At 40.1% G+C, this 286,868-nt stretch overlaps 18 protein-coding genes and 3 non-coding genes across 23 annotated transcripts; 14 read left to right on the plus strand and 7 right to left on the minus strand.

The window, feature by feature from the left end:
• Positions 1-8,024: 8,024 nt before the first annotated feature.
• Positions 8,025-85,629, plus strand: LOC129097297 (dolichyl-diphosphooligosaccharide--protein glycosyltransferase subunit STT3B). Its single transcript, XM_054606108.1, has 16 exons — positions 8,025-8,552; positions 40,942-41,050; positions 48,830-49,117; positions 58,339-58,404; positions 65,167-65,266; positions 66,723-66,821; positions 68,966-69,112; positions 73,643-73,691; positions 74,327-74,481; positions 75,730-75,941; positions 77,334-77,521; positions 78,360-78,531; positions 79,067-79,240; positions 79,718-79,831; positions 81,723-81,929; positions 82,552-85,629. Exons 1-16 carry the CDS (start codon positions 8,293-8,295, stop codon positions 82,624-82,626), a joined length of 2,415 nt encoding a protein of 804 aa, XP_054462083.1. The 5' UTR covers positions 8,025-8,292; the 3' UTR covers positions 82,627-85,629.
• A 1,238-nt stretch (positions 85,630-86,867) lies between these two features.
• Positions 86,868-152,981, minus strand: LOC129097547 (oxysterol-binding protein-related protein 10). Its single transcript, XM_054606439.1, has 13 exons — positions 152,289-152,981; positions 141,960-142,135; positions 132,854-132,933; positions 130,775-130,843; positions 124,917-125,114; positions 116,114-116,354; positions 111,140-111,270; positions 97,754-97,903; positions 97,108-97,606; positions 92,935-93,121; positions 89,645-89,827; positions 89,380-89,533; positions 86,868-88,548 (listed from the first exon to the last, which is right to left on the minus strand). The coding sequence occupies exons 1-13, from the start codon at positions 152,588-152,590 to the stop codon at positions 88,504-88,506; spliced, it is 2,415 nt and encodes an 804-aa protein (XP_054462414.1). The 5' UTR covers positions 152,591-152,981; the 3' UTR covers positions 86,868-88,503.
• A 9,715-nt stretch (positions 152,982-162,696) lies between these two features.
• Positions 162,697-164,521, plus strand: LOC129097779 (transmembrane protein 42). Its single transcript, XM_054606693.1, has 3 exons — positions 162,697-162,873; positions 163,898-164,044; positions 164,378-164,521. Exons 1-3 carry the CDS (start codon positions 162,697-162,699, stop codon positions 164,519-164,521), a joined length of 468 nt encoding a protein of 155 aa, XP_054462668.1.
• Positions 164,522-168,817: 4,296 nt separating this feature from the next.
• zdhhc3b (zinc finger DHHC-type palmitoyltransferase 3b) lies at positions 168,818-180,332 on the minus strand. Its single transcript, XM_054605940.1, has 7 exons — positions 179,945-180,332; positions 174,783-175,114; positions 173,800-173,924; positions 172,911-173,007; positions 172,505-172,586; positions 172,041-172,171; positions 168,818-171,446 (listed from the first exon to the last, which is right to left on the minus strand). The coding sequence occupies exons 2-7, from the start codon at positions 175,083-175,085 to the stop codon at positions 171,288-171,290; spliced, it is 897 nt and encodes a 298-aa protein (XP_054461915.1). The 5' UTR covers positions 175,086-175,114; positions 179,945-180,332; the 3' UTR covers positions 168,818-171,287.
• A 2,200-nt stretch (positions 180,333-182,532) lies between these two features.
• exosc7 (exosome component 7) lies at positions 182,533-185,202 on the plus strand. Its single transcript, XM_054606432.1, has 8 exons — positions 182,533-182,697; positions 182,844-182,945; positions 183,413-183,507; positions 184,080-184,245; positions 184,340-184,410; positions 184,544-184,667; positions 184,761-184,916; positions 185,028-185,202. Exons 1-8 carry the CDS (start codon positions 182,641-182,643, stop codon positions 185,130-185,132), a joined length of 876 nt encoding a protein of 291 aa, XP_054462407.1. The 5' UTR covers positions 182,533-182,640; the 3' UTR covers positions 185,133-185,202.
• A 1,499-nt stretch (positions 185,203-186,701) lies between these two features.
• On the plus strand, positions 186,702-188,642 carry LOC129097676 (tetranectin-like). 2 transcript variants are annotated; one of them, XM_054606586.1, is made up of 3 exons: positions 186,702-186,798; positions 186,980-187,078; positions 188,236-188,642. In XM_054606586.1, the coding sequence occupies exons 1-3, from the start codon at positions 186,702-186,704 to the stop codon at positions 188,640-188,642; spliced, it is 603 nt and encodes a 200-aa protein (XP_054462561.1). The 2 variants fall into 2 exon arrangements, with proteins under 2 accessions (XP_054462561.1, XP_054462560.1); XM_054606585.1 differs by having other exon boundaries at positions 186,702-186,796; positions 186,963-187,078.
• A 799-nt stretch (positions 188,643-189,441) lies between these two features.
• Positions 189,442-203,031, minus strand: cdcp1b (CUB domain containing protein 1b). 2 transcript variants are annotated; one of them, XM_054605994.1, is made up of 14 exons: positions 202,909-203,031; positions 202,626-202,715; positions 199,383-199,607; positions 198,759-199,097; positions 198,070-198,285; positions 197,190-197,528; positions 196,245-196,460; positions 195,516-195,872; positions 195,036-195,395; positions 194,278-194,475; positions 193,503-193,859; positions 192,532-192,888; positions 192,359-192,440; positions 189,442-191,275 (listed from the first exon to the last, which is right to left on the minus strand). In XM_054605994.1, exons 2-14 carry the CDS (start codon positions 202,687-202,689, stop codon positions 190,768-190,770), a joined length of 3,618 nt encoding a protein of 1,205 aa, XP_054461969.1. In that variant the 5' UTR covers positions 202,690-202,715; positions 202,909-203,031; the 3' UTR covers positions 189,442-190,767. The 2 variants fall into 2 exon arrangements, with proteins under 2 accessions (XP_054461969.1, XP_054461968.1); XM_054605993.1 differs by having other exon boundaries at positions 202,856-203,031.
• Positions 203,032-205,661: 2,630 nt separating this feature from the next.
• Positions 205,662-209,975, plus strand: limd1b (LIM domains containing 1b). The gene is made up of 7 exons (XM_054606566.1): positions 205,662-205,695; positions 205,892-205,993; positions 206,291-206,358; positions 206,494-206,556; positions 209,415-209,545; positions 209,731-209,782; positions 209,892-209,975. Exons 1-7 carry the CDS (start codon positions 205,662-205,664, stop codon positions 209,973-209,975), a joined length of 534 nt encoding a protein of 177 aa, XP_054462541.1.
• A 336-nt stretch (positions 209,976-210,311) lies between these two features.
• nrm (nurim) lies at positions 210,312-214,263 on the plus strand. Its single transcript, XM_054606471.1, has 4 exons — positions 210,312-210,473; positions 211,942-212,135; positions 212,242-212,418; positions 213,138-214,263. The coding sequence occupies exons 1-4, from the start codon at positions 210,323-210,325 to the stop codon at positions 213,438-213,440; spliced, it is 825 nt and encodes a 274-aa protein (XP_054462446.1). The 5' UTR covers positions 210,312-210,322; the 3' UTR covers positions 213,441-214,263.
• trnak-cuu (transfer RNA lysine (anticodon CUU)) lies at positions 210,727-210,799 on the plus strand. The gene has a single exon. It is a non-coding gene; the product is annotated as a tRNA-Lys (tRNA).
• Positions 214,264-216,467: 2,204 nt separating the features above from the next.
• Positions 216,468-225,309, plus strand: ppp1r18 (protein phosphatase 1, regulatory subunit 18). The gene is made up of 3 exons (XM_054606567.1): positions 216,468-219,524; positions 222,850-223,069; positions 224,273-225,309. The coding sequence occupies exons 1-3, from the start codon at positions 216,468-216,470 to the stop codon at positions 224,290-224,292; spliced, it is 3,297 nt and encodes a 1,098-aa protein (XP_054462542.1). The 3' UTR covers positions 224,293-225,309.
• Positions 225,310-226,229: 920 nt separating this feature from the next.
• On the plus strand, positions 226,230-238,690 carry cratb (carnitine O-acetyltransferase b). Its single transcript, XM_054605854.1, has 15 exons — positions 226,230-226,637; positions 227,005-227,229; positions 228,269-228,387; positions 228,932-228,985; positions 230,431-230,596; positions 231,751-231,925; positions 232,775-232,865; positions 233,634-233,721; positions 233,826-233,926; positions 234,871-234,990; positions 235,730-235,852; positions 236,446-236,581; positions 236,706-236,768; positions 236,845-236,982; positions 238,441-238,690. The coding sequence occupies exons 1-15, from the start codon at positions 226,587-226,589 to the stop codon at positions 238,642-238,644; spliced, it is 1,854 nt and encodes a 617-aa protein (XP_054461829.1). The 5' UTR covers positions 226,230-226,586; the 3' UTR covers positions 238,645-238,690.
• A 1,138-nt stretch (positions 238,691-239,828) lies between these two features.
• ppt2b (palmitoyl-protein thioesterase 2b) lies at positions 239,829-244,846 on the plus strand. The gene is made up of 8 exons (XM_054605939.1): positions 239,829-240,486; positions 241,489-241,642; positions 241,817-241,912; positions 242,286-242,393; positions 242,556-242,639; positions 243,467-243,551; positions 244,059-244,113; positions 244,687-244,846. Exons 1-8 carry the CDS (start codon positions 240,298-240,300, stop codon positions 244,828-244,830), a joined length of 915 nt encoding a protein of 304 aa, XP_054461914.1. The 5' UTR covers positions 239,829-240,297; the 3' UTR covers positions 244,831-244,846.
• Positions 244,847-247,928: 3,082 nt separating this feature from the next.
• On the plus strand, positions 247,929-251,294 carry rps5 (ribosomal protein S5). Its single transcript, XM_054606007.1, has 6 exons — positions 247,929-248,034; positions 248,847-248,950; positions 249,223-249,432; positions 250,161-250,289; positions 250,873-250,971; positions 251,183-251,294. Coding segments are annotated over exons 1-6 (612 nt in total). The 5' UTR covers positions 247,929-248,033; the 3' UTR covers positions 251,252-251,294.
• On the plus strand, positions 249,005-249,137 carry LOC129097810 (small nucleolar RNA SNORA3/SNORA45 family). Its single transcript, XR_008531538.1, has one exon. It is a non-coding gene; the product is annotated as a small nucleolar RNA SNORA3/SNORA45 family (small nucleolar RNA).
• Positions 250,665-250,796, plus strand: LOC129097808 (small nucleolar RNA SNORA3/SNORA45 family). The gene has a single exon (XR_008531537.1). It is a non-coding gene; the product is annotated as a small nucleolar RNA SNORA3/SNORA45 family (small nucleolar RNA).
• A 593-nt stretch (positions 251,295-251,887) lies between the features above and the next one.
• ddah2 (dimethylarginine dimethylaminohydrolase 2) lies at positions 251,888-258,562 on the minus strand. Its single transcript, XM_054606006.1, has 6 exons — positions 258,449-258,562; positions 256,947-257,527; positions 255,898-256,086; positions 254,766-254,885; positions 254,019-254,162; positions 251,888-252,315 (listed from the first exon to the last, which is right to left on the minus strand). Exons 2-6 carry the CDS (start codon positions 257,244-257,246, stop codon positions 252,196-252,198), a joined length of 873 nt encoding a protein of 290 aa, XP_054461981.1. The 5' UTR covers positions 257,247-257,527; positions 258,449-258,562; the 3' UTR covers positions 251,888-252,195.
• An 8,578-nt stretch (positions 258,563-267,140) lies between these two features.
• LOC129096739 (prostate stem cell antigen-like) lies at positions 267,141-269,499 on the plus strand. Its single transcript, XM_054605359.1, has 3 exons — positions 267,141-267,192; positions 268,211-268,330; positions 269,288-269,499. Exons 1-3 carry the CDS (start codon positions 267,141-267,143, stop codon positions 269,497-269,499), a joined length of 384 nt encoding a protein of 127 aa, XP_054461334.1.
• Positions 269,500-270,709: 1,210 nt separating this feature from the next.
• clic1 (chloride intracellular channel 1) lies at positions 270,710-277,628 on the minus strand. The gene is made up of 7 exons (XM_054605755.1): positions 277,544-277,628; positions 277,213-277,289; positions 275,458-275,567; positions 274,948-275,073; positions 274,372-274,478; positions 273,773-273,954; positions 270,710-273,640 (listed from the first exon to the last, which is right to left on the minus strand). The coding sequence occupies exons 2-7, from the start codon at positions 277,252-277,254 to the stop codon at positions 273,479-273,481; spliced, it is 729 nt and encodes a 242-aa protein (XP_054461730.1). The 5' UTR covers positions 277,255-277,289; positions 277,544-277,628; the 3' UTR covers positions 270,710-273,478.
• A 1,789-nt stretch (positions 277,629-279,417) lies between these two features.
• Positions 279,418-282,184, minus strand: LOC129097661 (sperm acrosome membrane-associated protein 4-like). The gene is made up of 3 exons (XM_054606568.1): positions 282,133-282,184; positions 280,939-281,049; positions 279,418-279,629 (listed from the first exon to the last, which is right to left on the minus strand). Exons 1-3 carry the CDS (start codon positions 282,182-282,184, stop codon positions 279,418-279,420), a joined length of 375 nt encoding a protein of 124 aa, XP_054462543.1.
• Positions 282,185-282,720: 536 nt separating this feature from the next.
• LOC129097662 (sperm acrosome membrane-associated protein 4-like) lies at positions 282,721-285,542 on the minus strand. Its single transcript, XM_054606569.1, has 3 exons — positions 285,491-285,542; positions 284,392-284,502; positions 282,721-282,941 (listed from the first exon to the last, which is right to left on the minus strand). The coding sequence occupies exons 1-3, from the start codon at positions 285,540-285,542 to the stop codon at positions 282,721-282,723; spliced, it is 384 nt and encodes a 127-aa protein (XP_054462544.1).
• Positions 285,543-286,868: the final 1,326 nt, after the last annotated feature.

Below are 286,868 nucleotides of genomic sequence, written 5' to 3' on the forward strand. Positions count from 1 at the left end.
GGCCACTGGGTGCTTAACCGAGAGAAGCTCGTCGCTGCTCACGTGTCCACACACAAAAAAAACGCTTGCGCAGCCCTTTGGGTGGCCTTAATAATCCAGAAGGAGATGCTCTCCTGCCAAAGTCACTTATCGTTCCCCGCATGCTGGTTGCCATGGCGACCCTCGCACATCAGTCAAAGTTGCCGAGGAGTGCGTTGGTTGGTGAGGAGCTATAAACAATATTTTAAGCTCCAGTAAGAGGGATGACAAGGGATGACAAATTGCTCCTCTATCAGCTCCTCTCTCAGCTCCCTGGGGTCATCCCAACCATCCCAGTCATTTACAGATATTTCTTTCTTCTATATATTCCAAATACTCATATGATTTAGATGTTGGCTTGACATACTCCAAAGTGGCACTTTAGGGAGTGCAGCTTGTGCTATTGACATCCACGGTTGGAGCAGCAGGAGTCGCATTCTGTGGAACTTTAAGGCCCTGAAGCCACAATTGCAATTGTCCAGGGGATGATGCGCCTGTTAAGATAAGAGCAGCAGGAGGTCCAGGCCCCGGAGACGGAGAGATGAGCCTACTGGTGTATTAGGAGCCATTACCCCCGCTGTCCTCTCAGACAACTTTTTTCTTTTTGTCTGATGGCAGTGGACTCCATGGGTCCCGATATTACTTTAAATTCCTCATGCCTAAATGAGCTATGGTATGTTCTCTAGTGTGTATTCACAGCTAGTTTGCCGCTCAGAGAGCGAGAGGGAAAGACCATGGACAAACACAGCTGTGTCACACATGGCAGCGTGCTCCATCTGACGTTTGTCTTGGGAGGATACATTCGGAGAGAATGTTTGCTTACATTTAATAAAACCAGTGCTTGGCAGTTTCATTGCAATTTCCTCCTCCAACAACAAGCTGGAATTATTTGATCATTTGAAGCCAACACTGGCGATGCCATCCCACTTAATTCCCTACATCAATCACCGCCTGGTTGTATGCTGGCTGTGATGATGAGTCGGGACTAATTTTGGCTCGGTATATTCTTTTGAGCTGTGTTCCATATTAATTTGTCTATTTGGAAATAATTTACTGACTGCGGTCCTGTTCCAGTTAACGTTCATGAGGGACTGCAGCGAGCCTGATGCGATGATGCTAAGCTGCAGCCATCTTTTTGCTGCAGCCTTGTTAAAACCTTGCTGGACTTCAAAGTCGGCTCATCATTAACTAATATACAGTAACGTTTTCCTCAAAGGTCAAACAAAGTCGATGCAAGACATACATTAAAAATGGAGTCTCCTCATTTTCAGCAGCAAATTATGTGAAATAATAGCAGTACTGATGGCTGCATTCCATTTAGGTCAGCCAGTTCCAGGGCTCTGGTATCTCAGATGCTAACTCACTGAAATTGCCTACTGGTACACTTAAAGGGATGAAGCCATTGTTATGTTATCATTAACGCCTTTGCTTTTCTTGCTTTGACAACTCAAAATGCCTGCCTTGAAAAGAGTCTTGTTTCTTGAAGCGATTAACATTTTGTTCATTTGCTTTTCTCGGCGAAAAGATGTGAGAAGATTGAGACCAATTTTGTGTGTTTGTCCGTTAAAGCTACTCTGAGCAACTTTCATGTGTGTCGATTTTTGCGGTTCCTGTGGACAAAAGAAGTAGCGTTTCCCTTGCACCAGACTCCCTTTAGAAAACCTCTCATTTTACTGCGGCATGATCTGACAGTCTGCCCCCTTGAAATCCGGCTTCTGGTGGTCCCGTGTCGCTATCCCTCCATTGGTCGCAGCAATACGGCCTGGGTGTTATGTCAGTGTTGGCTCCCAGTGTGGGCCGCCGGAGCAGCGGGGCTCCATAGGGTTCCATAGTTGAAAGTTCCTTGTAGTCACTTTAAATATAAAGCTAAAACAAGAGGGAAATTAGCTTAGCTTAGCATAAAGGGTAGACATCTCTACAAATATCAGTCAAACCTCAGCTTTACATAAATTATACGTGTTGAAATGAAAAAAAAGGCAAATATTTCTGTGATTAAGGTTTTCAAATGTGTGTACTGTGTCCTCTTGGTGCAAGCACGGCTAGCAATGACATCACCATCACTAAACAACCTACAGAAGGGTGGCAATCTCTCTCTCTCTCTTTCTCCCCCTCCCCGCGTCCCTTCTGCCTATCCTTCATCCTCCTCCCCCTGCTCCCTCCTCCACCACCTCATCCTATCTCCCCCTTATTCACCGGAGAGTCCTGCTAAGTTTAACGTTATTTTGGAGGCGTGGACGGTGTTCTGTCAGATGACCGATCGAGGGCAACCAGGAGGAGAATCGATTGGACACGGGGGCTGAGCACAGAGACGCATAGTCCTGACCAAGGGTCCACTTGGTATTGAACCACCTTCACAGAGTGCTCCCCGCCAGAAAATACACCAGAGCTGGTCTTAAATGCAACGTGTTAATTTGGTCTGCACAGAGCACAGAGCAGCACAAAATAACAACAGTTTGTACCGGAATAAATTCAAGATGAGAGTTAGGCAAATGCAGATAGACGCTGTCTTGGACTTCAGACAAAAAATATATAGTTATATATGAAATATATAACAGGCGTCTAGATGAACTTTCAAAAAATTGGGGGCAAACCACAGCAGAATAACGTCAGCGAGGCGGCTCTCGCGTCTCGCTCCTCTTTGTTTTGGATGCTGCATGCCGTAATTTTGCCACAGAGGTTTCAGGGCTGTCATTGAAGCAATATCACATAAATCCGCTGTCTTCTGAATTGAGACAGCCAGTGTTTGGCTTCTCAGGAAAGTGAGCAGAGGGTCATTTGTCAAGCTGAGGCATCTGGGAAATTGGGAGGCCTATTTCAATTTATAACACGTGAGGCATGTTTTTTTCTCTCTCTCGCGGGGGTCATGTCATTCCAAGTTCAGTTTCCTGCGCACTACATTTCTCTCGCGGCGTCACGCAGAGGGCAGTTCGAACCGTAGACATGTTGATAAGACAGCTCTTATTCTGAAGAGGTAGAAATGCGTGCCGACTTTTCAGAATCTGACATTCTGCCTGCAGACAGTTGATATCTCTGTTGAGCTCAGGTTAGTACAGCACATTTTCCCCCCATCTCTCTTGCTCTTTCTCAATCAATTGAAACTTTCTCACAAACTTTGGATGCAGCATGCCAATACGGTTTGAAGCATCACTGCGGGCAGCATCCGGCTGTGTCAACAGGTCAGAGTCAGTCTTGATGAATGCGTTGACTGTACACGCTGTTGTTGTTTTCAGGGTTGTTCTCACACAAACCTTTTCTTTCCCTGTTTATGTTTAAGGCCTGCTTTACACGCTCAGATGCAAGATGAGCCACTCTTCAATTCCATAATCACATAATCATTGTATAATTTTGCTGCATCATTACGGTGATTAAAAGCCTGATTAAGAATCAGAACAACACAATGCTGTGACTGTGTCATTCTTTGAAATTAAGATTGCGGGTAAAATAGGGATGCAAGGATTGGACTTTTTCTCAAAAACAGTGACACTTTTTTTGTGCGTTTTTTATTTACATTGTCAAATAAATGAAGCTTTCATCGACAGGCTTATGGCGTTGATTGCTTTGTTCCCTTCTTGGAGATGTGGTAGATGAAAGTATTTTTTGTCATGAAATGAAATATGAAAAGAAAATTTCAAGCGAAAGTGTCATTGTCTCTGCAGCTCACAATCTCGTTGGGAGGAATGACTTTTAATGTGCTTTGGAAAATGACAGATGAGTGCAATAGATGCCATGGCATCCTGAGGCAGATGCAGCCTTATAAATTGAGCAAAGCTCTCTGAACTCCGGGATGATAGATCACACCATACTCTGTTTCAAAATATAGGAACTTATTCGCATTCTATCTATTTCATAAGAAAACCATTTTCTTTAAAGAAGGAGTCTGAGCATGGCTGTGCATGGTGCATACGAATAGCTAAGTAGTGGAGCGCTATAGATAATCACTGAGCCGCCCATGACATGATCAAGATTAACAGTTCTATCATACAAGATGAGACCCATGGCCGCCCACGTTCCAGCACACCTTCCATCAAAATCGAGATTAAGATGTTGTGTAGTTGTGGAGCGTCATCCACGTGTGTTGCCCTGGGTCTGAGTGGGTCATGTTCACATTAGCTGCCTCTGTGTGCCCCATTGACTGTTGAATAAATGAGGCGTGCCCTGTGTGAAACGGTGTGTCACTGATGAAGGCAACACTGGTAACCCTGTGCACTCTGCAAAAGACCCATCACCATCAAGTAGAAGTTTTTGAGCTGATGAGTTCCTTCTCTAACTCATCACTTACACTTGCATATTTGATGTTTATTTGATGTTTATTTTATTTTATTTGATGTTTATTTTTCTTGATTTATTACTATTTTTTACACTGCAGGGTACCTTTCACAATACAATAATTTGAATGATAGTATGCTTGTAATCACTTTCATCTCCAATAGTCTGCAAAATTGCTGAACAAAGATAAAGATGTCAATAAACAATGTTGTCATAGGAACCCCTTAAACCTGAATACATTGTTTTCTAAATTAAATAAAAATATATTTTTACAGCACTTGAAACTTGACCTTGATATTGGTTGTGATGCTGTGCAGCTTCTTAGAAAGTTTCAAGTATGAAAAGAGAGCGTCTAACTCTCTGTTGGCTACAGGTAAATAAATAGTTCATAACAGTGGGACGGGATGCTAAGTGCTTTTCTTAAAGTGCTCTCATTTCTGTTAATGATTGCGTTGCAGCGCGGTGTGTGCAGTGGCGGTCCTCAGGCGGTCTCCAGGCGCCGGCTAATTGTTCCGTTACACTGGATCACACAGACAGGCTCTATGGAGTCTTTAAAGCTTGCTGCGCTCACAAGCAGCTAACATCCTGTTTCTTCCATGCTTTGTGCTAGAATGCACAGAATGGGGTTCTCCCCCGTTAGGTTGTGTCCTGTAAACGATGCACAAGGTAATTAAAGGGTTGCAATGTCATGAGAACTAAAAGGCTTTGTCCAAAACAGTCAAAATAATCTCAAATTCTTTTTCTGTGTATTTTGCAAGACAGGAAGCTGGTGAGCTTAAGACTTGGTGTGAATGTGTTCGACTCTGTGTGTTATCCCTGTTATGGATCGGCAATCAATGTAGTGTTTTCCTGCCTTCCACCCATTGCATGCAGGGAAAGGCTCCAGCCTCCACTAATGACCCTCAATAGGAAAAAGCGGTTATGGATAAAACATGGATCTATAATTCTCACTCACAATATCTCTTTTTTCTGCTTCTTAATTGCACGGGTGCCCCTGCTGATGACATGATGTGGCTACTTCTCAGACAGACTTAAAAAAAAAGGACAACATTACATTTCTTCCCACTGTGCACTTCATGTACCATCTGCGTTGAACGGGAGGCTCCCTTTGAAGAGTATACAGTAACTTTGCTTTCATCAGAGGCAGCACGATCGCGGGAGGATTCTTTGCTTTGTCCCACATGCTGCTTACATAACAGCTTGCACAAGAGACTGAGAGATTTTTAATGCATTTTGAGACAATATTACTGAAGCCAGTCAGTGAACGCTGCACCTACATGACACCGTAGCTGATTGTAGCATTCAGGATTTGTTCGCTTCATTGTCAGTTTAGGCAAAAAGTGTTGGATGATTATAATCTTTTCAACCAATCTTGGCATTTATTTCTCTTTCTTGCTCCCTCTAATGCGGTCAAAGCAGAGGGAGACGACGGAGGTGCAAAGAGTGTTTCATGCCGGGCATCTTAAGTTTTTTTTTTGTTTTTTTTTGCACGGTTGGCCTTTGGCAGAGTGAATAAGTTTAGACACCTAAGAATGCCGAGAATGCGTGAACTCAGCTAGTCTGTAATGTTCTAGGGAGAAAAAAACCAACAATCAAAAACAGAGAAGAAAGACAAAGTCTGCCTCTGGAGACGGAGGTAAAAGCAGAGCTGCCCTGCCTGGCAACAGTACTCATTTTGGCTGGCTTTCATCTGGGCTTGGCCTTTTGACAAAAGGTGCGATTGAAGCAATCTTCACTGCCTGCATTTCTATTTGTCTTAAAGGTCACCAGTTTAGAATGTGGAGGTAGAGGAGAAGGGGCGAAGGGGTAGAGGTGCTCATCATGGCATAAGCACCAGACCTTGATGAACGATCGAGGAACTGTGTGAGCGTGAACACATGGCTGTGTGTGTGTGTGTGTGCTATTGTATATAAAGATGTATTCATCAGCAAGCCTGTGTGTGTGTGGGGATTACACGTATTTGCATGCATTGTATCTTCGCTCTCTCTGCTGCCTGTGCGTAAACATTGAGTGTGGGGGTGCATGATTTCTCCTTGGCACTGCCTTTCAGCTGCAGCGTGCATGGCGCCCGCGACACTGAGCCCCCTGGACTCTATGATCTCTTGGTGAAGTCAAAAACGCATATCCACTTCTGCCACTCCATCCACTCTCCGTGATGACCCCCATCAATTTCCATAATCATCCTTTTTACTCTCCTTTATTATCGGCCTTCCATCTTTGCCTGTCTCTCCAGCGCTGTATTCTCATCTCCCTCTTATCTCCTCCTCGTCTCTCCAGAAGATAGCCTCGATGCACAGCTCGCGCTAAGCTGGCTCAAACTTCAGTCCAATTCTTCTGCATGAATATTTAATTTGCATTTTTTAAAATTGTGATCTTATGTGTGACAGGGGTAGCTGTAAACACTGCTGAAAGTAAAGATGGGAAATTGGGCCAATTTGTGAAGTTCTCAAACAAGCAAATTGGCCATTCTTAAATCAAATGTATTAAAAGTGGACATAATTAACGACTTTTATGTCGTTAAGGGAAGAGCATGTATTCCCTTTAAAACAAAGATACTCTGATAAGAATGTATTGATTAATTAAGTATGCAGCATCTGTTTAAACATTCCCATTAATTACACACAGTGATGGGTACTGAAATCAGCGGCAACACATAAACACAATAAATTCATAATTTGAATATATGATTTTGGAGGTCAGTGATTAAATTACATACTGCTTGTGAGGAAACATGTTCCTCTCATTGCACAAAGCCCCAAGGGCAACCTCAGTGTGAGATGACATGCTGTGCAGTTGGATAGGTTCACAAAAAGGAGCATTATACTGTTTGCAGCAAATGTTAGAAGAAATGAGAAAAAGATGTTTTGTCCACTCTGACTTTAGAACAAAGTTGTTTCCACCTATGATATTACACAGGAGAGGGCTGTTGGACTGTTGTTTGTCTCCCTTTGGGGCAGAATCATATCTCAGATAAATCAATAACACTTCCTGCCTCTGTCTCATTGTTATATGAAACAGCGCAAGCACAAAAATGAATGTATACTATCAATCAAAAACTTGAGCATTTATTTGAAATGTAAAAAAAAAAAAAAAAAAAAAGAGGGTGTCTTATCCAATATATAGGCTTTCAAGGCTTCGGGGGAAGTTGTGAAAGTACATCCTGAGTTTAAGAGAATGATGAATGCTGTGTTCTTGTCTTTGCTGGGGGACATAATAATGATGAGACACATCAATCTCTATTACCACCCCACCACCCGGTCCAGAACATCCAAGGGCAACAGAAATATTGCATTCACAGAGAACATTTATCTTCACACACCTGCCTATAGCTTTAAACTGCAAGGAAAGAAATTCCCTTCTAGATCTTTGGACTACATGCACATTATCTTTTCTTTGTTAATCTCTATGAAAAGTGACTAATTCAACTCTATAAATCCAACTTTAAGCCGAGTAATAAGGGTTGTATTTATAGCGGGCAACAGAATGACTCAATCTTCATATATAACAGGGGATAATCCTCATTTCAATCAGTGGCAACCATAATTCAATATGTTTCCATTGGTGGACTCATCCGTCTGTCTAGTCGATGTTGCGCTCTGATTGGCCTACAGAAGTAAACCCTCGCCCTCTCGTACCTGTCGATCTGTGAGAGGCCGCGAGAGCTTTCTGACGCCCCGCCCATCGCATCGCTCCCGCCCCTTTCCACCGGCGTTCGATCGTATGGCGAATTGACTGTTGCAGGCTCGGAATGTGGCGCATGAGTATACGTTTCGGGATGTAACGGCGGTCTCACGGAGTGCCGATACCGAATTCAAATATATATATATATATATAAATATATATATATATATATATTTATTTATATAAACAAGGGGGACGCAGAAGATAGACAACCGAAGAAGAGCGTGCATAAACTAAGGGAGTTTACGACGGCACGGCGCGGAGGGAGACACGGGAGCGCGGCAGGAGGGACGAACTAGAGAATCCAGCCCGACACCGCACGCAGAAATGGCGGAGCACCACGCAGCCAGCGACGGCAAGCACAAAGCGTCCACCAACGCCGGGGGATCGGTGCACGGGAACAGCCGACCTGGCGCCGCGGGTGGCGGAGGGGGCAAAGTAGGCCTGTCTGGCGGACTGACACAGCCGGCGGGGTGGCAGTCTTTACTCTCCTTTAGCATTCTCTTCCTGGCCTGCCTGGCCGGGTTCAGCTCCAGACTTTTCGCGGTGATCCGGTTCGAGAGCATCATCCACGAGTTTGATCCATGGTAAGCTAAGTTGGCTAACATTTGTCAGGTCCGGTTGATTTCCCCGGTAACAGTTAGTTGTTGTGACAATGAAAGAAAAATAAATGTTGCCTGAATAACTCCAGTGGGTCATTTAAACATAAGGTACATCATTTTAACTATTGTTTTACTCTTTAAAAGTCAGCACTGACTGTTTTACGTTAGCTCTCCACATATTGGATGTTTTTATTTCCCATAATCCCTAACGACAGTTGTATTCCCCGGTGAAGTCGTCGGGACAAACACCACACACACTATGAGGTCAGTGGCCTGGCTGAAGGACCGGGACATGTAACCGTGGTGAACCTGTAGCCGCTCCGCTTTGACCAATCAATGAGGTTAAATAACAGAAACGCTGCAGCAGCGCGAGGAAGCTTCAGCTGCAGGTCCAACTTTGTTTGGGTCGTGGGGAAACGTGCGGAAGAACATGCACGGTGTCTTTGTTTTAATTGAATTGCTTATATGGGGGATCATCGCTCTGGAGGTGATCGATATGATTGATTGAGGCAGTTTTTTTTTTTTTACTGCTGGAACTGACTTAACTTGCCGAGTGGGTGAAAGATGTGCATGCTGGAAATTCAGGTTTATCATCTTAACAGCAGACCGTTCACAACCCGGAAATCCACTGATCCGGTGTGGTGTGTCTGTCATCACAATGCGGGATTTGTCCTCCTCGTAACAGTGTCACATGGGCTCACAAGTGTTGCAAAGCATCCCCCCCCTTTCTCTGTGGCATCCAACCGGGCAGCACGACCGATGCATTCATTTATTAATGTTCAAGGACAGGTGCTCCATCTTGTTCAGGGTGACACTTGCCTCTTCAATTATGTTGATAACTTGATTGCATTTTATAGCTGAGGCTCAGGGGCTACGAGAGGGTCCCCGTGCGTGGTTCAGAGGATCTCGATCCTGCTTTGGGCTGGAATGGTCACCAAGGACTGACCTCAGCACTGTTAATGAGTCGTCCCGAGTGTCACACACTCATTAGAACTTGAATTGTTTCTTTACAGGCTTAATATATATCCGATGATCACACAGTTGGTATATCACCCATGGTATTTTTTGCTGCGCTTGACAGTGAAACGGGGAGCCGTTTTGCTTCAGTATGAGGCTGTAAAGGGCCACACAGTTAGAACTGCACCGTTTTTTGCCAACATGTCACAGAAAAGAAAGCAAAGTCGCTCTTTGATATTCAAGAGTTTATAAGCCCTTGCAGATATGAGTAGTCTTCTGTTGTCCCCCCCCAAGTCTGGGACTTTTTGGATGAAACCTTGTGTTGCAGGTTTAAATGTGCCAAACAGGGATTTCAGCCACAAAGTAATGCTTTTTTAAAAAAACTTCTAAGGGTGGTTCACTTAACTATTAAAAGCAGATAGTCTGCAAATAGTCATTATTTTAATCGGAAAGACCTTTATCCAAACAGAGATTTACACCAGATGCATATCTGTAGTCAACTATTAATGAATCTTGCAACAGTCACCCCCCCTCTAGTCATCTTTTGACCCCAATGCATAATCCTGATCAGCTTGCTGAGAAGTTAGAACCATTGCCCTACATTCATTAACAACCAATTCTTCAGTGTGCATGGCATCAGTAACCCTAGAGTTGTTGTATACATTAACACACAAACCTGACCCCTGTTAGTACCGTTTTTGCCAAGAATACTAAATGGGACATTGCTCAAAGATTTATTCTGGTATCTCCTGTTGGCTCTCTGTAGCGAGTTTGGCCTGGGTCTCTCTAAAAAGCTGTTAAAAAAATGTTTTTCTGATTATGTTGCATCCTGTATTATAATTTCCTCTCGTTCTTTTGACAGTGAGAAAAGAAACCATGTATTTTACATCTGCACGCACACAGGGTGCTGATTGGAAGTGGCCGTCACTCCCAGACACACATGATTACTGCTGTTGTCGTCTGGATGCTGTTATTGATTTTTCCTCTGCGCACAGCTCCGAAATTATCTGCAGCTAACCATTACGTTAAGTAAACTGGCAATTTGAAGAATGAAGATTGGATTTACAAGCACCAAAATGTCAAGCTTATTCTAAGCAAACACAATTTTGTAGGCGAGTCCCCAATATGACTTGCCTGTTATCTGGCCATGCTCATTTTTGGTGTCCTAATATTTGTTCAAGACGGGCTTGAGTTGACATTCAAGTGAGATTTTGTTTGTCTTCTCTATTCATGAAAGCAATTAATTTCTGAGGTTGTGTCCGGATTTAAAAAAGCACTTAACTTTATTTTTCCAAGCCCAATTTAATGCTCATCTTCTTAGGGCAACAGGCCAGTGGATGGTTTCTATGAATATTTTCGTGACTGCAGACAAAACTTTATTATGTGGAGGTGTTACTCCTATCCTGCTGGTACAAATCTTTCCCCCCCTTTTTTTTGCCAAACTGTTACTGGTGCTCCTGAGAAGAGAAACTTAAGTTCCTCCCTTACTTGACTTTTATACAAATTCTCTGTCCAGTTTATTAAGTAAGCAGAAGGAAACTTTAACAAGGCAGAAAGCTGTATGACGGTGTGGAGGGGAGTTTTCCTTTGAAAGAGTCAATTTTTTCCCTCCATAGTTATGTCAGCCAACGGAGTCCGTTCTGACAGTAGAGTTGGGGGAGTAGAAGCAAATCCGTCAAGCGAATAATGAGCTGGGTTCTTGTGTGTAGCAGCACCAGACATATACTTTCATATTTCACACACTTGCATTTTTACTCTCTGTTCGACCGTTTGACGTAAGAACAGCTGCTGCTTCCATGACTGGACGTTTGTTCGAGCTCTTGTTGGATGCACACAGTGTCATACAGGATGTAAGCTTTCAGTGGCGCAGTCAACTGAAGAGGTGTGTTTGGACATCTGATGCTAAAAAGATGCGTTAATTAGTTGTTTTGACAATATCTTGTTTTAAAGTCATACATCGTGTAGAAATAGCCAACATTTGCAGGTCACAGGTAGTAGGAAGTTTTACTTGTTTTTTTTGTGCATCGCCTGATTGGGATTTGAATACTTTGTTTTTTCAACTGTTGCTCACAGAAATAAGTAACTTTAACAGTGTTTTTCCACAGGATTTTGTGAGACTATAGTCGGTAGCCCTCAGTGCCTCTGATGGGAGTCCAGGGCCAGGTTCCCCTGAGAAGAAAATGTTTTTAAATACATTTTAAAGTTAAGTGCATCAATCTTGGGCACTTTGAGCACAAAGTCAAGAGGCTAGATTTATGAAGAACATTGTGCTCTTGTATACAATTTTGTGCTCTTGTTTTAGCAGTGATGGAATATAATGACCTGTACATAACTTGAGTTTTTCTATTTTATGTAGATTTAAACAACTTGACAATATGGGTCACTAGTTAGACTGCTTTGGAGGTTAAGGTTTCTTATTAAAAACATCAATCAACTGATAAAATATGATGTATCATTTAGTAGTACATCGGCCATCGTAGCTCCACCTTCACCAGCTGCAACATTAAAGGGCAAAAAAACTGTAATGGGACAAAATAGCCAAGCACCGATTGATTTTCCAGTACAGCTTTTCCCAAAATATAAAATCTGTATAACTTCACTGCATGAAAGTGATTTTTAATCTCTTTTATGTTGAGTAACACGAGGCCAAGGGTTGTCTGTCACACTAACAACTGAGTAAGTGACTCGTGGTGCAAAATGAATAGAACTGACAGCGGAAACACAGTAACAAAGAAACTGTATGTTATGTGGATTGGACAAGTCATCACTGATCCGACTAGAATTGTTGCTTACACACTCATCTCTAATTTTTATGTAAGAAATGTAACAATTGGAGCGTTAAGTTACTTGCAAGTCCCAATATTTTCAACTTTTAATATGTTAAATAAATGTTTTTTGCGACATTGTCATGGGTGCTAGTTGTTAGTTGCTAGAGTGCTTAAATGCTTACACTGCAAAATGATTTATGCATTAACCTACCAAAATCAGAAATCTGGGTTTTGTTGCAAGATTAGAAATAGGCTATAAATCTGAAGTTGTTTGGGTAAGTTGAAAAGGTTATGTTCCGTTTTAAGGTATGAGACAGTTGGGATTGTAGTATTTGTGCCATCTGCTCCTGTAGCATTTGTGTGCCATCTGTGTGCACGCTCGCTTACAGCAGCATTACCAGGTTAATAGAAGATTCAGCCCAAGAGCCATTGGAAAACTGCCTAATGACTTTCTAAAATAATCACAACACATTGCTTTTTTCCTGCTCTTTCTTTGCGCTAATCCTGCTGTTTGTCTGCATGCTCGCGTTCACCCCGCCTGTCCTTTTGCACCCTGCAATATTTGGGTGCAGCAGAGAATTGCAACAGCCTCATGTCATTGATTCTGTTGATCATCTGCAGGTGAAACCTGCAAAACTGGCAGCTCTAACACCACCGCAGATGGAACATGATACAGTTTTTTGGATGCAGGGCATTCTTCATGTAGGACACAGCAAACATCCAGTGATATTCAGCAGCTTTTGATTTTTAATCCCAAAACCAGAGTAGTTTTATTTGACATCTTAAATGTCAGTCGCTTCACAGATTGTGTGTGTGTGTGTGTGTGTGTGTGTGTGTGTGTGTGTGTGTGTGTGTGTGTGTGTGTGTGTGTGCTGTCTCCTCTCTCCCCTCCTCTTTTTCACACACACAAAGCGTGACGTCCATCTCAAAGTTAGATTAGGCCATACAAGAAGCGGCTGCTGGCAAATCAACACTTTAGCTGGGGCTGTAGTGTGGGAAAAGGGAGAATAAGTCGTGATTGATCTTCCTACCAGACACTTGGCCGGAGCTGTGATCGCTGCCTGAATCCCCCCCGACTGACTGTCCAACAGCTTATGAAATATTCATCGTTCAGACGGTGTCCAGTTACCTGCAGCAGAAACGGGTTTTATTGAGCGCCCATCCTCTGTTATTACAGGCCGGCATCCTAGACTGACATTATTCTTTGTTTAATAGATCGGAGTTACCACGGCAACTTCTTAGCCGTTTCACAGCAGTGCCAGAGGTGATGACTATTTTGGCTGCGGCTCTCTTGTCTCCACTCCAGCCTTCCAGGCCAGGCGTCCTTGCAGCACGCAAGCCGTATCACAACACTCCCACTCCCACGAGGAAAACTAACACACTCAGTTTTTTTATTTTTTATCCTCTTTTGCAGAACTTGTTTTATTATCTGCTTTCTCCTCAGTCAGGTGACTTGATGTCAACCCACTGATGATTAAGTGCTATTTCCCAGGCCGGGGCCTCCCAGCGGACTTGTGTCTGGCATAGCAAGGGAGAATGGGAATGTAAGGTGTGTGTGTGTGCGTGCGTGTGTTTGTGAAACGGAGAGCAACAGATCTCTTCCAGGGCACCTGAGGCGTGTGTGTAGATGAGCTGAGATGGGAAGAAGCATCAGGCGTGGGGACAACACCAGCTAGCCTGATGGAGGGCATTAAACAACACAATATCACACCAGATTAAGTAGTTTGTTTTTATTTGTACAACTAGGTTAACATTAACTTTGATTATCCGCTGATTTCTAACAATACTTAAGGTGTGCTAATTCACTACAGCTTAGTTGAATCTCTTCCTCTTGTCGTCATATCCTTTATTCTGAGGTTATCGTCTTGACTGTGAATGATGTGCAACGGTTTGTGCATTTGGCTTTTTTTGCAAGCTATTCCAGGATGCTGTTTGGGGACAATAATAAAGAGCAATATACTGTATAAAGGTTATAAATTGCCCAGTCGATTCATTTCCCGCTGAATTGAGGTAGCTGACGCCCTAGTTTCTATCCCGCACTTTTGCCTGTCAGCCAATTTGGTTGGGGTGATTCCGAAAGTGCCGGCACGATTGCCACCTAACAAGGGGTGCTTGTCAGCAGCCCTGAGGCCACGCGAGTCACAGATGCCTTGATGGAGGATAATGGCACTGAGAGCTAGCCCAATTTGTTAGCTTGATGAATTGCCTCTGCTGCACATGCAGAACGATATTTGTGTTTGTGTGCTCACCTGCATATAATAAGCTTCACGGGGTGTTCGGAGCCAGTGTAAGTGTTTGTTTGATTTTACATTTAATTACATTGGGGGGTGGTAGGGCGTGGTTCGGCTTAACCCGCTGTTTGCATAGGCCACGGTACAATGTGGCCACGGCTATTATTCACTTCAAAATTACCTTGGGTCAGTCCTCTGCCCCACCTCTTCTCAACCACAGGAGTTTTGCTTGTGCTGGCAGCCGTTTGCTAATGAGATTTTAAGAGCATTGTCCTCTGACGGCGTCGAGCATTGTGTTCCAGCTCTGCGCCCTTTATTGGAGGCTAAAGTGTGCGATCGTGTACTCCTATAACTTTGAGGCATGGCAGCAGTGCAGCACAAGCAACTGATTACAGCCAAGCCCGGTGCTTGGATCTCTATATTTAGGATGTAGATGGCAGCAGTTTGCTATACTGTACGTTCCCTAACCAGCATGACTCCACAGTTTTTAATTACATTTCTTTGGTTTGAAGGTCAGTTTGCACTTACTCATTGAAACATTTAAAGTGTGAGTGTTTTCCTCACGTATTCAAGTGAAACGCCGTCAATGTTTGCAAAGGGCTGAACCGCTGCTTCAAAGTGTGCTTTAGAAAGTATGCATGAAAGCATAGCTATGTCATATCTCAGGCTGTAGTGTTGCACTGTTTTCCTATTATGAAGACCTAATATCTTTTAACATAAATGTCCAAATAGCAGTGTCTAAATGAATACAAAATAAGAAATCTATGATATGTAATTACTTTCTAATCAAACTAATTTATAGCTCTTCAAATCTGCTTTTGTTTTTTTATGTTTGTACAATATGTTTCTCTTGTGTAGCCTATGTAGCAGAACTAAATTCATCCCCTGTGTTCTCATGTACAGGAAACACAGACACAATCACACGTCAGTGTGTGTCACGCAGAAGCGGAGACGCGCGGCCGACAAAGCTTTTGTCAAGCTGTTTGTTCTGTACTGTCACGGGCGCTTTGATGTGATTGTTGTTCCATGACCAACCAGTCTGCAGAACCCATCGGACTGGGGGAAAAAACAGAAGGAGCGACGTGTCCGCTTAGTAAATGCAGCGCTGAGGACGCCACTCCTTTTTGAATGCCTGCACGAGTGTGCTCTCTCGAGTGTTTCCCTATGGCGAGTTGCTCTGTATGAGTAGTCAAATATGTGTGACAGGTCAGCAGTTGGTCTTTATGCTTTGAGTTTCTCTCCAGCACCACCATCAACAGACATCCCTTCACTTTTCCATCTCGGGGGAATAAGTAATATTGGTTGAGCTTACACGGTGTAGTCTTAGACTTTAGGAAATGGGCTGCAAAGTCCCACTTTGCATGTGTTTCTTAAAGGATTAGAATCCATATGAAGGATTAAATAATGAAAGACCGACAGGTGTAGAGGATGCATGTTATATTTGCATGAGAACAACCCTCAATTTCTGCTTGTTATGACGCCCACGGTTACTGAAGATCACCTCTGGTCAGACATTTCTTGAATATTGCCTCAGCCTCGCTGTATTTGCCTCTTCTCCTTCCCGACGTCTTTGAAGTGGTCCTGGATGTCCCCTGGATGGTGCGGGGTGGAAGCGGGGCAGAGGGAACAGAGAGGATCTGTGCTTATCATGTCCCTTTACTGACAGGAGTCAGCATGCAGCTCTGTGGGCGAGCGCACCTGCATACAGAGAGGAGAAGAAAGGAGGAGCGAGAGACACAGTGGTGGGTCGGTAGGAGGCGGAGAGGGAGAGCAGAAATGAATGCCTGCCAGGCATCCAATCTGAGGGAGGTTTTGGTGGCTGGAGCCAGAGAGATTTCATTGTTCCAAAAAGTGCCTCATCAGTTTGTTTGTGTGTGTGTGTGTGTGTGCGCACATGTTCATGTGTAATGTTTGTGCTTTGTTATTTTAATGCAGGGAGGATAGGGTTGATTTTCCATTTTGTCTGCCTCAGGTTAAATTGAATGTTGTCTGTAGCTGATAGTCTACTTACAGCAGAGGCCATTTAATACGATCAGCTGCTGAAAGCATCTCTAAAGCATTACTGAATAGTTAAAATAGCTCAACTCAGCTTATTCTTGAGTAATTTTTTCTCCTTTCTGTATAAACCCTCCACCACTTTGCAGAAACTCCCAAGGAATTCACTGTTATACATCAGCAGCAGACCGGGTAGATAGCTGAGCGCTGGCTTAATCAAATGAATCCCAAAGCACAGGCTATTGTGAAAGCCAGGTAGTTGTAGCCACACACTGCTGCTTTGTGTAACAATTTAGGCGTTTGCGTTGTCGGTGAGCTGGTTATCCACTATATGAAGTTGCCACCGCATGAGTCACGCTGAGATTTGCCTGCTTAATTCTGTGTGTCGATATGCCAATTGGCCGGTTCCCTGGTTAGATGATTGGCCAGCAATCAATTTGGCACCTCCTGAATGCCTTGTGTTCTGTTGTCATTTATAAACTGTTGTCTTCATTGGGAGTCTTTTCTTCCCTTTCCTTGTTCAAGGTAAGATATCTGTAAGACTCTTTGATGTTTTTGTATTTTACGCTTATGAGCCAGGTATTTGGTTTTCAAATTGTTGTTTGAAATTATTGCACAGTCCGTTTCGGGCTTTTATCACTGGAAATAAACTAAACCCATAACTAAAGCTAATCTCAGACATAATGTAATTGCACTACCTAGAAAGTGTTCCCTGGCCTCTGCCTCTTTTCCCACTGCTCTGTTTTTTTTCCAGATACCACAGTAGAACTTCCACAAAACTGTATTTAATCCTGTTAGAATTATTTAAAGTCATACAGCTAATGGAACTGCCGTCCCTTCAGTTTTATGTTTACTTCTGGTCCCCTTGGTTTGTTCCCAGAACCCAAGTGACACAGACTGATGTCTAATTTCGTCTGACCAACAGTCTTATAGTAAACTGAATATCTTTCGCATTTTGGAGGCTTCAAATGGTAAGTTTTTGTCATTTTGGCTTAAGAATTTCTCAAAATTGCAGTCTCCTACACAGTCAAAAGTTATCTGCAACAAGAGGGAAGAGTTAAAAACTCTGTACAGTAAACTCTGTCCTTTTATGGAAGAGACAGATATGCCTTTTGTAAAATAAAGTGAAGAGAAAAATGGAATGAAGTTGCTGCAGTGGTATCGGGTGCAGCTGAATCTGAGTTGTTTCATGAGCACAGTATGAGTCCATCCCTTTTTATCAAAACCAATCCTTTGCCGACTGTTTTTGTTTTGAAAATGATCCCAGGTATAGCTTTACTCTGCCCATTGTAGATCCGCCAAACGGCGTCTCTCCCTTTTTGTCTCTTGTTTTTCTGGTGCAGATGTGGCCATTGTTCAGCTGTTGTGTTTGTGTTCATTCTCATCGGTCCATTGAGAGGGGATGACTTTATTGTCACAGCCTTGCTACAGGCGAGCCCACCTGGTGTTACATTACGGAGCATTATAGTTTGGGGCCGTGGCTTTGTTTTAGGGTTGTCAGAATAGACCGACTTCCAGGCCAGGACACAACTGCCCAGTGCTGCTTTTGTTGCAGGGCACACACTAATGGACGAGTGGTTGAAGAGCAGGTGAAAGAGGCCCCAGGGCAGAGGGAAAGAAATGACAGATGGACGAATTGAGTGGTGTCAAGCTGAACAGGATGACAGCTGGAATAGGTTGTCAATCTGTGACTGGCTGAGAAATACGAGCCTGTCAGGCGGCTGTCATATCACCGGGGTTATCAAGTAGAGCAGCTGGCAGCTAGTTTGGTTGAGCAGATATGAATCAAGGTGGAGCAGAGTCTAGGTTGGACCCACTTGGAGGACAAATGAAACTAAGGGCGCGTTCACACCAGCAATGTTTAGTCCCGTTGAACCAAACTCTGGAGCGTTAACCACCTTTGGTGAGGTTCGTTTGGACTGGTGTACACCTCGGACTCAAACTCTGGTCTGGACCAAAACAACCAATCTCTGCTCCGCCTAGAAGGGGTGGTCTCAGACCGCTGTCAAGTGAACTCTGGAGCATTTCATTTTTGGCGTGAACCAATCACAGGAAGCGTACCGTTTTTTCCACAATTTCTGCACTGTTTCAGTTTTACCCTTTTGTGGACACAAACTAGACCAGATTAACATTTTTAACAATGTGTCATCCTTGCATTGGTTCACTTCAGGAACTGGACCTTTTTAAGTGTGAACCCGCCTCTAAGAGCACAGTGGACTACAGTGATGTAGACTTTCTTATCCACTGTATTTGATGACCAAAGTCACTTTTAGGACATGTAGTGTTTTATAAGCTAGAACCAATTAAAATTGTTTAATGATTTATAAATAATAAATACATAAAAAACTTTTTTTTTTTAGATATTGGCACTCTGTTGCAGATGATTCACAGAAATGAATCATCTGCAACAAATCAAGAAAGTTAAAGCCCTTAAAATCTGTTATAACATTTAATATTCAATGTGAGCGGTTTTAACCCCTGCGAGGATACACCTATACGGGTGTTTGTTTAAGCTGCTGTAGTTGTAGAAGTTCGGCCAGTACTTTCAGAATAAACATTTTTTTTCCGGACATAGTTTCATTGTGAACAACAATGTCATAGCCAATAATGTGGACCAAAACGTTTTGGTCACATTTTGACATTGGATTTGCTTATATATTTATTCATGCGGAAAGACCACACATAAATCCCCGGGATACTGGCCTTGCTTTTATTTCAGCTCTGTCCCTCAGGTCAGTGTCATCACTTTAACACCTGCCGTCCACCATCATCTCCATGCCAGTCGGAGTGACAGAAGGCACAATGTAATGTGAGTGCTGGCCGAGAACAGGTTTTCCCTCATGGAAACTGTGGGCATTGTTGGCATGCAGCTAACCTGCTGCTATAAAAAAAGTCTTAAGGAGTGCTTCGAGAATAGCATGACTCAGGCAACCCACAGCGGGCATCAGTGCACCTGCAGGCTGTTAGATAAACAGTTTGCTTCAGCCTTAAGACATCTCCATTTAAGAAAAAGCAACTCTTTCGATTTCATGTGAAATAGTATGGGCTTATCACCGATTGCTTTTTTAACCCTATTTGAAAGATAAATAGTGTAACAATTCCTTTAAAAATAGGTGCATGAAATAAAAAAAAAAGAGAATAGGGGCCGCTTTTTAAATAAAAATATAGAGCCAAACAAGATCCTTAAAAAAAAAATGTATTCTCTTATATTATTAACCACACCTGCGTTATAGTTAAAGCTTTTTAAAATAGCTTGTACAATCTCGTCCAACCGCGCCTGAAGGAAAAATTATTTGCAGCTGTTGCAAACTGACTTATTCTAAAGTGGGATGAAAAGCCTGCCATCGTAGAGAAGGGTGAGGCGAGACAATCCTTACCCATGTGCCTTTACCCTATCACTTTTACTTTTTGATCCATTCTAAGGGGTTACTGCTGCTAAAACAACTGTATTGGTACAACATGGTGGACAGTGTTTTGTAAAATCTTCGTCCTAAAATGCTTTTCTTTTGACGTATGCATTCTTGCAAGCGTTTACAACCCCTTTAACACTGAGGCACCAATCCATGTCAGTATTGTTGCACCATGAGACCCTGCTTTACATGTCCAGTATTCTGGTACGTGTGGGGGGGGAAAAACCTACAACATATAAAGCTGTATTTTGCATAGTTACGGCATAAAATCTTCCTTAGCAACAAGATGATAAAATGTTTTCTCATTCCTCTTGCAGTCTCATCTTGCAGCATTTCAGTCTGCAGACACAACTCTGCCTCCTCACTTTGCCTTTCATGGTGCCTCCTCCTGCTCTAGCCAGGTTTTCAGAACAGATTTGCTGAAATTAATAAATAAAATGATTTTCTTTTTTTTGTCCCCCTAGCCAACTCCTCAATTTATTGTGTCCTTGAGACATGTAGCACCACAGGAGTAGAAGAGCCTTTCTTTCCAAATGCTAATCGTTGCCCCGAGTGCAACACTCCCTCTCAGCAGCCGTGGTCCTTCTACATTTCCCGACCACGGGGATGGACTGACCCACTTGATTTGGATGCTTCCTTTTGTGCCTTCCACCGATATCCTGGAAACTAGCTGTCAACCGTAGAAGCTCTCGGTTTCATTGTTCAGTTATTTCAAGCTGTTTTTGCTTGTTGGGGGAAGATGCAACGGCAATCATCCTTCGACTCTGTTGTTATTGAGTCACAGTAGCAGTTTGGCAGGCTAACTCAACACTCTTCTTCTTCTCTGAGTCAGCCACCATATGGATGCCATGGTGATGCCAACATAATCCTAATATTTTCTCTGGTTTTGTCAGGAGAAAACAAGGTGAAGGTGCAGCAACTTGGCAGGTTGTGTCTACTTAATAATTAAAATGTTTGGTGTCAGCATGCACGGATGCATTCATACGTTTATTGCCATGCAAGGTCATGCATTTTGAGCTGAACATAGATGGTCTGCAGTGACGTGGGCAAACGCCCAAATTTTGGTACGCCATGCTTCTATGCGGATGTGGAAAGTATAGTTTGGACTTTACTTTGCAGTTCATTCTGCTTAAAATTGACCCAAAGGCAGGGTTGGTAATCTTTTTGGCCCGAATGAAATGATTGGATGAGCTGCCTGCCTTTCTACCTACCTACCTGCCTGCCATATTCTTCATGTGGACTCATATCTCGTTACCCGGAGCTTGACAGCTGTGAGTACTAACACTAGCCATGTCCGTTGTTAACGTTCCTAAAGATATTTTTTGGCGGAGTGGCTTTCGAGGGGCCTGAAGGAAGAGGCCTGTTGCCAACTTGGTAACTTTTTTGCTAGATTTAGCAACTTTTTGAGCTAGTACTGCTAGCTACTTTCATTGGAAAAAAGTTGGCAACACAGGTGGGGGGTTTATTGTTTGGGTTATGTTCAAAATTTTGCTTACCTTTTTGCTAGTTTCTCAAGATTACCAACCCTAGCTTTAAGATAAGTAGCCATCTTTTGTTTTGAGCCCTGTTCCAAAGATTTAAGAGGTCCAAGGGAGCAGTGAGAGGCATCGAGATGAGTGCGACTTTCCTGTTGCACAAGAAATGGCAAGAGACCTGTCGCTTTACAACATAGTACTGATATATGAGCTGGACCGGGATACAGAAAAAGTAGCCTAGCCTTGGTTGACCACCATGGATGCTAAGCCTCCACTGCCTTGTGAAACTGAATGCAACAATAACCTTAAGGTCAGCTCGGCCTCCTGACGATCAGTTTCATGAAGAGCTTTTTGGTGTCACATTTAAGTGTTCCCTCCCAACACTCCTGTTTTACCTTGACTCTGCTTGTGTGCAAACCAATAGCTGCTACTTTGCAGGAGGGCTCCTGTAGCATGAAATAGGAGACGATGAATGCTTTTTCTAGTGTACTCTTTTAGAGTGCATATCTTGTTTAGTAACACATGGCTCCTTGGAAATTCCTCTGTGTCCATTAAACATATAGCTGTAGGTAATTATCTGGATTGCTATTGCCCTTTAGCTAAATTCCTCAGTGTGATGACGCCATGGCTTTTGGACTTTAATTAGTTCCCAGCTCCATGTAAATGTTTTAGTTATTATTTATGATGACATTTTAATTTTGACCCTCTTGTTGGTGTTTTCTTTTCGTCCCAAGTGCTGCTTTTCCCTCCCACATCGTTAGCATGCGAATCAAAGACACTGAAGTTAATGTATGGCCTGTGATGGTGTCGTCTTCTCTCCCAGAATTTTTCATCTCAACCTGTGACCTTCAAAAGCATGTTTCCTTTTTAAGCGGATGCACCCCTAGTTAGTGAGATCAAGGAGGATATTACCAACACTTAAGGAATGAATCGGGCACTGATGATGGCACCTCTCCATTAAAAAATGCTCCCAAAGCTTCATTGGAATATATGAATGAGATCATTAGACACTTGATATGATTTCACTCAGGAGAGATGAGTGACCTCAGACTTCAACACTTCCCTTTCAGTATAGCTCCAGCAATTTGGCAATTACCGCAGTCATTAGGCTTTCATTTAGCATGACTTCTTATCTTGACCTTGAAACATACTTTTTCAATCCAAGTGGCAAACTTACAAAGGTATTCTTCCCTCTGTCGTTCTCAGTTTCTTATTCGCTAGTTTCTTCGGTTTCTTTCATGTGTACTCTGTTCTCCTCCCATGAGCTCGTCTTTGTAACTTAGCAAGCAAAGTCTTGCTCTCAAGCTGTGATCTAACTCCCATCTGGCCCTCCCAGCCAGTAGCTAGCTACACAGAGTTTCATTTCAAAACGAGATGAACTTGTAGAGGCCCTGCATAGCTCTGTCACCTGTCATCCTAACAGTGTCAAACCTCTGTACAACGTACCAAGCGTTTAGGTTGTAGTTATGTTTAGGTTTTAGTGTATTTCCTCCGGTCTTTGATTATATGCTAACCCCCCACAGTCAGTCAGTGTGCTAGTGAGGTTGTTAAGGAATATTATTTTTTTGTAATGCTCTCACTGTTGCCATCTGCTACATCAATTTGTGTGATTCCCAGTGGGATTTGGCTGCCAGAATAGATTAATTTTCCTCTTTCTTTAAGGGTTGTAAACTGTGTAGCTTTAAATACAGACTGTTTTTGAAAACCTTTGTCATTGTGAAATGTTACATTTGTATTGTGGAGACACAATGCATTTTGCTTTTGTCCATTTTAGTGGATGCATAATTGGTGTCAAACTCCTTTCAGTTCATGGGCAACATACAGTCCAATCTGATCTCAGAGGGCCGGACCAGTGAAACCATGACATAATTACAAGAAATAACACATCCAAATGTTTCCCCCTTCTTTAAGTGTAAACAATTAATAAGTTATGTTACAATTAATGAACAAACCATTTACAAAACCGATGACAAACAACCTGACGTGTTGCTGATCCTTAGATTAGGTCTAAAGACATTATTTATATTCTCCAGTCTCAGTTGTCCTTGCAAGTTCTAGTGTTTTCCACCATGATGAGTCCGCCATGATGAGTCTGATATTTCTTTAGCACTGAAGGGTGCTGATACCACACCAAGCACACTGGCTGGTCCATTCACTTCTGTGAATAAATAGGAATGGGTCGATTTTCTTGTAAAAAATTAGACACTCTTTGTCAACTTTTCTCTTGCAAACTTTTTGATAAGGATTTTCATCTGTGGCTGCTGCCTGGACAGTAGCCTGCTCTTGACAGTGTTGTGTCATATAGCCTGTATGTAAGCACGTGGGGTCTGTAATAGCATACCCAGTAAAGACCTGCTACTCTAAGCACGTCCCCCAGTGGACATATAGGGTCTGACCCTCAGGCTGTATGTTTGACAACTCTGGTATAAATAATTTTTTGCATCGTTTATCTAGAGCTGACACAATTAGTCTGTTAATAAATAAACTAGCAGAGCATTATAGGTCAGCTATTTGGATAATTTATTATTTTCAAGCAAACATATGCAACATATGTGGTTTAATATGGCTTTGGGACTGATGGTCAGAGCTCTATGATATTTTGAGGGTCATTTTTGTCTATTTTCAGTCATTTTTCGGACTGAACAACTTTTGATTTATCAAGAAAATATTACATTACTGTTACTTGCAGGCATCCATTTTTTTTGTTGCCTTTTTATATTAAGCCACTACAAGCAGAATACATTAGAGCCAAAGAAGGATTCAATAGCATTTCCTCAAAAAAGCACTTGTAACCGTTCTTTTGAGCGGGTTTCATTTCTTCACGCATAGTCCTTGATTTTTGACGATGTAGTACAAATGGCTAAATTTGGCACTGGTGCACAAGGGTGCATTACATTGGAGTCAGTGTCTGGGCCAGTAGTTAGCCATTAGCCAGATGCTCTTCCAGCGAGTGCATTCCTCAGAGGGGATGTTAAGGGATGGTTGGTTCAGCCCGATTAACATTCTATCCCGGCTGGGACAAGTCGGGCTGCTTTAGTCCAGCTGAGGTGTTAATAAGGTAATTTCACTCCGCCTAAGAGTAAATGAGCCTTATCTCCAGTGCTGTTGCTGAAGGTATGGCGTGTAACTGTGATTTTACCACCTCTGCTCTGTTATCGTGTCATTTCTACGAATGCTGGGAATATATTGGTAAAAAATACCTTTTATCTTAGAACAAAGATGTCGACCTCCATGACTTGACAGGGGGTGCTCTGAACCTGGCACAAAGCATGTCTCTTTAAGAGGTGCTGGCTGTACGGCTTGTGACATTAGTCTTGCTGTCTGCATCAGCATCGTTCAGTTGCGGAGGGACGATTCCGCCCTTCTGCATTTCTGGGCTGCAGTTCAATCAGGAGTCAGGCTGAGAGAGTTATCTGTCTCTTTCTCCGTCTCCATCAGCCTCTCTCTTCATCTAACGTGTACACACACACACACACACACACACACACACACACACACACACACACACACACACACACACACACACACACACACACACAGCCTACCTGCGGTTGCTAGAGCTGGCGTAATGTCATTATTGCACTCACAGCGAAGGTTGGGCCCTATTTGATGGGGCCCGCTAGACAAAAGCTGAATTTGGCTGCGAAGGAACTGCAATCCCATCTTTCAGGCTCCCTGTAATAGGGTGCTGGATCTGTTTCCCCCCCCTCCTCCCGGCTAGGATTTGGAGATTTGCTACCCAGACAAGCGAGCGAGAGGAAGCCTTTGCTCCCATTCACCGCTCTAAATCTATCCTGTGTGGCGTTTTCATCCAGGATGAGCTCATTGTTGTCTTTTATGTATTCTCTTTGCCCGGAAGCCCCGTTTTCTACTAAGATGCTATCACTGCGTATTTCACACAGATACATTATCTGGGAGTGCTTGTGCTGCTTGATTTTTATCATCGCTGAAGTTTCAAAGACGGATTAAGCCAACTGTGTGTTTTTCAGTGTGCTAGTGAGCGCTTCCATTTCTGTTGGTATGTTTGTAGACACCACACTTATATCATTACAGTGCTGACTGCTCGCTTAGCGTAGCTTCCATGTGCTACCTGAGTTAGTTGGGTCACTGTTTTTGTTTCAGTTACATCCCAAGGCAGTAGGGCAACTGTCGCTGCTCCACAGAAACAGAGAGGGAACTGTAATGTAGGGCTGCACCAGTATGGCCAAAATGATTATCAAGATTATTTATAACAATAAGTGTGATCACGATTATTCAGTTATTGTTTCTTTTATGGACAAAATAGGGGCGGCTGTGGCACATGAGGTAGAGCGCTTGTCCCGTAACCACAAGGTTGGTGGTTCAAACCCCTCTACCAGCAACATGCCGAGGTGTCCTTGAGCAAGACACCTAACCCCAAGTTGCTCCCCGGGCGCTTCATTGCAGCCCACTGCTCCTCCGGGATGGGTTAAATGCAGAGAAATAATTTCCCCATTGTGGGACTAATAAAGGATTGATTATTATTATTATTATTATATTTTTAATTGCACTTTTTTCATTCCTGCTAACGTTCAAATGTTTACATCAGAGTGAGACTGGTTCCTATTTATAGAGCATAGAAGCAAAATATAAAAACAATTGTACCAAAACCTTTACACAAAATTAAATCAACAGACCAAGGCTTTCACTTTCAAGATTTTCTTGCTACATCCCTGCTAATTAACAAAGCTTCCCTTTAAAATAAGGTTCTTCTTCACCTAAATTCGTTGTTTTTTCGTTTTGCGCCGTCTTCTCTACAGCATATGACTCTTCTACAAAGAGCTGCAGCTGCAACATTCAGGAAAGTGTATCGCAGGCTGCTGCTGTTAGGTGCTCAGGCACCAGCATGACAGCTCCCCAAAGGTGAAGCCGAAACATTTCCATCAACCCCCCGGTGGCTGGCTCTTAGTTTAGGAAGCGCTTGATTTGATATGCAGCAACGTTTTCTATAAGACGGAGCACGCATCACAGTTTGTCATGTTCATTCAGTTTTGGGAGCCCAAAATTGCGATTAACATTGGATTAATTGTGAAGCCCTGCTGTGTTAGTACACTGAAGGGAGCGCGTTTGAAAAATGAACGCGTTCCCACATTACATCTACTTGTCAAGAGGTGTTTAGAATTGTGTTAACTCAGACTACAGTTTCTCACTTTGGACCTTTTTTTTTTTTTTTTTTTGCTTCACTGTCACATACTCTGAACAACACTAATCCCCTTGCTGAGATGCATTTCGGACGCCTTGGCCTGAGTGATGAGTAGCAGCACATACAGCTCCAGTATTCTCCATTTGGCCAGGAGCTATCCTTCATCCTTGGCGCCGAAGCCCTAAAGCGGGGAGGCTTCGCCGCGTCTGGGGTGACATTTCATTTGAAGGAAAAAACTAAAGGCTCATTGTCTTTCCTCCACTGGAAATTACCGCGAGCGATTCTGCCCCTCCCCACCTAACAAATCAATGTCCTCTTCCTCCAGCGCAATTAAGCATGCAGAGTCACAATTATGACAGAGTAGCTTTTTTTTCTTTCTGTGTTTGACAAAGTCAGGAAGCTCCCCCCTTGTGGTGATATCTGTATTCGGCATGGCTGCTCATTAGATCGCGGGGTTATTAAGGGCTTCTACATCAATCGAGGCGCTCTTCTGGTTGCATTCACTGAGCTCATGTTGCCTGCGTCGTCTTCGCTCCTTTCCTTTTGTCTTCCACAAAGGAGACCTGATCTGACAACGAAATCTTTTGAGGCCGCCTTGTATTCCTTTCTTTTGAGTCTGCAGTGGCACGTATGAGCACGAGCAATTAATACCGTTGACTCAAAGTAATATGTGATTTGCTTTAATGCCTAAAATGCATAATGGTGCACACAGCTGTTTTATCAGTCAACCCAAGTAAGTGAGGAAAAAAAGCTTTTTAATTGCTGTTTACACTGAGTCACTCACCGAAATTACCCAAGATCTTTGGCGGCGTCTTTTGTAAGCATGAGCAATGCGCTCTGTCACACTAGTTCACTCAGGCTAAATCAAATTTGAATGGGAGTTAATGTGGGCAAAAAGTCTCAGAATGCAGAGTGCGTTTGTGCAGTCTGTTAACAGAATGGTTAAGTCCCAACACCTCTTCTGTTTCTCCAAAAACTATTTATTCTATACATACATACATACATACATACATACATACATACATACATACATACATACATACATACATACATACATAACATACATAACATACACAGCATATAGGACATACATTCTATTGAAGACAATGGACAACACAGTGTCTGAAATAAGAGGTTTACTATTTCAGGTGCGTTCTCAAACTGCTCAGTGTGCTACAGATGACTAAACTATTATTCCTCCTTTGCTTTGGGAGTTTGTATGCTAGCTTGTTCAGCAGCCAAGTTGCAACACAAAATGTGGCCTTGCCCGTAGGGAAGTGAGAGACTAAGACATTGTGGCTGGAAAGCTAATATTTGCACACTCAGTCATGACTCCTTGCTGTTTGTCATAGTCAGTCAACCTCACTGTCGCACGGATTGTAAGAGGAACATGCAGGTTATTGAAAGGTGGTTTAATATGAAAAATGTTTTGATTGGCTATACACACAGACGGATAACAATGACATGCTGGCTTGTATTTGCACAGACCTTTTCTGCCTACAGGTTATCAGATATACAGAGTAGATCCAGATGGAGTAGCAAAAAGATGCCATTTGATATACCATTAAAAATAAACATGCGTTTGATTCAAGATGAAATTCTTGGTGAACATTACTAGTCAGAACAGCAGAAGACTTTTGGATGAGTGGAATAAATGGAGCATCACTTGTGTTTATAATGCGTACCTCGATGATAGAACTCACATGTTGATTTTAGAGCGAGACAACACTGAGCCCTGCTTATCAGGGCGGTGCGTTCAAGTCTCAGAGGGCCGACATCTTTTTGCTTTTCAAAGTGCCTTGCCCTGGAAAGTTGAATCTGAATTAACAAGCTGCTCGCTGCTGTTAACGCTATCTCTTCATTTTCATGCAAGTAAAAAAAGCAAAAAAGCCCAAAAATCATATCTGTATTTCTAAGGCTGAATGGCTTTACACGATATAAATCTCAGTATTTTCAGAGAGTGGGCTCAATATTCAGTTGTAAGTCAGAGCCACGTGAGATATCACCTGCGACTTTTACTAAAACAGATGTCATCTCATAAGACATGGTTAGGCTACGCTTGAGACAAAAAATAAGTTCTGCTGCAATTCAATACAATTATTGTCCAGTTATGGTTTAATAAATATTACCTTGTTAAACAGACCAGACCTAGGTTGCGTCCCATGGCAATTATGAGCATGCCCCCAGCCTCAAAGGTTGGTCTTGATCAGCTGCTGTGTTCATTCATATACAAAGTGAAACCTACTCTTTACATTTACTATCCTTTGGTATCTTTACTTCTGATGTCCCCTCTGTTCTGAGCGCATCCAAAATCCCTGTCCCGCTTCCAGCTCATCCAAAACTCTGCTGCAAGGACTTTAACTCGAACTGGGATACCTGATCACATTTCATCGATCCTGGCACACTGACAACCTGTTGCTTTAAGAATAGATTTGATGATTACAGTATGATTATTGATAATGTACAAAGCCCTGAGTGGCCTGCGCCAGGTTATTTATCGTATCTCTTAATGCCCTAAATCCCTGAGATCCTTGGGGAATGACCCATCTAAGGGCTGCTACAAACCCTGTCTCATCTTTTAAATGGCATTTAAATACGCACTACGTCTAAAAAATAGATTGGAATGCCTTTTAAGAGAGTCTGTATACCTGCCTGCCCTATGTGTGCTCCCTGTGCACTGAAGAGGATGTGAGATCCGGAAGTCCATAGCTCCTGAAAAACTCCCCTGTGGAGGAATGAAACATTGCTTTGTCACCACTGTAGGAGAAAACGAAGAGCCGGAGAGAAGCACTCCCCCTTCTGTTCTCCTCCCGTTATCTCTTAGCCATAGACTATGAAACAGCAGAGGCAGCCATGTGCTGGGAAATAATGATGAAGGGACCACAGTGGTACAGAAGACGGTGTATAATTACTCAGCCCTGGCAGTAAATTCTGACCCCTCAGGAGTTCGGAACCACCCGTGGCAAACCCATTCACGCGGATATGGCAGCTTTGGGGGCTGCAATAACTAGTGTTATGATGTAGGCACGGTGTATTAATGTTTGTCGAGCTTGCCAGGGAGACGCGGCGTAAAGTGCTCAGTGTCTTCTTGACGCGAGTGCTATTGAGCGCCACGCGCCGATGTCTGCGCCAATGAGGCGTGAACGTCTTACCGGGGTTTCGCCACTGTCTCTAAGTGATGTTATTGCTCACAGTGAAAACCATTATGCTCAAAGGGCAGAGCAATAACAACTTTTTTGTCTGGGGGAATCAATCGTAATGTAGATGGCGTAATTGTCCACAGCTGTGTTTTTAACATCCACTTTTATGGATTCATTTTGGGCCATTGCGGTGTCTTTAATAGAGTCTTTTCTCCCAGTGTCCCGCTTTTCCCGCAGCAGGTGGATGTTTGAATGAGGGGAAGATGATTTTTAAGCAGTAGATGGCAGTGGGCAGCTGGCCTCAGTTTACCCTCACTGCAGGATTTTTCAGCCTAGAGCCTCACAGTGGGGGGATTTAGTAGTGTGTAGCTCCAAAAATGCACTGGTCTCTCTAAGCACTACAGCCTCTGAGTTATGTTCCTTCACGTCCACAGCAAAGGATATTTTGAGCGCTACCACTAGTACATCATCAGGAGATTTACTTATCGTATGTTAATTGCCTTCCTCATTACGCTTTGTAAATTGTTGGAGTAGAAACTTAAGAGCAAACCTGTGCTGTTCCTTTTTTGCAAACCAGACACGAGTTCTCATAAGAAAGCCTTCAATAGAGATATCAACACGCCGTGATTAGGCCTGTAATTATTGCCGCTGTTTGTCCGCGGTGTTTGTGTTTGCGATATCCAAATGATTAGCCGCCCGTTACGACAGCAAAGCTCTCTGTGTGCCAGTAATTACTCCCCGTCTCCGAGATCCAGCGCTGCCTGCTGCTTCCGCCCCGGCTCTCCCATTGCCTTCCCTATTTTTGGTCGACGGTAACAGTGGGTTTTGATAAAAGAGAAGCCTCTGCCCCAGTGGACTCCTTGGCTAAATGTGGAATTGGCATGCCTTTCATCCATTGCCTTTGATTCACACGCAGCAGTTCGAGATTTAGGGACTCGGTGCTTTTGGGAAGCGTCCCATTTTTTTTTTTTTTTTTTTTTTATATAAATATTTTTTTTACCCCACGCCTTCCCGATTTTAAATGGACTCAAAGTAGAAATCTTTAGTTGCTTTTGCATCACTCTTGTTTCGAAAAGACGTTAAACACGGTTCTAAATCCCGCACTGTGTGTAGCTTGGCTTATGGGCTCTGCAGCATTTAACAAAGAGTTTAGGGAGGAGGGTTTGTGACCCCGAAGGACTTGCTTGGAAAATGTGCTGAATGAGAGAAGGTTAAGTTTCCCTTAACACTCACAGCAGGTGCCCTTAAACCAAATAATACGTCTGCCAGCTTTTTATATGCTAATGTTTATCCTTTTTTATCAATAAGCAGTTAACACTTACTAATGTAGGTACATCACCCCTTTCACTTTACCATATTGTTTTTACATTTTCATTTGATCAATTGTATTATTACCACTTTAAGAGTCATGACTTGCCTGCTGACTGAAACAGCATTTCAAGTCCATGGACAAAGATGGCAGTAGACTTCTTCTTGCATTGCTCTTGGGTCTTGGGTGTTTGGTGTGTTTTTAATTTTTAGCAAAGCGTACACTTGAGCATATTTGAAAGTCGGGTCTCTGCTGCGGTTATTTTCCTTCTTGAGAGATCTGGATGCCTGCTGGAATTTCATTTTTACAGGTTTAAAAGTGATCTGCTTCTCTTTGGTCTCTCAGTGATGGGAACTGCTGTAGACTTTTTTTGACAATGATTACGGTTTAATGGCATTTACAGTGCATAACCCCTCGGGTGCTTTTTCTCCACATTGCCATTATACAGTATTTGGTGAAATCTATATTACATTGATCTCATCATGTTGTAGTCACCCAGCGTGTCTACATTGCAGTTAGTGACACTCATCTCCCTGCATGCTCTTAATCTGCAGAGAGCAGCTAAGAACCGCGCTTCTAATTTTCCATCTGGCGTCCATGTAGTGTGCAGAGACTGTCACAGGAAACATCTGTTGCAAGTGAAGTCCGCTCATCAGTTGTCAACCCAATATATTAATCAGACAGTATTTTTCCTTTGTATGCGCATGGATAGCTAGTACATGTCTTGAAACTGTAGTATTTTAATAGGTCGCAAAATGAACTGCATCAGCTATATACCTTAGTAAACAGCTGACATTTGTTATTCTGGAGTTGAAAAGTACTGTAATGTATGCTGTGCTTGTTTACATGCTAAAACCTCAGTCTCTGCATAGGTTACGTTATAAAATGAGTTGTTTTGGAGTTGTATTCCAGTCGCTTTTTTCAAATGGTACAGTCAAAATCATCCTTCTGCTGAATCTTGCCTTTTCCAGAAGGGAATAAGAACATGACCCAAATTTGTTCAGTAAATTAGCAGAATAAATCATTGCTGCAGGTGAGTTTATAGTCTATTCTTGACCATCCGTTGGGGCGGGGGGGAGGATTCATGTGTGAATCTTTTGCGCGCCACTTCGTGACAATTCCGTGTCCTGTCTCGGTTCAGTCGGGGACGTTCTTGGGAGATTGGAAGCTGAGCTTTGTGGGGAATTCATAATATTACAGCCCACACTAAGAGGAGCTTAATCTTTTAAGAGACGATCAGTTTGCTTTGAACTCTGACGGATTCAGCTGCATTTCTGCAGTCATGCGGGGGAATAATAAGTGTTTGATAGGCGCTACTTGAAGACTGATCAAGGTAACATCAGTCCAACCATCTCTTTCAGCGAGGTTGTAGTTTTTGCACACTGTCTGCTTTATACTGATGCAAAGCAGGCCGCCTCGTCTTGCTGTACTCGTACACCCGTCTTGCCTGAGAATGCATTCTGCACAGTAATTGCTGCGGTGTGAAGCCAATACTTGTTTGGGTTCAGATTTCTCATCTATCTTCAGTAACTACTGATCAATACTAACCCAGCTCCAGTTGGTTAATTGTGTGCCACATGGCCACCTCTGTGTTGTGTTATCGAACACAGAAGGCACAGGGGCCTAATGGTTCTGTCATTGATGGATTCCCTGCACATCTGCCGGCAGTTTTTGAAAGTGCTGACAATCGCGACCCGCAAATGTTTTTTTACATTAACACTGTCCCACCAGCTGCAGTTCTTTCTTTACTATCTGAATTCACGTCTCCCATCACAACACTAAATTTGATCCATCCTATATTCTGCTGTTGTTTTTTTCACTGACATTCATATATTTGTCATGCTGCGATAGGTAGAGACACCAACAGTGTCGTGTTCTCTCAGGCAAAGGTGCAGACCGCACTGTTAAAGCATAGCCCCCCTTTGGTGTGATACCAATATAAGCAGCTGAAATGCTCCGGCCTCATTGGACTCAGTTGACCAGGCACATTGTTCTTCATCATCCCATCACTGTGAGCGGTTAGAATCACGCCGAGCAACTGCTTTGTTTAGAGCACTCATCTGTTTGTTCGTTTAGTACAAAATGCTAGAAGCTGTGGAGTGTGAAACGATTCTGTGTACCTTGAAATTTCTTACTAGACCTCCAGTGCCCCGTGCCCTTCAGTGGCAGCGGCAGGCCCACCTAATGCAACTGAGCTAAATACTCAGTCTTCTCTTTCTCAGAAAGTGTGTACTCATTCTCTTTCAAGTACAAATTAAATGTTTGTCATTTGCTGCTGAGCAGCCCCTATAATGTAGTGCCGTTTGCAGTGGAGCTTTCTGCATTTTTCTTCTTTTTTAATAGGGTATAGAGTATGACTGTATTTGGTAGACATACAGCCATGGTTGTAATTCAATTTATATATCATGAATTATCTGAATTATGTAAGGCTACACCCCTATTTTATTCAGAACATAATTTTTTTTATCAAATGTAAAAAAAAAAAAAAAAAAAAATGATACAACAGAACATATTGTTATAATGATTAACTTACAGTTTTTAAACATTTTTGACCATTTTTTTTAAATTTGCCCGAAACTAATATTTATAATTAAAATGTTACTTTTGGTTTTCATTACTCACATAGCCCATAAAATGACAAATATAATCACAGATTCTTTTTTATTCTTTTACCTTTCAAGACTAACTTTATGTCAGAACATTTGTTGCATCTTATCTAGAAGCTTTAAATGCTCCATACCTCATCACTCCTGGCACATCACAGGTTTGCTGCCAAAAAAGGATACAAGTGCAAAACAAAAAACAAAAAAAATCAAGCAAATTCAAAGAACAATGGTCATATGTTAGGAATTTTACCTAATAAATGATTTTCTCTGGAAGTTTTGCAACTTCACCAGTCCTGTCCAGCTTTTTCTGTTATAGGACTACTACTACTGCATGCATGATCACTGTGCAGTCTTTGCCCTGTTTGGATAATTTATTATTCAGTGCCTCTCCTGTTCTGCTTATAGCTTGTGTAAGCATCTTGTCTAGCTTGGCTAAGAAAATAGCCTAATTCAAGATTGATCGTTCTATTAGACCCACAAGGCATTATAAGTCTGTGTCGTTGTGATGGGTGTTGCGAAGCTGTTCTCACACAGGTGTGAATAGGAGTCTGTGTGTTTTGAAAAGATAATTAGGATGTCAATAGAAATGACTCTGCTCTCTATAAATCCGGTGTCAGGAAAATGTGGAGCTCATTGGCTAATTGCCTTCAAATAACTCCGACTGAGTATTTTACACTTAAAAGCAGCATGTTTCAAATCCGAACAAATTTCAAACCACAAGTTCTTTACCCATTTGCTTTTACAGAAAGAGACACAGCATTGACAAATTCACAGAATAGCACCTAGGTAAAGAGAAGTCATTTCAGAATTGATTTAATTACTCTTTTTTTATGTGGGAATCTTTATCTTGACTGTCAAAATGTTGTGCTGGAACAAATAAACAATGCTAGTTTATGGCTGTTCTGTGTCTACCGGGTATTCCCAGTTAAAGCTGGAGCACAGTAATGTGTATTGAAATTATTCCCCTTGGCAAGTCAATATTTATGCCATTATGTCTCGTTGCCTCAAGGCGCAATGTAATTTTTCAATTTTCATTCATTAGTTCCAACAGGCAATCGTTTGGCTCTTTGCATATTGACATGATGATCTTGCACCCCACCATGACACAAAAACAGAAACCATCTGCTTGTGTTACCATTGCCAGCTGGTTCATTCAGAAAAGCTTGGATTAGAGTGGCACTTTTTGTATCGATCCAATGCTAAGCACTGATCCAAATGCACATTTAATCAGTCCAGCGTTTTAATTGGAATTCCAGTGTTGATGTGTTTCAGGGATTTTCTCGCGAGGTTGTCAACATGTCCTACAGAGCCTGCTAATCATTGCATAGCAGTCATTCCGCTGATTACGCCATTCCCCAATCAACTGAGGTGGGGTAACGTCGACGCAGAGGCATGACACCCACCCTGTTGTTACCCCCATGTTAAAACTGTAAGCTCTGTCAGCACTGTTGCCATTGTTTGCGCTGTTAGCTGCTAGCCACCAGTTAAGCCATATCAGTGTTCAGAGCCCTGTACAAGCAGGCAATCTTGGTTTTATGGGCTGTAGGTGCCGTGGCAGTGGGCCAATCACATGTCTTGTTAATTCTAAAAACATTTTTGTTAATTGGCTGGTTAATTAGCCAAACCATTTAATTTTTTTTAGATCTGGGTACAATAACAACTGACTACAAGTATCGTTTGACAGAAGAAGTGTTGATACTACTTGGTACTGGGTTATTTTGGTTGACACCTTGAATGTATCAAGTACTGATATCCAGCCTACTGAAGAGTATCTTTTTTTTGGGCCTTGGTAGTGTCTTTTGACTATGAAAAATGTCCACTGAAATTATTAACAAAATGAAAATCTTCTTACAGCTGTGTTTCGAGCATGCAGGAGAGTGTTTACTTTTAAACAATGTTTTTGAGTGAAGTTATTTCCAATAGCATTAGGATTGTATGGCTCTGTCTGGACCTCTTTATCTCAACAGATTAGCTCTGTACTCAAGATTCAATTGGAAGAATGCTCCCTGCAGTGTCAGCAAGTGTACGCACATTGAAATTAGAATATATATATATATTTTTTTGCCTGTTTGGGATTTTTGTTAATGGCTGACCTGCCAATAATTAGCTGTGTGTTTGCCTGGTATTTATATCCCAATGATGCTGTTGGTCTCTGAAAACAGCCATCAACTGAGACAGTTCCCCATTGAACCTGCTGCACAAGGTGCCAGGCTAGTAATAAATTAAAGACAATATTTAATTTCAGATTTACTAAGTGACGTCTTGTACCATGTGCACCATTGTGGCTGTACCATTTCATCGCACAGCCACAGAATGCAGTTACCGTACTGGGTCATTGAACCAGCTGGTACAAAAAACACACACACACCACCCTTCGATTGAAGTGATACGGCCGCTAGATAAAATGCCAGGATGCCTCACCTTGTCAGACGGTGGCAGGTGTGGAGGACACTCAGCATTATTAAAGCTACTTGGCAGCTGTCAGTGTCCAGTGAGCCAATTGGTGTGACCCTTTTACACCAGCATGACGGTATTAGTTTTGGGACAGGAAAGCGTGCATTGTGACTTAAAACTAACTATCGTGCAATTCACAGGTAATCCAACCAGAAAATCCTATTTAGGGACTAATAAAGGTGAATTCTCTAGGGTGCAGATAGTTGTAATCCTGTTTAAATTAAGTTTTTATTGTATAACAATGAGTTAGGGACTTCCCTAGGAGCCTAATCAGAGAACCTCATTTACAGTTATGGTTGCTGGTAGGTCTAGGGGTGGGACGTTATTTAACTGCATGATGTTGGTTTATGCGAGTCCAAGTAAGGATCCGACCCTCTAAAGTGTCCAAAAGCTGGATCCTGAGTCTAACAGCATGTTAGCTAGACATCTAACTCGCTAACAGCCCTTTCACTCTCCTGCCTCAAAAACGGCAAACATGGGGTAAAGCTCAGTTGCAGTTTGGTTTCTCTCTCTGCCTTTCATCTTTTGAATTTCTTTTACCTTGTATCAACCTATTACATCCTCCAGAAATTCCCATTTTATATATTAAATATTTTTTTATATTTAAGTCCAACAAGTATCCTTTGCATCGGCCTTGCCTTAATTGCGTTTTGTACCTCATATTGTGATTAATGCAGGCCACAGATTTCCTCCCCCTTCATCTATCAAGGACTCCTTTCTTTCATGGTCAAACCCTTTGCGGAGGCGTCATGTGTCCTTTTTAATTTTTGTCTTTCAAGACTACTGCCTTCAAAAATAAAATGGAATAAAAAGCAAGAACAATAACCTGCCCTGTTTGATGGGTGTCCCAAAAGGGGCTCTCATTTACACGTTATTCATTCAGAGCTTGACAGAGGTGGCTAAAGTTACACCCCTGGAACCAAAAGTCTATTTAGACATTCACCATATCGCAAACCAGTGGGGAAAAAAGGCAATGATGCATCTGATTATGTAGTCGATACTGAATGAAGCATTACTGGCTCGTAAACAGCGATGGAGCCCACTTAGTCATGCTGATGATGATGGCCCTGTCTCAACAGGAAGCTGGTAATCAGTGAAACGGACCTTGATTAAAATTAATTATGATGCACGCAGGGGGCCCCGAGTGGTCTAAAGTGCACAATATACCACTCCTAATTTTCATATTTTTGCCTTGAGATATTATCCAAGGGGTTGATAAACGGGCCGTTTCCCCTTCATCCTCCCAGCTATCATTTTTATGGCATTGGAGGTGTGCTGCTCAGTCGCTGGTGGTTGGAGGTGCTGCAGTGGCATCACTTGTCATCATGTGCTCCGTGGCCTGAGACCATATTGGCAGCTATGCATTAAATTGCTAATGTGCCTGGCAGAGCTACATTATCCGCCCCATCAAAGTGACAAGGGCAGGGATAAAGCACTCCGCTCGGCTGTCCATGAGATCATTGGAAAATGGGTTTTTGTGAATATGGCTGGGGCAGCGTGCAAAGTTGTCTTTTTAGAATGACTCCTTTTGAATTTGCTCAGTTTCCGCCCCGCTGATTTGACAGCTGCAGAACAATGAGGCAAATGTGGCCGGCTAGTTCCAGCTTCACTCAAAGTCTCCCGCTGTAGTAGAGCTCGCTCTCTCTCTCTCTCTCTCTCTCTCTCTCTCTCTCTCTCACCTGGCTGCCTCTGCAGCTTTGAAACATTACGGGTCTTGGCACACCTCAATATTTAAGAATGGAAGAACAAATGTATTGTCTGGAGCATCATCTGCCTTTTTTAAAGATCAGTTTGGTTGGCCACTGCAAATTGTGTGCAGTAAACTCAGCTTTGGAGGAAAATGTGATCACAAGATTAAATCTTCAGTGTGAATTATTCTCGCCAACAAAAAGCCCTGAGCTGAAAGTACAATGGAAGTGTATTCTTTTCTGTGTGACTCTTGCATTCCAGCCGGATGGTTAGTTTGCCATAGAGGCTGTACCGTGCCCAGATTCAGGGCCCTAAGTCCTCTGGTTGTTAAGTGATATGATTACCCAAGGAGCCCCCAAGGATAAACATTTGCGTTCGCTCCTCAATAGCTTTTCAAGATCACTTTATCAGACACAATGCCGGTTATACGATACAATTTTTTTCCAACCAGTTTTCATTCAAGAGAGAATTTTGCTCATCTTATTTCTGATCACTTTGCTGCCTCTGACTCATAAATGTAGTGAGTAACTGCTGTCATGGAAAAGTCACGCAATTTTGAAGATTGCTCTCCATTCCTGAACATCAAAACATCTTGGATATTTGTGGGTTTGCAGTCCAACTGTCAAATGCGTCGACCTTGTCTGCTCTATATCTGCATATAAGACACCAGTATTTTACATATTAAAACAGTTGCAAACATATTCGTTGTCTCAAAAGGGGCAAGTTGGACCCGTTTATAGTGGAGCCATTTACTGGAAAAGCATCAGTTCTCAGCATTGGGTTTGAAATGACTAATGTCTGGCCACCACATGCTCTTTCCGGAAGCAAGATGGGAGGCACTGCATGAGGGAGGAGATCTCCGGCTCCATCAGGTGCGCGGTGAAGGCAGTAGAAAACCACGCAGCTTGTGATGATTAATGAGCGGCACCTCATGCCAGCACTTTTAAACTCGCTGCCCTGATCACGAGGGTAAGCGGCACACACTCCAGCGGCTTTGTGACAACTGCTGCCGCTGCCTCTCCCTCTGTCTTACTTGCTTTCACACGAGGGCTGCAGCCATCGATTTATTTTAGTAATCGAGTATTCTGCCCATTTTGCATCTATTAATCTGATAAAAAAATACTTTTGCTTTATTAAGGAGTAATTGTGCAAAAGAGAAGATATAAGTAGCCTTTTAGGTATCACTTAAAGAAAAATCTACATTTTTATTGCTTAGATTGCATACAAGGTATTATCTGTCCGAACTAAGCCCATTTAGTGCATTTAAGTGTCATAATACATTCTGGATGTTGAGGCTCTAGTCTACCTTTTTTCACCACCGTCCTGTAACTGCCTGGAAGAATAATTTACTCCGTTTCTATTCTAGATGTTATCCCTAAACCTTATTATTTTCTCCTAAAGTGGTAATTTGTATGAAAAAACACTATTATAATTGCATAATTAATAAATTACTGTATTTCTTAATCAAATATTTGCTTTGATTAAAATACATTTTTGGCATTAGAAGTTTTAATGATGTCTAATAAGCTGCTTAAAGATGGCGTTACGCAGTTAAACAAACCTAGATTCATCAGAACGTTTCATCCCTAATTCACACAAGAATCTTTAACTACTGAATCTTAAGATGTGGAGGAGATGGAAGTGAGGAAATTCTGCTGATTTTGGTTTGGCTTTTCACAGGCCTGTGTTACTTTTGCTTTTATGAGATATACATTTATTGCTTGTGTACTTTGTGTTGACATTTCTTTCTTGTAACTGGGATTGATTTGCTCAGAGTTACCTTGAAACCATTAGGTCCCATTTATTAGTTTTTCTCTCTTGGTAGTAGGATTTCTCACAGACCTGTCAATGTAATTTAGATGACTATGAGGTCAAGGGAACAATCAATAACATTTTGGCACAGATATGGATTCAGTTGTAGATCCCATCATTTATTTTTACCCAATTGAAATGCTTTCATGAACTACTGCAAGTGCATGAATAAAACATCTGGTCATGTTTGTGTGATCTTCTATTCATGCTGTTTGATGCAGAGCCCACATAGATCGATATGAAGATATCTACATATTTTGTGTTATTTAAATGGCAAACTTGAAATTGATGACTTCGTAAATGTTATGTTAGATTAGAGCTACCATTGGCTTTAGATTTGAATGTGTATAATAAATGCAAATTCAAACCATTTTGAGGCTTCCTAGCCTTCTATTACCGCTGCACAACAGACTCACAACTACTGATGTTAATACTAATTCATAGATAAAAATGGCTTAGCATTGTTGTTTTTTTTGCCTTTTTGACCCCCTTGTTGTTACATTACCATGTTTGTTGGCTGTAGATACTGTTATTATTGATTCAAAGAACCTCACTTGTGTGTAAAAGTCATGTCAGATGATCTCTGTCCTCTCTGCCGTACATCTCTTTTAGAGACCGCTTAAACAGGTAATTGTCCCTCTAGTAAACTGCTCTTCCTCGCTGTATGCGTGAACTGTCCAGCATAAGGTATATGGGCCTCTGAACCTACCGTAAAGCAGCCCACATTAATGAGCCGTGCAGCAAAGGAGGTGCCTCTGAAAATGTACAGATCACTTGATTGTTCTCTTTGGCAGCAGTCTTCTCAACGGTGTCAGCTCTTTCGTTCTGCTGCTTGACAGTGTTCCAACCCCCACGGATTACCACCCCTAAAGTGTGAATCAAGGCCGGTTCGCAGTGATGTTCCTTATATTTATTCTCAGGGTTTTTTTTTTTCTCAGCATCAGACTCATTTTAGGCCTTTTGTTACCTCAGCCAGTGGTTACAGTTAGTTATCTGTGTGCAATAAGCAGGCTTTGTTCTGAAAAAATGCCACAGTATTTACATGCACCCTTAATCTCTCCAGTTTTCTAACGAAAGGCTGACCTGAGAGATGTTGGCATCAGCACAAAGGCACACATAGTGAATGGAGGCTTTATTGCCTCTCTTCTAACAAGGCGAAGTCTCTGCAGCTTAACCATTCAGACCGCCTTCAGAAAATCTGGAAATGAAATAACTCTTTCTTTGCTCCAGTGAAGTGTTTTCGGTCCGTCAATAGCTATAACATTTTGGCAAAATATGGTCTATAAATGGAAGATTATGTTTTCTTCTTTGTGTCGTTATACTAAACCTGCCCTCTTCTCTTTTTTCTTCTTCTCCTGCTGCTTCAGGTTCAATTACAGATCGACACACCATCTCACCACGAATGGCTTCTACGAGTTCCTCAACTGGTTCGATGAGAGGGCTTGGTACCCCTTGGGCAGGATCGTTGGCGGCACGGTAAGTTTCTCCTCAAACCGACGCGGTCACGCTTAACGTTTCATTCTTTGCGTCATTGTTCACTAATTCTAGACTTTAGAGGAATACAGATTTGCTGACGTTCTTGTGAAGTCAAGGAATATAAATGATTGAAATGAGACAGTGGGTGATGGTTTTGCACTTCTGGGAAAAAAAAAAAAATAATAAATTGGGAGAAAAGATGTGCTCCAGCAGCTCATGGTTGTGATCACACTGCCCAGCCTCTCCAGGAGGTCTTATGTAAGGGTACTGGAAAAAACGCTCCAGGCAATCGATGAACCTCAGATTGAGGAGGAGCAGAGCCGCTTCCGTCCTGGTCCTGGAACATCTTTAATCTTGGAAGAATACTGGAGGGGTCACAGTGCTCAATTTGTGTGTTTTTTTAATACTTAGAAATGGCATATAACCGTGTCCTGCCGAGCGTCTTGTAGGGGAGGACTGGGCACACTGATGCAGTACTAGCTTGCCAGAATGACTTATTGCTGTGGATACATTACACAGCTCTCAAAGATATTTGCAGAACACTTAATGCCCTGCCAAGATTTTGCCCAGCTGATGTTTTTTTTTAATTTTTTATTGTAAAATCTTAAGGCACAGCAGCTGAGGCGTTGAGAGTTTCCAGCGTGGTTGTATCTGGATTCCATCGCCGCTTTTGGCCTAGCACTTTTGGCTTAATCAGACACTAAAGTGGTGTGGATGAGAGTCAGCAACTCAGCCGTGCCACTCTGCTAGATTGCCCCCTTCAGCAAAAGAGAAAGTTGCTGGCTTAGCTGCGGGAGTACAGGTGAATTGGGGTCTTGTTCGTGAGTGGCGGGGTAAAATGGTGCATCAGATTGGCCTGCAAATTGGTTCAGACTTCCCAGTCATGTGGGTGTTGTACTCAACTATGGAGGCAGCTAAACCCGAAGGCAAAGCTCTGGATTTACTAGTTGATCTCTCACCTGTGGTCATGAGTTCTGGGTAGTAACTGAAAGGAGGAGATCACGGATTCAAGCAGCTTTAATGAGGTTTTTTGTTTCTCACATAGGGTTTCTGGGCTCATTCTTTGGGAAAAAGGGCGAGGACACACAGAAACATCTTGCAGTAGAACCAAAGAAAAAGAAAAAAGAGCCAGTGGAGGTTGTTTGGGAATCTGATCAGGAAGGGTCCTACACAACTCCCCTATGGAGATAGACCAGGCTTGTCTACCTTGGCAAAAATCCCAGGCAGTCCCAGAACATGCTGGGGTGGGGGGAGGGATTAAACATCCCACATGGCCTGGGAATGCTTTGGTAGATGCTGACTGGGGAAAAAGGAAAACGTCTGGGCTACTTTGCTTTGCACGCCGCCATTGTGAATTTGACCTACTTAAGTGGCACAAAATGGATGGATGGACGGATGGAAGGAAGAAGTTTTATATTAGCCATGGCTGGAATTTTTGGGGGGATTTGCAAAATCTGCAGTCTCAATCCCTTTTATATTAAAGGATAATCAGAGCACCAAGCTGTCCGCAGTCGGTCCATCGGTGAGTACAGTCAGGCATCAAGTTATGCTATAAATCATAATAATCATGTTGCCCCCATGACCCCCCCAAAAAAATCCACAAACATAAATACTGACATGTCGGTAATTGTACAGTTTACATGTCGTAAGAATCAGATATATCAATACAAGCTGTTAATACTGATGAGCACATCGGGGTCATTTATAATATTGATATGTAGTCAGTATCTAAGTCCTCATTAGTGGTAAATGCAAGAAAAATAGGAAGCAGATCTTCAGTGTGTTATGGGTATCCTCAGTGTGTGTGGGGGGTGGGGTTATCTGGGGCTAGGCAAGGCAGTGCAAGGATACCATAGAGTCCTATAAGCCTCCGCCAGGCAGCACGGATTTAAGTCACAATCCAGTAGCAACAGTGAGCTGTTCACTTGACAGATTCTCCCTGGCTGCTGTGGCCTCCCTGCTTACCAGCAGCAGCGGTTGTTGTGAAACATTGACCCTTTTCAGTGAAAAATGCAACGCCACCATTACACACAATTTATCTCCCATTTCCCCCCTGCCCTCCCCTCATCTCTGCTATTCTTCTCTCGACTTCATCATCTCACCCCTGCATCCTTTGAACCGTGAGGCCTGTGTGGGGAAAAAAAACCCAAACCAAAACCTTTGGCCTATCCATCTCCGTCTTTAACAAACCCACCAACCTTTTTTTTCTTTTGACCAAGCTTCACGAACCCAGCAGGCTTGCCCTCTGAGCTGTAATTGCACTGGCTAAGAATGCACCAGGACTTCATAATCCAGGTCCTCAGTGCCAATTAGATGTAGAAATGTCTCCCAACGTGTCTCCATTATTGGGTCGGGCTAAGAGGCTGGAATAGAGCCTGGCCCTTTGGTGCCTCTAGCGTGATTCTCCTTCCCTTCTCGTTCTTTCTTTCTTCCTTTCTCTGCGTAGGCTGATTGGAGAGTCCTCTGCACAGTTGAGACAGCGAGGCACGTTAATGTTGTGCATCGCCAGTGGATGCCGTTATCATTTACAGCACCCAGCAGATGGTGCAGAGCAGGAGCAGAAGCCACGCTACATGCTGATGTTTGAATAAAGTATTCTCTTCTGCACTAGAGAAGCAAGGAATTTTAAATCCAGAGCTCATCCATCAGCAGTCGTCTGTCACATGCAATTACCATCAGCTAATTGTAATTGCATATGACGGGCCTAGCTTGTAATAACGGATGTGCTGGTTCTGTTAGAGTACATGGGTTTAGGTCTTGTATCAATCGGGCGGAAGCTGAAACTCATGATTACTGGAAATAGGAATTGGAATGCGAATCGTTTTTAAGTTAATTTACAAGATCCCTTGTCTGCACAACGCCTTGTCTTCGGCGTGCAAATAAGCATATAAAGCATTCACAGCTCACATCTTTGCTCTCAACACTTTTTATTGGCATATCATGAATGTATTTGTAAAAAAACCTGCAGAGTAATTCACACATGGTTCGTTTGAAAAAGATTATAGCGAGTTGTGCTGATCTCTGCTCAAACTTAGTTGAGCATTACTTTAAATATTTTACTGTACTCAGCAGACTACCCTCGAGGAAGACCGATCTGCAAACAGAGGACACACAAGGCTTTACGCTTTATCAAAGCTCGGGTTTCGTGCGGGGTTTTTGTACACCGGTGTAATGTATTACTTGCTGGCTACAGAACTGTAGATCGTTTCTCTTTATGAATATTAACTCTGTTCCCTTCGACATCCATTTTCTGCCAGAAGGTCTAACATTTGTTTCAGATTAAACCTAATGATCCGCTCAGACTGAAAAATTGCTTTGGTCTCAAACAGCTCTGTTGCATGATAAAAAAAGTAAATAGTTCAACACCATACCTGAAGTAAAACGATATACAATTGCACAAATACTTTTAATGCAAAAACAGGTTCAAAGTGAAAGTAGGTTTGAGGTCTACCTAATAGAAACTCTGATGTCTCTTTTTGTTGGAAGTGTGAAAACTGTTAACTGAGCAGTTTCAGTGGGTATTATTTGTGAATCATATTGTCCTTGCATCATGTGTTATTATATTGTGTTGGCTGATTATTGTGTCCACATGAGTGATACTATCCAAATTGGAATCAACTAAAGCAGTGCACTCGGGGCTCAACACTACCTTTTTAAGACAGGCTGTCAACCTGGCATCAGCTTTTGGTTGGCAAAAAAGTTTGCAATTTTCAGTCACCTTATCTTTTTACTAATTCAGATACCATGTAGTTTTACGTCAGCTTGATAATGAAAATGTGTCATAATAGAATGAAAGCTTCCCTACAGCAACCCAACAAAATCCGTTGTAGTTTGTGTTTAATCTGACAATTTGAATCAGTTTTGCATTCACCATTTGTTTGACGGAGTAAATGTGAAGCTGTCTCTGCAGGAGATGGCTGTGCCATCAGGTTAAAGAAAGCTCAGCAGGCTTGTGTCTGAAATCTGACAGCAAACGTGCTTAAAGCAACTTAATGCCATCAACAACAAACATCATGCTTTGCCTGTTTCGGGTTCTGAGTGTAACGGCTATATTGACATATGAATAATGCAACAAATATAAAACGAAATAGCAATATGTTTTTTGGGGTGCGAGAAGCATAACGCTTCTCGCTGTCCCTATTTTTTTATGCTAAAGAGTGGGTGCCACTGATGGCAATCAAAGGAAAAACAAGAACTGGTTGTACATTTCTCAAAAATGTTGCCAATAGCAACCTGGCAATCCTTACTGTCAAGCACTGGCACTGGAAACAATGTGTTATACATGTCCCATTGCCAATTATAACATTGGATTCCATGTTTAAAACTTTCTGAAGTTACTTGCAGGTGATTTTAGGTCTTTTTTTCGTTGCGGCAATAAGGCAGTTACCGTTAAGCAAAAAAAATTGGGACAGTTTTCCTCAAAGTTTTTTGATGGCAAATAGGACCGCCATAATTAAGTTGCTCTGATACCCAGCCCTAGTTTAGAGTCTTTGTTGTTGGGATATGTAGTGTTGGTCTGCTTTCAGTCAGGAATAGGTAATACAAGACCAGTTTGAAATAGTTGTTGCAGTTTCACAACCGTGGGCCTCAGAGGGGCGGAGTTCTGCTGACAACCCACATTTGACTTGGAGGAAGTTTAGTGCCAGATGGTCGGTCGGTCACATTCTGCCTTATAGGGTTCACAAGAATTCCGATAGCAGGCGGTTGGGTCATTGTGTTGGCAACACTAAATGCAAATGTCTCCCTATAACATGCAAATCTATGCAAAACGGAGCAAGATCTAGGAACTGATCCACTGAGGAGATCTGACAGAGATACCGCGGAGCTTCAACCAGCTGGCTCAGTGAAAGATCCACGTCCGTTCTGGGCTTTCACCTGCTGTTTCTTTTTAAATAAGAGGCGGAGGTGTGGGATTGGTTGCCATACTAATCGTGTGTCTTGTTCAAGGGCATCGTGACGATAGTTCCGGGAGTAACACAGAGCCACTCACTCATTTACTGTGTAGGCTAATTGTCTAAATCCCACTTGTTTGCATGACTGAGCTAGATCATATTTCTGAGCATGGACAGGCTTTACGGAAGAGGGGCATTTATTTAACTCCCACAGCATCACAAAAATGAATGTGTTAGAGCTTATTTGCATCAAGCCTGTGCTTCTAAAACACAAAAAAGGGTGTGAACAATGGCTGGGTTAGTCTCAGATCAGTGCAGTGTGTTTCATAGCCCATAATGCAGCTTTGCTTAGTTTACTTCGTGAATCAAAAAGTTCCATTCCCTCCTTGTTTAAAAAAAACAACCTGTCTTGACATTGTAACAATGGCGGTCTGTCTTCTCATGCAGAGAGGTGGTTCGTGACCCTTCTGGCTCCAGGTGGAATTCATGAAACCACCTCTGCTCCGGCTGAAAGCAGCGACGAGACTATTTTTCTGTTGCAGTGAACCTGCGCTCTGTGTGAAATGGCATTTCCCTCCTTTCAACCACTACAGCTCACTTTTCCTCCTCATTGTCCCCCAACCTCTCCGCCTCTTTATCTTCCATCATCTCTCGTCTGCTGTCTGTCTCCGCCTTTCTCTAGCGTCTCGCCGTCTTTCCTCACCTCCACTCTGCCTTCATTCTTTGCACTTACCCGTAACCTACACTCCCCCCCCTCCCACCCTTTTTATTCAAAATTAGACAGATAATCCTGACCGTCCTCATTAATTGTGTATGATAGCGTTAAGTCTCTAAGCACTCGAATAGGTCACACCGTTAGGAAGACGGACGAGCAGATATCAGTTAATGTGACACTTTAGTGCCTCTCTGCTTGGACCAGTCCAGCTGCCTTCTCCCCTTATTCTCCTTTTCCACTCCCCCCCCAGCCTCCACTCCCCAGAGAACGACTGTCAGACGCTCTTTCTCCTGAGTTGTAGATAAGGAAGGCAGGCTTCTCTAATGTGACAGTCCATAACAACAGCGGGCTGTCAAGCCAATAGACCGCTCTTTGTTGCCATAAGGACAATGACTCAAGTGCGGCTTTTGTAACTGCTTTTGTCAGTTCCAGTTGATGATATTTTCATAATGAACAAGCGGTGGAATGTATTCTGGAATGTCAAGTAAGAGAAAAGTGCTGGTAATTTATGCCCAATGGTTTTTAAGCCACGAAGCAAAAGAAAATTCAATACAGGCTGTGTAATGTTTCGGGGCACTGGGTACTGGCATTGAGTTCAAAATGGATAATAAATACAAGAGTAGTTTTGGATACCGCTCCATTAGAGTGAGTCCGATCCTCAGAGTCAATAGGCAAGACATGGTTGATTTTTATTTAATTAGATCAGTTGAAGCTTAGGTCTCCCATGCACCAGCTAATTAGAGACATGAAGAACTGAGTAGAAATGTAACGATCAATCGGCACCCGATCGAAACTGGACATTTTTCAGCTGATCAGCCATGACTGATGATCAGCCAATCAGGCTCACATTTCTTATGGTTTCAAAAGCTAAAGTTATAGTAAATCTTTCTGCTAATTGGAGGCCTGTTCAGGAGGTAATTTCGTAATTGACTCATGTGCGATAACACAGGTATTTTCCCTGATTAAACGGTAAAGCTGTTAGAACTGCTGCACTTTTATGCGACGGTGTGCTTTGTCAGTTCATTAAGTGTGCGGCAGTGATCTCACAGTAATAAGCCCTGAATAAGCATCCGTTTTGTCCTCTTAGTCATTATCCATAACGTGGTCAATTTGTAGTCTAATAATACCCATAATAAGTTATTTCTCCGTGAGCTCTTTGTAACACTAAAGAACATAAATATAGACATCAGAAAAATTAAAGTGCAGCATAACTTTCTGTCAGTCACCAGAATTTTGATTTACCCAGTTGGGCCTTGGGTCTAGACAACAAGTCAGTCTGTATCACTCTGGGTTTATTCCTCTTGGTTCATTGATTTAAAAAGTCAGTGTGAACACAAAACGGACAAGAACTAAAATGCCACATTGTTTTTTTGTCTGTTTTTATTATTGATCTTAAAAACATGAACCTGACTACAAGTGTGAAAGCACCGTAAATGTTAAAGTGATTTATTAAGCAAAAAAAGATTCTCAAATGTAAGGAGCTGCTGTCTTTTTCTTTGTTTTGTGTAACTGTAAATTAAATCTAAGTGTTGGATTGTTTATCGAAAAAAACATGCATTTCTTTGGCTCTGGGTGATTCTGATGGTCTTTTTCTTTTTTTTTACTGATTTCGGACATTTTACTAGCCAAACTCTTTATCTATTAGACAACTTTAAGAGTCGTGGAGCACAACATATTCTTGTGTGTTGGTATAGATAAAAGCCTGTGTCTCAGTCAATAAAATGTATTGATGATAATGCAGCTTGTTATCTCTCATGGTCCTCCTGTTTGTTGAAATATTTTTGCCCTCTTGCCTCCTTTCCTGGTTGTTCTCTCGTCTCCTGTCACTCACCTACCAATGTTTAGGGCTGCATCAAAAGATTATAATTACTTAATCCACCAATTATTTTCTTGATTAAATGATTAGTTGATTTTTCCACAAATGAAAAATGCCTACAATCATTTCCCAAAGTGCACCTTTTTCATTCCTTTTTTTTTTCGACCAATAGACCAAAACCCATTGAAATTCACTTTGCAATAAATTCTCACATTTAAGAAACTAGAACCATCAAGTGTTTGTCTTTTCCGCTTGAAATAATACTACTGGTGTCCGACGTTCTTTTCCTCCCTTACCTCAACCTCCCTCCCTTTGTTTTGCTCAACCTTTCTCCCTCTCTCTGCCCCCTCCCTCAGGTGTACCCGGGGTTAATGGTGACTGCCGGCCTCATCCACTACATGCTCAACCTGCTGCACATCACCGTCCACATCCGCGACGTGTGTGTCTTTCTGGCGCCGGTGTTCAGCGGCCTGACAGCCATCTCCACCTTCCTGCTGACGCGGGAGCTGTGGAACCAGGGCGCGGGGCTGCTGGCGGCCTGCTTCATCGCCATCGTCCCCGGCTACATCTCCCGCTCCGTCGCCGGCTCCTTCGACAATGAAGGCATCGCCATCTTCGCCCTGCAATTCACCTACTACCTCTGGGTATGTACACTGGTCTTACTTGGCCTCACATGTTGAATTATTTATCCCGAGGCTTGAAAGGCACACTGGGCATCTTTGCAGAACATGTGGAACCCAGGAAGCAGCATGCTGCGCTGTAAAACCTTCACAATAAGATGACCTTTAAGAGTCAAATTGAAACTCTCGGGTTAAAGGTTGAATAGCCCTCCTCCCACTTTACCTTCCTTTTTGGAAATACACAAAGTAAACACAGCGGGTTCAACTTTGTGGCAACAGGGAAGCTGACCTTGTTGAATTTGCACCTTCACTATTCTCAACAAGGTCAGGTTTATTTTGTATGTGACAAAAAATATTTTCCCTTCAGCTTTTTTTAAAACAGAATTTGTCCCGGTTATCCTTGTTCTGCAAGGTAGACTTTGACAGAACGAATCCATTCCACACATGAGTGGAAAGGGTTATTTTTTTGAATACAGCTAGGATTTTTGCAGGAACCACAGTGCAAACATTTTTTTGAAATGGTCTTCCACAGTGGGTAGAAGGAAAGGGCTTTTCAAGCTGGAAGATGTATAAAACCGACTTTTCACTGTGCTTCAGTGTGTCCGCTCTTTTCAGTTGCATCAGCAGCTGCCTTACAGCCCCTCAGCAATCTTCCTATGAAGTGTGTGTGTGTGTGTGTGTGTGTGTGTGTGTGTGTGTGTGTGTGTGTGTGTGTGTGTGTGTGTGTGTGTGTGTGTGTGTGTGTGTGTGTGTGTGTGTGTGTGTGTGTGTGTGTGTGTGTGTGTGTGTGTGTGTGTGTGTGTGAAATTGAAGATCTCTTTTTTCATTATTGGAGTTGACCTTGACAAGTCTTGAGGATTTTTTCATTTTGTATTGAGCCGTGCCCGTTCAGTGATGCATGCTTTATTTATTTTTTTACTTTTAAACTCATAAAAAGAATGATGGTGCAGGATTTATGTGGAAAGGAATCTTGAGATGGAAATTATTAGCAGATGAGCAGTTTAAATGGAAGTATTTAGCTTCTTCTTGCTTACGAATTGTCCATACAAAGACGCGTGAGAATAAGATGCAATCTAACACAAGACGTCATACTGCTTGTCAGTGCATGAAGTAACATTCAAGACTCTTGAATGTGTACTTAAGTAAATATACTTAGTTACATTCCATAACATTTAATAACTGATCATAACATTTACTCTTACCACTCGCAGCTTATCACGACTATATCATTTACTGCTTTTTATAAAGAGGTGGAATAATATTGAGCAGAATTGAGTTCAGTCTTTTGGTCCGGCCCTCCACAACAGTCCCAGTTTCACATGTGGCCCCACCCCTGTTCAAGAGTGACTTTGAAGACTTAAACAGGTCGTCGTTCATTTGCAGCATCATAGGTCAGAGATGTCTCATAAACCTGAATGAAGGAATTCATTTAGGTGAGTGCCATGGGAGTTACCACTCTGCAGGCCAACATTAGTGGCTTGAACTACACACAAACTATACGATTGAAGGAATAGATATGGGTAGCGCATGGTGTTGTAACGGTTAAAAGCTGCTGCGGTTAGAGCGGATGCTGGAGGAAAACTCTAAATGCACGGTCATCACTGCCAATCATTAAAGCGCGGTGGGCATATTTCTTATTTATACAATATCCTGTCAACCCATGGAGTCTATAAAATGATTTTCAATTAACAAAATTGCCCCATGTTCCCGTAGACAGCAGCGAGAAAATATAAAAAGAAGTGGTTACAGTGGAGCAATTACAGTCATCACCGTGAAAGAATGTCACACCTGCACAGTTACCATGCACAGGAGCAGGTGTCAAATGAATATGGACGTTTAAAGGGAGACCAAATTGAATATTGTCAAATTTATCAATGTAAAAGAGATCAAGGAAAAGATTGAACTGACTGTAATGAAGAGATCTGCAATTAGCTGCTTGCACAGACCTTATTTATCAAAACTGAACCTGCAAGGGAGCCAGCTGTCTTCACCTGCAAGGCCTCCTCCCTTAACATGCAATCATTTTATATCATTGGAACTAATTCATCCTCAATAGAGCGCTGCAGGAATGAGTCTGGATATGAGTATGCATTTAATGCACTTTTGTGTCCCTGGTCTCGAAATCAATGTTTTTCTGAATGGGTGTTTGGTAAGATTACTGAAAAAAGGCCTGTGGTTGAAACAAGCTTAATGTATTTTAACGTTTAGTTCTACGACATAAAATAGTTCAGTTATAAGAATACGTCAACTTTAAAGCTTTAACATGTGGCTAAATGACACTACTATACATCATCACGCCATCTAGTCCGCCTTCACAGCCTCTTTGTGCATACTCGCGCTCATGTGACCGTGGTGTAGTTCGTTTATAGCATGACGTTAGCTTTTAATGTTTGCAATCATTTGTCAAGATTATCTTTCTGGACAAAACGTGCAAGTATCATAAACTTGTGTTTGCCTCAGAGCTTATTTTCTGCAGTTATCCAATGGCCTTTTGGCTTTTTTCACGGGAACCAGTGCAATACTGACATCCGCGTTGTTCTACAAAAAAATACATCATCCCTGCAGCACTGTGTGCTTAGCTGTAAACATAAGCAGTTGTAGTTTACACTGCCATCAGCCATCTTTATCTTTTACTTTAAACAATACATATATAATACATACGAATATTAAGAACAGGAATTCCAGAGAAATTCAGCCACTCACACTGATAGAGCCCATCAGTCACCTTTTGCTTTCATTGGTTAATTCTTTTCTTAGGCTTCTTTGTGTCATCTCCTTTGCAATGCTCCTGATGCTCAGTTTGCTTAGGCAAATTACATTCTTTTTTTGGGGGGGGTATTTAGAAAAGCTTATTGCTTGATAGGATGGCGCAATCCTGTTGGAGGTTCATGTAAATAAGCCACATGTCTGTTCTTGACCAACTGTAGCTTGGTAGCTGAAGGGAGATGTATCATTCAAGGCTGGTCCACATCAACTGTACCAGAGTTACCGAGATAAGTGAGGCAAATGAAGCACCAGTTTTATTTAAACCACACTGATAATTTTTTCATTGTACCCGCAGCGTTCAAACATGAATGCCTCGCAGCAGTTAAAGAAAACCATCACAGCTCCAAACAGAGAGAGATCCGCAGGAGTTCCACATTTATGCAGACATGTATTTGGAGGCCATAGAAATGTTTCTCATCAGCATTCAGTTAACATATTCTGTTTTAGCCAGATTCAGTTTAGTTTTAATAAATGCATTGGACAAATAAAAAATAGTTGTGATCCTTATTAGAGGCCAATATTCAGTAGAAATTGCAATCAGGAGATGGGACTTAATGCTTTCAAGTAACCGATCCCTGATAATGCTGCATTGCGAACAAGCAATCTGTTGAAATTGGCAAGAAGAGAGCTGGTTAATGTTAGCTGTTAGCAGCAGGTTGGAAGCACAAGCCGTCTTAATTACAAGCCTTTATTTCTTAGTAATTTGAATTGTGTGTTTTTATTTTGTCCAATTGTCCAAATCCCTAGTAGTTGGCTAAAAAAGCTGAATGTAAAGCCCTGACATGTTTTTCTAACCATCAAACAAGTTAAATGAGTAAAACATGAAATCGAGTCACTTGATGTTTCAAATCACTTATGTGTGCATACAGATATCTGTTTATAGGGGCCTTCAGATGCTACAAAACTCTTCATAATGCTTGGCAATTACTTAATTGATACAGCAGTAATATAACGCCAGTATCAACATTTTGTATTGTATATCTTATATATTTTCTTTTCACTTGGTTTTCCATTCAAATTAGTTTTAATTTTAACTCTTAACATTTTGAATCATCTGTTTTTCGAGAGTAGGCGTGTCTCAATATCCAGCAGAAAAAGCTAGCTGCAGTCAATGAGCAGTGGACAACATGCTGGATTTGGTCTACAGAGCCCTGAAGCCCCGCCCCTGCTGCTGCTCAGAGGGCTGTTCTCTTGTTTACTCAAAGTTTACTGATATTGAACATGCAGGCATGTCCAAATTGCACCAACCTTGACACTGCACTCCCCTGTGCCACCAAACAAGTGTGATGTAAATGGGCAGTTCTTGAGATATGTGGAGGACACAGAGACAGACAGAAATTTCTTGCATTGTGGTTAGATAAGTTAACTGTCAAAAAAACGTACACACATTTGTTGAATGTCAGTGGCGGCCCACGTTAGACGGGCTTGTGAGCAGGAAAAAGGCTGCTCTTACTGTCCTCACCCTAGCGGTTTCAGTAAGTGAACAGAAAAGAGATCCATTATGTGTGCCACAGGCAGTGAGTGTTGTAATAGAACCTAGTAGGCTATTTGTCCCATTTTTATTTTACCTTCAAGGCGTTGATTTCCCTTTTTATGCACAAGCGTTGAGACATGGTGGGCGGTGGAGGCTTTCATCCACATAGAAGTAGTGATGCAGGTGTTTCGTCATGCCACATGCCTCACTGCTGTTTGTCACAGAATAACACGCTTGGAAGTTCAGTCGCCGTCGGGTTCGAAGTGAGCTTTTATCCGAGGATTCAGCCGTCCCAGTCTGTCGCTTTGTCAAATCGGGCACGGATGCATGTCTTCATGTGGCTTCATGGTGGTATTAGTCACTGAGCTTGCGGACAACTCGCTCACTGTCACTGATCTGGCAATGACCTACAGTTTGGGGTCCAGGTGGCCGGCTGAGCATACCTGTTGTGTTTACGGTCCTGATACTACACACCTGGCTCTGTGTCTGTTTGCCGGCTCAGCAGAGTGAAACCCAACAGCTGCCAGTGTCAGCAGGAGAGTTTACATCCTCAAACATACAGTGTATGTTTTGGGAGCGAAACATACTTAGGAAATGTATATTATCTACACATTTATACACAGGCTTTTATATGTGAATGTATATAAAGAAAAATAAAAACCACACCTAATTGGAAGTCACTGGCATTGCAGAGACTTTTAAAACTTATTTAATGATATGCATGGATTGCAAATTTCTAGGCCGATTGCGATTAAGGAAAAAAAGAAAAGTCTGACCAGCAGATTATGACTTTTACCAATTCCAATTTTCTCTCTAAGAACTATAATTGACAGCAAACACTTACACTTACTTTTTTAGTAGATTGTACCGTCTACCAAAGACCTTTTGCATTGGTTATTTATTGTAAATTGAAATTTGTGCAGAGAGGGCAAGGACAGAAGGGATGTCAGACATTTTTGTTTGTAGATGAGACCGTTGCGCAAGAAGGTCTGCAAACTGGGTGAGCTGTCTTTGCATTGATGGGTTGCATTATGTAATAAAACTCTCTCTAAAAATATGTAATTTTCTTTATGTAGACAGCTAGATATGTTTCATATTTTCCCAGCAGGCATTACAAAACCTTTCATAGCCCATTTTGCACCTTTCAAACGTTAACAAGGGAGCAATCATCCTTTCCTATTCAATGTGTTTTTTCCCTCTCTGAATACATCAGATGTTTTCCTCCAGTGTCCATCTGAAATCATTTTTTAACTCTGCATCAGTCTCCACAATTTGCCCACTTAGTTTCCAGGACCCATCCAACCATAACCATTTGTCTCATACCAGGAAGTCTGCATTAGGGTGTGTTGGGGACATCTGTCTGTCTCTGCTCTATTATAATGGCCTCTTGTCATTTTGCACGAACGGACAATACATCTCCAGATGAGGCAGGTGTTCCTCCCAGCAGCCATCACAGCCTCTTAAAGTGATGCGTCATCAGCGAAGCGGTGCCATCGAGAAAAAATAAAAAATAAAAAAAAGATCCCTTCCCCACTCACCTGCCGCCTCTCGTGTGCTCTGTTCTATTTGGCGAGCGCCCTGAAAAACAATCATCGCTTCCATGCACCGCTGCTTCCCATTATCAGTGTCATTTACCCACATTTGTCTTTGCGGTCTCCTTTCCCTCCTCTCAGTCTTTCTTCCATCTTGTCTCCCTTTAATTGTCTTTGTCTTCTTTCTTCCCTGTCATTGTTTTGCTCTGGCAGTGTTTTGTGTTCTATCTCTTCTTCCCACCTTGCTCTTTCTCAAGATATCTCATTATTTTCCGTCCCTTTCTTACCCTCTCTTTCTTGTCTTTTTAGCCCCCCCCCCTTGTAATTTCCTCCGCATGGCGAGAAAAAAAAAAAAGCAAAGAGCCTGCTCTCTAAAGTCTCGGCCCAATCTTCATTATCCGACTCCTTCATTTTATCCGCTAATAACCCATTCAACTCCACTTGCCTAATCTCTGTGTTTACCCCCCTCCCAACACACACACACAAACTCTCCCACACCCTCCCATAATCTATAATTGAATCCTCTCACACCCAGGAGAGCTGCTCTTTTTAACACCGCAGCTCTTAGTAACATGAATACACACACGCACACGCACACACACACACACACACACACACACACACACACACACAGCACACGCACACGCACACACACACACACACACAGTAGCACTGCCTCCCTGCTGTGCTCTAACCCCGTGCACCATGCTTACATTATTGTAACAGTAATTCCACGCTTTCTCTCGGCTCTCATTTAATTAGCCGGACTTATATCACACTGTGTGACTTCAGTGTCTTGACAAAGAGAGTGGAGACTGGGAGGGCAGTTGGAAGAGCGGGGTTGTGGTGGCACCAGTTGAACGTGCACATGCCTCTGAATGGACTACGCAAGGCTGCACACAACCTTTGGCCCAGCTTGAGTGAGAGTATTGTCTGAGGAACACAAGGCAGCTTGCACATTTGAACCCGGGGTATTCTCCCAAACCAATGCATACATAGAAATACAAAATAAACTATTTATTTGTTGTAACATACATGAAATTTGACCTGAGTTTAACCCATCCAGCCCAGCAGGCTGCTGTAAAGCCTAACGCACCACCCACATTTACAGCAGGCTGCTGTAAAGCCTAACGCACCACCCACATTTACAGCAGGCTGCTGTAAAGCCTAACGCACCACCCACATTCGAAGGATCATCATGCTTGTTTTCACTGTTAAACAAAAGAAGCAAAGACTCAACGTGGACCTGTTTATGGGAAAAGTGCTCAGTTGCCAGGTTACAACTAGCTACAACTAATGCAGTCTAATAAAACCGCTCTGCAGTACATCCAAGCCTAAAGATTTATGACAGAATTGTTGTAAAACTGCATTAAACAGTAAATGTAGCTCTATGTATAAAAACTTGGATACACTGTAAAAATATCTCCATACTGGACTTACGGGACCAGCGAGTTTCCTGAAAATAGTTGGTATTGATTGGGGCTGTAATTGTTGATGTGATTCGGGGTGAAAAATTATACACATGTGCTCAAGACTGAATCAAAGTTAATATCCAGTGCATTTAGTATTTAAATCACCCCATCTCCCCCATTGATCTCATCTGAATGGGGCTTTAGTCCTCTTGACCCGAACATAGGGAAAGCACCGGTGGAAGAGAATTTACTTTTGTAATTCTGCACGCACAGACAGTGTGAAGCAGCTTCTCTGTGTCTTAACTGTGCAGAATTGATCCAGAGGTCTGTTCTGGTTTGTGTTCCGAGGCGAGACCAGCGTGGTCCAGCGATCATTGATTCACCCCCCGTCAGCGAAGCTCAGCCTTTGTCAGGTGTGATCAAGCTTCTTGACAACCTCCTCTCCCCCTGTTTTCACTGGTTTTCTCATTCAATCTGACGAAACCATAGAGCACTGATAAGTGTATCTGTGTGCGTGCGCGTGTGTGTGTGTGTGCACGCTTCCAACTTTTCCTCTCTGTGTGTTTTTAAATGTTAATGTGTACAGTGGCCTGCTTTATCGGCCCATGGCGGGGAAGGAGAGCTTGTTGTTTCAAGATGTTTTCGTCAGTCTAGTCTGAACCACTCTCCTCCTTTCATCCGCTCTCTCCACAGCTGGTTGTTCCACATCTGCTATGATCAGTTAACTGTGATCACTGAACTGCTTTTCAAAGATGCACAAAATATGAAGGTTTAGCACTTTTTAACCATTTTCATCTTACATTATTCTCCGTTGGCTTCTGACAAACTCTTTTTAGATGATAGTTCTAGGACTATTCTTCTTTAAGGACTATTGAAAGCATTAGTGTTCAAAGATCCCACCCCCTTAAAAAAGAAACTCTGATTGTGAACCATGATTGTTGTGGGTTGTGGGGCACCACATCCATTTGCCTCCAATATTAGTTGGTCATGTTATTTTATGTGTATAAAACTTGTGTTTTCCATAATGTTGTATGATTGTATCATTATTTCTATTGAGGCTTCAAATAAGCCCAGACTTCTTTCTGCCTCTTCCTGGACTGTATATATTGTATTTTCTCTGTTGTGGTGGTGTATTTTTAGAATGCGCAAATAAACTAAACTTGTCCGATAGCCAGACTTACTTGTCCGAAAAAGAAAATGCCGGCTTATTAAAATTTAAATAAAATCAACAGGGATTTGGACAGTTATTATTGTTTAACTACAAATCATACAATTAATACGCACTCCCGAAAACCAACAGAAACTCTGATCATGTAAAACACACTACATGTTTATTCAACAGAAACAAAATAACTCATCAAAGCTTTCCCATTTGTCTTTCCACTGTCCCAACAATCGCAACTTCTGGTTTCTTTCCGTGGAAGCTTGGCATTAGTAGTTTTAATTGTGTATTATAAGCTGCTTGGAAGCAAAACAAGCCATAATTCCTGTGGAAAACATCTCCTTCAAACAACTATTTGTTAAAGTTTCTCACCAAAAACACACTTTTCCAAGAACACATATGGTCAGTTCATGAAAATGTTATAATTTACCTTTTTACTGAACAGACTTTGAACATATCCCAATGTGAACCAATACAACCTTTGTTCATTTTTGCTGTCAGCTCTAACAGCTCACATTAACTAGCCCTCCTGCTGCTGGTTTCAACAAGGATTTGTTGTTCACAATGTAGCATTATCAGGGACTGGCATTAGGAAAGCATTAAGTCCAATCTCCAGATTGCATATTTCCGTGGCATCCCTCCTAAAGATCACATCAATTTTCCACTTGCCCAAACAGAGTTTAGTTGCCTCGGGCAAGTGTTAATGTAGAGCACAGTTCCACATCATTTTTTTTTTACTAAGATTGAATGAGAACATCATGTCATTATCTCAGAGAGAGTGCATCATATGACTCTTTTGTTGCTTAAGTCCCTGATACACAAACCTGGGTCTACATGTCTTTCTACAGTTTATGGATGTATTCATAACAATCTGCTGTCACTCTCTTTCTCTTTTGTAGGTGAAGTCAGTGAAGACAGGCTCTGTGTTCTGGGCCATTGGCTGTTGTCTCTCCTATTTCTACATGGTAAGATTAGTTCACACACAAACATCGACACAAACACACTGGGTACACAATAACCATAGACTGATTTGACTCAATCATCCCTTTTTTATGAGGATAATAAGTCAAGATCACATTTTGACTTTTTATTCCAATCTTTATATTTTTATTAAGGCCTATAATTTAAATCAATTAAATAAAATAATTTAACTTAAACTGCTTTTTACACATTTTTTATTAATGTCTTTTATGTAAATTTATGATGTGTGTTTTTTTGTTTTTTTTCACTGCTATGGCTTTTGGGACAGAAATAGTGATTGATAAAGCTCACTGAGTGTAGGTTCTTTATAAAAAAGTTTTTATGGTTCTGGTTCTTATCAACCCTTTTTCCATTACTTTGTTATTTGAGCAAGAGAAGACATAATCTCCAGCATTGGTTGCGTCATTCATCACTAGCAACAAGGCATTTTTATTCTTGTACAGTGTAAAATGAAGAAACATAAATATTCTGTATTTTGTCATGCACAAAGAACATTCACTGTTTTGTACTCCAGTTGAACACACTGGAACTAACCGATTATGCGTCACTATGATGACAAGAGTGGACATTGCAAAACACTGTATGCTTATACACTGCTGCAGGAAATGCTTTGTCATTTAAGACAGACTTTCTCCATTCTATGAAATGTATTGCAACTGTCTTTTGTTAAGCAGCTTTGGCTCTGCCACTTTTTTAAACACTTTGCCTTTAGGAGTTGAAACAGCATGTATTTAGAGCTCGTCTCAAATTCAGATCTGGTTCTTGATAATTAACAATGCTCCTAGGACGGTAGTGTTCGGGGGCCATTGTCCTGTGTCCAGCGTTGACATGGCAAGTCATGGAAAAAGAGGAGGAGCAGTTTAGCCAGTGTTGTCTGCATTATTTATGAATCCAGGCACAAGCCCATCAGGGGATTGATGAGAGAGATGAGATAAAAAGACGATCCGGGCTCACTGCCTCAGCCACAGATTGTTTGTGTGTGTGTGTGTGTGTGTGTGTGTGTTAGGGAGCAGGGAGGGCCAAAAAAAATCTCCAGCTTCTTACTCATTCGAGCCTAAATCTCTGTGGCCGGCAGTGAGACAGATATCAAATGAAACAGATTGCCGAAATCCAGCTCCATCGATCACACAGGACCACAGCGTCCGAGGGGGCGTGGAGAGGATTGGGGGGAGAGATCGAGGAGTGATGGAGAGATGAATAGAATAGGAGGCAAAACAGAGAATGGAGACAAAAGCACGGAGAGAGGTGTGGGGAGATAAGCAGGGAACCGGATAGAGTGGACAGTGAGATGGAGAGAAACACGGGAGGATCAGACAGCACAGACAAGAAGTTGTGATGTGCAACTTTCGCAATGTCCTCGTCAGAAGTGGAGTCTCCATGCTTCGTTGCCTTTATTACCACTTTCTCTCCTTGACACCCTCTTCTCCCCCTCTCCTCAGAGATGTGAAGTTCCTTTGTATTGTATCCCTAACCACACACTTTTACAGATGAGTCCTCTAGCAGTGAGCAGCAAACTAGGCTTGTATGTCTCCATCAACACCATCAATTTCCCGACCAACCACACTGCCTCCTTTTGGTCCTGCATCCACTCGTTTACCCATCCCTACTTGTCTTTTTTTTTTTATCACCTTAAGCTGTCACTTTAATCAGGATATAGCCATGGCGATGTTTACCTATGGGGCCTAATTGAATGTGACACTCGTAAAGCAGATGTGGAGACAAGAGAGGGACAGATTCCCTGGCTGGATATTGTCATAATCAGACGGAGAGGACAGAGAAGGACGAGATTAAGAAGGGGATCAGAGCATCAGGACCCTTCTGATGGACAGGAGCCACAGGAACTATTATGGTAGCTTTGCAACATCCCCCTTTCATCCCTCCTGGGGTGAGGGTGGAGCGAGTGGGGAAAAAAACAAGAGGACAGAGCAAAATCAGATGCGCTGCACTGCTCATTCCTAAAGCTTTGGCTTACTTTTCTCTCTAAATCCTCCACAGTCCCCTCTAGCAGAACAACCGGTAACATCAGGGCACACCAAAAGCTCCTTTGCTTAATCAAGTATTGATTAAATGCCCTGAACACAAAGCGCCTCAGGTGACGGTCAAAAAGAGGTCACTTTGTTTAACTTCTTAGCCATGCTAGTAGCGTGGCTGTAGGGATAAGCAATGGATGGTCCGTCGGTTGGTCCACAACTTTGATCCAGACTGAAATATCACAACTATTGGACGGATTTCTCTGAAATTTTTATACAGACATTCATGTTCCCCAGAAGATGTACCCTAGTTATTTTTTTTTGCCGCTCATCTGACTTCTTCTCTAGCGCCAACATGAGTTTGTCAATTGTGGTTTGAGTGAAACGTCTGAACAGCTTTTGAATGGATTCACATAACATTTGCATCACACATTAATGTTCCCTTCAGAAGGAATTGGAAAAGCTTTGATGATCCCTTGATCTTCCATTTAGTGCCATTATTTGGTCAAAGTTTCAATTTCAGGACCAAATACTTGCTAAAGAACTATCCATCAACCTCAGTTGTACTTTGTGTTTCGTAAAAAATGGGTCCAATGTCTATAGAGTGAAAGAATCAGTCATGATCTATGTTAAAGTTGACTTCTACCATGGGAGTTAATAGACCCAGGACCTGCCACTAGTCTCTTAAAGAGACAGGGCAGTGGGGAAACCTGCGTTACACAGTTACAGGAAACTGACTCTCAGTGGGTGTCTCTGTTCTGAACTGTCTTTGGTGGAATCTATTGTAGATTCACAGAGCATTCTGCGCTACAACGGCAACATTTCTGTTGACCCTTGATTGTTAGTTGTTTCTAATGTCATCTTAAAGTCTTAATGAACCAAAGCCACTGCTGGTGTTGGAGAGGGTCCAGTTAGTGAATAAGCACACAAACAGAACAACATTAATTTTCATAAATGAATCCAACATGAGCACCTGGCTCAGGCTGCAAACACCTGTGCACACGTACAAATGTACACAGACACGCACAGTAAAACCCATCTCCCTATTGCCTGCTGTGTTTGCTCTATCCTCTTCTGAGCGGCCCCGCGGTCATCAGATAAGCCCGGTATGAAATGCAGAGAGCGATAACGGCTAAAAGACTTTGCTCCAAACATTTTCTGATTCCTGCCCTCACCTGTTAGCCTGTGGCTCGGTCAAAGGGCTGGCTTAGATCCATTATTTCAAATAGAGCCTGTTTGTGCACACACACACACACACACACACACACACACACACACACACACACACACACACACACACACACACACACACACACACACACACACACACACACACACAGCTTTGGTTTTTGTCTCGGGCATTCAGCACTGCGTGGTCCTCTAACGTGGCCAGATGGCCAGTATCTCCCATCTTTTTTCCTCGGGTAGATTGTACGCTCTGCAGGCTATGATCCAAACACTCGAGAGGGAAATCTGCAGTCAAGTTGCTTTGTAGAGTTTACTGAACAACAGACACTGATAACCACCTTCATGTCACACCAAAGTCACCGCATTTACGGTTCTCTGACTTGTGAATAGCATGCTAGTACGCTAAACTAAGAAGGTGATGATGGTAAAGATCATTCCCACCTAACAACACGTTAGCATTAAGCTCCGCTGTGCCCAAGTACAGCCTAAGAGCCACTAGCATGGTTAAAGATCCTTAGTCTTGTTAGGAAATAATGTATTCAACTTGGTGCTTGATAACACTACAGGGGCGACGGTGGCTCAGTGGTAGAGCAGGGGTTTCCTCCAATCAGAGGATCGGCGGTTTAACCCCTGACTCCGGCAGTCCATGTTAATGTTACCTTGGGCAAGACACTTAACCCGAGTTGCTCCTGAAGGCTGTGCCATCGGCGTCTGAATGTTTCAATAGTTAGTTAGCATCCTGATGGGCAGGTGACACCTTGCATGGTAGCCCTTAGCAGCCCCTGCTATGTACGAATGGGTGTTAAAGCGCTTTGAGTGGTCGTAGGACTAGAAGAGCGCTATACAAGTACAGTCCATTTACCAGTGCAAGAAAACATGGATGACTCATGCCAGCTGACTTACCAAACCCTGCTTTAATAGCAATTAGGTTAGTGAACTGCAGATTATGTTGCCGTTTCACAATGGTAGATAACTATTAATTTATTGTGTAAATACACCAGTTATTAGAGTGACCATGGGAATTTTTCCATTCACTATCTTCAGTCCCTCTGACATGGCATTAAACCTCCCACATGTTTGCCCAGTTAAGTACCCAAAGAGAAAAACAAGCCTTAAAAATAATGTCAATAATGCACCTCAGTGACGCCAGAGATGGACTCTAATGGATCAATATTTCAAAGAGGCTTTTTTATTAAGTTTACACTGAAAGTCACTGGTGCGTTTGGCATGTTTTTTTGTGAATTCACACATACCATGATTGTACAAACATGCCTATCTATCACAGACCTTCACAAACACAGTAAGTGACAGGGTGACTTTTCCACCTTGTCTTTGTGTCTGCTGTTGATTGCAGTCAGCTTTGGCCAAATGCAGAGAAAGGCGTGTTTGAATGATATTTTCTCAATGTGTTTTTTGTGTTGTCCTCTTTCTGTTATCATAACTGCTCACTATAAATTGTTTATAGTTGCACAGCGCCAGTAGCACTGCTAACTGTATATAGAGTGGTATATTTTAAGTAGTTCCCAGGCAGTCAGTTACAGAGACTGATCGGCCGCCCGAGGTTATTTCTGTTACTTAGACAATTAGAAGCATGTAGACTGTGACGTGAATGTCACAATCTGAGAGAACAGATACAAACTACGCCTGATTGTAATTGCGCCAAACAATTCAGCACAGAATTTATCTAGGAGTTTTCTTTCATCCTCTGCCTTAATGTAGCATATGCATGTTTTTTATATCAATTAGACATGATGTGCTCAGTTTTTCTGCGTTCGCAGAAGTGTAATGAATGTGCTTTTCATCCTAGCAAGCGGGTCCAATGGGGCTTTTCCGACAAGCTGCTGTGAATAAAAGATCATCAAACAATCTGCGTACATGCAATCCCTTTTACTGTTTAATTCACTTTCTCCGTTACACTTTCTAGCACGTCACAACTTTCCCTTCTCTTCTCCTCTGTCTGGCTTTCTTTCTCCCCACACTCTTTCTCTATGCTCTCATCTCTGTTTGTCTAGTGCTCTCACTGTTTCCATTTGCCCTTTACTGAAGTCAAGTATATGCAATTGAACACTTGTCAGGGATGTTTTTGTAGAGTCGTTTTATATTCTCCACATCTAGCACTGTGATATTTAGTGGACTTCAAAAACTGTTGAGGTATAATTTTAGTAGAGCGTTTAAAGTTATTGCCTTATCTAGCATGTTCAGTATGTTAGCATGGTTTTTATAGATTCTATATACGTCAGACTTTTATAGCTCAGCCTTTGTCTCATAGTGAAGAGGCAGTAAGATAGTTTTACATCCGTTCTTGAATGGTTCTATTTAAGGTGCGTAAGGTGTATGGATTGATTTGCTTTCAATTTAATTGTTTGAATATGTAATTCATGTTATAGTCACATTTTGCACATATTCAGAACTTGATTATATATATGTATTTATAGATATAATATACTATATTTTGGAGCTGTAATAAGTCAAAAGCTGCAGTAACTTTCAATTCACCATTGTGGCAGATTTATTTTTCTTGTTATTGCTTTCCTGTTATGGAAAGATCACATACACACAAAGAGAAAAAAACTAATCATAAAAGATCTGGATTGCCCTGTCTCTAAGAAATGCTATTTATTCCAGGGACATATTCAGTGGTTCACACTCTTATCTTGTCATTGATATGAAAACATTGTTCATTTCTCTCGACATCACTCCTCTTTATCTCTTATCCTGTGAGTTAACAGTTACATTCCTTCAACAGTTTTCTCTCCAAGTACGTGGGGTTGTTTTGGACTGTCTTTCTCAAAATGATCTATAATACGCCCACCTAGTTCTTATTCCCACACGCTTTATATATCATTTTGTGTTTTGTCTTCTCTCCATTGGGTGCTGATATAGAGATATGTCGATTTTATTCTATATTTCTTTGAATCGTAGACTTCAATTATGGTCTAATTATTTCATCACTTTTATTACTTTGCATAATGATGTTATACCACTTGGTATCCATTGTTTGACGGGATAAAATGTCCGTGTAGGCTTTCCATCAAATTAATCTATAGTTTTTCGCTAGAGCAAACCACAACTCTAACCACTAGTCTAACACAGTCAGAATTTGGGAGATTTTTTATTCTGCTCTTTGATATTTATTCATGTATAGCAAGAAAATAATGAAATAATACAATCATTTTTTTATTTGGGGCTTATTTGGTTTTGCTGCCGCAACAACTTCAACACATTGTTTCAGCTCTATGATAACCATGCATCTCCAGCTCTGTTTTCAATTTTTTTTCCCGATAATCCAACTGTTTCTAGATGTATTTTTAGTAGCTTTTGGCAACAATGTGGGGAACCCATTGTGTCTCAACAGGACATTAGGCTTCGATAAATCTCCCGCCAATGAGGCAAACCTGACATCCTTCCTGCAAAGCTTATTTGTAGCGATTTAACAGGAAAGTCTCGACTCAGCTGGGCTACCTCCTTTGAATGAAAATGACGAATAATTGATCACACCAGCCAGTTAAATGAAGAAGACTATTCTAGAGAAAGGATGTTGGTCCCAGCAGGCTGACTGATTTGTCTATATGTATTTATGTGTTCCAGGTGTCAGCATGGGGAGGTTATGTGTTTATCATCAACCTGATTCCTCTGCATGTGTTTGTGCTGATGCTGATGCAACGCTACAGCAGAAGAGTCTACATCGGTAAGCTGCACACACACACACACACACACACACACAAAAAACACACACACACACACACACACACACACACACACACACACAAAAGCTTTTAGTGTGTGACTTGATGTTAAAAAACAAAGCATTTGACCCTGAAACAAGTTCAAATGCCCAGTCACGCCTGCGCTCACATCTCACAACTGTAAGCATTTCATCATCGGCGGTGCAGACACTCGTACGCTCACACACCACTTAAACAGTAAATGCAGCCACCTGCTACCTGATCCGTTTTCATTTGTTTTTTGTTTTTTTTGCTGTGAGTTTTGCAAATACCAGAGACTGTTTTGTTATAACATTGAGCATCCCCGTTTCACAGAGCACGTGGCAGCTCCAGCGCGTAATCTGTTGGTTCACAGAACTCGAGCTCAGTCCTTCAAACTCTCCACACATCCGTCGTTGACTTAGCCGCGAACCCCGCAAACAGGCACCGCTGTTGTTGTCAAGAAAAAATGAAAGCTATGCCAAGTATCTTCTACACATGATTATATGTTGAACTCACTGTAACCACAAAGCATAGTCTTTGAGAGCTTTGAAAATGAATTATGGCCTCTTCACAGTGAGAGGGCTTTGACCTACCTCTGCTCTGTCTCCCAACGATCCCTCGCCAATAAAATTCTACTTGACAATGCTGGGCTATTAGATGAAGTGGAAAAATATCCTCCTGCCTGCATTGTTCTTTAAGGATGTCTGCAGCCAGAGCATCATCCAGCAACCTCGTGCACCTTTCGGTTAGCAAATGAGAGATGGAGAAAAACATTCTGTTGACAGAAAACACATTAGGTCTTCAGGGGTGTGCTATATTCCTTACCTTCCCTCGTCTTTACATCTCGCAGCTCCTTTTTTTCAGAGCCAGTTGTCTCTGATTTACTACGAAGGAACATTCAAAAATGAGAGAGGTGGAAAAAAAGGGAGAAGAAAATCCTGATTTTAATACAATGCCTCGCAGTCTATGTTCCCACACAATTCATCTCTCTGTCTTGAGTCAATAGCAGATGTGTGAGAAAGAAGATAGCTGAGGGCATCACAACTACTTCAAAAATGAGGCACACTCTTCAGGAAGAGTATGAAATCTTAATTAAGCTGGTGCGTCTGCCAATCGGTTCCCCCACAGCTACTAAGGTGGGAGTTTTCAGCGCCGCCGTCTTACTCCAGGCCTCCCTGCATCACCGCGCCGAGCCAGCTCCCAATTTCTCAGCAAATGACATTAGATTAGGTATTTTGTATTTACTCCCTCTGAGGTGTGACAGTGGAAATCAATAGACTTTAAATACCTCTGTTGAGGCTGATTTCCCTTCGTAGGGCCCAAACTTGAGCAGTGGAACAGAATAGTTTTCAGAAGTGAAATAGTTTATTTTGATTGTTTTATTTCTCATATGATCTACCCTCTCCCTCTCTGTTTCTTCTTCTTCTCTCTTTACAGCTTACAGCACCTTCTACATCGTGGGGCTCGTTCTGTCGATGCAGATCCCTTTTGTTGGCTTCCAGCCTATCAGGACCAGCGAGCACATGGCTGCTGCCGGTAAGTCCCGCCCTCTGTACCTCCAAGGTAGCTGATGCTGCGTTCTTCTCGGAAGAACAAGTTCCCTTCTAGAAAAGTTTGAACATCAATGTCGTTCAGAGTGCAGTGGTGAAGTCAGCATTTTTCGGAAGATGTGGCTGCCTTATATTCCAAGTTATGACTCAATCATAACTCTCATCAAATGTCTGAGCTTCTCACAAGTATGTTACAGCACAGTCCTTAACTTTACTGTTTTGTTCACTCTCTTTGGACTCATTTCCTTCGGTGTGCTACCTGCCAAACACAAAGTAAGCATCAAGTTTATGAACGCACCATTAAAAAAATGAGTAGCCAAATCTTTAACTTAGGAGTTTGGGTGTGAATATTGGACTGATATTCATCAGGCGTCTGGAAAACACTACTACTATGTAACGTTTCGCTGTGTCAGTTCAAGGCTAAATAGACAACTGTTTGCCATATCAACTTAGTAAGGTGAAAATATGTCGGTGTTGTGTTTACAACTTGTTACTCTGCCCACAACTGGCCAAACATATCAATTAGTGCAGATTTAATGCTACATTTATCTCTAAAACACAGACTTGTTACAAAGTCTTTGAATTACAGTGAAAGTGATGATAATTTAACAGTGAATAAAACATTCTGATTAAAGGATACATAAAGTAACTGGGACAGACTTTGGTTTTTATAAAAAGACACATTAATACTAAGCAGAGTGCATTTCAGAGACTTCATATCATCTTCCTCCAACCTGGCCTGACCCTGCCAGCAAATTTATGCTGCAACACAAGGGAAAGGCTCAGGTTGAATGCTGTTGTTCCTGTATTAAAGGTGTGACTTTACATAAGCCGCTCGCTTGTTATCCAGAGCACCTCATGGTACCGTGGAGGCACAAACTTTAAGGTTGTTTGGCTGCAGTGGGAATTGAATCCCCCAGCGCTGACGCCGTTAGTCACGCTCTGTGTGCAGGAGAACACAGGACCCTCTCAGAATATATTCACAAAATAGAAAGTAAGTAAGCAACCTCACAAGCCACCCATATGGGTTTAGCGCTGTAAGTACTTGTGGGTAGTTTATTAAAGCTTGTTTGGTTTTTCGCCACTCAAAAGTGGGCCCATCTGCTGCCTGGCAGCACGGGCGGGTGCGTATGTACGTGCGTGGTTCTTGCGTTCGTGTACATCCAGATTGGGAGAGGACTGTCGTTGGCAGCTTTAGGAAGCCGAGCAGCACCTTTTGAAAATTCTCTTAACACTGCGGCAGGCTTACGTTGAAGTGTCCCTGTTTTCCTGAGAGTCTACAACACAAACCGCATTATGAAAGGCTTTGAGAAAATGCACCGCCCCAAAACAAATCATATCCGCCTCTCTCCGTTTTAGGCTTCCCACTTTCTCAGAGTGTGTTTTATTTTTTTGGGCATGTCGCTGGGGTAGCAGCTGCTCTGAACATCTGGTGGTAGCATTTAGGGAGCACAGTGGGAGACAGGAAGAGAGTGACAGAGCCGCGGACCTGTCGGTACCACTGAGACATCAGCCCCTGAGGCGGGCGGGTGGCACAGACTGACAAGCGTGTTAGTGCCACGGCGGCTCTACGGGAGACAGGCAGGGGCTTAACCTTGGAAATGGGTGAGACCTGCTGTGGGCAGCGGTGGCGCTAGCGAAGGAGTAAGGCGATTTCACACAAGATTTGTCAAAGGATCGGGAGGTGACGAAAGCAAGAGCAACTGGGCCTCCTTTTACATTTTTTATATCGATTTCACCAGACAAACAGAGAAACGCACCGGGGGAAAAGAAGGGCTAAGAAAGTGACGGGCAAAGGAACGGAGGAAATAAGTGATCCAAAGGCCTGCATAAAGAAGGACAAGTCGAGGGAAAGAGAAGGGCTTATTCACACAAATCTGTCTCATGCATTTGAAATATGTTGTCCCACAGTATTTGACTTTGACATCTCCATGAACAGCCGAAGGGGCTATTGCGAAACTGCTATGTCGAGAATCCTGCCAAACTGACAGCGGCACTTCCTAACCACGAAAAGCCGGCTTTGTACCCTGCAGGAGACTACATGAATCGGGGGCCTCCTCAAATATTCTGTGTGAGTTTCCTCTGTGTGTTTGCTCATTCTTTGGTTTCTGTCTGTGGCTTCTTTCTCAGGTGTGTTTGCACTCCTCCAAGCCTATGCCTTCCTGCAGTACCTGAAGGACCGGCTGACCAGACAGGAGTTCCAGACGCTTTTCCTCCTCGGAGTCTCTCTTGCTGCCGGCGTGGTCTTCCTCACCGTCATCTATCTCACTTACACAGGTCTGTATGTCTGCTCACATGGTTTCTCAGTTCACATACATGTACACCAACATTTATTGTATTTTTTTTGTAAATGGAGCTGAAACAGTTGATTAGTTCGTCGACAGAATAGTACTCCATGCATAATTACCGACTAAGTCATTGACTAAAAATGCCCCAATTTCAACTTTACAATTTTGAGTTTTTGCCCAATTCTCTGTTTTGTGTTATTTTATATTGATGTCTTCGAGATTAAAACTGTTAGTTGGATAAAACAAGCAAAACAAAGACACATCCTTGGGCTCTATTGCGTCTAAATTAATAGAAAAAGTAATCAGTGGATTAATTATTTTTTCTTTTCATTTTTTTGTAGTCCTCCTTATAAGCACTTATCTTCAGTTGCAACCAATGTCAAGGCTTGGCAAGCAAAAAAAATGTAACAAACAATCCTGTATTGATTAATACTATGTTTACATCAATAAACTATTACAGATATCAACAGTTTATAGAAATCTGATGCAAATGGAACAAATATGGATGAAATGGATAATGTATGAGGTGCTGTTATGTAGTAAAACTTGGTGAAGATGAGTAGTCCACTAATACTGTGGCATTTCATCTTCCAATAAGGATGATGCGCTCTCTCACAGTCTGTCAGTGGCAAAAACAAGTACTCTTGCGTACATTGACGTCAGGAGTTGCCAAGAGCGATTTCATCGGAGCCGGTTGAGTGTCTGCAGCGTTCTCCTTCAATATTGGACCAATTTCAAAAACTATTGTTCACACTTGTCACTTAGACACTAAAACATTGGAACATAGGTTTGAAAATAATCAGTTAAACTTTAAGCCAAGCAACTACCAATAAAAAAAATACACCTAGTACGTCCTGGGTTTATTTCCTGGTTCAGTCTTGAGTATCAGTGTCGCAATATAATATCACTTTCTAATGATATTTTCCTACTCCGATGGTAATGTTTTAGCCCCATCTGTTATTGTGTTTATGAGCACAATATGTAAGAAATTACCCTGCAATTTGGCTGAGATTTGGTGGACAATTAGCCTTTTGTGGAAGGATCTGTTGACTAGATTTTTTAATTATCATCCAGATCTGGGATTTCAGCCATTTTAAATTTTGTTTTCTTTATTCAGCCAAAAGTTACAGTGTGTTTATACACTATTCTTGATGGTCTGACCTCCAGGCCTCCCCAGTGGGCAGCCAATCAGCGTTTGGTTTATCAGAAAATTAAACCCCGAAGGCGAATGATGAACAAATAATAAACTGATACGGAACAGTTCTTGGAGGACTGTGCTCTACCGAGGGCTCTTTCTGTGGAATCATTTATGTGTTGTTTTTGGTCGGCCTGGTTGAACCCTGATGCGCACAGCCGGCTGGTTGAACTTTGTCCTTGTTAATGTTTTTCTCCATTATTTTCAGCTCTGCCTGCTTTCAGACCTTTCAAATGTTGCTTCCTTGCTATTTATTGATTTTTATTTTTCTCCTGCTGAAGTGTTGATATTTAAGATGACATAGCCTATAGCTCCTATTCTGGATCTGCTTCATTACCTCAGAATGGTCTCAAGAAAGCCTGTATAGTTTGCTGTGTAAGAGGAGAGCTCACTTATTCCCTCCGGCTGTATATGCACACCTTCTCTGCAGTGTGTAATGAGCCTTAATAAAGCATGACTGTTTTTTACCCGACATCATATATTGGCTTGCTCACCTTGATTAAGGCAGCAGATTATTTACTTGCCTTGACCAACAATCTGTCACTCCAGATTATGTAAACACGGCATCCAGGCCTTTTGCCCAGTGCAAAGAGATGGCAGCACATTTCATCTGCAGTAATATTGGCGCCTTTAGATCGCACACACGCTTTAGAACTAATCCGGCCACTTGTGTGGACACAGAAGTCCCGTGAGGACCCTGACTTCAACTGGCCGTCTGGTAAACGCTGTGATGTGTCGGCCAACTGAAGGCAGCAGTGGGAGTCGGTGACTGTTTGGTGAAATGCCAGTTTTCTAAGTGAAACTGCACGTCGTTCTCTGTTCTGTCAGAATTTTTTTTTATCTAAGATTCTCTGCTGGAGAGTAGCCGGGTGGGTTTTTCCTCTTCACAGAGCCAAGTATTGATCGGTTAAATCAGTGTCATCCTATAAATCAACTCTCAAAATATCTCTTCATCCCAACTTTTACTGCTTTTTCACATATTTTTCTTGCCTGCTTCAACGCTTTGTAACATCTTATTTCAGTGTTCTTATTTTTTCTATGATTGTGCTGGTGATTATTTCATCATGAATATTAAACACATTAGCCACAATCTCTCTTGAAGATCATCAAAGGACATGAAACAGCTCCATGTTGGTGCAAACATGTCACAAGAGTTGAAATAAGGGGCCACGGCTTTTGTTTGTGTCGTCTGTGCACATGCAGTAGGAGTGTGTGAGTGGTTGTGAGAGCCCCCAGGCAACGTTTGAGAGCTGAAATGTATTCCACATCAAAGCCTAACCAAAATAAGACATTCGTATGCATGCATAAAATGCCCTGTGCGGTCTAATTTGCAGCTTAAATGGTTTCAGTTAAATTTATAAACAAGTCAATTCAAGTAATTGCGTAGCATCAATAGAATACATTTTCAGAATTGACACGTTCTCTTGGAGTCAATTTGATCTTAAAATTGTCATAAATGTGTATAACATGATCCACAAATGTAAAATAAGATTAACAACCATTTGTGCGTAATTTGGGGTATTAAGAAATGCCGATCTACGCACAATCTAACACACCGTACTCCAAGCAGTCCATAAAACCTTGAATATAAAAATGACTTAATGAAATCGGTTAAGAAATGTAGACATTATAATGCTTTTTTTATCCAGGAAAAAGGCAGCTACCCAGTTCTCTTTCATTTGTTTAAAGGCCAGTCCTGCCTGCTCCAATATGCTGGCAAAGTTGACTTATCGCAGCAAAAGGATGAAGTGGCCTATGCAGCATCTATTTATATGTGGTTCTGACAGCAGAAGAACAAGTCCACCACCTGGCAGCGGTATATTTAAACCATGTAAAACAATTTATATGCTACTGTATAGAGAATATATTTGGTAAATGTATGTGTTTCAATGGAGGGGTTATGAGCTATTCTTTCTATTTAGAATTTAGAGAAAATTGAACATTTTCCACATTGAAGTTGCACACCATTTTTACCAAAATCCCAGACGTGCCAGTTTTCCACCAGCACTTAAATTCAGCATGTTTTTGTGGATCTGTGCGGAGCTGGAGATTTGGAAAACATTCTAAAATCTCCAAAATCTCTTGTTTTATTAACAATTGCATTTGGTTGTAGCAAAGGACAAGCTACTGGAAATTAAGAACTATTAATAATTGTTCAATTCAATTCAGTTTATTTTGTATAGCCCAGAATCACAAATTACAAATTTGCCTCAGAGGGCTTTACAATCTGTGCACATGCGACATCCTCTGTCCTTCCCTCACATCGGCACAGGAAAAACTCCCCTAAAAAAAACCCCTTTAACAGGGAGAAAAAAGGAAGAAACCTATGGGAGAACGACAGAGGAGGGATCCTTCTCCCAGGATGGACAGAATGCAATAGATGTCATGTGTACAGAATGAGCAGCATAACAGTTCTTAGATACAACACATTCAATGTATATGACATAAATGATTCATATAATAAGACTACTTATAATAACAGCAGCAATTATTACAGTAGAATTATAGCCATGAAAATAGGGATAGTAATGTGACTAATAATAATAATCGAAGTAGCAGTGGGTGTCAGTCGGCTCACAGCAGGAGGCACGACTACGGTCCAGGTACCACAACGATTCATGGAAACCTGCAGAACGAGAAAGCAAAAGGGCTTCAGGGTGGAAGTAAAGCTAAAATGCTTAATGGTACAGGTAATAGTAATAGTAATGTGACTAGTAATAATAATAATGGTGGTAGCAGTCGGTGTCAGCAGGGCCGTAGCAGGATGCACGTCCACGGTCCAGGTACAGCCACGATTTATAGAAGCCTGCGAAGCGAGAAAGCACAAAGACTCCAGGGTACAAGCAAGTCAATAAGCGTAATAGTACAGGCAATAATAATAGTAATGTGACTAATAATGATAGTGGTAGTGGTAGTGGGTGTCAGCAGGGCCTCAGTAGGTGGCACGATGACAGTCCAAATATAACCCCGATTCCTGGGAACCTGCGAGGCGAGAAAGCACAAGAACTCCGGGGAAGAAGCAAAATCAGTAATGTGCATAAATAGGAGATTAATACATAAAGAAGGAGGGAGAGAAGAGGAGAGAGGAGCTCAGCGTATCCTAGGTAGTCCCCCGGCTGTCTAGGCATATAGCAGCATATCAAAACATATTGTTTTAATATATTTTCCCGTGACCTGTTACAAACTTAATCTCGCCTTACATAAAGAGGGTTCAACAAACTTCCCGCACGACTCGCGGCACTCATTGAATTCCAAGGCTCAAGTGGAAAACACGAAAATACAAATGTTATATATTTCTGTATTGATTGTCTTTTCTTTCCCTAGGATACATTGCTCCGTGGAGTGGTCGTTTCTACTCTCTCTGGGACACCGGGTAAGCTCTGCTTCACACTCTCGCTGTCCATGGACATAGTTCAGTCGAGTGTGTGTTTCCTAAGACGGCTGTAAACCCCCCCCCAACCATCCCAGAGGGGGAAACGGTACAGCACAGGCTCTGTGTTTAACTATTGTCTTACTCCCAAACAGCACCAGGCATCCTGTGTTCTCCAAATGCTCTGCAACGTGTTTGATATTTCAGCACACCCAATCCATTCGCTCCCCCACCCACCACTCACCCTGTTTGCTGACTGAAGCAGTATGGGATAGTTTTTTTTCCCTCCCTGCTTTCCTCCGGAGGCTCATACTAATTCCTTAATGTGCTGTGTGTTTACTCATACCCAGCTGTAATCACGAAACACTTTAGTGGGAAAAATTAAAAATTGTATAGAAACTGCTGTGTTAAACCCCGTAATGAATAAAGAGGGAACAAACAGATCAGATAAACAACATTAGGCATCTTGAGTGCTAAATTTGTTCATATTTAAGCATGCCAGGGAGGTAAATATTTTTTTTCCCCCTTCATAATTTTGAATTTAATCAGGAGGATCTATTGTATAATTTGTCTGAGCAGTCCCAACACGCTCACCCCAACATGAATTACATCCTGTCTGTCCCTCCCTCCATCTCCAGCTATGCGAAGATCCACATCCCCATCATAGCGTCGGTGTCGGAGCACCAGCCGACCACGTGGGTCTCCTTCTTCTTCGACCTCCACATCCTGGTCTGCACGTTCCCAGCAGGCCTCTGGTTCTGCATCAAGAACATCAATGATGAACGGGTGTTTGGTAGGAGCATTTTTTATTTAAATCTACAGTTTTTGAAAATGTGCTTCCAAAGCTTTAAATTCCATTGTGGCATAGAGTTACATTGTCCATCTAAACTCTCTCCTTTAATGACATCCTCAATGTTACTTAACATATAAACACAGGACCCTCCTAGATTATGTAACAATACGTAATCTAGATCGCCACCAAATTAGATTATTTTTCCAATTTTCAATCATGTTAAATTCTTTCCACAGAAATCATGTTTATGGTCATGCAAGCAGTGTGGCTAACATAATTTAAAGCCCTGTGCACAGTGGGATTTGTAGTTAGCTTCCAACCTTATGGTGCATGTCCTATACATAGTTTTTATTAATCAAATATTCAAATATTTTCTCACACTGTTTATCTTTTTGTTGTGCTGATGATCGAACCTGGAGTGTTTCATATCCATATCAGACTTGAAAGTGCCAGTCTCTCAGTCAACTTAAGTTGTCTATAAAGAAAAAATAATGTAATTTTTACTTCCAGCTCCCACATCACATCTTTACTGTGTAATTTCTCATTTATCAGTTTTACTGGTAAAGTTCTTTAATCCCTAATTGTCGCTGTCATTTATCTGCTTAATTAAGTGTGAACTATGATTAACATGCACTATTTCTAAAGAGTATATACTAATCACTCAAATGAAACTTAGAACAGAGAGTGTAGTGATCAGGAGTCTTATCCCTGGATCTGAATTAACGCCTCCTGGTTTAGGATACAACCTCATCAGTATAGTGTTGGCTTTGTTTACAATATTGTAATGCACACTCAGCTTTCCCTCTGCCTGAAAGAATAAACACTGAAGGAGACTTGAAAAACAACACGGACAAAACTTTTATGTGTACAGAGTTAGATCAAGGGCAGAGAACCTTTGCGTGCTAAAAGAGTCTTTCAGCAGCCCGTTTCTCCCTCAGACTTAATCAGCCAATTACAGCTATTGATTAGCCATGCACCTGTTGAGCCGGGTCGGCACTTTTCAAGGACGGCAAGCAGCCACCGCTCTCACTCCATTTAGGATTCAGAGCTCTCCAGAGCCAACACAGACTGATTATGCTGCGTTACAACTCAATTTCTCTTTTTCATGTCTTTATCTCGTCCTCACACACACCGGCCCATTTCCTCCGTCCTCTACATGCACACCGTGTTTCTCCTCGTCTGACCTTTGTCTACTTTGTTCTCCCATCTCTCCTCACACCCCCACCTTTCTGTTTTTGTTCATTCCAGTGGCCTTGTATGCCATCAGCGCCGTCTATTTCGCCGGCGTGATGGTGCGCCTGATGCTGACACTGACTCCGGTGGTGTGCATGCTGTCTGCGGTGGCTTTCTCCAGCGTCTTCGAGCACTACATGGGAGATGACACGAAGAGGGAGAAACCACCCGCTGAAGACAGCAGCGACGAGGACGACAAGAGGAATTCTGGGAATCTTTATGACAAGGTTAAGACAGGACGGAATGATTGTAGAAATTTACATCAAAATAAGAAAACCTTATTGACTTTACAGACATTTGCAGTTTGGATTTATCATTTGCATGTTTGTCAGCTTCCCTCACCCCCCACCAGTTCAGCATGCCAGTTTGGATAAACTGATTCAACTGTGATTCAACTGTGATTCAGCTGCAGCTGTTTGATGCTGTTGTCATAATTTGAGCCATCTCACTTGGAGTGTTGATCCAACTGCTTTGTCTTTGTCTATTCCCATCCACCTCTTGATCACATAATTTCATGTGTTACCCACAAATATCCGTCTTTTAGAAGTGTTGCTGAGATATAACATTTTAGCTTGTGTAACAGTTTTGTGAAATTAACAGATGCTTCAAAAATGACATATTTAAACCAGTTTTTAAACATCAAGACGTCAATGTTGGACATCTGTTTATGACAACAGGCCTTTTTACACATCATTGCTGCCCTGCGCCTGCGGTGATCAACATTTTGGACATACTTGGAAGCTTTGCTGTTAATACAAGCTGTATACAAATTTCACACAATGTGATACAAATTGTGATACACATTTCTGCTGATAGTTAAAAATACACATTATAAAAAGCACTAATGAGCCAATTATAGAGGAATAAAAGTCTGCAAGGTCGGTTAAGAAAGCAATGCAACCTTCTTAAATTTATTTTATAAAGCAATTTATCCAATGTCATCAACCTATCATGTTTATGGAAAGTTTGGTGTTAAAGGCTTTGTCCACTAACCAATTTTTGTCCCTAATATTAGAAATAGATCGTTAAACCTTAATTTATTGTGGAAGTCTCTTTATGATTACTATATCCTTTAAAAGACAGATCTGAGAACAAATGACTATCACACCACAGCAAGACAGTTTTCACACACATACACTACTTAAAACAATCATAAATATTATAGATAGATATCATCAAGTACAACTTTATAGTCTCTCAGTGGAATTAGTGTCTGTAACATATTGTTTTGCTATTAATTACAATATTAAGGTGCATAGTACCAAGTGAAAAGTGTAATCCACAACTATCCCCGCGCACTTTAAGCCTCAGTTTAGGTGTCAGAGCAAGTAATTGGAGGTGCTGGAGAAGGAAAAATGTTCACATTATGCAGATTTCTTCCTCTCCAGAGTTTTTATAGCCTCAACAATTCCCTGCTCCTAGTGTGAAATGATTAACTCATCCCGAGGTTCATCTCACAATCCTTAGTGATGCATCAAACAACACAGAAAACCTCAGGATGATGTAAGATACTTCGCCCAATTAGTTCATTCAATGATTTATTCCACTCAATAATTCATCTCCCCAAACTCTACAGACTTTTTTTCTTCCCTCATAATAGCGTTTGTCTCCCCCCGCAGGCCGGAAAGGTGCGCAAACATGTGTCAGAGCAGGAGAAGGCAGAGGAGGGTTTGGGTCCGAACATCAAGTCCATCGTCACCATGCTGATGCTGATGCTGCTGATGATGTTCGCCGTCCACTGCACATGGGTCACCAGCAACGCCTACTCCAGTCCCAGTGTGGTGCTGGCCTCGTACAACAACGACGGGTACGGACTACACATGCGCACACACACACTTCGGTTGTAACGTCCTAAGTGGAGTTAGACGGCTAGGAAGCCAAGCAAAGAGTCAAGTAATATTTTATAATGCAGAAGAATGGGTTGCTCAACCTTGCATGCAAATGAAACACGCGTGTGAGTGTGCACGAACGCACAGAGCACCAGGAAAGAGCATGAGCATGAATATTTCATAAGAAGTTTGTGGAAATATTGATATGTGCACCTGTGAGCTTTAACTTGATTGCTTAATTTATTGTTGCCAGGTCTCGGACGTCATCCATCTCTGAATTTACAAAAAGCCGATATATTATTCTCTCCTGAGATTCTTTACACGCATAATTATTCTCTTTAAGCATTAGGGAGGAAATATTGAAGGCCAAGACTAAATGGTTGATGCAAGTCCTCATACATATATTAATGGAACCACAGCAGTACTCAGACAATGGTTTTAGTTGTGCTGCTGGGAGCAGCATCACTCTGCTCCTTCCTCTAGCACATATGCTCCCACGCATAACATACACATACACATACGCACGCACGCACGCACGCACACACACACACACACACACACACACAGATACAGATATAATATGATTACCTTCCCAACAGTTAATTGGTTGCTTGGTTAATTATGTCTGCTTTCTGCTCCTCGAGGTAAATTTAGGACATGAGCGTTCAAAGTGTTTTTAACCCCTCGAGTTTATTCTGCAGGGATGGTCTATTTTCAGCTGGTGTTGCCCTTCTGATTTAAAGTTTTAAAGGAAATATTATGAGCCTACGCAGCCTCTCAACATTGTTACCCGTCAACCCTTGTTTTCCTTGTTAGGACGCGTAACATCCTGGATGACTTCAGGGAAGCCTACTACTGGCTGAGGCAGAATACAGACGAGCACGCCCGCGTCATGTCGTGGTGGGACTACGGTTACCAGATAGCCGGCATGGCCAACAGGACCACGCTAGTGGATAATAACACGTGGAACAACAGTCATATAGCACTGGTGAGACTTATGTCTATTTATTCCTTCATCTGTGCGCTCTATGCCTGTTTTGATCCATGCACATACAGAGAAACACAAGATTTATTCTAGCAGCCACTGGATGAATAGCAAGCTTGTCAGTGATTTTTTTACATAATTACCACATTGTATAAAGACACTCCTTAGAACAAGCCAGATAATCTTGTTTGCTTAAACTTTTCCCATTGAATTTACACTGTAGGGGGATTTCAGTTAATTGCTGTCAGATTCTGTGGGTTTGATTTGGGTTTTTTTTCTCTTTTCTGCTGCCAAATGTAGAGGAAGTTTTTTTTGTCTTTTGTTAAGTCTGTAAAAGCCCCCCTAGCTTTCTTCTCTTGCTTTCTACCTGCTGCCTGTTGTCTCTTCAGCATCTGTCCAAAGGAAATGTAATTACAGAGAATACGAGATGGATGTCTGTTAAATAATCCTGTTGCCATTGCTGTATTGAAGTCTTGCAGAGGATACAGAGGAAACTCCAATTAAAGTACGACTTGTCATTCTGCCCCGCTGTTTCTAGGTGGGGAAAGCCATGTCTTCCAACGAGAGCGCAGCCTACAAAATCATGAGATCGCTGGATGTGGACTACGTGCTGATTATCTTCGGAGGCGTAATCGGTTACTCAGGAGACGATATAAACAAGTTCCTGTGGATGGTGAGGATAGCAGAGGGAGAGCACCCAAAGGACATCAGGGTGAGTGTGAGACCTGCCTGTCACTACAGCTATTCTCCAGGAAATCTTGTAGCAAGCACTTAACCAGCAGTGAATCAATGTTTCCTCTTCACTCTAACTGGACGCAATGTGAATGCGTGGACACACACGCACACACACAAGATTGCACATTTTTTCTGTTTTTTTGTGTATATGAGATTCGCATACTATTGTTTAACGTTTAATGTTAAGTAAGTTTATAACTAGTGTGGGACAATAGTTTAAATATTTGGGGTTATTGGAGCACTGACATTTTTATGAATCTAGGTAATTTAATAAATGTATTTAATCCCCGTGCTTTATGTGAGCCTCATCAATTAGTGATATCGTCACCAAATGTTTTATGTTTTAATCCAACTTTATCGTCATCTCCAGTCAGTGAGTTCTACTAAATAATTTCACCATCTACTCGTATTTCTTGGCCTAATCCTCCCATAATCTCATCCTTTTCTTCTTTAGGAGAGCGACTACTTCACACCTCAGGGAGAGTTCAGAGTGGATAAGGCCGGTTCACCGACTCTGCTCAACTGCCTTATGTACAAGATGTCCTACTACCGATTTGGGGAAATGCAGGTGAGGAGAGACTTTCTTATCGACAACTCTTTGGCTCTCTGGCTCAGTAAGATAGCTAAGAACTCTACAACTGTGCAGGTCTTTGGTCATTTTCTCTTCATGTAAGGTCAAGGCTACTGGTAAACTCTAAATAATGAGTTCCAGCTTTGCACAAAGATCAGAAAGTAACAAGCAGCAGCCCCGTCGCCGAAGAAGTAAAAAAAAGTACTGTTACTATTTTTTATGCAGCTTCACCACAGAATAACAAGCAGCTGTCGCCACCAAAGGTGTAAATCTTCCTGCTACTATATCTTAAAAGCAGAGCTGGCTGGCAGGCAGGGGAAGAGGATTTGAGGAGATGCCTTGGGGAGCTCCTGAGGATCGGGGGGGGGGGGGTTGAGGAGGTATATGAGGGATTGGCGGATTCTTTCAAATGCTCCACGGCTACTTCTGGCAGTTAGCAGAGGAGAGATGAGAGGGATCCTTCTTGCCAGGTGCTTACATCCCCACTGTAGATGCAGCCCGGCCAACAGCTCAGCAGAGATGGGAGAATCAATGCAGCCGCCGTGTGTAGACAGACACAGCCAAAGCTGTGTGTGGCTCACAGCGCTGTTTTGAGAGTGGAAAAAAGATGGAGGGACTGAGGCACAGAAGGAGAAGGAAGACATGAGGGAGTGAGCCCAGCGAGGGAGGAAAGAGAGAGTAGGGAGGGTGGATTAGGTTTACGAAAACAGGATGTGACAATTGGAAACAGGCTTAAATGACATCAGGAAGAAGACAATAAGTAGATAGATGAGGATAGAGTTTGTAGTGGCGAGAGAAGATTATAGGATAATGCTGACAATGCATGAAACAGTAGAGAATAGAAAGTATGTAATGAAAAGAATATCTCTTAAAAAAAACAACCTCTTATCTCTTTTTTTCTTGACATTTGTGTGACAAGTTTACCAGCGCTAGTGAATGCACGGTGAGAGACTAAACTATTGTGACTAATAATATTTAAATATGTCACATGCGGTGTCCTCTGAAGCAGCCTGAAGGCATACACGAGATGCCAAGGTGTCCTGTAGATGAGAACGTGGTACACAAAGGGAGAGGGAGAGCGGAGACTGAAAAAGAAAGGCAGAAACGGGAGGAAAATACAGGAGAGGCAGAGTAGATGGGGAGTGTAGCTTTGAGAATGGAGGTGATGAGGGATAATCAAACATGGGAAGGACACAGTGAAGGTTTTTAGAGAAGAACAATAGGAACAAGAGATTGTGAGTGGTTTATACAAAATGCGATGTTATAGTTGCTAAAGGACAGATGGTACACTGTAATCAAAGAGCTATCAAACTTTGTTTTTTCTTTTACAATTGTGTTTGTTCTTGTCTCTGTCTGTTGTCAACAAAGTTTGAATGAGTAACGATGGCACTCAAATAGAAAGCTGCAGCCTTTAGCTGGTTAGGTTAGCTTAGCATAAAGACTGGGAACAAGGGGAAATAGCTAACCTGGTTCTGACCAAAGCCAAAGGTAAAGCTCACAAATTAACAAGTTTTATGTTTTTTCTGAAATCTGTATAACAATAGAAATTTAGAAATGACAAATTGTGCCAGACTACTTCGGTCTTTGTTACCTAGAAGGAGAGTGCTGCTGAGACCCCTAGTCTCATCATGGTGTAACTCTTTTATTCTCCCAAAATATCCAACTATTTTCAACCAAAATTCTTTTTGCATGTCAAGTCAATTTAATTTACATTGCCCAATATCACAAATTACAAATTTGAGGGGTTGCTTTCAATTTTTACAGTGCACAACAGCTTTTATTTATTTTTTTTAAACTTTATTTAACTTCGCTTTGGATAAGGAGAAACTCTCCAAAACAAACCACTAAATGCAACATTTTAACCACAACAACCTCATCCGTCTCCCAGCTGGACTTCCGGACGCCTCCTGGTTTTGACCGAACGCGCAACGCCGAGATCGGCAACAAGGATATCAAGTTCAAGCACCTGGAGGAGGCGTTCACCTCGGAGCACTGGCTGGTGAGGATCTACAAGGTCAAGAACCTGGAGAACAGGGAGCCGCTGGACCACAAGATTCGCAGTGTAGTGCCCAAGCAGAAGTACACCTCCAAAAAGGTAACAAGATACATCCTGTTTTATTGTTACATATTTATACATATATACGCAATTTATTTTGTCTTCCAATTTCAGAAAGTTCATTTTTTGTTTAGGACGATTGTGACGCTACCTCGTAGTACAGGGGTGTAGAGTACCAGATTTTATTTTGATGTTCATTTTGGTCTCAAAGACAAAATTACTGGGTTTTCTACAAACAAAGTCAAAAAACTTTGTTATAATTAACATCATAGGCTGTAACCAGCATAACAAAGTGACTGTAGAAATAATTTACTCACTCAAATTCATGTTTTTTGTCAAGTTACTCTTCAATGAATCCTAATGAAATTTAACAACTCTCCAATGCTAATAAACCAGAGTAAATGCTCCAATATAAGTTATTATTTTATGCAAGTGTACTTATTTTTATACACAGTATATTGAAGCAGAGTGGCTCTTAAAGTCAACCATTTCTATGACACTAAATTCATCATAGTCTTCAAAGTCATTACATCATATGAGTAGATTATAATTGGATTTAAATTACTCTCATATCACTTCTGGCAACAATTATATACTTTAAATTCAAGATGCAAATGGTTTTAGAGAACACATTTTTATTTTTTTCTGTCGCTTTAACCAGACTGCCAAGAGGAAGCGAGGACACATCAAGAACAAGCTCGCCCTGAGGAAAGGCAAGAAACTACAAAAAAAATAATGGCGACGACGAACTCTTCTAGCAAAACAAACGACTGCGAAGAAACCTCTCACAACCAATGAAGAAGAACACAGGGGCCGTTTATCTGGCACTTGGTCTCAAGCGCTTCTCATTAGAGCGCCCCCGTCTGTTGAGGAAGTGTCATATCTGGCTAGCTCCAGCACCGTTTTATCCTGAGGACCTTTGTCTAGCTTATTTCCCCCCCCCAGTTTTTGTTTTTTCTGTTTTCTAGTTTTTTTTTGTTTTTTTTTACTTTGTACTTGAATGTGTGGCGAGGCATAGGGCTGCTCTGCTTGGTTTCGGCGTTGATAATTGTTTGTGGTACGTTTTGATTAACTGCTTATATCAGTGTGGGTATTGGGGGTGTGAAGGGGGGGGGAGACGAGAGAAGACTAGGAACATTTGCACCAAAGACCCATCGACCTTGCTCCACGGCACATGTGAACTCATTACTGAGAGTGAGGAGGGCGAAAGCTGAGCACTTGTTCCTGACACGTGTACAGAGGACAGTATGCGGTATGGAGGAACGTCACCGTCTAGGCACAGTCCATCTGTAAAATTATCCTTTTTATCATCATCCTCTCCTTTATGTCTGCCTTGCTCCCTGACCTTCTTTTTCAACAAATTCTTTAGAAAAAAAAAAAATTGGCCTAATATGTAAATATGTTATGTAAAGAATAAGTCTAAAAGGATGATAATATATTGGATTATTGTGGTGATTTTTAAGTATGCAGTTGTCAGTTTCTCTTAATTTTTCTTTATGTGATTGTTTTGTTCATTTTTTTCTTTGTATGACAGCAAATAGATCAGTGAATGCAATAACTCTGGTACAGAGGGGCTTGAGATTTTTGTTGGAAGAATGAATGTGAATTTTTTTTACAATGCCCCCACACCCCCTCAACACCCGCTTTTTTCATAAACTGCATAGATTGTACATTTTTGCTTCTAAAGACAGAAGCAAGCAATGGTGTGTAAAAAGCCGTGATAATAAATTAGGCCTCCCTTCCTGCAGGGGGAGCTCTCTAGTCTTTGTGTGCAAAGCCTAGTGCCTCATCGCTGGTCACCATCGCCTCGTTAATTTGTGACCTTCTGCTCTCTTAGTGTTTTCTTGTTCAGCTCATCATGTACCAATGCAGCGGGTTGGATGCTTCAACCAGACTGAGGCTTTGGAAACTGGGAAGTTTCAAGACGTCTGGAAATAGACTGGTGAACTGTGACGGGGGGTAGTTGGTACACAAGCACTGAAACTGAGATTAGAAAAGACAACAGAGGGGAGGAAAGGTAGAAACTTCCATCCTTGTCTGAGACGACGGTGGATTAACGACCATCTTCATGGTGCTTCTGAGCTGTGTCCTAATTCCATACTGCATTTAAGACTAAGTCTTAAATGGTATTGAGTATGTAGTTAAGTCACCCTGTATACTTAACACCAATTCTCAAATATGTGATTGAGCAGTAGGGCTCCACCTAACGATTATTTTAATAATTTTTTCAATTTTATTTTCACAAATTGTTGTTTAATCTGTTAAATGTCAGTTTACCAGAGCCCAAGGTTACTACTTCAAATGTTGTTTTGCCTGACCGACTCTTCAAAACCACCAACTATAACATTTAAACTGTTAATGTTCATAAAAAAACTGAAAAGCAGCTATAAGAAGATGGCACAAGCTAAAAGGTAGCATTTTTACTAGGAAAGATTACTTGACACGATAAAGGGTTATTTCCCGTTTTGATCCTTAAGACTTCAATTTCTGGACTTGCAGACAAATTTAAGAATCAGCAGAGGCCACGATAATCCGATCTCTTAGTCTATAGTATGAGTCCAGCTACATTAATGCTGGATCCTACATTTTCCCATGATGCATCCCAATATCATCTCATAAATAGACCCTTTTAAGGGTGGCCCTTTTTAAATTTCCGGTTCATCGACTAATAATTTCATCTCAAGTAAACATACTAGGTGCTCATGTCTGTATCTCCTCCGTGGAAAAAAACTCGTAAAAATGAATACTATAATTAATGTTTAGTGTATTCTTGATAATATTAGTATACAATAGTAGTAATGGGAACCATTATTTTTGTTATTGATTTATCGGTTGATCGGTTCCTTTATTAATCATTTTGTTCATTAAATATCACAAAGAAGAAAATGTTCCAAGCTGACCCAAAGGTATAGCTGAGTTTTATATAGAAGATGAAGGTTAACAAATATTTACATTTGCAAAGATGCAAGTAGTGAATTTTTGGTATTTCGGACTTGAAAAATTAACAATCAACTATTAACATGGTTGATTAATGGTAGTTTTTTATCAACTAATTTAATTTTCAAGTCTAGTATATAGTATGCAGTTGGGACACAGCTCTGATGAGCCGTAACCTTTGACCTCTTGTTCAATGGGCACTGCACTGTTCTTCGTCCGTCTGGGTTCTCCAGATGTTCTAAACACTACAGGTGTTTCTGTTTGTGCACGCTTCGGTAACTTTTTCATTTTATTTTTTATCAAATAAGTGGACAGACTAACGCATCATACAGCCGTACTATGTCACATCTCACAGAAAAGTTACTTTTATTTGTATCACCTGTTTTTTTTTTTCTTTACACTTTTTTAAAATATTGTCTGAATCGTTTTTTCTTTGATTTCTCTGGAACTTGACTGTCACCATTTGAAACTTCAGAACCTTTGACACAATGCCACATTGTTATTCAGTCACGCATACGCCTAAAACTGAATCACGTCCTTCTGATTTCCCATTTGTCAAGAGAGGAGAGAGTTCAGACCAAGCCTTAATGTGATGTACAGTTTGTTGCCCTCTTATGTTTTCATTTTGTGTCAATTAGGAGCGGCAGAACGGTTCCTTCCTCTAATGAGTTTACTCATTTCTTAGTAGCTCAGCGCCGTCTGTCCTTAACACCGTTTTTGTTTGATGAAATCCCTCCCTCACCTTCAAAGTTTACATTACTACATTCTTGTTCTGTTCAGCCATCTTTAAATATACACTTTAATGAAAAACATTTGTGTAAGTTGTTGTCATTTTGAACCCAATGCATTATTCAGAATTATTAATATACAGTTCATTCAGTATGTTGATATTTTTCCTGTGCAGATCTGTTTTTTCAACACAAAGCCAACCACTTGATGGCAGCATTAGCCTTTGGATGAAGACATTTGCTTCAGAGTCTGCAGCTGTATGTATAAAGAATGATTTAAGTGTCACACCGGTGAGGACAGTTGGTGGTGGGTTTGATTGTATGGACACAAGGGGGAATCCCTGAGTATGTGGGTAAATCTTGGCTGGATATTGTAAAGTAAAGCTCCCCTTAAACACGTTTAACATAGTTTGAATTAGTTAATTATTGTGTATTTTGGGAGAAAATGCATCTCTACCAAGGCTTTCAAAGCCACACGGGGTTGTTAAACTCATTACACCCAGAAGTTGTTGGATTAATTACAAACGAAGAAACAACAACAAAAGAAGGTACCTTTGCATCCTTAATGGGCAGTTATTGTTAGTTACCAAAATCGTAAAGTTTGTCCTCGTGGCAGCTAGCTCGATCTCAGGTTGTCTCTGTCAGATTGGCTCAGCTTTCAGCAGACTAAGCTGGTCCTGCTCATCATTAAGTGGTATGTTGGCTCAGCTGTTCCTGCTTATGTGCTTATTTTAGCATTTTAGCACACCTACAGATAATTAGCAGGTAACTAATGAACCTGACCTGCCGATTTTGATGATCATGATGAAGCACCAAAGTTGGTGAGTAAATATGTTAACGTCTGTTATCCACTTCTGTTTTTTTTAGCTAGCATGTTGCCATGTTTATAGCCTTTTGTTGTCAAGGTAACAGGCCGATATATCCTATGCTTGTTAGTGTATCTACACTATGCTGCTAATGTTGAGACAGAAAGCAAACGCTTCATGCTAATGTTCAACAATTTAAAATGCTATCATTAGTTTATATGCTGTTTGTATTCATTTTCTTTTTAAAGGCAAAAAGTCAGGGCCGCTGAAAATGGTATAGTTAATCCTCCTGATACTACATTTATGACAATCTATTACATTTTAAGGATTGGATATTCCATGTTAGGGACACACAGAGTGAGTCCATGATTGCCGTGGCACATTTATTAGAACAAAATGATCTCAAACAACTTCCTGCTTTGACCCATTTTGAGTCAAAAGAGTTGTTTCCTAGGACATTATAACCTTATAAGAGTTGTACATTCAGGACATCATGAGAAGACATGTTTGATTAAAAAAAGATAGAAGGTCTTTATTAATGGACAATCCCTCCTTCACCAACAATCACTCTACTTTAGTGAGTCTGGATTCTTTTGGATATATATTCAAAAAATGTTAGTTTCATGTAAGGCGAGTGTAATTAAAAAGTATTTCTAAATGGTTGCAGGTTTGTTTTTTATACCGTCATGACATACGCTACAAATAGGCATCTGGTAAACTCACCTGGCTTTAAAATACTAATACTATTTAAATTTGAACAAATAAAAGCAAGCAGTGAGATGTTTATGTTTAAAAAAAAAAAGTAAATAATTGTCATGGAAGAACAAGTGAAGTGGATATGCTGTTAATTCCTGTTATAAATTTCTGCTTTACTCTGTTTGGAAAAGCTATTCAGTGTGAAAATTGATCACGTAGTTTGTCAAACATGAGAAAATTAGAGCACCACAGTAATATGACCCAAATACATATCCTATTCTCTGCTAGATTATCCGCTCATCTTCACATAGGAAACCTTCCAGCAAACTCCAGATGGGAGAACTTGATAGTGTGTTTCTCTGAGCCGCCTCATCCATATTCATCACCACGGGCAACCAAAGGTGAAGTATTAACTTCGGGAGGCACGGGCTGCCTAATTGCACAAGTGCCATCTTAGAGGCAAGGATACAAAAAACATAACAGGACCTAGGAGCATTTTGCAATTTACAAACCAGTGTTTTCTTTTTCCGACAAAAAAAAGTGACTAATGGTTTGAATAGCTGAATAAGAGAGGTAGTAATGGAAAGCGTCTGATATGTAGAGGCGTATCACTCAGTGGGTGTCATACTTTAAATTGAGAGAAATAGCAAAATAAAAATAAAACACAAAAAGCACGTGTAACAGTACAAGATGGAAAAGTAGCATAATATTCAAATGTGCCAGAATACATTCATAGTGCAGACAAAACAATCAGGACATTTACTTTTATATTAAATCACTGTAATGTACTGAATAATAATAATAATATATGAACACAGTCTAATGTAGTACATTTGTTTAACTCTTGATTTATATTTCATTTTAAATCTGGTTACGTGTTCTTATTTCCTATAAAGCTCTTAGAGACCCCCCCCTGATTAGTAAAAGCCATAAATATAGATTATAGAATTTATTTCTATGGTAAAAGTGCTTTATAAACAACTCATTTACAGCTACAGTTTCATCTGTGACGGGGAACTTGTATGGATTCATTCTAACGCTGTATTACAAACTAAAAGCTTTGAACCAAACATTGACGATGTCTGAGAAAACATATTGATTATTTAAAAAAACAAAACAAAACAAATACAAAGTCAAACACCAGTGACAAACTTCATTACTGTGCGTGTGCAAAAAAGGCCTTGGCAAGGTGAAAAATAGAAATACTCTACTTTGAATAGTAATACTAATAACTGTATATAAAAATGTACTTCTGTCCCCAGAGCTCCGACCACCATCTTGGTTATAACAGTGGAGATCGCTTTGGCACCTTGTTTACTTCCTGTTTGTGTCTCTGTTGTGAGTCTGTATCTGAGGGCTGGAGGTCTCTGGAGGACTCTTCTCCCTTTGCTTGTGGAGAGGAGGGATCTCCGTTATTGTCCATCGGAAGAGAGTGATGTTCTGCTGTCAGGTCGACTTCGACAGTGGGATATTGTAGATCCAACTGTCTCCCTGCATGTGGAAAGACGTAAGGGAAAACATTTTTGGGTTGTTCGTAACAGATTTTTAGTTGATAGCTGTGTCCTAGATCACCACTCCCTCAGAGATGCTCTGTAGTGAGCAGTAATTGCTAAAATGTGGATACAAGAAAATAAAAATAATGGCAACACAACCAAAGAACGAGCTGCAAGTAGCACAACATCAGAAACCGTTTCCAGGGGAATCCAAAAGGTGATGCACACACATACATTAACATAGCGTGAGCATTTTACTCACTAAGTAAAAAGTTAAGTAAAAAAGCCTGCCAGTACAAATAATGTCACGAACTACAATATTAATTTTGAAACAACATCATTTTATGTTAATTGAGTATAAAGTGAAGTTACTTTAAGAACCTGTAATATGAAAACGAGTAACTGCTGCTTGTTCTTTCATAATAAAAAGAGTCAGCATACAATTTTAAAAATGATTCATGCTATCAAACGGCAACTTAAATTAAACCATTGATTAACTATTCGCAATGTATTCATAATTAATTGGGAGTATTTCATAAGATTATATAAGCAAAAGGCCAAAGCTAAGTTAACAGGGTATAACTGCAATAATGAATCATGAAATCACAATGTAAAATAACATTTTAAACTTAGTCCTTAGAGACTGACACAAAAGGGAAAATAGTTAACATAGTGCACATTACGGTAAATGAGGGGATTTTGGACATTGCCTGGCTAACTTAACATTAGAGGGCAGTCAGATGATCCTCCTTCTGAATCACTATACCACCCTGCTGACCATTCTTATACCACAGTGTAGCTGCAAGACGTTTATCTCCTTTCAGTGTACCTCTTTAGTGAAGTATTTGGGTGTCCAGGGTTTGTTATCCGCTGATCTCTGCCTCTCCTCCCCTCTCTGTCGCTCCTCCAGTCGGTGTTTGTGCTCCGTGGCCTCGTCGATGTTCCCTTCCTTCAGCGACTTGGTGACGTGTTGCCATAATCTCCTACAAGCAGGTAAAACAATACATGCCAATAACATTTATAAGCAAATATTGTCTCACACAACTAGCAATACATCAGAAAATGACATTAGGTTGGTGGTAATGAGTCTCCACCTGGATTCTGTCCTCCCCTGTTTCTCCACAGGCCGCAGCTTCTTCCTGGTGACGGGGAGTTTGGCCGTGTCGATCACTTTGGTTTCCCCGCTGCTGTACGTGAACTCCAGCGTGCCATTCCACTCGCCCTGGGCTTTGCACACAATGGTGTTGGTCGGGTTGTGTTTGACCTCTGCCGTCACTCTGAGTGAGTCAAGTGGAGATTATTTTTGTTAAAATCTTTTGCAGAATACTATAAACAATTTTTTTCCGACATGCTATACTATGACATTTTATTACGATCTCAACATACTATACTGTTTGTTTTCATTTTTACAGATATTCACTCTACAGACCTTGTCTCCCAAGGGTTTGAATGATGAACTTCTATTGAATGTAATGTTATATTCTCTCTGATTTGATTTGTCCTCATCCCAAATGTATTATACTGGTGTTCTATAATGTGACATATTTTGTCTTTATGAGCTTCTTGTTATCCTATTTATATATATATATTTTTTTTTTCTTTTCTCTTATACCAATTTCCTCTTCTCCCTTTTTTTCTAGGTACAGACTCTAGGTACAAAATTCTGACCTACATATTAAAAGTATTGATCTTGGCATGACAGCCTTTCTTTGTTTATTTTCTCGATGTGAATTTTTTTTAAACTATTGAAGACACTCTTCCTATATGAAATGATGTATATGGTTTCATGTTGCTATTGTAGGCCTTTAGTGCCATAATATGATGTAATTGATTTATTGACGTTAACGATTCTTGATTGAGTGAATGATGTCATGAGAGCAGTGTGACCTGATTGGTCTACATAGGTCTACCAACCTATTTAAGACATGCATCCTCATTATCTTGGAAAGTAACCTGATGAAGGTCTGTGTACCGAAACGTTATAACTAAATATATCTATATGCAAGTGAAGAAGACAGTGTGCAGGTTTTTTTGTTCTATATTGTCTACCCTAGGTATTATCCTACGCACCTGTCGTCCTTACTTTTTAAATACTATAGTTTGAATTTTTTTTTTACATATTGAAAAAATGACACCTTTTTTCGTAACTATACTATGACCTTTTAAAAACAATTTCGAAATAGTATACTATGACATTTTAAATCATACTACGATATGACATTTTTTTTCGATATATACTCTATCCTTTTTTTAATTTTCACTTTTTTGACAACTTTCTTTTAACTTTTAGACATGGTATACTATGACTTTTTTTTTCAATATTCTATACTATTTCTTTTTTCAATACACAATGATTACTTTTTTCTTTTACAATTTTTAAACATATATAACTATTTCAAAATCTTTTCAAAATTCTATACCATGACTTAAAAAAAAAAAAGTCGACATAGTGTACTATGACTTTTCTTTTTAACTTTTCGATATAATATACTATGATTTTTTTAAACTTTCTTTGTAAAATGCTTAACTATGTCTTTTGTTGTACATGCTATGCTATATTTCTTTACTTATTTTTAACATCCTATACTATGACTTTACATTACTTTGCTGTTACTATTACTGGAACACTTATTGCATATAAGAGAATACATTCATCAGCATTGGAGAAGAAAGTGTTAGGTTCGTATTAAGTAACATTAAGGACATTGAGATGACCACCGCCCACTGCAGACCACTCTTCTGGACAAAACTGGCCCAGGGAGAATAGGCGAGATGGAAGCCAAGCTAACCCAGCTAGCACCTAAGGCTACTCCACTACCTAGCCTACTCCTGTCTTTCTGGTGGATGAAATAAGGCTGCAGGACGGAGTGCAGGACTCTGAGAAATCAGTGATGTTGGTGCTCAAACATAGTGAATGTTGATGGACAATGTTTTCCTGGGGTTGAATTATTATTGTTAAGAAAATATACTACAGGAATACACTACTGTTTTTGTTTTATTTGTCATGTTTCTCTTGTGTTGCAAATGGGCTATAACTGCATTGTGTTCTGAATCGTTGCTTTGTATACAAACAATAAATTATCTTTGAATCCTCTGTCTTTCTTTCGCTTTTTTCGATATTCTATACTCTGACATTCGACATACTATACTTTGACTTTTTTAAATACTATTCTATGACTTTTTTTTATTTTTTTTACTTCTATCGACATGCTATACAATGTCTTTTTCGTAGATAAAGTATGAATTTGACTTTACTTTTTTTGGCATATTTTAATGACATGCTATATACTATGACCTTTTTGAGTTTTTTTTCAACATACTATACTGGCGTTTTTTTTATTACTTTTTTTGAAAATACTATACTATGACATCTTTATACTACGACATACTATCCTTTTTAATCATACTAAACAAGGACTTTTTCGAAATACTATCCTAGGACTTTTTTTTACTTTTTACGACATGCTATACTATGACCTTTTTGAGTTTTTTTCAACATACTATACTATGACATTTTCTAAACATACTATGACTTTTTTTTTACATACTATCACATCTTTTTAGTTTTTTTGACCTATAATTTTTTTTATTACACTACGCCTTTTTTTTAAATTCAACCTAGTATACTATGACTTTTAAACATACTATATCATGACTTTTTATTGACATACTTAATGACTATTTTTTCAATATACTATGCTACGACTTTTTTAATCATACTATACCATTTGTTTTTAAGTGATATCACTGATCTCCCTATTTTTGTGATCTTACATAATATAAAGGTTAAATGTTCAGTTGGCGGAAGTGAGCCTACCTGTAAATTAGTAAGAATCAACACACACAATCTAACACTTGAAACAATTGAGGCTTTAAAGATGATTATGCATTTTGTTCACATTCTTAGAGTTATACAAGAAACACTGTCCTATTATGAAGGACTTGGAAATCAATCAATCATATTATTCTGAATATATGCTACAAAAATGCTTTTCCATGATATTTTCAGCCATGTTGGACAATTTAAAAATCATCAATGATTTCAATGATTATTTTGTGGGTGTTGTCACTACTTTGGCCAACCAAATTTTTGTGCTGAAGGCAAAAAGATTTGTTCAGTAATCTTATTAACAGTAATATCAATTTCATTTTCCTTTGTGGGGTAAATTCAATTGAAATAGTTGAAATTGTAAGAAAATACAAAAACAAACGATCATCTGGTATAAATTCATAGTTACTTACAGTATAGCAAGCCATTATAATTTCACATAAAAGACAGATTAGTATGTCATAAAAAGTCTGTAAAGAACGTCATGCTTAGGATGGGTAAGGTCTGCTGTCAGAGTGAGATGGAGTGAATAAAGGCAGGTAGGGAATCACTCACCTGTGTACCTTCCCTCCATAGAAAGGCTTGGTGTGAAAGGTGACGGTGGCAGAGTAGCCGCTCTTGGCACAGTTGATGGAGACTTTGCCCCCCAGCTCTACCCAGGGCACTGTGAGGATGGAGCGGGCGTAGGCACAGGGCAACGTGAAGACATACTCCTCATCGTGCTCTAAGAGACAAAGTACCCCTGTAAGGAGAAAAGAAGAAGTAATACGGGTTAAAGTCAGTCTTCAGACGCATGATGGTAACACAATGGCACAGAAACGTGCAAAACATTTTCTCATAACGGTAAAAGACATTTTCTGAGTGTGTAAAACATTGAGAGGAAACCTGTTTTTTAGGGAAAAACAAAGAACTCAAATGTGGTTCAGTAACAACTTGGCAGAGATTCTTTCCAAAGGTATGTAGAGCCAGCTGATTTCCCTGCACATTTACTCTCTTTCTCAGAATGTATAATCACATGTTGGAGTATTTCACACTAATTCAATTTATGGGGCTGATAAGAGTTTTTCTCCAAGCAAGTTATGCGCCCGTCAATGATATTCATTGTGTACATGTAGAACACAGCAGGCAGTAAAGAGAAGTAGGCACACAGAAACTAAATATTCTAGATAAACATTAACTTAAATGCAATGACTAGGCACTCTCATTTAGAGTTTATATAATGTAAGAATTTAATTGTTTTCAACACTCTCTGAAGCGCGCGCCCATTACAGCAGCAATCTTGCTTCATGTTGTGATTAGTTTAGCACAGTTTCCTAGAGTTTTCATGTCCTGTGTAAAGGCAATAACAACAGTGACATTATTTAACCTGATTTGAGGCAGCAAATCAGGTTAAATATATATTCAATAATGAAAAGCAGTCAGCACAAATAACTACCACTGTAAAGAACATTACACAAACCAATAAATATATCCTTAAGGCAGTTTATGCATGGTCCATAAGAGAGGCTATTATACTTAACTTAACGCTTCAACATCATCATAATCTGCGTCATTCAGTCAGTCTATAAGTAGATTGTTTTTGTCATTAACAACAGCACCTCACATGTCCATGAATAGCTTTCAGTTCTTATATCATGACCACATGGTTACAAGAGAACACTTGTGCAGCTGTGTTTCACTGCAAAATGCCTACAAGGGTAAACCCCATCTGGCACCATCGTGGTTCAGTAGGCCGGTAGCCATATTGTGGCTCTGAATAGGTTTCAGTTTGCTCACAGGCGAATAGAGAAAACTGGTTAACTAGTAGGGCACACTCACGTGTACTAAAAGAATGCGCAGCCAGTCAGGAAATGTTAACAAAGCAAGGAGAAGCTTGGAGTAAACACACACAGAGGGAGAGTGACTTCATTCTGTGCTCAGTTGGAGCTATATCCACTATATCTTTACATAGCATATAGTTGCTTGATTCTGTATTAATGCTCTGAATGTCGTATAGAGAATAAAACAAATAAATACATTTCAGGACTTCATGAGCTCGGTGTCAAATGTAGGACTAAACAGAATTATTTTTATTTTTGATGTCTTAAAATGTTAGACCAATCATAATGTAGCTGGACGAGATAGAGCTGTTTTATAAACAGTTGATTATTTAATTCCCGCATACCCATGATCCACCCTTACAGATAATTATTTCACTCATTTTGCATGATTAGACCTTTTTCTCAGGACGACAATGACCAACTGGGTTGAACTTTCTCAGTCTCCTGTTAATTTTGTTGTAAGAGTTACAATTTAGTTAATCATATGTTTTATATTTACAATCAAAGTAACTAGCAACTGTACCTGTGATATAAATATATTGGGAGTAAAAAGTGGAAAAAATTTCCCTAAATGCAGTTAAGTTGTAAAAATCAGTAGAAAGTAGAAACAAGAAAGTTCAATATTTTGGAGAAAAACATGCTTATTCACTTTCTAAAATGAGAGGATTGATACCACTCTCGTGTCTGTACGATAAATTAAGCTACCACTAATAGGTGGATAAGCTAGCTTAGCACCAACACTGGAAACCAATGGATACAGTTAGCCTAGCTCTGTAAAATCCCCCTTCAAGCACCTCTAAAGCTCACTAATTCACACAGGCCATCATCTAGAAAAAAACAAAACATGCAATATATACCTATTGTCAGGTACTGTCCCCCATTTGAAAGAATAACTAACATTAATGAACAGCAACCAGTTGTTCAAGTAACATAAATGCAACATTTTGGCCCTATCTGACTACAAATTGTTTACTCAATGAATATTCTACTGGTATGTAATTCTATCTTAAGACACATTATAGCTTATAAAAGTGTCTAATAAGCTTTTGAAAGATAGTCGTCCTTCCTTACAGAATCAGAGGCAGACCTGAGAAACGCACTCATCACAATGTCACTCAGGTTAAACCAAATTCCAGCTGGTCTGCATCAGCTGCTGTAGCTCTGTTTCATTTTCTGTCGCTGAATCACTGCCAATCAGTGAAGTCTGAACCATTCATAACAATACAATATCAACTGCATTCAGGAAAGCAGCTAATGCACAAAAAATATCCAGCAATCAATACTTCCTGGGTTGACGGTCACCATGTTCTCTGATAGGCAGCGTCAGCCTCTGCACATGATGATGCACTGCTGCGTCATTGTCGGCCGACAGGTGGTCAGAGGTTCAGTACAGCCTGAGAAAGCAGTATTGTTTGACTGAATCAGTTCATGTATCTCGATTCAGTCGATTGGGCTCAAGGACTTCCTGTGTCTCTGCTCAGGGTGACTCATACTGTACATGGTGTGATGGTGCTGACAGAGAGGACTGCTTATTGATTGCCATGGGAGCGGTCTCATGCGCTTTCATACAGGACAGGACGCTGTGACCGTCTTGGTATTAAAAGTGCTATTTTCAGGGGCTTTTTTACATTTTGTTATTCAGCTGACACAAGTATCTTCTTAGAAACAAGTATAACTAATTTATGTTACAAAAGGGGAACTATGTTTAAAGGCTAGTGTTCTAGTTTTAATCAATGTTTATTGGAGACAGTAAGATGTGTTGATTCAACTCAAGGGTCATTTTTGGGACTGTAGTTTGTAGTATATTTATGCAAATATCACAGTAAGTGTTTGAAAAATGTCTTAAGGGTTTTTTCTTATATATAATAAATCACAATTTTGCAGTATTTTCAACTAAAATACAACAGCAAAAAGACATTAACTGCTTTTAGAGTTATAACAATTAGAGCAATCACACAATTTACTTATATCAAGTTGGACACCATACATTTTGTGTTCAACTGCTGCTTTCACTGAGCCTGTACATTACTTACAGTGGAAATTATGTTGTAATTATACACTTGTCAGTCCCTGTTACTTTGTTTTTATAATTTCATGTAACTGTTAACAGGACGCTGCTGTATGTATGCTCAGCCAACCTACCCTGTATAAATAAAGGTTAGATAGATAACCATTTATAGGGCAGCTTATGGTAGCATAAGGATAATAAAAAAACAGACTACATAGTCACCTACATTGCCGGTCATAATAACACTGCAAAATTCAAGGACATTCACACTCATGAGTCATGATTACATGTACCAGGCAACAAGAGAAGGAATTGTAGTGTGCAGCAGTGGTCACCAGCAAAAACCCTCATCAATACTGAACAAATCAATTTAATCGGATATTTGCTGAAAAACATGATCAATATGAGCAGCAACAAAATAGCAAACTTTTCCTACTTTGTATTTACTATAGGACTACCTTACTGTTAAGTGTTTCTGTTATGTCCACCTCCTCTAGATTATAATACAATTCCAGGCAATATGTTTTACAGATGACTTACTTTGTGTCAGGATTTAAATAAGCTGTACCTTTCCACTTAGAACAATACAGAGAAAGACTTTCATTGACGTAATACTTACTCCACTGCCTTTCAGAGGCAAACATTGTACTTTTTACTACACTGCATTTAACTGACAGTTAAAGTTACCAATTACTTTTAAATTAATCAAACCAACAGTATATAAAGTATTTAAAACTAGCTTCCCCCTTTTTGGCCAGGTTGAAAAAGAAATCTTAATCTCAATGAGAATGTCACCTAGTTTAGTAAACAAAAAGCAACAATGAAATCCAACTAAAGCGAGTGAAACGGGGGAAAAGTGTGATATATATATTATAAGTTTCATGTTGTGGATAAGCTCACCTTCTCCCACCATGGACACTCCTATAGACATTCCCATGAACTTGCTCTTGGTCCATACGTGGGCGTTGACGCACATACTCTTCTCCCGGCACTCACAGTAAAACCCTGACACTGGTGGATGATGGGACACCTGCTCGGCCACAAATCGGACTCGGTAGCAGCCTCCTGGTGAATCATCACCCTGCTGCGTGTTGTTGGAGCCAATGCTCGGCTCCCAAGAGGACCCTTGGTTTGACCTGACCAAAGGTTTGACTTTGTCCCGAGGCACTTCCCAGGAACAGTGGAAGGTCTCCCCCAGCACGGGGTTGTAGGGCTTCTTGGCCACGGCACCTTTCCGACCCTCGTGGAATGCGGTCAGGTAGTACTCGACAAAACGGACTATCCGGTCTTCGGCTGTGGCCCCCGCTGTGATTGACAGGAACATGTCAGGATGGGCCATGAAGTTGGCGTACATCTCCAGTAGCGATCGCTTCTCCAAAATAAAGGTAGGCAACACCACCTATGAAACCCACATGAGTTTAAAGTATAAGATTTTTTTAGGGAAAATGCTCCGAAAATAACTATCGAAATCACACACTGAAAACATTTACTTAACATATCACAAACTTAATTTTACGAGTCTGTACAGTCAGTTTCCGTGCCTTACCCGTGTGAGGTCCATGCCCAGTTTGAGCTGGGAGAGCAGGTGGAGAATGATGCTCCGTTGGTCGTCCAGGACACCCAGGTCCTCCTCTTCGTTATCCTCCATGTCTGTCACCTCTTCAGTGTGGTTGATGTCTTCCAGCCCTTGGTGCTGCTATGAAAACAGGAAGAAAATAGAAAATGTAATGATTTTCACCTTTTCAATCTAAATGGAAAGGTTCAACGGAGCGTCACTGTGTTTTATAGTTGTTGTTTTTTATTTGTGGAGGGTGAGCTGTAAACAGATTCAAGTTTTTGATGCAGCTAAATGTGAGTCTGTTATAATCAAATATCACAATCACAACTTTGAAATATCTATTAAATGTATAAATGTGTCTGGTTTATGTATAATTTTAAGTTTTTCCTTGAGAGCTACTTATTCATTGCTCTATACTAACGAAATACTTGATAAATGATGAAGTTGCTCCCAACATGGGGACCCACCCCAAGAAGTAGCAAAGAAATCTGAGGTGGTTGTGAAATGACTTAATGATAACAATGGCAATTATTCTTTATTTTTCTTCCATAAATCCTGTGAAAAGACCAAAATCAACAATTTGTTAAACTGTCTCAGTTTCCAAGCTCCACCGGCTCCTACTGGACATCTTTAAAAACAAGTCACAAATAGACAGTTCTGGCTTTTTTTCAAGGCTAAATAATAAGAGTAGACATTTCCTAAAATAGACCACTGTAGGTTTAGCAAAGGGAGTAAATAAAGGGCTAAAATATATTCAAATGACACAATCTAACAGGTGAATGTCACTCATTATTGGCAACTCAAGAAATATGTGACCTGTGACAAGGATTAAAATGGGAGGAAACTGCTAAAAAACTAAATTCTGCCTTTTATCAGTGACACCTGTCAACTGGAAAGGCCAAGAGGAAGAAGAGGCTGCCATTTTCTAACACCAGCTGTCAGCTGTCAATGCCAACGATAAGGTCAAGCAACTCATTAAGAGGCCAGCCCAGGACCTGTTACAGAGGCAACTTATAAATGCCAAAGGATTCTCCAGCGTTTCATAAGGTAATGGGAGAACTGCAGTTCTCTGAGCCTCAAGCACAAAACTACACAATGCCTTCATGGGTGTGCGATACTTTGCATTGGTCAAAAAGAACAGAGGTTATGTCCTGTGTTTGTGTTGCAGCATTCAACTGGAAAAGAATGAAGTTGAGGTTAAAGAAGAGCTGATGGCTTTGATATATCCTGCAGTAACTTGGTGTAGGAAGTAAAATAAAATAAAAAATACAAGAAAGAGGCTGATGTATAATGCAGAAAGTGCTTTAAAGCCTGTTGCCAACAACTCTTTGTACATCCTCCCACTGCTATTTATCTTCCATCTGTCTCTATGCAATCATATTCAGTGCATATGTGTCTTTTTTCCTACTTGTAAATACCTAATTTTAGTGAAGCTACTGCTGGTTAAAAAAGCAAAATGAGGGAACTTAATCTAAACTGAAACTCCTGACAGCATCATCGCACGCAGAGCACTGAAGAAAAAGAGATTTCTAGGACCAGAGTGCCTCCCTGTCACCTGAATATTTCATCTCATGCATGCATGCCAAAAGCTCCACACATCCACTCACACATCCTCACTGAGCACACTCCCATTCACCACAACAAAAGACACACACACACATACACACCTCAGAAACACACGAGAGATCATGCTTGAACACACATGTACAGTACTCCCTGGAGCCGGTTGGTGTTCGGAGCAGAGTGATATATATAGAAGTGAAAGGAGGGAAAGGAGAGGAGGTAGGTACCATAGGGGGAGGTGTGTTATGATTCCAGTGGTTCTAACTAATTAAAGAGGCTCTTGACAGCAACAGGAAATTACTGCTGAAGAGGTCGGAGTATCTCAGCGGAAACCCTTCAGTGGATATATCTGTGGACTTAGCGAATACTTTTTAATGCAGTTGAACTTTTCGAGAGGTGGGTAATAATGTGTCTGGAAAAATGAATTAGTGCAGTGTTTGGATTTAAGGATTTAACAGTATAAAGATGAGAAGAGAGTTCAAAACACCAAGGTTTCAAAATGATCTTTGCTCATGTTTAAATGCTGAGATTTTATTTTTGGCATTTTATTGTATTGTATTCTATAGTAATATGCCTTAAAGCGTCCTTAACAACACTCTGTATGTAATTTCCATTAATCATATTACATATTTGAACCACCCTCTGTTCTGTCTGAAAGGATGCTAGCACAGGATGCTAGCACTATGTCTAACTTTCAAGGACTGCTACAAAAAGTTACATCAATGTGAACATGTAATATATGTATTGACAGAAAAATGACCATAACTGCCTACAATTATAAGGGTTAGCCAATTGCTGACCTGCTACATTTGGTGGACCCTGTGGGCTTTACTTTTATTGGTATCACTTTTTAATGAGTCAGTCTTAATAAATAAATAGTTTAAACTACAACTGATCTTTAACTGATCTATAAAGCATTAGTAAAATGTATTAACCATTAGTAACCTAATTAGTTACATCTCTTTATAAAGGGTTCTCTATAACAAACTTGTAACCAATGATTCAATAATCTCAGTCAGACATTAATTCATAAGGGTGGAATAAGCTTGGTATTTCACCTTTTCCACCAATTCGAAACTCATTAAAAAAAACTTTTGAGGATCCCTGCTGGCTAGCTTGTTCTATAATTTATGAAGTCAACAAAGACTCTCAGTGTTGGAGGAAAACTATGCTTCCCTTTTCAGATAAGTTGTGTTTTCTGCTAAAATGCACTCAGTGAATGCAGTGTAACCCCTCATGCTGCAACTACACTATTCACCCCATATCTAAAACAGATGCTAAGACAAACAGTCCCCCATGCAAGAACACCGACGTCAGCTTGTAAACACTCACGCTGCATTGCTGAGTAGCTAGCGGCTTGACCTGCATAAAACTGGATCTCATCTCCAAAAAGGGTAAGATGGCCTCAGGTGAACACAAGCAACAGCAAAAATCGAGGAAATGGAGAGACGTTAAAGTTTCTGGCTTCACAAAGACTAAAGGAACTGCACACAGCTTGACTCCGAGTTAAATCCAATTAAGGAGGTCTCAATGGAAAACCTGTCAAAAACTGTATCTTTTGAAGAGTTTGAAGCTCCGATAGGCACAGCAAACAAAAAAACAAACGCTCTTCTTCCTCAACTGAATTTGCTGACTGAGTGAGCAGGATCTCGTTAGAGAGACTTGCAATGTGGCTGAGTTGAGGTATGTGAGCTGCTGTGCGTGACTTGCAGAGAGAGTCTCTGCCCACTCTGAAAAAACAGGGAGGAGAGAAAATAAAAGAAGAAAGCTTGGGGAAAGTCCCAGTGACGCTCCCCCTCTGCCTGCTCCCATCATCCCTCCTCCGTGTTTCCCTACATCTCTTTCCAGCTCCACATCCTCCGCTCTCCTCCCTCCTCCCTCCTCTGTCATGGCTTCATTGCCTTCCATCCCTCCTTCGACGCCTCAACCTTTCCTGCTTGTTGTATCTGGTACATGTGTTAATTACTACTCTGGCAGTGGAACTCAGGAAGTCACAGGCGGATGTCCGACTCTCCAACACACTCTTTTTGCAATCCCTTAGTCCTCCATCTCTCGCCTCCACTTCCGTCTCTCTGCAGCTGTCTTCTTCTCTAAATCCGTTTTACAGCCTGACAGTCTTCCTTTTAATTGACTCCAATCTCATGTTTGATTCATTCTTCCTCTCTCCTCCTCCGCCCCCGCGCTGTCATCTCCGTCGTCGTTTCTTCCATTCACCCTCCCTTCCCTCATCTCCTCATTCATGCCATCCACTATTCTGTTTCATCATCATCATCTCTCTCCTTAACTGTCTCCTCATCCTTTTTCACATTGCTGCCCCCCCCCATCCTCCTGGTTTTGGCTTTTCTTCTCTCCCACTTCGCAGTTTCTTTTTCCTTTCCTGTCTACCTCTCTCTGTATCTATCTCTCTGGCATGTTATCAGGGGAGAGTGTGGGCGTTTACAGCTGGCTTAGATAGGCCAAGTTCGCTCGTGCGCCCACTTCAAAGACTCCTTTTCCCCTCTCGGTACGAAAAAGGCTAAACTTTGAGGGCATGTCCTCTATCACTGGCTGTCCTCACCATCTGAGACCCAGGGCATGGTGTTGTTGTATGAGACTCAATCCCTGAACCATTTTTCTATGAAATCATTCTTCTCAGACTGAAGTGACCTCATTCTAGATCTACCTTTGAAGTGTGTATTTTAGAGTAGAGGGGATTTTTTTCTTCCCTCTACTCCTTTGGGCACAGTCAACAGAAAAAAAGTTGAAAGTCAATTATCATTCAGCACCAGCACAGATTTGAATTGATTGAATGTGTTTCCTGCTGTGTTACCACCTGCTTAGACGCTAAACTTGACCCTGAACCTTGACCTTGATATCTATGTATTTATCTGTTACATTTAGTTTTAAAGTCAAGAAAGCAATGTTTAAGACACGTCTGGTGTTGCCTTACACTTAAAAGAATGATGCCGGTCACTTCCCAACAGTGATGGATACAGCTAGCCCATATTGTCTCTCAATCAGTGTTTGTTGTAGCTCTTATGTTACACATTATGTGCCATAACGTTGATCCTACATACAGTTTCCAGCAAGACTAAGTAACATAAAGAAAGATTTAACTGCTGTGTGAATGTATTATCTTATATTATGTATTTCATAGGAACTTATAAATGAATGTTGAATTCTAGAAGTTAAATCAGTGTCATGGGTGGTTTTCCCATGATGCAACCTTCTATAGAGCTCTGTTATACTGCGATGCAACTGAATGTTTGTGTACCACCTAACGTGTCTGTAGTTATCAGCATGGCATTTTCTCTGTAAAGACTGTCGCTGACTAGACGTGGTATGTTTCATATCCTTCTCAGTAAACCCTCAGCCAGCAATGTCTGTGTGTGTAAAACTAACAATCATTTCAAAATCACACATAAACACCTCCTGCTCTGACATTTAGTCAAACAATCAGTAAACTCCCAAAACTGTCTGTGCGCTTTATACTTATCTTTTAATCAAATAAGAATCCCTGCCTGGAGGAGCAAGATATTTTAACAAATTGATGGGTTCCCAGCTAAAGTAACAACAGTGTTTGTTTTTTGAGCTCAGCTTCCTCTGTTAAATGTCAAATGTATTTTGAATGTCATCTTCCAGGGAGATACTGAAAAGCTTCTAAGGGCTTTCAGTTTGGCATTTATCACAGAGCTACAGGTTATTTTTACCTTGTATCTGACATTTTATAAAGTATACAAGAAGTTATACTGTTTACTAATAACAGGCCTACCGACTCCAGTGAGATGAAAAAGGTAGAAGCTCAATTAATAGAAACATTTCAATACAAACATGAGGTCAGGATGATCATTCTCATTCAAAACGTTTAGTTTCGATGGAAGGCAACAAATTGGCAGCTAAGTTATAAGACCTGTAGCAATTTTACGTTGATAAGCAGCTTAAAAGGTATTTATGATCACAGATGTCTGAACAGACTGCACTGCAATTACTGCTTAGTCTCAAATTAGGACACTAAACATTTTGTGCAGAGAACAGACACAACACTGAGTAAATGATTAAGAGTGGATGTAAAACCTATATTAGCATTTTAGGCTAGGGGGCTGGTTGTGTTGTGAAATAGCAGAGCTACATCAGTTCAGGGTTTTCTGCCTATACTTTGCCCATAAAACCACAAAAAAAATCTCAGATACAGTTTACTGAAGCAGAGCGCCCAATCTACCAGACTGAAGCAAAAGCAATGTAGTGAATGCACGAAAGCCATAAAATGTGACGTCTTTTCTCAAGGTACTAAAAAACAGGTGATGCAATGCATGAAGAAAATAAGTGGTGGGAAGAGACCCAGATGCAACACAAGACACATCTGCCACAAATAGAGCACATGCTTGAGAAATGCACCGCTTGAATGGTTATAAATGAGAAAGCGAAACAATACCGTGCCAGAATCAGACTTCCCACATCTCTCCCACTTCTTCTTCAAAAGTAAAATGAGGCAAGTGCGGCTGTAGAGTTTCATGTATAAATTATAACCAGCAGTTTCATCAGCACAGCATCTAATGAGAGGATATGAAAAACAGTCGGTGCAGACACAGCGGTTAGTCACTCACTTACACACTTACGCTAACACAACGATAAAAGAAACTATACACCATTATATTTCGTGGTGAGACCTCTTGAGGCCAGTTTGAGTTAAAGGTGGAGCAATTTAACAGCAAAACAACATCACTGCATAGATTATTCTGAGGCACTAAGCACAAAACAAAAAGACTGTGCTGTTGTCTATTTCAATGCAATCTGTAGTCAAGTGTTGCCTCTTGAGTCAGTGTTGGTTGGGGCTGAAGACTACAGGTTTAAGAATGAAAATAACTCTGGGGTGTGAAGTTAGAGAGAAATCATAATTTATAGCCCGCATTCATCAAAATGCCACGTTCATATCATTGAGTTAGTTAGTGAGGTAGGTAGTTATGTTTTGACTTTAATTTATAGGCCCTATTATGCTATTTTCCGGGTGCATATTTTTATCTCAAGTTACAGTTACAACATGTTTACATGTCTTAATGCTCATAATCCTCCTTGTTTTTCTCATCCTGGCTGTCCTGCAGCACCTCTTCTCACCCTCTCTCTGAAACGCTCCGTTGTAACGCTTGCTCCTCCCTCCAGAAAGCAAAGTCTGCTCTGATTGGTCAGCTAGCCCGCTCTGTTGTGATTGGTCAACGTTTCACATTTAAAAAAACTCTTCCCCCGGAGCTTCAGCTCCATCTCTCTCTTTTGTTGTTTGAGGGCCAAACTAGCCGGAAGGAGTTTTGCGTCACTTCCGTAACATTATGACCTCATAAAGTTACGGAAGTGAAGGCGGGAATTCAATGGAGCCGTTTCAGGCAGCTCAGGAGCTTCTGAGGGGGAGGGTAACTCCTTTTAGGCGTGGACTTCAGGTTTTACACTCTAAGGACCTTTTACATGTACAAAAATATATATAACACACTAAAGGAGAGGGAAAAAGTGGAAAAGCATAATAGGGGCACTTTAAATGAACATCTTCAAGATTATAAATTTAATTTAAAAGGAACTAACCTTACCTGTACACTGTTATATATCTGGTTTTCCTTGGTGTCAACCTGCTACAAATACGTGACACAACAACAAGAAAAGTAATTAAAAGGTTATGTATCTGGTGTGACTACAAAGTTAATGCTACTTATTTGTGAACCCTTCCAAGTCTTAATAAGGGGCCTTATACGTGTTCTTTATATTCTATTCTGCCAATATTAACCTGAATGCAGCATGAAGCACTTGAATCTCCAAAGTAGTTAACACCAAACAAGACGGCAGCACAATATACATCTATTCTCATGTTGTACTGTAATCTTCCAACAGCTGTGATTTTCTCAGCTTCTGTTTGCAGTCTGAATAATTATCCAATGAAGCACTAAGTAATGTCAACTCATAGCAAAATGAAAAACGTCTTAAGTCTTAAAATAAAAAAGTCTTAAAATAAAAAAAGCATCAGACGTTTTTGTCCAGCGGCTTTGAGAAAGATTTTAGCAACAAGGATTCCTTACAGTTAGGAAAAACATACAAACAAAATGTCTTTTGTATGCTCTAAAAAACCAACATTTTAATTTGAAGGAAGTCTCTCATAGAAGTGGAGTGAGAGACAAAGGAGAGTATTTTCCAGCAGGCATATGACATTTCCGGTTACATAATCAAAATCTTGAGTTCAATAAGGAGAGTGGATTACAGAGTCATGGGTTGATATTGTTCACACTGAGCTCCGATGTGAGAACATGCCATTCTTTAAGGACTGACGGGACCTTTATGCCTGTTAATAAGACTTAAGTCGCCATCATGTAATCCCTTTTTATTACTTTAGCTGACTGTAGTTAACAAGTTTAGAAGAAAAACAAACTGTATGAATTTAGTTCCAATAAATTAGTTCATAGCAGTTTGCAAGTCGGCCACACATGCTAACTTACAAATACAATAATTATTAGACACTGATGTCATTGCCACTGTTAAAGCATTACAGTTTGTCTTGTGTTCATGTGTAAATATGGCAGAGCAACAGCATAATATAATATGAATCATACAGAGGAGTTACACATCAGAAGACTTTGCTGCCCTCTGCTGGAATAAAGTAGACACAATAACTCAGAGATGGAAAGAGGGAAAGAGTTGTTAGATTAAAATGTAGGAAAGGAAATAAGAGAATGGAAATCTCTTCTGATACAACTCATCTTTTTTGTCATAGCTGTTATATATTTTTTCATTTTAACATAGCTTTTTAATTTAAAAAGATGAATGTTGTAAAAGTGCAATAATTAATATTTTATAGATCAACCTGGATATCAGAAACAAAAGCGCTCAAACAACAGGTAGCCTACACATACAGAGTAAGATTTACTCTCCTACTTCTCTGTTAATGCTAAACTGACTGAAGGTCTACCATTAACTTCCTGTTCTCCCCCAGCAGCTTATATCCATAGTATTACAGTCTAATATGTGTCAAGGGAGTGCACTGGTGCTGTTGCAAATGCATAAACCGACTTAATTTCTGCAAGCGCTAGCATTTTCCCACAGTCATGCACAAACCCCGTGCTCACTCTTGCCGGCTGCATACTGGGACTGAATACCAAACGCTTCTGTGGCACTTCATAATTCAAATAGCAAACCTTTATCGTTCTGGGGTAATGTATTTTCTTCCTTGCACTCAACACTAATCACAAGATTACAGGGGAATAGGTAAACTGGCAAACAAGATTAGATATTTAAGATTAGATCAGAAACTGACCTTGAGCGGTGCTTTAAATTTTGTCATCCAACCAATAAATACTGAGCCAAAGATAAAATAAAATCCACTAATAATGCAAGCACTTCGTCTTTTTTCTACTGTTGGCGTCATACTACAAACAAATATCAAATGCCATTTTTTAATCAGAATCCTCTTGATTCAGTCACCCAAAGCATTTTGCAGTTGAGTCTATGTGTACTGAGTTTCCCTACCACAAGATGGCAAAATAATAATCTTATTTAACTTTAAAGTGCCAAACAAATCATACTAGATAAATTATCATCCCAAGAACACACCCGATCTCTGTCCTTCATTATCTAAACATCGTCTTTAGCAACCAAAAATCTCAACCTTATCACCTCCTTCAAGCGCAACTCGCAATCACTATGCCTGGACAGGGAGTCGTCAGATGGATGAAGGTGCTGAATCTCATTAAAAGATGAATAGACGTCAAGTGTAAAGATGGTCAAATGCGCCTCAGCAGTCTGCACTGCCTCTCCTCAGTCTCTCTGCCCTTCTACTTCAAACGCCGGCCAGAGCATCTTTGAAGGCTTTAATGAAATCTGGCTGCAGGGCAGCGGCTAGTAGCCGGCAAGAGGAAAGTATAAATTTTGCAAAGCAGTACCTCTTTGCAAAATGAGATGTCTGCTGTTCTTTTTCTTTGTCTTTTTTTTTTATGACATCTACACTGATTATATATTTTGTGATGATAGTTAATGATGCAGCTTTAATGTTTTTGGTCAAAGTCTTATTCTTATGGCTTATGGTGTGACACAGGAACAATGTTTCTAGAGGTAATGTAATTGTTTTGTGAAAGAATGCAAAAGAAGGTCTTCCTCTTTTCCTGCATGTCCCTTATGGGACTTTGTAGAAATATCAAATCAACTCATCAATCAAGTCATATAAATCCCAGTTGGTCTTTAACTTGATATATGACATTACTGGAGCACAGTATCCTAATAGCACACTTTAGTGGGCAGCAACATAACGACAGTGGCAGGAACGTCAATGCAGATGGTTGGCTCAGGCCCCCCTGAATCATAACTGCCATAACACTGTCTGAAATGTCTTTAAAGGTGCCAAATCACCATTATGAGCTGCCCTCCCTTCTCCGCTCCTAATTGTGCACCATTAAGTATGTTGAACAGCTTGACAATTAGCTGTAAATGGGTTGACACTTCAAAGCCGCACCACCCGTTTTAAACTCATATGTCATTAGAAAATGATAATTAACGTGACAGATCACATCTCTTTGCCTCTAGATTAGACCGCTGCCAGCACAGTTAAATCCTTGGTGGCGGTTAGGCAGGGTGCTGCTTCACTGCTCACATGAAGGGTATAATGTCCCACCTTGGCCCCTGTACCTTGTTTTGTGGTTAGATATGAACGAGTGTCAGCCCGTTATAAGATATGATACCAGTGTTTAACAGGCTGTTCCCTTAATGTTCAAAAACAGATTCTTATGATAAGTAATCACCCAAGTTTAACATTTAACAAAAAAGGCTAATATGAGCGGGCATGGCAGTAATCATGCCGAGATGACACTTGCCCCCATTAATCTTCATCTTGTTATTCACGGCAGAGGATTCCATTATTCTGCTGCGTTTGAATAATGGGATGACAGAGGATCAATGTGATTCATGTGACAGAGGTGCTACAGAAAAGTGACCCTGTGTTTACAAGATGCTCAAACGAACAACCGACGTTACTGTTCTGACATCTGCAATTGTTTTCTAAATGTTTTAGTTGAACATTCTGTTGCTATAGCAATCCGTCTGGCAAAGCTTCATAGTGTAGCAATTTAAGGATTGAACATTCTAAGTGATGGTTGATTTACTTTCAGGCTAACTACGGCTACGTTCCCATCGCCTAGTAGTTTCCTGTGATGTGGAATGCAAAGGGTACTCATCCAAGTTAAGTACGATTCCAGACTGTAGGGAGCAAAAATGCTCAGTTCAGAGGGAACTTTTGACTACGCCACAAGCTGACAAGCAAGAATACCCATCAGTCATTGTGCCTCGCTGGAGTACTAGTATAGGGCTATGCTAGCCAAATCATTATTGAAGTTACTCTCTGTGTGACTTCAATATAAAAAAATGTTAACGTTAGTTTTCATCGCTAACATTAGCTGCTGTAGTTAGAAACTAACCAAACCTAAACAGTTGAGTACAGAACTCAAGCCACAGCCGGCGTCCTCTAGATCTACATCTCTTTTTGCTGAGTATTGCGGACTTTAACAATAATGTTATCAATATCCATTGTTAACCACCGAAGTTATATTCATTATATTAATTATTTTATTTCAGTGGTGTAGGTAAGTGAAGGAATTTCGCTGAGGTAAGTTTCCTTAACCGACATTCCCTGCACAGAGAGCAGAGAGTACTGTTTATCTACACTGTGGAAGAGAACGCAGCTCATGTTGTGTTACTTTTTACTTTTATTGTTGTTTCTTTCACTGGTGATACTTGTTCCTAGCATAAGCGACAATGTAACTAATTTGACGTCTACACTTTTGTGAATTATTGTGTTATTGTTCTTACAAAACCTGTGTTCTAACTCTTGTTTTTGGTATAACCAACTGCTATGTTTTGGTGTTTCAATCTTCCCAAGTCTGTAATTATGTATAACTGGATGTTATAACTTTATAACACATCTTATACTGTATGTCTTTGGAAGGCATTGAATACAACACAATTATTCATGTATTACAATTAACCTTTTGTGACCTTCTCTCAGCCTGCCTTGCATTCTTCAACTACACATTATGATTCCCTACATCTACAGTTGGTTTTTTTTAAAGCACTGTGGTCTATATTCAGGATAAAAATGCCAGAGAAAGAAATGTTGGCATTTTCCTCTAATGAGTTTATACCAAAAAGACTGACTTGGGGGTGAAGGGATTATTCTGAGAGACTGAGAATAAAAACTAGCATTTTCTGCTTATGTTTTGGGCAGCTGAAATATGTTTCAGTAATAATAATACCTACTGTAGCTGTTGCTGGTAGTAATTAGATGTAAGCTGTGGCAATCCATGTGTCCAAGGCATCCATGGGAACAAGGAAAACACACCACCAAATTAAAACAAATACAAATTCTTTCCTTTAGGTAGGTTATTTTCCGCTGAAGCTATTAATCAGCATTTTAACACAATTATGAAGATGTCTGCTTTCCATTTTGGATCATAAAGCAAAGTCCCCTAAGCCTCACACTTTCACCCGTCTTTCTCTCCGCTGGACTGGCACACATTCATGTCAGTGTCACCTGCCCCCAATTTCCTGCGACTCATACACGGTGGTCCGGACAGTCAGTCAGCCCCTCTCTGCAGCAGGCAGGCAGGGCAGGAATTCATGAAGCCCCCCTCCTGGGACCGGCTCACTTCCAGCTCTATACTGTGTGACCCACTTATTTGACAGCGGCTATGTTAAAACTTTCAGAAGCGATGAGTGCTTCCGTTCGTGGGCAACAAGGGCAAGCATGAGAGAATGAAAAGAAAGTGGGGCAGAAATCCAGAAAACCACTGCCTCAACATTTTCACTAGCACAGATTTGTTTATCAGTCCACTGGAATTAATGGGTGGTTCATTTCATTCAGATTTTTCACACTGTTTTCTTTCTTGCAAGTAGCCTTTTGCTTTTAATTCATTTTACTACGGCAAAATAATCTTGACAACACGCTCACGGATCATGGATGTATTATTGACAAGCCTATGGAGCAGCCCTATTTATTCATTATCTGAACTGAGGGCAGACTGAACGGGCCTTTTGATAATGTTGGTCCTTTTTTTGTTGTTTTAAACAAAAATCTTGCCAGAACTTATACTTGCCAGCTTTTGTTTTTCCCTGGACAGCGACGACCATGTGATAAAAATGTAACTTTGGCTCAAAAAAAGTAAGTGAAATGTTCACTCTGATTGACTGACTATCCTGAACAAGCAAGTTTCAAGTCGATGCAAATTAATTTCCTAATGCGGAGAAGGTCTGTTAACAAGGCTAGAATTGAGAAACAAAGAATACATTCCAGTGGTAATAAATCCTCGTAGGGATGGACTGATCCTTTAGACATGCACCATATAAATGTAATGTCCCTGGCTCAATTACAGCCTGTGACCTTTTGCTGTCATACCCCTGTTTTCTCTCCCCATGTTTCCTGTCTGTAGCTACATGGTCATTATCCAATAGCGGAAAAACATCACAAACAAACTTTCCATGTCTTACACTTCAGCCTTGCTGTGTGCACCTGAACTTTGACAAAAGCGTCAAAATGTGTTTCTTAACAACCATCCAACCAACACCTGTCTTGACAACCATCAGCCATCAACAACAGTCTGTAACTTGTCAAAAACACTCTCCTTGCTAGAAATCGCAATAGACAGCATTTCAGTTTCAATATCTCCTAGATTAATTGTGTTTCGCCAACAGTGGTCTGGGTCTTACATCTAAGAGACACTATAAACTCAGATCTCCAACAGACCAAGACAACAAGGGAAGAAGAAGGAGCAAGCCAGAGGGCCGAGGCGATATTTAAAAACATGACGTAACGTTTCTCACCTCAGCACCATGGGACAGACTCCTTTTCCTGAAGGCCGGCGAAGGCTCGGCTGATTGTAGAGGAGTCAGACCTCCATTCTTCAACTGCTCCCCTGAGGGCGACTTTGGTACAGTCCACACAGGAACACCATCTGAAACCGACAAGGTCAGTTAACAACAAAGTTAACAACGGTGAGGAGGAGATACATGGGGGTTTACTTCCATCTAATTTGTACTGTAGATTTGTGTGTATTATTGATTGATTTTCAAATTGATTATAAGAACTAAAGAGGGACTAGAGAGACAACTCATATTGCGCTCTGTATCTCCATTTTTGCTCTCAATATTAGGGTTTTTATGAATGACACTGGACTGAGGGTGTGTTATTGATTGCTGTTTCTGATTGAGACTATCAGGAAATAGTTTGGGGCGCTTGCGTGTGTCTGTTAAAATCTAATATTTGTTCATTGTGCCTGGACTGACTCAACTAAGCTCAGACATACAGAAATGATGATTCATTTTGACCCTGAGCCACAAACAATAAAATGTTCTGCATAAATATCATAAATCTACATCCTGTACAGTCTGTCTCTTGCTGTAACTGAGCCTTGAAACAATTTCACACCAGTTTTTGTATAGCCATTTAAAAATCAATACAGAATATGTAACCTCTACCATCTTCACCTAAAGTAGATGGACTGAGGTGATAATTCAAAGTTTCTCATTTTCCAATAATGTGTGATTTTGCATACATGTGCAATATTGTGGTATAAAGATTTTTTTCAGTATCATTCAGCCATACATCTAGCAATTGCTTATTTTAAAGTAGCCTCAGTTAGAATGACAGGTTTATAAGTTACAAAATGATGCATTGTGGTAAGGTGAAAAGTCTCAAACACAGGAAAACTGTATTACTTAAGATGCAGTGTTTAAGATCTGGCCACATGCTCCAAACTAATATGTTGCAGCATTTCACCTTCACTACTGAGTCCATATAATCTATATTTAAAGTCCGTTACTGCTATGTTGTAATCTTCACGTGTGGCGTAGGACGAGTTTATGCCAACAATCTTTGTGCTTACTGTGGTCGGTACGGTGTGTGTATGTTTTGGTAGTTATTTTGTATTGGATTAAATCCAAATTGGCATGAACAAGAAAACAACTCATAGTTTTGTTTCGTTGTTTCAGCCACAAGAAGACTACATTGCCAGGAGGAGAGAGTTCAGCATCTCTCGGAGACTGACCTCCAGTCATTGGAGCTGTAGCAACTCAAATTCAGCTAGCGCAAACCTGAGCACTGGGGATCAAATCCAGGGACACTGCCATGAAACCCCCGCCGGATCAGCAAACTTTCTGTTGCTGCAATTACACAGGTTGGACAACAGCCCGCTGATAATAGCCAGCTGTGTCTCCTGGCGCTGGGGTTTGCGCTGGCTGATTGAAAGTAGCTAGAGCTAATTGGCATCTGAAAGTCTGTCTTCCAGAACAGCCACCTGCTCTCCTCCTGGCAGAGTAGTCTCCCCATGGCGGGAAGGAGGAAACAAAAATATGCAAAAATAGAAGACAGGGTTAGCCAGAGCTAACTGGTTAGCATACTAATTTCACTAGATATCTCTGCAATAAAATAGATAAATGTTATGCTAGTTGGCTTTTTAATGTTATAAACAAAAATTCTGGCCAGACATTAAACATTGCACCTTTAGTAGGGACCAATGGTTACAATACTGACTAATTGGCACCTTACTGGATATCAGCTTAACAACACTACAGCCTCAAAAACAGACATTATATTCAGTCAACTACTCCGACAGCCTTCTAACGTTGTGCTTCACCAAATCTGTATCTTATGCAGGGCTTTTGCGCCGATCACATTTTTAGTCTCCTGTGCGAACAGACTAATGTGATTTGCATTTGTCACTCACAAAAACCAAGCTGCAAGTTACCTTATTTAAAAGCTTCTTCTATTAGATCACATTTCAAAGTATTGTTAATGGATTGGTACCACAGGCCCTTCTCCTCTCGGGTCCCAACGCTCAAATTGGATTAAAAGTCTAATGCACCAAGAGGCCAATCTTTGATATCCATTAGCGAGAAGCAAGCTGTGCTGACACAGGTCGACATGCTGCAGAGCCTGAGGCGAGACTGTCTCGACAAAATGAGCTGAAGTTGCCCTCAGGCCGGGTCTCTGCTTTGGTCAGCTGACAGTGTGACTGACAGGAACCTGAAAAGTGTTAGTGGACCTCCTCAAAGGATACTGGACTCATATACAATAGACACATGAGCAGGGGTGGCACTGCCCAAAGGCAAGTGAAGTGTGAATGAGTTGTAATTATAGTGAGAACAGAATTTTTTTGAAAAGGTTATTCTCAAGACATTTGGAGGTCAATAGGATCCTGAGAGTTCATTTCAAGATGGGTTTTTAAGGTGAAATAATTCTGGAAAAGGGTCATGTATTTACAAGAAGCTGATTAAAAAAACAATTTATGACATAGTCTGATGCTTTCTTTGAAATGTCACAATAAAGCACCAGAAGTAGAAACACTCATTGAGCAGGGGGATGTCTGGCCATTGGATAGAGACATGCAGGTGAATCAATAGTCTGACGTAGATCAAACAGTGGAGGGACAAACAATCATGCAGAAGTTTCCAATGGCTTTACCTTCCATTTCTGGGCTGTGACATCAATTTAGATTTTGTGATGCTTTCACATCCAACTCTTACCCTACATGTTCTTCTTGTACCTTTTATTTTAAAAAACTGTTAATGTATTTTATGTTAAGCTGCAAGTGGGCTAGTTTGCAAAGTAAATTTCCTTTATGGATTTTAATTTCCTTAAAGGAAAGTGTTCTGCGTGTGGGGTGAAAGAGAGAGGGTTGGGCTTCAAGCTCTTTTTTGCAGTGACATAGGGGAGCTAGAGCGAGCAGCAAAGATCCTCCGTGATCAGCTGATAATATGCTGTCTGGTTTGTGACTGGCAGGTTTTTTGGTGGGAATGTACAAAGATCCTTCAAGTTCCTTGACTTTCTTTGCAATAACTGGAGCTGACTCAGACCAGCTGCTCTGGTTTTGTTGTAATAGGAGCCTGGAGGGACTAACGTGCCAGCCAAACTCAGTCCAACCTCATGCTCGGCTCTTTACCAAAGAGTTGTCTTGCCCATGCAGTGGCAAAGCTTTCCTGTGTGGGCTTAACAAAACCATTCAACCAACCAACCGACCAGCCAGCCACTCCCTTTATCAGCTGTACCAAATCTGGATGCTGCTCATGCCAGTGGGCCGCACTACCCATCTGTGGCAAAACCAAGGATCCTAACAAAAAACTCCTCACTGAGGTGTGGGGGGTACATGCCGGAAGCGGGGAGCAGCTGGACCCCCACAGGACTTATCAGCCAGGCAGCGGAAGGAAAGAGGTTTGTACTTGCGGCCCGGTGGTCCCACTCCACACCACCCCCTGTCTGATGAACAGGTACAGGGCAGCATGGCTGTTGGCGCAAAGAGAAGACCGACAAACTGTGAGGACCGGCGGATCGGAGGGGATTCGGCACCCACCTCAAACCCAGACCCACAAAGACCTTCCCAAAGTCAGACATAGAACCGGACCACAACTTCTTGGCTTAAATACTCCACCAAAAATGTGCACCCGTAGGGCTTTAAAGACGCTAACTGTTGTAAGTTTGGATTTAAAACAGTTACAATGGATTCCAACAGGGCTTTTGAAGTCATAACAAAAACTTGCGTCAAAAACCTTCCATCCACTTTCAGGTATAAAGTATCCCATAGATTCCTCTCCCTAGACTTGTCCTCCAGCTCTTCCTGGGGCATCCCAATGCGTTCCCAAGTCAAAAACATCCACAGAAACTTCTCAAACAACTCCTACAGCAGAATCCACTTCTTTAGTATTCTTAAACAATCCAAGTTTTGCGAATTAAGAAGTAGCACATTTAACAATTTATTAGCTATTTAGTACCTTTATGTATGTACATAAGTGGATTATGTTGCAGGTGTTAGAGACACTTCTAAGGATAAAATTACACTATTTGGCCATGACTTATGGGTGGCCATTGGGAACCATTGTAACTGCTGTGAATCCAAACTGACTACATTTGCCATTTTCCAAAATAGGAGCAAGTTATACATTTCCCCAGAAACCTTTCAGGCCTACAGACAGTGAGTGTTTGGTGCTCAATAGATTTCCGGTGGAGTATTTCTTTAAATCAGCTCTACATTTATTGAAGTCTGTCAATGGATCATAAATATTCCTCTGAACTGTATTTGGGGTACTGTTCTAAAGGCACTGTTCCCTAATACTTGCTGTTATGCCGATAGAACCACCCTCAGGCTGATAATGGTTTGAATCGAAACAACTTTATTGGATCCATAGTGATCTGGCACAGAGAGGGTTAAACATGGCAGAGGTCTGACATTTTAGGCACCAGTGTGGATTCCTTTGGCAAAGACTTAATCCTTTGAGGAGATTTAAAAGTGCATAGTATTAGTCATAGTATTTAGGTTTACTCACTCACACATACAGATTTTTTCTGACATGCATGTAGGAAGACAGTCTGAAATGCTTTCACGGATTCTGTTAAGATTATCGACACAAAATCATGTTCATACACACTTCACATTCATGCTTGTTCTTGGCACTACCATTTTAAGGGACTATTGGCCTTTCAATGCAGTTGACGACATTGAAGAGACACAATATTGAATTGAAAACAGCAAAGAACAATGCTGAAAATTACAAAAAGACAAAAAAGAGAAATGGAACAATACAAATTCACACACAAATGCAACATTCAACAACATTTACTACAAACATTGAAGTTCATAGTACCCATCAGGTAGGGACAAGAGCAACAGTCCAGCTGCCCAAGCTGGCCCTTGTCGCTGGAGCTAGGCTCTGGAAGAGGGGACTGGAAAGACAAGAAGGATGGGGGAGATGGAGGGGTCGGGGGCTCCAGTAGCAGCACTGGAATGGGGCCAGGGGCAGACTCACCGGAGGGGGCTCCGTGGGCGGCGTAGTTGCACTGGGAGGCGTTGGACTGAGGTGGTGCCTGGCTGTGGCTCTGGGTCTGTTGGAGGATGTTCAGGCACTCTCCCAGGCAGCTGAGTGTGGCGGCCGACGTGGCTTTGAGCAGCAGCAGGTCCTGGTCCAGACAGGAGAGAGGGCCTCTGGGGGGCAGCGAGTCAATGGACTGGACCAGGTTCTTCTGTTGGCCCTCTGCCTGGGACATCACCTGGAGGACAACAGTGATTTGTAGCATTAAAATACAAAATCAACAGTCACATTACCTATTCATCTGTAAGCCATTGTTTTAAAGAGATGGATCGAATTATTTTACATAATATGTTATCAGTAACTAACAGGTCACAGCAATGAGTCTTGTAACTGCATCTCAGACAATATAATAAACAACAATGCAAAATTTTAAATAATCGTGGTCACTGGATGGCTAGGAAATCAATATCACTACCAGTGAGTAAGTTACAATATATTATTTGATATAAAAGAAACTAAAGAGATCATCCATTTAACTCTTACTGTACATTTGCAGGATTTACTGATGTTTGCTTTCCTATTTCTGCCTTTTTTTAATTATTCACTTTAAGGAACAAGAACATCAGAGAGTAATCACATGTCCTTTAAAAGGATTAAGTTGGTGGTATTTTAGGTGTATCTATTAACCCTGTGAAAAGACCAAACAAGACTATGATAAAGCTTATTCCTCTGTGCCACAGACCTTCATTGTTGTCCAAAACAAAATAAAAAAGACATCCATGAACCACAATTGCACTTGGTGATATTTTTTTTAATTTAAATGAACATGGGCACTGTAGTTTATTTTGAGTCAATTCCCATGGATAAATATACAGTAGTGCAACAAATGTTAGCGGATGTTAAACAGCCGCTGAAAATAGTCCCAAAAGTATGTACCATTTATTTCTCTTTGAGTAAAGTCTTGTGAAAACTACAATACCCAACTGTTTTTCCAAAATGGTTTGGCCTTCTCAAGTGATGAAACTATACATGTTAGCCTGCATTTAAATATGTATGTCTTTTGTAGCAAGCAATGTGACGGAGTCACAGACAAGGTAGGCCAACAAAATGATTGAGAGATGTAGTAACACAGAGTTGATTTAAGTCTTTTCATGGAATTTGTTGACAGTGAAAAAATCATTAATTAACTTCAACTTCATCCTTAAATAGCCATTTTCAATGTTGATTCATAAATTGCAGACCTAATAAGTAGTAAGTCTGGTGATTTATTGTGATATGAGATGTCATTAAATCCTTAAAATAAGATTAGCTTGTTTGTTTGTTCAACCACTGAGGAGGAAACTAGTTATAATTAGCATTAATGGATGTTTATGGTTATTGATCACTAAGGACAACTACAATCTGAATGTAGATTTTCATTTACATTTTGGAAAATTGGGTACAATACAATTTAGAGGTTGTTTGGATAGATGACATTCAGCAACACAACCAAGAATGCAGATACACGCATAACAGAAATGTGAAAACATATCATCCACCATCTCATGTATACAGTTTTACTTGTGCGTAGGAAGTGACACAACTTAGCATTAATTCTAGTGGTGTCACCCCAGTCGTGACTACAGGCACAACCATCTGCTCAAAGACGGCAGTGCCAAAAAAAGAAGCTGCTAAAACTCTTCAAACAAAACAAAAAACATTGTTCTCCCCTGTGCTCCCACAGAAACAAAAAAACATTTCTTACTGAGAGTTATATATCTGTATGACTCACCTTTCATAGTCTAAATGTATCACAAAAGGAAGAAGACAAAGTCGGTTCTCGCTAGCGGGTAATAAGCTTCTCTCGAGGCTAATGAATCTGGGTTGTTTATCAGCCTGGAAATGTTGTATTCATTAATATTGTATGGCTTCACATACCCTCGTCCTCCACACGCACTTCAATAGCACATCTGTCTCCCTGCATAAGTACACAGAGCTATTTGGGAGTCACTGAGAGCTGTTGTGGTGAGGTTATATATGGTTGAGACATTCATATAAAGGTTTCTTTTTTAAAGCTCAGAGCATCCAATTATTCAGCTATATATTCAGTTCCGATGTTGAATTCCTCAGGCAGATGGAGCTCGAATGTTCGTCTCCAATGGTTGTTATAAATAGATTCTTAGTGTTCAGCATGCTGATCCCATATCATTTTCACAGTGCCCTTCAAAATATAAGGACTTTTATCTCACACACACACATCTCATTTTTACTAGAGTGAAGACTCTTAAGTGTCCCAGTTATGGTGGACATCATTTCACTGCACTTCCCAAAGGTTATAAAGGGCTGGACATAATTATTTATTGCCTTTCTTAACCTATCATGCATAGGTGATAAATTCAATTTGACTAATCTGTTGCAGCATGAGATCATACATGCTTGAGAATAAATAATTTGTGCTAACTTACGCAATTGGGTAAAAAGTTGCAAGAAAATTAAACAATCATACGACTAAAGGAGTTCGAGAGAAAGGCAATTCATTGTAGCGATTTTTGGTGATGATATGGCTTCAAAAATTTTGAGAAGCTGATATATCCAGTACATATCATGGAACATGAAATGTAGGCAGAAAGTAGACATTTTGAATAATTACAACTGCATCCTCAGTGAACTTGTAATACTAAAAATCAGAGCTGCCTCAGGGACTAAATTCACTTAAGGGACCCATACGGGTGGCATGCAAGTTGGTGAGCAAATGAGTTGCTACGCAACCTTAAGTAACTCCAAAAAACAAGAAAAAATAAGATGCTTAGAAATTACACAGCTCACTGAGTTGTATGGTGCTCAGTAAAATGCAGCCACCTTTCTTAATGTAAGACAAACATGACATGTTTAGCAAATATGGAAAGTAAAAGAGAGGATTATTATGCTTATATACAAGATAAAGAGATAAATGAGTAATTGAAAGCAGGAAAAAAAGGTGAAAACCAAGTATTTATGGGGTCTAGAAGAGTGAGAGCAACTATAAAATAAGTTATTTAAGCTTCATCAAACACACAAGTGTTGTAACCCTGTCTGCAGGTGAATGTCATTAATACAACTTGGTCTCATGTGGGCAACGGGGTCAATAATAAGAGCAAGTACCAGAGCCACCTTCAAGTATTCAAATAGATGGAAATGCTTAGATAAACACATTAAATATGAATGCATAATATATATATATATATATATAAAAAAACAAATCTCTTCTTGTGTATTTTCCAATACAAACTATCTCTTAATTCTAACTAACAATAGACATAACTAAGCTTGAGTTTGTAAATAATGTTGCTCTCTGTGTGTCAGTAGTCATTTCGTTCATATTCCTCGTCATTGTTTGGTTTAGATGCAGGTTACACTGTCAGACATGAACATAGGAGGAACATATAATTGCAGCAGACATCTGCTACAAAGCCAAGTCAGTGGATTTAGAGAAATGGCAGCTCCCACCACACAAACACACACCTCTCTGGAGCAAACCGGACCAGAGATGCTTCCAGAAATAGCCTAACCCCGGTGATCCAGCTCTGCTCTGCTGCTGCAGCGTAAGTGCCCAGTGGTGCTGCTGCACTGAGAGTCGAGGCGTTTGATGAGTTCATATCAGCCGTGACAAGCTGGCTGAGGAGAGATGGTAATGTGCTCTGACTACCGCCGTCGCACAGCCAGTGGAAAGACAGATGCACGCATGGATGGACAGACGGATGGGAGCTGACAGCGTGACAGGCCTGGATATTCAAAACAAGACCCCACCAATATATAGTGGTACTTCAATGTTACATTTCAGAGATGTCAGATTCTGAATTGTTGCTTCTAGTTAAATGAGGTAGACCTTTTGTCTACACTGAATATCTAACAAGAGGGTCAGAGTTAGACAGTGCTATCGTATTGTTCTAGAAATATTTGCAATAAAAGAATATCATTGTCATTTTAAGACAATGTTATGCCAGTGATATAATTATAATTTATCATCATAATGCAAGAACACTCTTTCAATGAGCACTCTTAATTTGTAGGAATATTCAAAGACTGGAATTGGAATGTGAATATATATTAAAACATCCTAAATAAATAATCCAAATAAAACCACTGAACCAAAACAATTAATAAAATGGACTCTCTGGCTTTGTAACAAAAATGTGCAATGTCTGCGCAATGTCCATGTATTGTAATGGTCAGAAAAAACTGACCTGCATCATGTTGGTTCAAATGTTTGTAACATTCTTATGTAAACAAACATGCAAGTAAACAAAAAGGATAATGTTGAGGTAAGCAAAAATGATCATGTCATGTCCTAATAGCAAATTATAAGTCGTTAATGTAAACACTTTTAAGTCATGTCCATAGAGTGTGTGATAAGTTGCTGACGTAATTATCATGACAGGCTTAAGTAGGACCCTAACTCTGTGCTGCTGCTGCTGCTGCTCTCACTGTTTTGTTTTTTTTAGCCTCCTGCCTGGTGTGAGGATGGTTCAGTGAGGATGGTTCAGTGAGTGCGGGTCGGGGATCAACAGGGCCGAGCTGAGGAGGCAGATCACGTGGAGATTTACTGAGGTGCAAAGACCACTTCCGCTCCATGAATGTTTGAAAGAGAGCCAAAGTTGTATTCATCTGTAGCATGGTTGTGGGGACGTAGTAACAGAGTAGTGTTCATGATTATAATCAGTGGTAGTGACCTGAAAATAAATGGGATGTACACCACAACGTTCCCGATGCGACTGTTTGACAATAAATCTACCGATAATCAGCCTGCAGCAGCTTTCTGGTCTCTGCTGTGTACAGTGGTGCGTAAATCACAGTGCAAGCACGCTCCTTCACTGTTGACTCGAGCATCCCCCGGCTGTGTGCCAAACCCGCCACAAGAGTTTATGGGCCTGTTATGAATAAAGGGAGGAGAACAACAAATGACATGACGAGGGAGGCAGAGAAGGAACGGTGGACGAGGAGAGAGAAGCTAAATGACGGCGTGTATGAATCAGATCACACGAAGTGGCAACCCCAAATCTTCTGAACCAAAAGCAAAAAAAAAAAATGAATCACACATCACAGAGGGCCTTGTTTTCTCTCCGTCTGTGGAGAAAACACCAAAGGAGTGTTTGTTTTGCATAACGATCACACCATCTGCTCTGTATTTACTCAAACTATCCCACCGGTTCAGTTGAGGAGACAGACTCTGCTCCTGAGAGGTGAGAAATTACTCTCAATTCACACCGAACGCGAGTTGCTCTCTTTCTGTCACAGAGTGAATCACTTAGGCGAGATATTCTTAGCGAGACGACTCTGAATGGGGGATTTTAACAACTCGAAGCCAGCCAGGTCGTCAATGAGCAAGAAGGGCATGAAATAAAGATCGTTGTATGAAATATTGATGCTACTCCAACAGTGTCGTCAGAATGACAGACAGAAGAAGCAGACGAGCCATTGAGGCAATTGAGAAGTTTTTAATGCATTTTATCTAATGGTGTGGCAGTCTACTCCCTACTGTTCCAGTTATAGGAGAAGAGACACAAAGTGCTCACATCCTACTGTGAGGTTCCTTTTACATTGGAGGTTATTAGGAAAGCAGAGTTTTTTTGTTCATGTGGTGCATTAGAACACCCTATTTGGGAGACATCATACAAAGCTGCTTTGTCCCAGTTTATAGTGCCACTAAATGAGAGTCATCTTTGTTTTTCAGCAGCGAGGATCAGATAGCTTCAAGTGAAAGATTGTCCTCTTAATCCTGTAACCTTCAAATGTCTGAATGAACAACAAATGGTTACAGAAGAATATATAAACACACTTTCTGTCTATCTTTAACAGACAGAAAACGTATAATTAATTCAGCAAAGATGGCAAACATTTAAATGTTCCAGCATTTCAGAAATGAGTATTTGCTGCTTTTCCCCATTCTATCATCATTGTAACTTGAACTCTCTCAATGTTCTTTGGTCTGTTCATCAGACCAAATAAGTCATTTAAAAGGTGACCTTAACTGCACTAAAGGGGTGTTTATGCCATCACACTTTTTTCACTGATCTACGGGATGCGTTAATGTGCCAAGACTGCCAGCTAGTAAACATAAAGGCAAACAATACAGGATTTAAAATATTCAAAATAATCCGCTTTTCAAATGTTTTATGAGGAAGGTAATTCAATTAACATGAATGTTAAACCTTTACATGAGGTACGCTTGTCCCGTAACCAGTGTGGTTCAAACCCCTTGGTGTCCTTGAGCAAGACACCTAACCCCAAGTTGCCCCCGGGCGCTTATTGCAGCCCACTGCTCCTCCGGGATGGGTTAAATGCAGAGAAATAATTTCCCCATTGTGGGACTAATAAAGGCTTAATGTAGGCTTTATTATTATTATTATTAAGGATACATACAGTGTGTATTGGTAAGTAAAGGCCCTTACACACCGGGGTGTGACCACAACACAAAAAAATGCAAAACGCTCGCCTTTGAATATTTTGCATTAATGCTCTTCATACTGGCAGCAATGCAAATTTGCTCCAGTTGCAACACTTTTTCAATTAAAGGTTTGAATAGATTCCCGCGGGCAGAGGACCAACTACCAGAATGTTATTGACCCAAAGCGGCCGAAGGACAAAACAAGCCAGTAAGTATCCATCAACATTTTCAAAGATGGCCGACATGACTTTTTCCCTGTCTGCGTCAATTTTTATCCTCTGTGCCAACAGTTTATACGGGGAAGTAGTGTTTTACATTAAGAAAGCCTCTTGTCTCTCCTTGTCCATGTTTTTTCCTCCTTCCTAACTGCTAAGTCATCTTATCTCCATAATTCAGCGGCCAGATGCACGGCTGCCTGGCAACGATCCAAAAAGCACATTTTAACTCTAACCAAAACTGCGAGAGGAAAAAATGCTGCAGCTTATGGATCTATAGTCTGCAAGTCGGGCATACAATCATGTCTCCATAATGTCTTTATCATTTTCGCTTCGCAAACCCAACTTCAGGTGTAATCTATGGCAATTAATCACTAAACGCCAACAGCAGACAGGCTATTAAGAAGAGACAGGAACCAAAACAATTCTCTCTTGAAAGATAAGCAGAGTTGGAATGACTCTGCTGAGTATATGGAGATGTGGCAGATGAAGGCGAAGTGGTAACCAGAACTGACAGGTCTGGTGACCGAGGCGGAGAGAATTAATGAGGATTTAAACTTCAAACTAAATCAAAAACTGATTCCAAATTAAAGTGGAGGGGGGTTTCAATTAACTCAGGATGTTCTAGCAGGTCTGTAAATTTAAGCTCTTATGGAAATAGTGGTAAAATCAAAATGTATACATTGAGGGATTAGCAGAACAACATGGACAGGAACATCAAATGTTTCATATGGACAAGCTCAATGGCACAATTTATTTTCTTTGCAAACACGGACACTTTTTCATCTCATATGTTGGTTACTGCACACACTGACCCCGATTCAACAACATAAGCTCCTCTGGCTCTTCCTTCTGTCACCGTCCGGGTTAATCAGTATTGATATATACCATAAAAATGCCAACAAAGCTGAACTTACAGTGAAGACTGAGTACACTGCAGTCGCTGTCAAGCCTGCAAGGAAGCCAGAAATATCTGCTGAACTCACTGCACCAGTGTCCCACCTGAGACCAGTGTAGAGGCTCTGAAGGCCACAGGAGATACAAAATGATCAGACAAACCTCTCAACGGACTATATCCAAGTGTTTTCTGTTAAAACGCACAACTTTGTTTGACTAATATTTTATTTATTTTCTGTTTTAAAGATGAATCCAGTTTAGTACTCGTTTAGTTCATCTTGTGTATTGGTCATAACAAAATCAAGTTAATTGGTCAAATTTGGGAATGCGGCATACGATTTTACAGATTTCAAACCAAACCAATGGTCAGCAAAACTTAAAGTATCCAAACTTGGAAGACTAAAGGGACCACTATTGCCTGCAAAGCAATGTTACTTGTAGCGTACGAAGTTAGTAAGAGAAGAAACATAATTGTCCTTAAACATTTTTTTAATTTTACAGGAGAGGGATATTTGATAAAGCTGGTTAATCAACCTGCTGTTTATTCTATTCTTTCACATCATTACATTTTGACAAATAAAGCCCTTTATCACTGTGATTTGGTTTTGAATGCAAAAAATATTCAAATGTCATGATAGAAGAAAAATACTTCTCAAAATATATACCCTTTGTAAATATTCATCACAACACAATCATTTTAGAAACGTTTCTGTATTTCACTCTGACTGTCAAAACATTACGCCTCAAATTCTATGATGTGTGAGTCTGTCAGCAAAAAGACTCCACTAATTGTTCTTAAAAATGCAGCTAGAAGAACTTCATATAAAGAAGAGGAAATGGCTAAATTATGTAGTGGAAAGAAAATAAAATAATAAATCATAGCTTGCACGGGAATATTAGCTCACTAGTGGAAAGCTAGCTAGGCTTATCCCGTCGCTCACATGACCACGCCTACTTTTTGATCACGACCCTTGCTTTAGTTGTGTGCAGTTTCTGTGCAATTAGGGATTTTTACAACTGTGTTATTGCTGCTCAACAGTGTTCCCAGATCCCTGCAATGAATTTGGATGCAACAACTGATAGGAATGATGACCAAATCTATGAAAATAAGACCCAAGTTGTACTAAAACAGAATTATACTGCCTTGGCAAATCCATCTCCATTTGTTTGCTACCTTTCTGTGAAACCCCTCTAAAAGTCAAAAGCTAAAAACCAACGCCCTCCTTTGAATTTCAAGCCTCGAGGCCCAGGGTTAAATTAATATTGTTATGCCTTTGACACCCACCTCTTTGACCTCCAGCAGCCGTCCCGGGTACATATTCTTGGCCCGCCGAGCTGCAGCCGGAGATTTGTGGTGGGTGATGGTGACGATGTTGCCGGGTGAGGCCGCGTGGCTCAGGTGCCTCTGAGGACCCGGGGATGAAGATGGGGTTAGGTGGGGGAGGAGGGAGAAGCTACGGGTCCGACCAGAGGATGAGGAGCCCTGGGGGGGGAAGCAGGGGGTGGCACAGAAAGGGAGAGAGAGAGACAGAGAGAGCGAGAAAGAGAGAGAGAGAGAGTGGGAATTTAAATGTGGAGGAAGCATGATAATGTAAAAGGAAGAGTAGGCTCCAAAAAAAACTCAATAAGGAACGCCAGGGTTTCTATTTCTCAAATTAAACTTTATGGCCGCCCTGTAACGAGGTGATTAAAAAAATCAGTGTGTTTTAAAGAAAAAAAAAGAAAGAAATATATTATTTGTTTATGTATGTATATTTATAGATGCCCTCCCTCAGCTTTAATAAAATATTTCAGTAGCTTTGACATTGTTAAGGCTAGCTAACATTAGCTGTACCTTGTTTTACAAACTTTACTTACTCCCAATGAGAAGTTTCATGCAAATGCTGCTTAAAAGCATTCAACTTATAGCATATGCATGCTGTGTAAATAATAAAATGGCTTTTAGCTATAATATATCAGTCACAGGTTGACAAACTGCAACCTTTAAGTTGATAAATTTGTCTCAGTTTTGGCCTTAAGGCATTTTCTTTGTATCTGTGTCTGTGTCCTTGATACCAGAGGAAAGTTATTTATCTCTTATGCGAGAGAAGACTGTGAGAAAATGTCCTGTACTGTATTCATGAGGTAGTCTACTTGAACATTTCATTCAACATCTCAAACATTGGGCAATTAAACAATAAAATGACAGATGTCTCTTTTCTTTCGGTCTGTAATATTAATTTACTTGCCAATATCTTTGTGGATAACTTACATATTTTAAATACATTACTCAAAAAGATTTCTTCCTGACATAAGCAACCACACAGTAGGGGCCACCACCAGGTATGTGGATCAAAAAGTGGAGTTTCAACTGAGTTTTATAAAAAATGGAGGAAAAAAAACTCGTCTTCACTTTTGTTGTGCTGCTTTTGTTCTCTGTGCCAAAGCTAAAGTCTCATCGCATTCTTCATTTTGATGCCTCCGTCGCTTCCCCTCTGTGACTCTTGTCTCTTCAGTTCCCCGACCTCTGTGCTCACACAGGCAGCCATGTCAGAGCGGTATCTCTCTCTCTCCTGTCTTTACTCTCCGTTAGTTTACAGCAACGCAGAGAAACAAGGTACTGGAGATTCATCCTTTAGAAAAGCACAGAGGTCTGGTAACGGCAGCAGTGAAAATAAAATAGATCAAATAAACAGCTTCCACCTCAGGACACTGCTCACTGAGAGGGAAACCACCGGCCATCGATTTTTTGGACCAATGCTGCTCTCTATGTGGTAACCCCGGAAATCAAACCTATGACTAACATGGCGTAAGATAATGTCACATACATGATTAGGCCTTTATTCTGCTCCTTTGGGTAGCTCTTAGAGGATAACACTGCATTTAGATACAAATAAGAGCATTTCCCTGTGATTAGATGCACCCGAACACTAAAGAGGGCGTCATATTAGGCTGGTCCTTGGGTAATCGTTTAAACAGAACATAATCAGCTTACAGGAGAACACTGTTGTATTGTGCAAGGCTAAGCCACGAGGCGTGAGTAAGCAGGAAAGGAAACAGCATTTCAGGAGTGCGAACAGATAAGACACGCTGAGGTTTCGTCCTCCAAAAACTGGCACAAAGCCCCGAGCATTTCAATAAACTGGAACAACAAGAAGACGTCAGAGCAAGAAAATGCAAAAGGGGAAAGGAAAGGAGGGGAAGTGATGGAGGGAAGAGATGCAGGAAAGTATCAAGCTCAGGAGTGAGGAGCATGTTAAATATAGGGGGTTGTAATGCTTAAATTGGAGCTTGTATGAACAAACTATGGATATAGGTAGGGTTAATATACATCACATATGGCAGGGATTCCCAACTGTTTATGTCTTGTGAAGCTTTAAAATGTCCACAGTTGTCTTTCTCATGATGTTTTATCTAAAATATTTTTAGAGGCAGGAAGATGTTCAATATCCAGTATTTGAAGAAAATAGCAAAATATCTGAATAAATGTCAGAAAAAGCTTCTTTTTTTTTTTTTTATCAAGTCATTTTATTCTAAATTCAAATCCTTAAAACCTAATTTTCTATTCCTAACCTGAGTAAATTGAGAATTTCAATCTATTTCAAACAAAAACTTAGTTGTTTCAAGTGTCTGTGTTTTGAAACAAGAAAGAAGCCAGCAGGCTGGAATGAAGAAAAATAAAACTTAGTTTCAGGAAGTACTAGAAACAAATTGATTTAAATTGGATGAAAAAAAAGAAAGAAGAATTTTTTTTAAAAATATGTGCAGATCATGTCACTTTTCAAGAACATAAGACTGAAAAGACACAAGTTGCAGGCAAAACTGACTTGGTATGAAGATTTCTGCAGTGATCTTGTAACGTTCGGATACATGTTGGAGTCCCCACAGAGCAGAATACAACCAAACACGTCACAAAAATATTGCAACAGGTCCATAAAAAAATCTACCCTTACAATTCTAATTTGATAATAAAGTCATGATATAAAGTTTAGGCCTTTGTTAATTTAGGGGCAATTATTCCAGCCTTCTAATCTTATACATAAACAGGAAGTGTACTCTGCTTTATAGGAATAAGCTCAGGGAGGAAAAAAAAGCCCTGCGCTTGCTGCTTCACAGGTGCTCTGCTGTCACTCGACCGTGGGCGGACTTGGCCCTGTGAGAGGCAGCGTGGGTAGCTGGTGCAACAGTCAGCTGCTGACCTGTCATTTTCTGCACTACAGGGAACCACGCTAATTACATACAATTAGCTATTCAGCAATAATCTCGGTAAGCAGGGTATGGAAATAGATTTAATTACATAAATACACACATAGAACTAAGATACAACTAATTTAATAATTTCAACCTTAAATCAACATATAAAGATGATACTACTGAAGCTGAGTTTAAAGCCAAAGACAGACAGACACACACACAGCAACAGGCAGAAGCTGGACACCACACACACACATTCACTTTCTTCATTCAAGCAGAAAGTACACAATATTTCCAGTCCCACTCAAAGTCCACAGTCTGACTCATTGTGTTGTGTGTGTTGTAGTTTTACATGGTTACTGGTTTATTTATCAGACTGCCAATTTCAACCAATTCCACCTGCAGCACCTCATCAGCACGCCTGCATGTGTGACATTACTATATGTGGAAATCGATACTCTTACATATAAACTTAAATTTCAGTTAAGACTGTATATTCTCACTCAGAATTACATACCTGGCAACGTAGAGAAGGCTTTGAAATACTCAAACCATCATGCAGGGACAAGAAACTTACAGAAAAGATAATTCAACATAAAAAAAAAAAAGGTTCTGTTGGGTTATTTATATACCATATTTTTGTAAAGTTTTGTTGATGACAAGCTAGGTCTGTAATGTAACACAAAGCTACATTCTGTATTTGCATTTCAAAAAACTGTCTATATGAAATCTGAAATCAGTTTTATGCCTGAAGTTGATAGAAGTTTAAATTTGAAATAATCCATAGTGATTCTTTTTCTGTTTTATTGGTTTCCAACTGCCACTGATGCTCCTCGTGTGCATTCTTCAATGTTTTGCTGCTCACAAAATATATAACAATAATTTAACGATTTACCAAAAAATAATAAAATAATAAAGTAGATTCATATAGTGATTTTGTCCTACGAGTCTATGCACAGTTTCCCCTGCACTCATCCTGTCCAAAATCTAAAACCGGATGTTGCTTTCACAGGCTGTGCAAAAGCAAGGCAGCCTCATTTTTGATACAACTGAAACTCTGAAACCAGGACACCTAAAGTTAGACTTTGTAAGCAGCTACCAGAACGACAACCACTGTAACTGGACAACTTGACAGAGGAAACTGGCTCTGATAAGATTGGTTGCACTTCCAGGAACAAGGTCAAACTCTCCTTTGGGACCTGATGAGAATCTATACAAAGCTCCAGGCAGAGAGACAAGAGTTACCAGACATGCATTTAGCAGTTATTGCTTTATTGAACCAGGAGCTTTCTTACACTGTCAATGTGGTGATGTCAGTATGCAATGTGCCCTGTCAATGTGGCTGAACAGAGGCTGAGAGAAACATTCCTGTGTATTTCTTGTATGCAGTTTATATAATTATTCTGACTCTCATTAGTTTTTTAATGCTAGGCTGAGGTAGATAAGTTAATGTATTAATGAAGGCAAAAATGGAACAATGGAAAAAGACTTAGTGAATTAATCATGATGTACATGAAGCATACGGCTTAAAAGGTTTCTTTACCGAAGAGACAAAACATAAAATCTGTGTGTAGCAATGAGAAGAATATAACCTTTCTCAAATTAATACATAGAACAATCACAAATGCTGTATTTCAATCATGTTATCTATTTGTTTTAAGTTTGATTGGAGCTCTTTTCATTACGCCATCTCCTTGCCTCTCCTCCTGCAATGATCTAATAACACCCGACTGGAGAATGAGCACCGCTGGCTGGCGAATGTTAATCTCAATGAACCAACTCCTAATAGTTGCATTACAAGAGAGGATGGAAACATGCATTATTAAGTGTTTTCTTTTGTATGGAAACCCAGCTACTTACATATTTGTGTGTTGGGAGGAGAAACAGAGAGAGATACGCTTGAGCCATAATTTAAGACGATTTGTAAATTTATCTGGTGGACTACATCTGCTGATGGAAATCATGGGATATGATTAAAAGCTCTTAAACAGCTTTGACAATGGACCTCGAGTAGATATTGTGAAACCTAAAATATTTTGTTGAGTCAGAGAAGTTCCTTCAGCTCAATGGCAATTTTTGATTTAACACATTGTGATACAATTTTACAACTGCACCACATCCCCAGGTGTTCATCGGCCATGTCTATCTACATAAAGTATTGTACTACCTTCACTGAAGAGCAAACTAGCATACCAACAAACTCTCCCCCATATTTGTTCTTCTACCTCATCAACTTCAAAATAAAAGCATCCCTTAGAAAAGTGTGAAAAGGGGATTTATTGTCTACTATCTGTATGGATCAAATAAAATGTGCCAGCACTTCTTTTATTTGGTTTCCAATAAAGACGAGAACAATGAACCCCTGCCCTTTTTTGTAACAAATAAATCGTGCTACACCTCTTCTGTTATCAGAGATGTAGCCCGAGCCTCCACTGCCGGCTGCCGCATTGCCGGAGTAGCTGCGACAACGATCTGAGAGGCAGACAGCGCAGCTCGGGGAAGGATTAGACCACAGCAGTGGGAACAGTAATAACAGCTGCTGCCGTGGCAATGCCCCACAGTCAACGAACAGGAACAAAACGCCCGTTCAGCTCTGCAGGACAGAAGGAAAAAGAGAGACAGACCATCTTTCCTCCTTCCACTTTCTCTTGCTTATCCAATTTTCTCTCGTGTTTTGACTGCTCTCCTCATCACGGCTGAGCAGAGTAATTGGACTTTCCCTTCACTCCAGCTGTGCAGCAGTCTCAAGTGGTGGAGAGCTACGTGTTGAATAACAGGCCGGCGATGAAGCAGCATAATGAGGCTGCCTTATTTAGTTGTTAAAAAAGAGCTTTTTTCGGAAAAGAGAATGCAGCGGGACAGATGTCAGAGTTTTCTGCATCCTTTCTAATGTTTGAAAGTGAAACCGAGTTTGTGAAACAGGAAGTAAAGTGCATCTCAGGTGCTCGGGGATGTGTGTTTTTGACTCACCAGCACCTCGTGGCCTCCTCCTGCTCTTTCCACACTCAAGTGTTCATCTGAGCCCTTTAGCTTCCTCACCTGAACCCAAACAAACAAACACATACAGACAGACAGATTATTAGTGAATAAACTAATAAAGAAATATAAAGAAAGCATATGCCTCCATGCAAGGCACCAAGACAGTTTTTTTGTCTTCTTTGGACAGTGACCTTTAAAATGTTTGGTACCATACAGGCTATAAACAATCAACTCAGCATGATAATTCCTTCAGTCCAAGACAGCTTTTCTGTACAATGGGAGTTTGATCTGCCAATTAAACAAATATAATCACAATTTAGCACAGTAGGCAGTCGTTGACCCAATGCTTTTAGCCAGAATCACCAGCTTTTAAGCTTTATTTGTAAAATATCTACACTTTGCTTATCTTTTTATAATGTCATCATGCTTATGTGACGTATGTTAATGGGGTTGGATAAAACAGTGGAAACAACTTTCAATTTAATGCAATCCAGTAACAAAACTTCTTGTGTGTAGCCTTAAAATTGACCACAGAGTTGACTAAACACCTGTGAGACACAAACAATACAAACAAAACTTTATGACTTCATTCAGTAGGATTTATAGCTGGTCAGTTATATTGCATTGTATTAGATGTACATGTTATTCACGATGATAAACATTTCACAACACTGGAAATAGCCACTAGCAATTTTGCAAAAGTTGGTGACTTGTAAACGTCAGTGTTATGAAATGAGTCACAAAATGAACTTAGAAGTAAGAAACTCAAACATATTACAGGCAACCCAACAGCAGCTTGTTCATTCATTCACAGCTGCAGCAAAGACTAAAAAAATACACCTTCCATGTGTAAAATCAACTTTAATACCAAAAGTTTTCCAAAGAAATGATAAAGTTTAGATTATTTCCTCATTCTCCACTGGATAAGTCCAATGGCTATACACCTCACCAGAGATACAGACAGCGCACACACACACACACACACACACACACACACACACACACACACACACACACACACACACACACACACACACACACACACACACACACACACACACACACACACACACACACACACACACAAACTAATCCCTTGAAGCCTATGCTAAACCCCCCAAAAATGTCCAAATATTAATCCAGGATATTAATAAAGACTGGTTGTGGATAAAAGGTAAATGCTACTACACCCAACACAGTAATCTCTCAGAAATGAGCCCACATAGTCATGAAGAGGAACAGAGAAACCAGGGATATTTAGTGACAACCTCATCCTCAAATATAGCAGCAGGAGCGCAATGCTATATTTCCCAAAATCACTAAGTCTTCTGTCATGTGAAGTGCTAAAAATATTCTGGAATTAGACAAGCAAGAGAAGTTACACATGACATGGAATGTCATGACATCACATGGAAGCTGAGCTCTGCAAGAGTGTCAGTCCTGGTATTTTTACATTATTTTACATTTTGTTCCTAATTTCTCTCATTTTAAATGCATCCGTCCTCACTTTTGTTGCATATTTTTTGTATCTTTCGCTTGTTGAGTATTTTTCATAAATTAAGCATGATTTATTTTTACGCTTAATATATTTGCTGCAAGACTTCATAGAATAAACGAGTAATTTTAGCAGGCCAAGATGATGAGAATGTCAGGAGAAAAAAACCCAGGCAAGAGCTTTAAAACTCCAGAGAGGATGTTAAATGAGACTCATGGGAGATTCCATTTCAATTGAAAAATGGCACAGGAAAAATAAAATCTGTCACCTTTAGACACACTGAAAAAGCCAGTGGACTAAAAGCAGAACAGAAAGATAGATGGGGCTTGGACTTTTCGGGACTGTACAGAAGTTTTGCACATGGTGAAGGACCTGTTCCTGCACAGAGACTGACAAACTGCTGATATGGAAAACTTGTCACATTTATAAAGAGACACACAGGGGAACAGGAATCTCAAAGGAAATGTCAAGGCTTTCCACTCACTTCGCATACAACACATGCCAAGAGCTTGGACCAGAGTCCCGTTCACATCTCTGTTACTGCATCTGTCTGTGAGTGTGTGTTTGTGTCTTACCTTGGCACTGCTGTCAGAGTGACGTCTGGCACACGCTTGGAGCTGACTGATCCAAAACTGCTGCTCCTTGGTGTCGCAGGCTACAGAGACACACAGAGCAAAACACATTAATAAAATGACAAGTCTTAACTTCCTTTACACACTCAAGACATTGAGAATCACCAATAAACCTTCACATGAGTTCACAGTCAGGTCAATATGCAGTTATAAGAAAGCCATGTGCCTTAAAGTGTCTCCACATCCCTTCAGTTTTTATTATCGTACGGTTACTCCCATTTATGCAGATTACATTTTAAATTATTGCCCAAGGTTATGCAGAGCACTGAACATCAACTGGAGGAACAAGTTATCGCAAGATTATTTAAAAAATTTCAAATGCTGTATTACTGAGGATGAGGAGGTCATCTCCCCGATAAATTTTTAAGTATTTGGTAATTAATTCACTGTTCCCGCATCAGAAGTCTACTGTTAGTAGCGAAGATATGAGCTTGAAAGAGAATTCAGAATTTAATGTCGAGTAATAAAATGTACAAAATATTTAATTTAACAGTAAAACATCCAAACTTTCCTTATGGGATCTGGTGAATGGAGACTCACATAGTGCTAAAACTAATTATCATTTTAATTGCTGATTCTAACAATAATTTTTTTAAGGCTGTAGAATGTCAGAATATTGTTACATTTACATTACATTACATTACAGTCATTTAGCAGACGCTTTTATCCAAAGCGACTTACAGGAAGTGTATTCAACATAGGTATTCAAGAGAACTACTGGTCACCAGAAGTCATAAGTGCATCTCCTTTCTTAAACAAGCATCTTAAAGCATAAGCCAGAGCAAAAGTATAGTGCAGAGGCAAATTTCTACGAAAACAATAATTGCAACAGACTAATACGAATATAATAAGTGCTACAAACTACTACGAATAGGATAAGTGCAGTAAACAAATACGAATTCAATAAGTGCAGCGAACTGATTCGAATACAGTAAGTGCAGCAACTAATATGAGTGCAATAAATGCTACGAGGAAGGCTCAGGGTAGTACTTCTTGAAGAGGTGAGTTTTCAGCCTGCGCCTAAAGATGGGCAGCGACTCTGCTGTCCTGACGTCGGTGGGGAGTTCATTCCACCACTGAGGGGCCAGGACAGAAAAAAGCTGTGACCGGGTGGATCGGCCGCAGGGACCTCTGAGCGACGGGGCAACCAATCGCCCCGAGGCCGCAGAGCGAAGTGGTCGGGCGGGGGTGTAGGGCTTGACCAGGGCCTGTTCCTTTCACTGCCCTGTAGGCTAGCACCAGAGTCTTAAACTGGATGCGAGCTCTTACAGGGAGCCAGTGTAGAGAACGGAGAAGGGAAGTTGTGTGAAAGAACTTGGGGCGATTGAACACCAGACGTGCTGCAGCTTTCTGGACAAGCTCCAGGGGTCTGATGGCCGACGCCGGGGCTCCAGCAAGTAGTGAGTTGCAGTAGTCCAGGCGGGAGATGACCAGAGCCTGGATGAGCACCTGCACCGTCTCATCAGTGAGGAAGGGGCGAATCCTCCTGATGTTGTAGAGGAGGAATCTGCAGGAGCGTGTGACCGATGCAATGTTTGCTGAGAACGACAGTTGGTCGTCCAGGATCACACCCAGATTGTTAAAATGAGAAAGAAATGCTGCAGTCCCAGACTAAAATAAATTCAGTTTACAATTATATCAAACAGAAGGAGCAAGCAAATCATCACATTTAAGAAGCTGGAGGTGTAGAATAATAGGCATTTAACTTGACAATTAATCAATTAATGGATTTTTAAAGTTTCTGCAAATTAAAATTTTGTTTCAGCTCGAGACTCATGAGATCAGCATTTCTTAACTCCTCGCCAAGCCCTTGGTCCGGACAAATTATCAAGTACTGGTGAGTAGCTTTTTTGTATTCCGTTACTGCCGCTTGTAAATATCTCTTAGCTCCAACATCATAAGATCAGGTTTAACCGGTCTGAAACACAGCAATAAGTGTTTTGACCCCAAACATGGTTCACTGATAGGAAACGTTGCATGAAAGAAAGACACAAACCCACACATACATATAGAATTAAGAGCAGGTGGTGGGGGTATCGTGTTTTAAGTGTAGTTTGTTTCAGTTCTCTTTTTTTGGGGCAGCATCTCCAGCCAACAGCCCTTTTATGCAAGAACGTTGCTTTTTGCAAGATTTTTAAGTAAGTATAACCAAAGCCTAAGGCTTAATTTTCCCGAGAAGGCTAAGAACAACAGATACAACATTTAAACCATTGCTGGAATAGTTGTGGTAAATATGGATATTCTGTTTGGATCGACACCACTTTCCTATCAATTAGTTCAGTATGAAGCTACAGCCAGCTGATGCTTAGCTTAGCTTAGCATAAACAGTGGAAGCTGCGGGAAAATATAAAAAAATCTAAGTGTAATCACGCCAAGCTGGCTGGTTACTCTTGTTTCCAGCCTTTGTGCTAAGCTAGGCTAAGCTAACTGGCTACTGGCTATAGCTATACCGTACAGAATTGTGTGTTTACCCTCATCCAACTCTTCCATTCCTTTAAATGCATTTAAATTGCAGAGTGCGTCCAATGATCAGGGAACTAGCCAAACCATTACAGAGCAGGTTTTAAAGGTAGAATGGACAATAGTTTTTAAACGTAATCAGTGCCTGTCTTGAGCTGTGTTGTGAAGAAATCAGTGAAGACTAGCTGCTGGATGTCAGTGATCTCATTTGTAGCCAAATTATTATTCAACCAGCCAACTGCCTACCCGGCCTTGTGATCCTGTTACCTTCTGAATGATGTCCTGAGGGCTGTGTATCACATCTCAACCTCTTCATTTTCTCCTCTGTGCTAAATTGAACATTCGGTATTGAAGAGACGGCAGAGACTCATTTGGCCGATTTGCGAGCAGCACAGGAAGCAGCTTGATGCTCTATGCATGCTTGTGGTTTTTCCCCTTGGCACAGAGACAATACACCCCGTTATCGAAACACGAATGAGGCCTAGACTTGCTGACTAACACAGCGAGCCGCAGCCCTTCCAGTTGAAGGAGACGCTGACTGTCTGCTTGTGTTGACCCGCTCGGGGGTCAGACAGGAAAATAATATCCTTCTGATCCCATTTCACTGACTAATTATTGGAGAACAGTGTCTTTGATGGGTCTGATAACATTGAGTTCAGATTGTAGGTCAATCCCAGCTGAAGGACCAATGGAGGAAAAGAGTAACAAAAGATTTAAAGATGATTGCACCTAATAATGCAAATTACTGCACCTTGTGCTACTGTGCTTCTTCCTACTTAAACATGTCTATTTTTCTACTGAAATAAACAAAAACAGTATGACTCAAACCTGCATTATTATGTAAAAATGCCTTTAAAAATGAATCAAAAGCTTTAAAAAGTCCCTCCCAATTTTTTTTATTTAGTTACAAAAGTTAGGTTTGTGGCAGTTAAACTTTTCTAAGGGTGCGTTTGATTTTCTAACATTGTGTGATCAGTGGTAAGGTGATACTAGTGAAACAGACCGTAGTTGATCCGTGCGGCAGCACTTAGTAGAAAAACAGGAATGGGACACCCTTAGCCTTTACAGCTCCTCACATGAATGTTAAAGACTGATGGTGGGAAACAGGAATACAACACTTACGGCTAAAATAATGTATTAGGTCAGCCAAAAACATCAGGCTTCATTCAGATCCAAACAAGGTTGCAATTTCCGCTGGGATTTTTCAGAACCATATTATTGACCTCTTCATTTTAAAAGTTTGGTCCAATTAATAAAAACTCTATAAACAGTGTCTTCTTACTATCCATCCTGTTGTAGCTGTGCAACAGAATGGATATGCAGCCTGTGAGGAAGCCTGTAGACACTACTCAGGGCTGAAGGCCCACCAAGCCATCTCCGCATTTTGGGGTGTTGTTTTTTTACAGGCAATCCCCCTTAAAAAGACACTATAACTATAGTCAATCATAAAAAAGAAAAGGTATGAATGGCAGAGCACTTTGTACTAACCATGGAATTTTTTTTATTTAGTTTAAAGGTTCTTGTAAAGGTTAGGAAGGTTGGTGACATAAAAATGTAATTTGTATAATGTGTCACAAAAAAGCAAAAAAAAAGTCAGTGCGATTGCTCATAAAAAGAGTTTACTTTCGCACACCAATAAGACGACAGGTGCATAGGAGAATACCTAGGGTAGACAATATATAAAATTTAAAAAAGGAAAGTAACCTGATGAAGGTCTGTGTACCGAAACGTTGTAACTAAATATATCTATATGCAAGTAAAGAAGACAGTGAGGAGTTTTTTGTTTTAGTGTGATTGCTCATAAAAATAATAATGATATAGTATGACTGTATGATCATAGTATAATCTTATGAAAAGCAATAAAAAAGTCATAGTGTTGTATGGCGTAATTTTTTTTTTATATAATATAATATAGTAAGTCATAAAAAAGTCATTAATAGTCATAAAAAAATTCTTAGAGGATGGATTGCTTCATTAGATTTATAAGGATATACATAGCTACTGAAATTTACCTTTAATAGGTCACATACTGGTCAGATACTGGGGGCATTTTGATCGCCTCTCAACGGCTCTCAACGTGTCGACGGCGATCCTGCGGCTCATACAGCAGCTAACAGTGCTAAAAGGCTGTGAGCTAACCATTGGGGGATGTTCACATGCACTAACGTGCACTAAAAACAGGCTTGGCCAGCTGGGCTATGTCAAAAAAGCTCGGATAACAACACACAGCGGGAGAGTGACTTTGTCCTCCGCTCAGGTAGACATTACTCATATCTTTACATAGCATTTTGTTTGCTGTTCTATGAATGTTCAGAATGTTAAATACAGCCCTTTAAAAATCTTCTGTTAAATGTTTTTTTGACATCCTGATGGAAACTATTTCAACGCGTGGAGAATTCAATTTGCACTTGTCAATCACTTGTACTTCTCACATCTGCCGCAGTCATGGGAACACCTACAGAGGGTCTCTTCAAGTGAACAGTGCAACTCAGAGAAAATGAGACGTTCACAGAAACTTCTGACAAGTGCAGCGTTCGAGAAGCGCTCTCCCACTGGGAGTGGGCCCTCACCTCTCCGGGGAGAACAGAGTATTCCCACAGAACCACCTGTGCCAAGTAACAACCTTCCCCACCCATTCGTTGCTGCCATCATCCACAGAAATCAATCACTCTAAAGGGGCCACTTACCCGGAGAGTGAGCAAGAGACTAAATCAGATATTTTTCTCAGAGATGTGCACAAGCCTAGCTGTGATTAAAGATAATTAGTTGTCTGCATTGAGCGGAGCAGTGTTGCTATGCTAATATGCACCTGTTTGCATGGTGACGCAGGAGTGGATACACACTGCTTAGCTTAGAGCAGGACGTGCAGTTCCCATTCAGGTAGAATACTGTGTTAATGATGAAAATTTCAAAGCGCTGTGTCACGAGAGGTGCAGACTTCGAGGTGACGGGCTGACAGCTCTATTCATGTGATGAATGCATGAGGTTCGCGCTGGAGACCGAAGGGACTAACAACGACACTCTTACTGGTCTGTTTGTCCTATTGAAATGTCAATACCCATCCCAGAGATACGGCTGAACGATATGCTATTGAAAAAGAGAAAGAACTCCTTTTTAATCAGTCGTAGCAGCACCATCCTCATCTACTCACACTAATTTATAATTAAAGCATTGTAAAAGATGTCGTTGGTTATGATAATGAGGACTAATAATGAGGATTAAGGCTCAGACCAGCAGTAAGATCTGATTGAAGTGCCGGGAGATATTATGAGGGGGGCAATTTAAAAGGTATTTTTCAAGAAAATGGACAAGCTGACAGGGGCCAGAGGTTAGAAGAGTGGCCCGGCAATTACAGCAACCGGCTTTTACTCATCAAAACGACATCCCTGTAATCAGACATACTAAATCAGTGACACAATGCTTGGAGAAAATTTGGTGTAATTTGCTTTTTAATAGCTTTTATTCAATAGTGATTGAGACTGTCGCACCTCACATTTGCTGTGCTGAGCAGTTCATTTGAATCTTTTATGCTGTAAAGCAAAGGGTACTTGAATGTCATCCTTAAGCAGAATAAGTGTACTTTTACTTTACTGATGTTTTACTCCATAAGAAGGAAAAGCACATAAAGACTATGGAGGAAGGAAGAGCCTGAAATGTTCATGTCGGCGTAGTGGAGAGCAAGGTAGTTCTCCATTCAGAGGATCGGTGGTTCGATACCCGGCTTCGGCAGTCGATGTGTCCTTGGGCAAGACACTTAACCCCAAGTTGCTCCCGAAGGCTTGCCATCGGTGTGGACTGGATGTTGCATGAATGTTAGTTAGAGTCTGATGGTGGCACCTTGAATGGTAGCCTGTCATCAGTGTGTGAATGGGTGAATGATATGTAATATACTACTGATTGTAAGTCGCTTTGGTCTGCTAAATGACTGTAATGTAATGTCTGTAAGTGAACTGTTGCTATTGACTTGATGAAAAAGAAAAATGCAAGAAAGATGTGAATTTGATGGATTTTTGTCCTTGAATGGTGGCACCCTATAACAATACAATAGATGTCATATGAAAGCAGTGAAAAGAGAGTGTTACCGTTGTTGTTTTGCCTTAGAAATAAAATACTAGGGTACAATTATACTCTGGTAAAAGTATCCAGTGGCTCATTCTTCAAAGCAAAAGTCAGTTTTTGGAGGACACTGTTGAAAGTGGTTGTTTTATTTGGATAAAATACAAATTTTCAATTGTTCATGCGGTAGAGCAGGTCAACTTTTAATCAGACTGTTGGAAGTGCAATCCCCAACTCCTCCTGTCCGCATGTCCAAATGTCCTTGAGCGAGACACAGAACCCCAAATTGCTCTCCCTAATGCTTACTATCGGTTGAATGTACATTCCCGGATAACCAAACAAACAGTTCGCTGTTGGAAATGGCAGAAATATTCTGGCAGATTTGTGGTGAGGAATGCTTTTAGGGAGTTTATGATACTCAATCATAAGAACAGGTTTCTGCATCAAAACACTGCAATTTGTTTTTGTCACAATGATGCACGACGGAGATGTGTAGGGCATCTTAATCAGCCAGTTGGGAAGCTGAACACACTGACCCTTTCATTCATTGGCCGACTGTCTCATTGAGACACTGTATGATAAATAGCTTAATTTTCCATCTGTGCAGTCAGACATGATTAAATTCCCACTGCTCTTCACCTTTACTCAGCAACAAAACACAAGGCCCCACAATCTCCCAACATCCGATAATGAATTACTTATTTTACATTATTCCGCTTTAGTTAATTACACTTTGGTTTGGAGCCAGAAAACCCCTCAGGCTACTGAACAGCTGTGTTAGATGTCACATGTAAATCTCTCGTTGGATCAGACTAGACATTCTACCATTTTTAATGAAACATTACTAAGAGCTGGGATCAATGGCTGCACAGAAGACACCAGAAAGGGTGATCAGACATCCTTCAATGACAACAAAGAACAGATAGATATATAAATGCAATTTCCTGCCAATAAATCAAACAGAAACACTGAAAAGTCGTCGTCTCAAGGTAGTATCTGTGTATCCAGTATCTTCTTAAACGGGTTAGCAACAAGGAAGTGTGTTCAAAGCCCTCTTGAGAAACAAGGGTTACGCATGAGAATAAAGGTGGCATTTAAAGCTTTAGACACAGACCATCACTGACATGATAAGCAGCTTACACATACTGAAAAACGACTCCCGACTGAACCTTGAAGTTCCCTTATTTCCAACCCCAAGGTGGGCTTTCAGGGAGTCCCATGGTGACCAATACTAGATTCAAAGAGACTAATCTTAATCACCAACTGTTGAGAACGTACATCTGAGCCTCTTTGTACCCTGCTGGTTGAGCAAATTGAAGTTTTTGAGTACAAGTGCTGATATTGGACCGCAATTATTTTCAGAGGATGAATATTTGAAAAATCTGTTTGTTGTTGTTGGAGATCTTGGCGGCGGTCAAACCTCTAAACAGGCCTTGGGTTCGTATCAAAAGATTGCTTTTGTCGCTCAAAGACTTTCTTGATAATTCTCGAATCTTACTGAAGCGATGGGGATGGAAATACCACCGCCTGTGGGCTACTCAGCCCAACTTCTTCCTCTCTGTTGGATCATTGTTTCCTCTTAGCTCAATACACATGGATCACTGAGTTATTCGGGGAATATAGGCCAAGTTATTCTGATATCCTCCCCCTCGAGAGCGTAAGGGGACATTCCAGCGGCTCAAGTGGAGCAACAGTAAAAGAGAGTTTCTCTCGCTTCAGTGGATACAGGTCACCGAAGGCAAGGGCCTTCAACACAGTGACCAGCTACAGGCTCTTTGTCTGGCACTGGGTCTTAAAGAGATATTTCACTTTGGTGTAGATCTATCTTGGCCAAATGTGTTTCCTTTCAACTCAATATACAGTGTTTTTTTCAGTAAAAACAGCTGCTTTTTGCGACCGAAAACAAGGGTGAAGCACCGATCTACTCTGCATACTGGTAAAGTTAAATGAATGATTCCTGTGTCGTCCTTGCCATCCGGATTATGGTATGGTTGTTAGGGGTGTCATGATGGGAGAAATTTAGTAGTTGATACCAATACCAGTAAATTTCACAATCCACGCTACCTAATTGGATACCAGGGTACTAAACAACAGACAAAGTTTGGTTTGTCCTTTCTAGGCTACAGTAGAAACATGGCGGTGCAACATGGCGGACTCTGAAGTTGACCTGTTCCCTATTTTGGTATAAACCATTCATTCTAAGCCAACGAAAACACAATGATTCTTAGTTTCAGGTGTTCATACACTAATGAATACATAGTTATGAATATTACATTTCATTTCTCCTGAGAGATCTCCCAAAACCCTACACACTGGCCCTTTAAGAGTAAAACCCTGCAGCTTTCATTTAAAATTACTTTCCATAACCAGCTGTCCAGTGCATTCACAAATACTGTGAAGAGAAAGATAATTCATAAACACCAGAGCATGAACACACTGCACTTCAAGAGACTCAAACATAAAAAACACACACTCGACTCAGTGTTTGTACTCTGCCATATACGGGCAGCATGGGGCCGGCATGAGGTCATACCTCTGAGTTTGTACAGCTCTCCATTGACAGAGTTCACGACGAACATGTGCGGAGCCTCGTCGCTTGGGGTTACCGAGGCACCAATCAGGGGCAGGGACCCGCGGGGCTTCTGGCTCTTCCCGTGCTCGTTGACAAAGTACTGCAGCTGTCCCAGCTCTGGATCCAACACAAAGTACCTGCGTAGGAGGGAAAAAAAGAAGGAGAGTTTCTTTATATTCCTTTTGTGTGTGAGAGAGAATAGGAAAGCGGGGAAGATGGCTATGAATGAGGGTGAGACGATGCAAGAGAGAGCTGCTGTAAAAACATATCTTTGAATTTCTCACCTCCCATGCAACAACGCCTGCAGGATGTTTTTTACCTAAGCTCTCTTTACGCAAGATCCGTTTATAAATACCCCTCCGTGCACATTAAGGCCTGCTTTCACCTGCAACACATCAAGCCGGCAATTAAATTCCAAATGACTCCAGGTAGCAAGTAGTGCGGTCATCTTGAGCAGAAGCCACAGCTCGAGGCGTGCAAATGAAACCCCACATTTTACCCTTGGTGATTAATGAATCACATTCAATCCCTGCATAATTGAATCTCTACCTCGCTCATCACCGATCGGAAGATTCAAAGCGAGACAGGCGCACGAGAGGAGCAGACACATTTAATTTCCTGTGGCCAGAAAGGCTCTGTCTGCAGCCCTTAACACTTTTTCTTTTTTCCTGCATCTCAACACGGGCGAGAGTGGCACCGGATGATTTTGGCTGACCTTTATATGTTTGTGTCCAGTGGCCTGAGGTAACAGCAGTCTTTGTTCTGTCTTCTGCTCCGCATGTCGCCTTCTTTTCCCTGATAATCCTTGTGTTCGCAATCAATGTGCTCTTTCCATCCGCCAGTACAGAAGCTGGGGATATTGATCAAGCCTTTGCAGGGCAAAGCCACTGTTGCTTTTTTTTATACCCACAGTTGTCACGGATGTATGTGATAATTAAAGACATCTCCTGTCCTCTCCAGTATCTCAAAGGTGTTGATTTTCAAAGAACACCCACGGGTTACTTCAGTCAGCCCTCCTGCTGTAGTTTCAAACACTACCACTGCTACTCCCTTCTCATCTATAATACCAATATCATCACACTTGTTTACGTATGACCAGACATGTATTTTCAGTATCAATCTACCCGTAAAAACATTGAGGAAATGTAAGAAAATGGTGAAAAATGTAAATCAAAATTTCCTAAAGCCAAAGTGTCAACTTAAAATTGCTTGATTTTTGTCCAACCATCACCCTGATTTGAAAACATTAGACAAAGAAAAGCAATTCATTTGCCCAAATTAGTTTTAAATAGTTAACAAAAACTAGTTGCAGAATAATATTTGATCAGCTAATTAATTACCTGTTTAATCGTGTCAGAAAAATATCTTGGGTTTGGGTCCAATTAATTCCTGGCTAGACATATGTAGGACTTCAACTAAGAATTCCTTTCATTATTTAATCTGCTATTACTTTGATTCTTTTTTCAATTGATCCGTATCTATTATTATCGAATATTGATCTGTAAAATGTCACAAAACAGTCAAAATGCCATTCACAGTTTAGAGCCCAAGGGGAGATCTTCATGTTTCTTGTTTTGTCCAACCAACAGTGTAACAAACAAATGTTTTGAATATATAATGAAGCTGCAAATCCTCACATTTGAGATGCCTCTATTTTCAATGTTTATCATTTTGACCTTATTAGGCAGATCAGGTATCTGCCAAACATGACTACTCCACAGTAAAATAGTTTCTTTGTGAATGTCAGTTATATCGGTTACATTCACTCAGTCACATCAGGTCACCAACCTGGGTTTTAGTACAACAGCAACACCTGGTCTCATGTTTTCTGACACAAAAATGATCTGGTTGCATTGTCCCGCTATGGAAAAACTTGTCAAAGGGAATGCAGCACTTTTGACTAGATTTGGGGCTCATTCGTGACATTTCTGGTGGGGGAAGATTTTGCCAAGGAGGTAAAGGGAACTACTTTTCCTTTTTTATTTTCAATTAAAAATCTATTCAAGTGAGTTCCACTCAGTGAGGTGTAGGACTTGTATCTTAACAACCACTTCATGGATTGCCATAAACTTTGGCTCAGATATCCATGGTGATCCCCCAACTGTTCCTCTAGCGCAACTATCAGGTCACATTTTTTATTTGTCCAATACTTTGGTTTATGACCAAATACCTACAAAACTATTGACATTCCCATTAGCCTCAGCTGAACTTTGTGTTGAGTGCCAATTAGCTAATTTTAGCATGCTATAACACTAAACTCAGACCATAAACATTAAACCGGATAAACATGAGCATGTTAGCTCTGTGATTGTGAGCATATTATAATTGCTGATGTTTACATTTAGCTCAAAACACCACTGTGCGCAAGTACAGCCTCAGAGCCGCTATAGCATCAGTGCAGACTTTTAGTCTTGTTTTTCGATTGAGCATTTAGTCTGTAAAATGTCAGTACTGAAAGTGCTCACAAGCTCCCAGAGCACATGGTGACATCTTGAAATTGATTGTTTTGTCCAACAGACATTAATAAAAAAAAGAAGAAGAAAAAAAAAAGATTTAATTAGCAATTCATCTGTTTAATGAAACTGAGAAAAGCAGCAAATCTATTACGTTTAAGAGAATGGAGCTAGAAAATGTTTAGCATTTTTGCTTGATAAACAAGCACATTATTCACTAATTGATTGAATAAACTAATTGCTTTAGCACTGGAACATTGTTTTTCTATGATTAAAAATCATATCATGGCTTCAGTCTACAAATATGTTAACAATAAGAGAACAAAATAACTCTGTTGCTGCATCCTTCACATCAGGCGTTTTCCCATGAACCCTCTAGAGTTCCCCAGAGAGGATGCAGTGAATACCGCTCTGTGAAAATTGATCCCCACTGGCCGTCTTGCCCCCTTCCATCAGGCGAGCTGGTGATTTATGTCGACCACAGCCAACCACAGAACGATCCGCCTGCGTCAGTTTTTATCCAGCCATCTCTTTTTCTCTAACACACACACACACACTTTATATGAAGTCTTATCCCCTGTACAGTCAGCAGAGCGGAGGCTTTTACCGTTGACCCCTCCAGGTAAGTCCTGCCTTTGCAGCTACACCACAATGTAGACCATTAACATCATAGATGGAGCTGTGTAACAAACCCTGGGCTTCGCATTCAGCCTCTTGTGTCATAGTGGTGCTGATAATGTCTGACCTGCAGTAAACTTTTCACCTTTGGAAGCATGAAGCTGCAGCAAACTGGGCCAAGTGAATAGATAATGACACTGGTGGAACATTTGCAGCAGTTTTACTGCACTTGTTCAAATGCATATCGTGATTTTAAACCCCTTACTGGTTTGATGGAGATCAAATATATGTATTTATTCATATCTGTACAAAAATGTGTTTATTCAGCCAAGGAAAACACTAAATTTAACTGCAGTTGCTTTTCAAAAACGATCCCCACTAGCTTTGAACTGTAATCACTCACCCACTCAAGAAGAAACATCTGTAACAACAAAGAGCTTTGATACTGATCCTTTTTTTTTTTTTCAGATATAAAATAAATCGCCACCATAACAATAACAACACTGTTAAAAGAGCTTAGTCAAGCACATTTTTCCATATCAACAGTGCCATTTCCTAACACAGAAAATAGCTTGTCAGCAGACTTTGCATGTCTTCATTCTAAAAACACTCAAAGGAATGTCAGAAGGGCAGGAAGGCAGTAAATCACCCTTGTTATTGGCAGGAAATGTGAGTTATACTTGTTCAGTAATAAGATGAGCAGCACGGCCCCAGAAAGCAACTAAACATTGACATTGGTCGCACCGGTGAGCCTTACATTTAGCAGGTCAGTCTACGTGTGTGTGTGTGTGTGTGTGTGTGTGTGTGTGTGTGTGTGTGTGTGTGTGTGTGTGTGTGTGTGTGTGTGTGTTACCCGTTTTTACCCCATCCCTATTCTGTGTAGACTCGCCCCCCTACTCTACCTCTGCTTGGCTCTGACCATGATATTCTTCGCTGCTGAATGTGAATGTCGAGAATAAAAATAAGGCATGTGTGTATGTGTGAAACTGCGCTTGTACTCCTCCAAGAGCAACATCATAACCTTAAATAAAGCAAAAATTAAAAATGAAGAGAAATATTGATTGTTCTTTTGTCAACAAAAATGTTGTCACACCTGTTCCCCAGCCCCGACAGGCCCAGCCCAATCCTGACATCATCTGTGGAGGCAATCGCTACACCACCTGTCCCCGGTAAAATGCAAAATCCTGACAGAACATCTTAATTGGAGATTCAGGTGCACCTAAACAACGTGCTGGTGCACCTGAATCAAAGTTAGGCTCAGCGGTGCAGCCAATGAAAAAAAGAAAGTTTTGAGCCATGTGTTAGGGTTCTGTAAAACCAACATTTTATAATCACTTACTATCATGGGAGAGTCTTGAAGCTGCATCAAATAATTTGAACCAATAGGAGGCAGAAAAGTGCCAAAACAGACAGGAAGCTTGAGTTTTCACCGGCAGGTGGGTGGGCATACAGGTTGCTAACTGTCTGCTAGTTGTCACCTCGGCTAACTCACTGAACTTGACCTCTCGGCCATGTTGGGGCCTTTCCGAGGATTTTTCATCCAACATCTGACATTATAAGGCTTGATGTGCGGTTATTTGTTCACCAGCCATCCTGCTGGCCAATGTGTGGGCGTTGAATGATGATCTGTATGACCTCTGTGCCCGCATCAGTTTCCAATCGGACTCGACAAGATGACAGAGTCATCCAGAAATCTAAACATCAAGCTAAAAGCTGAAAGCTAGAGCACCACTTCTCAATGGCTCAGTGATATTAAAAAGACGTAATTTAACGTTAACCACAAAAATATCATTTATATAGGTTCAAGTCTAAGCTTTGATCTAAATATTGCAAAAACCTGAGCTTGGCGGTTAATTCCGGCCCATAGAAACGGCAGGTTGACAAAGCAATCTTAACCTAAAGTGGCCCTATTATGCTTTTCCACTTTTTCCCTCTTCTTTAGTATGTTATATATATTTTTATACATGTAAAAGGTCCGTAGAGTGTAAAACTTGAAGTTCACGCCTAAAAGGAGTTACCCTCCCCCTCAGAATCACTGCTCCTGAGCTGCCTGAAACAGCTCCATTGAATTCTCTCCTTCACTTCCGTAACTTTATGAGGTCACAATGTTACAGAAGTGACATAAAACTCCTTCTGGCTAGTTTGGCCTTCAAACAACAAAAGAGAGAGACAGAGCTGGAGCTCCAGAGGAAGTGTGAAACGTGAAATGTGAAACGTTGACCAATCACAACAGAGCAGGCTAGCTGACCAATCAGAGCAGACTTTGCTTTCTGGAGGGAGGAGCAAACGCTACAACGGCGCATTTCAGAGAGAGAGTGAGAAGAGGTGCTGCAGGACAGCCAGGATGAGAAAAACAAGGCAGATTATGAGCATTAAGACATGTAAACATGTTGTAACTGTAATTTGAGATAAAAATATGCACCCGGAAAATAGCATAATAGGGCCTGTTTAAGACACATTTCCTCGTTTGCTATGGAGCTTTCACCGTTATCACACGGTCTTCATCAGCAGATTGAGTTTGCTCAGAGAAACCGGCCATGGTGACTTAAAAGTTTAAAGTTTGAACATCTAGAGTTCCGCGGCAACTAGGCAAACCCAACCTGGTGATGAGGACAATGTAAGTGGACCTTGAGTTGGATGGTTTGGTCAACTCGTGATACAACTTTATTTTGCAGCTACCAGCTAACCAACCACAAACAGTTTTCCTTCCCCCTCTCAGTCACAGAAACACCTACAAGAGCTGCATTACCACGACACAGCTTTGATCAAAGCAGCACAGCAGTGCTCCTTTTCCAGTGAGAACATCTGCAAAGAAATGATTCATCGCTCACCATGTACTCCCCACCCTGCTGACCGCTGAGTTAGATGTACATTTAGAATCGACACAAGTAGAAATCCTTTTATATCCAGCCTTGTATCACAAAATATTTGAAACTGTGGACTGAGAAAACTCTAAATGTTTGGTACTCTGTGATCTGCGTGCAAATGTTGAAATATCTACACATGATGCACAAACTCTCAGAGGAAAACCAGTCTATGAACAACAACAGAGCAATATCTCCTGCAAGAAAGGTTGAATGCTTGACCTCAACTGACTCTGCAGTTTGAAAATCTGAATTGTAGCTTACTAAGCGTGAGCAGCTAATGTTAACACACACACACACACACAACACACACACACACACACACACACACACACACACACACACACACACACACACACACACACACACACATGCTGTATGTCCTGTATTGTAAGCTGCATTATGTTACAGTCACAATTGCTCCAAGGGTGAATCTTGTCCAACACACAACCATCTTTGTATCAATAATAATAGACCCAAAGCTTGGCAGTGATAACAACCAATCAACCAATCACTGCATGCACGTTCAACATGTTTAGGGTGTGTATGACTGTGAGAGAATGTGTCCGTTTGTGTACAAAACTTTAACAACTTTCCAATTTTGTAATAATAATAGAAGTTTGTTTAAATCAACAATCCCCCATGGTTGTTATTATTTTATATACATTACTGTTTAAGTAAATATCATGGACTATTTACCTTTTTTTATTAATCTTTTTCGTTTTTGGTATTCCTCTATGCAATTTTGTGTTAATTGAAACTGTGAAATAAAGTTTCATAAAATAAAAGGATTTAACTTCCTGGTCCAACGAATGATCGTTTTTTTGTGGTCAGTTTTGCATTAAATCTGCATTCCCACAAGGCTTTAAGAGATGATTTACTCCTGTTGTCCAGAAAACAAAAGTGGTAAACTGCACTTCAAGTCGCAATTAACTTAGTCAGTACAATGTTACTATTAATATTTCTATTATATATTATTATAGTATCTACAAACTATGAAAAGCTACAAAAAAGGAATGCATTTTGTCAATGAGCGTCCTCACAAGTATAGTATGCATATGTCTGCAAAGAAACAAAAATTGGTTACATAGCACATTTTCCCCGACAAAAACACACACAGCACCTACACAACATAACAGCACTTCACACTGACACATGGCCTCCCACACAGTGGCAGAATTAGCTCCACTCAGGTCTGCTGCCCACCACGACACCACCTGCCAAACACACACGTGTTCCTTGGCCTGATAAATATTGGAACGTGACTGACAACTGTAATTACTCCAACACCACCAGAGCACCGCCTCTCCTACTATAAATGTTTCCATATATATACAAAAATATATAAAATGATGTAGGCACTTAAAGATATAACTAAATGCAACCTGAGCAAAGATTATTTGCTTCTTCCTCTAATGGGTTTAGAAAAACCATGATATTATGAGTCATGTTGAACTCCAGCTGCAACAAACTTCTCTCTAACTTCCAGTTCACTTTTATTGAGGCCACCTCTAGTAGAAACCTATTATATCTGGATTAAGCTATCCAATACGTCAAAAAAAGCACTCATCAGCAAAGGGACTAATGGAAAACTGAATTGTAGGGCATGTTTTCTCACTATCTATGAATAAATGTAAACAAAATAGCTAAAAATTGAAATGAAGGAACCTACTGTCACCATTAAACTGAGCAATGGGTAAGACAATTTATGGTTAGGATTGTGCATTCTTTCTGGTTTGTTTACATCAATTTCATTTGTAAACACAAGCGATTATTTTCATTTCGTTAACTAAACTCTTCTATAAAGTTTATGGAAATGTCAAGTATTTATACGGTAAAAATTATGGATTGGGTCTTTATTTGTCACACTCATTATCGTTAAACAAAAGAGGACAGCAATATCTGAAAAAGTTCAAGTTACTGTTGTGAATCTGGAGCAAAACTGTGCTTTACTTTGCAAATTAGAGCACGGTAAATAGTCTCAAAGATGACTGCTGACCTAAATTGCAGATCAAGAGAAGTTTTACTTACAGTCTATTTCTAGCTGTTATAATATAAAAAAAAAAACTACCTTATTGCAAATAAAAAAGAAATATTCACTCATGACTGTCTTGTAACATTTCCTTCCAAAAGGAAATATTTGTAAAAAGGAAAAGTGCTTTTTTTCTGCTTTTCTGGATGTGTAGGAAGCATAAGTACCTTGTACGATATAATATGTACAAACATAAATATAAAACAACTCCAGGAACCATCTTAGGAAACACCCACATATAAAGGGTTCACTCGTTAATTTCAGGTACATAATATTCATTATGCTTTGATTGGTTACATCCCACCTACGCACTGTGTTTGGAACAACCTGCCTGAAGCAAAATATGATCGGTTAACTTTTTGGCTTCCTGCAAACTGGCTCCATTTTCAGGATGTTGTAAGTCGGCGCTCGCTGTCTGCGTCGACACATTAAGCGAGACCTTCACCTTTGAGCACTTTGAAATTGAAACGGGACAAATACCACCATCCCAAAAAAACATTCTTTAACATCACCCTTCTGCCCATTACAACCTGCGTATTATATATATATACTGTGATATATGTTTGCATATATGAGTTCATGTGTTTGAGTGGTCAGACTTGACAGGTAACAAATCCCACATGAACCTCAAACACAATTGAGATTTTCTTTTGCTCAATAAGACTCTTTGAGATGAACATATGCGTGTGCTACATCCAGGTATTACTACTTTGGGTTCATATCAAGATGCAGTTCAGTGTATCATCTGGCTGTCAGTTTAATGGGAGAGCTGGGAGCAGCCATTCTTTCTCTCTGCCTCCCTACCTACCTCACCCCTCTCTCACATATAGACACTGGCTTTCAGCTCAGATCATACACACTACAGTCTCAGCTTCCTCATTCTCTACAGCAGCGCCACGGCAACAATGGGATTGGTTATTTTTGTTTGCACATCAGTGATAAAAAAAAGTCATTTCATCACACTACAGCTACAGAAGAGAAATCCTGCATTATTCATGTTAACTGTGTGTACACGAGTTGAGCAGCTTGCAGGAAATAAGCATAAGTCTTTCTATTCCTCAAAAAAAAAAAAAAAAAAAACATTCAAACCACAACCAGATGCTTCATTCTTGGCTCACAACAGCAACAAGTGTAGGCTTAGGATAGATTTTCAAATTAAAAGCTTGCTCACTCATAAAAAGGCTCTGAGTCGAGTGAACTGGACAGGGCAGGGAGTGAACCCATTAATGCTGCATGAAGTACAGTCAATAATGCACTGCTGTGATCTCCACAGTTGTTGCTGAGATATTCTGCACTTCATTATGAGAGCAGGATGCAGTGCTTCATGAGCAGCAGAATCTCAGAAAACTCTTTAAAGCATTAAAATGAAGCAATAAGGAAATATAATGACAACATTTATCAGGAAACACTGCACATATAGAAAATATGGGGATTCACTTGTAGATGTTTCAGGCTAAATGTCGACATATACAATCCCATATAACAGCCCTACAACAAAGACTATCTTTAGGAATAACTAGAGCTACAACAATTAGTCGATTAGGCCTCCTCATTTGTGAGGACTGATGCTTTCCTGTGAGTTTATTGTGAGCATTTTTTGTACAGCTGCAGTGGTAGGCTAATTATGCGATTAGTGCAGTAGAGTAGAAAACTATTGACTAATTGTGATAATCAATTGATAGTTGTTGTTTTTTTTTTACAAAAACACCAAATATTTAATCTTTCCAGCTTCTTTTAACAGAAAATGTGATGCTTTTCTGTGTCATATGTGATAGAAAGATGAATATCTTTGGATTTTGGACTATTGGCAGATTAATCAATAATGAAAACAAGTAGACAGAACAGTCTCTGCCGATGCATATGCTGATAACATCATGTCTGCATGTAATATAATATCAAACCAATATATTAACCCAGACAATTTATCAATCTAGCTCTAGTCAAAAAAATCTTCCAAGTAAAACACCCCCCCAAAAAAAACTCAAAAATGACAGGTTGGGTCAACACACCTCTTATATATGACGTCATCAAAAGCCAGGATTAAACTAGTTATAAATTGGTCTCTCTGTAAATTCTATTATCTGATCTTTATTAGTGTCTGTTAACCTTACAATAGTCAGTAAAGTAGTGCACTAGCAGGCCTACATGACATGTGTGCAGGGTTTGGATCTAAACCCTCTGACCCCCCCATCACAGTGACGTGTCGGTAAAAGTGCAACGTGGACGGGGCAAATAACAACACCGAGCTATCGGACGCCTGAAACCGAAAGTGAATCGTGTCCCCTCTCCTCCTCCTCCCACCAAACTCCAAGCGCCTGCTTACCTGTTCTGCCAGCCCTGGATCAGGTTGGTGTATTTGCTCAGCACTCCTTCCAGCTGCCTCTTACGCGGCTGCTGCAAATGCATGCTGTTCCCCAGCACAGCTCCCCGGCTGCCTCCTCCTCCTCCTCCTCCTCCACCTCCTCCTCCTCCTCCTCCACCAGCCGGGCCGCCAAGGGAACCGGAGCCGGGGCTATGCGACCCGCTCCTCCCTGGCTTCCTGGTCGATGACGAGTTCCCGCGGTCCGACGGGGAAGAGTTGGTCGTGTTGGTCACGGGATGCGGACAGCAGGGCGACTTGTCCATCCTGGCGACGGGACGGTTGAAGAGCCAGAGGAGGAGGCGGAGGAGGAGGAGGAGGAGGAGGAGGGGTGGACAGAGTGAGGAGGAGGGGGGACGGGGATGGACCAGAAGCAGCGGAGGTGGTGGCGGCGGTGGCAGAGACAAGTGGACTAAAGCAGAGGCAGTGGGTATGCATGGACCGCGTTGCGCCGCTGGTTGAAGCGTCCCACGGTGCGTGACATATTCCCCCGGTGCTGTGTGAGTCCCGCTCGCTCTCTCTCTCTCTCTCTCTCTCTCTCTCTCTCTCTCTCTCTCTCGCTCTCTCTCTCCCCCTCTCTCTCCTCTGCAGTGCGCGGCTGTGAGGCACTGTGGGTCTCCTCCGGCGTTGTCCTGGTAGAAAGGCAGAGCAGAGCGCAGACACTCCCCCTCCACTCTGGACCGGCCCCCGGATATTACAATGCATCCCATTATATCAACACAAAAAAAAAAAAAAAAAAAAAAAAAAAAAAATCCACCCCACAAAAATATTGCAAATGCCAGCAGGAAAAGCCTCAGATGAGTCATGTATGAGGCTGATACACAGCAAGACTTTCTTTAGGATATTTTTCTAGGACGATTCGAACAGCAAAAGCTGATAATATCTGATTTCTGTATCCTGCATTGATATTTATCTAGCAAATAAATATTAAAACAGGTTAAAGGTTAATAAAATGATATCTAAACTGCGGTCTACTAACACATGAATGCCAATCAACATACTCTTTCCTTAAGATACTTTATCACCTTCTCTCTTAAGAGACCTGATAATAAAATGTATTTTTTCTTTGACTAAAAAAAAATGACATAAGAGTTATAAGATTTTTTACCTGCAGTCTTCCTCTCAGAGTCCAAGCACAGACGTCTACCAATCAGAGGGTCGTGCAATAACCTCTTTTTAGCCTGAGAGGCGAAACACAGGGCAACTGAAATTACTGAAGAAATGTGTACTTGTGAGCCCATTTTATAAAACCAAATGTAGGATAATTTTGTAACATAAAATAAAAACAAAACATAAAACCTTAAAACACTCCAAGCTTCAATACTGCCCCAATTGGCATTTTCAGGTATTAGCAATGTGCCAATTGGCTTTACTCCTTACAGATCTACTTCTAAAGTTCTGCCTACAACCTCTTTGAGCAAGCCCAAATGTCTTTTAGGACACCTTTAACAGCTCTCTGTATCTTAAAACACACTTCCAGATCAATTGGTATTCTGTTCTATATTTAAGATATCAAACTAATTTAGGTGTGAAGGCTGCTAAAATTCTGAACCTCAAGTTTAGATGACATCTCTCTTTAGTGGGGTGGTATAGTATATAAACAACAATTCTGTTTTAAAAGGTGGAGTTAACTTTAATAAACTATGCCACGCCACAAATTTATAAATATAAAGTCAGTTTTTACAAATTTTCTTTACTAGTAATCTTAGAAATTTCAGATGGTTAAATCAGGGTTGTGTTTTGTTCATCAAAGTATTATATAACCTGTCCTACTCACACAGAAACTCACGCACACATGACCATGACAACCGGAATGAAAAGGACACGTTAATGAAGACCTGACCGAGGAGCACTGCAGGCTATTAAGAAAAGGCAGAGATTGCGCTGAGCAATTGAAGGCACGCCTCGATGAATCTCCACAGGACACTTAACACAGCCCGGATAGATTCCTGCTGCTCATCAGCTGAGGCAGCCACAAAGCCAAGATCAATACTAGAGAGTAAAAAAAGATCCCTGGGCTACAGAGAGCCAGAGGTTTGTTAAAAGCCTGCGCTGAGAGTCAAGCTCGGGTCAGGTGCATGCCATTATGAGTGGTCGAAGTCAGTTTAACTCTGAGGTGTTTCTTATTAACCATCAGGTGCATATTAATAATAGAAAAAAAGGATTTATCATGTACATTATTCAATACAAAAAGGAACAGGCTGTTGGCTGAACCCTGCCCCTGGACAGTTGTCGTCCAATCACACCTTAGCAACCGTAACTAGGCATGCCATGTCTGTCAAGCTTTTGATTTGTCCTCATGATGACGTGCATGGGGCTATAGAGAGAAAGATACTTTGGACGGTGTCATGTTTTTTTATTATATTTACAAAACTAAGGTAAGTTCATGTCTGTGATAACAGCAGGACGGAAAATTCAGATGCTGTAAAACCTTTTAGACAATGATTACAGCTAATAAAATTGTAAAAATTGCTTTGACTACACGAGTACACACACTGCTGTGCTTCAAGTTTTTTCATGGGAGCTGACGTTTAAAATTTTAAAAACGGCATACATTGAAAGGTTTGGATTTCTAATAGCAACTTTAGAGGATGCCAATTTTTTTTAAGAATATGGAAAGTAAACCTCAGCAAAGTACTTAATGAACTAAAAAGAATGATGAAAGAAAAGCATTAAACTGAACTCTGCAGTATTATGACATTTAACATCTTCGCCATCATTATTTCATCCTTTTAATCGTCTTCCACTTCCTCCTCCTCCAACCATCTTCATCACCATCATCCATATTAAAAGCACTTTTAGACAACTTGCATCGTTGCTGCCTCCATCACCATCACTCTGCCGAAACAGAACAGCACAGAAATAGGTGTTTCCTCACCTCGGCACTGTAAAACATGAAAGAACTCATTCCCCAGAGCTGTGATTCAATGCTTTTATTCTCCCAGGCTATACACTGACATCGCACCAATCTCCTCCATTTCAGTCCTGCGTCAGCCCAGTCAGATTTATAGCCACTGTGACAGCCCGAGGCGGGCCCTCATCATCTGCCACCACCAGTCCGCTCCCAGCACCAGAGCAATTACAGCCTAGCACGAGATACTTTAAATCCGAATAGCTACAAAATATCAGATTTATTTTAAGCACAGCGAGTTTTAGGCTATAAATTTTACGTTATAAACCCGAATGTCAGTTTTTCAAACATTAACCCCCCAACAGCCCGTTTCTGAGGCTTTAAGGTTTCCTTTCTTCCACACTGTGTCACATGTTTTATTCTGTATCAGCTTGTTCCAACTCTTCATTGAAGCCATAATATCTGTACACTGGTACCCTTTACTCCTTAAAGCTCATTCGCTTTCTTGCTGAGTGTTAGATACGAAGATCAACACCACTCAAATGTCTGTCGTTGGCGATCACTCACTGTCGTGAATGAATGTCTTCCTGTTGGTGATATGGATGATTTGTGTGACTTCAGATGGCTGTAAAGGCCAAATCTGGATCCAATAATGGTCTATTGTAGTCTGGGCAGTTGTGGTATTCAAAGGCGGAGGAGCAGTTTTGGTAGTGGGTATCTCCCTTCTGCGTTGCCTTTTTGCTTTCATTTTAAAAGGTGGAGGTCCTTTTTTATCCTTCAAACTCCATACTTCTCCAAAGGTTCAGGTCACAGGCCTTGTCTTCCCAGTTGTTGAGAAAATTAGTTTATTTTTTTGTCCCCCTTGGGTGCACTTCCCCTCCCTTAGTTCACCATAGAGGGCAGGTTTTGGGAGACGGGAGTTTGGAATACGGATTTTCTGACCAGTCCATCGAAGCTGGCGACGAGTGATAGTTGTGGAAATAGTTGGTAGGTTCACTTCCTCTTGGATGCTGATGTTTGTTCATCTCTCTTCCCAGTTGGTCCTGAGGATCTTATGTAAGCATCGTTGGTGATATTGTTCCAGGGCTTTGACGTTTCTGCTGTAGGTAGTCCAGCATTAATTCAATGTACAACGTGGCATAATGTCACAAGAATGATGAGATTTCACGTCTCTTTTATTTGTTTAAGTTTCCTCACCAGTGTTTCCTCACTCATAGCTCCTCCGGAAAGCCTCCTTGATCCCTGATCCCTGCTTCTTGAGATGCATTTTAGGAATTGGGATGTCCTTCATGGAGCGCTGAGATAGATTTACAGGTCACAAGCCGGTGGATCGAGGAGCAAGAATCGAGGTGTCACAAAATCAGGAAATGAGAAAGAACCAATGATATTTTACGCAACATTGTGTTTCATCAACAATCTTGGGAAGGCAACTCCTGGCCTCAATCGGTGATATTCAACACAAATGTATGACTGTAATGTTCATATACTCCACATTCTTTTGGCCATAAAGTATACTACGTTGTGTCATTTTGAATATTTCAGTATGATGCAGCAGCAAACTTTGTGCAAGCAAACTTTCACTTGATCAAAGTGTGCTGCTGTCCAGCACATTTGGCTTTTGGATTTCCGACAGCCTTTCAGCAAATTATTGATGATGGATTCACAAAGACTCAGCAAAGAAAAAGGCCCAGGACTCAACTTTAAAGATAAAGGCATGTGAAGAGGTCCTACGCCCGCACACATTCTCAGTTCTAATGCCTCGAATACTACAACATAATATTTCAAAGCTTTTAATGGATCCTGGCATCTCAAAGACGACTGTAGTAAGTGGAAGGATAGGGAATTTTTCCCTCTGATAGATACAGTATGTCAGAATAAATGATCATTCCTGAGTCAGTGCACATTTTCTAAGGATATTGGAAGATCTACTAAGTAGCAGGGTTCATTTTAGAGCAGGTTGTCAGAATATGAACATGGATGGGTGTATTACATCATCGATCTTATCAGGGTGAACTTGTCTGTCCTTGTCCCTGACAGATATCTGCACATTGCCCATAACTTTGAGTACAAATACACACAAACCACATATATCTCCTCCTCTCAGACTGAGAATCCAAATCAGAACCCAACAGGAATGAACAGAAAAACACGGCCGACCTTGGTTTGTTTCTATGTATCCGCTGACACTGCATTTGCAGAGAACAGCTGGATCAGATTAGCATTTCACCTGGTCTAATTGTTCCTGGCAGCCACAGGAACTGAGATTATTTTGAGTCTGTTTGTTTTGGGAACATTTTATCTGCTCCCTGTTAACTCAGCTGCCAGCCAACATGTCTCCATAAAATGTCTCCCTCCCTTTGCTTTCTGGAAAGAATCTTACAAGTCAAATGACTTCCTGGCTGTTCTTACTTTGGTTTTACTTTAATGTAATCTTACAATTGTTCAGTTTATTCAGTTTCAGATAATTTTATTACAGAGGGAGTTCAGTCTTTCAAGTTATAAATTGCATGTGAGGCTTGACTTGCCAAAAGCTAATGTTTGCACAACAGCCTGTATTCACAAAGACCAGCAACCTCGCCAATAACTACTTAATGGACTGGAAGAGGGCTGTTGACCCTGTACGCTGACAAGGTCAGCAAACTGTGTGTGTGTGTGTGTGTGTGTATGTGTGTGTCGCTGTGTGTACGACTGTAAACTGAGAGCAGGGGAGAATGATTTTATAGTTTAAGGGTGTGTCTGCCTGTGAGTGAACATTTGACTTCTCAGCTCGCTGCCTCTTTCCATGCTAGGCTGAAGGATGAAGTCATGCATATTTATCAAGGCAGCTAAACAACAAGGCTTTCTGATACATAGAGATGAATATGGAGGCTTTAATGTTCACGGTTCAGAAACCTTTAGTCAGTTGCTACACTGAAGGTCAATACACCTTAAAAGCTCTTCAGGAAAGAGGGGTAATTAAGACCAGTTTATCAACACAATAGTACTTTGAAAAGACCATAAACACACCTGCCCTAGAGTGTAAATTAGCTAGGTTAAAAGAAAGCCAAGTCACTTTCATTTGTATGGCATAGAGGTGAAAATCACCAGAGTTGTTCAGATACCAATACTAGCATTGTAAATGCCTTCAGATACAGCCTGAAATGCTTGATCTGTATCTGCGAGTGAGATTACGCTAATAAATGTTGCATTGAGTTACATTATGATGAGTTCACCCTCTATTCAGCACAAATTAGCATTGGGCAAAGTTGATGAAATTGTGTGTTCACCAAAATTAAGTTTTGGTGAGAAATTTGAACCAATGCAGTTGTTTGAAGGAGATGTTTCAACCGCAATAGAAAATAGATATTAGAGAGGTAATTATGACCTGACCTTTGACCTGTTTTAAAAACGCAGGTATCAGATCAGTATTCTGCATCGGCTAATACGCAAGTTCAGGTATCTTAATCAGTATCTAGAAACCACAAAATCACTTCGCTCCGTCGAATCACTGTGTACAGTTAAGGTCAAGGATTCATAGTCACATAGTCGCTATGTAATTTGTTCACTTTTTGGCCTAAACTAAACAAATGCATCACCATTCAAAAGCACTTAATACATACAACAGTATGTGAAAGTGAACACATCACTGTTCATTTGGTTCATATGCCACAATGTTCAAAGCTGATTCAGACTGTTTTCAGTTGAGTAGTACATTCAGTCTGTTGCTGGTTCAAGCTCCTACATTCAGTTCGGTATAAAACTACCCTTAAAAACCATGTGACACAAGGTTACAGCTGGAGTTTGGGATTTTTACATATAAATGAACGTGCGTTTCTTTCAAGCACTGCCAAATGAGTGATGCTTTTGACGTTAACCACAGAGCTAAAGGGGACAGGAAATGTGGAGGGACATAGTGACAGAGCAGCAGCTAGAAGTAATGAAGGAGCTATGAAGAAATATCTTAAGAGGCATCAAAGAAAAGTTTCTGGAGTGGTTGCACCGGATAAAAACAAAAACTCAGTGTTCAGAGGAAAGATTAAAGAATGCAATTAAATGCACAATAAAAGCTCCCAAAACACTGCTATCTTCCCCAGGTGTTCTTTTATTTGCGATGTGCTTGTAGAGTAAGAATTGAAAGAAAAAGATTTTGGGAAAAGATAGCAGTGTGCGGGTATGCTTTCTTCTTTTTTATATCTGTAGTTGTTGGGTGTGTGTCCAAAAGAAAAAGGAATCGAACAACCAAAATGGTTCGAAAAAGACAGTATCTGTCTGCAGCATAAACCTGAACAGCTTCATGCCAAGAAAAGTTAAATTACTATGTTTTACTACATCTTGAATGATTAAATAAAGCAATAATAAAGAGAGAAAAAGATCAATTTTGCAACCGTTTTTATGAATTTCCACTTTTATTCATCAAAATCTATTTCCGACTGCACGCAATTGACAGATGAGTTAAAGGTCATAGTTATAATTGTTACACTAATGAACCCTACACTTTGAGGATGGTATTTTTCTCCTTATTAAATCACCTTACAGGACCAGAAGCAGAAAAGGTGGACAAAGACACAGGAAGGCAGTGACAGACCTTCAGTTAAAAAAATGTCACCAAAGCTCTCTGTGGGCTCAATTATCGCTCAATTGAACAGGAGCAGAGGGGACCGCCAATTTGCGCACTAACTTGACACTTGGGTATTTGTCAGAGGAGCTTCAGGCTGGAGACTACAAGCGAGGAGAACAGCTAATGACTTCTCTTGGTTTCAGACTTTTCCTGCTAAGCAGACACTCCAGAAGGATGATGGTGTCAAAATGTGACAGGCCGAGGACGGCCATTTCCCTGAAGCTTGTTTCAGAGGGATGAGAGCAGCGGACACTGTGACAGAAACACCATACTTCTTTTCTTCTGCTCTTTCATTTCTTGCCACTCTGATATCCTTTTTCACAGACAACACAAGCTCTGGCCCTTCATTTTTATGTGCTTGTTTTATTCCCAAGTTTCCTTCTTTCAATGTTGAAGTGCCTCTAATTTCCTTTAAGGACTCTGCGATCACCCTTTTAGTTAAAATCACTCTATAACTTCAATGGAAATATACAGATGTATTCAATAATTGCTCACAAATGTCAAGGTGGAAAGGTAATATGGAGTTATGGTGAAAGGTCATCAAAGCATCAACAGGCAAAACCGGTTGTATTTCAAGCTAATTGTTGCCTCAATCCTCCTCAATACTGCAGAAATAAATGTACACAAGTCAGGGATTGCATCAAAAGCAGGTTGTGGTGGATGTGGATGTATTGCTCTGAAGCACATTAGAGACATCTACTGGCCTGAAAACAAAGTTGGGTTCACACTAGGATGGCCTTCAAGATGTGATGGCATTTTCTTTGAAAGATTATTCTGCCCTTATTAAAACAAAACATACTATTTAAATATTTGGTCAAGACTGAGATTCAGGAATTGCAATGTCTTGCCCCAGCTGCAGTTATTGCACTCACAGCTTGTTGCTCATTAAGCAACCACCTCAATCAATGCACTAAAGACAGACAGACAGCTAGACCGCTAAAGTAAATGGGTTTTTTTCAAAGAAGACATTTTGACATGTTCAAGCTTGAAAACAACAGACGTAAATAATGACAAATAATCATTTTAACACTTGAAAACAACTTGACAGTTATGGTACATTCTCAACGCCCTATTAACGTAATTAGCGTCGGAGTAAACGATCTAAAAACCGAGTACTTACATCTCCAGCACCAAAACAATATTGAACTTACGTTCGTCAGGTGGCCGCCGGAAACACGACTCCAAACTAACCCTAAAGTTGCTCCGGTACAGTGGGTAGGCAACTGTTTGCTAACAAGTTAGGTTACGATGACATCTTAAAAGGTCTCCATAAGACAGTGTTGTGTTCAATACTGGCCGCTAAGTGGCCACAAATATTAGCTATTGCAGGCACGACAGCCAACAGGTTCCCGGTCTGGATATTCTGGTTAAGATAGTCTACGTTGGCTGATGTTTTTTTTCCTAGTTTCTTCCCGTAGTTTACTGGAAAATATTATTTAAGGTAAACTGACATGTTGGTCAGTCTAATGGTATTTATGTTATTTGGCTATGTTTGGCATAAGGTTGGCTATCTTTAAATCACACTTTTAAATGTATTTATTTATTTATTTATTTATTATGTGAATTTCGATACAAAAAACGGTATTAACCAATGTGAATGTAGTTTTCCCATCTGTGCATTTCACCCTACATCCCCTTAAGACTAGCCAAAGGTACAGTGAATTATCTGCATTTTGTTTTGGATATTATGCTCTATCGTTGAGTAAATAATCAGCATAAAACGGCAATAAAAATAAAATAAACCTTTAAATCCCTATTTTATACTCCTCATTATTCAAGTTAATTATTCATATTTCATCATTCAGCCTAATAATAACTATTTTCCTTCTGTAGCCAAAAGACAAAAAAGACCTAACGTTCTGTCTGAAAAAATAAGATTTTGTTTTCATTTTGTGCAGTAAATTTGTAACGTAAATCACACATCCAGCTTCATGCACTGATTTGTAAGTAACTAAGGTCTCTAAGTCCACTACAACACTGACACCATTCTGTCTTCTTGGTCCCTCCCAAGTCTGATGAGGATATGGACGTCTGTCTTCAGATGACTGTCTTCATAACAACGCTCAGATTAATAGTCATTACAGGCCCATACCACACATCCATGACGATGACTTCACTTTCCATTCCTAATTCGGAGAATAATTTAGTTTTGTTCTGGTTCACCTCTCTGACAGGCTCATCTCTCTTTAAAGGGCACAGAGAGGAGGAAATGCGGATCACGTGTGAGCATCTAGACTACTGCCCTACTGCCTACGAACACACACACACACACACACACACACACACACACACACACACACACACACACACACACACTTATCCATCCACCCCCCTTATATCCAGTGTGTTTTAATGTAATGAGCCTTTATAATGCAGCTCATCAGTATGCTGTAGGGAACAGACGTCTGGATCAACTGAAGTCACACACAAGGACATTAGATTAGCATTGATTGTCCTCTATTTCACCCAGAAGCCCCTTAAGCTATAGCAAAGAATAATATGGAGTACTTCAATTCACTGTCTATTAATGATTAATCTCGTTTAGCAAAAATATCTAATTAAGACACACATAGGCTATGAAATGTGGTTTATCGGGATTGCATAATGCTTTGAGGAACCTTACTGCTGCTTCAAAGTCATCACTCACTCAGTTAAGGTTATGGAATGATGGAACTACTTTTCCCAGAATGCAACAAGGTTGTTTTTTTTAGTCCAACCACAGCACTGCTCCGGGTTGACCATGTGTTGTGTGACTGCCACCGGACGGATGCCTGTAGACAGTGCAGGAAAACGTGCCACTCAGTGACACACACACACACACACACACACACACAGACCACGCAGGCAGCTCAACGCGGACCAGCAGCAGCGACAGAAATGTAAGAGATGGATTAGAAGAGAATGTGCCTCAGCTCATCGTCAACATGTTCCCGGGAGTTTTCTATGCACTGCTGGCGGGTTTCCTCGGGGCCGTGGCGTCATCGTCTGCCAAACTGTCCCTCGGAGCCGACTACCTGAAGGGAGTCTGTGAAACCGGACTCCGGACGTGGGGAGAGCAGCGGAAATTCAGACAGGCGGACGAAACTACCGCCTGCGACAGGGTGAGGCATCGCCACAGTTTGGGTTAATTATTTAACACCGTGAGGATGGCCGTGAATAATGCACCGTGCATGCCTGCAAGCGGGGTGATTTCTCACGGAGGAAGTATGGGGGGGTTATCCCCGGCCGCCTCTCTCCTGCCTGACTCCCTCAGCATCAGCACCATCAGCAGCATCGCACGGGGTGGGTGGGGGGGGGGGGGCCCATGCAGCAGCTACGCTCTCGTGCCGTGTCCTCGTGCCGGATGACATTGCATGCCGTACGAGTGTGCGCGTCTCTTATCGCGTTGTTTTGTAAGCAACTTGTTTATCTTGAAGAGAGGACTCTGGATCCCGAGAAGGTTGTCAGGTGTCGCGTGTGAACCTCCATCCGGTCTGTGGTGTGACCTTCACGCTGTGCGCACACGTCACGAGATGATGTCATAAACATCTGCAGACAGCAGTCTGGAGTCTTAACGCTAGAAACTGTGAAATTTAAACTGAAGGATGTTTTAAAAGAGCAAAGGTGTGCAGGTAGAAGCAAAATAAAACTCTTACTATGCATCCACTGTGATTTTAAACATAATAGACAAAAGAACAGTGTAATGCTGATGGTATTATAATACTGGCATTTATATGATATATTCTATACAATGATATTTGCAGTGGTTGAATGTTATTAAGTATATTTACTCAATAATGTACTGAAGTACAATTTCAAGGCAATGTACTTGCATTTCAATGATACTTTATATATCTACCAGATTTCAATGGGAGGTATTTTACTTTTTAATCCACAAGTTTTTAGCCAAATGCAGATCTGGATTTTACACACAAAGTATGATGCATTGTTACAGATTAAAGTACTTAGATACATATAAAGTAGGTAGACTTATAGTTGCTTCACCTCCAGCAACTGCAACATGAAAATGCTACGTAAACATTGATACATATGTATATATGATAATTTCAAACTGCTGCGTCCACAGCTTTTGTAATAAAGCAGACACAAATCAGTTGCCATTAAGTTCTGTTTTTTGTTTTTCAGCTTCATATCCCTCTAAGGCTGCTGTGTGGCGGGCTGCTTTTCACCTGCAATGCTGTGATGTGGACCTTCCTTGCCAAAGCGCTCAGGTACTCCTCTTCCTCCACCCAAACCACTGTGACCACCACGGCCTCCAACTTCATATCTTCCGTAAGTAACAGTCTCTCTCACAGGACCTCCCACACACCCTTGTAGTCTGCTGCCACTTGTCCTCTAAGTATAGTAGAGAACTGTAGTGAGGTTAATTTCACAGTAACCTTTCGTCCTTAAATGAGCTACATTAATTTAGAAAATAGGCCGGACTATATTCAGAAATAACTTGTCGCAGTGATTTAGGCCTCTTACAGGAATTTCTTGTCAAAGTTCAACTCCTTGTTTGACATATCCCCTGAAGCATCCTTATTGGCGACTATTTTAATGAAATTGTAGAGACTGATTTACTTTGTCAAAGAAGAAACCCGGAGTTCTTTTCCCCTCCTGCAGGCTTTTCTGGGCCAGCTGATCTTTGGTGAAGCCCAGATAACATTGTGGTGGGTCGGGATCTCCCTGACCTTCTCTGGTCTGTTGGTACTGCAGAGGGTTTCACCGCAGGATGTGCAACATGACGCAGGCGCTAAGGACGAATAATATGTCTTGTCTCCACTAGAGTTCAGCCTGGTTCCGGCTGGCTGGGGAATGAGGTGTGTTTTGGTCAGCATCTCCTCTGATTTTAACAACAAAAGTGAGATGTTATAAGAAGAATTTCCAGCTTTGAAGTTAACTTTCCCCCAATTTCTAGTTTTATTTGTGCAATTCTTTCCTGATTAACAAAATTCCACTTAAATTGCATCCCTGATGCAATTTATTTGTAATGTTACAATTTATCTGTTAGGTTTGTTTGAATGTAGGCAGATAAACACTGTTCTAAGATCAGAGGAGATGTTGGCCTTTAGCCAGTATGGCCGTGGCACAACTACAGTCTGGCTAGTGGAGACAAGCTAATGGATGCCGGCGCCCAGCGGAAGCTCTGAAACCGTGTTTGACCACACCAATGAAGCAAAAATTATACTAGCTTTATGTTACGTTTGGGGAGTTTTTCAGTCAACAGCGGCACAACAACTCATAAGCTAACAGAACAGATGTGAAGGAAAGGAAAAAGTAGACTTAAGGGGATAATAAGGAAAAACACTTAATTGCTTTCCTACTGAGAGTTAGAAAAAAAGATTGATACCACTTTTATGTCTGTATATATGAAGCTGGTGCCAGCGTCTGGTTAGCCTATCTTAAAATAACAAGTGGAAAAGGGGAAACAGCTAGCCTGGCTCTGTATGAAGCTAACAAACTCTGCCTACCAGCACTTTTAAAGATCACAATTAAATTGTTTTATCTTTTTTGTTTAATTTCAACATCCAGTAAAACCACAAAGTGTTTTTTTTACAATTTTTATGGATTAAACAAAGGTTGTTAGCTTTGGGCAGAGCCAGGCTAGCTCTCCCCCAATCCAGTCTTTGTGCTAAGCTAAGCTAAACTGAACATCTCTTGGCTGTTGCTTCATATTTAAAGGACAGACATGAGAGTGGTATTCATTCCTTTTAAACTCTCGGCAAGAAAGGAAATATGTGCATTTCTCAAAAGCTTACCTTTAAAGGAGGAGATAGATAATACTATATATATAAAATCTTTTGGGGTTTCTTCATGGGCAAATGGCATCATGTACTTTGGTGTCACCATTACTCAGCCTTTGCGTTATGTATTGCAGCCGTCAGATCACCAAAGCTTTCTTAATTCTCACATTTCCTTAAGTTACTCTGACACTCACTGTAAACATCTTACACTTACGTTGCATCTTATGCATGCTCAAGGCAAATAATAATAAATGAAGCACTTCGCTGACGAGGTGAACTCTTATTTTCACAAGTAATAATACTAATGTAGCGCTGAAAGGCTTCGTGCCAGTCTCTTTCTCATATTTGTCTTTCTGGACAGCTTGAACCTCAAGATATGAGCAGGACACATGTTTTCATTCAGAGGGAGCTGCTCCTCCGGTTCATTATAGAAGTGTGCATGTTCTTACTGAGGCCTCAACACAAATATATCACACTAAAGCAACCTGGAGTCAGTCCATATCAGGGTGACGTCCCTGTGAGCTGATTCATGTTATTAAACTCACAATCTTTGTGATTAAATGTCCAAACTGTCTCTCCAGCGTAAGAGAGATCACATGACCTCTTGATTGCCTGTTGAGCTTTATGCGCCCTGCATTTCTGATCACATTTTATCCTCTCCATTGCCCATCATTTGCAATAACATTAAACTTTCTTTATATCTCATAACACTGTGACATGTGTAACAGCGAGGGAGCTCTGGGCATCGATAATTGAGCATTGGAAATGGCAATACATGCTGCTAGAGTGGGGTTTCTGTTAGCATGAATCAAGCTAAGTAAGAATACTGTAGTATACAGTGGTTTGTCTAACGCTTTATTGAACAGTATTTTGAGATCACACGTGGCCGTTCTTTGAATACATATCATAATATGAATGCTTAACGGTAGCTATTATGCCTGTGTGCAATATTCCACAGCAGCGATGCACAAATATATCAGATGTCCTTCCAGCCGCTGCTGTGCAGGTTTTGTATCCTGTGATTTACATGCATCCCTATTAATGTGACTGCAGTGACAATGTGATTATACAGCGGTCATGTTAAAGGCCGTCTGAGTGATGTTTCATGTCAGGGCTGTACTCACCTCGCAGGGTTCTTCAGCAGTGGATATCACTCCAGGCCACGCTGAAGTGAATTCAGCTGTTTGTGCCTCCCAGTCACATCCTGGGTTTGTTGCATTACCTTTTTGGGGAAATTATGCTCATTTGCTTTCTTGTCGAAAGTTTGATGAGAAGTTTGATGCCACTCTCATGTCTGTTTGATTATTTTGAAACTGGAGGGAGCAGCTAGTTAGCTTAGCGTTATGATTGAAAACAGGTGGAAACAGCTAGCATGGCTTTATCCAAATGTAATAAAGTAAATAAATGTATACCTACCAGCAACTCTAATGAACACGTTGTATATATTGTTAAGTAAATAAAGTGTAAAAGCACACAAGGTTTCACCAGCTGATTAGCAAACGGTTTAGATAGTGAGCTTTAGAGGTGCTGGTAGGTGAATCTTGGTGGCTGTTTTTTTTTCTGTTTACAGTCTATATACTAAGCTAAGCTAACCAGTATAGCTTCGTTTATACCTTTGTTTATGGGAGGCTATTGCTGGGAGCAGTTGCCAGGCAACCAGCAGAGACTGGCCAAGAATTAGCCTGGCACATATTTACATTTTTAATAGTAATTGTAATGTGATAGTGACATGTAACATGTTAATTTGTGAGCTTTCAAGGTGATGGAAGGCAGGTAGCTAAGCCAATTGGCTGCTGGCTGTAGCTTCATATTAACATACAGACAGTGGTGTTCATCTTCTCATATAACTCAGCAAGTAAGTGAATGTGAAGTGTATTTCCCAAAATTTGTCAAACTATTTTTAACATACCTTTAATATCTGTAATCTGTGCTTTTGATTCTGAAGGTTTTTTTGGTGCCTGGCTTTTCCTCCAGTTAACGGCATGATATGAGGGTAAACCATCTACCTGTGAACCCACTGTCACTGTAATATAACCAGTCGGAGCTTTGCAGTAGCCACATTTAAAGCTCTGTGACAGCCGCATGGCCCTGAGTGTGATGTAATTATATCCGTGTGCACATAAACTGTAGATGTGGTCGTACGGAGAGATTAGAAAACCACTCAAATACGATGTTGACCCCTCAAGGCGCGTGTCACATTGGCGAGTTCATGTGCTGCACTGCAAGAAAAAAAACTACATTTTTTCAGCACTTTTGAATTAGTAAAGTTTTGACCTATCTCTTGGTAGTATAATAGAAAAGAGACTGATTTTGGAGTAGTTTTAACCTAAATTACATGCAGATCAGTCATCGCTTCAATCTGAAGGATGTGTTGCACCGACAAATTTAACATGTTAGACTTTTTAACACAAATCGAGACAGTTTGATTAGAGGGAGTGACTGTTTTTTTCTCCGATATAAACTGTTGATAATGTGTCTTACAGATTATGTGAAACAAACATGTGTAAAAGTGTAAATATATTCTGTTAATAGGATAAAAACGGATGTGTAAATTGCCATCCTCACTGAGAGAAGAGACATTACACAATTATTAAATAAACATCTCATCTGATAAACAAGATTACTTTCTTGTCGTATGTTAAGTTTGTCTTAATTACAGCTTTGTTCTTCAGAAAGAGGAGCTTCTTAGATCTATTATGCTTCCATATAGATTACATTAGATGTGAATTAAAGTGTTCCTGTATTGGACTGGGTAAAGATGCGAAGGTTTGTCTTTATTTTCCTGCAGCAAACAGGAACTTTGTACACATTTAGCTCAGTGTCCTCACTTTGCATTCAAACACAGTAATGTCTAATGAAGAGCATTGTGACTGTAGTTAATGGGGCTGGATGTCCACTTACACAGTGATGCTCCATTAGACCAGCTCCCTTCCTTTAAATACTTCTTGTTAAAAATGGAATCAGTTTAAGATGCCTTGCACTCCAGTAACATGGCAGATAAGAACATGCTTCTGCAATTATAACGGAATGTTATTTTTTATTTATCCTTACTATTTTACATAACAGTATCAAATATCTACTTTTGTTTCCATCCCTGAATTAAAAGTGTCCATATTTGTCAAAAAGGACAACCTTATCAATGAGATGTGTCTGTGAAAAACAGCAAACATTCAAATTGTGGAATTAAAAGGTATTTATACTTTTTTTATTTTTTTTTATTGGGTAAAAGTGTATTTGATTCACATTCTAGAGATGTTTTCAAATGATAAATTGTAATTATACTGTTGGGTGGTAAAATTGCATACACAGCAAAATCTGTAATCAATAATCTTGTAATCAAAGAAAGCAACCATTCCAATTAAGAAATTCAAAGTGTTTGTGTTTTATTTTTCAAAATGTAGGTTTTTAGATGATAGAGCTGCAAAATTACAGTGTATTTAAAGCAAAAATCAGCACAATATATTCTTGTCAGAAAATATTCATTACAAGTTTTTTGGACAGTATAGTATTTCCCGAATGTAAAGATTCCAAAATATATCACTAAGTAAAACCTTATTTGCTTTAATATGAAAAGAATGATCAACTGAGTGAATAAGATATCAATAGAACTTAAAGAAAGTTGTGTCACAAACATACTGTTTTATTTCCGTCCCCTTTAAACAAATACCAGTCAAAAAAGAAAAACATCATGTGGTCCACAGTAAGTACTACAAATGGTATTCATACCTGACCGCAAAGAATATATATTGAACAATTCCAGAAAAAAGAAGGAAGCTGGTGAACTGTTTATGTAAACCGGACAGCAACTGTTGCATTTCCATATCATGTTAACATTTTTTAAAACTCTAGTGATTTTTAAAAGCCTAAGAAAATTTCACACTTGATTATGCTCTACTCTTGAAATTCTAACTTTAATGTCTCTCTTCATTCAGCATTCAATTTGGCAACATAAATATGTCCTTTCATTATTTTCAAAAAGCAAGTTTTATAAATAAAGTAAGGCTTTTCGAATACATTTGAGCAAAGGCATTTTAGTGTTAAATGCTGTGAAGTAGCCCATTTCCTATCCGAACCAAATTCATTCTCATCACCAAAGGTAAAATATTCTCCTCACACTGGCTGGTCCGGTACCCGTCCACAGCGGCAACAATTAAAATTGTGCATTTCAAACGTGGTCTGTCAGGCCTCTGAGCATTTTCCTCTCGCCTGAATTTCAATCAACATTTTATCCTTTAAGGCTTTTTCTCCAGCTAGTCAGGCTCACAACCGCAATCTACGACAAACTGGATTATCCACAAGCAAATTCCATCAATTGAGAGCCAGTGAATTACACTTAGGGTCAGTGCATTCAGAGAGCAATGTGTATTGCTTTTATTCCCAGACTTTCTATTTGTGCTGGTGGCTGTGATTAAAACGGTTAGAAAGAAAATAGGATGGCTGGATTCACTAAACAGAGTTGCCAAATAGTCAAACAACCTGCTGGATTGTAAAACCGAGTGACATTACAAGCCGTTGGACAAGAAACAACACTTTGTTTACCTGTTACATATCACATGTTTTAAGTTATAATCCTAAAGATTCCATGAATTCAAACCTTTTTGTTTCTTTATAATCTGCATTTTTTCAGTAATAAGCCATTCAATGTAAATAAATCCTGTTATAATCTCTATAGTGGTTTTCTTTGTTAGTGGTGGAGTCCACCATTCTTTTGCCGCATTCAAATTACCATCACACGCATAATGAAGTCACAGCATTACTTTTTAGTTTTACCATCATCGCTAAGTGGGTTTCCTTCCACATTTTAAAATCTCGAGCATTAAATCAGATGCTTATGGCATGAGAGTTTGTCTGGCTTCAACCGTTAACAAAGTCACCAGCTGCTCTGATGTAAGTGTTACTGTAGTATTAAATGGCACTTGCTTAACGATTTTAACATTCTGCCCTACAGAAATTAAACTTTCCTCACAGCTCCTTAAACAGTTTTTATATGTGATTCGATTAAACTTTCTTGGGACGCCAGATAGGTGGGGATTAGTGCAGACTAAGAGTACGTAAATCAAAAGCAAATTTGAAAAAATGTTGTCTCAAAATACTTTTCTTAGATTACCTAAAGTAATCCACCTATTCGGCGCCAAAGAAAAACAAAACATGAATGTATGAATGAATAAACCAATGTGATCCTGTCTAAACATGACGGTCACATTAAGGCAAAAATAATAATGAATGTCTTTTTAAAATACTAATGCACTGTTCTAAGGCAAATCATCCGCAGCACTCAGCAAAAGACTCTTGCGACGACAGGAATACAGCAAAGTAAGAGGTGACAGGATCACGTTTACAGAAAGACAAAACCAGGATACCATCTTGGCACCCGGGACTGTGAAAACTTTCTGGTTTTCAGTTTTGCGTTCACATTGTTTAGTCTTGGAAGCAGGAAATGATCGGACAATCCGCAGGAAGACATCAGACTCTTGGTGTCGTTTCACCTTATTAAGCGCTTCTTGTCAAGTTGTCGCAGCTTATTAAGAGAGGTTTTGTTTTTTTGTTTTTTGCAGAGCAGCACCTCGATAATCTCAGTCAGCATCAGGACAGAAACAATAAAATAGGAAGAAATGTGAACATTTCGACAATGTAGTTTACAACGGAAGACCCTGAAATATCGATAATATCCACAAACGAAAGAAAAATGTAGAAAGTGGTTAAGAGGAGTTCATGCTCGTTGTGGTCCAGCCAATAGGAGGGCAGACCAGGAAGTCCACAGCAGCAGAGCTCAGTCCGGCGTCCAGTTTTCACACGATGTACTGGTACAAGTCTGCCTTGCCGTGATCGGGTGTTGCGAAGGGATTCAGCCAGGCTATCGAGAACGGATGACCAAACACCACCTTCATATTCATCCATTTGGACCTTTTGGCCCATCGTCTCTCCTCCTTCTTGAGCTGTTCGATACCCTGCAGGTAGAAGATGTGACAAACATGAGAACATGCAAGTCTCCAGTGATGACTCATGTTCAAAGCTGAACGTATAGTTGCTAATTTAAATGTTTAATGTACCAGCAGAAAATAACCGGTGAGAGGGATTAAAAATGAAGCGTGTTTTGTATCTGTTTGTTCCCTCAGAGCATATTATTGGGGTTAGGGTGACTCACTCTCAGAGTTTCCTGATGTCAAACAACACCATACACACACAGATGAAATTGGATTAACAGGGCAGAGAACTACAGGCCCCATTAGATTGAAATGGACCGGAAAAGATGATGTTTGTAGCGAACATTAAATCACCGTGAGTCATCGTCGTGGGCGGTTTGAGAAAATGCACTAATCTCAACCTACCTGAAGGCTCTACAGTAAGTGAATTACCTGCTCCTGCTTTTGTCTGTGCTCTGATTTAATGACAAAACCAATTCATGACTTATTTTAGGAAGTCAGAACTATATGGACTATAGAGAGACCCACATATATGCCTGGATAACCAGCCTTCGCACCACAGTCACTGCTAACGGTTGATATTCACGTCACAGAGGAATTTCTGCCGCTTTCACTCACCGTCTCGTCGGTGCAGATGGAGTGGACCTGGGTCCCGAACATGACCGCGGTGAAGATAAGAAAGAGGAGACCCTCGAAGCAGAGGAGGATGAGGAGGATGACCGTTGCTGGTGGAGAGAAGTTACTGCACTCTGGAGAGGGAGAGAAAGATTTCTCATGTTAACTAGAAATACAGCCTCGTGGTTGTATTCCTACATGTTGCTGTTTACCACCATGTCTATCCAAAATGTGATCTCCTCATCCTTTTAGACATTTCTGTGAAGTTGTGTTAATGAGCATGTGAATTCTTGAAGCCGAAAATGTGATTAATGAGGTCAAAGTGACCATTGACCTTCAAAATCTAAGCCACAACTCCTCTCTTTGGAGTATAATCAGATATACTTGCACATTGGTAGTTGGTTAAACAGACCCGTCCCTGAGTGAATCTGGAAATTTAGCAGCAACCACATCAGTATATCACTTACTTGTCCAGTCTTCTTCAAAGCAGAACACGAAATGGAGGGCCACCAAGATCAGCGAATGGAAGGATATTAGTGAAATATACATCTGGGAGGAGGGGAGAGCATAACAAAGCATAAGATTTAGTGTTAAGATAATATTATTTAAATAAACAGATGTGAGGCATGGGGACAGCCCTTTTGTTGATTTAAGGATGAGCCTGTTGACCTGAATGCAGACATAATTTTCACTGTTAAATTAGCCCATTTTAAATCATTTATTTAGCATTTGTTTGGTCTTATTGTGTGTGATCTTGTACTGGCTTATTTCTTAAAAAACTGTGTGCAACAATACTAGAGCTTGAATAAAAAAATAAAAAATAGACATTGTTTGTGCGTAGTAACATCAGGGCTCTGGTGTTTAAGGACTCACCGTGAAGAGCACGAAGTATTTCTGGTTGCTCTCTCCGACACAGTTGTTCACCCAGGGACAGTGGTGGTCCATCTTTTTGATGCACCGTTTGCAAACACTGTGGACACATTAATATAAAGATAAAGATGATTAGATCGAATAATATAAAATTGCAGGCAAACTATGACTTTTTGAGCAACTCTGACTGACTGATATGATAGGCTGGACAGCTCTCAATCATGGTGGCTAGGAGGTGTCTGTTTGTTTGTGTGTGTGTGTGTGTGTGTGTGTGTGTGTGTGTGTGTGTGTGTGTGTGTGTGTGTGTGTGCACGTGTGTGTTACTCAAGTAACAATCTATCATCTGGCAAAGCAGGAAGTAACACTCCATCCATTTGTGTGCATTCTGAGCTAAATCTATATTTAAAAAACTGCTGTCACTTTTGTGTAGTATATCATTCTTATGGGTCATTAGATGCAAGTGTATCATTTTGGTGTCATCATGTTAACCACCAACAAGAATGAGTCATAAAAAAATCATCTATTTCATTCAAGCTGACAGCAATTATCCCACCGAGACAGAATGACTCACTGGCTCAACAATTAAATTACGCTGTAGTGTTTTTATGCTTTTCATGCCTGGAGATCCCCAAGGAAACCACTGAGCAGCCACAGAGGGAACTCCTTATCATCCAGTCTGCAGGGGAAACGCTTCACAGCTACCCCAGATAAAACACACACAGGGGAGGCAGGAGACCCACCGGAGCAGGAACAAACACAGTGGAGGAGAGGACTTTTCCTCTGTAAGGTGCAGACGTCAGCAGAACACTCTAATCGCCCAGAACCCACAACTTTAGAGTTGCACAGTCTGTGATCTTTCCTACAATCTGTGCATTCACAGGAAGTGCCGTACCTGCAGTGGTGTGCTCTGTCAGGCTTTATGCTGCAGCACTTGGGACACTTGTACACCACCTGTCCCGGTTTGAGCTGCAGGCTTTCGATGAACTCTTTGGTGGCGTTCCCTTTAGGCACGGCTCCCTGAGAGACAGAGACAGAGACATAGAGAGAGAGAGAGAGAAAGAGAGAGAGAGAGAGAGAGAGAGAAAAAAACGAGTTGACAAGGAATCCTATTGCATTTTACAGTGCTTCCTTGTCATTCATTGAGCTGCAGGAGCTCCGTAAAGATGGAAATTCTCCATCACAGCAAAGAAAAAAACTGTGCAAAATGAAATATGTATGGTTTGGTGTTATCACTCAACTCACCAAGATTAAAAACTGGAACTAAACATAACAAAGAAACGATTACAGTCAAGCCAGTAGGTGGCCCAAGGTCAAAAAGGAGCAGTGGGTCCCAACCTATACCGTAACCAAACATAATTTCTACACTGAAATCCCACCCTGCTCCAGGTTTGCTGTATATCATTGATAATTTGATTAAACACAAATTTCTTTAAGGATATGGACATTGTAAGCTTGCAATTAACTGAAATAAAAAGGTATTAAAATCAGATTTGCATTCATCTGTGGCTGCTGTGGCACAAGAGGTAGAGCCCTCGTCCCGAACCACAAGGTTGGTGGTTCGAACCCCTCTACAGTCAACATGCCGAGGTGTCCTTGAGCGAGACACCTAACCCCCAGTTGCTCCCCAGGCGATTCTTAGCAGCCCACTGCTCCTCCGGGATGGGTTAAATGCAGAGAATTGAAATTTCCCCATTGTGGGACTAATAAAGGCTTAATTATTATTATTATTATTAATAATCTGTAAAAGCCACAAAAAATATTTACAAATTAAACTTGGGTGGCATGTGTTCTTACAGTATTTAAAAACTGTTTATGCTAAGTTGTATTACAGCCTGTGTATGATTCAGCTTTATTCCTAGAAAGAGTCTGACTGACCGGGTCTGTGCACATCGCCTTGAAGTGAGAGGCGAGGGCGAGGAACCCGAGGCCGTTGAAGATCAGCCCGTTGAAGAGGCTGTAGATCACGTTCTTGGCGGGCAGCAGCATGACGAACACCACCACGAACTCGGCGTAGAAGACCAGGAACCAGGTGATGACCCCGCACACGATGCCGCAGCCGTCGCGGATGAACCACATGGTGTCGGAGCCGTTGCGTGGCGGGGGAGGGGCGCAGTGCTCGGGCCTCAGGTAGCCAGCCTGCCTCTCGATGTCCCTGGTGCGGTGCGCCGGGCTCTTCATCCTACAACACTCGGGGCTCCCACCACATACTGCGAGGAGCGACGAGGGACATGTGGAGAGGAAGAGGGGGAGCAGAGAGATGGGGGGGAGAAAAGGAAAGAAAGGATTTGGAGAATGGAGGTGAGGAATTTGGATGTGGCAATGTATCAGTGTAGGGCTGCCTGCAAATAACAATTATTTTTGCTTGTCAAAATAAACAGACACAAGAACAGTTTCTTCCTGCAGGCCATCACACTGATGAACACTTAAATCAGTCATACCTCGTCAATAACCCTCGGACACCAAGACATTCTCTTTTAAAGGCACCAATTATTTTTTATATGTACACATCATCTGTTACTGTCAATCTAAATCCCACACATTGTATATACAGGATATAGACATGTATACATGTACATAATCATACAGTCCATGTATATTAATTCATATTCAAATTCCTTTATTTAAATATTTATTTATTTTCATTATTTGAATTGTTCAGAACTTAAAGAATATTTGACTAACCCTGTCTAAATGGTTTAATTTATTCTAATTTTAATTTCATTGTTGCTTTTTTTTAAGCCTATTTCTTAACATACTTGTGTACATATTTGCCTGTCTATTCTTTACCTTTATTTGCCCTATTTCTAAGTACATTGAGATGCAATGCAAAAACCGGAAGCATTCTCCTTGTTTATGCGAATGACCTTCAAGATGTGAAAAATTCGCCCCACAGTTTTCCAGTCGTGTGTGACACTTTCAAATGTCTTGTTTTTTCCCACCAACAATCCAACCCCTAAAAATGATAGATTTACTGTCATGTAAGTAATAAAATCTGCTAAGAAGCTGAAACAAGAACGCTGTTTGTTTGTTTTTTACTTAAAAATACTTTAAATGGGGGCAAAAAGCCCCGAAAATATCTCAAAATATGCTGATATTATTCAAAAAATAATAATACAAAATGAAAATGCCTTAACCAATTGATTAGGCAATTCTCAACATAACTGCTGATTATTTTCCTGTCAAACTGCTAATTGACTTATTGTCTCCGCTCTATATAAGTGTCCTGTCTGCATTACAGCAATATCACAGTATAAGAGTGCTCAACCACAACAATTAACAGTCCGTGCGAACCATCCAATAAGTGTGCTACATCCTTGAGGAATACAAACAAAGATAAGCGCTAATAAATCCACAGAGTGAATCAGCAAGTGAGGCTGAGGACAATACACAGCAGGATTAACTGAAGGAGGAACAATCAGTGCTTGGCCTCATCCCAACAGGCCAAACAATCCACCAAGACGCCGCTGGCAGTGAAAAGAAGACGCTGTTGTTGGATTTGGAAACTGCAACTCACCATTTGGCCTTAAAGGTGAACCGAAACAATGCTTCAACTAAACAGCCTCCACAGTTGTCCTGAGCTGCACCGGGCTGGAGGTTGTGTTTCGGGCTTTATGAATAATCAATTGGGCAGGTCTGAGAGTGCGAGGGCGAAGATGATGCGACTTCAAAGGAGGCAAAATGTCAGAAAACCAAAAATAGGGCCTCCCCTATTATATGCAGATAACATAGACCGGAATAAAACCGCTAATTCCCCAGAGGACGGCTGGACCCATGCGCCAGTCTCCTCACTAGAACCTGAGTTCTTAGTGAGTGCAATAAAATTGGTCATTCCTGAGGATTTAATATATCCAGTAGGCTTAACTGAGCGATAACAGTTAAGCAGGCTCTCCCCCCCAGGACAGGAATTTAAATCAGAATGAAAACGATACAGAGTTTCTGTGGCACGTTTTGGATAGAATTAATTAAAGCCATCTCCCATTTTAGCCAGGTTGAGATGCTACTGCGAGCCTTAAAATTACTATTTTAAAAATGCAGTAGGCCTGACCGGGACCCTGCTGCGTAGCCTCTTGACCCTATTCACCACGCTTGTCATCACACAGCAGGAGTCAGGCGCAGTGGGAGGTCATTGTTGGAGGTCTGGTGTGTCTGCGAGTATCACTTTTACTGGGTCTGGGATAACTGAACCATCTTTATAGTCTTCCGTGGTAGTAATATATTTTGCACACATACCGTACTTTAGCACAATTTTGGGGTGCTTGTACTTTAATTTCATGCTTCTTTATACTTTGAGGTCATTCATAACCCTGCCATCCGATTCGAAGAAAGCTGAACACATTACATCAGTTATCAGATTGATTAGAATTGAAATTACTGGAGCTTGTATATAAATCGCTGAATGTGATCCATTTAATCTATCTATCTATCTAAAAAGGCTAAATTTCCTTTTAAATGTTTTAATGTCAAGCACTTTCAATTGTTTTTGTGTATGAAACGTGCTCTACAAATAAACTTACCTTTCCTTAAATGTATGACGATACAGTGTACGTTTTTTGCACACTATGCAGATTATGATCAGCCATAAAAAAAAAAAATACTTTTTACAAAATATGATGCTTTGTTAAAGTCTTAAACTGCCTCCACCTTGACATGCCACAGCATTTACTTATTGCTAATAATCGAATAACACAACACATTAAAGGGGGATTTAATTAATTTCTTTATTAATTATATTCCCACATTTGAGGTGAGTTGTCACAATCCCAACATGAAAATGTGTACATCCTCAGACCGACTTGCCACACAAATTGTTAGCACAGGAAATATATTATTATGGTTTTCCTGATCTTTTTCCTGGTCACTGTAAGATTAATCAATTTAATTTCAGGATCTGGGAAAATGCCTGTTGAACAGGTTTAGTTTCATCATTCGAGCTAACTGCTAATGATTCATGAGACTGTTTACCAGTATATATCTGATTCAGCGAGTGGGAACAGCCCATTTCAAGAAAATCGTGTTCTAGTGACAGGGACACAGGACGACTTGTAATGTTCTTTTAATGTGGACTGCTTTAACGCTGCACTCTGTTGGGAAAAAAAGAAGCTTAGATGGCACTAAAACCAGGTTTACTGAAAAATGACGATGAATGGGCAAGACAGGATTTCCTACAATAAAGGAATGAAAGACTTCGAGTGAAACTAACTGCAAAACCAGAGATCATTAACATCAACTAAGTCAATAATGTCTGTTTTTGTAGAGTGGAGAATGAGTCTATAGATTTCTCTTTTTCTTTAACAACTGAATGGCTTGATTGTTACAGAAACGCTCTACAGACCCCTCCCCCATTGAGTCAACCCAAAGAAACAACAGTTAATAGTTTCTGTATTGAGAAGCCACCAGCACGATCCCTCCGCAGTACTGTAAGATTAGATACAGTATGTGACTTCTAACAGAGGCCCGGACTCAAAATGCATGCGTGGCCCAGTCGGATACTCAATTAATGATTTATGGGTATGTTTGATACCCCGCTGCTAGAATGCACTTTAAAGTAAGTGACAGCACTGACTGATGCAGGCAACTAACGTGGACATGCAGGATGAGAGGCATGAAGAGAGATGTGATGTAGAGATGTGAGGCAGCTGGATTTGACCTCCTGTGGAGTTAATTAACACTGTAATATGAGTTCACTTTACTGATGACCTCCTCTGGCACTTTACAGAGCAAAAGACTCCTAATCTCACTTAGATTAGTTTAATGACACATTCTGAGAGCTTGATTTTAGTGTACAGACATGCGTGACCCACCAGATTGGCCTCCAAAAGTACATCATCACTGGGTGTTTTGATTTAGTCATGAATAAGGGACATACAGCAAAGTATGTTGGGACAACTTCATAGAGCTGAACTGATTAGTAAATTAATCACAAAATTCATCTGCAACTATTTCAATATTCAATCAATGTTTCAAACATGAAATGTACAATCCCAGATTGCAGCCTTAACATATAAAAACATTTAGTAAAACTATTTCACTTGAGCTGACATCTATTTTTTTGTTTAAAGTATTGGGTTGCAACTAATGATTATGAGTGGAGATGACAACTATCAGTAAGTGAAGATGTATTTCTGGCCATCTGAGAAATTATAAATCCAGAAAGAATTTACTTCCAAGTCAAATTTGGTCTCCAACAACCTCTGAGAAAAACATATCTGGGTCTATATCTTGGCTAGATGCTTGTCTTTCTAATAATTCCAGCTCTAAAGTCATGTTAGTACTATAATCTCTTCAAGAAGTACTAACTCACCTCTTCAAGAAGTACTACCCTGAGCCTTCCTCTTAGCACTTATTGTATTCATATTAGTTTGTTGCACTTATTGTATTCGTATTAATTTGCTTCTGCACTGTACTTTTGCTCTGGTTTATGCTTTTAGATGCTTGTTTAAGAAAGAAGATGCACTTATGACTTCTGGTGACTAGTAGTTCTCTTGAATACCTATGTTGAATACACTTCCTGTAAGTCGCTTTGGATAAAAGCGTCTGCTAAATGACTGTAATGTAATGTAAATGTAATGTATAATAGTGCAAAAACACTGGGGAGTTACATTTAAAGTAGTATGCAACTAGATAAGATAAGATATGATAAGATAATCACTCGTTTAAAGCTTGGTTGTTTTATCTAGCGGAGGATAAATGAGACAGAAACTAAAATTTGTTGGAAAACTTGATGGGCAATTACTATGGTGTCAAAATATTTTAAGTCCACTTGAGCAAGACTCAACCGAAATTGACCTCTGACCTCTCTGAATATGGGAATGCAAAAAAGGGAAATGATCTTGTCATGACCAGTTAGGGCTGTGCAGTTAATATGCCATCATAGGGTCATAATTAATTAACCTACAGAGAGAGTGATAATGCAATTAACCAAACCAGGAAGTAACAGCCGGGGCAGCATGTCTGGACTTCCATTAGTTGATAGCTGATGACTGACACTTATTTTCATGTATTTCAAGAGACAATTACACTGGTTTCTTAAAACGTACCTCGCACTCTCCAGGTTTGTCGAGAAAAGTTTCTTGAAGTCTTCGCGTAGTCTCGAGCCTCGGGAAGTTAAAAACACAGCAGAGTGTCTCCTCCGCCGCCCCGTCTGTTAGCGCAATCCCGGCTAACCACACTGATCCGCGGACAGACGCTCCCAGCAGCTCCGCAGCTCGGCTCCAGCTTTCACCGCCGCCCTGGTATCGACGAGGTGTTAATTCACCTCTTTCGTATGCTAATCACAGCGGGGGACCGAGCCCCGACACAGGCCGCTACCTAACTAGTGCTTCCTCCTCTGTTGGATCCAGAAAGCTTTGCGGGAAGCAGAGCTGAGCAGGAAGTCCGAGACTCTCTACCGAGGGCGCTCGTGCCCTGCGCGAGGACTCTCAGGCAGAAGCTCGCCCCAGAACGTTGACTCAACACTTCATCCTGGGGTAGTTTAAGTAATTGTCTCTCTGAAAGGAAAAAACACCATACTCGGGGGGTTCTGTTCATATCCTTAGTTCAACTGGTATTCGAGGATACCATCTCAGTCCCAGTGCATGGCATTATGACACTAATACACTGTGCAATACAATAGTTATAGTTTCTGTCTGTATATATAATATTTCAGTTACTGTGGATTCTTTACTGTTTTTTTATTGCTCATTTGCTTATTTATAATACTTATTTTTTTATCTTTTTTTTTTATTATGTCTCTTGTTTGCACTATCCTCTATGCTGCTGTAATCATATAAATTTCCCCATTATTTATCTTATATTATACTGTATTCAAGACGCTTTTTTGAAAAGCCTAGAACATAATTTAACAACACATTCCTCGATGGACGGATTAAGCTGTTAGGTGGTCCATTGGCTTAAAAAAAAGGAAGATGGCAGGCTCCTCATTTTTCCTGCTCTCTTTGCAATTTGTATACATTTTTCTAAATGGCACTAGGTTTTGTTGAGTGGAAAACAAGAGAGACTTCTACACCAGATTCATCTTAAAACAAATGTGACATTTATTGTAGGATAACAGGAGTATATCGCCCAGCAGTTATACGTGCACGGGCCTAGTAGTACTGAGAAGTTCAGCAACTAAAAGGCGCTTAAACAGAGTGCGCATCATGTTATATAGGTTTTATGAGTTGAATATGATAGGTCCCTAATAAAGGAAGGCAGCTCTTGGTTTAGACTTTCTGAGGGCCTTATCAGTTAGTGAAACTGGGTTTCTGTGATCTGGTTTCTCTGCAGCATGAGCTCATCCTTCTTTATGTGTCTCTGTTCCTTTTCCATCGTACGGCCAGGCACTAGAACGCCCTGTCCGGAGTATTTGACCTTCAAAGAGAACTCATAACATTTACCGCAATGTGCACAGTGATAGTGTGATGTGAGAGCATGAACACAATATACTGTGCTCGATATTTGTATGTGTGCATTTATACATATGAATGTAATATTTACATGACAGTATATATAATATTTCAGTTACTGTGGATTCTTTACTGTTTTTTTATTGCTTATTTATAATACTTGTTTTTTATCTTTTTTTTTTATTATGTCTCTTGTTTGCACTATCCTCTATGCTGCTGTAATCATGTAAATTTCCCCATTATTTATCTTATATTATACTGTATTCAAGACGCTTTTTTGAAAAGCCTAGAACATAATTTAACAACACATTCCTCGATGGACGGATTAAGCTGTTAGGTGGTCCATTGGCTTAAAAAAAAGGAAGATGGCAGGCTCCTCATTTTTCCTGCTCTCTTTGCAATTTGTATACATTTTTCTAAATGGCACTAGGTTTTGCTTTGTGGCATGTTTTTTTTTCAACAAATAATACACGAATAGGCACCAAGTAAGCATAAAACTGAAATAAATGATTGTTTTAATATCATACACAGCTGAGGCCCTAGACAAGGCCTACACTTCATTACATTACATTACATTACATTACAGTCATTTAGCAGACGCTTTTATCCAAAGCGACTTACAATCAGTAGTATATTACATATCATTCACCCATTCACACACTGATGACAGGCTACCATGCAAGGTGCCACCATCAGACTCTAACTAACTTCAAGTAATTAAGTAGGAAGGTGCTTATCATGTGGCACAAAAGAGTTGAAACTTTGGGGGCCCCCTGTAGTTTTGGGCCCCCTGGACAGTTGCCTTTAGTAGCCTTGCCTTACAAATACTCAAATTGCCATAAATTCGTTGCCACAATCTGAACCTGGGGTGTTTATTTATCCAATTTCTGTTTTGTATTCTCTAACCAAGTGTTAATTCATCATGACAAAAATGAGTTCCACTTTCTCAAAGGGCCAACTATGCAACCACAACTACCATAAAGCCTGACTCAGCGGTGCAAAAAAAACACTAACTAGAATCTGTTACAGCTTCACTTCATGCTTATGAAAACAATAGAAACGTATTTTAAAGACAGAAACTCAGATTTTCTGAAGTTAAAAGATATTAAAATACTGTCTCAAAGTGGCTGTTTATTGATAGGCCTCATCATTTCACGCATTAGTCACATGTTTCACAGTCTGCACCGGTTGGGCGGGGTCCTCTTCCTTCCGAAGGATCATTTGGGAACAGACCATCGGGACTTCCGGGTGAGCAGAAGATGCAGGAATCATGCACCGGCTTCTTCGTCGTCTTTTGATGACGTAATCAGAGAAGCGACGCAAACACATGCCAGCAGTGCTTTTACACTATGGCAACGGTACAAGTTAGCGAGGCTGAAAAAGTGTACATCCTACACGGGATACGAGTAAGTTTTTTCTTTACAGCTATTATTCAGCACTCAACCTTCTTCTAGTTAATAAGATTACGATGAATGACGGTGATTTTGTGCTCTAAAGCGGCAGAAAGCTCACGTTAGCTACGCGTTGTTGACATGATGATTCTTTGATTCAGGATGACTTACGAGTGGACGGAAGAGGCTGTGAGGACTACAGACACATGGAAATAGAGACTGATGTGGTGTCCAACACAGACGGCTCTGCCAAAGTCACACTGGTAACGTTACGCTTTCATACAGTACCAGTCAAACGTTTGGACACACCTTCTCATTCAACTACTTTGAAGAATCTAAAATATAAAACATATTCTGGTTTGTTGAGCATTTGTTTGTTTACCACATAATTCCATATGTGTTCCTTCATAGTTTGGATGTCTTCAATATTAATCTACAATGTAGAAAAAAATAAAAATAAAGAAAATCCATTGAATGAGAAGGTGTGTCCAAACTTTTGACTGGTACTGTAAATACAACAGAAGTCCTCCATGTTGGCTCGTTTTCTGTTTATGCTCTAGAACTTCTCATCTGTGCACCCTCAGTTCCTTGTCAACACTTCATATTGAACATAACGTTACTACCTGGAGCAATATCTATCCAATGTCTACTATCTACATCATTGCATGTCATTTATCAGGACGGTTAATTGTTTGATAACTTGAAATATTCTGCTCTGTCTCTCTTTCAGGGCCACACAGCGGTTCTTGTTGGGATTAAAGCTGACATTGGAAAACCGAGGCCCATGGTGCCAAATGAAGGCTACTTGGAATTCTTTGTAGACTGGTAGGTGTAATGCATGTTGTCATGAGTATATTAAGACTGTGACTTTTTATGTATCAAGGCTTATTTGCATAGGGTAGTCCCCCAAACCAATCAGTTTTGAAGACTTCCTACCTTCCTCCTTCTAGAATGCCATATGGGAAAAAAATATATTATGGTATTTGTTATTTTATATCACAGTATCACTGTAACTACATGTCATGATGTACTTAATTGTCTGTAAATGAAATAACAGCATGGGCCGTGTCCAAAATCACTCCCAACTTACATTTCAAGCAGTAATAGGTAACCAGATTTTGGTTGTGTTTGGATGGAAATTCTGCCACAAGGAGGTAGTGTTGTATCATCGGTTCAAAGTGATATGCATCTCCAACACATCCCAGTGATTATGGACTTACCAAAGAAAATATAGTAATGTTACTGTATCTAATAAACATGTGTGGAGAAAGATAGCAGGGTCAGCCAATTCCAACTGACTCAAGTTAGAATAAAACATCTCAGACTGACAGATACTACTTACTAGTCACATGTTACTTGACATGTTTATTGTTTCGTTTTCTCCTTCTAATCATTAGTTCGGCCAATGCAACCCCAGAGTTTGAGGGCAGAGGAGGCGACGAGCTGGGGACGGAGCTGAGTAACACTCTCTACAAAGTCTTCAACAACAAACACAGCGTGGACCTGAAGAGCCTCTGCATCTGTGCAGGAGAACACTGCTGGGTCCTCTATGTGGATGTGCTGGTGAGTGGTAGCATCCAATGATGTCTCTGACTTTCGCAAATGGCAATACAACCAATGGTGATTGGCCGGGTGACATTCTGACATGTTTCCACAGCTCCTGCAGTGTGATGGAAACCTGTACGATGCCATCTCAGTAGCTATCAAGGCAGCTCTCTTCAACACAAAGTAAGTGAGATGTTATATTGGTCTTTAAGATCAGATTACTATATCCTATGATCTCTTCCAGCTGTCATGTGGCTTATTCCTATTCAGTAAAATCAGAGCTTAACAGACAGTCTTCTGATTACCTTACTGGCAGGATTCCCAAAGTACACATATCAGCTGACGAGGAAGGAGCCAAGGAAATAGAGCTGTCCGATGACCCGTATGATTGCATGAGACTCGATGTAGAAAACGTTCCTTGTATAGTGACGTTGTGCAAGGTAAGCTCACCTGCTGATATTGAGAAGTTAAAAAAAAAAAGCCCTTTTTTTAATCACAAAAAAACGTGACCTTGACATTGGTTTTGTTTACAGGTGGGCCACAGGCACGTAGTGGACGTGACTCTGCAGGAGAAGGCCTGCTCCGTGGCGAGCCTGATCATCTCTGTCACACACAAGGGCACGGTCACCTGCACCAGGAAGGTGGGCGGAGGCAGCCTGGATCCAGAGAGTATCTTTGAAATGACAGAGGTGAGTCCAGCTCTCCTCCTCGGCCATCTGGCTCCCTCCAGGTTTTGAATATGATTAAGCTTGAATGAGGCTCCGTGGTAGAAAGGTACTGAAGTGTTTTTTTGTCTCCAGGCAGGTAAACGTGTCGGGAAGGCCCTTCATGCTCCGCTCATGAAGCTGCTGCGGCAGGAGGAGAGTTTGGGAAAGACGCGACAGAAAGTTGGCTTCCTTGGTTAACATCAACTTCTGTAGCTACAGTTTGTATGTACATGTATACTGAATTTTCTAATTAAACTTTAAATTTGTACGACTTTCTTGTCTTTGTATTTCAATTTAGAAAACACTGTTATATGGTGTTGCTGTTTTAACAAATATCTCCCCTAAATGTAAGATCTGGTGTAAAGATCCTGTACAAATGCATTTTATGATGACAAAAATAGCAAAGTACGTTAAGGATATTATACAGGGACTATGTTTCACACAACATCAAGTAGGTCCATCAAATTATGATGCTGAACATTTAATTTTACACAAATAACTTGCTCAGTTGTTAAACATAAAATGTCCTGGTACTTTTGTTCCACACTCACCAAGCTTGAGTTGATTATAATGATGCTTCCGGCCTCATGTGGAGACATCATGTTTTCAGGTTGTCCGGTATGTCAGGAACGCCTGGAGGGATTTTCTTCAAATTTGGCACGAACGTCCACAACTGTATCAAGGATGAACTGATTTGAGTTCGATGAATTTGATTTTGTTGGTCATTAGTCACCGTGACCTTACAAAACACGTTTTTGGTCATAAATTAGGAATACACACACTAATGGTGACAATTTCACACAAATGTCCAATTGAATAAAATTATAAAGTGACGAAATTTTGGACAGACATGGATGTAAACCGCAAAATGAGTGGTAAACTCTAGTTTTAAACAAAGATACTTAAAGATTAAATAAATCCACAGTGAAAGTCCAGTCTCTGCATCCTTTTGTTTCTGCCACGTGTCAGTGTTACAAAAAGAGCAGATGTGACTCTGGATCACGTCCACTCTTCCCTCAGACAGCGGTGTGTGCGCTGGCTGAGAGCAGACAGGTCCAAAAACAAACTCCTATTCATGAATATGAGCTCTCAATGCAGATTTTAAAACAAGGAAACGTATGCAGACAATGGTATTTGAGATGCCACTGAAACTTAAAATAAAGGACAAGCACCTTAACAGGTATTCCAAATCTGCATAAGTGACTTTACAGGTTCTGATTAATGAGTTCATTTCAGCGCTGCACTGCTGCCTGAAAAACCTGGAAATATTAAATTTTTCCAAATAAGCCTAGACTTCCAAAACACCTTTTTGGGCCAAAAGAAGTCTTATTCCATCAGTTTTTTTTCCTTCAGGTTTAAACTAGTCTGTTGTGCCAAGAAATGAACTGTAACCAAGTTATTCAAGCATTTATGTAACCCCTGAGTCAGGGTTTATTTATTTCTTTTTTCATGTACTTTGATGAAAGCTGCACTGGAATACGTCATAGCTGCTTCACATCATCTGCCAGCCTCCACCTGCTTTCCAGGCCTGGTTCTGGTTTATACTGGCCCTCCATGTGAAGCGTCTGGGGCCAGATGAGACACACACACACAAACTATCTTTTAAGGATCCTGAGGTCAGATTGTTATTCCTTAAAATGGCAGTTTTGGACTTCAGTATTTTTCCTTTTCCAGAGAGAAAAGAGAGAGGGGGTGTGAAAAAGAGGAGAGAGAGGAGGATAAATTGCACCGCTGACGTTGGAGCTGCCTCATTCAACAGGTCTCAGCATGGAGTTCAACGGACTGTGTGTGCTGCTGGGAGTACTACTACTGGTGAACTGCTCATTTCAGCAGACTCCAGCGAAGAAGACACCAGTGAAAAAAGGTAGAAGGAAACATCTGGTACATCACAATCTTTGAGATCTCTCCATTAAGTGATTTTTTTCCTTAAAAAGCATGTTTTGTTTTTTTTAAATAATCAAATGCTCAAACCTCCTTGAAACAAATTATTCAAATACAAACATCTCATTTTGATTTTCTCATATCTCTGGTGTTGTTGGAATCAGACACAGCAAGGGATGCTGCCATCAACAAGCTACAGAAACAGATAGAAGACATCGTCCAGGAGCTCAACCTACTGAAGGAACAACAAGCCCTGCAGACAGGTAACATCATAATGGATCTTTAGGGTTGATCTTGGTTACATTGATAAAGGAATACAAAGTATTCCCCTAATAATGGCTCAATCCCCAGGTTTACTGTGTGTGAATCAGGTGTGCATACATTACATTTTTTATCGAAATTTGCAACGCTAAATTACATAATCAACCATGACAGGTTATCATTATGTAATCTTTTGGCCCTGTATTGTAGAGGGGCTTTTGTTAAAATCTAGTCTTAATAATAATAATATAAAATAAAAATAAAAATAAATAGTTGTTAATAGTACCTTCCAAAGACAAAATTACCCAGAGCTTTACAGTCCAAAAAGGAATAAAGAGTAAAAGTTATCCAAAGTCAAAAATAAATAAATGGGATAAAACTATTTAAAACAATTGCAACAAATTCCATCAGATAAGAAAAACCAATAAGAATAAAAATGTGTTTGAACAAAGGATGTAAAAGAACGTGCTGAGTTTGGATTCTCACAACTGAGGGGCTCAAAGGTCACCCTCAGAGACATGTCATACTTTTGGAGAACTTAATAATAATTAACTTTTTGGTTTTGTTTATTGTTCTCTTGTGGTGCATACATGTGGTTGTTTGATTCAAATTACCAACACACAGAAAGCCTGGTGCCAGGCGACAGATCAGCCAGGTTTAAGTCTCTTCACCAGTAAACTTCTACTTGCTGAAGTGTCCATGAGCAAGATGAACTCCTTTCATCTTTAGACATGCAATTCTACTTTATGACCACCAGTGCATGTGAACAAGCAGCCATTGGTATCACACTGGTGATTGGATTACAATGTGAGCATTTAAAGGGTTTCCTGTTTGGATTAATTGTTGGCATGACATGAGCTACATTGTTCAGAGTACAAAGTATGTACACACATTCAAGTGAACAGCCTGAGGTATGTTTCTTCTAAAAATAAATTCAGATGGCATACATGTGTAGTCTTTGGAACTGCAAGTTAGAATCTGGGGAGCATATGGCAAACCCCAAAATGATATCCAGTTGTCCCTGCAAATCGTAAAATGTTTTTCCATCATGTTGCACATGTATACCACAGGACTACTTTTATTATTAGCAAAAGGGCAGGATGCCTGAATTGTGAAACTAACCACGTAACCTTCTGCTCCCTTTTATTTTTCTCTTCAGTCTGTTTGAAAGGCATAAAGATCAATAACAAGTGTTTCTTGGCCGACACTGTGAGGAAACACTATCACACTGCCAGTGAGGACTGCAACGCCATGGGTGGTGTCCTCGGTACGCCCACATCCAGCGACGAGAACGACCAGCTCAGAGACTACGTCCGCCAGAGAATCGGCCTGGATGAGCAGGTCTGGCTTGGCATCAACGACATGGTAACCGAGGGCACCTGGGTGGACCAGACCGGCTCCAGCATCACATTCAAAAACTGGGACACGTCCAACTACCGGTCTCCTCAGCCGGACGGCGGCCAGGCCCACGACTGCGCCGTCCTGTCTGGGGCCTCCAGTGGGAAGTGGTTCGACGAGAACTGCCGCGAAGAGAAGACCTCCGTCTGCCAGTTCAACATTGTTTGATCGTATGCATCTCATCATATAGCTGCTTTCAGTGTACGCATTGCTGCAACGCCGCGCTGCCTGCTAGTCCAAAATTTGATTTAAACCAGTGGTTCTCAGCTGCTTATGCATCAGGAATGAATTCTGATTTAGAGGTCAAAATCAGCTGCATGGCACATATGGGTTATTTTTTGACTAAAGTGATCTGGTGACGAGTCATGTGCAGCTTCCCATTGCTGACACAATAAAACTAGGATGAACACAATTAAGCTCAAAAGGAAACAATTACAGATTTTTGTACATCTTCTCCTAGAAGAATACAAGATTATTATTCTCCCCAATAATTCCAAGACACATATATTAAATGTTCATAATTCACCAGTACTTCTGCAATGAAAGGTGTGTGGGTGCTGGCACTTTTCACAAATGTTAAAACTGGGTGTGACTTTCTTAAGTTTCCACACATCTCCATTATGACTCACTGGTTGAGAACCACTGGTTTAAACATGGACATCCTTTCACCATAACTGTATTGAGCAAGAACTATGGGCTAAGTGGTATTTAAAGAACTTAAAAAAAAATAAGTCAATCTTCAACCGCATTCTTTAAGAGATTATTTCTGTTTGCTAGCCTTGCAGTCCCTTATAATGTCTAGCCTGGTGTAGCCTGATAAATTACCATCAATAAACTATGAAAACTCATTCCTCTATTGTCATTTCTTCAATGAAAAGTTTGGGGAAATATGCTTATTAGATTTCCTGCCGAGTGTTAGGTAAGATTAATAAAATAAGATAATCCTTTATTAGTCCCGCAGCGGGGAAATTTGCACACGTTTCAAAGTGGTATCAGAGAAAGTGAGTGCTTCGCAAAAAGTAAATCAGCTCCAAACTGACAGAGAAAAACAAAAGTGTAGACTTTAAGATTTGACAGATACAGACTTTAAATTAAACCTCTGCAGCTGCAAGAAATGTGGTGCACCTCTGTAATCCTGGCTCCCGCATTTGTTTTTTCCAGTAAAAATACACTTCTCCATGGTAAACATTGGCTGCTGCTCTGCATTCTGGAGTCTTTTCCACTCCCTCCTTTCCTTCACTGCTTTTCATGGCCAGAGTTCCTGTGGCTGAAATTGTTTTCACCATCCACAACACAAAAGGTGACTGTCTCAGCATGAGAGGGAAAATAACGTGTGAAGGCAGTCAGTACTTTAAGAGGTGAACAGTTTCCCCATCAGACAATTTTCCTAGAATTTATTGCAAAAACAAACAAAAAAAAATGTACAGGTAAAGAAAACACAAATCTCTTTAAAAACAAATAAACAATATAAAAAACACTTAAAAACAAGGACCAGAGGACCACCTCTTCATAGTCCCTGCTCCTGAATCCATTCCACATGGGTAGAGATTAAATAAAAGCAAAAAAAATAGTTTGGCATTTTTTTGTTGCTTTCATGCCGAGAGTTAGATGAGAAGATTGACAGCACTCATGTTCCTACAGTAAGATACAGCCAGCTCACTAATAATTATCAAATTAGATCTTGTTTTTTCAATTTGTATGAATCTATATGAGCTTTAGAGGTGCTAGTGAATGGATTTAGTTACCTTTAGACAGAGCCAGACTAGCTTGTTTTCCCCTTGTTTCAAGTCATGCTCAGTGCAACTTTATATTTACAAGGTAGACATAAGAATGGAATCGGTCTTCTCATCCAACTCTTGGCATGAAAGCGAAAAGCTATTTCCCAAAATGCCAAACTTCCTTTAAAGGTGCAGTGTGAAGGATTGGCAACATCTAGTGGTGAGGCTGCAGACTACAACCAACTGAAACTTGCCCCGTGTGCCAAGCGTGTAAGAGAATCTTATTTGCAATACACTAAAGAAAACATACTTATTAACATTAAATTCAATTTCTGCCAATAGAGCCCCCTAAATGCTTCACATTGTTCCTTGAAAGAAGAGGATCACAGCTTGGACTCTTGAAGCTTAAGCTCTGACAAAGACGACTCACACATCACATTCAGGAGTTCGTCGATCTCAGATTCCCTGAGTGTGATCAAGGCACAGAATTTCAAATCAGTACCTTCCGGATATTCTCTGTGCTGTAAAGACAATTTAGTAACAGCAGCCCATCCCGCAGCTACAGTCCTCACACACTACAACGAGTCCTCTAAAATAGTAGGCGGCTGTGGATCCATGTCAACACCAGAGAGCCGGATGGGGTTTATATCCCCCGTGCTCTTAAACGTGTACAGCTCATTGTCCAACATCCTGCGGTCCTGGAAGCCGAGGCTGTCCTGCCGGTCGATAGGAGTGCGCGGACGGGACGGGATGAAAGACTCAGACGGGTCCAGGAACGTCTTGAACCGCTCCAGCTCAGGCTCATGGTCCGGTTCTTTGATTACAGGCAGCCCTGGGTCAGTGGGGCCTGTAAATGTGTTGTAAGAGTCCACCTGCACGCCGTTGAAGTGGTCTTGCATGCTGTCGGCGTAGCTGGAGTCACCCAGCAGGTGGCCGTACATTATCGCCTCATCTATGGAGGCATAGACGTGGGAGTCGTTGTCTGCCCGAGTTTTGGTGAAATGCCTGTCACTTGGGCGGAAGATGTTCCCTTTGCCAATGTAGATGGATGACTCCTCGGCCAGTTTGTCTTTTTTCTTTTTCCTGTTTGAGAAGATAGAGGGCAGACCACAAACAATGAGTCTACAAAAGCTCCCAGTTAGAGACCGATCTTACAGAATATAGACCAATTAATATATAAATGTAACTAAGCCAGTTCAAAAACATGATTCTTAATCGACCGGCATAGAAAACCAGGGCCCATATTCATCAAACTTCAAAGAATTAGTCTCAAAACTGACAAAACATAGTCAAACATCTTCATGGGGCAACATTATAAAACACATCAATAAATAATATTGTAAGTGAGAACATTAAAACAAATTGTAAATATATATTTATATATACCCAGCTTTATATTTTTCCTTTATCCTCAAATAAGTTAGGGGAAAAATACTTTTTTTTGTTCATAGGTTACTCTGCAATTTAAATTTCACTCTCAAATTTTTGGTCTTGACAAACATTGTTTAATTTATCTGTTATCCAACTAACAATATTATTTTGTATTTAATTAAATTCTCAACTGGGCTTATAATCTTTTAAAACATTTAGTTAATTTCAAGACTCTGACACTAAATAGCCAACTAAGGAGTAAGAGAAGGTATTTGCTGTAAGAATAAAATACATATAAAAGTATCTTATTTAAAAGGAACATATTCACAGCAACATGTTTTTCTGCAAAAACATCTGTGATTGTTTTTTAATATCTCCAGTGGGAAACAGTGGGAAATTAATGATTCAATATATCTGTAGTAGATAAATGTATAATTAGAAATGGATTAAAGGGAACTGGCTAAATTGGAATCAAAAGAAAATCAAACATGCAGCTGGGGGGAAAATTCTGCCACTGATCAATGAGATGCATCAGAGAAAAATATTATAATAAGAGGGGAATGTAATACCACAATGGCAAGTGCAAACAAGATGCACAGAAAGCGATTGCAAACTAAAATCAGTGCCACTTTTATTTTTGCTGTGATTTTAGCGTAACTTACGATCAGAAAAGCAGAATCTGCAAATCAGTAGGAGTAAAATTGTAGGATAAAGACTTTTATATTTCACTGAAGTCCAACGGTTTGATAAATACCGACCCGGATGTTGATCAAGTTCTGCTTCAGGTATACTCACTTTGTGACAAAGCATACAATAGCCAGCACTGTCAGCAACAGCAGAAGAGCGCCTGCTAACCCGAGGAGGATGGCCAGGAGGTCTGTAGAGGAAAAAAGAAGACGTGGTAGAAGTAAGTCCTTTGCTGTAGTTATTTGTCTGTACAAGGCCTTAATTGAATCCTGCTTGCTTACTGCTCTTCTTCTGCAGAACGATTTTGGTCACTGCACCAAAGTGTCCCTCCTCTGGTTTACAGTTGGACATGTTGAGATAAAAACTACGTGGCACCATCAGCGTGTCCTCCGCCTTCTCGTCCTCCCTGCGGCTCATTATCTCCTCCTCGTCCCCCAGCATCTTCACCTTGATGGAGGTGTGGCTGTCACTGCATTTGGGTTGGCTGAGGTTGACAAACTGCATGTGCGCCACGTGCTGGCTCGGTACATTGACGATCCAGGATACGGTGGCTGAAGACCTCATACCCAGAGGCCAGTTGGGGCTGGCCAGAAGGAACGGAGACGACACATCTGGGCTGACTCTGTAAATAATGGTCTCTATAAAAAAGGGATGGAAGTAATGTTGAGTGTCAGTACTGTATCTTCCAGCATTTGTGGAACAACAGTGCCCCTGTGTGGAATTTAAAAATAAAATGAATGTGCTCCATTTGAACATGTGGAGAATCACAGCATACAGCAGCATGACAGATGTGAGGAGGATGCAAGTACAGATGTTCTTACCATGACTGCAACAAACGATTGTTTTCATAATTTATTAATCAAATCTTAAGGTATACTTATTTATAATACTTGTTTTGATCTTGTTGTTTACTATGTCTCTTGTTTGCACTATCCTCTATGCTGCTGTAATCCTGCAAATTTCCCCGCTGCGGGACTAATAAAGGATTATCTTATTTCATAAAAAAAAAAAAATCTAATTGATTAAAAACTTAACTTTCTAATTAAAAACATAAAAAGGCCATTATAATAGAGCTAAAAATGCTGTTGGTCGCACAAGACTGTTAACATGAAGATGCCACCTTGGGCTTTAGGTATATATGATGGCCATTTCTCACAATATTCTGGCAAAATTATTCAATAGATCAGTCAAAAAAATTATCTTCAAATTTAAATAATCATTAGCTGCAGCCCACAGAATATCCATGTTTTACCTGGGATCTCCTGACTGAAGCTGACGTTGAGGAAAGGCTCCATGGTCTTGCTGAAGTCGGGGACTGTGGCTGTGACGGAGACGTTGCCGTGCACCTGAACCTTCTGGAGTATTCCGTTGTAGCAGAAGTCTCCAACAGAAAACCCGTCGCCCTCTGCCACACGCAGGGAGACGGACTCATTGCACTCCTGACCGGGCAGGGACTGACGGAGACTCCCTTTGGGTGACACCAGGTCCACGGTGCGGTCCTGAGGGATTTTGAGGTGCCAGGTGAAGCTGTGGAGGGGCATCGGTAGACAGGAGTCCAGTTTGGGCACAGTGAGCTGAGTCGCAGAGCAGGACGTCTCATCTTTGCACTCTGTTATTATAAAAAGGAAATGAGAATATTAAGTTTTCAACTAAAGGAACAGTCAAAAACAAATACGAAGGTCTCGTGTTACCTGTAGCTGGAGCCAGGCTAGCTATTATCCCTTGTTTCCAGTCTTTATGCTAAGCTAAGCTAATTGTCTTCTAGTTCTATCTTCATATTTACCGTACAGACATGAAAGTGGTATCAATCTTCTCATTCACTCACTCTTGGCAAGAAAGCCAATAGCGCATTTCCGAAAATATCAAACTACTCCTTTAAGAATGAAATAGACTTTGTACTTTGACGTTAATATTTATTTTTAACCATTTTTATTCATTCACCACGAAACTGTGATAGACTATGACCTCAAAAAAGAAAACAGAAAGCTACAAACATTTAATGAACATTTAAAATAAAATCCTCTTACCAATAGCTTTACTGGCAGTCAGGCGGACATCTTCATTTGGACAGTCGAGGAAGGACAGGCTGGCCTTCGTGCCTGCAGCCACGTTGATCTTGTTTTCAACCTTAGAGTTAACGCTCATCTCACAGTAGGGATCGGAACCCACTTTCTCTATCTGTAGCGACACTCCTTGTCGTTCAGTTAGATTCACCGCACATAGGACTACGACAGAAATACAATATTAAAAGATTTTAGTGATTGGAAAGGAAGTCTTCATCTCAGCTTTTATTGTGAACATTTTTTTTTTTTTAAATCAGAAATCATGTTAAAACAAAACTGGCATTTCTTTTTGTCTAATTTCTGCATTTAATACTCAGTGTTATGCCATTATAATTTTGCAGAACAACATCACAGACTGATGGACAAGCAACAACTCTGATTCAAGCCACATTTTGTCCAAAATGATGGCTCTTTTGATGGATAAAGTGATGCACGTCATGTTGCAGAAATAAATAAATAAAAAAAGAATTATTATATATATATATATAAACTAAACATCCTAAAATTATGAAAGACTTTTCTTATCAACCTGATTTTAAAAATTGATTGATTTTTTAACCCCTTTCTCAAACTGCAACTGAAAAAATACTTTTGACCCTTTCCTTGCTCTTTTTGTAAAACACAAGCCAATTGGTTTCTCTGTGTAACCTGGTTACTTGCGTACATAAACTGCATAACTTCCAGAGCTTCAGACTCTCAGATTTCAAGTTTTAACACTGTACCTGGATGTCCACTCCTCATTACAGAGACTCTGTAGTTCAAGGTGAGGCCTTGTAGTGTCGTGTTGGTTTCACAATTCCTCAGCACCATTTTGAAGTTGCCCTGCTCATGCTGCGGCTGGGAATCCGTCAGAGTCAGTTTGGTCACCTTCTTGGTCTCTTTCTGGTACTCCACCTCCACTATTTTGTTGAGGCACTCTGGAGCTGTGTGATCGCGAAACTGGATCGTGTAGTTATACATGCCGGGCACTGTGAAGTCCCACTGCATCTGCTGGTTGTCAGGGAAATCGCTGGGATAGTTGGCTGTGATGAGGTCTGTGTCGGACATACCTCGTGGAAGGTTGACTTTCAATATGGCAACCACTGGGGAGAAACACATAGAGAGTATTGTGAAGTGGAAGATGTCTTGTTAAATTATGTTTGATGTAGTTGATTCTTTCGATCATTACACAGAAGAAAAGAAAAAAGAAATTCATAACTTACTGTCTGACACCGGTCCAACGCTGAGTTTGAAGTCAACGGGATCCAGCTTCCTGTCGCCAGGCACCTGCAGAGACATTCGGCCCTTGCGGCGGGGCAGGATGGTGGTCACAGGTCCTCCTTTGCAAAAGGTACCAATAGTTGTTAGCCCTGCGCGCAGATAGGTTATAATGGAGTATGTGTGCTCATCTGGACAGGTCTCCTGGTTGGGAATCTGTCGCATTCCCGGTTCTGGGAAGTCCAGTTGGAAGACCCGAGTGGAGACAACTGTCACATCCCAGGTGAAGGTCCGGTTGAAGTCTGGGAACAGTAAGGACTCGGCCTGAACAACGTTTCCAGAGCAGGAGATGTCTTTGCAGTCTGGAATTGGTAGAGAAGAGCTTGTAAGCGATTTAGTGTTTACAAAGAGTTTTGTGTTGACAAGGATACAAACAGCTGCGTACTTAAAGCGTAAAAACAAGTCAAAAGAAATAAGATTAATTATCTAAAACAGGAAATAATGTACTGTAAACACTTATTCCTGAATCTACAATAAAATAAAAACATCAACTGCAAAATCATAGTTTGAAAGGGAACCTGTGCTTAATGTCTTTTGCAAACAATATTGATAAAATGATAAACAAACCGACTAATTTTGGTTGCGTTTTCATGCAAATGACAATGGAAAGAGACTTAAAAAGTGAGTTAAAGTTTTGGAAAATGTACTTAAATTAAACTTAGAAAGGTTCATACCAATTTCTCTGTTGATCTCCACAATGAAAACATCCTGAGGTTGAGGACAGGTGAACTCTACTGTGGTATTGTGAGGGTCTTCGAGGCGTAGATGGGTTGATTTGCATTTCTGATTGGGCTCCTTGTCGATACACACCTCACAGTCTGGCTCGCCAGGCAACCTGCTGATTATAACAATGGTTCCAGGATCAGGCATAACGGACATCATTCTGCCACCTGGAGAAAAACATAAAAAAGGTAAAATCAGATGTTGATGAAATCAGAGTAACTTCCCATGAAACGTGGTCCACACAGTCATGTCACCCTTAGAATGAATCGAAATAACTTTGGTGGTCTTGTACTTTTCATCTAGTCTCGTCATAAGGTAAAAATCTAAATTTGTTGTTTATGATTCACATGCTAAACTAAGATGGTAAACATTATACTCGCTAGATATAAGCATGCTAACATGGTTATTGTGAGCAGGCTGAGTATTTAGCTAAATCAGAGTGAGCGTGACAGTAGACCAGTCTTGTTTTGGAAATTAATGTAATTTTACTTCCTAAAATAATTTGCAGCGTGTTATCTATATTAATTATGATCTGCACAATATTTTCATAAGAAATGTCCTTTCATTGTGTTCTTAAGAGCGTCTTTCTGACATATGACAACATATGAAAGCTAGCTTACTATGCTAGCTTTAGCTCATTTAGTTATTTTTTATCTGTCAATCAATGAGAATTGTTCCTGTCAAATATAATTAAAAGCAAAAACTGGGAAAGGCATTACATTTAAGCATTAGTTACCAAACTGTGCCCATAGAAAGATGTTTACGCTATTATGAAAAGTTGTTTAGCATCAGTTTGTTTGGAATATGTCTTTGCTATTTTGTATGTATTTTTCTGTAAATAAATAGCTACTTGTTTTTTCTCTCTCGTGTGAACAAACTGAAGGACAGACACTTGCCTCTTGGTGCTGCTTTGACAGTAAATGAGTCCACTTCACTTCCTGTGGGCACCTCTGCAGTCACAGTCGTCGCGCCGAGCAGATGAAGAGACACTGTTCCGCCCTCACAGTAGCTGTTAGTTTTAACCTTTCCTTCACTGTTCGTTGTGCTCACTGAGTACTGCTGGCCATCTTGGCATTTCTCTGCTCCAGACATCTCCTTTAATCCACCAGGGAAGTCCAGAGTTAACACAGTCCTCTCTGGTAGACTTATGTCCCATGTGAGGGATCTTTGGAAGTCCTTAAAGATGTCGGGATTGACTTCTCCTGCAGCAGGTGTGCAAGAGCTTTGGGTGCATTCTGTGTGACAAAAAATATAAATGTTTGAATTTTACACAGTTAAACTGGCTGTGTGTGTGTGTGTGTGTGTGTGTGTGTGTGTGTGTGTGTGTGTGTGTGTGTGTGTGTGTGTGTGTGTGTGTGTGTGTGTGTGTAACAGAGAGAGAGCCTAGACTTTAAATAGATGAAATAAACGTATTCAGTCATGAAGAAATATGTACATATATACATAAATGAATGAAAAAAATAGAGAACTAAATAGATATTTTAAATATGCTGAAATGATTTTCTCAATAACCAACATTAATTTAGAATTTAACTATTGATTTATGTATTCATTAAAGATTCTATTTATTTAATATTTTATTTATTAAGTAAAATTTGTATCATTATTTCTTTATCTATTTCAGCATTTATTTAAGCCTTTTATATTCAAATAAATCAGTGATGATTAAGTCCTTTTTGTCTTCCATACATGTTGATATAAAGTGAATCCAAAATTAGTAATCGCAAATTCTGCAGGTGACTGAAGTCAATGCTGACATGCAGCCTCCTCTCTCACCTATTTTCTTCTTCATCGTCACTCTGTACACATCCTGAGGTTTCAGGCAGCTGAACTCCAGCGAGAGTTTCTCGACATTCGTCAGTGTCTTTTCTGTGGGGCTACAGTCGCGAGTGGAGCCAACAACCGAGCAAACTTCACATTCTGGCTCCTCAGGATCCCGGCTGACGACCACAGTCGTGCGTGAATCAACGCTTACAACCATCGTTCGGCCCTCTAAAGGGGGCACAAAGGAGAGTTAGACAGATTGCATTACACAAGCTTTTCTTAAATCCATCACTAAATTTGTTTAAATTGTAATATTATTCAAGCAGATTAGAATCTTAGGGAAATACCCAATTATGCTAAACAAAACTGTCATTATTTGGTCATTTACTCATATTATTATTTTTGTGAACTGTACTTTGGAATCTTCCAAGTTTAAATTATGAACATTTCAACATTTTGGGGCAGATACTTCAGCCATGGCCCATAACTTCCTCTACCTGTCAAATAGTTGACACATTAGCAAGTTAACGTTAGCTTTATCAGCTTTAATGGCTACACTTTGCAGTTCTTTGGTGTTAATATTTAGTAACAACTTATCTTTATGCAAGAATGAACTTGTGTGGGGCAAACTGTTTTAATTTATTTGAAATATCCAGATAATAAACACTTAAAAAAGTGTATATTCAGTAATTCGTTCTTACTTCGTGGTGCAGCTGAGGCCTGGAACAACGATTCGACCAGAGCCTTTGGTTTTACTTGCAGAGACACAACAGCTCCATTGGGCGCATCCAAACTAGTCTCAGAACCACCTGGACAATACTGAGTCCGGCCCTTGGTGTTTGTTTTGGATATGACGACCAAATACTGGAATCCATCAGTGCACGGTTGTGACGTCTCCATCAGCCCCTGTCTAAGGATGTCCAGACCCACAAGCGTCTTCTCCGGGGCCTTCAGCTCCCAGGTGAAGGTTCTGCTGAGCTCTGGGAGGATGGAGGTTTGAGCTTCTAGCATTGTCGGGTTGCAGGCGTCCTTAGTGCACTCTGGATTAAAATTAAAGTTGCTCAGATGGTTAAAGAATTTCAGCTCTTGCGGAAGTTGCATGCATGTGTGTATCAAAAGGTACCGTTTCATGTTGGACAAAAATTATGCAGGTTTTAGGATTCTTATGTCAAGGTAGCTAACAAGAAGGTTGACCCCTTTGTATAAAAATAAAGGGTTTCTCATTCAAAATACATCCATGCCTTTGAAAGGCCTTTTCTCAGTAAACCTATACTTGGTCCTAATTGGTTCCCAAACAAATCCTGAAATGATGGCAGTAAACTCACCAATGGTCTGAGCGATCGTCACAGTGTAAGCCTGTTCTATCGGCTGGGAGCAGTTGAACAGCAGTTTGACCTCCTCCTCAGGTACCAGAGTCAGAGAGGAATTGCAGGATGTCTGTGTATCATTCACCCCGCTGATTGTACAAACAGCACATTGATCCAACGGCAGCACGGTGGACACCGTCACTGTCAAGCCTTTGTTTGGTACGACCGCCGTCTGTAGGCATTCTGAGGGGACAGATTACAGGGAGTGAGCTACAAATAGCTTAACGATGTTGTAAATGGTCATCAATAATCTATTTGATTAGGCTGAGGAGAAATTAAAACATGGAAACAATGTAAAATGAGTAGCATTTATGCCAGTATAGTTTTTGTTCTACTGGACATCAGCTGATTAAGAGCATGCTAGGACACCTTTGGACATGGATATCACACAAACACACACATTACAAGCAACATTCTCATAAAGATATGCTGCATATAAGCTGTTTAATGCTCAAAAATAGAGCTGAAAGGCAGCTAGCAAAGCAATTCTTAGCTAAGCTACCAATGTGGCCCTAAGGGCGGCCATGACAGTCAGGTCAGTTTGGCCAGCATTGAAATATCTCAACAACTGTTGAATGGATTGCTGTGAAATTAAGTACATACAATCATGTTCCCCAGAGGATAAATCCTACTGATTTTGGTGACCCTCGGACTATTCCTCATATAAAAATGTTTTGCTTAAAAAGGTTCCTAACTGAGTGAAATGACCAGGAGGTATTTAAGTGCAGCTATGATAAGAGCTGGTCGAATACTCTAAATGCTAAGGAAAGGTGCTTCAATACTTCCGTTCTTATCTCCTATAGCAGAGGGTACACTTGACCATCCTTTTCGAAAGGAAAGGTGATAATGCCGTCCCACAATTCCTTGCGGTAGCAACATTTAAAGCAATACACCATTTGGCCGTCATGACATCCGCTGTTGCTGTTTAATTGTACACTATGGATGTCGTTGTCTTTTCCTAAAACCTCATGAATTCTCCTTGACAGCTTTCCTTGACAGCTTGACGTTTACAGCGACGTCAAGGAAAAGTGGATAGGCAAAGAACAGTGTCCAGCTCACCTGTATAACAATTAATGGGACAAATTCATAACCTCATTAATATTATGTCTTCAAAAGGAACAATACACATGCACACAAATGGTCAGAAAGTTTTCTGTTGACCCATGAGCATGTGTTGTCAGGCACACCTATCCCAATGTTGTGTAGGGCCAGACCAAAGCAAATTAATTTACTTGACATTATCGTGAGTCATCCGAGCGCTGAGTAAAGAGGAAACTGAGGTGAACCAGTTTCTGAAAAGTAACTGCCGTGTCTGTGATATACGACTCTTATGTAGCGAATGCAAACCTCTACCTTTAGGGAAATTACCTTTTACATACTTAGGTGATACCTTACCCTTTCATCTGATATTTTATCACATCAGCAGCTTGAGAGTTACATTGCAGCTTTAATTTTCAGCTTTAGTCCTAGTTGTGGTCCAAACTGTGGCTCCAGTGTCAGATCTCAGTATATTTCTTGGTCACAATTTATAAATAAAAACAACTTTAATGTATCCGTACCAAGATTGTTTGTGTACGTCATGTGTTTATGTTGACAAAGTTACTAGTGGCCCTATACATCGGCATTTTTTTCAAATCCCAAATATTTATATTGCCCTCAAAATCTTAGAATTTCATATTTTCATGCAATTTCTATGAGACACTATTAGAAATAAACTTGTAAATATGTGATTTATATTCTATTCATTTTTGAAAAAAAATTTCAAATAAGCAAACCATGAAAGAAATAAACAATATATACACAAAAAAGAAAATATATATACCCATATACATACATACTGTGCACACGAATACAAGACATACAAATGCACAAACTCCATACACAAATATGTACTGCCCTGCTTTCCATAGATACCTGTCCTTAATAATAAAAACTTCTCATTTTACCTACCTTCAATATAATTTATAACAATTTCTACTTTTATTTTGTTTTAATGTTCTTCAAAATATCAAATTTGGCCACATAATGATGAGCTAACTAATTTTGAATGAAACTTTTTCAAATGAGATGGTTCTCCTAAGGACTTCCAGTCGCTTATCAGAACCTGTCTTTCTATTATTATGCTCGTCTGGCTTTCATATGAAGCTGCAGTCCATCATTGTGAGTGTGTCACTAAGTTTAATCTTTCTAAAAGTAAAAATCTTAATATAACTTGAACCATCCCAAATACATTTATGGAACCTTCCACCCATAAGTCTGGACTAAAGGACACTCTGTGCATAAATCACGATGGTGGCTCTCTAACTGCAGTGATGCAAAGATTTGAATGAAAACAGATGTTTCTTAAAGCATGTGTGAGGTAAGCTGCACAAGTTCACACACAAGAAGAAACCAGGAATTCACAACTTGAACTTGCAAGGACTTGAAGGCCACACAGAGCAACACTGCAGCACTCAAACTGTTGGCTAGAAGGTTTCTTCTGACAGTAAACAATGGGTGTGTCGAGGATGTCATAAGGTGCAAACAATCATATCTAGCGGCAAAATATAAGTATATATGTATGATCATTTCCACAAACACTGTTCAAGAGAATACATTCACCATGCTGCGGATGGCTTCTCCCAATAAATAAATAAAGTAAGTGGGCAAGAAAGCACTCAGTTTACATCTAACATAAAATATGATAAAACGTCCGCCAGATTCATAGCTCAGCAGCAGATTGCAGGTCAATCATTAATGAAGCGATGATAAATCCATGCCTCTAGGAAGCTCCATAAATGCCTCATAAACCTTTTGAAAATGGAGGTCTAGAAGTCACACACTGACTGAATATGTGCTTCAGCCTCTCATCTCCACTGTGGAGCCGATCAATCATATAAAATGTTGACTTAACGTCTTCGATTATCTTTGAATGTATTGACACGGAGCTTTAAACACAGCTCACTTCATGCAGGGGGTTTTACAGGACTCCATCTTTGCATTTGGTTTCGGGTTTAATCACAATAGGCAGCCTGCGCTCTCATCTCAGGTGTGTGTTTGACCCAATTAAACCTGAAATTAAGCCACAATGTTTAGTACACTTTTTTTTTTTTTAAAAGTATCGCCTACTAAAAGCAACAATGTTAGAGGTAAAACATGCGAACAAAGCTCCACCAAACAGTAAACTAGCATTGTCTTTGCTAGTAGAGCTTATTATCCCACCTGATGAGTCGATGAACGTCACAAACAAGAGTCCCAGGAGCGCGCCGCTCGCAAACAGCCGCATGTTCACTAAAAGCAATCAGGATTTTCCTGTTTTTTAAAAAAATAAAAAGGTAAAAAGATTTCAAATGTGATTCAAATGAGTTGTTTGTCTCTCAAATACACGGCTGCATTTTTCGTTCACGTTCAAGCGACGGCGTTGACAGCCACTTCCTGCTCCGCATTACTACCTGTGCGCAGCGTTGCGGCGGAGGGCGTGGACCGCAGGTAGAGTTACGGTTACCTGTCCAAACTTGACAGGGTGAGGAGGATCGGGGCCCTGCCGTTGTACCCTTGAGCCGAAACACCGCAGCACTGACACGCAAAGTATAGGCTTCTGATAAGGGTACGAGTCCTTAAGTGACTCAGCGTCGCCGTGTGGCACAATGGGTGCCCTATTTATACACAGCTGAACATGCCAAGGATTGTTGGCATCGTGCGGTGTATCCCCAAAATGAGGCAGAGGAAGGAGCTCAAAGTACTCCAGGATTGATAGTATTATGTACCAACAAACTCTGATAAATATAAATACAAATGGGATCATATTATAGGGATACATTCAGCATTGGGTCATATTTCTGGTGACAGTTTAAATGAGCAATGTATCTAAATTTAAAGCAGGTTGTGCCTGGTTAGGTGCATTTTTTCACCCACAGTGAAATGATGATGAAAATGGGGTTTACTGTTGATGTCTGATAGCAGGTCTATATTGTGGTAAGCACTCCCATGTTGCAGAGGCTCTCCTCCTGCCTCCACATGCCTCATGACGCAGACATTCCTGCACAGAAACATACCTCAGGGCAAGACCACTTATGTTACAATTTTGGAAGCTTTAGCCAAAATAACCCACCCATATCTTAATGCTAAATGCCTCATATTAACCCTCTGCCTCAGTTTTAACCGATTTGTTCTAATGTCAACTTTATAAATTTCTAGTTTAAAGCCCAAACTTAAATCCCAACTCTCAACCACACAAAAGGAGGATAAAAAATAGCTTTAAAAAACCCCGAAATAGATAAATAAAAGTTCTCACTTTCCCTAATCTTCCTGTCTTTGTGAAAACACCCAAACACACACATACACGCCTTTACAATCAAACACAAGTGACCTCTCTGAGTTTTGTGTTGAACCAGTCGAACTGCATGCAGAGTGGGCGTTGTGGTGAATTTAAACAGCTTCAGTGTGTCTCAACAAGAGAGCTCAGTGAAGAAGCAGCAGCTGTCTCACACTTCCCCTCCCATGTTACTGTAGATCCACAGCCAAACATGTGCTGCTGAGAGTTTAACGGCTAAAGTTTCTTTGGGGAAGTTTGACAGAGAAGCACCTTCAACACTGAACTATTGATGCACTGTATGCAAATTTGGAGACATTGTAGGTTATGTAAAGTGTCAAATTGTGTTATTTGTTTATTGTATAGACTGATAAGTTACAAGATTGTGAAATGCTTATGCAGTCGTTTTAAAGTATCCAAGTAAATCTTTTTATTTTTGACATCATGCTTTCTTTCTTCTTTCTGGTCTTCCTCAGATATGCTCAATAATAAATCAAGTTATGAGACATAAATGAACCATAAAGGAACCATACAAAAAAATCCTGGGTACTTGTAATTTAGTCATTAAAACAAGGATAAAACAAAAATAGAGACAACCAAATTGTTCAGTTACAATCCGTTCTGCTCACTTGGCAGGAATAACAGCATTTGTTTTTAACTCTTATTTCCAGGTCATTGGTTATAACATGAATGTGCCTGAATAGTCCACATGAGGGCAGTACGATATGTGACTAGTATCAAGCTCTATTTTGTTCATGCACAGAAAGGTTGTTGATTGTGGAAAAAAACAAAACAGTTGTGATAATTTTTAATAGAGATTTCAGTAGATTTTGCACAATTTTGATTGAAAAACAGGCATGTTTGTTTTTAATATTTTGTATTTTGTATTTATTTTAAGTTAATTTAAGAATAAAATGTATGCTTTTTCAGATAGTTCCAGAAGACAGATATCTAATAATTATCTCACGACCTTGTGAACCTTTGGACCAACCCCAAACAGAGGTCGGAAACCTCTGCACTTAAACTGTATAAAGTAATTAAAATGAGCTCCACCTCGACCAGCTACAGCAGTACAAATCTGCCTTTATGTAAATGCATCAATAATAACAATTAAATAATGTAATATCAGATATCACACAGACATGAATAATTGTTTGGCAGAACGAGTACTTTTACTTTTGATACTTAGCTACATTTTTCTGAAAAAACATCTGTCCTATTAAATTTGCAATATTTTGAAAGCAGTACTTTTACAGTGCTGTATTGGTCATTTGACTGATTTGAAAACTTCTTCCCAGTGGTGGAAAGTAACCAAGTACACTTACCTAAGTTAAATTTTCAGGTTGCGTACTTATACTTACTTCGGTTTTCTGATACTTTTGTACTTCAACTCCACAACATTTCAGAGGGGAATATTGTACTTTTTCCACTTCACTACATTCATTTTTTCCACTTAAGATACTTTGCAGATTTAGATTGATAAATCAAAATATGATCAACTAATTGATTATGTCAATTTTATAGATGAACATAAAACTATATTGATCTGTGGGGAAAACTACCCAGCAGAATATAAAGTATTCAAAGTTAGTTCCACATACACCAGTAATTGATGCACACGTTAATGCATCAATAATTTGAATCCAATGATACAATATTAATAACTCTGAGACGGGCCATTCTGCATAAAGACTATGTTTCCCTATGATCTCACTTGTGCTAAAAGATAGCAGTTGGCCTCGTCTGTTGCCACGCACTCAGACAGCCACCGTGGAGGAGTCAGGGGGTCTGAGGAGAGGAGAGACCAAAAGCACCCGATGCAACACCCATAAACCCAGATAGCAGCTCCCCTTACAGCTGTCTGCACCGCACATAAAATTAGACCCCCAGACAGTCGTACTGTAGGATCCAGCAGGCAGAGACAACTGGAGAGAATCCAGTAAGAGATGGACCCAAGTTATACTTCCAGTCTTTACTTCGGTAAGGAAAGAATACACTGAGTAGTTTCCTTTCTAACAGTTTTTCAGCGGTCATCTTTTCCAGCACTTTGTGGGTTTAGACCATTATTATTCATTGTATGTTTGTTGTTAGTCTGCACAAAATGTTTTCAGTCAATGAAGAGGGGATCGGGGCTCACAGTAACCAGCTCTGTGTTTTGTCTTTGTTGTGTATTCAGGATGCTGCACAAGCTGCAGTAAAGCTGTGTACGGTGAAGGGAGAGCCTGTCGGGCGATGGGATGTTTATTCCACAACACTTGTTTCACCTGCAGCGTTTGCAGTAAGTCCTCCTGATGTGAGGGTGGATGTTCTCGGTCCATGATATGACAAAACTGACTGACTTTAAATCTCATGCATTTCTTTATAACATTAAATATTCACAACTCATAAAGCAAATATTACAATTATTGCATCTTTGCGTGTGGTTTATTGAGTATATCACTCAAAACATGTTTTAAGGCCAAAAAGACAATTTAAAGTTGAATTTTAATCTTTATCAAAACAAAATAGTGTGTTATCAAATGTCCCATTAAGGATTTATATTCAACTTCATCTTGTGTTTTGTCTTCATGTTTAGGTGAAAAGCTCAGTGGGAAGCCATTTTATACAATGTCAGGAAGAATCTACTGTGAGGATGATTTTTTGGTGAGAATAAAGTGTTTCAGCATGGCTGCATACAGAGTTAAATATTACACAAACATGTGATTTTTATCCAGTTTGCAGATTGACAGTAAATCAACCAGACATCTAATGAGTCAATTGTTTTGTTACTTCATGTAGTACTCAGGAGCTCATCCATCCCAAGAAGTGTGTAACAGCTGTGGGTATTTAATCATGGACATGGTGAGTATGTATTAATTGACTCTGTATGCATATTATCAGTACACATTATGCGAGTCATGCTGTCTCTTAAGTGGTGGAAGCATTATCTTTTACTTAAGTAAAAGTGTCAGGGAGGGGTAGTGTGGACCCAATAGCAGTGCGACTGGACACGGAATATAGTGCAGCAGATTTATTTGTGAGTGGGACAAACAGCAAACAAACAGGCAGGATAAGACTCAGTGGGAAACAGGCAGGGGATCAGGCAGACGGAAACCAGAGGAAGCGGAGGCTAAACGCGTGGTCGGGGACAGAAGGCTAAGGTGGCTAACCGAGGCAAAAGCAAGGTAGAAATCCGGTGGTTGGGGACAGAAGGCTGAGTCGTTGACCGGGGCACAGGCAAGGCAGGGAAGTCCAGACAGGCAGGGTCGGCAACGGGAAATCAGTCCAAAGGAAATTGCTGGAAGGTCTAGCATGAATACAACGAACGATCTGGCAGGTAGAACTCCTCCGAGGCCGCAGAGTCAGAATTCTCAAAGGCTGAGGCAAGGTGGACGGGCAGAACCCCTCTGGGGGGAACTGGAGACTGGGGGCTCTCGAAAGGTCTCTCGAGACTGGGGCTCTCGAGGCAAGGTCTCTCGAGACTGGGGCTCTCGAGGCAAGGTCTCTCGAGACTGGGGCTCTGGCGCCAAGGTCTCTCGAGACTGGGGCTCTGGCGCCAAGGTCTCTCGAGACTGGGGCTCTGGCGGGTCTCTCGAGATTGGGGCTCTGGCGCCAAGGCCTCTCGGACCTGGGGCTCTGCCGGCAAGGCGGGAACAGGAGCAGGGGGACGCTGCGACCCAGCGGAAGCAGGAGGACGCTGCAGCCCAGCCGGGACGGGACCCGGGGCCCATGGAAGGCTGCGGCCCAGCCGGGACTGGAGTCGGCCAGAGCGCTGACGCGACGGGCGGTGCAGGAGTCGGCCAGAGCGGCGACGGGTCAGGAGTCGGCAGGGACGCTGACGGGACAGGAGTCGGCCGTAACGCCGACAGGACGGCCAGGACAGGAGTCGGCCGGAACGCCGACGGGACAGGACCGGCAGGAACGCCGCGGGACAGGAGTCGGCAGGAACGCCGACGGGACAGGAGCCGGCAGGAACGCCGACGGGTCAGGAGCCGGCAGGAACGCCGACGGGACAGGAGTCGGCAGGAACGCCGACGGGACAGGAGTCGGCAGGAACGCCGACGGGTCAGGAGTCGGCCGGAACGCCGACGGGACAGGAGTCGGCAGGAACGCCGACGGGTCAGGAGTCGGCAGGAACGCCGACGGCGCCAGCTGGAAAGCCGGCGGGACAGGAGGTGCAGGCGGTGGCCAGAAAGCCGGCGAGACAGGTGCAGTCTGGAAAGCCGGCGAGACAGGCGCAGTCTGGAAAGCCAGCGAGACAGGCGCAGTCTGGAAAGCCAGCGAGACAGGCGCAGTCTGGAAAGCCGGCGAGACAGGCTGACCGAAGGTCTGCGAAATGGCTGTCATGAGCTGCTGAACCTGGTAAAACAAGGAAGTCCAGGCCAGGTTGCTGCTCGCCAGGGTGTGGCAAACGTCAGCGGTGTTGGTGACAACCTGGGTCTCGCGTCTCAGGAGCGCCTCCTCGATGAACCCGAACCGGGCCTGTGACGGGGTGTCGAACGCTGGGTCCATGTCGTGGCCAGATCGTAATGTCGGGGAGGGGTAGTGTGGACCCAATAGCAGTGCGACTGGACACGGAATATAGTGCAGCAGATTTATTTGTGAGTGGGACAAACAGCAAACAAACAGGCAGGATAAGACTCACAGTGGGAAACAGGCAGGGGATCAGGCAGACGGAAACCAGAGGAAGCGGAGGCTAAACGCGTGGTCGGGGACAGAAGGTTAAGGTGGCTAACCAAGGCAAAAGCAAGGTAGGAATCCGGTGGTTGGGGACAGAAGGCTGAGTCGTTGACCGGGGCACAGGCAAGGCAGGGAAGTCCAGACAGGCAGGGTCGGCAACAGGAAATCAGTCCAAAGGAAATTGCTGGAAGGTCTAGCATGAATACAACGAACGATCTGGCAGCGATTGTGTGACTGACTGGGGTTTAAATACTGCAGGGTGTAGGTGCAGCAGAGTGAGCAGGTGAGAGGGATTGTGCTGATGAGGTGGGTGTGGCAGACAGGTGCACTGCATGAGGCTGACTAGGTGAGTGAGGGAGAGTGTGGTGAGAGAGAGGGGGCTGGGCTGTGAGCTGGAAGTGGAACTGGGAGTGGCCGGAGTGAACTGAGAGAGAGTGACAGGCAGGTGAACAGAGTGAGCCAATTAGGTGAGTGAGACAGAGTGACAGGGAGTATGGAAGACAAACTGTTACAAAAAGTATAAATACCACAGTTTAGAAAATGCTCCCAAAAGTCCTGCATTTAAATGCTACTTAAGTAAAAGTACAGAAGTATTGTCATCAAAATATACTTAAGTACCTAAAGTAAAAGTAACCATTCTGCAGAATGGCATATTTCTGAATAATAATAATACTAATAAGCGATGCATTAATATGCACATTACTTTAGTGTTGCAGCTGGTAAAGGTAGCACTTTTTTGTGTTTATTGTGAATTCCAATACAATATGATCGGGTTCCAATTTAAAACATCAGAATTTATTTGTTGATTATATTTTGTTTTCATAAACTTGCAAAGTAACTAAAGGCATGAACTAAATGTAGTAGAGTATTATTTCCTCTGAGATAGTGGATTTGAAGTATAAATAAGCAGAAAATGGATATACTCAAGTAAAGCACAGGTACCTCAAAATTATACTTAAGTGCTTGAGTAAATGTACTTAGTTACTTTGCACCACTGGTTCTCAAATTGTGTAAAAAAAGAGATGGTTTTGCATCGTCAGGTTTTGCAGGCTCGTGGGAAGTCCTACCACACGTCCTGCTTTCGCTGTGTGGTCTGCAGACAAAGCCTGGAGGGTCAGCCCTTCACTGTGGATGCAGACAGCAGGGTTTACTGTGTCAGCGACTACCACAGGTGAGTTCCTCATACAGGCCCTGAACAAGTACTATAACAATGGGACAGGCCTTCTAATTCACACTCCAGACAAAAGAAGGAAACAAAACCCTGCCAGACAGGCTACTCATGAGAAAAGTAACACCCAGAGGGACTTCCCATCTGAATTTCTGTGACCATCTGCCGAAACTTCCCTGTGGTTTCAGGATCCGAGCCCCTCTGTGTGCTGCATGCAGAGTGCCAATACTGCCAACTGAGGTGAGCTGAATTGATTGTTCAATTAATAGCAAATAGCAGTAATTGTTACTTTAGTTTCTGAGGAATTATCATAACAATTACCTCTTCATTTTTGATTTTTTTTTTCCAGGGGTCTACGGAGTCTATCCGGGTGGTATCGTTTGACAGAAATTACCATGTAGAGTGCTACAGTGGTGAGGTTAACCTCATTTGAAGTATTTTGACATCTGTGTTTTTTTTTCTGTTGATCTTGTTTTGTAAATGTAAAACATTCAAAAGAAGATACATATTTAAGTTGATGAATCTGAAGCATTTTGAACAATTTTCTCTCTTCAATAAAGTCACTCCATATAGATCTAAAGTCTTGAGTATTTGTTCGTGCTCTCTGTTTCTTATTATTTTTGTGGTCTGTGTAAAATGAGCAACATTGACCGCATATAAACTTACTGTACTCACTTTTCCCCTACTGGTTCAGAGGCGACACCGTGTGTCAATATTCGGTATTACCACAAACTCCCGGAAGAATCTCCTGTCGGTAAATGAAGATAAACGCTGATTGAAATGGCGTCAGTCAGGCTACGCGGTTGGGCTCTCTGCACCGTGTCTTTAATAAACTCTGCGTTTGTTTTCATAACTGGTGCAGACTTTATTCGGTTTATATCATTTCGAGCCATTTACCACAACATCACCGGGGACACGACGCTCTGTCAAGGTAAGCTTCAGTACGTTACACTGCTGCTGCCGTCAGCCGAACAGGCGAAGTTAACACTAACTTTAGTGGAGGAGTAGATGGCTGTATAGCTGAAATAGCATGTCGGTGCTATTTTTAACGCTACTTAAAGTGAGTCACACTGTAATAATAGCAAAAGCAAAGCGGTGCTTCATATTGAATATCTTGAATGAAAGTTAGTCAGTCAGTTAAATGGAGAAATTGTAATTACACATTTGAACCGCATGGTGTCAGCGCCCGGCTAGCTCAGTCGGTAGAGCATGAGACTCTTAATCTCAGGGTCGTGGGTTCGAGCCCCACGTTGGGCGACATCTTTTCTTCTGGCCGAAATTGTTCTTCCACGCCCGTTCGTTCAGGAGTTGTATTTAATAGTTGATTTCGTTCGGACATTTTCAAAGTCAATGTGTATAATTTCAAAATAATGTAAAAAAAAGTCTGTTCAGCACTGTTTTGATAGTGGTTTAATGGTTTTTAATTATTTTTGAAAAGTTCGCTTATCAAAACCGAGGTTGAAAACGTTACACTAGTTAGTTAGTGTGCACAATTCTGCATTCTTGACAGAATGAGTTTGTGTACTTTTAATCCCATTTATAGGGGTTGTATGTCTGCTTCTCACACATATCTAACCCGAGTGGCTACTTAACAATGTGTTTATTTAGGTTATTGTTAGGTTGTGACAGGCTTAAGTTAGTTAATTAAGTGTGTAGCGGCAACTACCAGAACACCGGATCGAAATCCCAACCTCTTTCTTTTAGGCATGAGGTCGTTTTGCATGAACGGAATCGCTGAATTTTGATTTCGGTTAGACGACAAGCAGTAGAACTTTCGTTAGTGGGTTTGAGCCCGAGTGCTCGCAAACGGTATTCGTGTGTTCTCAATGCCTTCTTGGATAACAGTGTGCTATTAGACCATGACTGGGTAGTCACAGTGTTCAAAAAGACTGAACATTGAAATAAACTTCCGTCAATAAACCCTGGTGCCTGCCCCAAATCACACTTAATGTGTACTTTTTTAATGTATTGCAGAATAAAATCAAACCAAACCAAACCAAACCACTAGTGTAAATTAGTGTGTGTGTGTGTGTGTGTGTGTGTGTGTGTGTGTGTGTGTGTGTGTGTGTGTGTGTGTGTGTGTGTGTGTGTGTGTGTGTGTGTGTGTGCTTTATTTATTTAAATAGGTTTATATACTAAAATAACTAACCTGTTAAATCACATTTTTGGTAGTCTGAATAAGCTACAGATTTATTAGATTTTTTTTTATTTAAACACTGATATAAAGACAATTAATCAATGGTAGCTGATTTGTGAGGTTGTACACATAATGACAAATTATTGTAATTATTTTAATGCTCAATACAAACATAATTCATGACAATAATCCAGCTGTAAATGTAACCATTGATCTGAATTTGAAGTTACCATTCTCTTCACATCATTTGCCCACACTTAAGACTCTATACCGTGGTCGGTGGCCCTGCAGGACAGCTCTGTCCTCTGGTGTCTTTTCGTGGATCTGGGACTGCTGGCTCTCTTCATCATACAGCACAGTCTGCTGGCCTGGTCACCCGTCAAACAGACCCTCCAATCAGTGCTGGGGGCCCTGAACAGGACGGCTTACTGCTTCACCACGGCACTGGCACTTCAGGTACTGCAACACAGACAGAGTTAAAGATGAACATGTTTGGGTTTTTTATAATACATGTTGTTTGTCTCACCACTCTGCATCATCACCCTCTTTCCTCCTGTGTTAGATCATCATACATTACTGGCAGCCTGTGACCGGCGCCCCCTGTCTGTGGTCGGTGCGTCATGCACCCTGGAGTATCTGGTTCCCTCTGCTCTGCTTCAGTTTGCACTTCCTCTGCTGGGCAATCATCTGCAGCATCTTCATGATCTTTGATTACCCTGAACTGTTGGGCATCAAGCAGGTAGCTTATCAGTATTACATTTCAACAAATATTTCTTCCTTAATATGACAGTAAACAGTGAAAGAAAACCAAGCGAGCAGGGGAATGACATACAATAAAGGTGGTGGATTCAACACTGGACGTTGTGATTACAGTATACTATGCATCTTAACCTCTAGGCCACTAGATGCCCCATTACTTTAAATGTTAAACAACATTTGGAAACATTCAAAATTTTGCCTTTTATTATCTTCTTAGTTACTTCAGGGTACTCTAGCTGATTGGCAGTATAATCAACGGTTCTTTTGTCCCCTCAAATCAAATTTGATCAGTGGTGTGATACACCAATTTTTTTTGGAACGTGCTTCTCAAAATCTAAATTTTTCTTTCATCGAGTTACTACTTTTATCAACATGTATTAAGTATCATACTAGATCTTCTTACCTAAAGTACTATATGATTGTGTTTCCTACAGATTGATTTGCCATAACTGAGGTGCATACAGTTATGGAAGATGTACTGTTACATGTCATTCTTAATTTTTACACAAGGAAATGTTCAATGTGAAAGGAATCAAAATATTTTGGGGGGGAAATTAAATTAGACAGTATGACAGTACAGTGTAGCAGGGGGTGTGTTATCTGTGACAGTGGTTATGAAAAACCTTGTTATGTGTACTGCCTGCTTAACCTAATTTATCTCTCTCACCCTCCATCTCACCCTCCCCTCCTCTCTCTCAGGTGTACTATGATTGTCTCGGTTTAGGGGACCCCATGTCTCACAAGTCACCTCGCGCCCAGCGCCTCCTGTCTCACCTCCGCCACCCGGTGTGCATTGAGCTGGGCGTCGTGCTGTGGCTCCTGCCGGCCTTGTCCCTGGACAGGCTCCTGCTGGCGGGGACTCTGTCGACCTACCTGGCTCTGGCACACTCTCTGGACAAACAGGATTTAGCCTACCTCTGCGTCCATGTTAACCACAAGCTGCAGCTCTTTGCCGAGCCGCACAAGGGCAGTGCCGACACCAGCGACCAGAAGGAGAAGTGAGGTGGAGGTCTTCTTACTGCTGTTGTGTAAAGCTTCAAGCTAACTGCTGTCTTAATATTAACCAGAAATGTTACAAAACTGACTTCTCAATGAGTGAGGTCATCTGCTGTGCTAAATAAGATGCCCTGGCCATTTCTGGTAAAGGCAAATTAAAAAAACTCAACTTGACACTGTATTTTTTAAAGATATCTTTCACTGTGGTTTCAGAAAGGGAGAGTTGTATTACAAATGGAGAATTTAGTCCAGCGTTTGAAAGCACAATTTTTATTTTATATTTTTGAGGATAGCTTTTTATTCTTTATATAAAGATTCTTTAATTTAATCTAGAAGGTTTTATTGTTAAAAAAAAATGAAACAAAACCTATCAAATATTCTTTATTTTGTTTATCATAAAGTATATTTTTTTAGGCCGTTACATAACATGTGCCAACTGGAGGTACGCTGTATTTCTATGCACACTGATTTTTTGATTAATTGTCCTTGAAAAAGAATGTCACACTGAGATTTCAAACTGTCGAAAAGCACAAAAATGCAGCTTTGATTTTTTTAACAATATGTAGCTATCATGAAAAACAATGGCATTTCTGAGATTATGAATGTATTTCCTCAGTTGCTTTATTTTGTGTTGGAGACAGTAATGTCACCAACAAAGTGAATAAAGTTGCCTTTTCTAAAGATGTCATTAATTCTCGAACTTTAAAAGTACTGTATTCTTTGATTCAACATGTATTGTATTCTTGTATTGGATGTCTGCATTGTGGCCTCACTGTAATGACAATAATAACTTTTGGTGTTTTCATGTTGAATAAATGTAATAAGCTGCATCCAGTAGGTGTGTCAAATGTTTACTTCTTATGTCCTATTATCAGGGATGTTGTTTATTTTAAAGGCCAAATCACTACAGATTTAGAAGCTTATTTTGCAGTCTTTTAAATAACTCTTCAAGGCAACTTGGGCTTTTCCCCCCCTTTCATTTTCAGGTTAATTTGTGGATTAGGTTATGTTTTATATCCACTTGTCTTGTGGAAATAATGTCCCTGTTTCCCTGTTGGAACAAGCATTATAGAAAGGAGAGTTGAATGTTACATCCTGACATGAAAAAAAAAAGCATATCAAGAATGAAAATTGTGAAGTAGTTTAAAAAAACAAAAACATGCCATGATGAAGTGAGTTCGATCAAACCTGAGGTAAACTCGTGCAGCTCTGTGCTCTGCCCTGCTGACACCACAGCCTGTTTTACACACACACACACACACACACACACACACACACACACACACACACACACACACACACCCACACCGCCTCCATCTCCATCTTTTTCCAATTAGTCCTGTGGGACGGAGGGATGAGAAGAGGGTGGGGGTGGGGGTTGATGCCCGGCCGTCTATGTTCTTTAAACGCCTCTTCTTAGGCCCGACAATATGGTGTGTGCCACTAAACTCTCCTGACGGAATTTAATGTAATTATCGGATTACAGTGCAGCCGCTCCGAGGCTGGAAATATTTACTACTATACCGACGACGGAGGTGTTTTTATGCTCTGGGGCAGAGTCAGGTCGTCGGGTGATTTGTCATTTATTTAAAAAATATTTTTTGACAGCATAGATTAATCTGTTAGTTATTGGGGAAGAAGATTTTTCCGTCGAGGACTGGGCCGAATTACACACAGTCAAGATGCACAAATGGAGATGAGAACTTTAAGGTCGAAGCGGATATACTAATATATTGGGTCTTTTTTGGTGAGTTTGATTTAACACATTCATCATAAATATTAGACTAAAGCAGGGAGTGATTTTTTTGTTAAATTTGCACTATGCGCTGCAAGTGAATTTGATGAAGTTTATGGTACTATTTTGAAGAAAGTTAGAATCAGTTGAACGGGTAGGGCTGGAAATGTTGATCCATATTGTGATTCTGCATTGATTTGCATCTTTCTATATTATATTATTCATTGTAAACACATGTCAACTTATAATAACACTTGTGTAGTTTGGAGATGTAGTGTATACTGTCCTAAAAGGTAAATATTTGGGTAATTTTCACAGCTATTTCACATGGTTGTGGAGAGAAATTATATCAAATAATTGTTTCCTTATTTGCAGACAATTCCCAGAGGCTCAAAAGAAGAACAGCAACCACCTTGTTCGAAACCTTTTCTGTTATGTCTGTCTCCTCTCTGCCGGAATGGAAGCAACTCCTGCTGGAGAAAAAGAGGAGGGAGGAGGAGGAGCGAGAGAAGAGAGAGAAAGAGGAGGAGAAGAAGTTTGCCAGCATGCCCGCCTGGAAGCGAGGGATCATCCAGCGGAGGAAGGCGAAGCAGGACAGTATAGGTGACAGGGAAAAGGAAAGAGACATCTGTCTGCTGCAGGTGGATGTCAGATCTGCCTCTGATGGTCTGAGTGACACCGACAGCCTTGTGACGGCCAATTTGGAAAGCGAATTGTCACTTAGTCCAGATCCAGGGCTATGGCTGGATGGAGACGTCAAACCAGCGAGTCAGGTGTCTGTAGAAACTATAGTTCCAGTTCATGAAAACCCATTTATTCGCACGCAGAGTGCATGGAGGAGGGTCAGGGATGCAGAAGGAGGAAACGAGCCAGAAGATAAGGAGAGGGAAAAAGACAAATCGAGCCCTTGGAGTCAAGACGGCGAGTCGGGAAGAGGAAGAGATATCGAGCTGAAAATAGAGCGATTCAGAGATGTGAGCGAGGGACGGGAAAAAGAGAGGAGCAGGGACAGGAGTCAAGGAAGAGAAAGAGAGAATAACAACCAATGGAGAGAGTCAGTTAAAGATGCAGGCAGGGAGCGTGAATTCCTCAAAGTAAGAAAAGACGAGGAGGAAAAAGAAACAGACCCGCCATCTAATTCGTTTTCTCCCCTCATGCCTTGTCTTCGGACCATCCGAGCCGACAACATCATCATCATTGAGCAGGATAGGAAATGCAGCGATGAGAGAAAGGCTAGATGGAGGGAGGCAGAGAGGGAGAGGCCCGAGGAGGAGCAGCAGCTGAAGAGAGGGATGAAGATGGACCTGAGGGAGATCCTGGCCGGAGGAGGTAGCATCACCGAGATCCGAGCCTCTGAAGTTCTGATCATAAAGCCCTCTGCAAGCCCCGAAGAGAGGAGTCCAGAAGTAGGAAGAGGAAGGAGAGGTTCGGGTAGAGAGGATGGAGAGATAAATTGCAGCATGGTTGTAAGGAGGGAGAGTTTTGGCAGGGAGCTCAGAACAGACAAGTCCTGGCTGAGAGAAAAAGAGAAAGAGAGACCATGGGGCCAGGCGACGGTTATTAAAGATGACAGGAAGGACAGCTTGGATGATAACGTATTTGTTGAAAAAGGAGGGAGGGTCAGCCAGCTGCTGAGTAAATTTGGACAACACCCAAAGCCTCCATCTCGATCCAAAAGCTCTGATAATATGCTCCAGCCTTGGCGCAGAAAACTCTCAGGAGATGAAGAAGACCAACAATCTGAGGGAGACGGGAGGAACATGCTGCTGAAAGCTGTGCCGAAACGCTCATTTAGCTTCTCTGATCGTGTCCTCTGCGCTAAGGAGAATGGCTTAGAAGATGATCGGTATTATGCGAGGAAAACTCGTGACAGGATACATTCAAACAAGTGCGTAGCACCGTGGGTAGACGATGCAGGCGTAGGGAATGAAACCACAGAAAAGATCAAACTGGGGTGCACACGGCTTTTAGATAAAGACCCGTTTGGAAAGCAAAAAGACGGACAATTAAAAAATGAGGATGAAAAGGGGGGCCAGAGGAGAAACGAAGCAGAAATGTGTCCCTCAATCCAACACAGGAGCCAAGTTAAGAAAGTGGAGCCTGTTGATACGAGGGCTTTGGAAAGGCCCAGCGATGCAGATGGAGACGAGGGGTTCACAGTGGCATCGGTCAAAAACACAGAGGGAATCTCTTTTGCTAGAAGAGTTGCGATCCGGCAGGATGGGAAAGCAAGAGCTGAAAGAGAGGCGAAGCGCCCGTTAGGTGAGAAAAGTCTAGAAAAGGAGATGAGTATGGAAAAACAATCAGAGGCAGGGGGACAGATTGAGGAGCAAGTTTGTGATAAAAAGGTGTCTGATTGTCGGAGAGAAGAGGGATTCGAAAGATCCATCCCATCTGAGAGTTTGCAGAAGAGTCACGTCGAGTCAGCCTTTACAGAGTGCTCCAGTTTGCTCTGTGCTGTCACCGATAGGACTAGAGACCTTCACAGAGGGCCAGAGTGGAGTGGTACAGGGCAACAAGGAAATTACCTAGCACACTCTGTTTTGTCCCAACACACAGAGGAGCTTATAAGTAAAATCGAAAAAATAGGTGACACAACTATTTATGGCAACGAGAAAGGAGAAAGGGCTTTCAAGGCTGCGTATGAAATGACCAAAGGATCAGATCAGGAAATTGGTTCAGAGATGCTCCTTAATGATGCAACCCCCAGATCTCCAAAAAGGATTGCACCCATAGGGATCCCTCCGGTTCCCCTGGAGATTCAAATCCCCAGAAGTGTGTTTTACGTTGCCGAAGAAATGGTAGAGAGAAAAAAATCCGTGGGTCAAAGTGACGACGGGCAAGACTGTGAAGGAGGTAAAGGGGTTGAGAGGAGGGATAGTTGGAGGGTTGGGAAACCCCTGAGCCGCATCGAGTCCCTGCGAGAGAAAATAAGGCAAAAAGAGCTGGAGAAACGGAGACAAAGAGAGGCACAGGGTGGAGGAGGGAGTGAAGATGCAGAGATAGACGACACTTACACAGCCAGGGACAGGCATGACGAAAAGGGAACTGAAATAGAGTGGGAAGCTGCAGCACAGATGCGGAAGAAGCTGGTCGAAGCAGAGAGGGGACAGGAAGACTCGGCAGCGCAGACAACCACGACTGTATTTGACGTCACACAGGAAGTCAGCGTGTTGAAAACCTGCCTCCAACTTCCTGTTTCTGTCCCAAACTCACAAGCCACCAGAGGAGAGGAAGTAACAAGCGGGTACACTACTGCTGCCTCCGAAGTTATCTGTGAAAGCTTCCAGATATCTGGGGATGAAAACGACCCTGTGAAACATGTGGAGGAAGAGCTGAGGCGCCACAGAAGCCAACACGAGAGCAGAGGAGCAGAAAGGGAGGAGGAGGAGGAAAAGGAGCTCTCAGAGGAAGAGGTAGAGGAATCCGCATCGCATCTTAACCTTGTGCAATCTCTCTCCCCTTTACCGCCTCTTCCCACCTCCCTCGCAGCCATGAGCCGGATCTACAACTTGGAGACAGTTAGCTCGAGGTCGGGCTTGTGCCTGAGGGAGAGGACCGTAGACCTCCCATCCGTTCACCTTGTTAAAGTGAAGCCCCTCAGATCAAACGGACAGCAGGGGGACGGCAAAACATTTTCAGGTGAGAACATTTGCGGGGTTCAGACAATACAACGACAGATAGAGCAGTTTCAGCTGAAAGAGCAGGAAACACTGAAGTCTTGTACGTCACCAAACACCCTTCTTAAGGACTGGGAGACAAAGGGGCATCAAAGCCCCAGAGGATTGTTAAAGCCTCAGGTAAAGGACGATGAAAAGCCCCCGGAGAAAGATCAAGAAACGTCAGAATCGAATCCCAATGTATCACCTCGGCCTGTCCTATCTCCAACATCTCAGCTCAAACAATCGAACCAAACTATTACAGTCAACCCCTCACTTCTCAGAAGCCAATCCCCGGACAATACTCTGAAACCCTCGGATTGTGCCCCGACCCCGGCCTCATCCCCATGCTCCCCTTCTCCTTCCCAGTCTCCGAGCATCTCTCCATCTCCAACCCGATCGCCCACGCTCTTCTCCATCAGGAGTGCCTCTGGAGGCCAAGTGAAGAGAGGTGCCACCATCACAATCACCCCAAAAAAGCCTGCCGGAGGAGGGGTGACAGGAACCACAACTGGGTCCAGGGCAGTAGGGTCGAAACCCTCAAAGACTTCATCGCAGCAGGCCCAGATGACCTCCGCTGTGGCCGAGCCAGCGAAAAAGAAGAAGTACCCCACAGTGGAAGAGATTGAGGTGATTGGTGGATATCAGAATCTAGACAAGTCTTGTCTCGTCAAGAATAGGGGGACCCCAAAAAGGGTGAGTTGAAACTGTTTTGTTTTTTGTTTGCCTTTCAATCAGATAAATGTAAGTAAACTCAAATATTTATGGTCATCTAACCATACGAGCAAGTGCACCAAAAAGCAGACAATAAAAAATGTTTAACATCCCATGTTGCAAAAAACTGCAAATTGGATGACTTCTGATTTCAAAAGGGATGGTCACTTTCTTGAATTTATCAGAGGTGGTTCAGAGGGCAACACCTCGTTGTCAAGCAGAATCTCCTCTCTCTTGGAGAACATCCCCTTTGATTGAGAAGTACGATCACTGACACCCACTAATCCGGTTAAAGCCTTATCAAGCACGACATCTTGATTCTTCGCCATAAAATCCTGGAGTGATCTGCTTTGCCATTTGCTTATAAGGTCTGGTTCTTTGCAGACTTTTGACTTCTACCACATGATAATGATCTCCCCATCATATTATTAGCTAAACGTGTGGACAGCAGAAAAAATTACATGTTTTTGGACGTCTATGGTTTATTATTTACACACAAAAAGACAGTGAAAAAAAAAACGGAAGGCAATTATAAGTCCAAAGTAATAGAAAAGGGTTTGATATAGCACCTCTTAGTTTGTTTTAGCATCTGCAGAAATGTTGCAGGCTTCAGTTGAGACAAAACAGTTGAGTAGGAAACCACAACAAAAAGAAGCCTCCTTCCTCCTTTCTTTTTTTCATTTTGTCTGCCTAAACAACATCACTTGATTTTTTTCTGTGGATGCATGCAAAGAACCGAACTTGTATTAACAGTAAGTCAGTCTGAGCAGCCTCGACTCAAACTACAAACAAATTTCCCTGGACTTAAATGTCATATTAGGACTTTCTGTTTGCTCTTTTTTTGGGGGGGGGATTCCAGTCCTTGTATAAAGGAGAGCGTGAGGAGGGAGAGAAGCTCTTATGTAATAAAGGGAGCTGAGCAGGCATAATCTTTGTCCGTCCTTTCTTACCACCTTGTGGTAATTATATAGATTTTTTTTCCCATGTAAGTGTTAAACTGCTGGTAATTTCCCCTCAGTCTGCATGTGTTGCAGACTGCTTCCTTGTTCCCTCACACCAATTCTGCCGTTTTTGTTGAGTCAGCCATCCCTTCCTCTCAGACAAAACTCTCTTTGTATCTTTTTGGCTGTTTCCTAGCAATGATTTGGTTTGTTAGACTGGAGTCTTGGCAAACTGTTGACCATGCTGACCCTCCGTTGCATGGCTGAGTGATACTGTCAGCAGGCCGCTAACTCTTAGTTTGATGTGGGTGAAATGGAAAAAGAAAGAAGTGTCACAGAAAGATGTGAAAATAACTTAATGGTGGTCTAAAATAAAATAACAGTTTGACAGTCATACTGAGAGTATAAGAGCCAGGCTTCTTGTTTTGTCTAACAGAACCTCACAGCCACACTGCATGTTTTTGCTCACTTCCTCTTTCAATGTTCTTCACTTCCTCTAAACGAGGGATGCATATCGACAGAAGGAAGTGACGCACTGTACACTTTAAATCTCTAAATGCGACTCAGACATTGAACCATCAGTTTCAAAAGACTTGACTAATCAACACAGGAGTGAAAGAGAAACTAGGGTTTTGTGCTCCTCTCTGCATATTAATTTCTCCAGCTCTCGATGTGCCAGTTACTGTGACCTCTAATGAAATAAACAATCATGTATTTATAAGCACAGTCCGCTTTAGCTGCAGCGATTGACCACTTTGTGATTCTCTGACCACCTGTCGCTTTCTCGTTCATGACCTTCAGACTGTTTGACGTCAGGCCTCCTTCCCTCCCCCATCTGAACCCACGCCATTATGTCACAGAGGGGGGTAACCTGTGAGCTGCTCGTCTTCCTCCTCCTTTATTTAACCCATATGTATGCCTTTTAACTTGGACTTCCTTTCCATCAAATTCACCCTGCTTTGGCTTGCATCAGACTCTTGAAAGATAAAGGTTTTTCTTGTTTGAAATATAAGAATGGGTCTGATATTTTCTTATTCTTATTAAAATATCGTTCTGAGCCGATTAGAAACTTTAACTTACAGCGTGACTAAACAAGCACTATTGAGCCTGTGAAAAACTGGGGTCAAATATTAACATAGATATTAACTTCCTGCCAATGAAAACTTCCCTCTTATTCTTCTGCACTACCAGTTTGTGTCTCTCGATTGGTGCCTCTGCTGTCCTGCTGTGTAAGTTAGGTTAATCGGGTTCATGGGGGGAGGATTAGCCTCCTGTGTCTTAGCATGATTCGCCCAGCCTCTCTAATGCAGTGCTATTATCTGCACTCCTCTGCAGACAGCCGCTGTCAGGGTGAAGCAGCCGTAACTCGTAGAGTCTGTGCAGTGTGGTGTCTGGTTGTTTCAGGGTCCATTCAGATCATGACTGCACCTCTGTGTGTGTTTGCTATGGGGCACATCTCGGCTGTTCCTATAAGACACACTCTGAATGTGGATATGCTATTTCCTGTTGGGTCTGTTTACACCACGCTGACATGAGAGTAAATTAACTCCATGCAAATATCCGTCAGTCCAGGCAAAGACAACGGAGCGTCATTCTCCTTTCCAACACTTGTTGTAAGCAAACTCAGTTTCTGTCCCTGAATAACAAATAAGTTGAAGTGTTCAGACAATAAATACTCTACAGAGGGAGTATTTCTACTGTGCTAAGCCTCATGCTGTCAGTTAACATTAAACTGACAGAGTACAAACATCGCATGGAGACTCTTCAGTGCCTCAAAGCTGTGTTTACATTTGACCGCACAGGTCAGAGGGAAAGTCAGTTGCTAGAGCTAGTATACTGCTATAAGCGCTTATCAGAGGCAAAAGGGGACATTTTGATGCTGATATCTGCATGCAATACTTTGTTTTGATTTCTAAGATAGTTCATTGTATAAAAGATGTATGTTTGAAACAGCTTACTAACTTGGTCGCCATATTTTCCCTACATTTTTCAAAGTCACTGATAAATCAAAGGCTTGCTTGATCTCAAGTTGCCACAAGCTGTTTCAACATTCTTTGTGCCATTTTTCCTTCAATCAATAGAAACACTTCAAGCTGCCTCTATTCACTACAGAATATTAAAGAAAACATGCAATGATGAAAAACTTTATTTCCAAATGGGACATGTAAAAGTATCAATAGAAGCATTAATACCTCTTGTGAGTGGATGGCAGATGTTTTCATTGTACAGTATCCTCTGCTGAACAAGCACTTTCATAAAGCAACCAAGTTTGCTTCACACAAGGCAACAAATAAAAGACCTGCAATGATTTAAACAAATGAAAAAACATTGAAGTAAAACAATTCTCTCTTTACTCATGTTTACAGGGGAAGGTGTGTTTCGACGAGGACAAGCTGGAGCAGGTGTGTGAGTACCCATCAGAGACCTCGATGCTGGCATGTACACCCTCCCCTCATGACCTGTGGAGGACCGAGAAGCTGCAGGGAGAGGAGGTGCAGGAGGAGGAGGCTGAAGTGGAGGGAGGGGCCATTTTCTCCAAAAGTACAAGGAACGTGGGGATTGGGACAGGAGGTGGTCTAAGAGTGGGTCAGTGTCACCCCCTTCTCAAGAAACACAACGTGTAATGAGTGAGATTATGATTTCTGATTGTTTTTGCCATTTATGACGGCTAAAATTGCTTTTCTTTTCTGTTTATTTTCACTGTTAAACTTTCCTTAAATAATATGTTGGCAAAATTGTACTGTATAACTTTCCTATTGTCAACAAATCCCAAGAAAACACCAAAATCAACAATGAATTATTGTATTTCTTGTTTAGCCTATTTAACTTCACCATAGCGCTCTTTATTAACACATAAATGAGCCACACTGTTGTACTGGGGACATGTCCGTTAATTTTGAGGAACGTTTTATCTAATATTATAAATACTCACTTCCAAAACAAATGTGTATTCATCCGCAGCTAAAAATAGTCCCTAGAAAATGCACTTAATTTACTTCGGATTGAGTAAGGTTAGCTAAAAAAAATAGTGCCAAGCTGATAAAGTGAATTACGGAGCTTTTTTTAATAATAAACAATATATTTGTGACCATTTTTTAAAGATTTAATTGACAGACTTAAAGTGCTAGCCAGTCATAGTAGCTCCCCTGAAGAGCGGGGAAACCCCTTGCTGAACCAGTGAGCTTGCTAGCTGTTACTAACTGACATTGCTACTTAACAGTTAGCAAGCTAAATGTCACTTAGCATTTTTAGCTTGGATGCTAACGTAACAATAAAAACACAGTTTATTCAATAGAGGTGTTTAAACAATTGACTACTGTCTCAAAGCTGTTTGCAAACCATTACTTTAACCAGGAGGTTAAATAAAGGTTGATGGTGCAACACAAATAATAAGCTAAAAAAGCTTCCTACATTTTAGACAATGAGGCTCTCTGTTTCCATAAAAGCCCATTCTAAGCTTGGTTTTTGTCTTTTCATGGAAAAATCTGGAATTACGCCAGGCTTCGGTAAAACAAACTCACCATTTTTCTGAGTTTTTCCAAATGGTAGCAGGTAGAAATAAATTCTAAAAATCTCAAAATTGGTTTTAAATGCAGCAATGGTAAATGTAAGTTTGATAAAAATGGATGCTTTTAGAGAGCGAATGGAACGGTTTGGTTGAATGCTTGGTCCTCAAAAAGCCATAAATGTCCATGTGGGTAAATGGGAAGAAGTCATCTTCAAATATCAAGTTGAATAGAAATCCTAGAGTCACATTATTTACCTTCCATCTCCGTCTCTGTCTTCCAGATGAGTCTTGCCCTCGGTAGAAGCCAGTCACCTCTGCCAATATTGCCCATTTGACGAGATCACCAACACTTTATTGTCAAATATTACATGATTTTTACAGTTTTGCATAATCTTAATTATTGAAGTGAGTGTTTGTAATCCTTGTGGTGTTTTGTTTTTATCTAGTATCAGAATTAATGTGTGTTGGGGAAGAAATAAACATGACAGTTTGATTTTGTGCAGTTGAACATAATTGTGATTACTGTGGAAAATATTTTACCTGGTTTTATTTTCAGGGAAATTGAGGGGCAATTGTGAATGTATATGTATGGTACACATGATGAAAGACCCTCAGGTGTGCTCTGTCGGGCACTGAAAGATCACTTGTCTATGCAATATAAAGATAAGATTTTATTTTTTAGTTAATATATTTGATAGTTTATTTTATGTTAATTACCTTCTATATTGAAAACTGCCTCAGCACAGAAGAGTGATGTTCATATCATCTGTTTTCATGTGCCTGCTGGATTTGCCCATACAGATGATATGATGATCAGTTAATAGAGATATTTGATTTTTCTTGTCCGAAGGCTTTTTTGGAAAAACCTCCTCTCAGTGGGTGTTGACTGTTGCAAAAAAGGGGTGGTGCAATGTGTGCAGGACAACTTTTAGAGGTCTTTGTCTTTTGTGGGGTTTAAATTATCATTACTGTTCATAATGACAAATCGTAACAGTTCAGGTAATGTGTATGGACATAGATAAAGGCGTTTTTTTTTGTCATGTGGAAGTGGAGAGAGCTGTTAGTGAAAGTCCCTGAGAGGAAGTTGTGTTGAGTAAAAAACATAAGCAGGTGATAGATTAACTTCATCATATTACAGCTGCTATCTGACTTTTGGCTGTACTACGTATATAATACAATATATACACAGTGTTGCTTGTTTGTAAATTAATATTTTAATTGGTGAAAGAAAATGCAAATTCTGTGCAAATTGTTTTTTCTATGTTGTTTAAAGAAGCTGGCTTCAATAGAATACATCTAATAAATATCATTGACAACAGTTTTGTCTCCTCTTTTATTTGGTAATGTTACGATGTACAGAAGGTTAAGTGTTCCTCAGCTTTTTGTCCCTTAGATAAATGACTTTAGTGAAAATGTTCTAAATGTATGAAATATAATAAAATGAGAAGTTAATTCTTGATCTTGGAAACAACCTTTAAAAACCAATCTTACCATAGTGTTCTCAGGGGCTCTCCTTTAGCTTTAAATTGTATCACATGATCTTCCTCAACAGATGGAGTTTCCCAATTCCCCTTGAAAATTAATATGTTTTTGAATGTTTGAGGAAAAAAAATGTTTTTATGAAATGAATAGCTAAATTAAAACAGATCTTAGAAGATACTTATTCCTTTTGTAAGCTTTTGTCTTAAGCAAGCGGCATATCAAATCAGTAAAGACAATGTGTTTATAACAAACTACATTTTATGGAAAAATAAAAACTTTTAAAACCAAGTGATGGTTAGTTAGTGTTTGAAAACCTGAAATAATTTAAACACGTTTCACACCCGTAACTCTACATCCTAATTTAGGGATGTTGTATTGTACATTGCAATGTATACTCTCTTGTTCATTTTTTTGTAATTATCTTTCTTTAAACATGTTGACCTTACATGATATGTTGTTTTACTCTATTTTGACAGCGATAACAGACGAAATAAGGCTACTTTTATGTTGATTAATGAGCATATATAATAAATATATATATATATAGCATAACACTCACGGGGGATGGAGTATTTTTTACTTGTAAAGTACATTTTCCTGCTTGTACTTACATACTTTTACCCACGGATCTGAATATTTCCTCAACCATTGTTTTATCGTGGGAAATGGAGTTACAAGTTAGTCATGCACTAAACTGTATTCATCATGTGTTGTAACAGCGGCACTCTGCGGTGAGATGCGGTAATGCACATGACGCACGGCGACGTAGCTGTTTACAGTAACATTTTTACGTCAACACGTGTGCGGGCTTGTGCAGTCAGCTCAGTTCAGTACGTGAATCGTTGCATGCCCGCAGTTTGAAGGAACAAAACAAAACACGGTGGGGATTGACTTTTTCCGCATGCACTGATGTTTTAAAACTAGGAGCCGCCGAGCGACGACGAGTCTCATCTACGCCCACCATGAAGAAGAAGTAGTAGGAGGACTTTATTTTTCTTCAGTTTGACCAACTAAATCTGCGGAAATTGTACAAGAAGTTGACCGAATATAAAGCCAAAGCTGCTCGTTGTATCACAGATGCAACACATAGGGGAATATCCATTGTAAGGAAACATGATTTTGAGGAAAATTCAACCAGGAACTTGCAGAGCATGGCTGTCTCGGGTGAGCTGTTTTCTGATTTTTAGTTAACTAAAGAGTTTTAACAGTTGACATATTGTCCTATAGCCTTTCTGACAGTGTGTTTATTAAAGCAACTGTGCTGTTAAACGAATAAGAAGCAGCTGATCATGTTTCTTCTGTCATATCTTCAACACTTACTATTTTGATACGCCCTAGTCTTGCCTTGCTTTTATTGGCATTCAGTCAAACTTTCATGGAAGTCATTGCATTATGCTGACATGCAGAGTTACTGTACCAGCACCGTGGTCACACTTCTGTATCTCTAACTCTTGAGGAGTTTGCAGGGCAATAAATAAATACTTTTCACTCAGTTCTGCAGAGACCTTTAAACTGCTCCCTCTCCTTCCAGGTTTCCTTGAGGCCGGAGCTGTGTTTCTACTCCTCCGTGCCCCCACAGCCAGTGCCGCCTCTGGTCCAGACCCTGCAGGGCTACCTGCGCACCCTGGAGCCGCTGCTGCCCCCGGAGGAGCTCAGCCACACCCGCAGGATGGTGCAGGAGTTCGGCAGTCCGGGTGGCCTCGGTGCACGTCTGCAGGAGGGGCTGGAGAAGAGAGCCAGGCACACCAAGAACTGGGTCAGTGTCTGTCTCAGTGTGGGAAATGTGATAGATGTTAGAGAGTGATATGGGTGTGTTTTTAAAGCACAAGTAGAGCTACTGTGGTGTGTTTGAAGCACTCATTGGTGGGTATAACAGCACTGTTGTATATCAATATAACAGACCAAAGCAATGGTGTCAAAAACCAAGACACTACCTTCTGTTCACTTCTTGTTGAAATATCTGGCTCCAAATGACTGAAAATGATCCGTAAGAATTAGGATTTTTAAGTTGTTGTGCTGATTAGGTATTGGACAAAGCATTTAGGCTTCAACATAAATCAAAATTCCCAACATAAACTGTGTGAACAAGAAAAGCTGCACAATCCATCATCCTCATTTCAGTGTATACTGTCACAACCATGATTTCAGAGCACAGATTCAGGGTGTCGACACATTTTTCTATAGTTATTTTAACACAAAAAATGTACTACAAGGATTAAGCAAAGATTTATTTGTATCGCTCTTATAAATAAAAAGTTACAGAGTGCTTCACAGTAAAAGTTTTCAGGAAAAAAAAAAAGTAAAATAAGAGAGAAGGGAATGTACTGGAAAATGGTTGAAATTGTTTTTATTTGGAATAATAAAATAAACTCACCACCTGGATCCTGATTTGCGTTAAAAAATACATTTATACGTTTCTTTCATTCAAGTAAATCCAATAATTTATGAGAAATTGTAGGTTTCATTGAAACCTTTTAACTGGTTTACCCTAACCCTAACCCTGAGGTATTATTGCAAACTTGTAAACAAATAAACTGAAAACACAACCTCCTTTAATATAGATCGGAAATGTTCAATGAATTAATTAATACAATTTCTATTACTGTGTCTGCTCAACCTGAATGAGTCCCCAAGACCAAATATCACATATATATTGATAGATGTATATCGAATATCTTCCTTTGTTTCCTATACTCTTTGTACATATTGATTGATTATCGTGTGTGTGTGTGTGTGTGTGTGTGTGTGTGTGTGTGTGTGTGTGTGTGTGTGTGTGTGTGTGTGTGTGTGTGTAGATCTCACCCTGGTGGGTGCAGTGGGCGTACCTGGAGAGCAGACAGCCGCTGCCTGTGCACTCAAACCCGGCCATCTCTCTGCCCAGGAGAGATTATAATGGCTGGAGGAGCCAGCTAGTGTGAGTCCACAACAACACGTATACAAACTATAGAAAAACAGTCGGTAAAACATCCAGGGAAGATTTTCATAATCAATACATTGATTTGTCAATAAAATCCCTCAGCAGTTAGTTCAGCAGACAGTTAAACACAGGGTAGTTCAGTCCAAGCAGACACTATCAGTTTGTTTATTTTTGTGCTGTGCCTTTGTTTCTAGTGAAAACACTTGGCCAAGATGTTGCCCTTAAACATGATCTGGATACACACCATGGATTTATAAATAGAACCGAATACAGCGTCGGAGGCGGCAAAATGAAAGTTGCTCATAGCTTTATGAAGCAAAAAAAGTTAAACTTATATATAAAAAAATTAAAAATATATACATTTCAGATTATAGCAGGGTTCTAATTCACATACTCTTTCTTTTTGCTTTTAGTACATATTGCAGCTGCCCTTACAAAGTACATACTGTTGCATGCAGTATGCATTCAACTGCAGTTACTCCGTCATGACATGGCAATCAGCTGTGTTGGATATTAAAACAACATGTTTGTCTCCACACAGGTTTGCATCCAAACTGATAGCAGCAGTTCTGGACTTCAAGGCTAAAATCAACACGTAAGTTTGACTGTCACATTATTAAATCAGTTAACCTTTCGTGTGTTTTAAAGGTTTCTTTATAAGAACAGTGGTGGAAGAAATAGTTAGATCTTTTACTTCAGTAAAAGTAATAACAACACAGTGTAAAAGTATTCTTTACAAGTGAAATTCATGCTTATCAGCAAAATTTACTTAAAGCAATTACAGTATTTGCTATGCTAAGTGGTCCCTTTCATGTGTTTTATATATTTGATATATTTACATTTATCCCTTGTGTATAAATATGTAAGTAGCAGTTTTGTTGTAGTCGGTTAAGGTTGAGCTGATTTTAACTACTTTGTTTAGTATTGAGCTATAAAAAACTAAAAACTTAAAAGTGCAGTAAGAAGTTTTATTTCTGTTTTTAATTTTTGAAGGTCATCGTGCATCATGTGTTTTTATATGAAAACACGCACAACATGGAAAGTAACTACAAATGTCAGTTTAAAAATAATGGAGTAAAATGTACAATATTTCACCCACAATGTGGTGGGGTAGAAGTGTAAAGTGCCATAAAAGTTAAATATTCATATAAAGTACCCAAACTGTATTAAATACAGTCCTTGAGTAAATGTACTTAGTTACATTCCATCACTGCATAACAAGCATTTTATATTACTGACCTCAATAAAACCCACACTTAATGGTATATAGGTCACCTTTGTATATCTCTGTAGGATTGATTAAAGTGAGTATTGGTATTCAGGGGTTACCCCTTTTAAAAGCAAATGAAACCAGCTGTCAACAATTACCTGTTAGTCATTAGAGTTAGTCATTAATATAAACATCTTTCAACCTTTGTTCAAATGCTACAGTAACTTTTGAATCCGTTGTGTCACAGTCACTTTCACTAGTTTCTATTTTAGTGCTTTATCCTTTAGCCTGACTGGCATCTAAATCGAAATGGATTTGCCCACAGAGTCTGTAACAGTATCTGTGCAGAGCCAACAGCTCACTACGCCTCTGCTGTGTTTATACTCTTTACCCCAGCCTCGGCTGGTTAAATATAAGTTGTAAAAGTCTTTGGCTCACTCTGTTTGGTTTTCAACATCAGGATATTTATGACAGTTTGGTTATCTGACAGTGTGTGACAGTATGAACCCCGCCCTTCTGGATAAACAGAAGTCTTTCTCTGGCTGCCTTCTACTTTTTCCTGAAGACTTTTTTTGTTTTTTTCTCCACTTTGTTTCTTTCCAGTCTCCATGCCAATCCATGTCCACATGCACACACACACCAGTATCTGAATGAAACTAATGACATTTACTCAAGTACTTAAAAACTTATTCTCCACCAGATTTCAGAGGAAAATATATTTCTTGTACTCCACTCCGTTTATTTGACAGCTATAGTTCTACCTATATGATAATACATTATTAAATATTGACATTAAGACTCATGTGTCTGCCTCTCTGTGTCCCTGTCAGCGGCCAGCTGCCGGTCGAGTACATGCGAGGGAAGCCTCTGTGCATGGAGCTCTACCCGCTCCTCTTCTCCTCCTGCCGGATCCCCGGCCCCAAACACGACCACATCGCCCACCACGGCCGCTCGCGGCGCTTTCCAACACACATCACGGTCGTCAGGAACTACCAGGTAGGGTGTGTTGACAACAGATGATGCTGTCGGTTTTATATTTTCTCTTTTCCATATTGCTAACTCATTTATTGCCGTTATAAGATTGCAAACGATACCACATTGCAGGCATGTTGAGTCTTGTGCAGTCACACCTGTTTTTTGTAATAAATGTAATAAGCTGCTTTATTATTAAATTGGATAGACTTTTGGCAGCAATACAGAGAGAAGAATCAAAACAAATCTGATCCCGGTTTTTATAACTCAAGATAAGCCTCATAGACTTGTGTTTATTTCACCTTAATACAGAAATAATACAGAAATAATATTCTAATAAATCTGCCTTTTCTTGATCAGTCGTTTGATAGATATAGTTTTATAAATAGTGGAAAAAAGATGAGAAGTGATGTAAATATTCTCATTTGAAATGTTATTATCACAAAAATTGTTTGGCATTTATGCTTTATAAATGACTGAAGTAATCAATTGATTATTAAAATAGTTGCAGATTGATTTTCTGCTGATTAACTCATCAATTAATCATTGCAGCTCTAAACCCAAGTAGGGTTTCAATTTACGATTGTTTTAGTTAATTTATCTTACGATTGCTTCCCAAAATATTCGATTAATCATTCATCAATCATCCCAAAACCCAAATTAAAGTAATTAAAATACTTTGTTTTGTCAGAAACAAAACCAGAAATATTCAATTTCTTATTATAAGGAATAGGGAAACAAGCAGCAATTCATATTTTAGAAGCTTGAACCAGTGAATTTTGGCACTTTTGCATAAAATTTTGCTTAAAGAATTAATTGACTATAAAATAATTGTCGATAAATTTCCTGTGATTGACTTAAGGATCGATACACCTATTGTTGGAGGTCTAGGTGTAGTCTGTGTTCACAGCAGCAGCAGCAGTGCAGGTCGGTGTGGTAAGTGATTGTGAAAGAGAAAAGCCCCAGAGGTTAAATTAATCAGTACAAAAATGCTTACAGTGAACACAACACACGCACAGTCTGTAACTTGTAGAGTAAATAAAAACAACATTGTGTGGAGGACTGTTTAGTTCAGGTGACACCAAACCAACATAGAAAGCTTCGCCCCTCGAGCACCGCTCATCAAATCACCTATAGAGGACAGACGTGACGAAGATGGCCTCCTCTTTTTCTACTAGTTCTTCCAGCTGGAGGTTTACAACAGCGACGGCTCCCGTATGACGGAGAGTCAGATCCACAGCCAGCTGCTGAGGATCAGGTCTCAGTCCTGGAAGACGGACAAAGAGCCGATGGGCATCCTGACCAGCGAGCACCGTCACACCTGGGGTCAGGCCTACAACCGGCTGCTGAGAGGTTAGTCACAGGATGACATACACTACCTTTTCAATGAGTGTATGATGCATTTACTGTATATCCAAATACACTCTATTACTACGAATGTATACTGTTATAATTTGCGTGCTTTAATGCAACATCCCAAAGTGTTCCATCTAATTTCATTTCACTATTTCACTGCTTGCTTGTGAAAGGATGTCATTTTTTTTTTTGTAGATAGGCGAGCAGAGGCTTTGTTTGATATGTGAGAGATAATCTACAAAACCGTTAAATGTTTATTGCAAACAACTACCAATTTCGAATCATATGATTTTCCTCACATCTATATTTGCTCACTGTACATCTTCACACAGCTTGTGAGTGCAGATCCTGGATGTCAGAGCTTCCTTAAATGCACCATCAGGGTAGAGTTATCTGCTCTGTGTTACCAGATCCCCATGCAAGAATGCTTGACTTTGACCGATACAAGCAGGCTGTTTATATATCATTGTGATGGATTAATTACCTATCTCAAGCAAGTTTTACGCATCTGAAAATGTTAGAAAGCGCGAACCGGAAGATGGAAATCAATCTGAATCCTGTGGTATGTTTTGGTGAGCAGTGTTGCAACATGTATGTGAATTGTATTTAATGGGCAGGAATAAGCAAAAGTAATGCATAACAATATGTAAATAATCATTTTTCAGGCCAAGATTGGACCAAAACAAATTGTGTTGATATTTATTTATTTATTTATTTATCAAACTTGCTTTATTTTGTGCCAGCACAATGACAATTTTATATACATTAAGAGATATGGTATTAAATTTGATCAGGATTTTTTCTTTTAAATACTCAAAGGTTTTGTTTCTCCTTTTTGTGTTTCAGATAAACTAAACAAGGAGTCAGTGCGGCTGATAGAGACGGGACTTTTCTCCTTGTGTCTGGATTCTCCGGTTATGAGGATATCGGATGAAAAGTACGCACACACTCACACAAACAACCTACTTTTTTAACTCTTTCTCTCCGTCCTCTGTCTCGTAATACACGGTCGGGTATTTCTGTGTTTGCGAAATATGTTTTGCAATCCTGTGTGTGTGTTCAGATATCATTGTGAAGTCTGTTGACTTTTGGTTCTAAGCAAAAATGTGCATTTGTCACTTCCTCTATTTGAAATGTTGTTGCAGTTCCCGCTTGTTGGCAGCTTGACCCTCAGATTTTAATGTCTGTCTTGAACTTTCTTTTTCACTTTTTGAGTCACTCGCGGTTCAAACACCGTTGTCTAAAAATACTTCATTACAAGTAAAAGTCCTAAATTATAAATGTTACCTAAGTAGAAATACAGAAATAATATGAGCAAAATTTACTTAGAGTATCAAAAGTAAGTACTCATTAGGCAGAATGGCAGTGTAGTAATACCACATTGCTCATGTAAGAGCCTTGTAATGTTGTAGTGCATCAATGTGGATCCAATTTTTAAATATATTAAGGGAAGATTTCTAGTAAAGTACAGCATCATATCATATAAGCATATAATTTGTTATTTTATGTAAAAAATCAACTAGTAACTATAGGTGACAGATAAATGTATTGGAGTAAAAAGTACTATTTGCCTCAAAAAAACGGAAATACTTTAAAATACCTAAAATCTGTGCTGAAGTTCAGTACTTGTGAAATGTACTTACCACTGGGCACTTGATCTTTTTCTTAGTGTGATGATTTTGTTTGTATCAACTTTGATTGACAGGTATGCCAGCCGTAAAGCAGCCCAGGTTCTGCATGGAGGCGGGACGTTCTCCAACAGCGGCAACCGCTGGTTTGATAAAACGCTGCAGGTGAGCAGCAGCGATATTCTCACAGCACAAGGAGAGGTTAAACAAGATAGGCTGGTACAGCAGTTACAGCAGGCGAACTGTTGTCTGTGTGTTTGTTTGAATAGTTTGTGGTGGGCGAGGACGGCTCGTGGGGTCTTCTGTATGAAGCAGCCACAGCTGAGGGTCCACCCATAGCAACACTGCTGCATCATATCCTGGAGTACTGGTGAGATAAAGGGTTGAACAGGAGAGACGTCAATATATCCTGATGCACACTTCAAAACACGCTGGATACAGTGTTGTTTGTTATATATACAGTACCAGTCAAAAGTTTGGACACACCTTCTCATTCAACTACTTTGAATATATATATATATTTATATTTATTTATTTATTTTTATTATATTTTTTTTTTTATATTTTTTTTTTTTTCCTGGCGGATCAAAGGTTTCAGTCTCCCCTTGTTCTTTTGATTTTTTGTCTTCCCTCTCTGGACACTTTTTATACATGAAAGTACTGTTAAATTGTCTATTAGCATTAGGTATTCACTGCTAAAGCTAACGTCTGTCTACTTTAAACCCTGATTAAAACCAGAATATAGAATTGGGTATATAAAGAATGCTACTTGCTATTTATCCACCAAAAAATGTCATACGTCAAGTCTCTTTATCTATTTTTTTTTCTTTTTCTACCAGACATCAGCGGGGGAATTAAGCTAGACCAAATTAAATTAAGACTGCTAACATGAAAGAACTGTCCACATGTCTATTGGCTTTAAATGTGTCCTATTGAAGCCAAACTCAGTTTACTTCTAACCTAGATCCTAATCGTTTCTATAATTGTGTTAATAATCTTTACTCTCACTGATTCACAATTTGTACTCATTCACTAGACATCAATATTTTTATTTTGAATCTAACCACAACATGAGACATTTCCACCCTCATTTGATGCTTTTGTTCAAAGTGAATTACATTGATCTCATGTAAAACCAGGGTGCGGGCCAAAAGTTACCAAGGAGGTGCTAAAGCTTCAGCTTAATGTCTCATTACAGAGAGGTTTTAAACACAGGCAACCAAAGTGAACAGTGATTCCTACTAGAGAAGCAGCATACACAAGATGGACCATGATAATAGGGTGAAAAATAATTGTATGCTTTCTTGACTGCAGTGAGAAACCAGACCCAAAGAGAGCGCCGCTGGTCCCTTTACCGATGCCCAAGAAGCTTTACTTTCACATAGACCGGGAGATTAAGAGGGACATAGAGCACGCCAAGCAGAACCTCGACATGTACGTTTCCCCACTTATTCTCCTGAACAGTGTGGAGTGTTTAAGTGTAAATATAGAGTCTCTGCAGACTACTTTTCATGATAAGGAAAGAATGACCTTGCTGCATAGCGTAAGCTAGATGTTTGCTTTTGTCTCAAAATCTAACAAAGCTGAAATGAACTTGGCCTGAAAGAAAGTCACAGCAGTGCAAACACGTTTATCATCTCTGTGTAAATGAAACCTTGACAAAACAGAAAGCTGTCAGTGACTTGACAGCGGTTTTAGAAGTCGTTATTTTGAACCACGCCTTTCATTCACTGTGGATTTGAGCTGACAGATGTTTCTCCTGCTCAAAATACCTTGAATGAGAGTTATATTTGGCATCATAGAGTACTTTTTAGCAAATATAAAGTGTTTATAAATGTATTTTTCAGAAACTATAACTATTTAGGTGTAATTGATTATATTGTATTATGAGTGCTAAAAAGTATGTAAAAGAACAGGCAATACAAATTATGCACATGGAGGTTCATTCTTGACCTTGGGAACACATTTCCCAGAGCTTTTGGCCAGATCTCACAGCCTTCTTCAGTGAATGGACCTGCTCAGGTGTCAGACCACCTATAACCCCATCTTGTGTACTTGACAGGTTGAAACTTTCCATTCACAGAAGAAAGCCATGAGATGTGGACAAAAGGTTCCACAAAAAGCTAGATAACAAACCTTGAGTTCGGAATAATATGTTTGAAATTTTCTGCAGACTGATCAACGACCTCGACGTAAACGTGTTCAACTTCAAGAGGTTTGGTAAGGAGCTTCCCAAGCAGCACAACCTCAGTCCAAACTCCTTCATCCAGGTCGCCCTGCAGCTCGCCTACTACAGGTCAGTCACAGCAAATTAGTATAAATACAGGTCAGGTTATTTGAAAAGCACATTTATAAACAGCAAATGTTGAATAAACATTTGTTGTAAGTCCAGAACTAGCCTGAGAATCATCATATTTTAAGTTTTCTTCAGTATTTAAGTAATTACTAATTCTGCATTATTTTAATGACTCCCAACATTTTAACAAACATTGGCTTTAAAACAGGACCTCAAATTGTAATCCACAGCTAACTAACTGGATCCTTGGCAACAGTATACTTCCTGTTTAAATCCACCAAAGCATTATGGGAACTTTAGCTCCAAAACGTAGAGATCCCCACCGATTTGTGGAGCCATACAAACACGAGGTGGTATTTGCTGCTGTGTGTGCTATGTCATCATGTGTTTTGTTGTTCAGCGCACCAAACCAAATTAATAATCAACCGCGGTTGATATGGCAATAAATGATTGAATCTTGATTCTTGAATTGAGGTTATCCGTTTCTGTATTCTTTGCGGTTTGTCCTGGAACAAACAAATAAGACTAAAGATTAAAATGATCAGCGTTTGTGTTTTTAAACTTACATTCCTTTTTGTTCTTTCCTGTTTTAGAGTTCACAATGAGGTCTGCCCTGCCTGTGATATCGCCTCCCAGAGGATGTTTCGAGGAGGGAGGACAGAATATATCCGCTCGCCCGCAAATGAGACGCTCAAGTTCATACTTGCCTTTGACGATCCGTCCGTAACAGTGAGAAGAGCCAGTGAATTGTTCTGCTGCAGCTAACACAGGGTTCATTTTAGCACGTTTGCTTTCAGGAGGTTTAATAGCGAGGAGAATGTAATCATAGCGTGTTTTCTTTCTTGTGATGCAGCCAGAGGCAAAGTTACAACTGCTCAGAGAAGCTGTTGATGCCTATACAGCTATGACTCTTCAGGTAAATAACAAGTCAACCTTTATTTGTCATCTGTTATTAACTGATCTAAAATAGTCTTTTTATCTGCTCTGTTCAGGTACTTCAAGGACACGGCATTGACCTCCACCTGCTGGGGCTCAAGCTGCAGGCCATCGAGGAAGGACGGAGCATCCCCAAAGTCTTCATGGATACAGCTTACGGCCTCGCAACACACTGGAAACTCCGAACGGGGCAGGTGTGTTTCTGTGTGACAAAGCGTGTCTCTGTTGGTTTGTTTCACAGAAAGTTTTGACACTCGAGTAGCACAACAGGAAGTGGGAATTTTGGTTTTGTTGGATTATGATACTGTGAAAAAATTAGAGGGAACTGTCAGCAGGAGATCAGCAGTTTTCTGTTGTTCTTGAGCGTGGGATGTTGTTCTCTTGACATGGAGCATTTACTGCCAACAAAATAGAATTTGGGAGTTTTCAACAATCACGCTGCTTATCATCTGTTTTTTTATGATGACATTAAGACTTGTACAGTAAGTTATTTGCTCCTTGGCTGATTTGACTGCATTTATGTTCATGACAGCACAATGTCATGTTTTTTTTATGGTCCTAGTTTCACATTGTGTCTTATTATCCATTTACAATGTAGGTAGCTGCTGTATATAGTGTAAGTTGGTGATTCACTCTGAATTCATCCTGCTTGATTCTCTTTACTTCACCTTTCAACACTTTATCCAGTCTAGATGGGTAATTTACATACAGAACAATGAATAATGACACTTCAAGTCAACACCAATAGATTAACTAGTAAAAGATTAAAACAGGAAGTGTAACATCTTGGGATATCAAGGACACGAAAATAGGTCTGCTTTGATGTCATTTTCACTGATTTTGGCCCATTTACTGAAACCCACTTTGAGGGTGTTTTTGTCCTTTTTAATCCTTATATTGTGAATAGTGTGTGTCATTGAATGGTAGGGCCACAAGGTGGGGTTAAAATCTATCAAGCAGACCAAAAAATGTGTATTGTGCTAACTTGGTATTGAAATAGTAGTGAACTGTTATTGTGGCTTAGTTTCTGGTTCACATTGTTTTACCCAATTTTAGGACCGTGTGAATTATGATTTCTATACGACAAGGGCTGGGCGATATGGAATGATAATAGCATATTTTGTTATCTGCTAGGGCTGCAACTAATTTTACTTTACCTTGATAACTGATTCATGCCCATAACAAGTTCCAACAGCCCAAATTGACATGTTATAAAGCCTGTTTAAACCCAAAGATACTCAGAATTTATTATTTTTGAACAGCAGGAAATCTTCACACTGGAGGAAAACAAATAGCAAATATTTGGTACCATGTCTTGAAAATAAACTGAATTAATTTTTTGTCCACTTACTATTCAAATAATTTACTTTTACACACTGACACTTTTTTTTTTACAAAACACAATAAATGCAGACTATTAAATATTATTATCATTATTATTTGTAATATTTATTATATATATATATAATATTTTTTGTTTGTTTGTTTTTTGCACAAATATGTCATATTTTATTATAATGTATATCAATATCAGGAAATCGTTGTGATATTGATTTCAGCCACAGTCTTAGTTTCTACATTATATTTGTGCAGGTGTAACAATCTTTCTCTTGATACATTATCTTGTGTTAATCCTCTGTCTTCTCCTTCAGGTGCCAGCGAACACAGACAGCGTTATGTGTTTCGGGCCCCTCGTTCCTGACGGTTACGCCATTTGCTACAACCCCCAGGCAGACCACGTCCACTTCTCCATCACCGCCTTCAACTGCTGCGAGGAGACAAATGCAGAAACGCTTGCGCTCACCCTGAAGGACACTTTGTGTCAGCTACAGGAGCTACTGCAGCCTACTGTGTAGAGCTGCTCCTGTTGTACGTCCAACCGAATAAACCCATTCCTCTACACATGGAAATAGACGTTATTTTCTTAAAACAACATTTTGAAGAAGTCTTGATGATACTCAGATATGTTTCTGTGCATGTAACGCTTCACTAGAGCGTTTAAATCTAAGCATTTTCTTAAGACTGAGCAAGGTGTCTCTTTGGTGCTTTTGATGCTTTTTAAAGCTTTTGATGGAGCAATAAATCATTTTCCTTTTCTAGCGAGAGCTGAGCAAGCACGCTGCATTATATTTGCTACGGTGGATGCAACAATATGTCTGGGTGAAAGCAAAACCAAGTCATCCTGACACTCCATCATTAATCAGAACAAGCCAAAGCATTTGTGTTGAAACAGACTACACTCCTTTTACAAGCCATGGGATAACCAGTAGCCTTTCTAGAACCCTATATTGAAAAAACATATGTTTCTTGTTCCCTGCCATCAGTTAGTTGACAAATGTTTATGCAAACCATTGATTGTGTTTGTCTGTTTGAGATAGACCAGAAGCCAGAAAGCTGGTTATTAATGCTGACAGTGCAAAGAAGTTACAGGTGCTTTTGTCTCCTTTCATGGCGACCTGAACTTCAGGGTATAGGTACTGTATGTTAAAATGCATGTGAAGAGGCTTTTGGGTTTTGCTCTGCTATCAACCTGCAGGACTGGTTAATAAAACCTGTTATCACATGATTCCTCATTTAAATGCTTTGTTCATGTGAATGAGTGTGAGATAGTGTATGACAGTGATTAGCAAAGGTGGAGCTGTGTTGGTTTTGCATCGACCAGTGTGCTTTTTGCTATGGCATCCCAAATCAGTGAGCTATTTCAGCTATGCAGTAAACCAAGTCGGTTTAGAAGTCGTGCTAATATCTTACTCATCTCCCATCACTCTGAGATTGCATTAGGAAAATATCTTGTTACAACCAGGATTATCAGGAGTAATGATTACAGCAAGCAAACCCTGTTTCAATATAAATATAGGGATCTGAAGCCTGAAAATTGTGAACCTACCCTTAAATATATAGGAATCATTGTAATGACATATTGAATGCTATTTTATTCATTTTTACATGATATTTTTCATTCCTTCTGCTCTATTAATCTTTGACCTGTCTAAATTGATCAGGTAAAATACTGTAAATAGCTATTAATAAGTGACTGGATACAAAATAATCATTAATAACATGAATAATGCTAACTTTTTGCGTTATTTAACACAGTGTATACAATGTTCATAATGACTATTCTATCTGTACATTATGTACTTGTATCCACGCTGCTGATTGGAGAAGCTAGAACCGGAAATGACGCCAACAGCTGTCTCATCACCTAATTTAAAACCGGAACAAACAAAAGATACCAAAGCAAAGCTCTGCAGCTGTTCTAGTGCTTTCGTTTAATTTTTTTTTAGCAATAAAAACATAAAGCTTGTGCAAAACAGGATAATTTAAGGGACACTAACGAGCGGACTTTTAGCCCTTTTATAACGCGACTTGGAAGAAGAAATGGAGAGGAAGATGCCAGCATAACATTAGCCAAAACATCAAGATTTTTATGTTTTTATTTAATTTGAAAGTGCTTTATTTCGTTTAGTTAACCTTTAATTGATTATTTTTTATTGTTTTAAGTTACAATGAAGGGCTCCTATTCTGCTTTTTTGAGCCGGAGTGGGAGCAGGTACAGCGGGGTGGCCGTGTTGCTTTACCCGCTGCTCGGTGTGTGTCTCTGGGCTTCGGTGATCGGGTACAAGCCGGTGGTCATAGTCCACGGTTTGTTCGACAGCTCAGGGGATTTTATACATTTACAGCGGTTCATTAACGAGGTGAGTGGTCGTTACAAACAGACTGGTTCAATGTGGCTCTTTTGTAGACATTTTGGAGTGAAGTATACATTTTGTTTTTCTGGAGTTGACCTTATACATTGTACACTGCAGGCCGAACAGCTTATATCACCACCTTATATGCGCCATGCAAAATGTACTGTGCCACATTAGTCAGTTTTTATCATAATGGTATGATCAGAAGATGTCTTGTCTTGTAATGAAAATGTAGTTTTTTCCCCCCTGTATTATTCCTGCAGCAACACCACAGGAGAGTGAGTGGTTAGTGCTGTAACGTAGGACTTAAAACTAGGATAAAAGGGGTTTAATGTAACCTGTAGTTTGATATGTATTGTTTTGTAATATTCTCAATAGTTTGTGGATGGAAAAACTATGCAAATGTAGACCTTTTGGTGGATTAAATCTGTTGAGTAAATGTATTTCAAAATACACAGTGAAATGTGGCCTGTCCTATTTTTCGTTTTGAATCCTCCAAACCCCTCACACACCATTGTCAAAAACAATGACACACTGTTTAATATGGTGTTAGAAATAACCTGGTTGAGTTGAGGAAGTGGTGAAGATTTTGTGGGGACTCCGGCAAGGTTGATGAGGCTAAACCAAGATTAAGTTCCTCTTTTTCACGCGTCTAGTGTATTAGAAAGCTAAGGACTGAAACCAGACTATTTCTGTAGGAAAAGAAAATAGAAAGCGGAAATCTAGACCTTTGGCTGTCTGTTTCAGTAGGTCTGCGTTCTTACCAAACAGCCTAATGATGAATAATCAATATTTAAAGCACATCTTGATCTATTAGTTGCTAAAAACACTGTGGACTACAGGACATTATAGAGGATGTTTGGTTTGTCCTGCTGCAGTTGCTTTTAACACTGAGGTTACCAGATTGTTTCTTGTTCATGTTTAATTATTCATGCAACAATATGATAAATTACTTGCACACACATGCCCTGTTTATACATTTAAACGACCTCCTTCTTTCTCCTGCAGTCTCATCCTGGAACAAATGTTACAGTCATCGACTTGTTTGACAGAAGTGCCAGCCTGCAGCCCCTGTGGAAGCAGGTGGAGGGATTCAAGGCAGCTATTTACCCAATAATGCAAAACGCAGAAAATGGGGTCCACTTTATCTGCTACTCTCAAGGTCTGTGAGTGCATTAGTGCAAGTGCAAAAGAGACAGAAATTTGGTAATTGCTTTAGATTATAAAACATTCTTGGTATGTATGTAATTCTTGGAATAACTGACCGTAGTTGTATTGACTGTTGGTCCAAAAGGTAAAAAGACTGAAAAATATTTTTCTGCCGACACTTTAACAGGTGGGCTGGTTTGCAGAGGAATCCTCTCCACTCTCCCTGACCACAACGTTGAATCTTTCATCTCTCTGTCCTCGCCTCAGGCCGGCCAATATGGAGGTGGGTTCAACTTCAAAGGCTGAACATGTGATTATGTTTAAAGCACCTATAATCAATATTTCCATAGGAACAATTTATCAGATGACAACATGAAAACAGTGTGGCAACGTGAAAGGGGTCGCTCACCAGATATTTCCCTCTGGTGTTGGTAGAGACCAAAACAGAGATAAAAAAAGAGTGACTATTAGTAACTGCTGGATGTATGAATGAGCTTCTGTTTGCTAACAAGCTCACAATACCAACTTAAAGGGTGATGATATGTCAGCATTTGGTTCACAACTTTTTTTCGCTGCTCCCAAGTGTCCTTAAAATCATGGGAAGGACTGGTTTCTTCTCTGAAGCTTGTTCTTCATCCTGCTCTCTGTATCTTCAGACACAGACTACTTGAGGTACCTCTTCCCACAGTTTGTGAAGTCCAACCTCTTTCACCTCTGCTACACGTCAATTGGTCAGAGGATCTCCATCTGTAACTACTGGAATGGTGAGAATAATTTATATTCCTCATCTTGACAAAACAGAAAATTAGATACTCAGTGTGCTGTTTTCCTTAAGATCTTATCAGACTCAAAGACATGAGATGTAGTATAAGAAAGCTTCGTTAACATGTGTTTTTACACACTGGTTATTTGTCCTCCTCCTCCAGACCCCCACCACAGAGACCTCTATGTGAACAGCAGTGACTATTTGGCTCTGCTCAACAGTGAGAGAACCAATCCAAACGCAACAGGTCAGCACATCCATAAGTTTAATGAAATTTAAAAATCTGTGGGTGTTTGTCTTTATGATGCAGCAGTGAGGTTGAATTCATGACTATAAGAAAATCTTATAGGAATCTAGGAAAAAGGCGTTGTGCTTTTGTTATCATCTGGTCCTTAGTAAAACTGATTTATAGGAAGAATTATTTTCTAAAATATTTATTTTGTTTTTATTTAGTCACATATGGTACAAATAAAGGTGCATAGAGACGACAGTAAACAAAAAATATCAAGAAAACTCATCATAATATAATGAAAGATACCAAGAATACACACACAAATGTCATTAATTACATGAGGTTCTGTTTTCTGTGACCAGCAGGCATTAATTAATTGTCCAATATGTCTATAATTGGATAATATTAACTATTTAAGTTTCAACAGTGTTATTACATTTGTGTATAACAAATGTATGATAACTGTATAACGTATGAGGTTGATTAACACGGTGTACATGTTTTATTCAGAGAGGAGACTTTAAATCCGTTTTGGAAGAAGTATTCTACTAAAATTATCAGGCATTATTTTAAACACAACCAATGAGCTATGAAAATATAAAATAATAAAGACTTTATTGATCCAAGTGGGGAAATTTACATATTACAGCCACACAGAGACGGACTGAGAGGTAAGATATATAGAACTATTTAAGTAAAGAAAAAAGAAAAAAAAGATATACATACTAAACACACAATACAGTTCTTTACCTCACAGTTTGAAAACCCCCTGGAATGCAAAAGGTTATTGCAGGCATTCCCAAATGAAGTGTAATAAAGTGATTTACCTCTCTCTATCTCAGAGTGGAAGAAGAACTTCCTGAAAATCAAAAAGCTGGTTTTGATCGGAGGACCAGACGATGGAGTCATCACTCCCTGGCAGTCGAGGTGAGGTCATCCTGTCTTAAACATTTTTATATAATGTTTTTTGTGATTGGGGGCTTATCATCTGAAGTATTATTTCTTGTAATGAATATAAGAAACAATTTTACGGTAATCTTTGACACAGTACACATGAGATTTTTAGAGATTTTCGCATTTTGATAGTGGATGTCAGGGTGTCATCTTTTGAATTGAAATGCTTGAACCTTTTTGCGCCATATGCACTTGAGGCGCACAGTTACATTAACCTGACCCTCGTGCTAAAGTGCCTCTGAAACACCAAAGTAATTCATTTAATCAGTTATTAGTCCTGTGTCTGAACCCCTGATGAAAAGCCCCTTGTTAAGATTAGTAATTCCTCTGCTTTTTTTCCGGTGTCATATGACACTTTTTTTGCTCAGTTCACACATTATTCCACTCTGCTAGATTTCCTTTTTTTGGTTGTGGCTGATCAGATGACTCTCATGTGATGTTCACACATTATAACCCTTCTGTCCCTCTCCTGATTTTTAGCCAGTTTGGATTTTATGACGATAACGAGACTGTCGTTGAGATGCAGCATCAAGATGTAAGTGTAAATCACACAACAGACACATATAAACGATAATGTTTTTAGTTTATTACAGGGCCCTCTGCGATCTTAATTAAACCTTCATATTATTTTGGATTGTTTTCATCTATAGTAAGTTCACTATTGTATCATGCACAAGCACACGTGGACGTCTAAGACACAAAAATTGCAATGTTGAAGCAAAGATATCTTTCAGGCAAGCCCAGAACTTTTTACATAAAATGTTAAATAACCAACAAAGAACTTAATCTTCTGTCCCAATTTGACCAATTTGCCACATCAGAAATGACAGACATTTAATTGAAAAGTGTTGCCTTAAATCATCATAAAAGATGAAAAAGACTTAATTTTCAGTCTCACCTAAATCACATAGCAATCGAAGATTTTTTTCTCTTTAGTGAGAGCCTCAAATCCTGCACATTTATGTAGCTAATGGTAATGATATTGAACGTAACATACTTGTATTGCCTTGGGATAATATGACTTGTTTTAAAATGTGGCAAGGGTGACACTTTAAGAAGAAGAAGAAGAACAGCCCTAAATCAAGTTGTTTTTTTTCTCCTGTTCCAGTTGTATTTAAGAGATGTTTTCGGTCTGAAGACGCTGGCGGCTCGAGGAGATCTGATCATCTGTTCTGTTCCCGGCGTCGAACACATATTTTGGCACTCAAATGAGACAGTGTTCCACATGTGCATGGAGAAATGGCTGGTGTAGAGCAAAACACTTTTACAGTACAACACACACACACACACACACACACACACACACACACACACACACACACACACACACACACATACACACAGATACACACAGAGTTGCACACCCTGCAGTTTTATAAGCTCTTAACATCCACCATGTATGAAAGGCCACTGTAAAGTATCCTCGCAAACATTTGTGAGTGTACTCTTAAGGATGAAATCTAATTGTTTGGATTACAGTTCTTGGTAATTGTACTCTCTGCTGGTGGGGTTTGTGTTTCTGTTGATACATTTCTTTTTTTTAATGTTCATCCAAGAAAGTACTATGTTACTTGAAAGGGAATAGTTTTATATTTTTTGAAGTACACTTATTTGCTTTCTTGCAGAGATTTAGATTTGATGAAGAATTGATATGACTCATGACTCTATGTTAAATATGTAGCTACAACCAGCAGCCGGTTATCTTAGTTTAGCATTAAGATTGGAAACAAAGGGAAACAGATAGCCTGGCTCTGTCCAAGCTAACAAAATCCACATACAAACACCTCTTATGTTCACTGATTAACATGTTTTAAGTTGTCTGTTTCAACTGAACAATAACTGAAGTGTAAAACGAGGCTATGTGCCGAACCATTTCTTGGCTAGATGCAGTTCCGTAGTCTTGTCATGGTGAGGTTGGTAGGCAACCAGGGGAAACTCCAGGGAGGCACTGCTCCCAGCCAAGAAATAAAACACCATTTAGACCACACATACAAAATCAAACAAACAGGATATAATGTGTTAATTAGTGCGCTTCAAAGATGCTAATAGGCAGATTTTTAACCTTTGGACAGAGCCAGGCTCGCTGTTTCCCCCTGTTGCCAAACTATATACTAACTGCTGACTGTAGGTTCATATTTGTATGGACATTTAATAAGTATTTCTCTTCTTCTTCCCTTATGGCAAGAAATAAATAGGTATATTTCGCAAGACTGCTCCTTAAATTATCTATTTTAAGCCGTGTTGCTGCTTTTGGACAAATCCAGCACATCTTTGTCTGTCTGCTGAAGATGTTTTCTCAAAAAATAAGCACAAGGTACAAACTGTCAGAAGCAACAAATATAAAGGCTCCCATTAACTTGGGAAAGGTTTAACTATGTTTATGTTATTATAGTCAGCAACGGTAATGCAAATCATACAGTCCACCAATCTAGTATTGAATTTTAGTAAAGCATAAGTAAAAAAAAGGGTAAAAAAATCAATGTAGCAGAGGCTAAAGATGGTGGACATTTTTTATGTTTTCACAGGTTGAGTAGAGCCTTGTGACTGCTCTTCATGTGTAAAAATGTATGGATTGTCCCTTTTTAATTTGCATGAAAGCGAGCCAACGTGCATTCTGTATATATCCATTTGTGTGTCTGTGTGTGTTTGGTCACACATACCTCAAAACACCACACAACACAACAGTGCCTGAGCGACGTTCTGTCATCTTGTCTACATGTACAGACTCACTGCCCTGCTCATCGTATGATGCAGTAATTTATATTATTATTCTTTCATTTTTAACCCGAGGCGGGTCATGTTTTTTTGTTCTTTTAGTGTGCACATTTGATCATGAATATCATGATAATTATTATTATTATTATTATCATTTTCATGCAGTGCTTTAGCTTCAGTAGATTGAGCCTTAAAGTTTCCCTTTTCATGCCTCAGTGTTTCATGTCCCATACCGAAGTGCTACGACACACTGCCTTTAGTGACGGTGTTAAAAATAATGATATAGAGGGGTGGCTGTAGAGTGGCCAGAGAGTGGCAGTGTTATATTAGTGTATACTTGTCCACCAGACTATTGTTCGTGGCGCTCTTTACCTCCCATTGCATTAAATATCTCAGGCGTTTGAACAACCTACATGTTTATCTATTTGTTGGAAAAGGGATTGATTCCTTTCAACTCTTTTCATCTTGTTAGATGTTTATGTACTTTATAGATGTTTATGAAACAAAGAAAAGAAATGGAAATATCTATTGTGTGATAAAACAAGAAGTGAATGTCTGTTTTAATCAGCGAAAAAGTATGCCATTCAAAATGTTTAACCAGATTTTTTTTAAAAAGGGAATTTTGAAGATGGGAAGATTTTAACTGTTTTGAAGTTGTAGGTTTGCAGTATTATTTGAATATTGTTGCATCCTTTGTTTCATGTGTGCTTGTACAAAATAATGAACCTAACTGCATAAACTGTGGATTTAAGGGACATAATCTCTGTTCAGTTTTCTTACCATGAAAACAGTAAATGTGGTAACAGACAATTTTCTAAAAACTGAAACAGAAACTACTATTTTGACTCCTAAAATTTCTACAGTCTCAGTTCCTCAATAAAAGACAGTTTTGAACATCTCTTTTTGTGTTAGAATTTATGAAAGGGATGGTTCTTGTCTAGTCACATTAAGATGGATAGATATACTAGAATTATAGCTCTAAGGAGCATGAAACCTGATAAGAAGTTGTTCTGTATAGTTCAATTCAGATTATGTTATGTGCCGCATTTTATAGCATTCTTACTACTTAGTCCTCTTAAAACAAATACATATACTTTTAAATTTATGTTTTTTGCTATGGTTGGCTTAATCTTTTCAGTGAAGTTAATTGTTTAACATTTATGTAATTTTAAACATATAGTTTGACTATATGTTTAAAATATCAGTACTTTAAGTATCTTGTTTGCAAGTCTTTTGGGATACCTATTCAATCGATACTTATCAAAAATGTATTTTATGCTTTTATAATACACAATGAATATCCTACAACATCATATTTATACGATTTTTAAAAACTCAAATATCGATTTTGGCTTCTGCTTTTTAAACTTTTTATCTGCTACTATTTATGCCACATTTCAAAAGATGACAGTCTTACAGTCTTAATCTGATAGGCTTATAAATAAATCATTCCTTTTTTTAAAGTGCACACAGACAGAATTAAATGCAATAAAGAAAAGGACAGAAAATGTATTTTAAGAAGATGAAAACAAACAATCTAAAGCTCAATCTTTATCAGTAAGTATTCTGCTCCGAACAGACTAAACACTTCTAGGGTAAGTCATTCTAAAAAAAGTACTACAATTCCCTACATGCATTGCGTCCCGGAAGAAGCCAGCCATCTCACCGGATATCTGCACGCGGCGCCTGGAAAAGGCCCTTTTCCGTCTCAGAGAAGTGTGGTACACAACGGCAGACACAAGTGAGTAAAAAAATCCGTTTTTGCCCTATCCATGTGTCTTGAAAACGATTATTCTCGTATATTTAGAATCGACACAGACTAAATGTGTCCTACAGATAGGAAAAACCCCTCTAAGTTTGCCGTAATGTTGCTTTATTTCCACTAAGAGTTGCCCTACGAGCACAACGGCGCGGAGCGTTAGCATGTGGCTAGCTTAATAGCACATGTGGATGCGGCATGTTGATCAGCGACCTCGGTAGATCTCGAGCTCAATGCGTGATTTCACTCAATGTAGCAATAGTATACATACACTCGTTGGTGTGTTAATGTACAATACGCCACCTCTGTATACGAATGTTAAATGTCACGTTTTCGTGGTAGCTCGTCAGCTGACAGCTAACGTTACGATGACTCTGGAGGAGCAGGCTTCAGCCCGGGCCCTGCTATGAAAGCGGCTGAGTTTTCTCCCATGTTCTGGCATCACATGTGCTCATAAGCGGTCTTTGTCAAAAACTATTATTTAGATGTGTTATTATCTGTCCATGTAACGTCGGTTAGGCTACGAAAACTAGCAGAGCTTTGCAATTTAGCATCAACCTCAATTAGTGTAGGTAATGGTCACATCGTCTTAATGCTGTTTCATCATATTGCCCGATATTGTGAAATGATTCGTTACATTCAAATAGATTCAGAACTGATAAAATGTGTGACATTGACTGTCTTCCAAAAAAAGGTAAATATTTAAGGATAAATTGATGTGCACACAAATCTGTGTTGGTGTGATGTGCTTCGTGTCCTTGGCTTCAACTGACCACCTGCTTTCTTATCCTCAGTGACTGAGTGGGAGACTGCCCCAGCTGTGGCTGAGTCCCCGGAGATCAAACTCTTCGGCAAGTGGAGCACGGATGATGTCCAGATCAATGACATCTCCCTGCAGGTAAGCAGCAAGAGGCAGTTTTTTTTACCTGAAATAATTGTATTTCATGCATTAAGCGAGGCTAGAGTCACGCCTGGACACTCACCCGTTGACCAGGTGTGCTAGAGTGCTCGCAGAGGAAATGTCTTTGCTTATTCATTGGCTGTATTCTGCTGTGGCTCAGTCAATCACCAACTCAGACACACTAACTCTTCATACATACTGTACTTAGCCATTGATGGGTTAAAATCGGCATAAACCATGATGTTTGAATTTCCCTTTGTACACAACAGGATTACATTGCTGTGAAAGAGAAGTACGCCAAGTACCTGCCACATTCTGGAGGACGTTATGCCGCCAAACGTTTCCGTAAGGCCCAGTGCCCCATTGTGGAGCGTCTGACCAACTCCATGATGATGCACGGCCGCAACAACGGCAAGAAACTGATGACTGTGCGCATCGTCAAGCACGCCTTCGAGATCATCCACCTGCTGACTGGAGAGGTATGTACCACTAACAGTCACAAAATTGTCACTCTTCTTTAGTGTGTGCAACATGATTGAGGCAGATATTTGGAAAGCATCAATTATTAGATACAGAAAAGGGTGAGCTGTTATACATGATTAATGGTCTCCAACTGATCCTATAAGACAGTTTTTCATACACAGGAGCTACCCATAGTTTGATTTTGATTCAGTCTTTTACAAAGAAAAAGATCACATTATTCTTTTTAAATCCAGACAGATTTAACAGTTGTCTATTTTGCTCTAAACATATATATCTTAATAAATAGCAGACCACCACAGGGTGCCTGTATGGAGTCAACTCGGGTTGTTTGAGCTAATTAAAAGCAAATTAGTTGTTAATTATGTCACAGGCACCATTAATGCAACAAAGCTAAAAACACCAACTACAGTTACTGTACGGCTCATGCTTATAATCTGTAATAGAAATGGTTAATTCCCAGATTTGTAAGTTAACAAAACATATTTATTCATCCCATTTGTAGTACCCATTAAAGAAGTTACTTTCCAACACATGTCACTTTTTGGAGGGACACCAGAAATACAGTAGAAACCAGAGTACTACTTAAAAATATAACTGTCGAGCAGATTACCAGCATTTTTTTGTCAGGTTTAAGTTGGTGTGCTGTGATGGATATCTTTCTTGATGTTGCCACACGTTTTGCTTTGATAGGATTTCTTACAACTGTTAAATATTTTGTTCCCAGAATCCCCTCCAGGTCTTGGTAAACGCCATCATCAACAGTGGACCCCGTGAGGACTCCACCCGTATCGGTCGTGCTGGTACCGTCAGGAGGCAGGCTGTGGATGTGTCACCCCTCCGCAGAGTCAACCAGGTAACCACACTCATTCACATTAAAACAGTTTGTTATTTTAAAGTCTGGAGGTAACCGTTCATTCAATATGTAGCATTATAACTAAACCCTCTTACCCAAGACCAGATATAAGGTGTCATGCTTTCACATGTCTTCCAAACTAGCTGTAAATGAAATTGTTGAACATTATACAAGTTTTGGACAGCTTTTTGTAAAAAAGTGGTCTAAAATATAATGTAAAAATGTCAGCGGCTGCAGTTATTTATCTATTTTTACAATTTCTGTGAGCAAAAGCAAGAAAGTCTTATGAACCAGTAAATATTCCTCTAATCTTTTTTTTAATGAAAAGCTGCTTTATCTCATTGGCTGAAATAGTTGTTTGTATTTCATGCAATAAGCGAGGCTCGAGTCACGCCTGGATACAACCCATTGTCCTGGTGTGCTAAAGTGCTCGCAGAGGAAATATCTTTGCTTATTCATTGGCTGTAGTCTGTTGTGACCCAGTCAATCACCAACACAGATACATTACACTACTTGCTGCCAGTGTTTATTCCACCAAAAGGGGATTTTTCAGTCACTAATTTGCTGCTCTCTTGTCTTGTAGGCCATCTGGCTGCTGTGCACAGGAGCAAGAGAAGCTGCTTTCAGGAACATCAAGACTATTGCTGAGTGCCTGGCTGATGAGCTGATCAATGCTGCAAAGGTAACAGTTTATCAACTTATAGCATTACCATTCTGCTTAAAAGTGCACTGTTACAGTTAACTCAGCATCATAATCTAATTCCAATTATTTCACCCTTCTGAATGCTTGTATTTGTTAGTGGACATTAAACATAACATATAATGCTGGTTCTCTGAGTATGTTTACATTTGCATATTAATGTATGTTAAACTGCTAATTCTCCTATTTGCAGGGTTCATCTAACTCTTACGCCATCAAGAAGAAGGACGAGTTGGAGAGAGTTGCCAAGTCCAACCGTTAAAATGTTTTCTTTCTATCAAAACAAATAAATTTGAAGAAATTTCTTTTGAGGTTGAGTCCTTTTATTTTCTTAAAGACTTCTACACACTTTAGGGTCTTGTACAGTGAACAGGCATATCAATTACACAAGATAACTGTCTTTGTTATTTACATTTATTGGCATCACACTACACTTGCTACAAGTTCCCATATGAAAGCTAACAATTATTTAAAAAATTCTGCATTTTTATTCTTAGCCGCTACAAATGCTGTAATTGAAACTGCGTAAAACAACTATACTAAAACGAGTATTGAAATATATCAACCTTTTTTATTATGGACAAAGGAGATTTACATAGCCACAATGCTGCAGGTCTAAAGTCTTGAATTTAGTTACAAAAGTACATTTTGGCACTCTTGTGCCATCATGTTGGTTAAAATGGCCATGTGTCAATTTTAAACTTAATCATTTGTAATTGGCTAATCCATTTGTGCTTAACTAGGTTCCATTATTTATTAACTGGTACTGTAGTACCAAATTCCAGACCACATTGTCTGTACTGGTTTTCCTTCATACTTTTGGTATGATTCAACAATTAAATTGCTTTCTATGTGGTATTTAAAATGTTTAGTAGCAATTATTTTTTACATTTCTTAGAGTCTGAAGAAACAAAGTTGTGATAACAAGTAAGAACAGTGTGCAACTACAGGTGAATTTAGTGGTTTCATGGATAGTTATGTTAAAGTTTGGTGAGGAAGCGGTGCCAAGGATCAGCTTAAATAAAGTCGGTTAGCAGATGTTACAGTTGGATCATATTCTCACACAGATGTGTCAGTGTTTTTCCCCTAAAAATAAATAGACAAGAATTGTATGCTGTGGAAAGTGTTTCTGTGATGTGGTCCCCCTTCACGCCCCTATGAACATGTAAACGCTGTGTAGCATACCGATGGTTAAAAAATGTGTTTTCAGAAATAGGTGTGCTTTCTGTTGATGAGGAGGCAGAGCGAGGACAGAGACGCTCCCAGTTTTGAGGCCTCGCTGCAGGCTGTAGGCAGGAGGGTGTAGTCCTGAAGCTTCTGGAAAGCCTGCAGACAGGAGGGAGGAAGTGATTTACTCATCCAGACACACTTATTATCTCAGACGACTGGAAGAAGCAGCTGGTAGTTTAGACTGAATGTTCTTGATTTGGCTTTTCTTTGATGTTTAAAGTTTAGCGCATCAATCATACAGATAACAGTTCAATGGAGAGAAACTAACAATGCAAAGAGTCAGCAAAAATAATAATTTCACCTATGTTTTGGATATTGCCTAACTGGTTTGTCTAATGCATCAAATGATTATTTAACAACTACAGATTTACCTCTGCCCTTTAAGTAAAAGGGGCAGCCAAAACTGGATGGAATGTAAAGGTTCTTTTGAATTTATTTTCTTTTTCATGATACTTCTCTATTATTAGCAAATACTGTACCTAATACTCTACTTTTTTGGCTTCTTCTGTTACTTTACTGATTAAGAGTTGTACATACAAGGCATAGATTAAAAGATGTGATACTTTCTTTTACATTAAAACTACTTTACTTAACAGGTGATTAAGTGATGACAGAACATTTACAGTGACTATCTTGATAATGGTTCAAGTCACTTATAGTGTATAAATGTCAAACATTTCATAGTTCCAGCTCCTAAATTTGTGAGAATGTCCTGAATAATGAAATGGTTTTTTTCATAATTTAGAGTTTGGACTATTGGTTGGGCAAAACAGACAATTTTGAAAATCTTACAAACTCACAAATTCCACTTTTAACTCTGTGTTCTGAAAGAAAGAAAAATCTGAGCGCATACAATTTTCAAGATGTATGAACTTTCTTTCCTCCACCTACTCACATTTGTAACAGGTCAACAATAAAGGATAGTGCTGTGAGTGAGAGTGGATTCTCTGACATTGCAGCTTTTGGATCCAATTTTTTGCAAGGCTTTGACAAGTAAGTTCTTTTTTTACATTTCTTCGCATCAGTTACAATAGAGTCACACTAGAGACATGCATCATTGGAATAGGTCTATCTAAGGTCATGTTAATCCTATTCATAGTCCAGGGGTCTATTTTAGTCTTTCTGCTTCTTCTTATCAATAAGTTAATTCAAGGTCAAAAATAATTTGACAATAATAACTGACCTACAGTATAATAATGGTGTTTCTAAGGCTTTGACTAGAAGAGACAGAAGTGGCCACTGATTATAGAAAATGCAATTGTAGGTTTAGACTCTCCTAGACATTACAGGGGCAATCCACTGATTCATGTGATTAAAGTAATTTTACTTGCCATGGTTAGCACTTTTCAGCCTCTGAAAACAATTGATTAAAACCATCTGTGGCTCTGGTGGAGCTTTCTAAAGTCTGAAAAACCATGACCTTGTTTTCAGGGTTATATTGGATTGTAGACTTTTAATCTTTTGAGTCTATTTTAAATTTGGCAGATGTGGGTGTTTATCAGACGGGAATGGTCTAATAAAAATACTTCAATGAGTACTATTGTTAAACTGTAGGATCCAATGTGTTTGCATCTTAACCTGACTTGAGATTCAGGCTACATTGACCTCTGCAGTCGATGTTGACTATCCTTTTTCTAATCCATCTCCTGTGAGTGCCCCAGCTTTAGGGTAGGGCAAAATTAAATTGCCAGCGATTGAATAAAAATAATGCTGCCGTAACCCTTTAATTTAACAATGATGAGCCTCTTTTTGAACCGGAGGCCTGCAATAAAGAAATCTAAATCCTCAGCTGTACTCACAGAGACACTGTCGGGACATTCCTCTGCAGGCCGGTGGAGCAGGAAGTCCAGTTTAGACGGACCTTTGATGTAGATGCAGTTCGCTGCAGATTCCTCTGGAACAGTGAGCACTTCATAGTGGTGATCAGTCAGCTGTTCCATCATCTGGAGGAAAACACACAGGCACACTGAATATTAGACAGACACAGACACACACACGCATGGACGCACACACTGCAGAGGACCACGCCCTGCATTACACACAGACTCAAAGGGAGCATTAGTGCTATTATTAATATGACCTCAGCAGTTAGGAAATAAATGATGTTTGCAGTTCATGGTAGGACAGAGAGAAGGGAAACAGACACTATGAATGATGAAAAAAGCTTGATCGCCAGCCTACAGTATGTTTTTCCAATATCTATTTAATAATTTTGAATAATGAGTCTTCAGTATACCAATATATAATACCATTAACATCAGCTTTAAATCTTAATCATGAATTCAAAAAACATTCAGGGATTTTGCTTGGAATTGTCCTTAGTTGTTCATCACTAATGCATTTTTGTACATTTTTAGGTGGCATATTAGCCACAGTATCAATGAATCTGCATAGAGACTGACCACATTAGTTTGAGGTTAAAGGAATAGTGAGCATGTTCCCAAAATTTTTAACATATTCCTATAAAGCTAACGTTAAGTATTATTGTTTCTTAGTGCCACTTGCACACACATATATTAACACTTACTGCAGAGACAAACTCTTACCCGGAGTGTCTTCTTGGCCCCGTCACTGTTGCTGATGATGATGGTGTCTGGACCTCCCATGGAGCAGATGTTTCTCAGTCGGGCGCCACCACAGACTGGGACGGTGGACACAGCAAAGTCCTGAACCGACAGAGGTTGAAAGGTTTAATTAAAACTCAGTCCCTCCAAGTTTCTTTGACGTTCCCTCATCTAGTTTTGTTTGTCAGGGCAGACATTGTGTCAAAGCAGTAAACACACAAAGTGTTACTATAACCTCCATTCTTTGTAGCTCGACACAAAGCTGCAATGTGATTCTGGAGTTTCTTGTTAAGGATCAGAGGCAGTTGCCACCTCTTGGTCTGAATAGTCCTTTAGTATGGCTTAAAGGCAAGACTAACATTGGCTATACAAGGCTCTAACTAGCAATCACTACCACTTAGTGTTATTATTATTATAATAATGATAAATACGTTGCTTTAAATAAGTAAGAAGCACGTGATACACATTTCATTTTATGAATGCTGGTGTAATATTTTGAAACACATTACATTAGATGTAAATGTTCTGCTGGTCGTCCTCTTTCATCCCCCGTTCTGACCACATGAGCCCTCCCACCTCCACCAATTCATACCAGACATAGTTACGACACACAAACTGTGTGTGTGTGCGTGTGTGTGTGTGTGTGTGTGTGTGTGTGTGTGTGTGTGTGCGTGTGTGTGTGTGTGTGTGTGGTAGCATGAGTGCACTTAAGAGAAGTGGAGGGATCAATACTAACGGGTGGGTCACAGCGAGCCTGAGGGGCCCACTGTGTGGTCTCCATTATTCGGCCCCTTGAACGGCCTCATTCATCACTGTTTCAGACTATAATTCCCAAAATGCAACACAGCAAATAGCCACATGCTCACTTTGGCAGCTGGGTTTGTTTTATGACAAGCATCTTGGCACTTAGACCGTCTTTGTTGCACTGGCTAAAAAAAAATGTTTATTATGTTAATTTGCAGAGGATTTAGATAAGTTCCTTTCAAAGTACATCATCCCATTTTAACACCCTTTATTTCTTAAGGACCCAAGCAAAAAACTGTGTGAAGATTTGTTTGCTTGACTTCTTTTCAGAGATTCAGTCAATGCTTCATCTTCTCTCCATGCCTCTTACCCTGAAAGTGTCTGCCAGTACTTCTGCCCCTCTGTGGTTGGTGTGGGATGAGATGCCGACAAAGAACTCCCTCCCTGTGAAGAGGACGTCGCTGCCCTCCAGCGTGGCCCCTCCAGAGTCCCCCTCCTCGGACCCCATCTCCACCACAGTCAGATTCAGCTCAGACACCACCTTCCTCACTGCCTCCACCTGGAGAGATGGGGAGCAGAGAAAAGGAAGTTGAGAAGGCAACACATTCATGGCCTAACTTCAGTCAATATGAGACTGTTTGCATGTTTCCGCTTAGTTTTCCATATAACTGTATTTAATATTTGTAATATCATTCTATTTATGTTATTACAAAAATACTTTACAATACTGCCTTACAGGTTCCAAAGCATATACATTGGTTTTTTTTATTTCAGTAACGCTTTTTAAAAAATGGATCCGCATTTTCCAACAGTTTTCCAACAGTCTTTCCAGTAAGAAATAAACAATTAATTAATTAAATGGTTTTGTAATGGATCTGTTGTAATGGATCTGTTCTTTCAAAGAAATTCATATTTTGTCCTTTATAAAAGGACCAAATTACATATTTTGGGAAATAATTGACAGACCGATAAGGGAAATAAGTTGTTAAGAATTCCTCTGTCATCTACATAGAATTCAGTTTAGTTGCCAGAAAAAGTATTATATTGCTTTGTAAAATCAAATGTAAATGAACATTTTCACAAAAACATAGACTTCATGATGATGATGATTTGATTTTAGTCATCTCTTTGTTTTAAAAGCTTGTTTTTCTAAAGTCTACCTTTATGTCTCAGATGATGTGGTTTCCAAAACAAGGATGATTTTAGCCATGTCACATCAATGAAAATAAAAATACAAAAATCAATCAACTAAACTCTATCTAAACAAGTATCTGCTGCAAATTCATCCTTTTACCATGCAGATATGGACTGAAACAAATGGCTGCTGCTTACTGCGCTTTATCAGACAAAGAAAGATTAAGTGCATTGTCAAAGGATTAGGGTGCTAAACTTAAGCCATTCTCTTCTCCACAGTGTTACCTCGCTGCGTCTCTGCTGTTTGAAGGGCCTGGTGATGAGCGCTGTGTCTCCCTGGATGACCGCCACATCCTCTATCCTCCAGCTCTCTGGCAGCTCGGGGTCAGGGGGGATCTCGATCAGCTGCAGGCCCACCTTCTGTCTCAGGGCTCCTGTCAGGCAACCGAACTGACGCTGAGCTTTGGCCAGGTCCACCGAGGTCTCCCCGTTCTCTGAACAGTCTCCTGCTGCTTTCCCAAAGGTGTCTGGGATGCCCCGCACCACGGCGTGGGTAAAGCGGCCATACGGGCACATGTTTGCCATGATTACAATGAACTAATAACTCTCTGTCTATAAAAAAGTGGTAGCAAGTTTCCGGCCAAAATGCAGATAAGTTTACTCTGCCAGAAGACAAGCAAGAGGTAATAAAACAATGTGTGTTATCACTTTCTAGACTTAAACAAATAGTGTAAATTGAGCTAATGATGGATCAGGAGGTCCACGTGGGGAGAATATTCATCCCTGTCTCTCTGCTTCTTCTTTCATACTCCACCAGCTATTCCTGTCTCTGCAGATGCCAGGAAGTGGAAGCAGAAGATTCCAGCCTAAGAAAGAGGGAGATGGACACATTAACAAAGCCACGTACAATGAGACAAATCCCATCTCTTGGGGGATACAAATAACTCATGGCCATGACAGAGGTAAATATATATGACATTATAATGGAACATGAAGCATAGCCCTTGAGATTTGTTCTTATACGAAATAGTGATTGTAAGAGGACACATTCAAGGTAAAATATTCAAGGTCAGCTGAGTTAACAGAGCTAGCACAGTTGGAAGTATACAAAAAGGAGCATTGTCCAAGGCTAGATTAAAAGGAAACATTCTTCAATGTCCCTGCAATATGCTGCAAAGCGTTTCCATGTTTGGGCAGTGTGTTAGATTTAGGACAATTGCCCTTTCATCATCTTCCCTGTACCCCACAGCAGTCACCCACTGTGAGGCTGCAGAAAGGGACTTCCACACAGGATGTTTCCTAAATCTGAATCATAACTTATGCAACAAGTGCTGAGCTTTGATTTTTATTTGCTTTTGTTATAAGGCAGCATGAAGAGCTTTTTAAGAATGCTTACTTGCAAGGTTAGGCTGTGAAATCAAAGTTAACAGAGCTTAAATGAACAGTTTTTTTGCGTCTTCCTACTAACGGGGTCAATGATACTTTAGTGCCCTATTTTGGGATTTGTCTATGTAACAATTGTTTTTCTTTTTAACAGCGTAGTCGTGAGTTATCCAGCTGCAATAATGACCATGAACCACAGCCCAGGACAAAACATCTTGACTGGTAAGGCTGCAGGAGTGCACCGCCCTGCAGTTCACTGCTCCTTCCCAAATAACGTCAACAGTTCACAGCTACTTCTGATGATGGCTCCACATCTTTATAATGGGGAAACTAACACCAACACTAACACTCCCAGAAGTTGTGCAAATAACAAATAATGTTACAAATGTAGAATTATATCTTACCTGATTTGTATCAGCTCCCACGCTCGGCCGCGTTTTTCTCGTTTGATTGAATTTCCAACCCGACCCACCAGTTCCCGTTATTCTCCCGTTGTGTTGCTCTACGGACCAACTAACTCAGCTTCATGTCAGGTCAAGACGACGACTGTGAATATCAACACTTCCGGCTAAGTCTTTCAAAATAAAACAGCTACGAGGAACCTGTAATTTTGACCTATATTGTCTTACTTCATCCATCAAACAGTTTAGAGAAATCACACAACATCTTTTTTTTTTTATCGAATAGCGTTTCTGGTGTGATATAACGCAAATACAGTAGCGATTAAGCCACAAACAAAGCGTTACATGCATATAGGTTAAACGTACTCGTTTTAGGGACCGTTATGCTCTTATTGTCCTAAAGTCAAATCTCTTGTCTTCCGGTCTTCGTTGCGTATTTAACTTTAGCTTGACACAGCCCTCGCTCCATTTCAACCAAACACCCCCATCCCCCACACGGGCCCGTCCGGAATCAATCAACGCTGATTTGAGTATTGTATTGGCTGTCAATAATGTTGAATGTAGCTAAACATGTAGTAATCAAAAACAGTGAGGACAACATCCAAAGTTTAACATTTTCTGTTGAACTTCAGATTAAAAGTATCTCCGAATTAATCTTCTTTAATCCATCTTTTTTTTTGGATTTATTGGACCCCCACTTTTTATGCCACAAAGGTGACATAGTTTAGTGTTTCATAAAAAGACTTAAAAAGTAAAGTATAGTATCTCATAGAAAATGTAAACATATAGTCTGCCACAAAATGGCATGAAAGAAATCATGTTAAGTATGCCATAAAAAGGTCATAAAAAGGTCACAGTATGGTATGCCATAAAAAAACGTCATGAAAGGTCACAGTAAAGTATCTCATAAAAAACGTCATAAAGAAAGTCAGAGTATATTATGTCATAAAATGTCATATTATAGTATGTAATAAAAAGTTTTAACATATGTCATAGTATATTATGTCCTAAAAAAAATCAGAGTTTGGTATGATAAACAAATATCAGTTTGGTTTGCCATAAAAAATGATGATTCAGTATTTCATAAAAATGTAGTTTAGTATTCCATAGGAATGTCATAAACATTTTCATTGTATAGTATTCCATGAGAAATGAAAGATATAGTAGGCCTATTTCATAGAATTGTTGTAGTACAGAATGTCCTAAAATAGTCACAGAAATTATCATAGTATAGTATAGTATGTCACTATGACATTCTATACCATGAATTTTTGTCATCATACTATATTTAGACTTTGTTATGGTGTTTCTTAACATACATTGTAACTACATTTCGACATGCAATACCATGACTTTTTTTCAACATGTATACTATACATTTTTTCATTACACACTATTCATTATTTTTTACCTTTACAACATACTATACTATGACTTTTTATTTGAAATACTATATAAGTCCTATACTACGAGTATTTTTTGACCTACTATGTTGTGATTTTTTAAATCTTTTCGTCATACAATATTATGACTCTTTCTTACATACTAAACTATGTATATTTTTTAAACATACAATGTTATACAGGGTTTTTTTGTACTTTTTTGGGCATTCTATACTGTTACTTTTTTATATACTAAACTATGATATAGAACTTTTTAATGATTTTTTTCACACACTAAACTATGACCTTTTTATTTTCTTTTTCCAACATATCATGACTTGTTTTGACCTGCTAAACATAACTTATTTTTTTTTTTCAACACACTGTACTATGATTCTTTTTTGTTACTTTTTTGGACAAACTATACTATGACTTTCTTTGACTTTTTTCAACATACAATACCTCGACTAAAAAAAAAACATACTAGACTGTGACTTTTTTAATTTACTTTATAATGATTTTTTAAAAGTATTTCGACATACTATACAATGAGTATTTTTTACTTTCTTTCCACAAATTTCACTTTGACTTTTTTTATTTTTACATTTATCGACATACTATACTATGAATTCAGATTTCTTTTAAAACTTTTAAACATACTATTCTGAGACTTTTTTTCGACAAACATAATATTACTTTTGTTATTTTTTCAACGTACTATACTTACACTTTTTGACATGCTATACTATAATTTTCTTTATTCTTTTGCCATCTACACTTTCTCTTTTTAAACTTTTTTCCACATACTATACTACGACTTTTTAAAAACGTTTTTTAGACATACTATACTATGACTTTTTTAAGTTAGTAATATACTATTCTTGGACTATTATGATTTATTGACATACTATACTATGACTATATTTGACATACTATACTTTGATTTTTTAAAATCTTTTTTCAACATACTAGACCTTTTTGACTTTTTTGACATACTAAGCCAAGACTTACTTTTTTTGTCTTTTTTTAAGCGTACTATCACGCTATAATGCTTTTCTGACCTATTATATAATGAATCAAACCTTAAAATGATCACAACCCATGGGTCAACCACTATGTCGGATGGGAGACGAGATGCATTTAAAGCTTTGGACCCAGGAAAAAAGGATGGATGAAATAAGACTTCAGGCAAACTCAGCAAAGGGAGGCCAATCACTGTTGACCCCACATCTTTACAGAGACCTGGCTTCATCATGGTATCACCGATAAAGCTGTACTTGACCGGCAGACCGCAGGACAGAGTGCAAGAATCTGAGTTTACAACAGTGATTCTTGGTGCTCAAACATAGTCAAACTTTTTCCTGATGTCGAACTGTAATGTTCAGATATCTGCCATATTATCTGCAATAAAAAAATTGTGTCTGTATGTCTTATTTACAGTTCTCCTGCAGTTTCTAAACTATGACTTTTTTCGACATGCTATAATACGACTTTTCAAAATCTTTTTTTGACATACTTTGCTATGACTTATTTAGAATTTCTTCGACACATATACTTTGACGTTTTTTAGAATCTTTTCGACATACTATTCTGTCTTTGTTTGACATACTATATTATGTATTTTTTGACATACAATAGTATGACTTTTTTTGCTTTAATCAACATACTTTTCTATGACTTTTTTGGGAAATAATATACACTTTTCTTTTGAAAATGTTTATTACTCACTATACTATGACTTTTTAAACTTTTTTCTGGCTCCATTGTGGTATCCTGGACAAGCTGTACTTGATGTGCAGACTGCAGAACAGAGTGCTGGAATCTGAGTTTAAATCAGTGATGTTTGGTGCTTAAAATAGTCAAAGTTGATGGACACCATTTTCCTGAAACCAACCTTTTAATGTTAAGATGTCTGCCATATTATCTGACCAAAAATTGTTGCTGTATCTGCTGTTTACATTCCTCCTGTGAATTAAAAAAAAAAATGCACTACAGGAATACACTACAGTTTCTGTTTTGTTTTGTTTCTCATGTTGTTCTTGTGTTGCAAATAAGCTACAAATGCATTTTGTTGACTTTTTTACTTATTTGGAAATACCATAGAATTAATTTTATTTCGACATTAAATACTATGACTTTTTTTCCACATACTATACTATGACATTTTTGGATAGACGATAGTAGGAATCTTTTGTCCTTTTCCAACATACTATATGATGACTTTTTTTAACCATTTTTGACATACTACAATATGACTTACTATGCCTTTTTTATTTTTTGTAGACATACTTTAATATTTTTTTTTCTTCTTTTGAAATACCGTACTATGATTCTGTTTCGACGTACTTTAATAGGATTTTTAAAGGATTTTTTTGGACATACTATACTATTACTTTCTTTTTACTTTCTTCGACTACTATACTATGACTTTTTTGTCTTTTTTCGACATACTATAATATTACTTTTTTTGTCTTTTTTCGACATACTGTACTATGACTTTTTTTCTTCTTTTTAGACCCTGCAACAAAATCATGTTTGACCTCATCACAGTACATTATCACACAGAAAGTGTGGTTGATCAAACAGTAATGAAATGCAAAAAACACATAATCGTATGTCAATGGTAATAGCAAAAGCATGACTTTGTGAAACTTAAACCTTACTTGTAACTGAATGATTTCATTTGTGCCCGATAATTATCTATTTTAGTGGATCTTGAAGATTCTAGTCCAAACATTGTAAGAGGAGCTACATTTTGAAATCTTGAGCTCCAAAAGATTAAATTGATTTAAAATCTTATTTAATCTTAGTATAAAAGCAATACATGTTTGTTTGTTTTTTGTTCATACTTTGTTACACATCAAGATAAGATAAGATAAGATAAGATAATCCTTTATTAGTCCCGCAGCGGGGAAATTTGCAGACTTACAACAGCGCAGAGTAAAGTGCACACAAGAGACATAGCAGAAGAAGACAAGCTAAAAATAAAAATAAAAAATAAGATAAAAAAATAAATAAAATAAAAAATGAAAAATAAAAATAAGATAAAACAAGTATTATAAATAAGCAATAAAAAATAAAAAAAAAAAAAAAAAAAACAGTAGAAAAAACAACAATAACTGAAATACTATATTTACAGACAGAGAAAAAAACAACAACTATTTCAACTACTTTTAACTTTTTTAACCATTATTGCACAGTGCAATGTGCAATGTATTGCACAGGTTTCTATTGTCATGTTATTATGTTATTATTGTCCTGTGGTCATGTGGTCTGCTGGGAGCAGAGTTGGTTGTGCAGCCTGACAGCAGCAGGAAGGAAGGACCTGCGGTACCTCTCCTTCACACACCGGGGTGAAGCAGCCGGTGGCTGAAGGAGCTGCACAGAGCTGCCAGGGTGTCCTGCATGGGGTGGGAGGTATTGTTCATCAGGGATGACAGCTTGGCCATCACCCTCCTGTCTCCCACCACCTCCACCGTATCCAATGGACACCCCAGCACACTGCTGGCCTTCCTGACAAGCTTGTTGAGTCTCTTCTTGTCTGCTGCTGAGATGCTGCTGCTCCAGCAGACCACTGCATAAAAGATGGCTGATGCCACCACAGAGTTGAAAAAGGTCTTCAGGAGTGCTCCCTGCACTCCAAAAGACCTCAGTCTCCTCAGCAGATACAGTCTGCTCTGACCCTTTTATAGAGTGCCTTTGAATGATTAGTCCAGTCCAGTTTATTGTTCAAGTGAACACCCAGGTACTTATAAGATTGCACAATCTCAATGTCCTGTCCCTGGATGTTCACTGGTTCCGGAGGACAGTGTTTTCCCCGGCGGAAGTCCACCACCAGCTCTTTGGTTTTACCAGAGTTGATCTGGAGGCGGTTCCGCCGGCACCATCCTGTGAAGTCCTGGTTCAGTTCTCTGTATTCCCTCTCATCGCCTGCGGAGATGAGGCCGACGATTGCAGAGTCGTCAGAGAACTTTTGCAGGTGGCAGGTAGCAGAGTTGTATGTGAAGTCTGATGTGTATATGGAGAAGAGGAATGGAGCCAGAACGGTTCCTTGTGGGGCCCCCGTGCTGCAGGACACCCGATCTGACTCACACTCCCTATCCTCACATACTGTGGACGGTTGGTGAGGTAGTCCAGTATCCATGCAGTGAGGTGGTGGTCCACCCCGGTCTGCTCCAGCTTGTCCCTCAGAAGCAAAGGCTGGATGGTGTTGAAGGCACTGGAGAAGTCGAAGAACATGACTCTCACAGTGCTTCCAGCCTTTTCCAGGTGAGAAAGGCATCTTTGTAGCAGGTAGATGACAGCGTCATCCACCCCGATGCCAGGTTGATAGGCGAACTGAAGAGGGTCCAAAGATGAGATCACCAGGGGGCGGAGGTGCACAAGGACCAGCCGCTCCAGGGTCTTCATCAGGTGGGATGTTAATGCCACCGGCCTGAAGCTGCTGAAGTCCTTGGCCCCCGGGGTCTTTGGGACTGGTACCACGCAGGACGTCTTCCATAGCTGTGGTACCCTCCCCAGCTTCAAGCTCAAGTTAAAGATGTGCTCCACTATCCTGCACAGCTGGTCTGCGCAGGATCTGAGGAGCCTTGAGCTGATGCCGTCCGGACCCGTGGCTTTTCTCACCTTTATCTTCCTCAGTTCTTTTCTCACCTGGTTAATTGAGAGGGACAAGTTGGGGGAAGGGGGCTGTGTGCTGTAGGTTGTTGGAGTGGGGGTGGGGGTGGGGTGTTGGAGGTGTGCAGTGTTTGAGGAGTGTGGAGGGGAGCCGAGTGTTGTGGAAGAGGGGGTGGAGGAGGGGGGGGGGGTAGAAATGCATTGTATTCCTCAGTATCCCCGTTTTGCTTTTCTTTAATAGGTGAAAAATGACATTAGAAGTGGGTACCAAAGTGGTTTAATTCTGCACTTTTGCCTATGGGTTGAGTCTATTTATTGATTGATTTTTTTGCAATAACCTAACCTATTTCTCATCTTCCTCTGATCAAAGTCATCAAAAATGGACACCCCCTTCCCTTTATGCTGTATTACGAAGAAAAAAAGTAATCTGGCTTTTCCTGAAATGTGGGTCAGAATGATGTTGGCACAGACAGGATTAAAGAAAACCATCTGTTCACTGAAATCCTTCAGCCAGCACACAAAACATTCCAGTCAAATATAGGATCAGCATGTTTACCACACTGTCTTTAAAAACAGTGTCCTCCACTCCACTCCAATGAAAGACAGTACAACTTTTGTCCTCAGCACCTTATCTATTCTAATACAGCTGGCACAAATGGACAACATTTTCGTAGAATTGAATTTGTAGAAAAAAAAGAGGCAATACTCAACAACCGTATGTAAGTGTCAGTCAGTCAGTTTTTGTATTTTTTCAATCATTGTCAAAAGTTTTGGCTGCTTTAAATTCTTATTTTACAACACTCAGTTTAATCAAAAATGTTCAATACAAATTGTAAATGAAGTGCCAATATGTGAACCTAGAAACAGGTATTATTTCTTAGCTCATGCAAGCTGAAGTATGGAAATAAAATAGTTTTATCGAACAGTTTGAACTGATTTATGGTTTCATTTTGCAGGATATTTGAAAAATCCTTGAGTAAGTGTTTCCAAAAAATCAGCAAGTCAACGGCACATCTGAGGAAAAAAGGACAGATTTCCAAAATCAAAGTCTATTAAAAAAACTATAGCTTTATCAACAAACACAAACACACACACACACACACACTTTAAACAGTGTGACATGTCATAAATTCTTTACATTTATGACTTGTCCTAACCCACTGATTATTTCACCATACAACATATCCTCCAGATTGAAGTAAACAAACTAGAGAAATTAAAGAAAATGCTTTGTTCAAACTGTCTGAACCTAGCCCGAGTCTGTAAACATTTTAAGGGAGACTTTCAGGTCTTTTTGGCTCTATGCTGTGTAATTAATCAACTGGTAAACAGCTTATTCAGTCCGAGCCTGCATGGCTCACTCCATCACAAGACTGCTGTCAGCAGACCGTCCTGCACGCTGTCCTCATGTCTCCTATTACGCACTAAAGGATAATTCAGTTAAACTGCCTTGCTCTCCAACTCACTTACTCTCTGTCTCTGACATGCTGACTTTCTCTCTCTGGGTTTCTTTCTCTTTCTAAGATGCTGACTCTTTCTCCTCTGTGCTGACTTTAGTGCTGTCTTTTCTGACATCTTAGCAGCTTTCTAGCTGCTGTCTCATGCACATACACAACACATAAAAACCTAATATCTTATTTTAACAAATAAAATATATGATTTCTTGCGAGATCACTGAGAGTAATTACCTGATATCAGACAGAATTGCTTACTCATTTTCCATCTTGTGCAGAAAGTTTCGAACATCAGCAGAAATCTTGCTGAATATATAATATAATAATTATATGAGTTAACTAAAGTCCAGGGGGTTTTCATTGACATAATAACATTACCAAAGCGTATAATAAAACATTGACCTAATAATAGATGCAACATGCACATGTAAAGACATTACTTCTACAAACAAGAGAGGACGGAAGGTTAAATCATGCCTCCTTTTTTGAATTCTAACAATACTGAGGGCCTTACTACATCATATATTTTTATAATTTGAATTGTCACTTGGAGCCTGAATTTTGTGTTATCCTTGACATTAATAGAAACATTTTCACCATAGATAGATGAAAAAAAATAAAATACAGGAAGTAATGTTTTTTATGCTCAAAATTACCCACAACAGTAAGTGTTTAGCTTATCTCTACATAAAATATAAAGTTATGTTTCTCTAATTAAAACTACTCATTCAAAACTGCCTAAAAGATTTGTCCAAAACATTTTCTTTTCCTTTGAGGTCATAGGTCATCTCATTCAGCCGTATTAAACTCACTTCCTGTGGTTGTGATGGGGCCGCTTTGTGTGATATAAAAATGAACACACACTAAAGACAAAACCTAAATCTCTTTCTTAGTCTGTTTTTAACTATGTCAGCTGATCATAATTACTCCTCGAAATTAAATTTGCTTCAGGGAGGAGACACTAACTGCCTGAGTAACATAGGTAAAAAACGAAGATAGAAGACAAGAACAAGAGTGCCATGAAGAGAAAAACTCTTCAGGTGACCTAAAGCTGCTGACAATATAAACTTCATTGGAGGTGTTGCCATTTTAGAGGGTGTGAGCTCACAAGAAAAGTTTTATTACGGATTGAGTTGTGGGACCTAGTTTGATGATCAAGCTGTGACGTACCAAGAGGGGGATTTTTGTACGAGCTTGAATCGTTAACTGAAAACAATTTGAGGACTTTTTACTGGAAGCATCATGTCTGGTTCAGGACTTGTGATTGTGCTCCTGTGTTGTCTACCTTTGACAGGTATGTAGTTCAGTTAACTTGAGAGAAATTATTACCAAAGCATATTCAAAACACGGTTGAATTTGTTGTAAAGTGTGATTTCAGTGACATAAAAAAGGAACATTAACATTTAAAAGTGCTACGGTTTTACCTGACATAAGGTTGCGTGTATTTACAGCTTCTTTTCTTTAGTGTGACTAAAGTCACAACACTGGATATATATATATATATATATACATATATTACAGACATTGTTTCTATAAATGCAGATTTTTCCAAATTGCAGAATGTCTCTCCATGGTAAAGCCCATATATTGTACAATATTAGCTTATGAACAATAAATTGGTGTCTGCATTTATAGAAACAATGTCTGTATTGTACATAGTTTCTACCATAAGAGGTCTGACAAGCTTATTTTTGACTGTAATTAAAGTTACTGCAATGAGTTTTTTGCTGGTTATGAAACAGTCTCAATTTAATACTGATGCCTCTATAGGATTTACATAAGTAAACTTGAACATCAGCGAGATGATTTGATATTTCCATAGTTTTTCTTAATGCCTGTCACCAGTTTTGATTCCGCACAAAATCAGACGAAGTGATTCATGGCATGCAGACCAGAAGAGTTTATGATCACATCTTCACAGGTGAAGTTTTGCAGCGAGTAGTGCGTTAGCCAGTTGAAAGGAAGCAGCAGGAGACTTTTCTTTAGAGAATTTAATATTCTGCGTCTTTTAGACATGAGGCAGTGGAGCAAATGAAAAACATTACCACTTTTGCCCCACAGGGGCGGCAAAATTCAACACAACATGAAAGTCCCTTGTAGTTACTCTAACTCAGATTACTGTAGCCTACCGTGTCACCCTCAGTATCTTGGCTGCAGTTTTTTAAAAACCAAATTCAAAAATCCCTACCAAAACTATTTGGGATCTGTTACCAGTCAATGCGTCATTATAACATTTTTATAAGGTTCAAATATAAATGTCAATATTCTATCAAGCTCACAGTAAGATTCTTTGTATTTTTTCTCTCCTACAGCCTGTTTGAGCTGCTACACCTGTGTATTCCCGGCCATCTCTCCTCTGGACTGCTTAAAGTTTCCACAGGAGTGTCCAGCCGGACAGCGTTGCCTGTCCAGTACTGCTGTAGGAAAACGGGGTGAGATCCAGATCCGTGTGTGTGTGTGTGTGTGTGTGTGTGTGTGTGTGTGTGTGTGTGTGTGTGTGTGTGTGTGTGTGTGTGTGTGTGTGTGTGTGTGTGTGTGTGTGTGTGTGTGTGTGTAAGAGATGGGATTATTTTCTGAGAATCTAGGGCAGGATGGTCACAAATTGGCAAACAAAGCCTCATTGTACCGTACATTGGCAGAGGACAGATTTTAGAAGCGTACAACAGTGCATACAGGATATATGTATTAGGACAGTTTTGTTTTGGATTTTAAGAGAAACAATGGCCACTAAATTGAAGTTCTGACTATCATCTTAAATTTAGGATTTTTACAATTGATTCACTGCTCTCCAAAGATAGATGAAATGATCTTAAAGCAGCGTTTAAATGTCGCAGTAACAGTTTTATTTTGAATCCTGGATAAGGGGGACCAGTTCTGGGAGGCAAGTTTATTAAGTTATCTGGATAACTTTGTTCAGGAAAACCCTGAAACCTCCAAAATCTAGAACAAAAACTAAAACAACTGTTTGAAGTTAGCATAATTGTCCAGGTAGCTTTTAGAGCCAAAATGAAAAGAAAAAAACATTGATTGACAAAACATTCGCAGTCCGAGCTCTGTGTGTTGTTTCTACGGATACTAAAATAATCTTTGTTTTCAATGTTTTCTCTCAGCCCTGATCCCGTCTCACCTCCACAATTGTAAAAACAAAACAAGACAAAAGAATGACTCAAAGGATCAGATTTCATATCTCATCAGACTGGTTGTCAGCTCACTAATGCCTGTAATGCCATCAAATTATTTCTTAAAATAGCTCTCTGGGCTTCGTGGGTGGAGCCAAACCTTCACTGTGTCTCATAAAGCCCTTCTCTTTTTCACAAGCACCTTAACCCCTAAATGCTCGGGCAGTTTTCAATGAGCACTAAAGTAAACTTGCCTCCTTTCTCTCTTAGGCTCTCTACAAATGACGATGTACGAGAAGAGCTGTGCAGTCCAGTCACAGTGTGGTGTGAGTGGACAGAAATACGCCTCAGGCCTCTACTTCAACTACACCAACGTGTGCTGTGATACAGACCTCTGTAACGGGGCTGAGTCCTTTGCTGCCCTCAGCTGGGGAGGAGCAGCTCTCTGCCTGCTGCCTGCACTCTCTCTCCTGGTGGCCTGATGGTGGATGGGGTCAAAGCTTTACACCGAATATAGAAGATGTAAGTGACCTGAAAAATATGTACACTCATAGGCACATGAGCATGCATTTGTAAGACAGCAGGGTTTTGAATACTTTTTTTTATTTTTTATAACAAATGAACAGGGAACATGTTGTATTAGTGATGAACTGGCCAATATTATCTGATAGTTTCCTACCCTTAGTATCTAATTTTCTTAAATAGGTGAAAAAATAAATCAATAAGAATAAAAATTTGAAAATAATAGAAAACATTAGACAGTGTGAAGTGGTCTACAAAAACAATTACAAAAATGCAAATACCAAACTATATTGTCAGTAAAAAGAACAGACCAATATCAAAATATATATTGTTCGAAAACAATTTCACCTCAAGGTCTATTTAGTGGCTGTTATGGATCATCAGTATATACGATTTTGCTCAGTTCGGGTGGTCACACTTGAAAAATGTTCCATTTAAAAAGTTGGCTAATAGTTCATTTTTTTCATATGAGAAAAGCAGCTGAAAAAATTTCTCACCTCATTTTAGTCATTTTAGTTTTTGTTTTGGAGCTTTCAATCATATCAAATGAGCTTCATCAACAAACTATTAGATGCACGAGACTTTAAATGGAAACAGATGAAAATCATGTGATATGACAGAAAGCTCCAGAGCAGCTACTAAACGGAAGTTAGACTGGTTTATCAACCTCTGTTTCCAAAGTCTACCATGAACTGTTCACACCAACATGGATAAGAAATCCTTAACATACTCAGAATAATTTGAAACAATTTGATCATCCACATATCCATGTCACATGGGCGAAAGCTCCAGAAGAGATACTTAATGGATCTTGAGGTTTAAAACTGGAAATACATATTTGTTTTAGATAATACCCTTAGCTTGGGCATGTATCGGTGTATCTCCAAATGACATTAATGATGACAAAATAAGCATGCTATTAAAACTTAAACCTTATCAAACTACCCTGAAGAGATGCCTTCTTCTTATTTGTGCTATATTTTATGTGTATTTGCTTTGTATGAGTAGATATCATTTTTTTAAATTATTGTACTGACAACATGTTTACGATAATTTCTAAGCTTTTAGCATAATACCTATACAGAAAAAAAAACCCAGTTGTTTGTACCTTTTGTATGCCTTCCTGACCATCTCCATGTTGGTACCCTCCGTAATGGTTAAAAATCAAATAAAAACACATCTGTGAATTTTTTATCAAGATATTTCTTTATTGGGATATTAATAAATGTGTCTTTGTAAGGGCTTTTAAAGCACAAAATACATTTCAGCTGTGCTATTAGTTTGATTGACCTCATTGGTTATTCTAATCTACTGGTTTAGTTTCCACACAACCTGTTACTTTGATCCTGTGGACTTTTAAATGTTAGTGAGTGACTACATGAAAAAAGACAAAACAAGGTACAAATATTTGTAGGGGAATTAATATGGGTGGGAAACAAAGTCAAAACCAAAATATGAGTTTCATAACAAAGAAAATAAATGACATGAAGATTTTTTTAACAGTGAAGTAAAAATAAAATCTGAAGTTAACATTTTAATGAATATATCAAGTTAAACAGTCCCTGAAATTCTGTCTGACTGTAAGAAGCTAAAAACTCTTCAAACTTTGAGAGAAGAAATACTAAAATACATCAGCACTGAAATTATTTAGACACACTCCCTTTAAATGTTGGTCCCTATGTAGAAAATAGATGAAATCCACAACCATTCAGTCAATATAAAATATACAGCATCATCTATTTGATCAACACTTGTGTTACACCTCAAGGAAGGATTTAACTTAAATCATGTAGAAAAATAACTAACTGTGCTCCCAATGGACGTCTCAAATATTAAAAGTCTGTGTACAAGATTGTCTTTTCTATAGGCTTAAATTGCACTTAGGTTACATTTTTAAAGAGCTTCACCCTGATCTGAGAGACATGACACTTAATGATGCTATCTTGAGCGAACAACAAAACCTACTGTATAGTTGAAGTCTTAATTTAAATGTTAATTTGCATAGTTGTGGTGATGAATAAAACCATATACGCAAGCTGCAGCTACAGTCGGACAAGACGGTTTTTTTTGTGTGTGTTGGTTCAAGTTCCTCCCAGTAGTTTCATTTCAAGTCACTTTTAAGAGAATGACTTCAGATTAGCAAGCCTAACAAAAGTTGAATAGCCCTACTGGCGACCCATGAAATCCCAAACCATCCCCTGAGCTAGAAAGGCATTATTGAGGATATTGTTGCACTGGGTGACATGATCGTGAATATCCTCACTTGAGTGACTTGAAAAAGCTTTCAAGCTGCCATCATAATGGACATGTGAAAAAAGAGCCTGATTTTGAAAATAGTTATCATGTCAGAAACAACAGACTGATACAATGTTGCTATTTTTGCATGGGGGACGTTGGATCTCGGATTTACTTAAGATTGTTTTACACTAAAAAGGCTGTGTGTGCAATAAAAATACATGTTTCTTAACTAAATGTGAGTTAAAGTGATTCCACTATTTTTAAGTGCCATTTTTAAAGTTTTAAGTATTTGGATGATTATCAGGACAATATCGCTGCAGGCATGATTTTTACTGTAGACATATCTTGCACGTTAATTGAACTTCCTGCTAGGTTTTGGTTTTTTTTGCCTCATGAGAAACATGCAACAGAACAGGTCTTGTGCACCGAGCTACCAGAAGAGGTAGTAAACGTGCTTTCAGCTTTTAACTTCTTCATCCACAGCAATTTCAATACACTCACTACCTGAGCTCCCCTCATTTATATGACACTAAAAAGGATCCTTCATACAAAATAAACTGTTGGCAAGAGGCTCCGACAGCGGATCACAAACAAGCTTGGTAATCTTGAATAATCCTTCGTGCCTGCTGTGGGAGAGCAGAAAGGGGAAGCCCGAGTCTATTGAAATGGTTTCCTGTCTCTAACCGTTTTCAGCTCTGCCTCCCTTAAGCGAAAACCCGGTCTGCAGGCAGCAGAGGAAAAGCACCCCACTTCCTCTGTGGGGTGCACTATGAGGAACAATAAAAAAAATATGAATAATACCACAACTGTTAAAAAGGCCTTGTTCTCTCAGTAATAAAGTTATGAAGTAAATGTGAAGCTTTGCGATTACAGACAAATCACATCACTTTGGCAGGTGGGCTGATGCTGGTACGCATGTGTCTGCTTCCTTTTAAACCAAGACTGAAAAAAAGAGCTGAATCAGTCTGTGTGAGCCTTGCATGGTACTAGTGAAAGTTTGATCTGGTAGGCAGCTTTGTGTCTGTTAAATTCCCCCAAAATACAAAGATATACCGTAGAAAACATAAAGAAGGGAACAAAAAAACAACTTTACAGTGTGTATCTACTGATGGTGAAACTGTACACAAGCAAGGCTGTAGTTTTAAGTGTGTACATATGTGTGTGTGTGTGTGTGTGTGTGTGTGTGTGTGTGTGTGTGTGTGTGTGTGTGTGTGTGTGTGTGTGTGTGTGTGTGTGTGTGTGTGTGTGTGTGAGCCTGCAAGCAATGTGATCAATCATTAATTTCCTACAGAGGTGAATGTCCAGGAAAACTGGGTATAGATTTTGCCACGGCTGACAAATATTGATGTTTGCATGTGTTTGTTTTTACATCAGTTTATCTGACTCCTTGGCTTCCTTGTTTCACACCTGATGCAAACTGATCCAGGTGGCAAACAAAAAGCAGGAAAACTACATGAACGAGCCTCTTTAAAACGAACCTCAGCGTATAGTCTGATGATAGTGAACCAGCTAAATTAACTCATCAGAATGTTCCAACATTATAACTTTTAAAGCTGCAAAAAATGGCCACACAGATGCAATGACAGCCTCTTGAAAAACAGGTCGACCAAGTTGCTTGCAGGTGAATTCTTGTTGTGTTCAGGTGAGAAGATTTGTGTTTTTGTGCAGCTGTATTCATAACTTGCGCCTCCTGTTGTGCTCCTACTTGAGAGCTTTAGCCACAGAGGAGTAGGCGATGTGGACTTCCTCGTCGATCGGGCAGGTAGAGGCAAATTCCTCCCTGGCGTACGCTGCGTTCAGGTACCTCCAGAGGTTTGTCAGGGACTGAGGGATGCTGAAGTTTCGGTATTTTAAACACACCACCTGGAGAGGGGAAAAGAGAAAGAAACATGCTGGGCTTAAGCCTTCAGTTTCAGACTAAACACATGCACTCAACATAATTATCTATTTATCCCAGGGCCCCCATGCTGCACAGCTTAGAGCACTGAAGATTACCTTCACGATGTGGAGCTTAGGCAGCAAGTTGCAGTCAGCCAGAGTAAGCTCTTGGCCGTCAAGGAAGGGGCGGGATGAGGAAGTGAGCTCATCAGTGCTATTCTCGTCAATCTCGTCAGGAAGTGGGGAGCCAAGGTAGTCATCCAGCTTCTTCAGAGCCTTCAGCAGGCCTTTCTCTAGATCTGAGCACACAAAGAAAATATTAAAATACAGTGTTTAATCCAAGCTAAAGTTAGTTAGTTTTAGTTTTCATTTATTTAAATGGCTGAAATAAGTGAATAGATTTAATAAAACACATAGTTTCCTCCCAACAACAGTGACATTTCGAAGTGAGATCATCCAACACAGAGGAGCTAAATACAGAGAGCAGCAGGTGACCCGTTTGCACCTAGGCAAGAAAGCTCAGACCATAATGTTCTTAACTCGGATGCTCCCTGCTGGTTTTTTGTCCAGCAGAGAAAGACAGAAGGAGCTGAGCAGTATTTGTTACAGAAAAAAACAGGGAGGTCTATTTGAAATGAAAAAGGCTGTATGAAGCAAATCATTTTATTGCATTTAAAGACTCACATTTAAATATATGAAATGTTAGATCTACTTACTTTCGTTGGCCTGAGGGTTTGAGTTCTTGACATAAGCAGAGAATTTGGAGAAAACATCCATGCCTGCTGTGTTGGACTCCGGGTTACGAGCAGCCTGACGGGGATACCTGGACAAGCAGAGAGTTTAACAATGATTCACATGTAATCACATCACATCGCAAACAAAATGTGCATGAAATGTGAAAGGCTTAGACCAAGAAGATTTGTGACACAAAAACTGCAAAAAGTCAAAGTAAGAGGCAACTAAAATAACTAGGACTGCAACTAATGGTCGTTTATGTTTATTAATCCCTTCATTGTTTAGTTTGAATAAAGTCAGAAAAGAGTGAAAAGGCCTTTTTAAAATGTCCTGAAGCCCAAGATGATTTCTTTAAAAGTGTTTGTTTTGTCCAACAAAGACAATATATATAATATAAACATAAGACAAGGGAAAGCAGCAATTCATCACAATTGACAAGCTGAAGATAGAAAAATTACTACAATGATGAGTATTGATCTTCTGTTAATTGACTAATTGATTTAGCTCTAAAATGACCAAAATATAACATTTTTTAAACAGATACACGGAGTGATTACTTTGGAGGGCAGAGATTATCCTCCAGGAACTCCTCGATCTTGTTGGTGTCCGTTTTCACTTCGCTGCCATACAGCAGGAAGGGAGGCTGGGCTCCAGGAGCCAGGTCCTTCAAGATGTCTGGCTTCCTAAAAAGGTGAAAGGAAATTAGGAAACGTCAGAAAACAGAGATACAGACATCCAGCAGTGAAGAGATAGAGGGTTAAACAGCAGGAGAGGGATGGAAGACAAAGGGGAGGATGGAAAGGAAAACATATGAAACCACAAGAAATGTGTCATTTTTGTTACTCAAGACTTCCTCAGCTGTCACTAGAATCAAAGCCAGAGTAGCTTTATATCTGCTAACACTCAATATCTGAATAAAATGCCCCCTTGTTTCTTTACTGCACGGTAGATTTGGGAACAGGAAAACAGAATGTGGACATTCCTCTGTTGTGCTAATAGAAACCTGCAGCACACACACACAACCACACATACAGACATACATGTACATGTAAGTCCAGTGATCTCACCTCTTCATATCCACTGTGGTAACATCGAAGGTGACCCCTTTCAGCCACAGCACCATGAAGAGACGCTGGGAGAAGGGACAGTTGCCGATGCTCTGACCATCACTCCCTGCCTGGGACACAAAAACATTTTATATCATCATGTTTTTCATATAGTTAATGATATATTATCATATTTAATAGAGTAAAGTAGAGGAACATATTGGGATCATGGCAGTTTTTTTTGTTGAATATCCTCTTTTTTTGTGTGAAAAAACTATGAAAATAAATAAATAATAAGCTGCAAAAACAACACTCAGGATATGTTTAGCAGGAAAAACAAATTTAATACAGACTCTCCATCAACTTTTAACTCAATGAAAAAGTGAAGGAAGGAAAGCAACAGTTAAAGAAAACTAAAAATAAAACTAGTTTAAAAAGGAGAAGTCAAACTAAATGTTCTTGGCTCTACAGCAGCATGTCTCTATTTGTTTAATTTAAAACAGAGCATTGACAAACGCAAAATAAAATGACAATAGAAATTTAACAATTAAGAAGTTAACAATTAATTGCTCAAAGAGTTTTTGAAGCAAAAATGAGACAAACGCTCCGGTTATCTCGTATGATAATTAGGCAGTAACACATTTTTTAACTATTGTAATTACTGATTAATCTTACAAATAATTTCTCAATTTATTGATTCATTATTTGGTCTGCAAATGTCAAAAAATAGAGGGGAAAAAAAAGGTTTTGTTTTTTCCTTTCAACACAAATATGAGTTATAATAACATCAGATAAAGAAAAGCACGAAATCACCATGACTAAGAAGCTGCAGCGAAGTAATGTTTGTAATTTTTAGTTAAAGAATTACTTCAACGATCAATTGATTGGTTGATCAATAGTTGCAGATTATGTTGCCAATCAATTAATCAACTGATTGTTTCAGCTCTATACGACACCAAAACTATATATCTTACGTTTAATGTAATATAATTCACTTAGAGGAAATGATCATACAACTTTAAAATGTTCGTTGTGTGGGTAGAGGAAGCCATATTTCATGTTTAGTCATTCTACATCCCATTCAGGGTTTGTACTGTGGCCCGAACAGCATACATCATAAACCTACAGTTAAAATAAAACAGGAAACCACTTACTTACCAAGACTAACGTGAAACTTTACTTTGGAGATGTTTTCTGTTAATTAAGGGTATCAAGTGTCATTGAAGAGGCTGAGTAGAAACCAGTATTTAGAAAAGTTACAACGGTATCTTTCACCCCTGAAGGGGGGTGGGGGGAGTAGAGGGTGGTGCACATGTTCACACAGAGGAATCATTATTTAAACTAGTGTGAGAGCATGAGGGGAAGCCATATTTGTTGTATTGACTTTTTCTGGCTCAAAGAAAACTGGATTAGCCTGCCTGACACACTAACATAACGAAATGTAGATTCAAGTCGCCTGCATATGATGTTAACGTGCATTAGATTATTCTTACTGCCATTTAGGCTGTAAGCCCGCTGAGTCAGCAGAGGTGGTCGAACTGACATGACACATCTGTAATGTGATTTAATACGTACAAGGTGACTTTATGTCCCCATGCGGACAGAGTGAGATATGTTATCAGCTTTTAATAACAATACAGTGAGAATGCTGATTAAATGATAATATCTGAAACTACAAACACACAATATCTGCAGCTTTAAGCCCGTTAAACAAACTAATGGCAAATAGTGTCGCCGTGTCGTATCGGGTTTTGGGGGTTAAATTCAATCACTTACCTTGACAAAAAGTTCAACTTTGGGCTGATTCGCGTCGCTCATCTTCACCTGCTGATGCACGAGACCTTAAACGTTTTCTTTAAAAAAGAGAAAACACAAAACGTTCAAATTAAAGCTGAATAGAGCAACAAAGTTTCATTTCCTAAACGAAACAATAACGAGTTGGGAAGCCAAGCCCATCTTCCGCTACAAACCCCAGTCAGTAAATGACAAATGAAACATTGTAGCAGTATACGCAAACACCGTCAACGTTGAACAAAGCAAACAGCAGCATTTTTAAAACACAACATATCAACTTTGAGCATATTTTAAGTCTGTAGAGACTACCTACAAAGTGTATAAAGTTGTCGCTGTAGCTTGTAGCCGCCTGCTGGTCGTTTCTCCTCCCAGTTCTGCTGCCTCCAGTCGGCTGCAGCGACACACTCATCATCATCATCATCATCATCCTCCTCCTCCTCATCATCATCATCATCACAGCTCCTCCATTTCCTGCTGGTGCATAACCGGTTGAGCTTTCAGCAAATAAAGAGGCGTTCAAGACCGACAGTGACAAAAAGCGCGGAGAGGCTTTGAAGTCGGAGAAGAAGAAAGAGAGGAAGAAGACAAAGAAGAAGAAGAAGTTACAGTATTTACATTTAACTTGTTTTATTTGAAAAAAATAAAACTATCTGGATGTCTTTCTCCCCAAAATGTACTTACTAGACGTGTCAAACACCAATCTTAATTTAGTTGGATAGTGCTGGAAGCCATGATGTAAACAAAATATAGGCTACATAAAATGTTTGTTCAAAAACTATGTACTGTACAGTATTTGTTGCAGTGCAGTAAAGAGCCAGTAGAGGGAGGTATTGAGCGTTACTTTGCTTGCTGCTCTCATTCTGGTCCGAAAATCAGGAAATCAATTTTATAATGGTTGTCAGTCCAATGTGCATTTAACAGTGACTGTCAAAGCCTTGATTCAGATACAGTGTGTTTCCTGTCATGGATGCTTAAACAGGGATCCAGGGATCTCCCTTGAAAGCTTCAAGGGACCGTTTGAAGACAGTTTAATCAAATAATACATTTCTTTTTTAATTTCAATGTGAAAAAAAAACCATCTTACGCAGGGGTTTGTCATCACAAAATGTTTATTTGTTGGGATTCTTTAAATTGCATGATTATTTGTAAAAACAACAAACAAATAAGAGCTCATTGATCGAAACTCTACTTACTAGCTTTTTTATTCCGTTCCAGTGTCAGTTCAGCTTTTCTTTTTGTTTAGATTGAGCCTAAGATTTTATTTTTCTATTTTATTTCATTTATTTATTGGTCAAACTGTTTTCATTAAGAATGAACTTTCACTGTGGCTGAGAAAGTAAACAAGCAATGTCAAATTGAATCAATCAAATAAAGGAAAAATAATGATCTACTTATTGCTCGTCTTTTGTTTATTTTGCTAGGATTTCATATTTAAGTGGCATATGCTTTCAATATTATTAAAAAGTTTTGAGTTTTGTGAATAATTTGGTGCAACTATCTATGAGCAAGCCAATTAGGAGGGACTTTAAAACATTAATATGATTGAGATCTAAATTGTGCAGCAGCAACTGACTCTCCAATATGCAGACAGAGGTTCATATTTTAATAGTCATGTCATCTGTGGCGAAAACAACAGCTCATTGTAAACTGCAGCTGGCAAGTGTTGACAACATGTCACAGGGCAAATCATCCTTTCAAAACAAGCCCTGCATATTAAGAGAGACAAACCTGTTGTGTGTGTCTGTGGATAATAACAGCTTCTCATGCCAGTCACAATTTTAAATAAATAGTTGGGGACCCATGAATAAAGTATTGTTGTACTATCTCCCAACATAAAGCTAAAAGGTTCTCCCAAACTCTTCACGCTGCCTGTCATTCATTTCCCAGGCGCCGTGGCTACAAAACATTACTTTTTTTGTAAATGCTTCATGCAAAATCACATCTATTTATTATATGGCCTTCTACAACCTAAACACATGAAGCAACATTCAAAAATCTAGAGTAGTCCTTTCAGCAATCTTACGGTACATATTAAAGTATTTATAGGCTATATATTGAAGACATGACTTCATTGCTTCGATGCTTGATATTGCCCTGAATCTGTATTTTATGAAGATGACACAAGACAGAAAAATGGGTCACAGTGATTAATTTAAGTGATGCTTCTTGGATTTCAAAACGATCTCCTCAATACATGAGGAAGGACAGGATGGCAGCACAGAGGGCCACAGTCAGAGAGAGCTGGACAGAGGCGACTCCATTACACAGGTTTGTTGTACAACACTGGAAACTGCTGGTGAAACCAGCACCCAGGAAGCTGCCGGTCAGCGTCTGCCCACACAGGTCTGAGTCCAGGCAGCCGCGGATGTGCAGGGTCAGCGCCCCGGTCGCATTGAACTCTGGGAGGATTGGAAACAAAAGAGGATGTCACCAAATGTAAAAAACTAAACTAAAAGGGTCCTTATTGGTAAGCTAGCATTTTCTGCCACCGGCAGTCGGGTTCAGTTGAACATTCTGTTGCTATAGCAACCAATACTGACAGAGTTCCATGGCAGTTTTACTGTTTAGTGTTTTTATGGTTACATCCCCCATTTTGTCAGATCTGTGAACAAGCAAATATTTACACGTATCTCTTATCCACTCAATAAATGTCCTTTTCGGAACATTACAAATTTGATAACAGTTGTTTTGTAAACGTTGATTTGTAAATTCAGTTTTGCAAGATCATTTGACATCATACTTACCTTGCTGTTATATGTTGCTAATAGAGATTTACCTGTAAGTTACATGTTTTTACTCTTTTTGCTTCTCCTGTTGTGGACTCTACGCATGTTCATTAGATTTATTACAGTGTTGTTCTTCATATGGGAACTTAATATTGATCGTTCACTTGTAATATTCTATTTCTACACTGTTTCCAACTGGCACCAGGGACAAGGTAACTAGTGCAACTTCTATTTTATGCTTTTGTGATTCCAGTTTTCTTGGAATTGAAGTCTACAAGTTAAACAATTTTTCAATAAACATGTTCTAAGTCTATTTGTGTCTTCTTTTTGTTGTCCAATACTTTTTAAATATTTTAATATTTGCTTCCAGTGCAAACCTAAAAGGCCTTCTCCTGTCTTCAACCTTTATTTGAAGCATGTTTAGCTTGGCAACAAGTAAGGGCAGAATAAGCATCATTGGTAGAATAAAACCTCACTACAGAGGGATTCGACCTTCCAATATTTGTTCATCCTCTGGTGTTTTGGGATTGTTTCTACATTTACTTTACAATTACACATGATGTGTCATTTTACCAATCTCACCTCAAGGTTCATTTTGTAGATCTTCTGGAGCTTTTGATTGTATCACACCATCTTCATATCATCAGTAGACTGAGTTTGCTATCTTGTCAAGAAGCTGTAGCTGTTGCTAAATGTTGTTTTTTATGCTAGATGTTATTTAATTAAAAGGTTTGTGGAAAGCTTGACAGTTCTATGGCAACTGGCCAAATGAAGACAATGATGAAGTTGAAGTTGATGATGATTGAAAGCATTTGAATTAAATAGTCATGTGTAAGTCATGGTTTTGATGCAAATTTATTAATTTGTTTATTTCATTATGTCTTATTTTTTATACATTTCCATATGGTGTAGGCCTAGTTAAATTACAACCCTTGTAGTGTATTCACAGTATCTGCCCAGAGTGTTGTTGTGGTTCACTTACGTGCTTCTCCACGGTAGCAGCTCTCAGTTGAATTATTACATTGGATATCGCTTCCAAACAGACACGTCCCAAATATACCAACAGGGCACTGACGACAGTTCAGGCATTGTGCTGTTAAAGAGAAAGAAAGATGAACATATGTGATAATCAGATTCACAGTAAAGTAACTCACTCGGCAACATTTTGAGCTTTCTTATCTTCTCAGAGTCCAACAGTATCAGGGAATCTCTGCTAGTTTCGTGTTTTTCCACCAGCTCCTCTAGAGTTCATCAGTTACGTTTTGTTTCAGATTTTTTTCAATGCGTATAAACACCAAAGTGTAAAATGGATATTTGTACTTTTAAAGGTTAGGTTGTAGTGACCTCCAGGAGTCTGTTATGTTTTAGGCAATTGAATAAATATCTAGGATACTTTTATTTATCTTTCTTTAATTACATCCTTCCTGAACAGGTGTTAAATTCAGGAAGCTCTGTAAATGCTTTACTTTGCTTTCAAACTATACATACTAATACTGATTCTCGCACAACATGAACAGGAATACCCTTACAGATCAGTGGCAGTTCCTGCTGGACAAGACATTTGTATCAAACTTAATGTCATTGAGCTGCAGTGAAAACCCTTGAAACTTAATCACAAACGCCAATTAATATATCTCATCTTTGTTTATCTCAAGGATTTGGTTTGTTCCAAGTAATGAACCACAGTACAATCCATTTCTTTTGAGAACAGTTGTCATCCAATTATAATGTTAGATGATGCTTAACAAAGACAAGAACATCCTACTTGTTACAGTGGTCATGAATAAAAGCATGTTTAAATATAAAAAAATAACATCAAATATATTTTATTATTATTATAGTTTAAGGTATAGAAAATTTTCTTCACATAATTCAATATATTTTATTTTTTGCAATCTACAATTCTTCAGAGGCAGTAACTCCAAAAAGTTTACTCGACAAAAGACAAAGTTACAAGATTCATTCTGTGCTCAACTTGGCACTACGGTCAAAAAACTGTCTTGCTCCGTAGACTTTAACCTCAGTGAGGGCTATTGGCTATGACGTCGTCAGTAGCGTAACTAAAGGAGCATTTCAACATTTTTCGTTACTATATAACTGAACACATCTTATGAAGTCTAATATGGCTCTTACATTCATTTTTACCTTATTGCATTAGATGTTATTCTTCACATACCTGCGGCGATGAAGGCACTCAGGACGATCAGTGCTTTCCAAACGTTATTCATCTTTCTTGAGGGGTTTCGAGGTCAATGGATGCCTTTTTGTAAAAATACACTTCAACGTAAATACCTGCTTCAGTCAGCTTTTGAGGAAGTAATGAAGATTTCAGGTATGACTCACTGAAAGAAACAACGTGCAAGAATGAGGTTCATCAGGTTTTTGTGTTTCAGTTTTGTGAAGAGGAAGCCTTAGGTCATTACTGGGAAAACTCTGCTTAGACATTGGTAGCCAGGAGGACACTCACGTACATTCAGTTTGAGCACAAATATATTCATATTTCATTACTTTTATTATTAACATGCAGAAAGGGGTTTCATGCAGTTCAAATGTTATTTTGTGGTAGTTACAGATGCATTTTGTGTTTTAAAATTTCCGTGCGACCCAACATGTTATTACACTGAGCTTGTACACTGTGTTCTGTACAACCCTAAATTTACAGGCGTAGAGGCTACAACAATGGGAGTAACATAATAAACCTACTCTTTAATGATTGCGTACAAAGACAACACCCAAGTACTGAATAGGATCTTTTTTGTTTCTTTTAAAGGCTCCAGGTGCTCCAAACGGCCATTAGGGCGGTGCTCAAAGCAGCAGTGAGAGGGAGCTGGATGGATGTGGCTCCGTTACACAAGTCAGTGCTGCAGCAGGTCCTGGTGACGGTGTATTCGGCAGTCAAGAGGGCTCCGGATTCAGTTTGGTTGCAGAGAGACGAGGCAATGCAGCCTTGAGTCTGCATGTTCATAAAACGGCTGACGTTGAAGGCTGAAGGAGGAGATCAGAGGGTGTTGTCAAACCGTTTTACATAGAAAGTATACGGTGCCACTTTGTGCTGTTTATGTTAAACCAATGTGTCATTAATTGGGGGAAGAAGTATTCAGATCCTGTGAAGCAGAAAGACCTAAAAGTCCTGATTTAAAAGTTTCCAGTTAAACTACAGTATTAGTAACCCAGTACCCAAACAGGCCACTTTCAGAGAGTTATAGTAAATAATCTATTGGAATATTATTAGTGATGCATCAATCTGTAAGCAGCTTTTTGATATTGTAGCCGATGTAGGTGGAGCTAATTTGACCTACTTTGTATTCTAGTTAATTTCATCTATATCTCATCCAAAAGAAGCAGAAAATGGAAAAACTATTGATTTTCACGTACCACAAAATTGTACTTAAGTACAGTATCTGAGCAAATGTACTTAGGCTCTGTTTGAAATCTTATACTAACATACCACTCATATTAAGTGTCACATGATTGAATGTGTAGTACGTTTCAACTGTATACTGCATGTTGAGTATGACGACATACTCGACCGCCCCAAAATGCATTGCAGCTCTTCAGACCGTCCAATGGTGGACTGTGAGGCCGACAGTTTAAATAATTAACCGTTCGATGAAACAAAAAAATGGTGGTGAGTATTGACAAGGGACAGTCAAGAGGAATAACTCAGGAGTATGTGACTTTGAACACAACCTTAACACTACGGCCATGCCTAACCCTGTTTGGCCTCAAATTATATTTTCATCGGTGTGTGGCGGTGGTGGTGTAAGAGGGTTTGTTTCCTTTTGCGTGGCAGGTATCTTACCAAGTTTGTAAAAGCAACAGAAACCATGGATGAGCGTAAGGGAGCAGCAGACTGACTCACAGATAGTTAACGTAAACACAGACTTAACTGAACCTGGTTACTTCAGGAGTAAAAAACACAATGTTTGATTCTACAACTCGTCATTGTCATCTAAGTATTAAGCAACCTGATCTCACAGAAATACGCAAAATGACCACAACTTTTTCCAAATCAAATCAAAATATAGTATAAATTTCCTAACAGTGGCCTGTCGTAGTACTGGGTCACATGACACTTGACCTAGAAATGTTTTATGCGGCTATCAGAACCTTTACATAAACTCACCAGCACGAGGAAAAAATATAAGCCTTTACTATAGCAATGTGTAGTAAATGATTTAAACATGCTAAATCATTGGTAAAGTCCTTGTTACAAGTCATTCGACTGTCTATGTAATTAGAATGTCATTGTTGGACCGCTTTTGAGGCGATGCTTTCTGTCCAAACCTTAATCTATACTGTCAGGACAGGTTTTTCATCTTCAGCAGTGTCTAATAGTTTGACTTTAGATGAGTGTAACAAGCTCATGCATGGATACACCCATCTGTTGTCACGGACTAAAGGAGCAGCAGAGGATAATTTGTTTTTTACTCACCCAGTTCTCCCCTGTAGCAGTTGGGCTTAGAGTCACTGCAGGTCTCAGTGGAGCTGTAGAGACATTTACCTCTGAAGCCCACCTTGCAGGTGTTACAGGTCAGAGACTCACCTGTGATCCAGAGAGAAAGAGACAAGGTGACGGAGATGGCATTACTTATCTGTTTATTTATTTTTTACAAATGAGGAAAATAAGATAGTCAGATAGTGATCAAACTCTATTACACAAATCACCACTGTCCTGAAAGCATTGATGAGATCATCTTTATCACTTCTCATCATAGTCGTCATCCTTGTCATGGTGTTAATAACAATTTAAAAATAGTTTAAAGAATTTCTTCAAAATGTTTGTAGTGACCAGGCCTGAGATAAGCAGAAAAATAAGATTTACCTGGATATTTTTTATTCGTCACAGGTAATTTAATCATTGACAGATTTGCTCTTACAATTTTATTAAATTTTGCTTAAAAATATTTGATTCATACAATCAGAACTCCAGCAACACTCGTTATTGCTAATAACAACTATATTGGATTTTGTCTACTGATTTTTTTCAAACAAATATTGTTTACAATTCTTAACGGTTACAAAAGCATCCACGAATCCCACCATTAAGATCCAAGACATACAACGTCAACAAAGACAAAAGTAAAAAGTAAGGGGAGGAAAATTATGTAAATTGCATAACAAAATCTGTAAGGTTTTTGTAGTGCCGTTAGCAGTAGTCAAAGTTTCTCAAGCTTGATATATTTAAGCACTTCCTTGATACAACCCACAACAATTTCCATCTCAGACATTATCATAAGCAACACTTTAAATGGGTGTAAGTAAAAAGAGATTACACAGAAATGTTCTTGTGACTCCCTATTTGTCTTTTAAATCTTATGTTTGCTTTTGTTTATTAGCGTATGATGATAAAAGTAGTTTCCAGTCAATCGTGGCTTTAGAAAACCTTTTATTTGTATTTCTTTAGTTGGCCTACAAACTTAAGAATGTTAACATGTTAACATATTTAGTTGATATACTAATTATTCAAGAGATTTGAAAGATAATGTTCTTCTTCGTCAGCACAAAAACAGTCTTGTGTTTGTTCCTCTTACCTGTAATAAACAGGGCCATCAATGCAGCACAGACCCAGATGAACTTCATCATGTCACTCTTTATCAAGAAGTTATCGGCACAAAGAAGATGATCTCAGTGCAACAGAGACGTTCAAAGACACGTTAAATTATCTATCAGCAGAGGTGACAGTCTGAAGTGGGTATCGAATGAGCTTCATCGGCTCAGGGCATCTGCTTTTATGTCAACTCAGAGGCTTAGATCATTCACTGGATACAAAAAAATGTAATAATGTGGACATTGATTTTCATTAGTCACCAGCTAGTATATTCTATTAGAATACTGAGGTTTGTTTGACAAGAGTGAAGTATCTTAAAAGCCTAACAAAGAGAAAAAAGAGATGATGAATGATAGCCTTCTTCATGGCTTTGTATGTGTGTTTGTGGACATATTAATGTGCACATGTGTTTGTGTGTGTTTGAACCTTTGTGAACATCTGAACAACATCTCATTCGTTTTCAAAAGCTAAGTGAACAAAGCTTCAGTAAACAAATATTAGGATTCTTTGTTAAAGCATTAAGGATAGACTCCCTTCAACTGTATGGTATGCAGCTTAAAAAGAATAGCTTATGATCATAGAAATTGTATTCATCACTTTAGGAAAAGTATGAAAAAGTAATCCAGATTCAAGTCCATTTGCAAGCATAAAATATAATAGAAATCAAAATAGAAAAGACAACATAAATGTTTTGAGTGCAATTTAAACTGTGATTATTTTGGGAAATATGCTTATTCGCTTTCTTGCCGAGACTTTGATGAGAGGATTGATACCACCATATCTGAACAGTAAATATGAAGCTCCAGCCAAAACCCAATTAGCTTAGCTTAGCTTAAAGACTGGAAACAGGGGGAAGCAGCTAGCCTGGCTCTGTTCGAAGGTAACAAAACTCACCTACAAAAACCTACAGAATCTGCCTGTCAGCACCTCTAATTAACATTAATTAAAACGTTACATTGTATAAAAAATGATCTAATGGAGTCTCTGCCGGTTGTATATCAATCTTGCAGCGATGACACGACTCACTGCTCCTATCCAATAAATATAAATATGTACAAAACTGCCCATGACTACAACTTCTCATTTAACATTTCTGTTTTTGACCAGTTTAAAAAAGAAAGATACAAAGTTCTAATCTGGGATCAGACTTTCTTACTGTATCTTCAGACAGAGCCAGCTAACACGCTGCTAGCGGTAGCTTCATATTTAACATTACTACTTTCACATGAAGGTGATATCCATGTTCTCATCTTACTCTTGACAAGAAAGCCAAAACTGACAAATTAATTAGCTCCAGCTTCCATATCCCAACCTTGTCTCCTAGAAATTACGTTTGCATGTCCCATCAGATGAATCATTGA

The sequence above is a fragment of the Anoplopoma fimbria genome, chromosome 10 (assembly GCF_027596085.1).
Source record: "Anoplopoma fimbria isolate UVic2021 breed Golden Eagle Sablefish chromosome 10, Afim_UVic_2022, whole genome shotgun sequence".
Lineage (NCBI taxonomy): Eukaryota > Metazoa > Chordata > Actinopteri > Perciformes > Anoplopomatidae > Anoplopoma > Anoplopoma fimbria.

Excerpts from the sequence above, each read along its gene's own strand:
- LOC129097297 (XM_054606108.1), top strand. The coding sequence starts at position 8,293 with ATGGCGGAGCACCACGCAGCCAGCGACGGCAAGCACAAAGCGTCCACC. Across the intron at positions 65,267-66,722 it reads CAGCAGAAGAGTCTACATCG|CTTACAGCACCTTCTACATC; the intron begins GTAAGCTGCACA and ends CTCTCTTTACAG. Across the intron at positions 81,930-82,551 it reads AGAAGTACACCTCCAAAAAG|ACTGCCAAGAGGAAGCGAGG; the intron begins GTAACAAGATAC and ends CGCTTTAACCAG.
- LOC129097547 (XM_054606439.1), bottom strand. The coding sequence starts at position 152,590 with ATGGACAAGTCGCCCTGCTGTCCGCATCCCGTGACCAACACGACCAAC. Across the intron at positions 132,934-141,959 it reads AGAGCTGTACAAACTCAGAG|CCTGCGACACCAAGGAGCAG; the intron begins GTATGACCTCAT and ends GTGTCTCTGTAG. Across the intron at positions 130,844-132,853 it reads ACTCTGACAGCAGTGCCAAG|GTGAGGAAGCTAAAGGGCTC; the intron begins GTAAGACACAAA and ends GTTTGGGTTCAG.
- LOC129097779 (XM_054606693.1), top strand. The coding sequence starts at position 162,697 with ATGTTCCCGGGAGTTTTCTATGCACTGCTGGCGGGTTTCCTCGGGGCC. Across the intron at positions 162,874-163,897 it reads AAACTACCGCCTGCGACAGG|CTTCATATCCCTCTAAGGCT; the intron begins GTGAGGCATCGC and ends TTTGTTTTTCAG. Across the intron at positions 164,045-164,377 it reads CCTCCAACTTCATATCTTCC|GCTTTTCTGGGCCAGCTGAT; the intron begins GTAAGTAACAGT and ends CCCCTCCTGCAG.
- zdhhc3b (XM_054605940.1), bottom strand. The coding sequence starts at position 175,085 with ATGAAGAGCCCGGCGCACCGCACCAGGGACATCGAGAGGCAGGCTGGC. Across the intron at positions 173,008-173,799 it reads GACAGAGCACACCACTGCAG|TGTTTGCAAACGGTGCATCA; the intron begins GTACGGCACTTC and ends ATGTGTCCACAG. Across the intron at positions 172,587-172,910 it reads AATACTTCGTGCTCTTCACG|ATGTATATTTCACTAATATC; the intron begins GTGAGTCCTTAA and ends CCCTCCTCCCAG.
- exosc7 (XM_054606432.1), top strand. The coding sequence starts at position 182,641 with ATGGCAACGGTACAAGTTAGCGAGGCTGAAAAAGTGTACATCCTACAC. Across the intron at positions 184,668-184,760 it reads GTATAGTGACGTTGTGCAAG|GTGGGCCACAGGCACGTAGT; the intron begins GTAAGCTCACCT and ends TTTTGTTTACAG. Across the intron at positions 184,917-185,027 it reads GTATCTTTGAAATGACAGAG|GCAGGTAAACGTGTCGGGAA; the intron begins GTGAGTCCAGCT and ends TTTTGTCTCCAG.
- LOC129097676 (XM_054606585.1), top strand. The coding sequence starts at position 186,702 with ATGGAGTTCAACGGACTGTGTGTGCTGCTGGGAGTACTACTACTGGTG. Across the intron at positions 186,797-186,962 it reads AAGAAGACACCAGTGAAAAA|GGTGTTGTTGGAATCAGACA; the intron begins AGGTAGAAGGAA and ends TCTCATATCTCT. Across the intron at positions 187,079-188,235 it reads ACAACAAGCCCTGCAGACAG|TCTGTTTGAAAGGCATAAAG; the intron begins GTAACATCATAA and ends TTTTCTCTTCAG.
- cdcp1b (XM_054605994.1), bottom strand. The coding sequence starts at position 202,689 with ATGCGGCTGTTTGCGAGCGGCGCGCTCCTGGGACTCTTGTTTGTGACG. Across the intron at positions 195,396-195,515 it reads CGTTGGACCGGTGTCAGACA|TGGTTGCCATATTGAAAGTC; the intron begins GTAAGTTATGAA and ends GTTTCTCCCCAG. Across the intron at positions 193,860-194,277 it reads GACTGCCAGTAAAGCTATTG|AGTGCAAAGATGAGACGTCC; the intron begins GTAAGAGGATTT and ends TTATAATAACAG.
- limd1b (XM_054606566.1), top strand. The coding sequence starts at position 205,662 with ATGGACCCAAGTTATACTTCCAGTCTTTACTTCG. Across the intron at positions 205,696-205,891 it reads TACTTCCAGTCTTTACTTCG|GATGCTGCACAAGCTGCAGT; the intron begins GTAAGGAAAGAA and ends TTGTGTATTCAG. Across the intron at positions 209,546-209,730 it reads TGTGTCAGCGACTACCACAG|GATCCGAGCCCCTCTGTGTG; the intron begins GTGAGTTCCTCA and ends CTGTGGTTTCAG.
- nrm (XM_054606471.1), top strand. The coding sequence starts at position 210,323 with ATGGCGTCAGTCAGGCTACGCGGTTGGGCTCTCTGCACCGTGTCTTTA. Across the intron at positions 210,474-211,941 it reads GGACACGACGCTCTGTCAAG|ACTCTATACCGTGGTCGGTG; the intron begins GTAAGCTTCAGT and ends CCCACACTTAAG. Across the intron at positions 212,419-213,137 it reads AACTGTTGGGCATCAAGCAG|GTGTACTATGATTGTCTCGG; the intron begins GTAGCTTATCAG and ends CCTCTCTCTCAG.
- ppp1r18 (XM_054606567.1), top strand. The coding sequence starts at position 216,468 with ATGGACCTGAGGGAGATCCTGGCCGGAGGAGGTAGCATCACCGAGATC. Across the intron at positions 219,525-222,849 it reads ATAGGGGGACCCCAAAAAGG|GGGAAGGTGTGTTTCGACGA; the intron begins GTGAGTTGAAAC and ends TCATGTTTACAG. Across the intron at positions 223,070-224,272 it reads AGGAGGTGGTCTAAGAGTGG|ATGAGTCTTGCCCTCGGTAG; the intron begins GTCAGTGTCACC and ends TCTGTCTTCCAG.
- cratb (XM_054605854.1), top strand. The coding sequence starts at position 226,587 with ATGATTTTGAGGAAAATTCAACCAGGAACTTGCAGAGCATGGCTGTCT. Across the intron at positions 235,853-236,445 it reads CTGCAGCTCGCCTACTACAG|AGTTCACAATGAGGTCTGCC; the intron begins GTCAGTCACAGC and ends TTCCTGTTTTAG. Across the intron at positions 236,582-236,705 it reads TTGACGATCCGTCCGTAACA|CCAGAGGCAAAGTTACAACT; the intron begins GTGAGAAGAGCC and ends CTTGTGATGCAG.
- ppt2b (XM_054605939.1), top strand. The coding sequence starts at position 240,298 with ATGAAGGGCTCCTATTCTGCTTTTTTGAGCCGGAGTGGGAGCAGGTAC. Across the intron at positions 241,913-242,285 it reads TCAGGCCGGCCAATATGGAG|ACACAGACTACTTGAGGTAC; the intron begins GTGGGTTCAACT and ends CTGTATCTTCAG. Across the intron at positions 244,114-244,686 it reads TTGAGATGCAGCATCAAGAT|TTGTATTTAAGAGATGTTTT; the intron begins GTAAGTGTAAAT and ends CTCCTGTTCCAG.
- rps5 (XM_054606007.1), top strand. Across the intron at positions 248,951-249,222 it reads TCAATGACATCTCCCTGCAG|GATTACATTGCTGTGAAAGA; the intron begins GTAAGCAGCAAG and ends TGTACACAACAG. Across the intron at positions 250,290-250,872 it reads CCCTCCGCAGAGTCAACCAG|GCCATCTGGCTGCTGTGCAC; the intron begins GTAACCACACTC and ends CTTGTCTTGTAG.
- ddah2 (XM_054606006.1), bottom strand. The coding sequence starts at position 257,246 with ATGGCAAACATGTGCCCGTATGGCCGCTTTACCCACGCCGTGGTGCGG. Across the intron at positions 256,087-256,946 it reads AACAGCAGAGACGCAGCGAG|GTGGAGGCAGTGAGGAAGGT; the intron begins GTAACACTGTGG and ends CCATCTCTCCAG. Across the intron at positions 254,886-255,897 it reads TACTGGCAGACACTTTCAGG|GACTTTGCTGTGTCCACCGT; the intron begins GTAAGAGGCATG and ends CTGTCGGTTCAG.
- LOC129096739 (XM_054605359.1), top strand. The coding sequence starts at position 267,141 with ATGTCTGGTTCAGGACTTGTGATTGTGCTCCTGTGTTGTCTACCTTTG. Across the intron at positions 267,193-268,210 it reads GTGTTGTCTACCTTTGACAG|CCTGTTTGAGCTGCTACACC; the intron begins GTATGTAGTTCA and ends TCTCTCCTACAG. Across the intron at positions 268,331-269,287 it reads TACTGCTGTAGGAAAACGGG|GCTCTCTACAAATGACGATG; the intron begins GTGAGATCCAGA and ends TTTCTCTCTTAG.
- clic1 (XM_054605755.1), bottom strand. The coding sequence starts at position 277,254 with ATGAGCGACGCGAATCAGCCCAAAGTTGAACTTTTTGTCAAG. Across the intron at positions 273,955-274,371 it reads AAACCCTCAGGCCAACGAAA|ATCTAGAGAAAGGCCTGCTG; the intron begins GTAAGTAGATCT and ends TTGTGTGCTCAG. Across the intron at positions 273,641-273,772 it reads CTAAGCTCCACATCGTGAAG|GTGGTGTGTTTAAAATACCG; the intron begins GTAATCTTCAGT and ends TCCCCTCTCCAG.
- LOC129097661 (XM_054606568.1), bottom strand. The coding sequence starts at position 282,184 with ATGAATAACGTTTGGAAAGCACTGATCGTCCTGAGTGCCTTCATCGCC. Across the intron at positions 281,050-282,132 it reads GAGTGCCTTCATCGCCGCAG|CACAATGCCTGAACTGTCGT; the intron begins GTATGTGAAGAA and ends TCTCTTTAACAG. Across the intron at positions 279,630-280,938 it reads CTGCTACCGTGGAGAAGCAC|AGTTCAATGCGACCGGGGCG; the intron begins GTAAGTGAACCA and ends CAATCCTCCCAG.
- LOC129097662 (XM_054606569.1), bottom strand. The coding sequence starts at position 285,542 with ATGATGAAGTTCATCTGGGTCTGTGCTGCATTGATGGCCCTGTTTATT. Across the intron at positions 284,503-285,490 it reads GATGGCCCTGTTTATTACAG|GTGAGTCTCTGACCTGTAAC; the intron begins GTAAGAGGAACA and ends TCTGGATCACAG. Across the intron at positions 282,942-284,391 it reads CTGCTACAGGGGAGAACTGG|CCTTCAACGTCAGCCGTTTT; the intron begins GTGAGTAAAAAA and ends CTCCTCCTTCAG.